The sequence below is a fragment of the Pimephales promelas genome, chromosome 8 (assembly GCF_988280905.1).
Source record: "Pimephales promelas chromosome 8, fPimPro1.hap1.1, whole genome shotgun sequence".
Lineage (NCBI taxonomy): Eukaryota > Metazoa > Chordata > Actinopteri > Cypriniformes > Leuciscidae > Pimephales > Pimephales promelas.
In genome coordinates, this window is record NC_142776.1 from 7995276 (window position 1) to 8283633 (window position 288358).

The following is a 288358-nucleotide window of genomic DNA, read 5'->3' on the forward strand; positions in this document are numbered from 1 at the left end:
GCAAATAGTACCAGCATTAAGTTGCAAAACAGATAAACAGGCACATTTCAATTCTATTCTTTTATCAAATACTTTCAGGCTTGATCTTCTCGCTTGAATATGCTTTCTCCTCTCTGCAGCCTGGTGTTTTTACTGCCGAATCAGAAAGTAGTAAAAGCTGGTCGATACTGTTGTTATCACTGGGTGAGAAACAAACAGATTACTGTCAATCAAAGGCACTGGCCAATAGCCATCACCATAAATCCCTCTGATTCAGTGAACCAACAGAGGTCTTAGCGTAATGAGATTTTCCTTTTGTCTAAAAAGCATAAGAACAGATTAAAATCTCACGGTGCTTCTAGCAATATGGGATATCTCCCCAGGTTTGCTTATAATGGTAAAATAGTCAATTGGAATTTGGAAATAGTTTGCCAGCAAATATTGTTATCTCCACAGGCAATGACCAAAAAAGAAACATTCAGGTGCCTAATACTGTATGTATCTGTTTATGGGAACAGAGACGGACAGACAAGAGTCTCTTGTGTAAGATGACATGAGAATGGCGGCAGCATTAAAATTGAGAAAGAGCTGTCAAGACAATTCTCCCTTCTCATAGTGGAATAGATGTATAGGAAAGGCAAAAGCAGAATTGGTGATTTCAGAAATATGGTTGAAATCAAATTGGACACAAGGTCCATACAGATAACAATCGATATTGGAGTTTGCAGCCAAAAAAGCCCAAATCTGGAGTCAAGACATGGCTCAGGTCTTTCCTTCATTGTATCTAAGGGACATTTTCACATAATGTATTTAATGTTCAACAAGTTAAACCTGCAGATCACTTGGGAAGTTTAATACTGGGGGTTAGTGTTAGTTTGTTCAAGCCCATAAGCAAAAGCAATAATAAATGTGAGACTTGCATTGCTAAACAGCCATGTTTATTATATTTTGATGGAATGGTACGTTTTAGAGAAATAACCGAGTGCACATCTTCAAAACTGATCTCAGATCAATCAATAGCCATTATTGAGCTAGGCGGCCACGAGAATGTTAATGCTGTAGTGTAAGTGCTGGGTGTTGTGTCTGGAGGCATAATAATGGTTCTGCAATAGACAGGGAGGGTGTTTTTTATGATGCTAGAAATCATTTTCATTGATCGCTGGTGAGACTCTAAAAAATCGGACAGTATTTTTATAGGCCTATTTATATATTTTTTATTTAACTTAATTCTTGATATTAAATTGCAGGGGGAAAAACTTAAAGGCGTGATGAACTAAGAAATCAAATTTTCCCTGAGCTTTTGACATCTAAGAGGTCATCATATTATAAGAATATCCTGTAAGTTTCAGAACTGAAAACGGCCTTGTTGGTCCAATAAAAGCTTTTATTGACACCAGGCTCAGCAAACGACTCGTTTTTCAAAGTAGGGAACTATGACGTCAAAGAGGATAAAACACCACCCCCGCAGAAGAAGATCAACGCCAACTTCAACACGGCCGGTTTAGCCCTGCCTACCGATTTGTGCATTACACGCATAGCTAAAGAACATAGATGCCTACCTCGTGATGGATTCCAATGGTTAAACTTTATTTTTAATGATATTCCAGCCGATGAGGGTAAACATTGTTCGTCAGTTCGCTTCATTTCACTGAGGATTGTTTTGTAAACAAGACACAGGTCGAGACTGGATTTGCAGACCGATTAAGATTAAAGAACGGTGGTGTGCCGCCTATAAGGGATCCGACAGGAATGGTGCACACGGACACTGGGTCGAACATGTATGGAGAATGATTCCGGTTGCCATTTTACAACATTGGACGTTTTCAAAACAATTTCCCCCAGTGCACCGACGGGTGAGTCGAAACTCTTTATAATATGCAAAACTGTTATCCCCTCACAGCAGTGGGCGTTTACTTCCAAGTCTTCAGTGCGAGACGCCCATAAAAATGAGCGTTTTTCACCTAGGCTCAAAATAGCCTATTTATTAATTTTGATGTTTTTTGAATGCAAAAACCAAGCGAACATCATAAGTTGACCTCAGACAACAATATAATAAAATTTAAAAAGCCATGACCCCTTTAATATATATTTTTCTACTTTTACTTTCTACACAAAAGTTTGGGTAACTTGCTAAAGGTCTAAAACTGCCCTCAATTTTGGGTTGCATTATAGAATATGTGTGTGATCCGAAACTATAACCGGTCCACAGGAAGAACATCCGTGGGAAAGTGAGAATGTTTATTGTGTTTAGAGAGCTAAAAGAAAGGAATCAAGTTGATAGTCCTCGGATCATCACAAGATTTGAAAGGATTGCAAACAGAAGTGAACGGATTAATTTATGAAGCACTATGAACAACACAGAAGAGAGAGTGTGTGATTCCGGTGTGAATATATATAAACAAACCTGACTTCTAATCTATTTTTTTTTTGGAATGTTAGAATACATTACCTTGCCATTAAAGATGCTGAAGCTTTCTTCAAATGGTTGTAAACCAAAACTAAAAATAAAGACACACACTTCAGCACGGCTTCCCTTACATTCCCATCCCAAATCCAAGATTATCCAATCTTTCAAATTTATTAAAAAAGGAATCTGCCCCCCAGCATACACTATCTTCTTTTATCCCTCAATACAGAAATGAATGCTTGTCTTCTAAATGCATGTGTGCACCTTGATCCTCTACAATCCTTAATATGAAAATGTCTGAAGCATAACAGTAAAGCCCTGTGCCACAAAGCATTTCTCTCCCTCACAAACATGCACACACTGCTCTCCAGACTGAAGCACGGACTACAGGAAATGAATACATGTGTGTATTCAGATACCGCCTCTTCAAGACCTGCATCAGAGAGGAGGGCATCAAACGAGATGGTACTGTATCTATTTTCATGGGTTTTTTTTTTTTTTCAGTTCACTGGTCCATTCACTATAAGAAATTAGAGCTTAATTTTTAATTTCAAGTAACTGTTAAAGGGATACTTCACCTCTGGAAAAGTGTATTTAAAGTGGGTCATTAATGTAGAAGAAATGTTAAATTATTTTTTAATTTGGAGCTTTCTAGACTGAGAAAAGCTAGAAAATGTATTTTTGGCTTGTGAGTGAAAGACAACAACTCCCAGAATGCACTTGCTTCGCTGCCCTAGGAGGCCACGCCTACCGGTAACAGAGCGCAGAGGTTAAACAACAAGTCTAGGCTACTAGTGAGTCTCCGAGATGAGTCTGCCAGAAAATGTGTTTAGAGATCGCCCAGAATGTCCGGGATTCGGCTTTTGCGTTCTACAGTCGCCATTCATTATGTTTACTGTGGCGAGCAGGGCGAGTGAGGGCCGCGGGAGAACGGCGCGAGGCCGGTGGCGTGATTACCGATGAGCGACACCTGTGAGATGGACCGGTCTCGTATCTCTCACAGAGGAGCGGGAATTTTCTTAGCAATGTTAAAACGCACATCAACCAATCACTTGTTTAGCGTTCATGTAAACACTACATTCAAATTCGCCAATCGGAATGAATTCAGTTAGATTAAAACAAAAGGTGTGCATGTAAACAATGAATGGCGATTGCAGAAAGCAAAAGCTGAATCCCGGACATTGAGGGCCGGACATGTCCATTAAAAAAAAGATGGTAACCCCTACTACTCACTTTTCTCCACAGAAGAAGAGCCTGATAGCTTAGCTTCCAAAAAAAGATGGCTGACACTATGTGAGATCCTACCCTCTATGGGCGGGTTGAGAACATGCTGGACAGCCCCTACTACTGACTGTAGTCTTTAGCCTCTGGCCAAAAAATCCTCCTTTGACACAAAATGACGATTTTTTTCCAGACAAAAAATACAAAAATCTCTCGTCTCAGGGGGATATAAGGGTGGAAAGCATGGTAATTCGTAAATGCTACAGGTTTTCTACTAATACAAAGCTTAATGCTAAATCCTGAAGTATCCCTTTAAGACCAGGGGGGTTAATAAAGGCATTCTGAGGTGAAGCGATGCGAAAAAATATCCGCATTTAACATGTTCCAAAGTAAAAGTCCAGCTTCCGGCAAAACGCAGTCCACTTGCGACTAAAGCGCAACTTATGACGTCGGAAGTAGTGTAGTGCATCATGGTGTAGCATCAATTTATCATCAGTGTGTCACATTCCTCGCAAAAGTTGCGCTTAGACTTAAGTCGAATCCGTATGCATTTGGCAGAATGCAAGTTATTTAACTTTATACATTTTTTAAATATATTTTTCTAACACAAATGCATCGCTTCACTTCAGAAGGCCTACCCCAGGAGCCATGTGGAGCACTTTAATGATGGATATGCACTTTTATTGATTTTTTTTTAATGGTTTTATACACCTAGAATGACTTGAGGGTGAGTAAATCATGGGCTAATTTTCATTTTTGGGTGAACTATCCCTTTAATGCTTAGAAAAAATGTTGAGAAACTGTACAATGCTCCTAAAGGGTTTAAAACAGAGGCAGTAGGAAAGAGAATGTGTGTGTATGTAGCTGAATATGGTTCCCAGCAGCAGTTCAATTTAATTAAGGATCCCCAGAGGAATGACTTCATCTCTGGGTAAGAGGGGTCTCCACTTACCCCTGTTTCCCTTCCTTCCTCCTGCCAATCCCAGTATGACAGAATTTCATGTGAATCAGTCCTCAATATCACTAATGCATGCAAAGGTCAGCATGGGAAAGCATGCTGCAAGAAAACCACAATAATAAATCCTGTTTTTCATCTTGTGTTTTAAATGTTGATAACTGGTGCTACAAACACCACTACAGCAACCACTGACTACACTACAGGTGTAATGCAATTGCCATGCCAAAAGTGATTAAAAAAAAAGTGAAAATGGTAACTTGCGCTTGTTGATAAGGTTATCTTCGCATTTAAAGTTGCTGTACACAATGTTAGCCAACATTTTTATTCGTGAGGGCGTGACAACCCTATGGACAAAATCAAGTCCCGCCCAACGTTACCATTTCACTCGGATATGTCACATCCACATCACAAGAAAAGAAAATATAAACTTCAATTTTTTGCCGCCTTTAACAGTTTATCAACTGAAAGAATTTACTTATGTCCAAGTTGTTTTATTATGCACTATATTTAGGTAGAAATTGTATGCATATTTCAAATTATTGTTGTTTATGTTTACTAAAAGTTGAAGACCATATTTCTGACGAAAGCGACAGCTTTTACACATAACCATGGTATTTTTATTTTTATTTTTTTACCTCAAGCAGATGCAAAGGAGCTCCCAGCGATGTATCAGCTCTCTCAGCTCCCTCCAGCGATGAAAAGCTTTAACGTACGCTCGTCTTTTTTTGTTGTTGTTGTTCACGAAGCATTTTTTGGGGCTCTTTGTTTTTCTCTGTCTTCATTTTCGTGCTATAATATTTTACTGTATAAACGGTTGTTGACAGATGAGAAATCGTAAACATTTTCCACCCAGCAAAAACCCCGCTCATCCAAGTTCATCGCGCTTTTTTTTTTTTTTTTTACTTCCGGCTTGTCGGACTGTTCGCTGTGAACGCGCAAAATGATTGACAGGGATAAATATGGATAAATAACCAGCCAGTTCTGTTTAGCTAAAAAAAATAATATTGAAAGTAGGATGCAAGGTGATTAACTGAAAGCATCTTCTGATTTGCTAAACAAACAAACAAAAAACACATTTTACTGTTTACAGATGGGGCTGTTATTTCAGTTATTTTAGTTTTCTGCATATTAGATATCGAATAGCCAACAGTACCTACTCAAAAACATATTCTGCTATATCAGAAGTAATAATTGTGTTTTATTTAATTCTAATTCTAAATTATTTTATTTTATTTAATTATTTAATATTTAATTGCACAGCACTTTGGTACACTCTGTTTTTTAAGGCGAGTTGTTTTACAATCGTACCACTAGCTATTTACATTCTATAATAGCTTTCTTGTGAATATATTAAGATGGGGGGCATTTTATATGTTCTCCTGTCCTTTTGAATACATCATGAATTTCAGGACAGAGAGTGGAAAACATAGGCTACTCAATCCTCTACTATAGTCCTTAATTTCAGCAATGAGCCAATAAAGAAACATTAATTTAATTAATTATTATTATTATATGAGTACGTCTTATATAAATGCATGTATAAGACATGTACAATTAGTGAAATGTTTAGGGATTCTGGATGATATCTGGAGCTTGTTCTGCCTCCACAACGTCCACTGGACCTTGCCCATTGAAGTATTATGTTCCAGTGAATCGCTGAAGACCAGGGATGAGGTCCCCCTTCTCAAAACTGTCACATGTGCTCCCTGTGTGGATCTGGTGGGCACAGGATCTTCCTGTGTGGATCCGGTGGGCACATGTGCTTCCTGTGTGGATATGAATTTTCCTCTTTGTGACCGTAAGGGGGATGCCATTTGTAGCTTTTTCTGCCTCCTCAATCTTCACTGTTCCTTGCCCATTGATGTACCAGAGAAACTTGAGTCCTGAGCTTTCTCCAGTGAATTCTATTATTATTCTAGCGAATCGCTGAGGACCAGGGATGAGGTGAGGTCCTCCTTCTCAAAACTGGCTGGCACCGGTTCTTCCTGTGTGGATCTGGAAGCGAAGGGTGCTCCCTGCATCGTCTTCTGCCTCCACTGTGGTTTAGTCTTCCGTGTTGCATCTGAGAAACCCGAGTGCTGGAAATGAGGCTTTTCAGAAGCGTTACTGAAGACCAGGGATGAGGGACATGATGTTTCTCCTGCCTCCACTGCTTCTCCCCACTGGTCTGACTCTGAGATGGAGTATTTGTGCTTGTAATCCTCAGGTATGGGGTCTGAAACTTCCATTATCGCCCACCACTGTCCCGCAGCAAGGGCCGCAGTGAGCTCATCTGAGTACTGAGCAGATTGCTCTGCAGTCTCAAAAATGGTGGGCATGGTTGACAAACTCATTCTGATGTTGGATATGATGAAATGAACTTGAACTGAACAAGACTGTTTGCAATTTATATGTGAAACACTGTGAAAGAAAGAGAAAGAGAAGAGATGATTTACATACACTACAAGAACCTGAAAGATTGTTGTCTTAAGCACAACGTAAACGTATTTCGTCCACATTCCGCATTTTGTTATCTGAAGTTCAACAGACATCCATGTGTAGGCCAATTTTTGTGTTCACACAAACGGTGCGTGCTCAACAACGCATGTTAAGATAGAAGAATGTTGACACGACTCAGTACTGCTCTTTGACATCTGGTAGAGTATTATCAATTTACCTACTAATGTGCATAACTCAGATGCACATAATGTAAATGTAGGCTATATAGTCATTTTTATTAGGCCGGTGATTGATTAAATAAATCAGCTTAATGCAAATAAGCTTTCAGTACAGGTGCGTCAGTTTGTGTTGATAAGTAGTGGAGACAAAAGATCAGATGAAAAAAAAAAAACATTAGAGCAGGGCGGGAATTTTTTTTTTTATAATAATGGCGCGTCAAAGACAGCCAACAACACAAAACCCTCATCATCAGTGTCGACTGCAGCTCAACCGAACAGTGCCAAAGCACCATACTCTAGCCTACAGGCCTCGACTATACAGGGTTACTCCAGGACAAGTGGATTTTTTGAAGGGACAAGTAAAAGTAAAAGAGAATTTTACTTGCCCGACCGGACAAGTAAGACTGAGTCTGACGGACAAGTAAGACTGAGTCTGACGGTAAAGGTTGCGCTCTGTAAACGCTCGCGCACGCAGCATCTCGAGGAGAAATCTACACACTCGGGCAGCACACACACACACTCAGTAAATGCCTATAAACAAATCTAAATGTGGAGTTTTTCTATTTTTAACAAATGTTAATTATTTTCCTGAATACCTTTACGATTTAAAATGTGAACAGTTCAAATTAAGTCACTTACATTTTAGATGCAATATTGGCTGTTTTTGTTCTGTTACTGCAGCGAAAATTGTTCCAAACAGCAGAACTGGCGCATCTCAGGGACACTCCACTTATTACTGAATGATTCAGCAGTTTTAACGAATCGGTTGAGTCAAAGATTCAATGACCCATTCGTAAACATCTGTCTCATTTTTGAACGAATCAGCCGTTTGAAAGAATTGTTTGAATGGATGAATCAATGACTCACTCAGTAAGATGGTCGCCTGTCGCCACCTACTGGCGAGTTATGTTTGAAAGTAGTATAATTCTTTCCAACATTTCTTAGTTTGTATATATTTTTTTCAATTTCATAACATTATTTTATGCAATTGTAAGTTTTAAGTGTAAATGATTTAATTTGATCAACCCCACCTAGGGTGGCCTAACAGCCCTATAGTGTCTTATTATTCTAAATAATTGAATTTATTAATCAAATTTAGGAATTTAAAATGAAAGATGAAGCATACGCTACATTTAATAAGATTTGGGGAGGAGATTAAAGGTGCAGATGTTACAATATGCCTATTTAAATATCAAAGCTGAATGAACACTGATGAGAATCTTGCTCATTGCATAAGCACATGAAAACAGCAGGGTGTTTAAGTCAATGATTACAATGAAATTCATTACATATGTAAAAGAAAACACACACCATAAGCATACAACGTAACATATCTGCATCAAATAACACCAGATAAAATTAAAACAATGTGGAATTTGCAAGCCACATACACAAAGCTGTGCCTGTTTGTCATGTTCACTGAGAGAATGAATAACTTGGACAAGAAGAATCTGTCGCATTGATCGGCACATGCATTTTTTGGGGTAATCTTAGAATCAGTAATAGTTTACTCAGTGTGCAATGGCTTTAAGTGTCATAGCACTGTCTGCAGGCTTAAATGTGTAGCCTACAGTTAATGTTTAATGTAACAACTAGTCACAAGGTGGAGCCATTGTATAGTACAGGAAATGACTAAAATTTCGGCACTAGAAGGTTAGCATGAGTTGGCCTTTTGAACTGCTTAATAACTTTATCATCTCTGTTGTTTCTTGTTGGAAACAACAGCAGGTCCAAACAATTGGTCCTGTAGTCAAAACATTCAGCAAAATGCTTAATTTGTTGTCCTGTAAAATACAGCTAACTATGAAGAATCACTTTTTACTGTTTAACACTCAGTGTAATTTAAATATGCAGGTACTGAATTATTTCTGTGTTTTTCTTCTGTGTTATTGGGGTGGATGTTGTTTGTTGTATTTTCTAAAAGAACACCCGCCTCCTAATGCCATTGGCTCGTTTACACCGAAAACCTGCTTCTGATTGGACAGCAAATGTGTCACACAGTGGACGCGGCCTCTATACCGTGCGTCAAGAAACGAAACCAAAAATGCTTCAAATTGGGAAACAAAAGACAACTTGGCATTTATAGCAGAGGGCGAATCATAAATCAGCGCTGCTCACATTCGAATGAGGTAAGATTTCATCCTAATAATATTTTTGAATAACGAATCGTCTTTTGTTGCTGCATAGCAGGTAGCATGTGTTTCTCAATGTGACGCGCATCTCATATTTTCCTCAGGCTTCTGTTGACATAATAGCTGGTTGCCTCCTGTCAAGGAAAATAACACATATTGGTTATTAAATAAAGTATTAAAAGTCATTTAAGGATAATATATACGTTAAGCCTTCTAAATGAGACTATGCGACTGTTCTCTGTTTTGTGCCTATGACAAGAATGGACTGAATGTGTTTATGTTTTTGCGCTTTCATCTATAGGAAGAGCAGAATTGGTGCCGTAGATCCTTTTGATTTAATAAATGAAATGGAGGGAGGTACAAGGTAAGAGTTGATCTTATGATAACCCGTGATTATGATAAATATTTTAAATATTTAATATTTAATATTTAAAGTCAGAGACGTTCCTTCAGATAGCATTGTTTGTTTCTGAGAGGTTGGCATATTTGACAAAGTCAAACTAGTCCAGCACTTGTTTTAAAACTGCTCACATAATGGGAACAAAATCCAGTGATTTCATTTTAAACCTAATATCTTTGGGTGAGTGTGTTACTTTATTGGTTTATTATACCATGAAACATATTATGAGTGTGGGCCCACTGCTGTTGTGCAATGATGTTTTTGTGGGCTGGGTAGTTTTTTAATAACAGCTTGTCACGTTTATATATACTTGAATGACCTGAAAAGACAAGCTAGACCACAATTATTCTATCATGTTTTGTGTCATACCCAAGTGGGTTGCTTATAACAAGTATTCTTTTAATCCAGGGGCACTAGAAGGGATAGTGTGTGACAGGAGATTCGGAGTCTGACAGCGGGATGGCCCACTTTGATACAGAGTACCAGCGCCTGGAGGCGTCCTACAGCGACTCCCCTCCCGGAGAAGAGAATCTACTGGTGCATGTTCCAGAGGGATCCAAATGTAAGATCCACATTTTAAATAAAGCAATAGTGCCGCATAGCGTGTCTTTTGTATGACAGAATCATATGCTTTTATTCTTTTGGCAACCTTGCTTTAAACAAGGGGTTTTCAAAATGGTGTCTGTGGATTTCCAGGGAGCCACGATGGCGTGGTAGGGTGGAGTGGAGTGGTCAACTAATAAACTAAATAAATTGTGGGTGGTGATGGCGCAGTGGATAAGACGCATGCCTTTGGTGTGAGAGACCCGGGTTCGAATACACTGTGAGACACCAATGTGTCCCTGAGCAAGACACTTAACCCCTAGTTGCTCCAGAGGCGTGCAAACTCTGAAATATATAGCAATTGCAAGTCGCTTTGTATAAAAGCGTCAGCTTAATGAATAAATGTAAATTGTGATTTAAATAAAAAAAATCTTTTGTTTACAATATATTACATTTGTAATATAACAAATGACAGATGTATAATATAAATTTATAACGCGAGTGCATTATTTTTAAAAATTGTTTTTACTCATTATTTACAACATATTAATCTTCAACATGCATTCATGAGAGCACCACAACGCATTAAACCACTGGTGTCACATGGATTACTTAAATTATGTCTTTACTACCTTTTTGGGGCTTGAAAGTGGTAGTTGCATAGGCTGTCAATGGAGGGACAGAAATCTCTCTAAAAATATCTTCATTTGTGTTCTGAAGATGAATGGAAGTCTTAATGAATAGAAGTCTTAATGAAGTCTCCCTGTGTTTTGTAAATTTGTAAATACATTTGTTTTTTGCAGCTCCGTGGCACCACATTGAAAATCTAGACCTGTTCTTCCAGAGAATATCCTTTGCACACAGAAATGAATTGCTTGTTTATGGGTTAAATAGATTTTCAAATGTTAGATCAAGTAGATTGACCTAAAATTTGTAATTACAGTCAACATGTCTGATATTTTTCTTAACATTTAATAAGTCTATAATCTACACCAGAAGAATGGATTTACTTGTATGCTGCTGGGTGAAATATTTGAGCTTGTGTAAGTATCAATTCATTTATTAAACATGACATTTTTTGTGTTAAGTGATAGGACTGAACATTAATTTACCCTTCTGAATTGTCATGTAATATTTTATTATTCTAGGCAACTGGTGTTTGTGGTGGCATTCACAGTGTTCCTGGCTAACTGTGTGGACTATGACATCCTTTTTGCCAACAAGTTTGTTAATCACACTGATTCCTCAAAGGTTACGCTGCCCGATGCGTTTCTACCAGTGGACGAGTGCAGTGCTCGGTATATTTTATATATTAAATGTCACTGATGTGGCGGTAATGTTATTGCTTCTTGCTAACTGTATCAGTATAATCCATCATAAATCAAACCGTCCTTTGTTAACGTATGTTTTAGGATCCGTGACAGTGTTCCGGTCATATTCATCCTTATCATATCAGGGGTCTTTTGGCTCCACCGTCTCGTCAAGTTCTTCTACAACATCTGTTGCTACTGGGAGATCAGATCGTTTTACATTAATGCCCTAAAAATGTCCACGGTGAGATATCTGCTAACTCACAATAGCACATTTACTTTACTTTATGAGTTCTTGATGCCAGTAAGCCACTTAAATTGCTGATAATTTTTAGAGAAAACGTACCAAAGGAACTGATGAAATTCTATTATTTAAATGTTTAATCAGCCCTCTTCTTTTGGTAGGCGGACCTTCCTTATTTTACCTGGCAGGAGGTGCAGGCAAGGATTGTTGAGATCCAGAAGGAGCACCAGATTTGCATCCACAAAAAAGAACTGACAGAGCTTGACATCTACCATCGCATACTGCGTTTCAAAAACTACATGGTTGCTATGGTCAATAAGTCGCTTCTTCCTGTGCGCTTTCGCTTGCCTCTGCTGGGCGACACCGTTTTTTACACCCGTGGCCTCAAGTATAACTTTGAGTTGATTTTCTTCTGGGGCCCTGGATCCCTTTTTGAAAACGAGTGGAGTTTGAAGTCAGAGTACAAACGTGGAGGGAACCGTTTAGAGCTAGCAGATCGTTTGAGCTCACGGATCTTGTGGATTGGAATCGCCAACCTTCTCTTGTGTCCAGTGATCCTGATTTGGCAGATTCTCTACGCGTTCTTCAGCTACACTGAGGTGATTAAGCGTGAGCCGGGAAGCCTGGGTGCTCGATGTTGGTCTCTGTATGGCCGTTTTTACCTCAGACACTTCAATGAACTAGACCATGAGCTGATGTCACGCCTCAGCAAGGGCTACAAGGCCTCCTCGAAGTACATGAACTGCTTCATGTCACCTTTACTGACGGTGGTGGCCAAGAACGTGGCATTCTTTGCTGGCTCCATACTTGCGGTTTTGATTGCTTTGACTATTTATGATGAAGATGTATTGGCTGTGGAGCACGTGCTCAGCAGTATCACATTACTTGGGGTCGGCATCACAGTCTGCAGGTGCGCAAAGAGAGGAAAACATAGTATTTTACAGCGAAGAGTTTTGTGCTCATTCTTTCCTCCTTTTTCTGCCCCAGGTCATTTATCCCAGACAAGCATATGGTGTTCTGTCCAGAGCAGCTGCTTAAAGTAATCCTGGCACAGATTCACTACATGCCTGATCATTGGCAGGGAAACGCCCACCGCTATGAGACCAGAGACGAGTTCGCACAGCTCTTTCAGTACAAGGCTGTAAGTCATGCAGCAGTTAAAGAAATTCTTCTATTTGTACCCAACACCAGTGTGCTATTATTGTTAAAGGAATAGTTCACCCAAAAATGAAAATTCTGTCATTAATTACTCACCCTCATGTTGTTCCAACCCCGTAAGACCTTCGTTCATCTTCGCAACAGAAATTAAGATATTTTTGATATCTCCTCCATACTAGTCCATAGGCTTCTTGAGGGATTGAAACTTGCCGGCCTCAAAGTTATTAAAGACATCGTTAAAATAGTCCAAGTGACTACAGTGGCTCAATCTTACGTTTATCAAGCGACGAGAATACTTTTTGTACGCAAAAACAAACAAAAATAGCGACTTTATTTCAACTATTTACTTCCTTCTCTATGGGAATCTGACATACAATAACAGAAGCTTACGCCATTACACTAGTAACCAGACTCGAGGTAGAGAGAGAGAAGTAAATGAATAGTTGAAATAAAGTCGTTGTTTTTGTTGTTGTTTTTCGCACAAAAAGTATTCTTATCATTTGATAAACTTAAGATTGAGCCACTGTAGTCACTTGGATTATTTTAACGATGTCTTTAATAACTTTTTGAAGCCAGCAAGTTTCAGCCTATGGACTAGTATGGAGGAGTGATTCAGTTCTCAGATTTCATCAAAAATATCTTAATTCATGTTCCGAAGATGAACGAAGGTCTTACGGGGTTGGAACAACATGAGGGTGAGTAAATACTGACAGAATTTTCATTTTTGGGTGAACTAACCCTTTAATGAAAACCAGATGATAACGTTTTCGTTAACTGAAATAAAAATTGAATTTGGAGAAACATAATTACAGTTTATAACTAAACTAAAATGGTCCAAAAAATTCATTTTTGTTTTTGATACATAACATACTACACATTACAAAATCAAGACATGATTATGGTGGCAATAATGCCATTTAAATAGTGCAAGTGACATTTTGGGAGTTTTGTTTAGTCCCCTTCTGCATGTGATACACAATAATCAAGCAGTTAAATAATTAATCAAATGAAAAAAATAACCTCAGTTAGCACTAACGTTGACAGCCCTAAAATATTCACTTACAGATAAAATGGCTACCGATTTAATTTAACATGGATAAGCTGAAAAACAAGACAGTCATAGAGTTGGAAAAATTAAACTCAAATGGTTCAATTTGAAAGTAAAAGTATTGAAACTGAAATAAAAAAACATGTCTAACGCAAGCATCTGCTCCCCTTCTCCCTGTTTTAAAGTTGCAATGAAACAGAAGTAGTAACAGTTTTCTTTTTTGTACTGTGATTTGAAACGTAAAGAAAATGTTGGGCGGGAATTTGACTTCTATCTATAAGTTGTTGATTGGAATCATACGTACTTGCTGTCAATTGTAAGAAAGCTTTAAGCAGACTAAATCATTGAAGAAGTCAGAGGCTTCTTGCACCAGAAGATTGAGTTTTGACATTTTGATTAAAAATCTAAAAATGAAACGATTCTATTCACAATTCAATCAGTAGCATGCAGTTAGAAAATTGATTTTCATTTGATTGATCTCTTGTTCTTGTAGGTGTTTATTCTTGAGGAGCTTTTGAGTCCTGTCATCACTCCCTTCATTCTCATTTTCTGCTTGCGCCGCAAATCTCTGGAGATCATAGATTTCTTCCGAAACTTTACTGTGGATGTGGTCGGTGTGGGTGATACTTGCTCTTTTGCACAGATGGATGTCCGTCAACATGGTCATCCTGCAGTAAGTGACGCATATATTTCAATTCCACTTTGTTTCATTATTGTACTTTTTTTAGTAGATAGACGTATCATCCTAGTTCTCTCTTTATTGCTGACTCTGATGTTGTTTTCGGTCCACTATAGTGGATGTCTGCTGGGAAAACAGAGGCCTCCATCTATCAGCAGGCAGAAGACGGGAAGACAGAATTGTCACTCATGCACTTCGCGATCACAAATCCACACTGGCAGCCCCCTCGGGAGAGCACACATTTCATCAGCCTTCTGAAAGAGAAGGTGCACCGCGAGGCCGTCGGAGGACAGCAGGGAATCATAGCAGAGAATCCTATCTTTGCCTCATCCCATTCACTACAGTCTGATTCAGAGGTATGACTGGACTGCCAACATCTATCAGATTATTACATTTAATATGATGATTTCTAATTGCAAATATTATCTTTAATTTAAAAATGGACCAATTAGAAAACCCACTTTTAAGTTCAAATATAATATGATTACACAAATAATTGGATAGATTCTTTTTCTAAGGTCTAATTTTGGTTCTGCTTTCATTTCAGCCTCGCAGTCTTATTGCAAATCTCCTCATAGGACCCCCTTCCCTGGCCTCGCTGCATCTGGGTCGAGAGGGCTCCATCAATCCTGTGTCCATTGGAGTGAGTGAAGGAGCCTCCGCCCTCCGATCCCTCTCTCCTGTCAGCGCGAGTCTACACCTCCGAGGCAGCTACCCATCCGCCAGACCGGCACGACAGGACCATCCTGCGGCGACTGGGCGAGCAATGACAGGCTCTGGGTAATCATTCAATAACAGTGTAATATAATCATTCACATACCCTATATAATATACTAATAGTCATGTGTTGTTATAAAATATTATTATTAATAATAATAATTATATACTTTATCAGTTTTAATGATGTTTTTCTAAACTTAAATCTAGTTTTAAATTGATTTTTCTGAACGGCACACTAGACATTTTGTTGTGCGGAATGCGCTTTATGTTCAAAATAAAATTTAGATAAAAACAAAATCACATACTTTTTTAAAATAGCAATTTAGACAAAACATAATGACAACCACATATTTACAACTTCAGAATTGGTGATCTGTATATGCTATTGTTGAAAAGTTTGGGGTCAGTAAGTTAAAAAAAAATACATTCATTATTTTATTCAGCAAGGGCGTTATTAAAAGTAAAAAGTAGCAGTAAATACATGTTTAATGCCACAAAAGATCTACTCTATTTCATTTTATTAAGAATACTCTATTTCAAATAAATGCTGCTCTTTTGAACTTTCTATACATCAAATAATACTGAAAAACAATGCGTCATGGTTTCCATAAAAATATTAAGCTGTTTGTTGACAATAATAAGAATGTTTCTGAGCACCAAATCAGCATTTTATAATGATTCATGAAGGATCACGTAACAATGATGCTGTATTGATGCCTAAAACTCAGCTTTACCGGGAATAAATAACATTTTAAAATATAATAAATTGTAATAATATTTCATAATATAACTGTTTTTTTATTTTTATCAAAAACATATATTTGTTTTACCTTTTCCAAACTTTTGAATGGCAATATATTTATCTGTATAGCTGGAATCATTTTTAAATTGTCTCCGCCTGTGTAAATATTATTTGACTATCATTATATCGTTCATTTGTTCTCCCTCTTAACTCTTGTTTTGTCCTTGTCTAGCACTGACGCTCGAACCATCAGCTCTGGCAGCAGTGCCTGGGAAGGCCAGCTAACCAGTATGATCCTATCAGAATACGCCTCCACCGAGATGAGCATCCATGCTCTCTACATTCATGAAGTAAAGCAACAAAAATCTATTATAGAATTTAGCAGCAGCTTTTTTCCACTATGTACAATCACCATTGTTATCTGCATTTCCTTTACTAATCCATCCAAATCAACCAATAGCGTTTGTGATGTTTTATCTGGTTCTGTTGAAAAATGTCAGTCTGTAAGTCTGCACCTGAAGATTAGTAACTATATCGAATGTGTATGTAGATGCATAAGCAGCAATCGCGAGGTGAGCTGTCTCGACACACCTGGCACAGGCAGGAGAGTGACGAGAGCAGTGAGAGTGTCAATGAAGACATGGAAGCTGCTCGCAACTTTCCCCGTTCCAGCACTTTCCCTAGTGCCACTAGCTCACACCAGCAGGGGGCAGCACATCACAGCGGCAGCCAGCGACGTGTTGACGGAACCTCAGGTAGTAGAAATAACTGTTCGCAGATCACAAGAACGAAAACACGACCCCTCCATATTCTTTACATGAGCGACATTTTATGTCTCCCGCAGATCCTGTTTCTGGAAGCTTTCGAGTCCAGAGGACACCTCGAATGCCTATGGGCGGCTGGTCTGAGGAGAATCAAATAGGCCGACATCACGACCCAGTGCCCGAGGAGGGGGCTGAGGATGATCTACCGCCACACATCCATAAGGTATAACCATAGACTGTAAACCGTACAAAAATGAAGCCAAAATGTCACAGAAATGGTCTGATGACATCTTTTGGAGCCAAAGTATGCGTAGTAGTGATCGGGCGGTTGAGCCATGGTATCAAGGTCTTTTAACATACTCCCGCAGACTTAGTTGCAAGCACACCCCCCTGAACTTTTTAAACAGCTAACAATCGTCAATGCAAAACAAAAAAATCAGTTATGGAAAATTAGTTAAACCTTATCTCTTTACTCCTGAAAGAATTCCACTGGTGATGATGCCCTTTTATAACATCACATAATTAGCTAAAACCAAACTTATTAGAAAAACAAATACTTGAACATACGTCAGTGTGATAAGAACTTTCTAAAATGACTTTTGGGAAAAGAAATTTCAAATGTCATTTGGATTTTTTTTTTTTTGGCTCACGTCCCTTTTTGTTTCATATACTGCAACCAGCCACCAGGGGGCGATCTAAATGTTTTGGCTACCCTTTCAGGACTTTTTTCAAACTGCAGGGTTTCCAGGCCTATGCCATGGTTGATTTTTTTTCCTTCGGGTTTATTTGGTTGAAATATGATCTGGGCTCATTTTGATTGGTCATTGGGCTAGTTTAGTTGCGCAGACCTGGCAACCCTTCTTGTGTGGCGCATTTGGAAGCAGCATTGATCTGTGCTGGATTCCTGATATTTATTTCAGTGTTTTGTTTTTTCTAGGTGACTTAACAGATATCGTCGATGAAGTACACAAGAGAGACTCACACCATCCGTTTTCTTTTGGACACTGATCATCACAAAAGTCATAATTATTCACTCCTGGATAGAACTCGAGATGCCCAGCTTAATCATTATGCCAAATCATTATCAAAATGTCAAATGCATTACAATGGTTTGAGCTTCTTGGTACATCATCAAAATATTAAATGCTTCATACATCTTACATATTGATCCACTTGATAGAAGGTGCAAAACTGATTCTGTAATTTTGTTTTGCCATGATATCGTGAATAGGAAAGTCTATTTGGCCTCCCTATGAGACCACTGAGTAAAACTGTCATGTAGGATTGCACTTTGCATTTCTGTTCTCGTCAAAAAGTACAGGTCGGTGTTGATGCAAGAAATTTGTGCTTAGAATTTCTGAGCTAATTTGAATAGTTTTGATAGGATGAAGAAATATTTATAATATGCAATGTGCCATTATGAACTTTAACGCTTTGCAAAATTAGATTTTATTGTCAATCCCAGATATCTGTGAGGGGGGAAAACCACTGAAGATCATTCAAGCATGGCACTGTAAAAATAACGCATGCTATTTAAGTTGTATTATTTGCACAATATCAAACAAGAATGCACTTTATCATTTTTCAGATCCAAATGATGACACAAAGGCAGTGGGCAAATCAGATTTGTTTTTATAAACATGCAGTTTTAAAGGAAGTTGTATATATCTGTCTATACTAGGATAAGCATTATATATATTCCAGATACCTCAGGACCGGCTTGTTTTTGGCACTGAAGTTGCCCAAAAAGTGCATGGCACTTTTTGGGTGATTGACAGCGGCATCTTCCATCCTCAAACCCATAACTGCTAAAAGGAAGTTGACAAACTTTTGTGTAATTTGTGTGTGCTACTGCAAAGATGTTGGATCTCGTTCATAGACCATCAATGCATCAAATGGCAAAAGTGTACATTTTGTTTCACATCAACTGACACCATTTCTTATATCTCACACTGCTTGCATACATCGTGCTTGCATAGAGATTGTTCAAGGTGCAAATTGTGCATGACCCTTGACCTTAGCCTGTGTGTTTGTAATAATTGGCCTGTGAAATGCTTCTGTGACCTTACCTATCTACCAACTGCAGCTGTGCATTTTCCATTTTCTTTCGTTTTCAGTTTTCTAGGCTGTTGAATATTTACATTTTGTACAGTTTAAAATGCATCAATAAAATGTATTTAATAGTTTGAGTATATTTTAATTTCAGACAATTATTTTTCAAATCAAGTGTCAAAGTGCAAATACTGTGCCAAAAATAAAATCATCGATGTGGATAATAATGCATTTAGGGATGCCATTATGTCATTTTCTGGTCAAAAATGGTTTCATAACGGATTCAAAAAATAAATGGATATGATTTTGAATGCAAACCCAAATTAAATTGTTGAAAGTCAAACGACCACATATCAGTCAACCACATACATTTTTCGTTAGTAAAAACAATGAAAAAATGTACCGCCCGAACAGGGACTTGAACCCTGGACCCTCAGATTAAAAGTCTGATGCTCTACCGACTGAGCTATCCGGGCTACAACGAAAAAAATAACGCCCCCATTTTTCACCAAACCGTTTCTTCATCATCATAAACCTATCAAAAAACAACAAAGAAATAATAGACATACACAATATACATCAACAATACAATATAATCAAACGCTCAACTTGAGTTGAACTACAGCAGCAAGCACGGTGGTAACACTAGCACTTAAAAGAGTGTAGTGTAAAAAAAGAGTTTCCTAATTTTTATCAAAAATAATAACCACAATCTGGTTTGAGATTTTGAAAAGATCTCCAAGTATGTGCCTTAAACTTCGCAATCGATTACATTCGTCTGTATTTAAACTATTCAGAACGTCATTTCAACGCATGCGCGGTGGCATATCCCCGCGCGGTGTTTAGAAACTGGCAAATTTTGTTAAATTAATCTAACACACACACACACGCAGTATTAGAACGTGTATCAATGATCTACTACACACCACTCATTTTTCAGTCGGATCCAGATGGCGTTCATGCACCGCGCCAGATTTACCTCACATTGTGACATAAGTTAAAACATTTTTGGGATCCTCAACCCAGAGCCATGTTCAACCAAATGTCCAAAACCAATCCTATCAAGAAATTTGAACAAAAAACACTAAACTAAACATTTTTTAAATAAATGAACACATGTTGTCAAAGTTGAAATTGTAACTTAATGGTCAGACACTAGCAGGCGTCACTTATTAATATTGACCAAAATCAAGCTCAGATGGAGTAACGAGGATTTTGACCAGCGAATCTCGGACATACTGTAGGCCTTATGGCGGCTCCAATTCTCGTCTCGTCCAATTCTCCTCTTATATTCTATAATAAGCTGCCTGCCTGTCTGTCTATCTATGCCCACCACCACCCCCTTCACTAGGATGGACACTATCTATCTATCTATCTATCTATCTATCTATCTATCTATCTATCTATCTATCTATCTATCTATCTATCTATCTGTTTGTCTGTCTGTCTATCCATCTATCTATCTATGCCTCCCCCTTCACTTGGACTATCAATCTAGTAGAAAGATAGATAGATAGAGTCCTTCCTAGTGAAGGGGTAGATAGATAGATAGATAGATAGATAGATAGATAGATAGATAGATAGGACTCTATCTATCTATCTATCTATCTATCTATCTATCTATCTATCTATCTATCTATCTATCTATCTATCTATCTATCTATCTATCTATGCATTATGCCTATCTTGTTCACTTGGACTATCAATCTATCCTCTTGCTCGTTAACATTAGCCGTTTCCACCGTCAGGCCGAACGGTTCTCATTCCGTGCCGATCTGGGCCAGCTGGAAGGGTTGCGGTTTCCGTGTGTCAGAGTCGCGGCAGATCTTTAGAATGTATACAAACACATCAGTCGTTGCCTTGGTAACGCGACGATTACGTAAATAATGACGCATTATGGAGAATGGTCAGCTATCACTTTTAATTTTATTACTAATTTGTTTGTTTACTTCGCTACAGATACACAGGCAACAGACAAGTGACATTTGAGTAGAGATCGCGGTTATGAAGGAGCGTAACATTTCCCGAACACGCGCTAAGCGCTGCCAATCAACGCACACTGGGCCAGCTGGGCCAATCACAGCACATTTCTTATTTCGGAAGGAGGGGCTTCATCGAAAACGATGCAATCATCCCTATTTTATAGGGAATCATCCCTATTTTAAATTTTATTATTATTATTATTTTAGGTGTATGGCTCAACCAGAATGTGGATAGAGGAGCTGTAATAATTTTGTGAACAATCAGGCATGGAAACTTATTCTAGTACACCTCTAAAACAAAATCAAGATTTCGTAAAAGGCCACAATAGGACCCATTTTGAATAGATGACCTAAAGTGATCTGCTTCCACCTACAGTTTACCTAATAGGATGCACGCAGCCATAGACACCTATCTACCGCTAACGTTACAGTCTTTTGGCATCGACGTTATAGTGTTTTGTTCGTCATTAGAACGGTCGCATCAGAGGCTGCAAGTGCATCGCATTACTCTTTCATCAACTTACAGGTTATAAAGTGTGTAAAGCTATGTTATGTATGTGGGTGCTCAGATTTTTTGCTTCAAAAAATCAGTTTTTCGTTTACCTTTACATTGTAAACAAGCAGAGACGTCCGAACTCCGTGCGGCACAGAAGCAGGGCGGAGTTTTGAGGTTTTGACTGACAGTTTGCGGATCCAATGGAGTTGCAAGGTTTAGTCTCAAACTCTTTTACATACTTTTCATTGGTTAATATTTGCAAAACCCGGCACAGACAGACGTAAAGGTTGACCAATAGTAATGATTTTGACGCAAGGATGCTCGTCCATTTCCGGTTGTGTAGATTAAAGCGGAGGAAAACGGAAAACAGAGAGGCTGCGTCCAAAACCGCATACTTCCCTACTATATAGTATGGAAAAAGCAGTAGGCGAGCGAATAAGTATGTCCAAATCCTTAGTATCCATAAAAGAGTAGGCGAGAATTACCAGAGTGACGTACTAATTATCGCGAGATTAGGGCATACGTATACTTATAGTACGTCCGAATATTCCTACTTTCGTACTATATAGTAGGGGAAAACAGTATTTGAAAGGAGTAGTATGTCCGAAACCTCAGTACTCATAAAAGAGTAGGCGAGAAGTTCCCGGATGATCTCCTGCTTTCGCCCCGATTTTTGAGTGTTCATCCGATTGATACTCTTCTATCCCAGGAGGCCACGGGAGAGCATACGTCATTATCAACATCGGAGATCAGCAGGGGTTTTCAAATGTGAGTAAACACGGTTTCTTGTGTTTAAATCGTATGTGTTAAACTACTATAGAGTAAACGTTTTAACTGTTGAAGGTCTAAAGGACTTAGACAGTATAGTATAGTTGTGATTTTGCTGTAAACACATGTTTTATTAGTTAGTTAAACTGGGGAGCTCCAGTAAGTACGCTACACGTAAGTTTCTAAAATGGATTTACATAACCATATAACGTTACATCTTAAATACGCTTATTTAAAATGTCTATTTACATCTGAAATGAAAATATTGTTTAAGTATTGCAGATGAGCACATCCCAACATGAAAAATACATCTGAGTGATGTAACGTTATGTGTGCTATTAATATGAAGGATAATTCACTGTTGTCAACACTACTTACATTAGACAAATGTACTGTAAATAAGGTAAATAAACAAATCTATAAAGTAACTAAATATGTTATATTTAATTTGTCCCTTATTAGTGTTGATATATTGAGGAACATTTAAGTTGGATTAAAAGTGAGTTAACACATCAACCTCAGCATGTAAATTCAGTGTTGAACTCGTAATGTGAATCTTGTCTGTATGTTACAGGGACAGAAGAACACGCGTGTGTTTATCTGCTGGAGAGAGGCTCATGATGCTGAATGCTGTCATGAAAGGCTCTGAGTGAGTATACTACAGAAATGGATAACAAAATCTATTCAATCTTAAATTGTAGTTTATTTGAATTATTGTACAAATTTCAAGTCGAGAAATTACAACACTTTTCTGATTCTTGATTTCTGTGCATTTGCTGCATAGCTTTTGTGGTGGAGCAGGACCTGCAAGGAAAGATGATGGCAGCATTTGTTTTAGGGATTTTACTCAAATATAAAGTAAGGTTATTTTTAATACATAAATCAAATGACATTGTGTTAAAATTACTGCTTTTGTATAATGTTTGTGCATTTTTGTAGGATCTGAAATGTCTGCAGACTGGTGTGAGCACTGAGGATGAGGAGCCTAGAGCTGCATCCTGGAAGTGGTGCCATGGATGAGACGCTCCATCTGTCCACCTGCCCTTACAAGACCCTCTATCTCTCCACCTGCCCTTATTGCCTCAGATTGTGAAGCGCAGCGCAGCAACAAGCTCCGGGACAAAGGCACAGTCCCCTCTGGTGAATTCATCAGAATAAAGCCGCAGAATGGGAACCGCTGTGTTGAGTCGGCAGTAGGTTATGGTGTTCAGCCCTGTAAATACATGTTTGTAGTTTGAATAAAGCTTTGTTTCATGTGTTGTTGACTTGTATAATGCATTTGTTTATTGTGATGGTTACTTTTATTTGTTCTTTTACTCATTTATTCATTTTTATTATTGTTGTCAGTATATAAAATTGAATTATTTAATGTATCCATTAATTCATCGATTGACTGATAATTGAGATGTTTCACTGCATTTATGAATATAAATTTATTCATGCATAACTGTCATATGACAAAACAAATTACATTTTGCTTGTTATATTAAATTATATTTTTAGTATATAAAAAAGTTATATAATTAAGTATTGGTCAGCATTTAATATTATTATTTTGTTTAAGTTTTGGGGTGGGCTAACAATGCAATTCATTCTGAGGTAATATTAATTTTTAAGGAGTGATACTTACATTTTTCGAGTATAAAATCAACAGTTTTCTCCAAAAGAGATCTTCGAGCAGCTGCCCGTCTCCTTTGTGCAGACATTACAAACGCATAGGAAAACTGTTCTAGGTTGTGCTGTCGAGTCACTGATGTTATGAAGTGTTAGTACACCTGTCACTCATAATTTAAACTTATAAACGTATTACATACAAGATCAAGATACCATAATAGTCATAATGACAAAACAGAAAACATAAAGATCATTGGTTTGTTTACATCATAATACAGGAAAAAGGAACAATAACAAGGCTAAATATCTTTAAATAGTTCTTCATAATACATGAAAAATGTTGTTGTTTTGTTATATGTCTGAGGGATGAAACGAGGTAAATTCATCAAGAAAAGGAGGAAAACTTAAAGGAGAAACGTTTTGGGTATAAAATAAAGAAATTAACAACATATATTCAAGAGGTGACGATTTGGGGGTTTCTTAATAAAAAAAATATCAGCTGTTTCTTCAACAATACCACAACAAAATGAGAAAGTTTCATCAATGTCAAGATATTTATAGATAGAAGAATTAAACGTGTCGCTGTTCATTTCTTTGCGCTTGTGATATGATGATAACACGTCGTAGTAGGTCACATGATAACGTCAACATGGCAGATGTCCGGTTCTCATTCATACTCAACGAGATTTGGCTATAAAGTACCTACTCTTTTAGCGCTCGTTGAGTAAGTACTTATTGAAATTAAGTACCTACTCATTGAGTATGCGGTTTTGGACGCAGCCAGAGTCTTCAAAATTTACTGTCCTCCCATCTTTGAAACAAAACGTACATACGTTCAGATGTAATTTTATATATAGTTATGTTTATTTAATATAATTTTAAAAAGAAGCATAAACACAACAAGGGGTGGTTTTATCTGTTTTTGTGACTAACGTCTCTCTAGTATAACCATGGAGTATAAAATTCAATATAAATTCTGGGTATTGCATTGGACTCTACGATCGGCGGAAGTTATCGAGCATCCTTACATCTTCACCGGAATTACCGCCGAGCCCATTAGAGTAAAATAACAAATTATTTTTCATTGTAATTGGAGAGAATTAGTACAGACACGCGAGACATTTGTGTATTGTGCCAACTTGCATTAATCAGTCCTCCTCATCATTATAACTAAAAAACGAACGCGTAAAACCGGCTTCATTACTTAGTGTAAAAAAAAAAAAATCGCTTCTCATTGGTTTACTCAGTTTTCCTTTCATTATTAACCATTTTATATGCATCATATGCTTGCAAAGTTAAGTGTTTGTTACTAAGAGGTCCAACAGAGGGTTAAAATGTAAAGCATGCATTAAATTTAGTACAATGAAGAATAATGATGTAACTTTAGAAGAGCTACTCCAAGTATTTTAATAGAAATGACACAAATCGCAATTTAGACTAAAATATTTATTGATTTTTATAGAAATACTGTCCATAAAAAAGCTACATAAAACATTTTACAAAAAATGTCCAACCATGTGCATTTAAACCGTGACATCCATTAAAAATCACAAATTCAAGTGCAAAAGTCTTAAATGCTTTCAGTGGACAACATGTAAATAAAAAAATATAAACTGAACATTTACAGACCAATCAAAATTGTTTACAAAAGTGAAAAAACAACTAAATAGCACTGGTTGCAAAAAAAATAACACGTTATTGGTGACATTGTTTTAGCTAAAATGAAAATGTATGACAACAACAAAAAAACATTAGTAATTTAAACAGACTGGCACATGTGATCAGATTTCTTCATTCATCGGTCAGATTTTCTGGCATATGGAATCATTGGTGGTGAACCTGAAAAACATGAATAGAAATGACATCAGCCCTGCATATGCCTAACCCGCCAACCGCAGCACAAGGGAGTATACGTGCAGACGAACAGGCATGCACACCTCCGTGAAACAAGAATATCCAGAACGTGACTGATCACACAAGAGGGTGAATTTGTCTTTTGAACTCCGTTGACTGGGTGACATGGAAATCAGGCCAGACAGTCACTCACCTAAAGGCCGCATGGACCCCGGTGCCAAACAACTCAAATACAGCCAGGTTCTATTTTCTAGAAACCACTTCTGCCGAAAGCTCATGGTATCAGGGAGGCTATGCCTCCTGTCTGCTCTGGGGACTGTAAGATGGTAAGGTCAGAAGTCACAAATGGCCATTATTTCATTAAAGTTTTTGATCCCTTTACCTTCAGTGTTTAAAGGGATTACAGTCAAACAAAAATACTAACCATCTTGTGTAATCAGTTTCAAAAATAAGCTTCAAGTTTGTTTGTACGTCAATTCCACTACAATGTGAATGCAAGACCACAATTCAATAATGAGGGGGTCAGTGCAATATTTTATATCTTCTGAAATATTCCGGTTTCACACAGCCAATAAATACATAATTCAAAATGTATATACTGTTTAACCCTCAAACCGTATTCACTTTATAGCCTGTAATCCTGTAATTGTGGACAAAAATGTGGGAACAGAGGACTCAGGTGTGATCCTAATTTTTAATTATTATAAATATTATATCACTGTCTTCGATAAAGTTTTGTCTATCCATTTATGGTGCTTATTTTTATTTTGGGGGTATTTTTGAATTTATTTACTTCAAAAAGTACCATATTTTCAATGTAAATTAATTACCATGTAGTTTTATTATTATCATTTTTTTTTACTACATTAAAATATCACCCTCCATTCAGTTCTTAGAGCTAAAACCTAAAGATGAAATGACTTTGCTGTCACCTGGTGGCTTATTTTGGCTTATTTTAGAATGGTCTTAGAATTTTTCCCATTCATTTCTATGGGTGCCCATTTTTGACCCAAATACAAGATTAAGGAGTTTTTTTTCACCCACTTAACATTGTAGAATTGAGTCCAAAAACAAGTGTGTGTTCAGGAGGCAAACTTAGGAAAAGTAGCCAAGTCTTGTACCACTCAGATCAAGGGAAGTATTTTTTAAAAATAAATCAAAACTATTTTGGCCACATTTGCCCAGAATACGGAATTAGGGTTAAAAGCTTGCAGCCAGCTTTTGTTTTTTTACAGCATTAAATTTAGGTAAATTTCCACTGGCTTCATCCTACCTGGGTGAGCGGCTCCCAGACGGTGCTGGACAGTCTCCAGATGTTGAATATACTCCGTGAGGGAACGTTCCTGATCTTGGGAAGAGCTGAAGGAGTGTTCAGCTGGTCCTGGCACAGAACTTGTGTACATTCTTGGTGAAAGAGAATAGGAGAGAAGTTAAGTTACTAAATATATTTGCTTATTAGAAAGAAAAACAATCTACAAATTAAACAGACAAGAGTATGTTTTACAAGAAAATTCTGTTTCGTTCAATTCAGTTCAATGTTATGTGCCGTTTCTTTGTAAATATTTGTTCAAATTTACAAGCAATATCTGAGTGAAAATTGTTTACACGATTTTTCTTTCAGTGTTGATCAACACCAGCCTGGATGCCAGCCGAACTTAGCAAAAGTTCGGAAAGTTCGGTCTGGACTTGATCCGTTGTGAAGCAAGTATGCCGAACCAAAGCTGTGTTCGGACCAATCAAATTGTCAGGGCGGACTTTATACGATGATGGACAGATGATCAACAGTATCGTAATCATCCACGTCACCAAAGAGCGCATGGGTTGAATTAGATTACAACAAAGAATGGCTGCCGCTGGAGAATTTAGACGTGTAGATTCAGCCATCGCGTCTGTTATAGAAGATGTAGACAGCGCATTCATTATAAAACAGGAACAGAAAACCGCAATCAAGGCATTTTACGATCCAATTGAATGCAGAGGCATTTTTTCATATTTTTTTTCTGGTTCGGTTGAAACACGCCTCATAAACACAGCCCAATGGAGCAGTATCAGACTTGCATTCGGACTAAAATCTGAATATGACGACATCAGACTAGATCGACACTATTGTGTAGTAAGAAACGTCACCTATTATTCAGCCTGAAGGGTGATTTGATAGGTGGCACAAGAGACGAGACCACACCCCTTTGAGTGAAGAAATGATCACGGCTGGGTGGAGAGTTGAACGCAACTCCAGTCTGCTGCGGCCTCAGCACTTCAGTCCTCAGAGCAGGAACTAAGAGAGAAGGAAAGGCGGTACATGAATGACTAATGATCCAAATCAAGCTTCTTAAATACTCCAGCTGAACAAGTGAGTCATGTTACAGCTGACCTGTGCTTGGTCCTGTTCCATGCCCGTTAACGGTGGCACTGCCTGAGATTTTCTTTGTAGCTCTTTGCCATTTCCTAGTCAGGAACTTCAGTCTAAAAAAAGGTGGTAAGAAAATAAGTAAAATCACCAATTCATAGTTTTCAGTCACGTGACTTGCACAGAGGCAAGAGATCCACAAAATTGCCAATTTTACCAATCTGTTGCAAGCAACAAATATTTAATCACCTCTCAAAACCAAAAGGTTTTGCACATTTGTGATCCATAAACAGCACCTGCATAAGTATTTCAATCACTAAAAACTCCAGAACATTCTAAAACGCTTACAGTCATAGTTCACCCAAGAGCAAAAATATACATTAACTACTCACCCTCATGTTGTTCCAAACTCGTAAGTCTTTCGTTCATCTCTGGAATACAAATTCTAATATTTTTAATGAAATCTGATCGATTTCGGTCCTTACATTGACAGTCTGCACAACTACCCCTTTGATGCTTCACAAAGTTTATTGAAAGATTGTAAAACTAATCCATATGAATTGAGCATTTTGTCTCTTTATGAACTTTTTGAAGCGACAAAGTGTTAGTTGCTTATACTGTCAATGGAGGGGACGAAATCGCTCACATTTCATTAGAAATATCTTCATTTGTGTTTCGAAGATGAACGAAAGCATTCTTCATGGTTTGAATTTGAAACCACATGAGGTAAATGATGATAATGTACATTTTTGGGTGAACCAACCCCTTTAACATGAAAAACAAAACAAGAACATAATAACAGTCTTATTAAAAGATCAAATTGAGTATACACCTTATTGATGATACACGACATACAGATGAGCCCAGAATATGAACAACATGTTAAATGGTTAAAAGGAGAACTCCGGCGCAAAATGAAACTTTGGTCTAATAAAACATTGGTACCTAGTCGACCGTTCTCTGAGATTTGGTTTCATGATAATCGAATGTAAAGAGTTTTATCTCTAAAAACTGTTTATCGTATACGCTAGTAATGGGGGCATTTATCAAGTAAAAAGAAATCGCTAGTTTATACCACTAACAAAGCTCAAAATACCCCCACACTAACACAGTAACATAATGAGGGTCCATGTGCAAAACGAAGCATTGAGAACTTTGTAAGTGTACGGACCATTTAATAAGAAGATACTTTATAGAGTCCACTTCGTGTATACACAGCAGGAGCCATCTTTGGAAAACAGTCTCGACAAATCGAACCACGAACGAGACTGTTTTCTCCTGCCTGTATACACAAAGTGGACTGTCTTTATAAAACATCTTCTTACTAAATGGTCTGTACACTTATGTACATTTATGTCTGTACATTTACATTCTGCGTTTATATTATGGGCTCACCTGCTTGCCTGTATGATGATGCATCATCAATAAGGTGTATACTGAATTTGTTCTTTTAATATCACGGTCGTACAACATAAATACTCAGTAAAAATAACTGGGGGAAAATGGAGGAAAGCCTTGTATTGAAGGAATAAGAAACGGAATAATTTTCCCGAGTCATAATCAAACTTCAAGCACATTTTTAAAGGATTAGTTCACTTTTCAAAAAACTTATGCTGATAATTTACTCACCCCCATGTCATCCAAGATGTCCATATCTTTCTTTCTTCAGTCAAAAAGAAATTAAGTTTTTTGATGAAAACATTCCAGGATTTTTTGGACTTCAGTGGGAACCAGACGGTTCAAGTTCCAAAAGAAACTTTAAGTACAAACTGCAAACTTGTTCAAAGGGCTTTAAACGATTCCAGACGATGAATAAGGGTCTTATCAAGCGAAACGATCGCTCGTTTTATAAATAAATAACAAAGTTTAAGTTTTATAAGCTCAAACGCTCACCTTGCTCTGTTCTGTAACACCGTCTTTAAAAAACGATTTATCGTCTGGAATCGTTTAAAGCCCTTTGAACAAGTTTGCAGTTTGTAATGAAAGTTTCTTTTGGAACTTGAACCGTTTGGTTCCCATTGAAGTCCATTATATGGAGAAAAATCCTGGAACGTTTTCATTAAAAACCTTAATTTCTTTTCGACTAAAGAAAGAAAGACATGGACATTTTGGATGACATGGGGGTGAGTAAATTATCAGCAAAAGTTCTCTGAAAGTGAACTAATCCTTTAACTTTTAAAGTGAAGGGTAGAGAAGTAAGGAAGCTTGGTTCTGTCCATCCATCAGTTGTTGGGATTTTGAAATCTGCAGATGAACATTAACTTGCAGGTTTAAATGGACTAAATCATTGGAGAAGTCCTGCATGTCAGAACTTTTTTTTTTCACCATAAGGTTTTACCATAAGACATGCTGATTATACACTGTTCACATGCATTTAGAAAATATATGGGGTGAATTTTCAATCATTTTCCAAACATCATACTAACCCTGCCAGACACAGTTTTTTTTTTACCTTGAGATAGCGATGACTACTCTGACAGACGTTCTGAAGCGGTTTAGAGGTCTGGAGACCTGCGATTGGCTTAACGTTGGCTGTGCGCCCATACGGGCTATGAGCGCAAGCGTAGCCTGCTCGCACTCTTGAAACCCTCCCAGTAGCAGCAGCAGATAGCGCTTCTGATACACCAGCGACTTCCTGTAACTCTCTGCTCGCAGGTATCTCTCATAGAGCCGCTGTACCTACAGGAACAGGTTCATAAAGCAAGCAGTTCCAACGGTTTAGAATCACATTTATAAAAGAAAAAAAGTCAGCTTTGATTTCACGAATATTTTCAATAATTGACATTTATTTAATTAATGGACTAAGCTTTTTCATTAAAATACACTGGTAAAGTAACGTGTGGGACGTTTTTATTGAAAGTAGAGACAGGTCTACTACTTCATAGGGACAGATAGTACGTTGAAGCGATTTACCTTGTTGTTTGAGAGGTCATTGATAGGTCTGTTCTCATTGCTAGCTGTAAATCTTGACAGTTCAGCTTCTGCTTTTCGCAACGCAGTCTGAAGAGCCGCCTTTTCCTTTTGCCAGGCCAGTTTCTCCGATGACACGCACTGCTTTGTAACAGGAGGAGACTTCACCTGACCGGACACAGAAATGCACACACAACTAAAATCAAAACATTGACATACTAAACATTAACACATACACATTCCCTCAGATATCCAGATATATGACCCCATAGAAATGAACTGCAATTTTCTGCATGCAAACATTTTGCAATTGGTTGCACTGTCTTGCTTGCTGTTCAAAAAGGTCCACCGTTAATAATAAATTAAGATTACCTGCTCCTGGTGCCTGAAGCTTTGCAGGTCTCTCTCCAGACAGGATATGGTGTGTTTGAGGGCGATCTTCTCCTCACTCAGAGCAGCGAGACACTCCGCGAACTCAGAGTTCTCCTTCAGCAAACGCTTCATTAGAGAGGGATTAGATGAGGTAGAGTCCTATGGAACACAGGATCAAATATATTACAAAATCAGACATGTTTTGCTTGCTTACACAAACAACTGTCGCAATAAAGTCCCGTTCATACAAAGACAAGTGTTCAGCAGGAATATGGCGTCAAAATGCAATTTAAATTTTAAACGTATGACTGTTAATGCTTTTGAGCAGACCAAGGGTATTTTAGTAAATGAAAACTGAAACCAAGACAAAAGTAGTTGATCAGAAAACATTTTTGTAGAGGTTTACAGGGAAATGAACCCACCTGTCATGCACGTCTCTATAGTACTGCAAGTTTGACTAAAATAAAACGCGGTGAAAAGATATTGAGGCTCGGCCGTCTTCGAGTCCCAGGTTATTTATATGCAGTTGTTTACGGGTATAAAATAAGCAAAACATGACAGTTACAATCATGATTATGGTTAAGTAAGATAACATCTAATATAACTAAATTATATTTATCTTTTAGTCTAGCACTTTTATATATGAAAGTTTATATTATGAACAGATTTATATTAGCCTATAAATACACATGAATGTATTTACATGTGTATGTCCAGATTCTCTACATCATACTATCATACTCTTTCCATTGTCTGGTACTCAGGGTTTTACTGTAACACGTACAGTCAAGAGAGTGAATTTACACATTCATTGAACCCATCTGATATTTTCCCCCTGCATTGGTTTAAAATGACAAAAATAAATAAATAAATAAAATAAAATAAAATCACATGCGAAATCTGAATTTGTGCCGAACATCTCTGTTGGTTTCGTACTAACACAGTACCACAAATCTATTTTTCCTTATTTTAAAAATGTCATACAACTCATAAATGCCATACCCTTTCATCTGAGTGAAATCCTGTGGGAATCAGTATTTTAGGGTTAGGTTTGGGTTTAAAATACTACAGTACAGGTCTGTCGCACAGGTACTTGATACCCATACCAAATTTAGCAATGAAGAATGTTACCTGAGGGATGTTTGCAAGTGTGTTCTGGGTGAAGGTCAAGCCATTGGAGTGTGTGTCTCTCCGCAGGCGTTCTGATGTGAGCCGTTTCTCTTCCTGCTCCAGGTCAGAAAGCGTTTGCTGCAGCTGCCTCAATCTCTGCTGATCCTTCTGACGCAATAACTCCAACTCCATCTGAGAGAATAAAAAAAAAAAAAAAAAAAAAAAAAAACACTTTTAGAACACTGACTTTGTGATGCTCACATAAAAATCGAAAAATGAATCGAAAATCGTTTACACAATGGATGCACGTTCTCGTCTTTTTTTTTTCTTTTAATCATAACCATGTTGGGCTGCGTGTCTTTCTTAAATGCATCAACTGAGAATGCCTAATGTTGGTTTGATTACTTGTGTTACATGAAAATAAATAATTTGTCTACCTGATGCAGTTTAATTTAATGCGGTTGTCAAAAAGGTCGGGTACGGAATTAAATTAGTGTTTAATTGTCGGATAACGGGTCGGGTGTCCTGCAGGTATAAATGAAAAGAATTAATCACCAGTTTCTCATTGGTGCGTTCCTGCCGCCGTTCCTTTTCCAGCTGCTCCTGTTTCTCCTGTCTCCTCCTCCTCTCCATCTCCTCCTCCCTCTCTTTCACCACTCTCATCTTTTCCTTCATCACATCCAGCTCCACTTGTAAGTGAGCGGCCCTCTCTCGCTCCGCCTCTAGAGTGCGCCCGACCTCCGTCTTCTGAGTCTGCAGGCCCTCCAGAGCAGCACGGAGCCTCCTCACTTCCTCCTGCTCCTTGTGTGCCTTCCGCTCGGCCTCCTCCGCTTGCCTGCGCTTTCCTTCCAGGACCTGCCCTTGCAAACGCTCCAACATGGCTGCCAGGTCTTCTCCCTGACGCCTCTCGTGTTCTAGTTGTGCCCGTAGGTCCTGAATGAACTTTCTGTCGTGGGCACTGGCCGCTTCCTGTCTGCGGGCTTCCTCCTCTAAACGCCGTGCGTGTTCCTGGGCCTGGCGAGAGAGTGAATCCGAGAGCTCCGCCGACCGAGAGCGTTCCTCCTCCAAGCGGGAGAGTGCAAGTTCAGTACGCTCTCGCTCCTGGGCCATCAGGGCCTCACAGCGAGACTGCTCGATCTGGAGCTCAGAGCGCAGGTTACTGCATGTGATGCTCTCCTGGTTCAGAGCGGAGTTAAGCTGCTTGACATGTGACGCTTGCTCGTTCAAAGCCTGGTGCAAAGACTGTTTAAACAAAATGAAAAGAAGAGAAAAAAATAAATAAAACAAAACGCGTTAGGGAAAATTATCAATTTGAACAGCCATTTATACATATTTAACATGGGCGTAGGAGCCGTTATACGTGGGGGGGGGGGGGGGGACATGTCCCCAAGTTTTGTCCCCCCCACTATTTCCCAATATAAGATTTTGTTTTGCATTGCCTGCCCATCTCTGCCAATTTTGGAGTCTCCCAATTAATCCATTCTGCAACTTTTAAATACATAATTCAATTTTTAAAAACGGCCCAAAAAATTTTAATATATATATATATATATATAAATATTTAAAATTAAATAACAAAGACTTGGTTGGTATTTTTCTCAGGAGATGTTAAGCGTTTTACTTCAGACACCGGATTATCAGCAAACTGCCAAGAGAACTGCTAGCTGGCTAACGTTACTCAAAATAAACTAGCAATCTATTCAGTCAGCATATTTGTGTTTGATCTGTGTGAAAAACTTGAAATATAATTGCTAGACCTACTTTTAGCTACCAAGCAACCTTTCCACAAGGGATAGATTTATTATGTTTTTTAGTATTTTATAGTTAATGGAAATCAAATCAACCATTTATTTGAGTTAATCAGTACATGACTGATTAACAGTAATGTAAATGCCCTAATACATGTTGATACTACAACAACAATGCAAAGTATATGTTCTTAACCTTGCAGTTTTTCACATATCATGCAAGACTCAATTTCTCCATTTTTTTGCACAAAACTCTCCAGAAAGTGTCATTTAATGGTTTATTTTTCAAAAAATTTTCCCGGGGGGCATACCCTCGGACCCCCTAGCATTGACTGTCCCCCCCAGGTTCAGAATTGCTCCTACGCCCCTGATATTTAACCATCGCAGTGATACACAATCCAATATAGTAATTTGGATAGTCACTGCATCAAACAATTAAAAATTAAACAAATAATTCTCAATATCACCACATAACTCAAAGTTAAATTAACAACAAATTATATATTCATACATGCACTATACTCTCGTAAGCTATATGCTATATAAAGTCAGTCCTTCCAGAAAAACGCGGAGTTTTTTTGTGATTGTTGCGGGCAAAAATCCTTGATTACGCGGCCCGTTTTCTTTAAAAATGCGATGGAATATGCGGGATATTTATGCAATTTTATGCGATGAAATTGCGGAAACTTCCAAAAATTGCGGGAACTTGCAAAAATTGCGGGAACTTGCAAAAACTGCGGTTTGATGAAAAAGAGAAAAAAAGTGATTCCCCCAACATCCTGTTCTCACTAGGCTACTACCTTAATGTAAAGAGTCATTTCTTATTACTTTCTATGATGTAGCAAGCATACTACATCATAGAAAGTGCTGGGAATATTTAATTTCTCATCTTGTTTTATTTTTATTAAATTTTCATAATCACAGAGTTTGATATCAAGTTCTTGACATTTCTTTTACACATTTTCTGATAAGTATAACATCTGAGAAGTAGCCTAAAACATGAAACAATAATTTGGAAAAAAAAAAAAAGAAAGAAAAAAAGAAAAAAAAAAGATAGAGGGCATCACAGACATATTAAATTCCTTTAGCAGAGATACAGATCTTTTGGGCTTTTCGATTTTTTTTTTACATTTTAAAGACTCAAAATACATTTTAAAGGCTGTTTTGAAATGAGCAAAGTTGGGTTTTGAGTTAGGCTACTCCACTTAGTTTGATGAATATGAAATTTTCCTAATAATAGAAAAAAATCGATAACATACATTTTTCTTATAGGAAAGTCAAAATCATTTGTATGAAGATGACAAATTTAAGACAAGGTTGCAATTCATTTTAAAACCTAGAAATTGAGACATCTCATTACAAAAGATTGAAAAATAGGGACATTCAAACAATAAGTGCACAATAGACTCTCTTTCACAATTACAAAATCAGCAATGTTTTATTTCAGACTGTAACGAGTGTAAATAAGGTGTGGCCCCTTTAAGAGCTGCGCGCTGAACTGTCTGCAGTGTGTGCGCCTCAAACACCCCATGTCGTGTGCGGGTAATTTCTGTTTGATGCTTATTCTTTTGTCTTATTTTGTTTATTAAGTAACGATGTGATGGTAGAACATGTGACAGACAGTTATACGAGTTCGATTTGTGAGATGTCAATCGCCTCCGTGAGTCTTTCTGGCCTCTGCAATAACTTCAGCTGTGAGCTATCCCGTCGCGTAATTGCGTCACTTCATTACGTTCCCATGGAAACCGGAGGAAATGGCTGCTCTTGTATGAAGCAAACGCAACATTTTTCAACTTTCTGCGAAGATATATGTGACTTTTTTTTGCAACGAAAATACGAGGATTATGAAATCATGCAAGCCCCGCATATTTTGCGTGGAAATCGGCATTTTATGCGGCGAAAGTGCGGCTTATTCGAAAAAATGCGGCCCCCGCATAAATATGCGGACTTTGGCTGATTTTGCATTGAATTCAGCGATCGCATAATCGCGTTTTTCTGGAGGGACTGTAAAGTTAGAGCTATATATAATTTACAACAATATAAACAATCAGTCAAGTCAAATATATTTATATAGCGCTTTTCACAATACAGATTTTATCAAAGCTGCTTCACAGCATCAATCAACACAACTTAACTGTGTTTGTTTACTCATGAAAAAAAGACACTCAAGTTTGGTAGAGCTGATCAATGGTATGATGGGTCATTTAATTTGAATATCCCCAACTGAAACCGGCTTTGTGCAACAGGCCACAGATCTAATTGGTTTGGTCAACTCGAAACTTATCCCGTAACCCTGAGTTTGTTGAACAACCATTAGGGTAGAAAAAAGATGCTGCGAGCATGACATCATATCAGAACTGTTGCAGTGCCTGTACAAATTTTGCTTGCACAAGTCTAATTCTGCAGTCACAGACAACAATCAGTTGAGTGATTCAATGGCTCATTCACAACACACAAAACAAAGAGAGCCACAACACTGGAAAATGTACTGAACAAATCAGAGAATGAATCAGATTTTTTTGTTGTTGTTGGTGGTGGTGGTGAACTGATTCACTGAGATTAATCAAAATCCCAACCAAAAGAAGGTTTGTACATCAAAAATGTGCATTACCTCCTGATTTTTGTGGTTTTGCTCAATTGTTTGTTGATTGTTGAGTTTCTGCTGCTGAAGGTCTTCTTGCAGTTCCTGTACTCTGGCCTGCTCTTTCTTCACTGCCTCTAGACAGGCCTGATGCTCAGCCTCATCATGTTCCTGCTTCAGCCTTAAGGTAAACATTTATATATATAAAAAAAGGTTACGTCATACTACTTATTCATTTTCAATGGGGTGCATGCACAAGTTTGCCATACCTGAGCTTGTGAATTTGGCTCTTTAATTCCTCTTGAATGTTGTATGATGACTGAAGCTGAAGTCTGGTCTCCTCTAGCTCCGCCTTCAGCACTGACACAGCCTTTAGCTCTGCCTCTAATTGTCTCTGTTGCTCCAGTCCTTTACTCTTTTCAGCCTCCAGTGTGGAGCACAGATCATTTGACAGTGTCTGTTCCTTTTGCAGCCGCAGTTCAAGTTCTTCAACTAAAACATTGCACAAAGTTAAAATTTGACCGATTTTGTTGTTTTTTTAATATTTGCTGTCAATTGTTTTCCACTTTTTGACCATAGATGACACTGAAATATTTACCATCTCTATGCAGTTGATGTTGCGATTCCATGCCATGTTCTTTTGCAGTGTGAAGCGAATCCTGTAGTTGTCGCAGCTGTTCTTGACTCTGCTGGCTGCTTGCATGTAGGCTGCGCACCTCAGCCAATAGACTGTGACGGTCCGCGTTGAACAGCTGCTCTAAAGATCTCCACTGCTGCTCCTCCTGAAAGAGAAAAGGTTAATGAAAAACAGGAGCACTTGATCGGTCAAGATTAAGATGAGAGAATATGAATGGTGTGGAAACAGCATCACATGCTGGGCTGCTCAGCACCTGCTTCTGAAACAGTTTCTTCAACTCGTCCAGCAAAGGGGTGAGGTCCGTCTGAGTGCTGGATGTCATGAAAGCCTGAAGCTGAGAGTGAAGCCACTCCCGTTCACTGTCAAACACACTGCGGACCGCATGCAACAGCTCGCGCCTCCAGTCCACGTCCCCACTGTCAGTCTTCATTGCGTATACACAAACACAAAAATTAAAATACAAAGGGGACTGTTGACCACACATATGAAGACCAAAACTCTACACCCATGTTACATCTTTACCCCGACAAAGCCTAATCAACATGATCAAAACTTGTTGTACACAATCTTTTAAAAACCTTTTGTCATCTGAGTTTTTTTTTTTTAATATTATATTTTCAAAGTAAAAAAAAAGAAGAAAAAAAAATTGAAAGCAAGGCTGTGAGGGATAGACATGCATCTCTTCGATGGGTTGTATTGTTATTTAATGTGTTTTTGGATTGTTCTGCTCATGTAACACTGGAAAAATATCTTTCCAAGAAATTTCACTTGACAAAACTTTTTTTTTTTAATAATTTTTGAAAATTATAAGTGCCGGTAATCTATGAGTTTATACAGCGGATGCCATTGGAAACACCGTAAGTCTATTCCTCACAGCCTCACTTTCTGTCATGAAGCTGCTCTGAATAAGGTTTATTGGTCATCCTTTAAGCACGCACATGGGTTTTACAAATAATTAACTAAAAACAGTAAATTAAGTATTAAAAAGTATTCTAAAAAGCAACTTGCTAAAGAAACAATCTATAAAGAATAAAGGTTTTTTTTGTATCCGAAAAGTGGAGAAGAGTCTGGTATTTACAGTCTAGTTGAGGCCAAAATATAATTTTAAAAATCCTGTGCATAGCACTTTATCTTTTATATGTTGGCCAAATGTATTCAAGAAGAAAAACTGATCACCTATAGCTACCATAAACTTTATAACCTGTAAAATAACCTGCAAGTTAGCGAAAATGTAGTGCAATGCACTTATTACCTCAGATGTACCCATTCTAATGACATAAGTCATTCGGGAGTCAAAAAACCTTGTAACTCCATTTGATCTTGATTTTTCATTTCACTACATGTGCAAGTGTCTGGCCATACACAAAGCCACAATACCAACTTAGATGACAGTGTTTAGATTCAAGATTCAGTGTTTAGATGACAGTGTTTAGATTTTAGATGACAGTGTCAAGATTCCACTTGACAGCGACAATCTGTAAATTTGTTGTTTTATCATCAACACAATCATATAGCGACCTATATGACCGGACTTAAGCTCAAGTTTCACCTTAAATGCAAGTACTACATTTAATAAATGACAGAGCAATTCATCACATCAAATATTCTACTCTTTAATGTTATATTTCAAAATTACAAATCTTTTTGCATTTTGAATGTGTCTGGTCGAAATGGTAAAATGATATATTGTGTGGTCTGGGACATTGTGAACAACTAGACATATTAGAGTATTAAGGTGTGTGTGTGTGTGTGTTTGTACACAAATATATTTTTGCTTTTTCCTTGACATCTTTGAAAAATACAAACGCAATGGCAATTATCAATTTTTTGTTTTGACATGATATAAAATATTACCCAGAGCACTATATTATATATATATATATATATATATAAACAAACTTCACTTTGTGTGCCTACACCTTGTATACAATGTTACATATAAAGCTTACAGGACAACTGCCTTTTCAGCATGAGAAATATACGATGTGAGCATGTGAACTGGTTGAATTGCGTATGTCTCATGGTCAATGCGTGAGACTTGAGAACCCTGTGTTTCACTTGGACGTGGTACAATACTGTCACTACTTCAGTTTCATTGTGACTTGTGATCTCACCTTGGGTTCCCTGTCAGCCATCCTGCAGAGCAGCTCTCTGAGCGATAGGATGGTCTCCTGTAAGGCCCGTCTCTCCCTCTGCCAGGAGGGGGGCGGAGCAGGCTCAGAATCTGGCCGAGACTGGCCCGATGGGGCAGGGCGATGGGACAAAGACAGGATTCTGCAGCTTTCCTGGTAGACACGTTTCAGCATAGCCTATGCGTGGTACAGACAAATATATAATCAAATCATTTCTTTATGTATGAGTGAGGGTAGCATTGTGAAGACTGTTTACCTGCAACTCAGGTGTGAGGGCCTCATGGCTTTCGTTCATGCTGCCAGCAGCGCTATCTGTGTTTTGAGCAGGTGACATTCCTCTGCAGCGCAGATACTCCACAAAATGAGCATCTAAACGCTCCGTATTCTCCAACTCGAGCTTCAGCATGGCCTCCAATTCTGAGCTCACGTCTACACGCACACAAAAATACACTTCAGATAACTCCAAACACGTGCAGTCTTGTCTTTCACAAACTCATGCATAAACACAACTCACTGCTGCCGTATCCATCGCTGACCCACTCCGGCACAGACTCCGGAGAGGTGGAGCCAAGTGGAGACCGAGATAGCGTTACATCCGAATTGTTCGAGTCAAGAACCTTAAAACATAGCCCCATTATCACACCATTAGGTTGCTAAACAATGTCAAAACTAGCATGTGTTACAACAACTCCAACTATAGACACTTTCCACAAATTCAAGAAAAATCATAGGGAATCACAAAGAGTGAGAATTTTTAGATCTGTGCGATAAACTATATATAAAAGCATATTTTAGATCTGTGCAATAAACTAAATATAAAAGCAAAATGCATGGTTTCACACCCATGAAGTAACAATTTCTTGTAAGAAAACAACATTTAAAATGACAAATGTTATTTTCTGGCATTAGGGCTGGGCTATATAAATCAATATTTTTGATTTATAGAAAGAAAGAAGGTTCATGATGCAGAAACTCAAATGTCTTCACTATAAAACTTAGAGAAATTATAAAATTACAGAACTTAATATTTATTAAAACAATTGAATGTATTAATATTTCATCGATTTTAAAATCTACTGTATACAAGCAATCATTTATTTATGGGTGATGGGATGGATCATATCCCCAGCCTCATCAGACACATTAAAAAAAAAGGTTAAAACATTTTTTAAATCACTTTTTTGTGATGGGCCGAAAAAAAGAATGAATTTTGTTTTACTCTTGAGCCCTGGTACATTTCTTTTGAAAAGTTGAATGCATGCTTACCTTTACTGCATCCAGCGAGTCGAGCACAGAGAGGTGTTCGGACAAAGAAAGCGAGCATGGGGATGCAGAGTGTGTGATGGCTTGGACTTCCTCTGAAGGTGGGATAAACATTTGTCTGCCGTGTGGTCTCTCCTTGTCCTGCTCCATGGGTGAAGCCTTGCTGTGGAGCTCCAGGCTGGCGTTGTGTAGTGCGCTGAGCTCCGAGAGATGAGAAACCTGCAGACGAGAGGGCCGCTCTTCGCTGCAGTCCAACCTTCGCAGAACTTCTGGGGAAGACAGGGAGGCGGAGAGGGACGGGTCACGGGAAAGGCCTTCGAGGAAGCAGTGGACGTGTTTGGGATGGTGGTCCTGCAGGTTGCAGCGCTGTCGGAGCTGCTCTAGCTCCCTCTGCTGATAGGCCAACTCTTCTTCCTGCACAGCCAGATCATCCTGTAGACTCCGCAGCTCTGCCTTCAGGTGCTGGTTATGGACCTCGAGATCAGCTAATGCGCGATCTTTCGTCTGAAGGTGAAACGTCAAATCAGAAAACTTGATTTTTTGCTGCCATGTTGAATGTCCGTGCCATGCTTAATGCTACGCTTCTAACTAAGGTGTCATTTATACCACAAATTACATAAAACTCTTACAATTTAAAAGCAGGCAGCATAATGAAATTACATGGCACTATGGAATACTCAATTCTATCAAAGTATTAGTTTACCCAAAAAAGTCAATACTGTCATTAATTACATCATGTTGTTACAAACCCAAAACACTTCATCTTCAAAACACAAATTAACATGAATGAAATTTGAGATTTGTGTCCCTCTATTGAAAGTCCACTGCACCAAAACTTTGGTGCTTCAAAAAAAAATGCATGAGATTGTAAAAGTAATCCATATGAGCAACCCATCTCTTAGGTTTCATTAAAAATGTAATTAGATGGGTGAAAGTCTTGAAGTCTTTGGAACAGTATGCTGATGAGTAATGACAATTTTCATTTTTGAGTGAACCAACCTTTAATATTAGTATTAATTAGGGCTGTCAAACAATTAATCACATCCAAAATAAAAGTTTGTGTTTACATAATATATGTGGGTGCACTGTATTATATACAGTGTATATATATATATATATATATATATATATATATATATATATATATATATATATATATATATATGTGTGTGTGTATATATATATATATACACACATATATACATACACACATATACATATGCATGTATATTTATGAAAAAAAAATATTTATATTAAATACTTGTATAAAATACTTATTTATATAAAATACTTATATACAATATAAATTATATATAAATCTAAATATACAGAATATATACTTAAAAAATATTTCTTAAATATATGCAACAATGTGTGTGTATTTATATATAAAAAATATATATAAATACAAATTAGCAACAACCTCCTTTTTAAAAGTTTAGTCTCTTGTAAACAAACTATTCCCAACTAGCGAGTGAACATGTAAAATTGGACATTATCTATTTTGATTCTTTCAAGTTAAAACACAGTGCACCCACATATATTATGTAAACACAAACTTTTATTTTAGATGCGATTAATCGCGATTAATCGTTTGACAGCCCTAGTATTAATGTAACTAATATTGTTGAAGTATTTTGTTGCTAGGCTGATTGCTTAATAATGTGGATAAATGATAATATACAAGTAAGATTATAACATTATTTTGAACTAAAAATCAATGTGTAACAATTAAAATGCTAAAAACTAAACCTACTTTGACAGTGATCATGCTATCAGGTTCATGACCAGGCGACTATATTTTCTCTCACTTGGTGAACTATTAGCCAGTGAACTCATTATTTTGCAAATCATGTATGATAATACATTACTTAAAAAACAAGACTTTGGCTAAATTAGAAAATAAATAAATATTTCAACAGATGAACTTGATATCTTAAGATGTGGATCAATTAAGGAAATGAACTACTGCACATACCTGTCCCTCTTCCAGTAGCTTCTCCGCTCTCTCTGTGCTGGTACTAAGACCCTCCTTCACTGCTGTTAGCTCCGCCCTTAAAGCATCATGCTCCGCCCTCAGGTGGCTCAGCTGCTGTTCCCTCTCAAGTAAAGCAGTCTCAGCTTTAGCCAAGGTCTCTTCAGCACATGTCTGCAAACATAAAAACAGTCCTTTACACAACTCACTCAAAATGCATTACATCAGCTGTTTCAAAACTTGCTTTAGCTAAAGCTATGCTATGAAAAATTAGCAACAACCCCATTTTTAAAAGTTTAAATGCGCAGCAAGTCTCTTGTACACAAACTATTCCCAACTAGCTAGTAAACCTGTAAAGTTGGACATTATATATTAGGATTCTTTCAAGTTAAAGCATCCAGGGTTTTGCCTTCTGTTCAATAAACAAACAAACAAACAAACAAACAAACAAAAAGTACTCTTGTACTCACTAGCTAGAAACAGTTATTTGATAAAATACCTCTCCATTGTACTCAGAACCCAGCAAATAGAAATAGAGCGGCTCTCCACCTTACGTTGCGATTAACCAATCTAAAATTTAGATCAAGCTTAAAAATAAACTGTTTAAAAGACTTCAGACAGACTTCCTCTTTGAAATGTTACTTCCTGTGTGAAACTCTCCTCTTGTGTGCCAGAGGGCTGGGCTAAATCAGTTTGTTCTCATTCCTCCCCTTTTTATCCTGCTGTAATTTCAGGCACTACAGTGACCGCACACATAACATTGTTGATCTGCGATTAATTAAAGACTCTGGAAAGCTTAAGGGGATACTCCACTTTTTTGGGGAATAGGCTCATTTTACCACTCCCCCAGTGTTAAACAGTTGGGTTTTACCGTTTTATAATGTATTCAGCTGATTTTTTGATATTTAGAAGATTTTAGAAGATTTCTGGTCTCATTGACTTCCATAGTATTTTTTTTCCCTACTTTGGAAGTCAATGAGACCAAAAACTGTCTGGTTACTGGTATTCTTCTAAATATCAGAAAATCGGCTGAATGGATTTGAAAACGGTAAAACTCAACTGTTTAACTCTGGGCGAGTGGTAAAATGAGCCTATTTCCCAAAAAAGTGGAGTATCCCTTTAAAAACCAAAAGGCAACTTCCCAAATAATTCACTGTTAACATCACAGGACATGGAAAAAGTTTACAGTCCAAGTTCATAACAATTACATTGTGTTTGTATTGCTCAAATTCCACCACAAAGAGAACGAAAAAAATATATATATATATGACACACAAGAGCAAGCATCTCACCAGTACTTCTTTTTGGGCTTCCCCTTGTTTAGCCACAGTCTCCTCCTGTTGCTCATGTAGTTCTTTTATGTAGTTCATCTTTGATGTCATTTCCTGTTTCAAGTGCTCTATTTCCTCTTGGAGATATCCCTCCCGTTTTCTCAGAGCCTCTCTCTCCATGTACAGTTCTCTTTTGCCGGTCTCCAAGGCACTGACATTGGCTCTGCCTACTTGGACGTGCTCCTCAAGCTCTGTGACCGTGGATTGTAAATCGGCCAGCTCATTCTCATACCGCTCCTCTTTGTGCTGCAGCTCTGAGACCTGTTTTTCCAGAAGCTCCTTCTCGACCCGCTGGTTCTTGGCCTCCTCTAGCAGCCTGTCAAGCTCCTGCTGGACCTCATCTTTTCTCTCCTCCACCCTTCTGAACTGGAGCTCAGATTCTCTCATGCTGGACTGATGAGCTCGCACTGCATCTTCCAACTCTTCCACACGGGCCGCCAATCGCTCAGCTTCTGTCCGTTTCTCCTCTAGCAGTACTTTCAGCTCATTTGCCTCCTGTTCCAACAGGACCACCTTTCCCCTTTCCTCTCCAAGACTCCGGCCAAGCGCCTCCACCTGACTTCCATACTGTTCCTCCTGGGAGAGCAACAGCTTCTGAAGAGAATCCTTCTCCCCGGCGGCACGTTCCAGCTCAATCTTTAACTCCTGCAAGCGAGCACGAGACGACTGCAGCGTGTGGCTGCTGAGCTCCTGGCACAGGCTTTCCTCAGATGCCCTCTGCTGGCGGGGATGAGCGGACCAGGGAAAGTCTGATGACTCTGCGCTGTCAGTGCTAGGGTCACTGACCTCATGATGGTTGGGGTCAAGTTGGCTCAACTCCTCTTGAAGCTTGTTAATAACCTCATGGAGCTGCTCGGTCTCCTCTTCCTTTGCCTGCCGTAAACGTTCCTGGTCACAACGGAGACGTTCGACCTGAGAGCGCAGCTCTTCTATCTCAGCTTGCTTTTCCTCTAGTGTCTGAAAATGGTAATGAGGATCAGTTACAAGTCTTCAAACTAAGCAAGACACTAAACCTTAGATCTACTTGCCTTGTGATAACTGTATTTCAAGTCACTTTTGATTATAGAATTAGCTAAAATATCAATTTTTTTCAAGCTTTAGAAGCATGAAATGAGATGTCTGCTTCCTGAATATTAGGTATGGGAATTTAAAGAAATGTTTCAGATCCATCATTATTCTAGTTACATTAACAATTCTGTCTATATTTCTGAAGAAGTTGTGTGTGTGTGTGTGTGTGGGTTGGGATATAAAAAATAAATATGACAAATGTAATAATTTAAAAAAGGTTTGTTTACACAAAGCTTTTCACAGATGTAATTAAAATAAATCTTATATTACTTTTTATATATACACGTTTTATTAACTAATATTAAGAAAGATTAATAAATACTGTAACAATTGCATTGCTCATAGGTTCATGTTAAATTAATGTGAACAAATAAATAATTATATTGTTAACACTTTACAATGTTTTATCTATACTAGGCTTTTAATTACGGTTGCTACATGACTCGACCAAGGATTGTTACTTTTAGAGTCAAGTTATTGGGTCAAACTTATTCAGTAACAGCTCCGAGTGATTTTATGTTTTTGAATCACTATACATTTTACATGAACAAAAATGTCTTTAGTTCTATTTGTTAATTTTTTTTTTATTGGACCGGAGCTAACATTATCCGTTGTATTTTTTTTATTACCTACTGTTATCAAAGATTAAAATTATTGAACTATGGCGTGCTATAGTAGTAGTTGCAATTGTAATGTGTGATGTACTGCATAATTTATACTGCTTCTGTCTATACTATTCATACCCCATCAACTGCTTTTGTTGAAGTAAAATGTACTGAGTTATTGTGAAATAAATAAATACCTTTACCTTTACCTTACTATAAATGTTTGGGCCCATATGTATAAAACTTCTCAGAAATTATCTTAAATATAGTCTTAAACTTTGACTTAAGTGTCAAAAAAGTAAGACTTTTCTAAGAGGAGGAGATGTTTATAAAGCAGCTAAAAGACTGATTCTTAAGCGCTGATTGAAAGCGTGTTCCCCTCCTCTCTGCTGCCATCTTTTTACTCCTAACTAGGTTAGGAGATCTCTCCAGCGCTCTTAAATAATTTAAGAGTTGAAATCAAGTCTTGACACTTATGAACATTTATGAATCACACTTATTCTTATGTTTAGGAATAAGGTTAAAATGATGTCAATCTTAGAATTTTGACACAATTAAGACAAAAATTTTACTTTGAACGGCTTTATGCATACAGCCTCTGATGACTAAAAGTCATGTTTAGTAATCGGACACACTGACACTTGTCATACCTTATTATTGTTGGTCATGTCCAGCTCCTGCTGCAGCTGGAGGATCTGCTGATTTAAGTGGTCGATCTCCATATTCTTCTCCTCCAGAAGGGCAGAAGGTAGCTGAAGGATGGATTCGTCGCTGCCCTCTTCTTGTCGTCTTGTCAGAGTGTCCACAGTCTCCTAAAGGGCAGACACAATGAGGACCCTTTCACATTATCCATAAAACTCCCCAAGCACATTCTCTGAAGGTACTGTGCTATGAATACAATTTATCCAAGGTCGTGAACATACTGGCCACTAGTGTTGTCACGATACTAGAATTTCTAACTTCGATACAATACCTTGAAAAATATCGATATTCGATACCATTTTCGATACCACAGAGAAAAAAAACCGCCACAATATTAAGATGGGTTTTTTTTTTTTATTATTTAAAGCTAAATAGAACAAGTCTAGAACATGACAATGAGGTACATTTTACATGAACAAAAATGTCCCGAGTTCTATTTGTTCATTTTTTTAATTGGACCAGAGCTAACATTATCCGTTGTATTTTTTTATTACCTACTGTTATCAAAGATTAAAATATACTGTAATATAAAAGCACTTAACAGTATCAAATTGGAGGATAGAGTGTCAGTAATGTATAATAATAAGATTAAACATTTAATTTTCAGTTAAAGGCATTTCATTATTGAATTAAGAGATGCCATTGTCTGTTTAGTTTAATTAGTATCTGTGTAATCAAATTGATGATAATCGCTAATGAACGCAAATTGTAGAATTAAATAAAGTTAAATAGGCACAAGCTAATTTACATTTGACCACAGTTACAATATTTACTTGTCTAAGATTCCTCAGTCAGATTATGTTAACTTTACGAAAACGGTGAAAAAACTAGACAACACAGACTCATTTCAACAACAATACTAGGCCATCTTGGTTAATGTTTCAGAAAAGTTCAAATGAAAAGAGTTAGTGTTTCCTTTAGGATTTTAATTAGCAGTGAGGGCAGGTCTGTACAAACAACAAACACCCCTGATGCTGAGCATATATGCTGCTAAATGGTACCTCTGGAACCTGTTACTTAAGTCTGTTTTCATTCTCCAACATGCCTGCTCGCGGTGTGTAGTGCGTGTCCGCACTATTCTCCGAGATGCCTGCTCGCGGTCTGTTTTTAATGCGTGTCCGCGCTATTCTCCGATATGAACTTCACTTTTGCTATTTAACCAGAGCGAATGAGATGAGTGCGTCATGTGTGGTGTTTGTCAACACGCCTTTGGAGAGAAGTGAAACTGAAAGTGACCGCTCGGCTAGTATCGATACTTCGGGAAATTAATATTGGTCTCGTTCAGATATTTCAGTATATATAATTATCGAAATATCGATATTTTTGACAACACTACTGGCCACCATAATATAACTAGCAGACTACAGTCATTATACAACTATACTGAGCCAGAGCCTTACCTGCAGGTGTGTGATGTGAGCATGGAGCTGTTCTTCTGTAGCTCTGCTCTCTCTGTTTTTAAGCTCCAGCTGTAGTGTTAATTGTCCGAGCTCTTCCTCCCTCACTACCACATCCTTCTCAAGCTCACTTATCCGCTCCGACAGCAACTCCACCTAAGAGACAAAATATTTCAATGTAACAAAGAAATACCATAAAGTGGGCAAGAATTTTTTTTTTATCTTAATCTGAGGTTTTGTCTCAAATAGAAACCATACAAATGTTCACAGTTTATTTTTGACAATGCCTGGTAAGCCAGAGTGTAATGTTGCTGCTAAAATCAAATGTGTTCTCATTGGCTGCAATTCTCATTTCCATAGCACTTTACAATACGGGTGCACTAATATGCATTAATTCATGCTTAACTAATGCACAGATAACCATGAGTTAATATAACTCATGAACTAAACCATTAATTAATGATTACTGCATCAGCAACTAATAAAGAGTCTAAATGATTAACAGATTGAATTAATAGCAAATCATGTATTACTTAATGTGTCATTGTGTATCAATTCCTTAATAACATATTTTATTAACTAATAGTGTAAATTAATGTGTTAATTACCACAATTAGTCAAAGCTATGCACTTCAACTTCTAGTTGTCTGCTTTAATTAATCATTAGCTAATGATTTGTAAAGTCATCATTACGTTATGACTTTACTTGTTGGGGCACATCATTATTAACTGGTCAATTAGTAATTGTAGTAATTTGCACATGAATTTGCATTAACAATGAAGTAATTAATCATGTATTAATGCATATTAGTGTACCCGTTATATTATCTGGATGTTGAAATACAAAGCTTTGGCTCATTCTGGTAATTAACATATTAATTGACACCATTAGTTAAAAAAATAGTTATTATAGAATCAATCCACAATTACATATTTAATTAATAACAATTCATGTATGAACTAATACATTAACCTTACATACTCTTAATTAGTTCCTAATGTGGTGATCATTAATGAATAGCTTAGATAATCATTAGTTACACATTAATTCAGTATTATCTGTGCAGTAGTTAAGCATGAATTAATGCTTATTAGTGCACCTGTACTGTAAAGTGTTACCAAAACATGTTGCACCTACAGCTGTTAGACCATGGTGTTGCATCATGTACTTTAAAATAAACTCCAAAGGCCCCAATATAATTCAAGTTAAATAATGAACAGTATAATACCAGAATATCTGTAAAAATAGCTATACGCCTTACTCACGGCAGCGCCATCTTTGATTTTTAATGAGAATGAAAGCGAGGCTGTGAGGGATAGTCATGCATCTCTTCAATGGGCTGTACTGTTATTTAATGTGTTTTCGGATTGTTCTGCTCATGAAACACTGAAAAAATATCTTTCCAAGAAATTTCAGTTGACAAAAAACTCCCGAGAATGTAAACTGTGGAAAATTGTAAGTTATCTAGCAGCTTTATTCAGCTTTTTACAGCGGATGCCATTGGAAACACGGTAAGTCTATCCCTCACAGCCTCATTTTCATACCTGTCATGGCGCTGCTCTGAATAAGGTGTATAATAAATATGGAAGTCGCTGCAATCGATGTGGCTCTTTTTTCAGATCATAAACTGACTCTTAATAAAAAACAACGCTGTTGTTTTATCTTACATTCAGGAAACGGAATTGTGTGATACTTCGAGTAGGGAATTAAACCAAATCATTCAGATGACAGACTTGGCTCAGGCACTTCAGAACGGTCAAACCAACAATAGAGAAGCTGTGCAAAACATCCACTGTTGAGCTAAAGTCCCATGTGTTTGTTGTGCATCAAGAGTGTGTTTCCATCATAGTTTATGTGCATGTCTTATCGGATAAATTATTTAGAATTACTGGCATATTGGTGATTCCATCCAGCATTTTATGTTTAATGGTGCATAAAATAGATAGCTTTAAAGAAATATATAAATAAATATGGCTTGACTAGAGTGCCGAATTGCAGAGCTTGTGCAAACATATCCATCATCAAATGCTTTCTTAAATGGATACTCCACTTTTTTTGGAAATAGCACTCATTTTACAACTCCCTTAAGTTAAACAGTTGAGTTTTACCGTTTTCGAATCCATATTATTCTAAATATCAGAAAATCGGCTGAATACATTAGAAAACGGTAAAACTCAACTGTTTAACTATGGGGGAGTTGTAAAATGAGCCTATTTCCAAAAAAAGTGGCGTATCCCTTTAAATGTCGTTCTCTCACCACTGTAATTTTTGTTGTGTGCTTATTTTTTTGTAATTGAGAGTAAAGTGCATTGCGCATATTTCCATATTCATCTAATCGCCACTCTCAGCAGTGTTGGGATGTCTGCTAGCAGTATACCACCACTGCAAAGGCATTTCAAACTTTTTACCCATAAGCAAAGACTGAAAATGAACCAAGTATTTTGTTCAGAGAACGAACCTAAAGACCTCTATATTAAAGCAAATGCAAACTTGGATAATGTTACTCTGATTAATCATGACCGTCCACAAATCTCTTTCAATCTGCTTAATCCTGTGCTGATATACACGCACCTGTTGTTCTTTGGTCTGCAGATCCTGTTGTGTAGCTTCCAGCTGTTCCAAGAGGTTAGGGTCAGGGGTCATATCAGGGAAGCGGTGTCTGGTTTCATCGAGTTTGGACTGTAGGGCAGAGATCTGGAGCTTATTAGCATACTGCTGCTGCTGCAAAGCTTCTTTATCCTGAAAGAAAGAGCACACAGATCAGAATGGGTTAGAACTACAGATATTGGTGCAAAATGGAAAATTAATTGAATTAATTAACTGAAGCAGTGACTAGACAACCTAATTCGGGGCTTAAATGTGAGGCAGGGGGGGGTTCTATAAAATCAGAATACATGCAAGACACATCTGAACTTGTACGTGTAGTTTTGTGCACCTGTGTGAGCTCCTGAAGGTTCTTGCGTGCTTTCTGAAGTTCTTGCTCCAGCTGTGTGACAGTTCGGCTGGCCTCCGCACAGCTCAGTAACGCCTGCTCCAACTCACGGATACGAGTTGTCAATTTCTCAATCTCTTCATTACGCTCTTCCACATCAAGCTGGCACTGCTCTTTTGCTGACAACAGTATACTATAGTCTTCCATCTTATCCTTGATCAGAGCCTGAAGGTTTTCCACCTGTACAAATTACACGAATAGAGAATATGGACCCAAATAGAGCGTGTGTGAATATTTTAATACAAATCAGGGCTGAAGACTTACATTTGAGAGAAGGATCACCGTTGTTAAATTTACCATTGTTCTTCTATATTATCTATAGTATACTGACCGACAGCGTCAGTGGTTATAAAAGGAGCACATATTACTTTGTGTAATTCAGTTGCAATCAAAGATTAAAATAATAAAAAAGAAAATTGATTTCTTGACACGGATTATTTTATAATGATGATTTCATAATGTCTAAATGTAAATTCAAAAGCAAACTAGGGAGTGTAAATGGCGAATAAGCCAACAAGTGCTCTTCTGCAGCCATCTACTGGTTAAAGTGGTAATTTAATGTCTTTATTTAATTTTTGGGCTACGTAGTGAATGATGGCACCAATGTGACCTCTATCAAAATGTATTCACAGCGACAGGGAAAAAAAGGTCATTGTGAGGGAATATAAGTGAATAAAACAACAGTTTTTCCAAGGATGGAGACTTTTAAAGAGGCTGCAAGACAATCATTCAAAGGAACAGATAAAGACAAGCCAAGATGGACGGTAAAGTCAAAGTCAATCTCTTTTATCAGCTACTAGATTAGTAAGCAAAGACATTTGAGAGGAAAGAGGATAAGAATGTGTTTGAGTTTCAATGGGTGGATGAAAGTGGAAAAAAACAATAACATGAGTTAAAGATGCCACTGATGTACTGCAAATCTGCTGAAAAAAGGTTTGACAAGCAAGACAACGTAACGCAAAATAGCTATCACATGCTCTACTACTTTAAACGCTGCATAAGCCATGCATATCTGCTACAATGCCAGCACATTAATGACTACAGCTGGATAACATACCTGAAGAACCAAGTCCTCAATCTACATCATTCAGTTAGGGAGAAAAAAAAAAGCATCTATATGAAAATTCAAATCATTCAGAGGTCAGTATCAGAAAGGCTATAGTTTCTGTCACAGAGTATGTGAGCAATGTGGTACAGAAGGGTTTTGCCCGTGAAGCATTTTGTGATGTTCTTTCTTGCTTCAAGATCAGAAAGTAATCGCACCATCAAGATAGATATAAGCCTTTTAATAGTCAAAAATGCCACTGCCAGAAAGAATTCAGTGTATTTTACTGTTAGACAATTTTTTTTATAATGCATCCTTGAATAAATGTTTAAAAAATAATAATAATAATAATTATATATATATATATATATATATATATATATATATATATATATATATATACACACACACACACACACACTATATTATTATTATTATATTTAACAAATAATAATAATAATAATAAGATAATAATAACAATAAAAATAATAATAAGATAATAATATATATATATATATATATATATATATATATATATATATTATATATACATATATATAATAAATAGTATATTATTATTATTATTATTATATAAATATATATAATAAATACTATATATATATATTATAAATACTTTAACAGTTTAAAAAAAATGTAAATAAAATGCTTTCTATTCAAAGAAGCCTGAAAAAGCATCACTTTCAATTTCCACAAAAATTGAGCAGGACAACCTTCGAAAAGAAAGATTACTTGAGCATCAAATTAGCGTATTAGCATAATTTCTGAAGGATCGTGTGACACAGCAAAGCTGAATTTTCAGCATCATTACTCTAGTCTTCAATCACATCACAGGAATAAACTACAGTAAGATATAATAAAACAAAAAAAAATTGCTCGCATACTCGTCACAGATTATTCACAAACAAACAGTGTCAGGCTGTTCAGACAAGGACACATCTAAGGTTTAGACATTGCCCCTTACCCTTTGACCCTTGCTGGTCCCTCCTGCGTGTCCTTTAGATGGCTGTCTCAGCTGAGCTTCCAGGTTCTTGATTTCCTGCTGAAATTCATCCCTCTCATGCTCCCGTTCCACTGCTTGTTCCTGTACAAGCATAGTCATTTTTTTGCTTACGCCAAGTCTGACATGACTGAATAAAGTATAAAATATTCACATTTTTCTCTCAGCACCAGACAAGGTGCAAGTAGTTTTGGTGCAAAGCACTTACATCTATGAACTGGCGGTTATGTTTGAGCTGTTTCTCCAGAGCATCAATGTGTTGCTGCAGGTCTTCAGTCTGCAGGCGGTGCTGTTCCTCCAGCTGATGTCCACGGCTCTCCTGCTCCTCCAGGGCCTGTTCCAGCATCTGAAGACGGGACGCCAGCCCACCGCAGTCCTTCTCCGCCTGCCGCTGTACCTCCACACACTCCTGCCCCAGACGCTCAGCCTCCGCCAGCAGAGCTGCACAGAGCCCAGGAGGACCAATGAATAAAACGTGCCACAACAGATCTCATCAACAAAACACTCACTCAAACTGCAAATGCAAATTAAGATGCAAACATGCACAGGAGCTCCGGATCATTTGTGCATTCTCAATGCACAAATAAAAGCACAGCAAAACTGGATCGAGAAGAAATTGGCAAAGAAAGACTCAAGAAAAATTAAAAAGTACTTGAACCTTCAAAACCAAAGGTTTAGAACAAGTTAGACTGCAAAAAAAGATCACAGGATAAGCAAGAGCATTAATAAACCACAAATTAAAAATAAATAAACTGCAAACTTCATCTGAAATGGATGCATTTAGTGTCCAAAAATGTAGTTATTCGTTTCTCAACTCAAACATTTACGTAAGCCACCGATTATCATCACAAACCTGTGTCTTCCTCTGCGTCGAGGAAGCCTACAGAGCAGAAAGAATTTGTAGGATGAAACTAAACCCTTCCATCATAAGCACACAACCTTAAAATTTCACTGTGTGCAAAGTAACACGCATATTTAACAGGCCATGACCCAAACGATAAAACAAATGTTACATAACTGCACGTTATGCAATTCAATCTGGGTATTAAACTAAAGCACGCCATCTAAAACGAAATCACACCCCTTCCGCTCTCACCCTTTTCCGTGTCTCCGAGGCTGGCGGTCAGGGCTTCTCTCTGACGCAGGAGGAGGGCATGATTTTCGTTGAGCTGCTGCAGTTGGATGCGTGTGCTCTCCAGCTCCTCTGCCAGACGCTGCTCCTGCGTCTCCTTCTGCTGAAGCGCCTCCTCCAAAATGGCTTTCTCAGCTATGTAGCCTTCCATCAAACCTAGAGCCACACATGTAAATGCACACAAGAAAGCAAACAAGTTGTGAAAGTGAATGGCAGTGAAGTAGGGATACACAAATATTAAACATTCTAAAACATAAAAATGAAAGTCCTGACCTTCAGCCTTGTGCAGCTCCAATTGTAGTTGGCTCTTCAGACTGGCCTCGTGATCCAGCTGCTCCAATAGTTGAGAGTTTTGAAACAGCAAAGACGCTCCGGCCTCGCCTCCGTCTCTGAATTGCTCATTCAGTACGGCCTGCAGACCACACATCTGCTCCAACTACAGCAGAAAAAGACAAAGAGAGAGAAAATACAGACATAAATGGGAATATGGGTTAAACTGTTCCTAAAAAGAACTTCCATCACATTATCATATTGAATTGTGGTCTGAATCACAAATACTACTGTTTGCTAGAGGCCAGTTTTTGGGTTTTTTTCAAGGATTGATTATAGTTTTTATTCAGCAAGGAAGCATTACATTCATCATAAGTGATAGCAGGGTTGTTACTGTATAAAACTATTAAAAACATTTGTAGTAAATAACTAAACTATGTTTAGGCACTAAAATGACTGCAAATAAATAAAAACTAAAACAAAAATAAATTAAACCTAAATAGAGCTATTAATGTTTTTTTTTTTAAAGAATTACTAAAAAATTTTATTAAATCTGAAAATTACAAGTAAAAACTAAAATAATACTGTGATAGTGAAAACATTTATGTTACAATAGTTTCTATCTCAAATAGATACTATTGTTTTGTTTTTTTGCTGGGGGGATGATTTTTGAGTCCACAAAAACATTAAGCAGAACAACATTATAATAAGAGATGTTATGGATGTTCAAAACAAGAAAAAAAAGACTTTTGAACGGCAGCGTACTCAAGTGTGAAAAGTACATAATAAGCTGGAAATAAGTTTATTTAAATTAAGAGCATGAGGAAATGATGCCACAAAACTGAAGACAACCCATTTTGTCCACATACATGTGCATAAAATACTAGCATTGCACTTCCACATGCTTGTTGTGTCCACCAATATTGGTTACTCTGTCTACACAATGAACAGTATGCAAATTCAGCAAAAGTCAGAAGTGGGTAGGACAGGGATGTGTCTCTAAGCACGGCACCTGCTGTGAGGACTCGGAAAGCAGCTCCAGTAGTTTATCTACAGCGGTGCGCAGACGTGTACAGGATCCCAGCATGAGTTCCTCTCCTTCAGCGTCCATCTCCCCCTCCGGCCCAGAGAACACACTCTCACACAGCCTCTGAGACAACTCCAACCCCTCGTCCACAGCTGAAGACCACATACTACAATTAGCTTCCCCCTCAGTGCCAATCACCTCTCCTGAAAAAAACAGAATAAATTCATTGTTAAAATCTGTTAGTCAACAACAAATATTAAAAGATAATGGAACATTGAGATTATTAGCCAAAGGTTTTTCTCCCAAATATTTTTAATTACGATTGTGCAAAATAAATGCTAATTTTAGAATCTGTGTGTAAGCATGTGATTGTCTCATTTGTCAAGTAATATTTATACATTTTATACTGGTATGTATGAAAACTTGTTTCCGCCACTGAATAAAATAAATAATAATTGTGACTCACAATTGCGAGATTAGAAGTCAGAATTTGTGAGAAATAGTCGCAATTGTGGGATATAAAGTCACAATTCTGAGAAATAAAGTCGTAATTGTGAGAAAAAAAGACTGACTTTATAACACATAATTGCGAGTTTATAGCTCAAAATTCTGACATCTTTTCTCAGAATTGTGAGATATAAACTCGCAATTGCGAGTTATCAGGCCAATTCTGAGGGGGAAAAAATACTAACTTTCTAAATATCTCACAATTCTGACTTTACACACTATTTCGACTTTATATCATGCATTTCTGAGTTTATAACACGCAATTGCGAATTTATATCTCGCAATTCTGACTTTAGAACATGCAATTGCAACTTTATATCAATTCTGACTTTATATCTCGCAACTCTGAATTTAACACGCAATTGTGACTTTATATCACGTAATTCTGACTTTATATCTCGCAATTCTGAGAAATAGTCAGAATTGTGAGAAAAACAATTTTACAACTTTTTTTATTTTTCATACTGCGTCAGAAACAAGCTTGCATTGGTATTTTTATATTTTTATACATTTATTTTAGCCAATTTTAATGTGTTTGAACAGATAAAACCCAACCAAAGACAGAGTGATAAATCAATTAAAAATGTATGTGTTTGCGTATCTAATCATATCTAAACTTCTGACAATGATGAGAAAACACTTCCAGTGAGTAAATCCAGTGATCAAATGCCCATTTTCAGTGATGGGCACATGACTAGTGGCTGGTCTGTGTGCGCAATTCCACAAACCTAATAGGTTTGAATATCATTTTAATAGTCATTAATCAATACAGATTTTTCATCCAGGAAACTCACTCACAGAAACATACCCGTTTCATGTGAATCACGGCTACTCCTAGCGGTCATTGAGCTGGGTGTTTTGTCTCCAGACTGACCACCTGATACACAAGCTCCTAGTTTGCGGCTTATGTGCTCATCCGTTGCCATAGTGATCCGAAGCATCTCTATTAGCGTCCGCTGTAGTTTGTCACGTGCTGTTTGCAGGTCTTGTCTGATAGGAACAAAAATAAATGTTTAAAAGTACAGCTAAAAACATGAAAACAAGGTTGTTTATAAAACAGTATGCAAACTGTCAGTTAAAGCTTCCCCAAAATCCCTCTTTCTGCATCTCTGTGGGTCAGCTGACCTGTCCTGTGTGGCCGTGTTGAGGTCTGCTCTGAGCATGGCCAGTAGATTGTCTCCTTCCTGGTTTTCCCGGTCTCTGCGTTGCAGGAGAGTCTCCAGCGTGTCCATCTCTGCCCGCTTGCCCTCTAGCTCCACCTGCAGCCCGCTCACCTCCGATCGCAGCTGAGAAAGAGGCAAGAGAGACACCACAGACAGGAAAACAGTCATCACCTAGGCAGTAAAGTGTTTGCCTGAGAGGTGTCAACGCAACTAACAAATGATGAAGAGGTTAATGTCAAGAAGCATCAAAAAATAAGCTTGCTGCCGAAGTAGAAAACGCCTGTCTGCGGATGCTCCCGTAGTTCTGCCGAATGTATTCTTCAGGCTCAAACAGGACAAGCTGTACAAAGCCAAAAAGACAGGAAAACAGCCACAAAAGCAGACGAGAATGTAGCATGCAAATAAGGCTCCTGTAAAAATGTGGCGTACTTCACCAGACAAAAGGCATGCAAATATGTAACCATAACAACAGAAAAAACAACCACCACCAGCTCTACCAAAGCTTACCTAGGCCCTTTGTTACCATTTCCACCCACCAGTTCTTATGTAAAGATTAATATTATGTAACAGCATCCGAAACACCTGCTTAAAAAAGCAACTCAACTGATGAATATAAAGCCTAGATTCTGTAAAACCTCTCTTTGCAGGGATTGGCAATAAGTAGGGTATTTTATTATTTTTTTTTTTTGATACCGGTACCAAATCGATACTTTTAAAACAGTACGAGTGCCTGAACGGATACTCAAAACAATTGTGAATGTCTTTAAAGATTCAAACTTAATATTATAATTTTAGGGTACATATATAAATATAAGTAGTCTAAACACAAAACAACAAGTTTACATAAATTCACAATAAAACTTAAGCCACCTAACCCAAATACAGTAAAGTAACACTAAATAACATTACAGTACTAATAACAGCAAAGTCTATTCTTGGTATGTTACAAACCAGCTTAAACATCAGCAATTCTCAAATTTTTTGCCTTCTCTGGCCAAATACCACACCACTCCTGACTTATTGCATGTCCTGCACAAGGTGAGCATTATTTTAGAATATAACATATAATATGAGATATAATATGGGTATTGACACAAATTTCACAATTCGACTCGATTTCGATTCCCAATCGATTCGATTCAATATTGGTTATTTTGGATATCAGGAACAATATATGGCACATTTTCTCAAGGAAAACAAATCTCTTGACTAATGCTGTAAACTATGGGAGTCAGTTGAAGCTATACAATAGAGTGCCGAAGTTACGACGTCACTCTGTTGGCCAAACGCGGAAGGGAGCACTAACGGGTCCCTCGCTCTAAAGCCTATGGGATTTTTGAATGGGTTTTTGCTAAATCGCCTGAAATAAGGTCTGTGGTGAACAAAGCCTCTAAATATTTTCACGTTTTGATCTATGACATAGAACACACAGTTATAACCTGCTTGTGGTTTTTTAAACTTTATTGTGTCTGCTTGAGTTTTTTAAAATCTTTATATAGGCTTCAAAACGTATAAATTTTGGATTAACTTGGAAAGATTATCTTGATAGACAAAACGTGTAAGGGTCACAACTCTTTGTTAAACACAGATCTTATTTTTTGTGATTTTCCAAAAGTCTATGGGGAAAATGCATTGCTTTTCGACCGAGGGAACCCATGCGCCGCTAGCTTCCGAGTTGTCCTACAAAGTGACGTCATCACTTCGGAAGGTAAAAAATTAACTGATTTGTATACGAACACTTAAATTACACATTTTTTATAATAATAAAGTTATATGAAATATAAACATTCCAATGGTGGCGGTCATAAAAACTCAGATTTATTCAAACATGCATTAAATATTGAAGAACGTTAAAAAGTATAATGAATATGTAATATTGTGTGTATATTTAGCAAAACGCTCCCCTCTCATTTTTAAGAGTTAATTTTTCTAGCGAAGAGAGTTTATGGTCACTGGATATGTTTTTTTTTAATCTGAGGTAAATGTGAAAAAGATGAAAATAATGTGAGTGTTAAATTCAACTCAAAATATCTGATATACTCTGACTGGATGGACTCGGGTCTAGATTGTAAACCAGTATAAAAATCTGTGCAAAATTTGTGTAGTGTATAAAAAAATAATAATAAATTGTGCAGCCTTTATATTCAAATTAAAGGAACGTTGGAAAACTTGTAATTTATTTCTTTGTTCAATGTTTGAATTATTTAATAATGATTTCAAATGACCACTGCTTCAAAGTTAAGTAAAGATTAATGACTGCTCATTTGCTGTAGTGACGAGTTGACTGTGTTGTACCTGTGACACTACAGTGTCCAGCTGCTGTAGTTGTGCAGTAAGTTGGCTCATCTTGTCACTGTAGGTGAGTTCAGTTTGCTCATGTTGCTGTCTTAAAGCCCTTTCCAGCTCCTCAAGAGCAACAGCCTTTTCCTGGTCACTCTCCTCCTGAAACACACATACACGTCATGTCAACAATGCAGAAACAGGCAGGAACAACAAGGAATCACATTTCACTCTCAGTCTCACACTCTCCCCTCAAACAAACAAAAGGCAAATTATCTGAATGCATTGGATCAAAATTTACCCAGTGATGTATATAAAAAATAAAAATAAAATGATCAAACACAAAAAAGCCCCACACAAACCTCACATCCTCATTCAGCCAGCCATCACTCACGTGTCCCTACACTTCCTCCCATCTGTAGGATTAATGCTGTCAGAGGACCTCTCTAATGCTCTAAAGGGAAAGAGGCCAACTGACAAACCAACCAGTGTAAAATGTCAGAAAGTCCCCATGCAGAGAAAGATTTGAGGAAGAGAACAGCTCTACAAGGTCAAATGCAAAAGTCTGACAGCGTCCGATCCAGAGAAAAGGTTTACTGTGAATGATGGAAGCTATAATGTAGAGTACACGGTGGGGATTAGTATTAATTTGAGCTTAGAGTGGAACCGTCCCCCAACTCCAGATGTTAACTCCCTCCCCCAATAAGCTCAGCTATTGTTTAACAGTGTTTGGGAGAGTAGCAAATACATGTTTTCATGCTGAACAATACAGTCACAGTAATAATGACAACAAGAACAATTGATAAAAATACACACACATGCATGTATATATTTAAGAAATATTTGCATGTATATAAAGTATATACATGCAAATATTTCTTAAATATATACAAGCATGTGTGTGTATTTATATATACAAAATAATTATACACACCACACACACATATATTATGTAAACACAAACTTTTATTTTGGATGCGATTAATCGTTGCCCATCCCTATATGACTACTGTAAAACTAACACCTTCTCATCTCACCTTTAACTGTGCAGTTCTCTGCTGCAGCTGCTCCTCAGACTTGCATTTGAGGAGTTCTGCCTCTTCCAGGAAGTGGAGGCGTTGCCTTGACGCTTCTTCCTCTAATTCCCTACGCAGAGTCTCCAACTCCCTGGCTGACACAACCCTTAACTCCTGAGCAACAAATAGGACGAGAGGAGAGTTAAGGTAAGAAGATCTTATCTTCTTACAGTTCAAAACAAGACCCAACCATGCTAAAGGCTGAACACATCTAAACGAAATGACATACTCTCGTCTTCCCGAACACACTCACCTGTAGCTGTTGCTGATGTTGAGTGGTCAGCTCCTCCAGTTGATGCTGATGTTGAGTGGCCAGCTCATCCATTTGTTGCTCATGTTGCTTTTTCTCTGCAGTGGCAATGTCAGTGATCTCCAGAAGGGCGGCGCTATGCTGCTTCTCTAAAGCAACTACTTGCTGCTGAAGGGCTTCCAGAGAAGATAGATGCTCATCATCCAGAGCTGCCCTCTGAGAGGAGACCGCTTCAGACAACTCCGCCTGCATAAGCAAGTTAACACACTTGATGTTGCTCCTGCAAAATATACAAGGCAAATTAACTAAACCATTGAAAATGCTCACCTGATGGGCTTGATGCAATTCTCTTGCCATGGCACTGAATTTATCCATATGGACGTTAGCAAGCTCCCTCCTGAGGTCCTCTCTGATGGTTTGCTCTTCCTTTCTCACCCTCTCAATCTCTCGAGTATAGTGTTCTTGAAGGTCACGCAGTTCTCTATCCTTCTCATCCCGTACTGCCTGAATTTCATTCAAGTATGTGCTCTCCAGTGTATCCATGTTTGCCATCAGCCTCTCCTCAAGCTCCTCCCTCTCCTGTTTGTGTCGTGCCTGAAGCTCCGCCTCTTGAGCTTCAAGCTGTGCCAGGTTGGTCTCCTGAAGGACGGCTTCTAATTTGTCGAGCTCCGCCTTGTGTTTATTCGTAAGTTCATTCTCCAAGGTCTCTAAGGCTGTCTTGTGATTGGTCATCAGGGACTCCAGTTCCTCCTGGTGGTGCATTTTGAGATCCTGACACTTCTTTTCAAGATCTTGTAATTGTGCAGCCTGCTGGTCCAGGAGTGATTTCTGGGCCTGCAGCTCCATGGCATGCTGTTCTCTCTGTTGACCCAGGGCAGCATCTCTTTGAAGGGTCAACTTCTCTTCCAGTTGTTTCTGCTCTTCTTGATGCCTACATGTATGACATACAGATGATATTGATGATCACATTTACTACATCTTTTATAATAATAAAAAAAAATTAATTTTGTTACTTTTATTGCAAAAGAAAAAGTTAAATAAGTTTAGTCAGAGTTACTTAGAGTAACCAGTAACATATTAGAGTTACGAATAACCAAACAAGTTTAAATTACAATACTACAAATAAAAATTTACTTATTCTTAATTATTTAAGAATAAGTAAATTTGGTTTACTTCCAAGTCTTCAATGTGAGACGCCCATAAAAAAACGAGCGTTTTTGAGCTAGGCTCAAAACTAGGGTAGAAAATAGCCTATTACTTATTCATTTTGATGTTTTAAAACGCAAAAACAAAGCGAATGTCATAAGTTGACCTCAGACAACAATATAATAAAATTTAAAAAGCCAGTTCATGACCCCTTTAAAACTGTATGCTGTTTCAATGCAATGCAGTTTCTGACCTGCAGATGGCCTCTTGCAGCTTGCTCTCCATCTGATCTTGAAGTAGAGCGTTCAGCTCCTTCACCTCTGCTGCCATCGTACTCCTCGCAGTGCACATCTCTCGGTCATACTGAGCCTGAAGTTTCTGCTTCAACGCCACCACCTGAGGGCTCTCTTCACACTCCAGACTCTTCTGCAGTTCTTGAAGGCTCTGCCTTTCCACATCCAGGAGCTTTTGGACCTCCAGAAGCCTCTGCTCAAACTCCTCTTTCTCTTCCAGGGCAGATCGCTGAAGCTGCTCTCTCTGGGAAGCCAAGCGCTCCTCAGCCTGCAATTGGAGTTGCTCCCTCAGTTGGGCCAGCTCTTCAGTCAACTCCTCACTCGCACGATTCCTCTCTGCCTTCTGTGCCTCCTCAAGGCGCACCCTCAAATCTTCGGCATCTTTCTGATGCTTTAAACGGAAGAGAACACAGGGCTCAAAGAGCCATATTCATAAAGACACCATTGATTACAGCATTATAGTATTGCTAAAGGGTCTATAATAATCAGCATCTGTCTACAGCATGACCACTATTTCTACGCCTTATGACAGTGCTTGGTTCCAGCCTATGGCTACAATCTTTGTCTCAAGTATGAAGGCCTGGTCTTATGCGCACTCTTACCGTCTCCATCTGTCTGAGCTGCTCACGGTGTTGCTCCACCACTTTCTCCAGTTCTCCTGAGTGCATTAGGGAGAGCTGAGATAGCTGGGCTTCCAGCTTGGTCACCTCGGCCTGGTGCTGCAGAGTCCTCTCCTTCACCTCAGCTTCCACCTGCCTTGCTACATCTTGTGCTGACTGTAACCGCAACTTGTTTATTTCTTATGAGAGAGAGAAAAAAATGTCTCTAGTGATTTTTTTTTTTACTTTTTAAAGTCTCTAGTGATCACAATCAAAAATACAGTGAAAAAAAGTAATATTGTGAAATAGTACAAATTTAAAATAATAATTGTCTCCTTTATTATACAAAATGTTAATTATTCCTGTGATGTCAAAGCTGAATTTTCAGCATCATTAGCATTGTTGTGCGCCTTAATATTTCTGTGGAAGTTACAATAGTTGTTACAATTTATTCTTTGATAAATAAAATGAAAACAAAGCTGTTTTTTTTACTTTCTATTTATTTTAAATAGAAATCTTTGTAACATTATAAATGTCTTTACTGTCACTTTTGATCCTTGCATAAAATAAATAAACAAAATAATTGTGTATACATTTTTTTAAAGAAATTAACGCTTTTTTAGCGAGGATATATATTTTAGCATATATATTTGTACTGACCCCAATCTTTTCAACACTAGTGTATTTTCTGAAGAAACCGTGAATGGTGTTTCCATGTAAAACTTGCTTCCACAATGCTATGGTGTTTTCTTAAGTGTGCAAGTGCGGTTGCTGAGGTGTTCTGAGTGGTTGCCAGGGAGTCCTTCCAAAAGGACAAACACTTTGGAACACACTGAACAAAGCTTCACCTTTGATATGGTTGTCTGAGAGTTTGGCACGGAGCTGCTCTAGTTCATGGGCGTGTTTTGTGTTGAGCTGATCGATGTCTTTGTAGTATCGATCAGTGAGCTCAGTGCGAGCCTGGAGCAGATCTTCTTTATAAACCAGAGTCATTCTGGACTGCAGTTGATCCAATTCCTGCTGGTGTCTCTCCTCTAACTGCATCCGAAGGGAGTCCAGCTCCTCCTGTAAAAAAAACACAGATAAGTACACCAAGAACAGGGACTTGTGCTAAATCATTCTATTACTAATAAAGTGGTCAATGGTAGCGAGTTAAAATGGAGCTAGTTTCTGAATTTTGACGAAAGATTAGAAAGAGAATTTTTCTTAAAAATGATGTGAACATGCACAAGACAAACAAAGTTAATCAAGGTTAAATTTGAAGAAGTTTATAATCACTAAAACTCAAAACCAACTTCAACACACCTTGTGTTTCTCCAGTTGTCTTGTGATCTCCGCCATAGCTTCACTCCTGTCATCTTCACTCTTGCCTTCTGAGAGAAAACTGCAAAACACAATATATTTTCAGCAAGTGTCATGTCCTTTCATGTAGTTTCATTATTTTGTATGGAAAATGTTGTTGTGAGTGTATGCGAGTATACGCATGATTTGTTTTCTTGTTCTGCAAGAATTAGTGCATCAAATGTGGCATTATTTCAAACTATATTATATTCAAATTATAGATGTTTTAATTAAATTCACTCATTCTCTACATTAAAGCCTAAATTCAATCTGTTCATCTTCATCATATAAAGGGACAGTCTCTTAAAAAAAATTGACTAAACCACTCATTTCATATAGAACTAGTTTTAAGATATCGTTAAGAAGCCTCAAAGTGAGAGTTATTTGTGTGGAGTAATTAAATAAAAATTTTCATTTTTGGGTGAACTAACCCTTTAAATGGCATTTTTCCACCTTTTTTCCCCCTCTAGTGAAACGGCATGTTGGGCCAAAACAAAGACCCAACTATGGGCTGTATGTCCTAGTTTGGGCACCCCTGGTAATGAATCCCTGGTATTGTATCATTCCCCAATTGTATATTGCTTAGCATATTTACACTTGACACAAACAAAGATCTCAGGTGACCAAACCAGGTGTATCAGGAGTAAATGATGCCTATAGTTTCCAACTGTACAAGCTTAAAGGTGCAGTATGTAAGAAAGACAACTAGTGGTCGAAATAGGTACTGCAGCCCAATTCAAAAAAAAAAATCGGAGATCGCCGTTTCTCCCACCACCTGCTCCTCAGACTCGACACGGCTCACGCAGGTTGTCAAGTTAACACACACAACAGGAACGAGCGCAACGGACAATGAAAATTGGCAGCGTGCAGTATCACAGACCAAAACAATTACAAAAATTCCAGCCTGGAAACGCACATTTCAAAGTAAAATAACTGGCTGTAGAAATGTTTTTCAAAGAAACGAGTATAAGAACTTAGCATGTTTCCTAAATATCAGCAAACACATGGTATTTTATGCTTTAGTAGAGTGAAAGTTACATACAGCACCTTTAAGCCAAGATTTCAAATTACAGAAAATGTAGAAATTCTAGAAAACCTTGCATCTCCAGTCTGGAGTACAGAGTCCTCCAGAGCTCCCTCTATGAGGCGCAGCTGCAGGAGTGCAATTTCTTCCCGATGACTCTCTTCTGTGACCCGAAGTCTCTGCTCGAAATATGTGCGGAGGTTTTCCAGCTCTGCCTCATTCAGTTCTTTGATTTCCTGCCGCTGCTGAGCGAATTCTTGTTTCAGCCGCTCAATGTCATCAACCCGCGATGAGCGTGCTAACAGCTGCTCTTTCAGCTCTACAGAGACAAAATAACAATTCCTTGTATTTCACGCAAGCACTGAATAGTACTAACTTGGCTGAAAACACAAACATCAGTTCAGAATAAAATAAAACTGTTCTATTATAATTAATAAATGAGTAAAACAACACAGCAGCCAAAGACTATAGAGATATTCAAAAGAGGGAAATAGCCCAGCCTGCCTCCGAGCTCCTGTCTGTTGGTTCTCATGGACTCCAGCTGGGACCAGAGGTTTGAGATCTCCTGTTCTGAACTGGCCTTCAGTTCCTCCCTTTCTGACTGCAGACGGTCAACCTTTCACAAACATGTTTGCTTCAGTAAAAAACAAAAAGAAAACTTTTGCATTGCAATTATGTTGAAACAAATTCAAGATTTGTATGGTACCTCTTGCGTCAGCTCTTTTTCTCTCTGTTCCAAGGCTCGGGCATGTTCCTGTTTCTCCTGCAGTGCTGCCTTGTGACATGCAATCAACTCCTCAACTGCACCTGCAAGAGAAAGAATAGGAACTTAGGGCATTCTCAGACCTTCAGAAAGTTAGCTTTGATCCGAAACAGGGACGCGAATTGTTAGTTGCATTTTCTTATTGGTTCGGTTCACTTCACAAGGAAACATTTCAAAGCATGCCATCTTCTCATTAGTCAGAGTTCACATTTATTTTCTGTGGTTCTGCTCAATCCATCTTGATAGATGACACTGTGGCTGTAGCTGTCATTATACATATAAATATACACATAAATACAAATATACATACAAATACACACACATAAATATATATACAGTATATACACATACATAGTATGTATGTATGATATACAGTGTGTGTGTGTATATATACGCAAATACATACACGTATAGATAACACGCACACAAAAATGTATACAAGCCTTCATTCCCATTCTACCTAATGAAATTGCATCTGAAATTGCATCTGGTTCTGAAATGAATGCTCCAAGTGAGCATTGTGTGAGGTGTTAAAATACTGTGTGAAAAAATATGTTAAACTGGGGAAGTAAACACATCACTGCCAATTAGGGCTGGGCGATATGGCCAAAAAATCATATCTCGATATTTTTTGGTCAAATGGCGATATACGATATATATCTCGGTACTTTCTAAGTTTTCTATTTAGATAAAGAAAATCTTTATATTTAAAAAAAATATATATATATATATATATATATATATATATATATATATATATATAGTATATATATTCACATTCGGCCCAATGATATCCTACAAACAATGTTGATATTGAAGGATATGGAAACAAATATAATATAGGCTATGCAATATATTATGTGCAAAAAGCTTTTGTTTTTATATTGACTAGAAGCTAAACTAAAAATGAAAATAAAAACAAACAAAAGCACAAACTAATTATATTAGCCTGCATTTGATTACCCCATTATAATCACTTTCACTTTCATTAAAAATATATACTTGTAGGTTTAAAATTCCACATATGGCACATTTATTTTCTCCAACAACAAATATTTTAGCAATATGTTTATTTTAGTCAGAATTATTGCGTACTACGTAGTACTATTCACGCGCATGCGCGCGCCGGCGCTCGTTCAAGGAAGCATGAATTTTAGCGGAGATTCACTTGCAGAAGCTCGTCCTCTTCTGACATGGACATATTTGTTGTGAAATGGACATATTTGCTTTACTTTCTAACATTTACAGATGGAGAATATGTGAAATGTAAGTTGAGCACTGAGGAAAGCACCACTCAAACGCATTAAACAGCGCAAGTATATCTGTCAGTCAGCAACAGTGTCTGTCAGAGCATTTGACAGGGCGGCAAGCTGCCTTAAACTTGTTAACTATATCAAAGTGATTTTGACGCAATTAATATAAGCTTGTGTCATGTTTAGGACAAATTGTACTACGTAGCCTATTCTTTCACTGCAGCAGCTCACACTGCAACCTCCGCTATTTTTCAGATGTGCTCATATCAAACTACTGTATCGATATAAACGGTATTGCCTCATTCCATATCGTTTCAAAAAATATAACGATACATCGTACATATTCGATATATCGCCCAGCCCTACTGCCAATGTGGCTTAATTTATACAGAGGTTTAAACGACACTCACGTGCAGCAGCATCTCTGTCAGTCAAGGCCTGGTTGAGCTCTTTCTCCAGATTCTTGATGTCTTGATCTTTGGACTGCTGCCGTTCTTCAAGCCTACACTGTGTCTCAGAAAGAGCTGCTTCAGCCTCAGAGAGGGCCTTCTGGGTCTCACTCAGTTTATGATGGGCATCATTTAATCGACTCTGAAGTTCAGTTTTGACTTCTTCAGCCTCCGATAACAACTTGGCTTTTAGATCCTGCAGAAAAAATGAAAAATGCACTAAATATGCCTGTTTCACACTTAATTCTTGGCAAGCAACAATATTTCAGTGGGACAAGATATCAGACTATTAAAAGAGAAAAATTTCACCTCCAGTTTACAGCCCTGCAACTGTTCCACAGAGCTTTTCTCTTCCAAAACTCTCCTCTCCCACTCCTGATTCAGAGTATCTATACAGTAATGAACAAATACAATCACAGACAGATACATCACAGTACTAGAGTAACCCTAAAAAGAATAAGCTTTGAATGAAACTACAGGGCAAACCCTCACCAATCTCTTGTTGGTACAGTCCCTGGTTTCGTTGCTCCTGCTCACGGCTCTGCTCCCGAATTCTTTCCAGCTCAAACTGTTGGCGCGTCTGAAGCATGGCGCTCTCCTGAGCCCATTTCTCTCGTAACATGGTCTGCAGCTCGCTGAGGGCCACCTCCTTATCTTTCTGCATGTTGGTTTGAGAAAGCTCCAACTGGGCTGTGTGCAAGTTGGTCAGGCTGAGACGCAAGGCTTCAAGCTCCAGGTTGTGCTTGCTCTGTTTACAGAAAGTAAAACCAACCAACATTTTAGTGGATGAGTGGAATTGAGGGAATGAGTGTTTAGAATAACACACTGTTGTACTGCTATTAAAAATTCAGTACAAATAGGCTGTTGAATTCCTGTGCTCATGCTGCTGAAGAGCTGTAAGCAACTGGCCAAGAAAAAGGCATTTACAGCTTTTTTTACGCGTTTACATGCAAAACTAATTTAAGTAGCAGCATACTGAATTCCATTCCATATGCCATTAAAAAATACACACCATTGTTCAAAAGATTGGGGTGGGTAAGATTTTAAGCTTTTTTGAAAAAAACACTTTTTTACAATAAAAAAACCCCACAGTAAAACAGTGAAATACTTTAAATAACTTAATTTTAAAATTGAATTTATTCCTCAAAGTAGAATTTTCAGCAGCCATAACACTTCAGCCATAACACAAGTCTTCAGAGTCACATGATCCTACAGAAATCATTCTAATATGCTGATTTGATACTCAAGAAACCTTTCTTATTAACAGACAGTTCTGCTTAATATTTTTGTGAAAACCATCATTAAAAGTATCTTTACCATGACTTTATCTCTCTTACTGGCCCCAAGCTTTTGAACAAATTGCAGGTCTTAAATGTCAGGCCTTAAAATCCAAAACATCCCACCAAAATTTTAAATCAAACGAGATGAAAAACAAAAAGGTACTTGTGTTTGGAGTAGCTCAGCCTGGTGTGCAGTCTCCAGCCCTTCTTGAAGATCCCTGACAAGCTCATCTTTAATTCTGGCAATTTCCTCACTCTGTTGGGCTGCCAGCTGCGTCAACTCCCTCTCATGCTCCCGTTCATAGACCTAGTACAGCAGAGTTGACAAAATGCTTCAAATGACAGGTCTTGTATGAATGGGTGATGTACAAATGGCTAGAATAAATAGGTAAATAGTAAATGGTTTAACCTGTTTGATCAAGCTGGTCTGTCTTTTCTGCTCATCTTCCAGATGAGCACTTTGCTCAGAAAGTTCCCGCTCAAATCGAACGTTCAAGTATTTAACCTGGAGGTAGGGATAGGTAAGAGATCAATGGTTATGGATGTACAGCATTTCATGGAATTGCAGGGGAAAGAAAGGAAAGACAAGAAAACAGCCATGGCAACGGCGTTCGAATGCATGAATGGCAGTTGGCTCTCTGCCCTTATAAGCTCCAAACGGCAAACCCTCTGAATCTTTCTTCTTTAGACCGTTGGCTTCACACCATCTGAACAAGCCCTTTTTTACGGTTAGGGGGCGTGACCAAAAAGGTTTGAGTGTGCAATTTTCTTGTCTCTTAATGACAAGTGCTTTTTTACTTTTTTTATTTGAATGGACATTCTCCCCTAGTGACTGTCAAAACCTTCACTCACCTCTTTCTGGTGTTTCTCTTCCAGGATTTTCTGCTCCTTCTCATGTTGTTTCTGTCTTTCCTCTAGATTCTGTTTGACTGAGATTAGTTCTTTCATTAAGGCACTCTCCTTTTCCATGTATTCCTCTTCTGCCTTCTCTTGTGCTTCCCTTACTTCCTTGAGCTCTGCATCCTTTGATTCAAGTTGGTGCTAAAGATAAAGGTACAAGTTACTTTAGGATCACATTAATGTCAAATAAATAATATATTCCTGGTTTTCCACATTCTGAAAAGACAGCACACAAACGCATAGATTTGTTCTTCTCAACCGTCAACCAGCAACAAATATTGTAGTTTACACATTAGACATATGGCATATAAAATAGTGATTAAGACTCGAACCTCAAAGTTCTTCAATTCTGATTCTAGAACCTTCTCCATGCTTTTTGACTGGTCCTCAAAAACTTTGAGACGTCTTTCCAGGGTAGCTTTCTCCTCTTCCATGTTGGTGAGGTTCTCTTTAAGGCACACTAGTTTAGACTCAAGGTCTGTCTTCTCTTCCTCCAAGTCCTGCAACCTTCCAGCTTTCTCCTCTACTTCAGCTTTGAGCTGCTGAATCTCTCCATCGGCTTGATCCAGCTGTAACGTCCTTTGACCAAGCAGCACTGAAGTAGCTTGGTGTTTTTCCCTTTGTTGCTCCAGCTGAAGTTGAAATTCATCTCTCTGAGCTTGCAAAGAGGAAAACTCACTACTTACAGAGTCACCAGCTGCTTTCTGGTCATGGACATCCTTTGCAATCTGCTCCTGAAGTTTGAGCTGTAGCACCAATTGGGCCTTTTCTTCCATTAGTTCCTTTAGCAACTCCTCTGTAGACAAAGGGATTGAGGTCTTATTAGAATCAGTGTTGTGTGGCATGATCCTTTCGTCGCCTTGAACCTGCAGGTCACTCAGTATGTTTTTGAGGTTGTCTTCATTTATTTTCTGGCTGATAACTTCCTCGTACTGAATTCTTTTCTCACGTTCCATCTCCAGCTCCCACTTCGCTTCCTCAAGCTCCTCCGAAGCTTTGCTCCAACGCTCCCGTGCCTCCTCAACCTCTTCCGCAGAGCGCTGAACCTCTTCTTGAAGAACCTCGAGCTGCCGTTCCCGATCCTCTAACTGCTCTGAAAGGTCTTGGCACTGCTGGATCAGAAGCTGTTTAGCTAAGTCCAGAGTGCCTACACTCTCATCCTGCTCTTCAATGGCTGAGGTTTGCCACTGGGCATCATTGAAGGACATTTCATCAGGTTGGTGTGCATCAATGGCAGAAACTATAGGCAGTCCTGGCTCTGACTTATCAACATCAGATGGGACATTAGGGTAATCTGAAGCTTGAAATATGACCTCACTGTCAAGCTCAAACCTGGACGTCTCAGAGTTCTCAATCATGCTACGTTCCTCTAGACTCCCTTCAAGTAATGAACTTTCTTGAGGCCCTTCAGAAGCCAAGTATCGCTCCATCAAAACATCCTGGAAACCCCCTGTAGAGACATCAAAACTATAGCTGCCTCGCACAGCACACTCAATGACCGTCTCCTCAATGTAGTGCTCTTTGGATACTATGTTCCAGGGTACATCTGCACTATTGTCTTTGGAAACGTTTTGATGAGAATCAGACTGTTGACTTTGGGCCTGGTTCAGAAGCTCCTTGATGCGATGGATCTCGTCAGAGTGCTCCTCCTGCAGGCGCCTAAGAGTTGCCTCGTGAGTTTCGGTAAGCTGGGCTACATTCAACTTCCTTTCCTCCTCCAGAGTCTGAAGCCTGAGATCATAATTTGAAATGTCAGCTTCATATTTGGAACGCATATGGTGCCATGTCTCCTCCTCTTCGTGAAGACGATTTTGAAGCTCCTTGACCAGGTTATCTAATCTGGCCATTTCTTGGTTCAACTCATCTTTCTCTGCTTTATATTGCTGGGCTTCCTGGGCTTGTGTTTCTACAATCGCTGCCAGGTGAGCTTCCATCTGGGTCTTCTCATCTTCCAGACTCTGTACCCTCTTCTGAAAAGCTTCTATTTGTTCTTGAGCTCGCTGGCTGTTCTTACGCTCTTCCTCTAGCTCAGCTCTAAGGCTTTGTGTTAAAGCTTCAGAGTTTGAGTCCGGACTGATCTGAAGGCTCACATTGGATATATCTAAACCAAAGTGTTGGTCAAGCTTTAGATCTGATTGATCAGCACTTCTCTGGTTAAAGGCATGCTGAAGCTGAGAGAGGGATTTTTCCATGACACACAATTTCTGTTGCAGGTCTGTGATCTCAACTTCTTTTTGGGCCAAGAGGCACTGTTGTTCCTTAGTCACCTTTAAAACAAATGATTGAGTTACTAATACAAATGCATATTTTGCTTCATTGACAAATTTAACTGTTAAAAAGATACAAGTGGCCAGACCTGTTGTGACACCTCCAACTGTTCATGCAGCTGATTCGGAGCAGGCTGGGTCGGATCAACACACCCATGACTTTTGATACGTAGATATTCTTTAGCCTGAAAAGAGTATTACATTTAAAGGGATACTCCACTTTTTTTGGAAATAGGCTAATTTAACCACTCCCCCAGAGTTAAACATATGATTTCACCATTTTCAAATCCATTCAGCCGATTTTCTGATATTTACAAGAATATCAGTAACCAGAAAGTTTCTGGTCTCATTGACTTCAAAACAATTATACTATGGAAGTCAATGAGACCAGAAACTGTCTAGTTACTGACATTTTTCTAAATATAAAAAACCCCGGCTGAAACGGCTTCGAAAACAGTAAAACCCAAATATTTAACTCTGGGGGAGTGGTAAAATAAGCCTATTTCCAAAAAAAGTGGAGTATCCCTTTAATTTGTTTAGACTCCTTTACTATTGCGTTTTATTGTGAAGAACAAAAATAAAATTATTTGTTTTACCCCAAACGTACACATTTTAGGTGTACAAATCTGGCAAGATCACTTATAAAGCAGTCAAAAAATGTATTGGGTGTATTAGAATAATCAATGCAGGAGTGAGATAAACTAGTGGTTGTTTTTTTGTATGCATAACGTTTACCTGCTGTAGTTGCTGTTGTAGAGCCTGAATCTGACCCGAGAGTTCCTGTGCCTCCAATTGCACCTGGTCTCTGCTTTGTAGCGCCCCCTGCAGGTTCTTACTAAGCTGTGATATGATCTCATTCCGTTTCTCTACTGCAGCCTGTAATTGCTTTGTGAAGAAATAAATTTCAAAAAGGCAAGGCAAGTTTATTTATATAGCACATTTCATACACAAGGGTAATTCAAAATGCTTTATACACAAGGAACAGTATTTTTTAAGTTTCAGTAAAAAGTTCCAAAACAATATTTCTATATTGGACTCCACCAAACATAAACAATCATTTTACCGAATAAGCACCAACACTTTTTGGTCTCAGGAAGAGCAAGTAAAAATGTGATTGGAGCAAATAATCCTTAAATCCATGAATGCAATAAACACTCCTAATGCAAATACGTTTAACCTCATCCATGAAATCTAATTGGTTCTTTATTTCCCTCTACAGTATCAGAAATGCAAGCAAACCAAATATGGTAAACACTACGCTCCAGAAAGCAGTAGTCTGCCTCGGGTTTCAAAATTTATTCATAACCATGACCATGAATTAATCCAGTCAAACGGGCAGATGTAACCCAGATTGAAGAGAATCTTTCTAATTTCAATTTCAGGATAATGGCTGTGCACCACACTGACATCTTTCTTCAGATTTCGAGTGAGGTATTCAACACAACAATATCTAAGAAAAGAGTGTTAACTATAGTCCTCACACAGTTGGGATTAGCTTGAAACATTTTTTAAATTTAAAATGGAGTGCATGTATTACAAAAAATGAAAAAGGTGATTAACCTTTTTGTTTATTAGTTACTTGTCTTTTTTGTAAATTTAGCTTAAAGTTTCATATAAAAGCATTATTTTGCTGTGTGAAAGCTACTGCAACAAAATTACCCAAATTATCACAAACATCTAAACAGAAGTTGACCGTGGTATCGAAAATGTGATCAAATATCTATTTAGTATCGTTTCGAATTTAGAAATTCCAGTATGGTGACAAGTTACAACACTACCACACGTGCATAAAGGCACTGTAAAACATAACTCCAAATGTATAGGACTGCCTTGTGTGCTCTATAATGGTTTACCTTCAGTTGTTCTTTGCTACTATGTGCAACTATAATCATTTCTGCAAGTTCGCCCTCTGCCTGATCGGGCGGCTCTGACTCTGCCAGAGACCCAGATGAGGAGCTCTGTTCCTGGGCATTGGTTTCATCGGCCTCTCTCCTGCACTGATGGACATCTGGAACACTGCCTTCTGTGCCTTCAGGTCTGAGTGACGCCTAAATGTTTAGACAAACATGCATATTTTCCACAGTTTGTGTTACCATGACTACATTCCCCCCCAGCCATTTTATGCTAACTGACCTACTTTTTGACAGATGGGGAGGGAGAACAATTATACACTATTCATTATATTCTATAGACTTGAAAACAGACAGTGAAAGGCTTGACATTAATATTGTGTATGTAAGCAGATATATATACACAAAGATTTACTTTTACCAACATTTTATTTTGAGAAGGAATCTTAAAAACATAATAAAGTTGCTTATTTCTGACATTCAGATACTCTATTAAAATTTTTATATCTGGAATTCTGGAAAATAATTTTTTTTATCTGGAATTATCGTTTATCTGGAACTTGATAATGGTAAATGCATTACTGTGACTGATGTGTTGATGCATCTGTCTGGCGTCACAAAGTCGCAAACGTTTTTTTATTGCTATTTTGCTATATTTAATAATTTGTCAGTTGTAACAAAGAAACAGGACACATTTTGTCAATGTAAGAAACACTTAAACTAAGAGCAAACCTCTGAGTATTCCTTGCTGATCTCTCCATGAAAATCATCTGTCTGTGGCTCCTCTAGGTGGCGCTCTTGTGTGGAAACCGCATTCGCCTGGCCCTTCCTCTTCGGCGTCTTTTTCTGCGCGCTCGAACTGTCGCTTTTCGCCCGGCGCCGTCTAAAGTGAGCAAGCTGCGCCAGAGGTTGAGGGACAGGTAGAGGGAAACGTACATCAGGATGAGATAGCAAGAACATAGAAGCAGCATTTTGCTGGGCTTGAAATATGAGCCATGTCAAAGGTCAAATGGAGGCGTCGCCTGCATGACTGATGTCTCATAATTCGACCAAAATTCGGCAAGAAAACCAGGTTTAAAAAAATAAATACAAAATCCAAATATATGATATTTCTTGAAGCAGAAAAAAATGATGGGTTCTTCATCTTCTAAAAAGAATCATTCTCTTCCTTTTTTGGAGAATCGCTGATCCTCAAGCATGGAAGTGTGGTGATGCCTGAAATACGCACAATTCTCCAAGAGACATTGCTCACAGCTGACCTTAAGAAGCTTATTCCAGATTAAAGCAAGCTGACATGAGCCCTGCTGGACCAAATATTACAATGGTGCATCTATGAACAAACACCAGCACAACCCCTAAGGCTTTTAAATTAGTCACATGACAGCAATCCATCAACCAAAAAAACCAAAAACACCTTATGATTCCTGGCCAAATCTGCAACTATATGAACTATAGAGCACCAAGTGAAGAGATGTTCTCTGCAGAACCCACTGAGAACCAAATGAAAAAGGAAAAGAAAGAGGAGGAGCGAATGCACACAAACACTTCACATAAATGCACATACCATCACCCAACTTGGACCTAGTACCCTCTGGACTAAACCTCTAACCAAGATCTGAGTAAGAATACACCTAAAAAAAAAAATTAAAAAATCCAACGAGCCTTGGTATTATTCTGCTTTCATAAACATGTAGGAAATCCATTTTGTCTTTCGCCCACTGAATGTCAAATCACATAAGATGTTGATCTGAAGCCTAGGGGACGACAAGCCATAAACAGTTTCTGGAACAGCGGCTTAAATGCAATATTCAGGCCACTCTCTGTAACATCCACCAAAATGGTGTGCACGTCTGACATAAATAAATGTATATAAAAATTAAATCTACAGTCCATTTTTTGATTAAATATTATCAGGGGGTGGAGTTTGGCTCTGGTCCCCAATAAGAAAATGTATATTTTAAAGTTAAATGGTATCAATTTGGTGCACTTTAAGTTAAAATTTCTCCAGTTAACAAATTGAACAAATTGTCTTTTTGTTGAACAGCCACCTCTGATAACAGATCAGACTAAATTGTGCGTAGACCTGCATTTTCTGTAAAGCTGCTGTGAAATGATATGTGAAAAGCACTATACAAATAAATGTGAATAGATTCGAATTGAGTTAGACCATGTCATTTACAATGTCTCAACCTACATTACATTCATACAAGAGCTGCATGATTCTGAATAAATTGAGAATCACTGTTTTGTTTGTTTCAAACAGAGAACATGATTCTATGGAAGCTTGTTTCGGTCACAGAATAAAAAAATATAAAAGGTAATTGCGAATTTATCTCACAAATCTGGGGGGTTTGTTTGACGTTTTTTCTTAGAAAGATATAAACTCCCAATTCTGAGAATAAAAGTAATTTTACAGTAAGAATTCAGTCATTTTTTTCCCCTCAGAAGTCAGAATTGAACTTTATAACTGGCAATTAAAAACAATCAAACAAATCTCTTGAATAATTCAATAACAACAAAAATTTGAAAGCGCCTTGTTACATTCAAAAAGGTGATTCACTCGATCACTCTTGCCCGCTTCTGTAGACATCAGTGTTTACTGTATATCCAAACTAGAAACTAATATGAATATTTGTAACAGAAATAATGACACTGTGTTAAAGACTGTTGACTTTTTTGAAGCGGTTTCATACCTATACATGACAACTGCTCTCTCTGGGCAGTGCCAACAACAATCTGAATGTTCTGCTGCTATTTTGTCAAAGGTTTAATAGACAAAGGCGAAGGCGAATTGTCATTAAGAATGAGATCACGTTGGTGTTCGAATAAAGACCGTGATCCTTTAACAATTAATTGTGCAGCTCTAATTGACTGGTGTTGTAGGGCGCTATACATTTAAAATAATAATAATTATTATTATCATCATCATAATAATGCTAATAATAATATCATGTATAGTCTAATAAATAATTTATTTCATTTTCAATTATAATGTAATATACATGAAATATTAATTCTCATCTCTACACTACAGAGAAATCCCAATACTTTTGTCCTAATTTGTTCGATTGCAAGTAGGGACGCTCATAACCAATGTTTGTTTTAACAAAAGCCATGGCGACCAGCAAGCCACTCTGCAACAGGTTAATCTTTGAGCTAAATGAATCTACAAGCACGTGTCTAGACACATTCCATAACTGATAAATACTTGAACATTCATGCCTTTCATGTGGCTAAAGTTAGAAATTAAATTCAATGCTTAAAGGGAAAGTTCACCCAAAAAAAAAAAAACATTTTCCCTTCACATACTATACCTCGAGTTGTTCCAATCTGTATGAGTTTCCTCCTCTTGAGCACTAAATACTATATTTTCAAGAACGTTGGTAACCAACCAGACAGTTAACAGCAACTATTGACTTCCATAGAACTTTTTTCCTACTATGGAAGTTAATGTGCGTCATCATCATCTCTCTGGTTGGTTAACAATTCCATTATTCCAACATTCTTTAAAATATTTTCTTTCGTATTCAACAGAAGAATGAAACTCATACAGGTTTGATGGAACAACACGAGGGCGAGTCGCTGACAAAAATGTTCAATTTTGGGTGAACTATCCCTTTAACAGTATGGATCTGGAAGTTGGAATGAATTCAATACAGTACTGACAAATCAGAAGGGAAACATTTTAATAATAAACTTTTAATGAAAAATACAAGCTCTTTTGCGACCAAAAATATTGCCACAAATAATGCTATTTGTTTGTCTTCATTACTCAACATCATAGTACAAAACCAGTAATGAATTTCTTTCATTGAACACAAGCTACTTTTTCTCTATACAATTTAATTAAATTTTGTATGTTCCACATAAAAATAAAAACAACATAGGGGTGAGCAAATTATGACTATTTCAATTTTTGAGGGTCCAGAAACGCATACTTGCAGTGTTGATATTTTAATCGTGTGGTGCCTCCTACAGGACTCTTTACAAATAACAAGTTGAATTCTTCTGTGAAATGAATAGTGTCATTCAACATCTAGTGATTCAGTCAATGTCGTGTTGTTCACATCATTTGAAGCGTTTGACCTTTAAAAGCAAATTAAAATATCGGTCACTTCATCTCGGTTTTCCTCTCAATGCGGATAAAGCGCAGGTCCATTTAAAGATCTCGAGCTAAATATATAGCTTACTGTAGATAAGTTACCTGTGAGCCACACAGATCCTGCCTAGAGATAGAGCTGTATCAGTTTTCGCCACATATTCAACAGCAAGTAGAAGCCTATAACTGTTGTGCAAACATACCACTCCAAAGCAAAATTCGCATACAAAACTTGGTATTCAGATATTACTGTAATATTCAGCACAATGGATCGTGAGACAGATAGGAAATGATGTGCTGACAAACAGATTAGGGCTGATTAACGTTAGTTCCAACATTTTTTATAAGACATTGTGCAGCAAGAGTAATATGAGTGACTGTGCTCTTTGGCTGGCCGAAATAAAAGTGGATCTCAAATTAAAGGGAAAAAAATGTATTAAATGTAATACCAGATGTAACTACAGACATAAACAAAATATCAAACAGTAACGTTAACGTTATTCAAATTCAAAACAAGCCAAGGCTGTGTAAAGTTACTGCTAATGTTAGCGCGTACCTTTGCTCGTCCGGCCTCTAATTTTCTCTGCCTTTCATCCTGATCCATCTCCTGGATCGAGGAGTTTCATGGGAATGAAGGAAACACTCAAGTGGCGGCAAGCAGACAAAAAAAATTTCTGTAAAACTCTCCTAGCACATTTTACGCAATGTTTTGTGAGTTGAGAGTGATTTTCCTAAGGAGTAACTGTCAGTGTAATTTTCAACATGGCCGCGAATGTGTTTATGCCCGCCCTTATCGGATTGACAGTGTGCGAAAACCAATTAGAATAAAGGACGTTAACTTGGCAGCCAATGACATTTCTTGTTGCAGAAATTCACCTCACACTTTTTAAAACGCCCTCCTTTAAACGCATTGGGCCCATAGACTGTAAAAAAAAGTTTGGGCGCGAATGGCCAATTAAATAGCGTTTGCAAGCATGACCCCTTGATTGACAACTTCTACAGCCTATCGCAGAGCCTGATAGAGAGAAACGACATCCCCGTAGGTTGTGCATTTGTTGTGGTACTCTCGTTTCCGACAGTAGTAGTGGTTGTGATTGACAAATGAGAGCCGCGGGTAAAAGCCCGGGTAAATAAGATCAACCAGTAGGTAACAGGCTGAATTCGGACACGACATAACAATTTTTTTTCTTCACCTAATATAATCTCAATAATATAAGGCCTAGTCTCATAAATTATAAATGATATACCAATTAAATACCCTTTTGATAATATAATATTATAAATAAAGGTGTAAAAATGTGAATCCCAAAAACATTTAATTATTAATATGTATTATCGTTATTAATTATGACATATTTATAATGTTGTATTTAAGACTATAAAGAAAACATATTTTAAATGTATTACTTAATTTAAATTTGTAAATGCCCAAAGCATAAAAGCAAAAACAAAGGAGCCAAACTCTGCCTAATAAATGTGCCACATCTGCCCTAAAGTTATATTTTGAAAGGTGTGAATCTTATGTAAAAAAAAAAAAAAGAAAGAAAGAAAAAAGATCATGTTCACATGGTCTGTGAAAAATGTGGGGAGGGTTCAGACCTATGGTTCAGACTAGATTAGAATATAGCCTACTTTACAGTTATGTATAAATTAGTTTGTTTAGAAAAAAGTACAACTGCATTTTAAAAAGAATCAATTTCATATATATATATATATATATATATATATATATATATATATATATATATATATATATATGGAAAGTGGACAAATAAACAAGTTTGATATATTAAAACATTTTGTATCATCAATTATTAATTTATTATTAATGAATTATTTTTATTATTAATTTATTAATAGGAGACATTTTCTATTATTAATTTCAAAATTGGTTATTTTGACCCCTTTTATGCATTTATGTAGGGTTTGTTATGCATTCTAGGGTTAAGTGCACATTGAAATAGTTTGTTTACAATTGTAATATTTACTTATTTATTTATTTATTTATTTAATTTAGAGCGGTCTAAGATTGGTCCCATAGCGTAAACAAGAGCCTCGGTCTGTAACTTAGCAACGTGAAGGTTGGCAAAGAGCAGAAATGTTTTTGACAACGGATATCTTTCTACAGCAAGCATGAACAATAACTAAATAAACTTAGAATAAAGGTGTTTTTAAAATGGCAGATTTGGTTGACCAAATGACAAGGTTGAGATTGAAAATGCTGGAAAAGGTAAGTTGGTTTGATGTGATAAATTATACATACTGATATGTGTTTCTGTCTTTATTGTTGACAACCTTCTATCACGAGGCTAAATCTAAATCTCTTGTCTAAATCTCTTGTCTATGAAGAAACTATGCTTCATTATTATATAATCTGTTTGTTTAGAGACTGGAGAATGAGAGAAATGACAACATTGAACGAGAGGGTTCAGCCCTTTCCTCAAGTAAGTTAAGTTACACAGATAAGAGTGCATTTCTCTCTCTCTCTCTCTCTCTCTCTCTCTCTCTCTCTCTCTCTCTCTGTGTGTGTGTGTGTGTGTGTGTGTGTGTGTGTGTGTGTGTGTGTGTGTGTGTGTTTTACTGGATTATTATTATTATTTAATAATTTGGGTAATATAATTCATAATATATTTTGTCTAACTTACTAACTGACCTGGGGGAAAAGTTGCCAGTTAGGCTGGGCGATATCGATAACGGTGACAAGCTCAGGAAATTTCTACTTGATATGGATTAATCTAACAGCGTGTCACACAACAGAAACACACGCGCCAACAATCAGTCAGGGATTTCTGCGTGTCACTGTGTGAACGGCGGGGTCTGATACACAAACTCACAAACACAGCTCACGGTATTTTCAACGTCTGCCGTCTCAATATGAGGACATAATAAACATATGAACTTCATCTCCTAGGCAGCTTTGAGAGTCACTTCGCAAGCTTTTTCCCGCAACATTTGAGAAAACAACCGACAAACACACACTGAAAACTAAAACTGAGGTGATAGCAGAGAATGACTAATTGAAGAGAATAGGCACTGGCTGGTTACTTCCGGGTTCTGGACTGGCTGCAGTAACGCGTCTCTGTCCATGCGGGGGCGCTCGCGGTCGAGTGCAGAATGAATGGGAGTCAATGGGGTTTCACCCTAAAAATTCCACGTTTCTCAGGATGTAATTTTTTGTCAAGTAATTTGAAAGTTGCATTCAAAAGGGAGGGCTAAGAAAATACACTCAGCTGAAAATTGCATTTTTAAGTTCTCTTATCTGTTCTAAAAAATCCGTTCAAAAATGTGATGACGTCACACAATAGCAGAATGCTAGCGTGTTCCGGGCAACAACAGCCTAACCTGTAAGAAATCAAAAGGACATAAGTACTCGTTCATTCGACTTTTGGCCTATAACCTATATTGAACTTGCGGAATCAACAATAAAATCTATTTTGATTTTACGACAAGCAGGTGAAAGAGACACATTTGGCCGTTTAGCCCCATAGACTCCCATTTATTCTGCGCTCGCCCGCGATCACCTCCAGTGGAATTCTAATGGAACTGCAACCAAGATAATACACAACGGGGCTAATAGGAAGTGCCAAGGCTCTCCGTTAGACGGGCTCTGGTGATAGTAATGAAATATCTTCACGACAAACCGTCAAAATAAAAGTTCTGTTTAACTTAAAACAATTATGATAGACATATATCACTACTGTATACAAACAAATGTACTTCTCAAAGTTATAACATTATTATTTCTAAGGAATATCATACACTCAAGATATTTTTCATCTCTATAATGTTAATCCCCTTAAATGTATAGGCCTACTGTTCTGTTGTGCAGCATCTTATTTCACACAAATAATATGTAATGTTTTGTTAATAATTAATAGTAATATTTTCATTTCATTAAATGTTCAAAGCTTTATTTTAGCTATATCAGTTTGTATTGAATCCCACAGAATCCCCCCTAAAATGTAACAGAAAATACAGAATTCAATTTAGGGAAAGATCAAATTAATTTAATGATTCCCAAAATTAAAAGGTTGCTACTGTGAGTTTAATTGTGAACAAGATTACTTGTTTACCTTCATTTTCAAGGTCTAACAAATATGTGGAAAGCATTCCCCATTAATGGTGATAAATATAGATAGCCTATCATGTGATATGGACAAAAAAAAATCATAACATCGCCCAGCCCTATGCTAGACAGAATGCCTATTTTGTAGTAAGTATATTAGTTGTTTATTCTAAGCCTAAATACAATCAATGAATAAAAACAAAAGCAGATGAGAATGTTGAAAATACAGAATACAACATATATGACTAATTTCTTGTTTTTTGATGCCGCAGGAAGTTATGATGGTCAGGCAGACGCATTACACAGCGCTCTGAGGCGGAAGAGAAACCTCCTACAGAGGCTGAGGGTATAGTGTTTCACAGAAATGATACTAAAATGATTATTCTTCACACCATAAGAAGAGTTTCTGTTAAACTTATCAAGATGATGAAAACAAAGACAATCTTGAAGTAATGTGGACCTAATGGGTGGAGCTTAACCTAATTCAGATTTAGGGATATAGGGTATGCTTAGAGAAGGGTGTGGCTGGACCTTCAAGGTCCACCCATTGTGTCCACACATTGTTGGCTCTGCAGTAAGCAGCCTCTCATCTTGAACAAAGTGTCATGTAAATAGAAACTTTGAATCACTTGCATTTGGTTATGTTATTTGTATGTAACAGGAACAGCATATGATGGAGGATCTGGGAAGGCCACACACATGGGGTGGATCTCATAGGCAATATCATTATGAACCTCTTCTTGGGCCGCTCCAGCCTGTGCCCCCCATCCATGTCCACCAAACTGCACCACCTGCTCCCCTCCCTCCTCTAGTCCCTCAGCCCCCTCGAATCATTCAACACACTGTATGTTTTCTTATCCTCCAGCTGTTATATTCACCTAATACTGGCCCGATCCTGCACAGCATATCTATATTCCAGTTCAAACAAATACCTTTCTAAAAGATGCAAACTATTTGTGTATATGTCTATATAACAATGATATATTGCTGGCCCTCCTCTAACAACTTATATTTCTCCTTCCACAAGGTTCCTCAACAGCCAGCAACCATTATCCAGCAGATACCACAGCAACAGCCTCTCATAGCACAAATCCCTCCACCGCAAACCTTTCCTTATAGATCAGGAAGTATTAAAGAAGGTATATACAGATAGATACATCAAATACAGAAAAAAACAACAGTATACTAAACCTTGTAGTATTGTATACTATAACAACAGTTATTGTATACTTATTTGTAATTCACTTTGGGTAAAAGCATCTGCTAAATTAATGTAAATGTACTAAGCCAAAAAGGTAATAAGTAGCCTAATAATAAGTAAAGTAAGTAATAGTGACATGACATTTAAACCTGGTTACAGGTACTTCCCAACCAAAAGCAACTTATAAGAGAGAAAATATATTGTGCTTCAGATTATTCTTTAACAGATACAACATTTGGGGGTCAGAATAATAATAAAAAAAATGTTTGTAGTTTTATTTAGCAGGGACACATTAAATTGGCCAAATGTGATAGTAAAGACAATTTATAATGTTTCAAAAGATTTCTATTTCAAATAAATGCTTTTCTTCAGACTTTTTGTTCATCAAAGAACCCTAAAGAGAGCTCGTCCATACTTTCAATACATCATTAGGCAGCACTTTCTAATACTAAAATTTTCTAAAATTAATAATAAGAAATGTTTCTTGCACAAAAACAACATAGGAATGATTTCATGGGACTGAAAACTGAAATTTACTGAAAACTGCAATTTCAGCTGAAAATGTGTTTGCCATTATAAAAAAAGAAAAAAAAAACAATATATTGAAAGACAGTTATTTGAAATTGTAATTATATTTCACAAAATTGCTGCTTTTGACTTGTGATCAAATAAATTCAGTTTTGTTCAACAGAAAAGCATACATTTTTTTTACTATACCCAAACTTTTGAACAGTATGTTTCAAGTTGCATGCCTGAAACATCAATATAGTCTGTATAAGAACTAAAGAAATAAATGGAGTCTAAACAACAGTTCAAGATTTAAGCTAGGCCAAGAGTTCTTCACTTCATTATTCTCATGACAACAGATATGGTGGAGTTGATGCTCATGCAGAATGCTCAGATGCACCAGATCATCATGCACAATATGATGCTGAAGGCTCTTCCACCATCGGCCGTGTCCCCAGGAGGAAACACACATCACACAGCCTCACTTTCATGGCAGGTAACCAGGGAATGTTGTGTTCAATATACATAAAGTTGATATGTGTTCATTTCACAATGAAGTATTAAGTTAAAATGCTAATGATGTTGTTCAGGAACTTCATTCACCAGTGAGAGGAGGGGGTGCTGTCCATCATCATCATCACTACGGCTCCCAGGGACCACCTCTCCCTCCAATTGGCTACTCTGTTTGGCCCTCTATGATGACAGCAGGACAAGGCGGGACTTATCAGCCAACAATGCAGCATGTGATTGGTCCTGTAACTCTGCCTCCTTTAAACACTTAAGAATCAACAATGTAACAATATTAATAAATAATAATAAAATAATTTTACAATTTAACAATGGATCAGAAGTTATTTGGGGACAGTTGTTTGTCATTTACAAAACCTGGTGTTGTATATTTCATACATGTCTTGCTGTGAGATGTTTCACATAGGCCTACTGAGTGTACAATACAAATGTTTTGGCCAGAAACATAAAAATCACTAGCCTGGATGCCAGCCCGAACCTCACCCACAACATTTTTTGGTCAGGAAGTTCAAATAGAATATGAGTATGACGAAGTTAGGCTAAAAATCACCACATAATTTTAAAATAAGCCACATCGTTAGTTATGGGTGTTTTGTGGTACTTTTGGTTTAAAATATTCACTTGTCACTTATAGGCCTAATACAGCTATTCATGTTAACTTGTTTTGCCTTGAAAAATGGGAATTGATGCAGTGAATTCCAGGACTCCACTTGGTCTCTGAGGGAAACATAAAGTAATGCCCCTTTCTCTTTATTTATATTATTATATTATAATCCATACAACACACTTTTAAAAAGTACAGTTCCTGTCTTTGCAGTTTAGTCATACTAGAGTTACTTCTCATACAGGCAGTACAGTGTGCTTGCGCAACACAAAGATTAACCCCATAAATCCGGCTTACTGAGGGTGTCATGCCATGTCAAGTAATGATGCTGTTTAAAATACTACACCGCCTTCTATGCAGTGTAAAAGGCTATGGTAATAGGGTTAACAGAGATAGAACATTCCACAGGTAAAAGGTAAAAGCGCATCCACTCGATATTTTTCTTCCGCTTTGAGACACGTGATGCTCAGTATCGCATCTGATTGGTTACAATCTTTTTTTTCCCTTTTTTTATTGGCTACATTCCTTGTCCCGCCGAATGTTTAGCAAAACAGCTAATCGCTTATCAGTACTTTAATCAAACATTAACGGAATATATGGATAAAAAATAGTAATTATATTGTGTGCCGGTTTTAATAAAACATCGTTTCGTTTGTGATGGAACGTCAATATCAGTGGATAGTGGGAGGGCCCCGCAGTTGACAAATCGGTGACGCAGTTAAGCGTAACTACTACGGAAGGCTATTGAAACACGAGTGGGTCCGTTTCTTGGTTCCAAAATCTTTAGTATAGAGACCTGGCACTAACAAACGAAACTGAGTCTTATTCATCGTGGTGGTTTGTGATGTATGAATGGATAGTTGACGGATTATCGTCGCTGTTCGTGCCCTTTTCTGGTGAGAAATCCGCAGCTTGGCCTAGTGAGCACGGTAACGGTATAGCGCGAGCCGCGGGCACAGACAGCCAGCGGCAGGAGAACAGCAGGCCCGCCAAACGCAACTATCAAAGGTGTAGTATTAGTCTTTTGTAGTCCTCATTTCTGAATGAACCAAATTTGTTTTGTTTTCTATTTTTGTTAACACGCGGTTTGCTTGCTTTGTTTTGGCCTTTGTTAGTTTGTGTCTTGTTCATTTACATGAACAATAGGCAGTGTAGTATTAGCGTGTGTCTTAAGGGCAGGAATCAGTCCAATGTAAACAAATCATCAATAGACAATCTATTCACAGCAAACAACTTAATTTATGGACTGTTTTTGTCCGTAATTGGTCTTATTACAGGTTTGGTTGTCATTAAATTAACCGTGTAGATAATTTTTATGTTTGTCTTTATGTTAGTCTTTATTTTGGTGATCTATATGAATAAAAGTGCATGTTCTTTTCCAAGGCCAAGGGATATTGTATGTTTGCTGGTTCTGAGGCTTAGTGATTTTTATTTTAAGTGCTCAATATTATTTTAAAGGTTTTTCTTCTTAATCCGTCTGATGAACTGACTTGAAGTGTTCTTCTGGGTTTCAGTGTCTACTCTGCTGATGGTGTGGCAGAATATCCAGAGGTCAAAAGAGCAAGACATGGTAAATATTTAGACCATGTAAACAACAGTGCATAATGCAACTTCACTGAACACTTCGGACTTAGCTACTATCAAGATTTTTTCCCACCAAATATATCATTGTCTCTTTCAACAGATGTGATCATTAGGGTTGTCAAGAAGACTTTTGCAGGGATTGCTGGTCTGTTCCGTTCGAGACAACGCAGGAAAGACGAACATGAAAAGCAGAAAGGCTTTACCCAGGTATGGTTGTATAATCACCACAAAGCACTTGCAAAAAACACACATTGTTTGTGCAAGCCTTTGTTTTATGAATTCTGCACATTGTCTTGTTTCTTGTGCTTGTTGGTGGCTCAGGTTGGCAGGGTTGCCTATATGGGTATTGATGACATATACAGCAACAGCCTGAGTTCGTGGATTGAGATTGACGGAATGGGTGAGTGTGACCTACCAGCACGTCTCTGTGATCTGTGAAATGTTCTATACATAGAAGCATCCATCAAATTAATTAATAAAGTCATACTGTCCCCAAACATTTAAACGGTAGCACATAAAGCGTATTTCACACTTGAGTTGCGTACAATCTGTCAGTTTTGTAATGATTTTAATCTCTATTTAGATAAACAGATTGAAATGGGACTTAAAAATAAAGAAAGGACAGCAACCAATGTCCACCACAATGTCCAGGCTTTACGTAAACCTGAGTAAGTATCATTTAGTCAATTTTTGAAGTAGTTTAAAGTCTTCTCAAATTTTGTTTTAATTATTATCTTTCCTGACGAAATGAATATCCAGTTGAAGGGGAGATTGACAACTATTCTATGTGGCTCTTTTTATATGAATAGAAGTTTTTCTTTTCTAAATATCTCTCATCCTATGATGTTCAGATTATGGGTTATTATTATTATGGGTAATAATTCAACCAAACAATAAACACTCAGCTCTCATGAATAAACACGCATTATGGAAACAATAAGAAGCATTCATGAAAGATGAACCTTACCCACTATATGCTAACAGAAGTATCAAAACAAAGCTTGAGATACATACTCACAACATAACTGTAAACCATATTTTGTAAGGTTGACGATACTAAAATGATTTGCCCTTTATATGTTCTATAACAGTCTGTATTTATCTTCTTGAGCAGTGGAGCAATGCTGTACAAGGGAAGCCAGGACCGAGGCAGGGAGATGCGCAGATCCCTGAAGCTAGTGCCGTCTTGCACCACCCACGGGCTGAGCACAAGACCGCCTGAGATGGAGCACCCGAGCCGCACGCACAAACCTTGCCTGACCGTGGAGGAGGTAGGAAAACTCAATCCTGATGTACTGGGATGCATCGATGTCATTGATTTCCTGAGCATTTCTATTTCGAGTAGGCGTTGAGAGAGAGTGATCGAGAGCATTACAGGAAGCTAGTAGAGATGGCTTCGGAGAAATACTCAAAGAGCAAACCATTACCATTTGGACGGATGAAGCCTCCAATGTAAGTCCTTAGAACACTTTTGAAATCATTGTAGCTTTGCTGGAGAAAATTAACTTCATGTTTTTTCAAAATCTTTTAGCTCAAATTTCCCTCTTGATGGACACAAGGCTAATGGACACACATCCTTCAGTTGCACTACTGATGTGAGCAGACCTGCTCCAGTAAGAGGTGAGCTTAATTAAGAGCTAATATACACCCAGCAAGAGTGAGCCCCATCCCAAATGAATATTATACCATAATAAACTGCTTTTCTTCTGTGCTGTTTTCCTATAACTCTATGAAACGGTTTTAACCTTTTATTGAAGGGATTCTATTGTATTTTTTTTTACAAACAAATCATATTTTCTGTTTGCCTTCAGCCCTCCCTAACATGTCTGTGTGGCGGGAGCCAGTATCACTGATGCAGACTAAAGACAGGTAATATTTTAACCTGTTGCATAAATATTATTGATTAATAAATGCATGTCTACATTTATTGATTCAAATTTCTTTAATTCTTAAATCTGCTATAGAACAGTAGATTTTAATCGAACCACACCAGGAAGTGATGTAAAGCAACGAGCTTTGGATAATCAAACTGCAAGAAAATTCGTAAGTAAATCCGTGTTATCTTATGTTATTTTTTAATATTGAAAGGAATAAAAGGCGCCTTTTTTTGTTTAAGAGTAGAAAATGAATAAACAGGTCGAATGTTCAATCTCTGCATGTGGACAGGAAGGAAATGCCCCTTTATGCTGATTGGTCAACCATGCAGTCATCAGTCCCACACAACAGAAAAATAGTTGTTGATGTTGTTGTTATTTTCTCAATTTTTCTGCTTTCAATATATCAAAAAAGGAATGATTGGAAGATACATGATTTCAGTGTCTTACTCGTGTCATGCAAGTGTTGCGGTCTACAAATGAAATGTTGGAGATTTGTGATTTTTGAAAACAGTTGTGTAGCTGTAATTTGATCATTTCAGAAGCAATATGGTATTTAATGTCGTTGTGTAGTCCATCTTTTAAGTGTAGTTTTGTTTTCCTCACCCTCTCTCTAGCCTGTAGACGTGGATCTGTCAGCTGAGGTTGAAGCCAGGTTGAATCTTAAGGAGAAAGACACTGCTGCAGGACCCTTGCTACCATCTAGATCTGAACTGATTACAGATTCAGTAAGGCGCAGTGAGGAGGAGTTTCCCAGAATGACCAAGGTTAGTATCTTAAAAAAATCCTGCACTTGTTATACCTCTGTCTGATTGTTTATTTATTTTTAACAGTGTTCAAGAAATATTGTGAACGTGTAAAAATATTTCTGTTAAAAATATTTTGTGTTAAAAAAAATGTAAAATATACATTGTAACAGAATAATTATTTATTAATCTGTATGTACAAGCAAAATCAATATTTGGTGCTATTTATATATATATATATATATATATATATAAAGCAAGCCTTTAAAAGAAAGTAGCATTCATCTGTTATTTACATATGAGTGAATGTAGCAGTGTCATGATGACTTTTACTTCAATTGCAATTAAAGGGTTAGTACCAAAAAGGACATTTTAATTATTTCATTAATTATATTAATTACTCATTAATTACTCACCCTCATGTCGTTCCAAACCCATAAGACCTTTGTTCATCTTCAGAACAAAAAATATATTTTTGATGAAATTTGAGAGCTTTCTGACCCCTGAAGCATTATTATTACAACTTTCAAGGGCCAGAAAGGTAGTAAAAACATTGTTAAATTAGTCCATGGGACTATAGTGGTATGGTGGAAGCAACGAGAATACTTTTTGTGCGCAAAAAAACAAAAAAAAACAATTTCTTCTCTTCCCTGTCAGTCTGTGATGCTGTTCACATTATAAAAACTGCTTGTCAGAAAACTGACTCGGTATTGGCCGGTTCCTGCGTCAGCTTCACACGCATTTATCGTGATGCTCACGTGAACAGCATCAGAGAATGCCATGGATAAGAAGAAATTTTTGAATGGTTCTTGTTTTTGTTTTGTTTGTTTTTTGCCTAAAAAACATATTCTCGTTGCCTCAATTAATGATAGAAATTAAAATTTTGGGTGAACTAACCCTTGAATTAAATTAAAATTTCTGGTCTCATTTCATTAATGCGTGATAAATTGCTGGTAATAAATTACAAAAGCTAACATCTCTAAAAAGAGGATTGTAGGGGAAAGAAAAAGCATGACTTCTTTGCTTGGGTAGCCATGTAAACGGGGATATTCCAGGGATATGTTTTCTGGAAAAAAGGCCTTATAGAAAATAAACAATCTTAAAAAAATAGACAATCATAACTGAACAATGATCATGTGCATGTACGTTCTCAGTTTTGTTTCACTGTCACATTGGTTCCTTTCCTTCTTATTTGAGTCTCATTTTTGTCTGTGAATCATGTAACAGGAGATGCAGCAGGAAGTGAGTGCTGCTCTTGCTCAAAGTGATCCAAACCTGGTTCTGTGCAGCGCTTTCAAACTGCGTATCACACAGAGGGATCTGGCAACCCTGCAAGAAGGCAGCTGGCTCAACGATGAGGTAGTGTCGTTTCAAAAGACTTTTATTAGGAATGCACCACATTTTGGTAACATGTCGTTTATTAGCTGATAATGGATATTTGGTCCTGCGTTCTCATTTTTCCCTCTCTATTTTTTACAATACTTTTGCCATCATCTAATTTTCTAATGTTAACAATAGTAAATTGATTAAACTACTCTGTTTAAACTAATTTGTTAAATGTCATCTTTTAATCCTATAATCTGTCAGTGTTTTATTTTTCATTTAGGCAAAATAGTATAGAGTTTATTCAGCCACTTATCAGTTATTGGCCATAACATGAAAATAATTGTTGTGTTTGTCTGTCATGTTCATAAATCAAAATAAATCAGACCTGACCTCTAATATAACAAATAATGATACACATAATCTGAATGTTCTTATGAAACATTACCTTTGATTAAACATGTAACCCTGGTGTTCTCAGGTGATCAACTTCTACATGAATCTCGTGATGTCCCGCGGTGAGCAGGAAGTAGGAAGCAGGAAGGTCTACTCTTTCAGTACTTTCCTCTTTCCCAAGTTGCATGGCGGTGGACATGCTTCAGTACGGCGCTGGACTAAGGCTGTAGACCTCTTCCTATATGACATCATTCTGGTCCCTCTTCACCTGGGTGTTCACTGGTCCCTTGCTGTGAGTAATTAACCATAATTATCAAACACTAGAAACCCTTATATTAACAGTAGCAGTGTGTAGCGGCACAACTGTTTGGTGCCTGATGAATAGTTTTACAGGGCTGTTAATTAGAATATTTTATTAGCTTTCATATAATTTGTGTGTAATGTTTTCTCCTTTTTCCACGGTAGGTTGTTGACTTGAAAACAAAATCTGTACTATCTTACGACTCCATGGGTCAACGTCATGATGACATCTGCAACATGATTCTGTAAGTGATAATGTTGTGGAGCATTATACTTCACTGTTTATTTTTTAAGACAAGCTAAAATGAGAAATTTTGTGCTGATGAGGTTAAATTGTATCCATGTTAAAGTTTGTTGCTCATAGTTTGTTTTTCACAGGCGACTGTACACTTTTATATTAACCTAATGACTGCATCTGTCTATTAGGCTTTATCTGAAAGAAGAGTTCAAGGTGAAAAAGGGAAAAGATTTGGACTTGTCAAAGTGGACCTTGAGCAGTTTACGACCTTCTGTAAGCAGTTGTATTATTACATTAATTTCATTACATCCTATAAGAATTGTAAGGGTGTGTTCACACTTGGCAAGTTTGGTTTGATTAAAATGAACTGGTGCAAACGATCTGTTAGCGCAGTTCCTTTGAAAAAGAGTGGACACTGCTGTTAAAAACCTGGTAGACTTAGGGTGCTTTCACACCTGCCTCATTTAGTTTGGTTGAATCGCACTAGAGTTCGTTTTCCCCCTTGGTGCGGTTCGTTTGGGCAGGTGTGAAGGCAGCAATCGCACTCAGATGCGGACCAAACAAGCGTACCGAGACCTCCTCGAAGAGGTGGCCTCGGTACGGTACGCTTTCAAACGAACTCTGGAACGGTTCGTTTGTGGTGAGAACGTGATCCGACCTCGAACAGAACCAACTGCCAAAGAACTGCGCATTTTTGGACTAAACCAGCTGCCGTAGTAAAACAAAATGATTATTTATATAGCCAATAGCGCTCCCTTTAAGCCATGACTGACTTACCGCGTTCTGCACTCTCACTAAAACTCTCATCGTAAACACTAAAGTGGTCCACACTGCACAGTGAATCTATTATTTATATCGCGTCTATACTTTGTTGTTTATTAGGGGATTTGCGAAAGGATAAAGCTCGTGCTGATCCTGAACATACATTGTAAATGAATTCTCCGCATGTCAGCCGGATTTTGCTCGTTCTGTTGGAATTTTCACGCACGTTAATTCTGAACAATCGAAGTGCAGTTATGGCAATATGTTCAAGACGCATCTGGCCAATGAGTAATGTGGATGTTGTCACGTGACTATATTTTGGTTCGTTTCATCAACTGATTCGGACCAGAACAATCAGTGTGGTGTGAAAACAAACCAAAACCCCTGAAAAATGCTACAAAATATCATTTTTCACCCATTTTTCACACAGATGTGAAAGCACCCCTGAAAAGATGAGTCTCAGTCCGAACCAAGAGAAACAAACTACAAGTTTGCACACACCCTAAGACTGTTAGCATGACTGAGAAAATGTATTTAACATTTTTACTTAAAATTACCAAAATTCAAAATAAATTTAATATTATTTCAGGGTAAAAGTAACGAGACCCCAGTGATCATATTTTTGAATCAATGTTGTTGTCACATCATTCCACAAGAGGGTGCAACAAATAAATGTAAACAAAACAGCACTGAGTTATTCTTAGCAGACAACAAGTCTGCATTCGGTTTAATGTGTTTGCCAAGCACTGTTTTTGCACTCAAATGCAACCCATATTCAAAGTTCTAATTATTGTTTGTAGGAGATCCCTCAGCAGAAGAATGGTAGTGATTGTGGTGTGTTCATATGCAAATATGCTGACTATATCTCCAGAGGACGCAGCCTCACATTCAGACAGGTACTGCTTATTTACACACCCACAATTACTCGCATATACATATGTATAATTATTGCAGAATTAGATTTACTATTTATTCTTTCTCTCTCTCTCTCTAGAATCATATGCCATATTTCAGGAAAGTTATGATCTGGGAGATCCTCAACCAAAAGCTGCTGCAGTAGGAGTGTTGGGAATGTCGTACTGACTGAATCAGATTGACCAAAGCACAGGACCATTATATGTCTGTCCCCTCCTGCTCTTTTCTAGAGACGTTTGGCTTTATATTGGCCTGTTGCAAAATTCCACCCATTTCTTCTAACAGACAGTGGATTACTGGTTCTCGGACAGTTCTGTTTGCACAAATAACCAACCCCTGCTGTATTAATCCAAACACTAGAAGCTCAAAAATATGGTTCAAGGAGCAGAACACTGGACTGGGGTGTGAATAGATTTGAGCAGGTGGAAGCCTCATTAGCAGTTGTTTTTGTGAGGCTGGAATCGTTTCATTCCAAGAATGTAGTCTTATCGCCCCCTACTGGTTATACTGTGAGCCGTTCCCAGCTCACAGAAGTAGCTGTTCATGTTCCCATGTTGGGGGGGTTAAAACAAAATGAACTTTCTCAGTAAGTTTTCAAGGTTTCTTAGCATGAGGATGTTTTAGCATTAACATATCTCTTCTTACTTTATATTTGGATTAATAAGGAATAATAGATATATTTATTTAGTTTGAATGATCTTCAGTTATGTCAGCTTAGTTATGTCAAGACTAAAAAGCAACAATCGTACCCATTAGTCTCAGAGCATCTTACTAGCAAGGTTTAATGTGCATGACGATGATGGTACTTGCACTGAAAGCAACAGTATTCAGTGGATCTGTTTTGTTTCTTTTGTGTCTCTCTACACAGTCCTGGCCTCCAAGTGCCTTGATCCGGGTGCATCTCATATTTGAAAGCCGTAAATGTTGAATATTTTGGCTTCACACCTCTTGCTGGAGCATCTGACATGCTTGTTTTTTTAGTGTGTGAGGGGGGAACAGAGCTTAACACTAGTTCAAAAAAAAAAAACAGAGCTAGATGATGGGGAGGGGGAAATGCATTGGCCTCATTTTTCTGATTCTAAATGCTATATTTATTAATCCCAATGGCTGTATTAGACATTCTTATTGAACTGGAGCATTGAAGTTGTGCCAAACTGACATTTCTGTGGTATATTTCTGCAATATTCCTCTCTCATCCAGTAATACAGGATCAAAAAGTGCTTTAATTCTGACTTGAAGTGTAAAAGAAGAAAAAAGGTCTATATTTATTTGTCCGTATGTGGCTCTTCTGATTTAGTTTAAGTTTGAGTGCAAATCCTGAAGTGGAATTGTTTGTGAGAGTGGAGAGTTTTTCGATTGGCAGTGGGTGAGTTCTGATGCAAGCTTTAATATAGAAAATGAAAAGGCCCTACTGCATATGAACTGTTTTTGTCATTAATGCAGAGTGTTGGTACTTATTTTTGTAAGTAATAAAGAAGTGAAAAAGAAACCTGTCGTGTCGTCTGTCTTAGTCAGCAAGAAAGGTCAAATTCCTGTCGCAAGAAGTCAATACAACAGCAACTCAGAAGATCTTCTCATAGTTGCTACTGTTTTATGTTTAATTGGTAAGCAAAACACCATATACAGTGAAAGAACTGTATTAATGTTTTGATTTGCAATTTAGTTGCATATGTTGAGCTAATACGGGTCATTTTTGTTCACTCTTGTTCCGCATGGATAAAAAAATTACTTATACTTTGTTATTAAAAGATTTCTATAGCAAGTAAATGCTGCTCTTTTATCCAGTTTCCACAAAATTAGTAAGCAACTGCTTTCAACATTAATAAGAAATGTTTCTTGAGCCAGATCAGTCAATTAGAATGATTTCGGAAGGATCATGTGACTGGAGTATTGATGCTGAAAATTCAGAAATCACCAGAATACATTACATTTTAAAATATATATGAATAGAAAATCGATATTTTAATTTGTAATAAAGTTTGACAATATTATGTTTTTCCTTACATTTTTTTTATCAAATAAATGAATCCTTAGTGAGCAGAAGAGACTTCTAAAAACATTTTAAAAATCATACCAACCCCAAACTTTTTAACTATATTTAGTAGTGTTAATTTGAATTTTTATTATTGTAAACAAACATGGACAGGCAGCATGAGTTTGTGGAGGCAGTCTTTTAATATGTGCTTTTGACATTCTGTGTTATACAATCAACAGTTTACATTTTTTTTTCCATCCATGACACTATTCTAACCAGTAGGGCCACCAGTTGTCAAATAAGCACACAAATGTAACCTTGCACTATCCTTGCCCTCACTTCACACACTCTCTGGAAACAGTTCGATGGTGTAATGTTCTGTTCACGGGAGACAACTGTCAGTGATGTACTTCCTGCTCTGCCATCACGTGATCTACAGGCTAATTTATTGATAGGCCTGAATTATTTAGACGGTCCAGTGTGTTCAAAAACACAGCAGATGGTCTTCACGTGATGAAACTAATATCTCTGCCCTAGCTTTTTGCCCTTGCGTATCTCTTATCTTGCCCATTTGTATCTGGATGGGTAAGAAGCGCCATTCCAAAACTGATATAAATGAACGTAACTGACAATATGTAAACAATACAGTACATAAATATTTAGCACCAGGTTTTGTGTCTAAGATCAGTCTCTTTCCATTTGTATTTTTAATATACTGTATTATGTGTTTTTTCTGTTTTACAATTATGAAACTAGTTATTGGTCCTACTTTATCTGGGGAGGTAATTATTATTTAACAACTAAGATGCAACGGGTATAATAACATCTCAATCAAACAAGGAAAAAATATATAAACGATAAAACTAATCGCTTAATAAATAATCAGATTGAGGTCAAACTCTTTTGAATTTGTTGGTTTACAATCATTTGTTTGGTTACAAATCATTGGTTTACAATGTCAGTGCCACTAACACTGAGCAAAGATCATTATTGTGTTTTTTTCTGAAATAAAAGATGATGGTTTTACATCTTGTGGTCATATTGCACAAGGTCTGCTTGAAAATCAGCCTGGGAGTTCCTCCAAGCCATTTCTCACCTCAAGGTTTTGTGCCAGAGGTCAAAACATGGTACAGCGTGGAGGCGGACGTATTTTTGTCCCCCTGAAGAGCATTCCAGGCAGCCATAGACAGTCTCGCGCTTCTGATGCCCCATGCCACACAGGGCGCACGGTCCTTTAGGTATGTTATGGTTGAGCAGATTTACACGGATGTGCTTCTCATCCCGCAGGTAGGCCGTGGACAGGTCAGTCATGCTGGCAGCCTTCTCGTAGTAGTCCGTCACAACATCGTCCATGTACATATCAGAGTGAGTGAGCTCTTCAAATGTCCTGTCATCTACAGCAAGCATAAACCAAGAGTCATATTTGGAACATTTCTTCAAGATTTTTTTAGTATTACAGACACATTTGACAACAGAAATGATATCACCTGCTCTGAAAGGATTTCCATAGATGATTCCAGACAGGAATCTCCTGAGTCTTCCAAAGGAAAAGCGGCCAATGAATCCCCCGAGCTGGTCACGTATCTGTTCCCTCTCAAACCCTCCCATTGACTCTGGTGCTACACATATGTCTGACCAAAGTTTCATTAAAGGCCATTAGTTAAATAAAAAAAAACAGATGGAGACTCCACTTGAATCTGAAAATCAACTCATTTCTGAAAATGTTTAAATCTAAAAAACATCTATGGTTCATATACATTATTACTCCATAGATATACACCCAAAAGTTTGGTGTTGATAAGATTTTTGAATGTTTTTGAAAGTCTCACCAAGGCTGCATTCATTTGATCAAACATACAATGTAATATTAATACTGTGAAATATTATTAATAACTGGTTTCTTTTGTAATATATTTTGAAATGTAATTTATTCCTGTGATGGCAAAGCTGAGTTACTCCAGTTTTTAGTTTTTCCTTCAGAAATCAGTGCTCGATTACATTATCAGTGTTGAAAACAGTTGTGCTGTTCTTTTTGTGAAAACTGTGATACATTTTTTTTTTCAGGATTCTTCGATGAATGGGAAGTTCAAAAGAATAGCATGTATTTGAAATATAAATATTTTGTAAAATTATGTAGTGAAGTAAAAAATATGAGATAGGAAAAATTACACGTTCTCTCACAAATATTTTGAACTTTGCATTCGTTCGCAAAAGGTTTGCGTTCCCTCATGTAATTTTGAGTTTGAGGCTTTGCACAAGACTTTTGTACGGAGCCCCTAAAGGGACATATGAAGCAAAAAAAAATATGAAATGGAGGAAATATGATTTGTTAATGCTTTTGTGTTCCCTCGCAAAAACGTTTGTGCGCCGCCAAGAAAAGAGCTCGACGGTCGACAAGCAAACACAAAAGTTTTTCGTGGGAACGCAAAACGTTTTGCTAGCGAACACAAAGTGTCTGCTCTGGGAAATGCAAAACATTAGTGAGAGAACGCAAAAACATTGACTTATTATTTGTCCTCCAATCTTAAATTTTGTCCGTAAAAAAAAATACTACAAAATATTAAAAAAAATATTTTCAAGATTTGTTATCACATTTTTCTTTTGTCAAATCAACTTAAATATTTTTTTAGTTGAGATAACTTATTATTTTGAGTTTCTCCTTGTATTAACTCACTTTTTCCAGTTCAATCAACTTAAAATTTTAAGGCAACCTGGTTACTTACTTTTTTAAGTTAAACCAACAATATTTTTTTACAGTGTATGTCCCTTTAGGGGCTTTCGTAGTTTTGTGAGCTAATGCAAAGTTTCTTGGGGGAACGCAACATTTTTGCGAAACGACGAAAATATAACGAAACAAAATATATTTTTACCTCCCATCCCATTGGCTATTTCCACCCCCATGTCCTTTTAGGGGTTTCTTATAAATGTCTTTAGTGTAATTTTTGATCAATTTAATGAATCCTCACTGAAAGAAATCTTACTGACCCCAAACTTATGTATGGTATAGTGTAAATAGAATGATAGATTCAGTATTTGATTACATTGCAGTCATTTAATGCTTACCAAGACGTCCATCAAGACGCACATAAAGCTCGAGCACACTGAATGCTATGGTCGTGTGGGCCGGAATAACAATGGCTTTATCTCGCCCTTTAGGATTTCGTCCGTCATCTATCTGGAACTGTGTGGGATAATAGAAAGCATCAGAGAACAGCAGATTTCAAAGCCACATATATAGTTCGGCCTGGGGGTACAATTGCATTTCTTTACCCTCATGGTCGTCCCACGCATTCCAGCGTGGACGGTGAGGGAACACTGTCGTGTGGTGCGAATGCTCTCCATGACAATGCACAAGACAGTGCGTCCATTCTCTTTGGACTGACGGATCAAGCAGTGATCAAGGTCAACTTTCCTGATACAATAGGGGAACAGACAGAAAGAATTTTGAGAAAAAGAATGTAGAATGTATTGATTCATTTTATCTAAGTACATGAGCAAGAGTGCTACTGTATTACATATTACTGACACCACTGAAATAACTTATACATCAGTAACTTAAATTTGAGACCCAATTATGACTGTTATTTTGTCAATATTTATGAAGCCACTTAGGGATATGATGATGGAAATAATATGATATGGAGGAAAAGCTATATTTCAATGCTTTTATGAGTGAAGGGCAAAGTTTCTCAGGGGAATTCAATAGGTTTGTGAGAAGGTAAATTTCTCAGAGGAACACAATCGTTTTGCTAAAGAATGAAAGTTTTGTTACCAAATGTATTTTTTTTTGGAGGAATTCAAAAGTTTTGCAAGCAAACAAAATATTTTTGTGTGAGCAAATGCAAAGTTTCTAGGGGAATGCAATAATTTTGCGAGAGAATGCAAAAGTTTTGTGAAAAAATGAAAAATTTTAGGAGGAATGCAAAAGTTTTGCTAATTTTTCCTCCCATTTAATATTTTTTTTCCCATCACCATGTCCCACTTGGGGCTCCGTAATGTTTGCTATACCAATAAAGTTTATAATGGAGTCAAAGCAAAATCAACCTTTGCACATTATATTTGTATTTTGTTCCTGAATTAATGTAATGAAGTGAATGATTCTGACTCACTCATAATAGTTATTTGTCACACATACTGTACTTCCTTAACAATATAACCTGCTAAAACCTGCTAAGTCTAACTGTATAAAAATATATACATGTGTCCTTTACCTTGCATTGAGCTCCCTCAGTAATGTAGGAACCTCCACCTCATGTTTGGTGACAATTCCAAATGAGGCCTTTACCGCCACAGAGTCTGAACCACTCACGTTTACTCCCACCTCGTGGATCAGATGGTTGCCCAAACGCCCATTTAGGGAAACATCAGACTTGTCTTCATAGTTCAGGAGCTGATATGAGGAGACCCCTGTCAAACAGAGAGAAATACACTCCCTTGATATCACTTACAGTATGCACTTAAAGGGAAAGTTCACCAAAAAAAAAAAGGAAAATTATGTTATTATACTCACCGCCACCATCAAGTTGTTCCAAACCTGTATGAATTTCTTTCTTCTGCTGAACACAAGAAGATATTTTAAATTATGTCAATAACCAAACAGTTTATGGGCCCCATTGATTTCCATAGTATTTTTTTTTTCCATACTATGGAAGTCAATCAACTGTTTGGTTACCCATTTAATAAAATATATATCTTCTTTTGTGTTCAGAAGAAAAAAAAATCATAGGTTTAGAACAACTTGAGGTAAATGATGACAGAATTTTCATTTTGGGTGCACTATCCCTTTAATGCAAAAGAATACCTTAATTTATAACGCATAAAATGCGAAACAATTTCAATATACAGTATATAATAACAGTTTATGCATTTTGTAAGTACAAATTACACAAATAAGCACACAAAATTCTTTATGACAGCTTAATTGAAGACATGCGATAACCAACTGTTTGTAGGTCATCAAGCTATTTCCAAATGATAAAATATTTCTTCCTCACCTGCTGTGATCTCTTTCTCTCCCACAAGTATGTCTTTCAGGGAGAAGGGGGTTGTGGCATATTTGGTCTTCTTCCAGAAATGTCGTCTCCTCTTCCTCGTCACCAAGCTGAGGGGTTGATATCGGTCCGCTTCACTTAGACTAGGCACAGGGACCAGCCGTCCAGTGTTGCCCACCTGCTTCACAAAGTTCTTCGTTGCTGCCGCAAACATGACTGTAGTTCACCTCAACTTGAGCATTTCCTTTCTTTGTATGTTCATTATTGGTCTGAATTTGACTTGGTACTGGCTGTGGAAACATCGCTAAATGAGATTGAAGAGGTGCTGCTTGGGTTTGACCAACCAGATCGTAAATAATAAAGGAGTGTAAGCTGATCAGGATGTTCTTTGCCATATGTGTAGTGTCTTATCAGGGTCAAATAAATAGACCTGACACCATCACATCTGTTAAGTACTCCTTCCAGAGACAGAGTTTATGAGTAGGCTAGGATATAATATAACCTTATAATGCTTGAAGTTGTTCATTAGGCTATTGCTTCACTTAATTTGCAAACAGAATATAATTATCGTAAATATTCTGTAATTAGCTAGTTTACATTACTTGTAATTTGAACATATAAACTTAACTTGAGGTTTAAGTTTAAACATTAGACCACACTGCATATCCGATTACCTTCTTTAGTCCTTTAGCATAATAAGTTCAAACTAGTTTTCACAAAGAATATTTGTGGTTATTTATGAACACTTTATTTTGCTGGCAACACTTTTCAATACATTTCTATTTGTTAACATTATGAACTTAGAAAGTAGCCTATTTAGTCATTTTAGTTTGTTTATTTCAACATTTCTAATACGTTGGCTAATTAAAATCAAAAGTTGATAACCTGATCGTATAAATTTAATGACAGTTCTAGGCCTATTTTTATTAATTAATATTAACAAAGATTACTAAATACCATAGCAGTTATATTTTGTTGTTAATTAATGTATTAGCTAATGTTAAGAAATGGGACCTTATTGTAAAGTGTTATCATTTGTTTTGTTTTGTTTCAGTTATTTCTTGTTACATAGGCCTACTGCCAGCTTCAGTGAGAGCAGTAATAAAATAGAACAGAAACAACATGTAAGAGATAAATCATAATTTTATGTTTTACCAGAATATAGCAACTTCTGCTTTGAGTTTAACTTATGTTTTGGTAAATGTACAATCTGTGACGATGTGTAATGTCCATTTTTAGGACAAGTTAAATGTTTGCAGTGATTTACAGATGCTGAAATAAACTGTGGTCAAAGACAACTAAAAGTTGTTTCTCACCTTGTGACTGAACCAATCCCTTTTCCTACACTAACAAAACATGTGGATACTTTCTACCGTGAAAGGGAATTGAACTTGTGACTCTGCATAAAGCAATTTGTTAAATTATGTCTATACTGCAGTGTCCAAGGCTCATTTGGCTAGAATGTATTTACGGAACGACTCACTCACTCATGACCTCATGTGGCTCCTCTTTATGTCCACCGATGGCTGGAGAGAATGAGGTCCGTTACTGTTGAAGGCACACTGGTAAAACATTAATGGGAAAAAAGAGCTTTTGTAAAGAGTTGTTTATAGAACACAGTCTCTTCATGTGTACAGTAATACTTTGTGAAGCCAGCCAACAACATCCTGAGGTCACCCTGTTCCTCAGGCAATTATGACGATAAGGTGGGAGAATGTTTGCAATGGGAATAAACTTTTTCATTTAGAATTGTACAAACAACTGTAGGTCATGAATTGGAGGGAAACAGTCTAACAACCTATATTTGTCTCAAAGTTAATTGCCTTCTCAGATGTAGAAAGATTTGTGCAATTAGGCAGGCCGGGTATGAATGACCAATACTGTACTGGTTTCAAAATGAAACCCCACCCACCAAAGTTTCTTTAGAGGTAACATTCTGTTAAAGAGATAATTTACCCCCAAATTTAAATTGTGTCATGTCGTTTCAAGCCCGTTCATGTCTTTGGAACACAAAAGAAGATATTTTGAAAACTGAAAAGTGCTTTTTGTCCATGCAGTTAAATTCAATGGGCTTTAAGATTGATAAACGTTATATACTTAGCCTTTTTGAAAGAAGTCTCTTCTGGCTGCATTAATCAAACATACATTAAAAACAGTGTAATATCACTACAATTTAAAACATTACTATATATATACTGTATTACTATTTTTAATACATTTTAAAATGCAATTTATTCAAGTGATGGCAAAGCTGAATTTTCAGCATCATCACTCCAGTCTTCAGTGTTACATGATCCTTCAGAAATCATCATTATATGCTGATTATATGCTTAAATATTGTTATTATTATCAATATTGAAAACAGCTGTGCTGCTTAAGATGTTTGTAGAAACCTTGAACCCTGAAAGCCTTTTTGGGATTCTTTGATGAATAGAAATTTCAACAACAAAAAAAAAAATTAACAGAATAATTGTCTTTAATTTCATGTAACTTTGCTGAATTACAGTATTAATACGTTTTTTTAAAGCCCAAACTCTCTGATCCCCAAACTTTTGAACGTTTTACATTTTTATAAAGCAAAAACAAAAATCTTATTTCACATTTGGGCTATACAATATTTAAATTAGATTTACATATCACATACATATTACATTCATCTCAGCTCCTTGCGTTACAAGGCGAACGACTGATAGGAATATCTCATGTTAATGAGTTGTTTTAACTCATGAATATTAATGACAGTGTTGACTAATTCATGTTTACGCTTAGCAAATGATCATCTTTAATACTTTATGCATTCAGGTGCAACATATAGGTGTTACACATTAATGCCACTATACAGAAAATTTTTTTTGTGTTTCATAACTTTTTAAATGATTGCTGTTTCTTCAGTGAAAAGCACTTCATTTTACAGTTCTGTTCTGCATATACATATTTATAGCAATTACAATAACTGGGTTATAACAAGGTACTAACCCTGAACCTACCCTATATAACCTTATCACATATAGTTAACTTATATTACCAGTACTATCTTGGGTAAGTACACTGTAACATACTGTCAAACAAAGTGTGAACGTAAAGTTTTTTAAATACAAAAGTTTGTCAAGATCTACAGTGTCTATGAAAAAGTAGGTTAGCCATGTAGAATTTACACACCAAATGATCTAAGAAATGAAGTAAACCCCTGCACATGTCCTATAATTAAATCTATTGGTGTCTGCTGAGTGATGCTTGTGAGCTTTGTAGTGTTATGGCAGTGATACATGATGCATTCTGCTTCATGTTCTTCACAAGTGTGCATGATCTTAAAGAAAACTGGAGGCTCGAGTTATTTTTGCTCCAGCTAGATGAGAGGCTGGAGAACCACAGGGCGGGGGTGCACAGGCTGCCTGGATTTGTCATACAGGGAAAGTCTGCGCAGAGGTTGGCAGCTGCGCTCTCTCGGGTACAGTGGGCATCTTGTGGAGCGCATGTTGAAGCTGTGATTTCTTAACAGTCTACCTCCTGTGGCAGGCACAGGCAAGGCTTGTGCCCCCCTGTCGTGAAAATGACCGCAATTCATCACCTCAGGATACCTGTATGGCTGGGGTTCTGTTTGGCCCAGGTGTTATTGATTACGTGCCAGGATGTTAAGACGGGTGAGTAACATGCCTCACATTTTAACCTGACCGAACAGGTGAAGATACTCTGTATATCAGTGTAAATCTGTGGACAGTGTAAGATTGCATGTTTAAAAACTGCAAAAGTCTGAACAGTTTAATAGCTTAGCAAATGATCATGTTTAATACTTTATGCAGCACATATGAGTGTCACACATTAAAGGAGTAGTTCACTTTTAAAAAACTTTTCCTGATAATTTACTCACCCCCATGTCATCCAAGATGTCCATGTCTTTCTTTCTTCAGTCGAAAAGAAATTTTCGACTGAAGAAAAGGGATTTTCTCCATATAATGGACTTCAATGGGAACCAAACGGTTCAAGGTCCAAATGAGAGTTTCATTGCAGCTTCAAAGGGCTTTAAACGACACCAGACGATGAATAAGGGTTTTATCTAGCGAAACAATCGGTCATTTAAAAAATAAATAAAAAAGTTTAAGTTTTATAAGCACAATTGCTCGCCTTGCTCTGTATTGTGATGAGCGTTTGTGACTCTCCTGTTCAAACTTGTTCATCAAAATGAACAAATCTTTTTTCGAGTCATGACTCGAAGGGTCCTATAAGACCCTTATTCATCGTCTGGTGTCGTTTAAAGCTGCACTGAAACTCTCATTTGGACCTTGAACCGTTTGGTTCCCAATGAAGTCCATATGGAGAAAATCCTGGTATGTTTTCATCAAAAACCTTAATTTCTTTTCGACTGAAGAAAGAAAGACGTGGACATCTTGGATGACATGGGGTGAGTAAATTATAAGCAAAGGTTTTTTTTTTTTAAAGTGAACTACTCCTTTAATGCCACTACAGAACTGTGTGTTTCATAACTGTTTAAATGATTACTGTTTCTATTTTACCCTATATTTAAAAATGCAAAATGAACAGTTTTTCTTAAGGTGCTTCATTTGCTATAGATTAAATGTGAACTGGATTTCTTCCACTGTTTGTTAAATATAGTTAAACCACATTTTGTATTATTGCAGTAAAATTATGTTATTTGTTAGCATGAAAGCACTATGCAATTTAAGAGCAAGTAAGATCCAATTGGCTATTAATGTCATACCATATAGTTTAGAAAGAATTTATTTAGAGTGACTAATTCCCTATTCAATTTCATTATGGAAAAAGAAGGCATGATGTCTATCATTGTGCCTAACAACTCTTTAAGTGTTCCATGGAAGTAAATGATGACAGAATTTTTGGCAAACTATTCCTAATTCGTCCTATTAAATCTAATCAATAATAATGGATGTGGGAAACACACCACAAAGAAATGTTGTTTTATGAACAGCAATAAAAAAACGAGGTGATGAAATAGGCCTATTGCTGAAGAAAGTTAACGCCATATGAAGAAAGCATTCCCCACTTTTTTGTGCTAATGTTTGTATTAAGTAATGAAATTATTATTTCTGGCTGGTTATTTGAATGTTGAGGAAATATTTGATCAATCTTTCAACATTTTGGGAACCTTTTTTTTAATGTTCTCTGAAAATACTTAAACAAGCAGTAAATGTAAAAAACTTCAGATGAATGTCCAATTAAACCATTTCAGAAAACAACCTTCAATGAATGATAACAATGTTTGTGCCAAAGACCAGATAATAACGAACATTCTATTCATGTTACGGAAGGAATGTTGTTCATAACGTGTGAGCGAACTTTGCCAGAACATTCCCTGTTATCTGCACAGCTGATTTTTATCTCAACAGCATCATTTCTTGTTAATTAGCAAAATTTTGATTTCTTTTGAATTGTCCTGATATTCTGCTTTGTCAGCTCTATCGGAGCTGGAGACATAATTTCATGGCCTTGCGTGTAATGATGTGAGGTTTTTCTGGACCAAAGCAAGCCACCAATTGTGGTCAAAGTCCTTTCCAAAAGAGATGCTAGACACACCCAATCATGTGGCGAATGCGTTTGCCTAAAATCCAACTATGATATTTTCACATTCATTTAGGTTAGTCATATTTGGTTAAAATTGATCAGTATTGTTGGGTCAAGAATCGAGTCTAAAATTATATTACATTTTGCAGGGTAAATTCATGCAGTCAGACTCCAATCCTAGTTTGATGTACATCACATCGATCTAGTCTAACAATAGCCTATAAAACAACGAGTGTGACCCTCCCAGGGAAATTATCCATTATTGCGACACATAATGTTATATGAGCTGGGAGGATATTATGTCAGTCACAGCAGGGTCTGCAATACAGAAATATTGCTTGCACAAAAAAAAAAGAAGACAAATACAATGTTCATTCTATACATGAGTATACAGTAAAGACATTCCAAAGAGGATATTGTTGTTAAAAACTTCAGACAGAGGGCGTGCCTTTTCTTTTGACAAAAATAAAAGTTGCCCACAGGCTAACCTTAAGCAGAACCTATAATAGAGGCTGCTGTGGTTTCCCTAAAATAACCTATGCGCTTTTCCACTAAATTGGTACTTGCTGTCTTTTCAGAATCATGCTTTTAAAAAGCCAGTTTCATAGCAGCAGGTGTCTTTCTGGTAGTAGTTTTACTGAACTAATGCCATTTACAAGGCTAAAAATAATATACATTTGCTATTAAGGCCTTCAGCACATTTACATGGTCACAGACAGGTCCTAAAATGACCCCCACCTAATGCAAGAACAATTTGCGCATTACAATCCTTTCAAAACTCTAAAAGCCTAACACAATACAAAACTGAATAAGACAGCAATTTCTACAAAATACCATATCGAACTATATTTTGAATCGAAAAAATTAAATACTATCAAGTATAGATGTAGCCGAAAATAAAGGTGTAAGTCTTACAGTTGCATTACCATCTATACTGTACAAAAGGGGACTTAGAACAAAATGTGTACTGTAATGTTAATAGCCCATATATAAAATATGCAGCAGTGAATTCTAAACATTAAAGACGTTTAAAGAAAATGTACAAAAGAAAACATACTGTAATTCGACCTGTTGTTGGTATTTTTAGGTCATTGTTTTATGATTGACAAAGTGTGTCTCTTGGGTGAAACATTTGCTAGTGTTATGGAAAAATGGCTTGATTTGAGACATGTATGAAGTGTTTTGGTTGTCTTACTGCTGTGTCAAGCTGAAAGTTTATGAGAACTGAATGAAGAGTTTGGGGCCCAGCAAATGTAAAATACAAAACCTGTAATAGCCTACTTTCACATAATTGTGGAGGAATCCATAATAAATGCCCTATCAGCAGTCAGAGTATTGACCACAGAACACACCCGAGTAGAAGATGCCAAATTAATTTTCCTTTATGTCTCTTTTAAACCCTCTCATGTTGTCTGTGTTGTGTTGAGCGACAGCTCCAGGCTGAGTAACTCTTCTTGATTAGATGCTGTAGCAAGACAGAAACGGTAGACAGAGTAAACGCCGGTTCTGAAGTCTGACGGCTGGCTTCTGGCGTGGTTTCCACTGCTGTAATCAAGCAATAACGTGGATGACTATCTCAAAGCCTTTAATACAGTGCGTCTAGTGCAGTGCAGACAGCTTTATGGAAGGGAAGAATTATTTTAGGAGACCTTTGTTGCCCCTACTTTCATCAAAGGTGTTTGTGACAGTTGTAATTGTTTCAGTAAAGACCCAAATTATGTCAAAGACATTCCAAGGAATTAAGAAGACTAAGTGAAATTTCTCTGCACTTTACTTTTCAAAATAATAGACTTTGTGAGAGAAATAACGGAAGGGAGCTCATAAATATTTGAAAATTACAAATTCTTAGCAACAGCTAAAAGTCTCCATCTTAAATATCGGTGACCAATGGCCAGTGACTTTTTTTGGTGGTCAGAGATTTTTTTTTTTTTTTTACCAGCCATGAAACAGATTAATCCTTATTAATGTTACAAACGTAGTTCAGTCATTGCAATGAACGATTGTTCTTTAACTTTTTGTCTTTGATTTACATTAAAAACACAGACAGCAGGAGGAATATTAGGCTGCTGTCACTTTAAGGGCTACTGCACAGATCCAGTACTGTTAAACATGTGTCGACTGTTTACATTCAGATAACTGACTATGTAATGTTTGGAAGCATACTTGCCAAGACGGGCATTTTTGCATGAATTTGTTTGAATGTCTGTTCAAGCACAAGAAAACTTAAAGGAGTAGTTCACTTTTAAATTTTTTTTTTTTGCTGATAATTACTCACCCCCATATCATCCAAGATGTCCATGTCTTTCTTTCTTCAGTTTAAAAGAAATTAAGGTTTTTGATGAAAACATTCCAGCATTTTTCTCCAAATAATGCACTTTACTGGGCACCAAACGGTTCAAAGGACAGTTTTAGAAGCAAACTGCAAACTGTTGTAAGGGCTTTAAACGATTTCAGACGATGAATAAGGTTCTTATCAAGCGAAACAGTTGGCCATTTAAAAAAAAAAAAAGTTTAAGTTTTATAAGCTCAAATGCTTGCCTTGCTTTGTTCTGTGTGACTCTCCTGTTCGAACTTGTTCATCAAAATGAACAAATCTTTTTCCGAGTCAATTCGTTCATTTCGTTTCGTTGAATGAACCAAATGACTCGAAAAAAGATTTGTTCATTTTGAGTTCGAACAGGAGAGTCATGAGGAGCATTTGAGCTTATAAACTTTGTTATTATTTTTTTAAATGGCCTATCGTTTCGCTTGATAAGACAGTTATTCATCGTCTGGAATCGTCTAAAGCCCTTTCAACAGTTTGCAGTTTGCACTGAAACTGTCTTTTGGACCTTGAACCATTTATAAGTGCATTATATGGAGAAAAATCCTGGAATGTTTTCATCAAAAACCTTAATTTCTTTTCAACTGAAGAAAGAAAGACATGGATATCTTGGATGACATGGGGTTGAGTAAATAATCAGCAAAAGTTTTTTTTTTTTTTTTTTTAAAGTGAACTACTCCTTTAACAGGGAGCTCAATTGAGTATTTGAGTGCTGTCTGAGACATGGATTTCTGGGCATCTGATGTTTGCACATAGAACACTTCTCACAATTTGAGTTCACTTTCTTGTCCTCTTGAGCTTGAATATTTAAATTGGCAAGGCTTAAACTTTCGTGATGATGCAGTACTGGCCTGTCAACTGTCTAGAGCACCATTTACGTTTGCCCTTAATGTTCTCAAATATGTTCCTGGCCAATTGGCGATTGACACCATTTCATTTACTCGCCAACATTCTGTGGTTGTATTGTGAAAACAGATTTTTTGTCATGTGAAGAGTTTTGTAAAAGTGACAAGTATTAAGAAACTGGTCCAAGTAATTGTTTAAAAAATAATTGTTTTGATTATATATTATTTTTAAGATTTGTATTTAGGTATGTCAACATGGTATTACTGAAATGTAACAAACTGCTGTCTTATTCAGTTTTGTATTATGTTTTGAACCACAGTTTAAAAGTTTTCAAGCTGAACAGCACAAATTGTAGGAAAGGTGTACTGTAGACCAGTCCCACAATTTGACTTTGAAAAAAAGATTCAAGATGTGGTTTTTCTTGATGGAGCATCCTCAAAAGTCTGAGAGGAAAATGGCTGAAGGTCTCAGCTGCAGACCTCAATTACAGGGTGTGGCATTGATCACCAGCTAAATGAGGGCAAGCACAACTGGATGAATGGTGACATTGCTAGTTCTTGTCTGAGTCTAAACCGTTGTTGGCTACTTTATACTTTAACTTATAATTATAGCATGTCCTTGTTAAGGACACATTATCTAGACCAATGGGACCAGTGCTTTATCATGAGGCTCCCTCTGAGCATGCAATGTCCAGACACTTGTTGTAACCTTATATGTTGATATAGACAGACACACAGCATGAGTGTGCCTGCTCTGGCTCTGACAACAATGTGAAATAAATGAAGAAATCAAAAATGTTATTCACTGGTACCTCCTCATCAGCACTAAGAATTGCAATGTACTATATGCATGGTGTGGCCAATCAATCTGACCGCGGTCCACGTGAGTAGACAATACTCACAAGAGTTTGGGCTATCTGATAATAGTGCAGATAGTCCTTCAAACAATGTAGGCTAAGAAACATTCAGAGTATTTGTGATTTCTTTTTTATTTATTATATTTTTTCCCTTGCCGAGAGTAATGTTAGTGATACCATGTGACGACTGTTATTAATTGTACAAACAAACAAACAACAACAACAACAACAACAACAACAACAACAACAACAACAACAACAACAACAACAACAACAACAACAACAACAACAACAAAGATCGTTTGTAGCACTAGTAGCTGTGGTGGGTATATGTGGTTAGCACGCTAAGTTTTTGACTGTTAGCTTCCAGTATACCACGAAGACATGTTGGGAAATCTTTGCTTGTACCACAATATTAGCAGTAATCATAAACAAAGTGGAATTTTAGGATGGAAATATCAAAATGAGAAGTAACTAATTTAATGCGAACAAAATGATTCTGAACGCTTTGACGCCATCTGCTGGCGGAGTGAAATTCTGGAGAAAAGAGCAATTCTCAGCAATATCTCACATAAACCAATATCACCACAAACAATAAGTAAGTAAATAAATTAGGCTATAATTTGGAAGCTACAATTTTGGAAGCTAAGAGTAAAATATTACCAATTTAAATAAATAGCTACATTGCGCTTTTATTATTTTTTATGTTATAATGTGATTTAATATGGTATTGTAATATTTGTGTAAGATAGACTAAAAATGACTAGAAATAAAATCCTTATCCTTATGTCTGTTTTTATTTTCGTCTTTGAACAGAGGACACGAAAAATTGTAAAGACGGTGATCAGAATTATTCCGAAAATGAGATCTGGAAGCCAGAGCCGTGCAGACTTTGTGTCTGTGACAAAGGCCAGGTGATCTGTGAGGAGATCCGCTGTGAGGAGCTGAAAGGATGCGAACAGTTCACCATCCCAGATGGAGAGTGTTGTCCTGTGTGTCAAACCTTCGCCAGTGCGCATGGAAGGATCGGTGAGTCTGACGTGAAACGGCCGCTAGAGGGCAGACGTCAATTACACTCGGAAAGAAAAATGCATTTAGATGAGGAGGGAGGGAGATAGTTTATTTATCATTTATTAAGCTAGATTTATTATAATTTACTATTTGAATTAATTTTATTTTATTTTGTGTTTCGTTTGCAGAAACAATTGCGTTTAAGGTACGTGATTTTTTTTAACTTCAGGCATGTAGATTAACATTTGTTAGGTCTGTCTGTAATATGTTTCCCCCCCCCCCCCCATCACAAATTAATATATGTATAAAGTTGATTAGGCCTGCGTGTTTTGTTTTTTTTCAGGGCGAAAAAGGTGAACCTGGTGACATTCCTTATGTGAGTCCATATATAAGAGTAGCTTCTGTCCATCATATGTCCATGCAATATTTTACGCCAGATGTCAATAATATGACAGAAATAATATGTTAAAATTGTTATACAGTTTTACTATTTTTAATTCATGTTGTTTTTTTAGATTGTGGGAGTACCTGGGCGTCCTGGACCAATGGTGAAAAAAATAATTATACACACACACATCTCTTACCTTTTACTCCCCAAATCCTTATTCGTTGTAATGCCAATCAAAGTGATGTCCATTGTCTTGTGTGTCACACCAAACAGGGTCCCCCAGGAGCAGACGGCCGAGCAGGATATCCAGGAAGCAAAGGAAGACGAGTATGTGACATTTACCAATACCCATATAGCCATTTGTATTCTTTTATGTTGGTATTTCACCTTAGAAGCATCAAATTATGCACAAAAAGTGACTTTCTCTCTTATTTCATGGAATTGCTAGTCAAAATTACTTTGAATGTAAACATATTGTAATGTAATAAATGACAGCTAAACTGTTAAAATAGTGACATGCAATGTGTTTTTGTGAAGGGTGTCTCAGGTCCACCTGGTTTTGATGGAGAGCCAGGTGTCCCTGGCATGCCAGGTGAGCCTGGTCCTGTGGGCAATTCACTGCCTGGGGTGAGTTGGTAATATTATCTGTCCTGGTTTTGTTTTCCTTTATTTCTTAAATCCTTTATCAGTGATTAGAATGAAAAAATTGGTTACTTTGATCTTAATATGTAATGCACATTATTACTAATTGAAGATAAAATGTGGTAAAAAAAAGTTTTAAAAAGTATAAGAAGAAGATTATTTTTTTATAATGTATAGTTATAATAATGTAAGTTATTATAGTTATTATAATGTAAGGCTTTTTTAGGTAAACCATAATGCCTAATTTCTTTCACAGTTTACTAGTGATTTTAATAACCATTTTAGCGACAATACAAAACACAAGCAAACCCACCAAATCCGAACTTGATCCTGTTGTTTTTCAAAAACTATCAAAATGTGTTATTTTCATACACCATTATAACATTTATTGAAAGTGGCAAGAACTTTCCTGTTCTTTATCTTTCCTATTGTGACGTATGTCTGAGTGAAACAGCTTCTCTAATGAGAAAAATGGTAGGGTGGGTCATGTTTTTTTCCATCAGGAATTGATTGGATCGTTAGATGGTTGTGGTTTGCTATTGGTTGATTTCATATGAATGACCAGTTATCCCACCGTCATGTCATCAGGTCAAGTTTGATTAAAGATCAACAAGGGCACATGCATTTTTGAAAAATAATGAGGTGCACAGATAAATAGTGCAATATTCCTTTAAAAAATGAAGAATAGTCCATTTTGATTTCATGGTGACTTAAATCTGCTGATCTGTAAATCTATGGTGACATTTATGTTTTACAGAGTCACTTTGCTTCTCAAATGGCCTCTGGATTCCAGGATGGAAAGCATGGAATGGCGGGGATGGTCTCCGGAGCACCGGTTAGGATCTTTCCACTTTCAATAAGGACTTTTTTAAAATAGATATTTATCTGGATTGCCATATAGAACCACTAAACTGAGATATAACATCTTTGTTGAGATCAGGGTGAATCAGGATCAAGAGGTCAGCCAGGTCCACCTGGTCCACCAGTAGGTTCTCAAGCTTGGTGCTACAATTCATGTATTGAATGACAATGTGGTTTTTTTTTAAATATATTTCCCTCTGTGTCACTCAGGGGCCAACAGGAGCACAAGGTGCGCCAGGAGATGCGGGTGATCCTGGGCCCATGGTAAGACTAATGCCTTTACGCCATGATAAATATTCTGACAATTACTGGTAAATTAATACAATGTGGCTGTAGGTTTATAATATTCATCCATGCCATACAGGTCAAGAAAAACAATTGTGTCACTTACTGTGCAATAAAGATTTTTTTTCTCTGTAGGGCTCTTTTGGTCCAAGGGGACCAGATGGTCCTCCAGGAAAAGCTGGTCCAGATGTGAGTAGACCAACAATTCACCCAGTGATTTTGTTATTTAAACATCATAGACAAGCAGTTTATTCAATATGTTGTCCAATCTTTAAAAAACTATAGTATAGAGTTTCCCTGTGCCTATGATAACACAGTTTTGTTCCTCTCTGTAACAGGGGGAGCCTGGACCCCCTGGAAATACAGGAGAAAAAGGATTCCCTGGCTCTCAGGTAAGACAATGCTGTATTTGATATTATATTGGACATATTATAGACATGGCTGCTGAAATGTTCCTTATGGTGTAGGATTAATGGGCTAGGACACATCATCTGGACACATCACCAAATCTGCCCTAGACAGACATCTTAGACCACTGTGATGCTTCTCACTGTTTTTTTTTTTCAGCGATTCAGGTTCAAAGAAGTACAGCTTTTAAAAATGCATGTAACAGACGCATCTAGTTGTTTGTGAATGCACAAATACAATACAACCTTTTTGAGTTTCTTCTTAGATGCACATGTTTAGATCCACTCCAGGCTTCTAAGCATTATTGGTGGGGTTACAATCAATATTGTTCTTCTACATTTGAATTGCAGAGAAGGCTTTTAGCCCTCAGCCTCAACCAGGATGGGCTACCCAGCTAACAAACGTTTTGCTAGTGTTCCATTTGGTTGAGGAAAACATTATTTGTGAATGTACAATTTTTAAATGTTTTTTTTCTTGGTTATTCAAATGTAAGGAGACATTCCAGTTTTATCGTTCTTCAACATTATGGGAAAGCTACTTTAAATGTACGTAATCTGAGTAGTTACATTTAAAAAACATTAGACGAATGTTCAACTAAAACATTAAGGGAAACTTTTCATGAATGATGAATAAATGATATTTTTGTGCTAACATTATTAAAGACCCAGATAACTTTTAAACAGTCTGTTAACATTACTGGAAGAACTTTAGTTCATAACTTTGAGAAAATGTTAGCCTGGGTAATTGGACCATGTTAAGCAGCCAAACCCTGATTTTAAAGGGATAGTTCACCCAAAAATGAAAATTCTGTCAGTATTTACTCTCCCTCATGTTGTTCCAACCCCGTAAGGCCTTCGTTCATCTTCGGAACACAAATTAAGATATTTTTGATGAAATCTGAGAGCTGGATTACCCCTCCATACTAGTCCATAGGCTTCTTCAGGGATTGAAACTTGCCAGCCCCGAAAGGTTATTAAAGACATCGTTAAAATAGTCCAAGTGACTACAGTGGCTCAATCTTAAGTTTATCAAGCGACGAGAATACTTTTTGTGTGCCAAAACAAACAAAAATAACGACTTTATTTCAACTATTCATTTCCTTCTCTTTGGGCCTCTAGTCAGTTAACGTAGTGTGATAGCGTAGAGCTACGTCACAAGTAGGCTCACTATTGGCCGACGCTGGTCATGTGTGTGATGCGTGTGACGTACAACAACAGAACCGTACGCTATTATACTAGTGAACTGACTCGAGGCCCACAGAGAAGAAAATAGGAATAGTTGAAATAAAGATTGAGCCACTGTAGTCACTTGGACTATTTTAATAGTCCTATCTCTTTAAATAACTTTTCGGGGCTGGCAAGTTTCAATCCTTCAAGAAGCCTATGGGCTAGTATGGAGGAGTGATCCAGCTCTCAGATTTAATCAATAATATCTTAATTCGTGTTCCGAAGATGAACGAAGGTCTTACAGGGTTGGAACAACATGAGGGTGAGTAAATACTGACAGAATTTTCATTTTTGGGTGTACTATACCTTTAAGATTTAAACAATGTAACATTTGACAATCGTTTTTTTCCCACAATCTTCTGGTGATTTTTACAAGTCGACGTAAAATTCCACACATGTCGGGGATAGCTATTGAGTGAAAACACCTGGACTAAATTTCTAAAACATGCTCTTTCTGATTATGAGTTCCAGATGACCACAATGTCTAACAGACTCTATATAAATCAAAGGCTTTAATGACAGTGCAACTGATAATAATTACAAGATGACTCAAGCAGTACACAAGGAAGAACAAATGAATCAAAGAGTGGAATTTAAATAGTGTGGCAGACAATTACAAATTAAACACAGATGTAAACAATGACTAATTGATTCATGGGAGATGCTATTGTGCCAACTAGTGGCTGACAGACGGAATCACTTTGCTGTGCTTTATACAAATCAAAACATTTCCATAAATACTGCATATTAAATGCTTAGTCACGGTGTCTCCTTACCAGTGATGATTTGTTTCATAGGGCCCCAGAGGATTTCCTGGGTTACCAGGTCAATCAGGAATAAAAGGTCCAAAGGTGGGTTAGATTGGAACTTCATTTCCAATAGACTGATCACTGTTTACTCTTTGCACTAATCTTGAATTACTTTTTAATATTTATTAGTATTTAATACTATAAAATGTACAAACCAAATACATAAGTTCATGTAATGTTTTAACTGTTTTTTAGGAAAATTTCACAAACAGTGTGAAACCAATTAATCTCATTCCCATTTTAGGGTCATCCAGGTCTGCAGGGTGCGAAAGGAGAAGCAGGTGCTGTGGGGTCAAAGGTCAGAGGTCACTTTTTTTTTTTGAGCCAATAAATTCATGTGAACATTTTCTTGAACCTGTGTCCCTGTAGTTTGACTGTATTAGTAAATGCCATTTTCTTTTCATTGTAAAAGGGAGAATCTGGGTCTCCTGGCACCATGGGACTTATGGGTCCACCGGTATGAAGCAGTTCTGATTGTGATGTTTCATTTAAACTGCACTTTATTGGATTTTTCTAAACTGCACTTTTATGGTCTAATATTGTTCTTCACAGGGTCAGATTGGTATGACCGGTGAGAGAGGACGCATCGGTCCAGGAGGTCCTGTGGTAAGTGAACCATTAAAGGGATAGTGCACCCAAAAATTCTGCCATCATTTACTCACCCTCAAGTTGTTTCAAATCTGTATGAATTTCTTTCTTCTGCTGAACATAAAAGAAGATATTTGATGAATATGGGTAACCAAACAGCTTATGGGCCCCATTGACGTCCATAGTATGGAGAAAAAAAAAACTATGTCAATGTTTTAGTTACCAAAATTCTTAATATCTTTTTTTGTGTTCAGGAGAAGGAAATTCATACAGGATTTTCATGTTTTATAAATTTGGACTTGGAGGAGAGAGTTTAATACAATAGTTTGCTTTAATTTGCTTTTCATATTTTTCTGTTTGTAGGGAAAACGTGGTCTTTCTGGACATGTGGGGAAACCAGGTCCATTGGTATGTGCAAGTGTTTTTTTTTCTTTTTGTATTATTTAAATACTATTATAGTATTTATCAATAATTAATTTTTTATTTTTTTATTTTATTGTCACATTAACTTTAACATTAATTTTAGGATTTGTGTTACGATTTTGCCATTTAAAAATATATATATTTAATATTTTGTAATCTTAGTAGCCTACTTTTTATTTATTTAAAAAAAACACCTTTTTTTAGGTTTACGTTTTCATTTATATATAACAACAACTCTGATATGTGCATGACAGTCCCTCTTCTATTAGTTCACATGTGTCTACCCAATCAACATTCCTTCAAGACATGCCTTTACTGTATCTTCAAAGATGTGGAGTATGTTCTATTAAAGACTGATGTGTTATCTAACCTGACACTAATTTAATTTACAGGGCCCTATGGGAATTACTGGAACCCCAGGATTCCCTGGTGGTCCAGGCATGAAGGTGCGTCTGACTGATGGTTATAGTTAGAACTGTTGATCTGCTGCACCTTAAAAATTTACATTATCATAGTTTTTATTTATAAACCATTGTTTATGGCAGGTATAGAAAAATGTTAAATATTAAAAATTGTACAGGGTCAGCCAGGAGCCACAGGCCCACGCGGTACCAGTGGACCTCAAGGCCAAAGGGGAGAACCAGGCCTGCAGGGCTCAGCAGGACCACAGGGCAACCAGGTGCAGTCTTACACATCCTACGTTCTACTTTCTAATAATTTGTGTATTCAATTATTTCCATAATGTTGATGTCATTTCTAGGGACCACCAGGAACAGATGGTACTCCTGGACCTAGAGGACAAGCAGTAAGCTCCATAAACACTCATAAAAAATACTACAATTTGAGCTTATTATAATGCAGAATAATCATGCTTTACCATTTGTGCTACAGACAGTATTGCAATAATCATCTGTTCATCATAGGGGATCCCAGGTGTGCAGGGCCCCGTTGGACTGATTGGACAGCCTGGTCCACCTGGACCTCAAGGATCAACTGGACTTTCAGGAGCCAAGGGCCAGCTGGTAATGACACAATGCAAATTGCAATATTATATCCACCATAGTGGGAATCACTTTTCTCCTGTGTTTATATTTAAGCTGAATACGTTGATTATTCATATTGTGCACATTTATATATTTCATGTACCTCATAGGGGGATTTAGGTTCACCTGGGTTTAAAGGAGAACCTGGAACTAAAGGGGAGCCTGTAAGTATTGACAATACTTACAGTATTATGGCTCATAATTGTTTGAAATAATGTCGTCAGAACATACATCCAATGATATATATGGTATATCTTTTGTTGTAGGGCCCACTTGGAGTTCAAGGAGAAAGGGGACCGATGGGAGAAGAAGGAAAACGAGGTCCAAGAGGAGACTCAGGGGCCCTTGGACCCCCAGGTTCTCCTGGAGAAAGGGTTAGTGCCATTACATTATTGTGAACAACCAACATGCAAGCCTTCATATTCATAGTGATTATTGCAGTGACTGCTTTACATCTTTTTTCTTTACAATAATATTTAATGTTTTATTTTTTTCAAGGGAGCTCCAGGTAACCGTGGCTTTCCAGGAGCTGATGGTTTGCCTGGTCAAAAGGTTAGAAATATGCTAAATGGATCTCAGCCAATAAGATTTCAAAGACTGCTAACAATGCTAACATCATCACCACTCATTTGTTTTCTCAATTTAATACAATTCTGTACTAAACTATGTACTCTTTCTAATCCCCCCAGGGTGCACAGGGTGAACGTGGTGTCCCAGGCTCATCAGGGCCTAAGGGTGCAACTGGAGACCCTGGCCGACTTGGGGAAACAGGAATTCCGGGAGCAAGGGTTGGTAAAATAGATATGACCTGTATTGGCATACTGTAATATACTCATTTTATAACATTATGTATCACACCCTGTATGCTATGCAATTATAAACTCTTAATTTGCTAAAAAAGGATCTCTGATGGTATTGCGTCCACCTCATGTAAGGTGTTCACATATTTGATGTCATGTCTCTTTAGGGTTTAACAGGCGTTTTGGGAATGCAAGGTGCAGAGGGGAAGATAGGGCCACAGGTAATATATGCACTTTTTACCTAAAATAATCTTAAATAATCTTAACAAAACCTACAAACTTTCAGGTCGATTTTTAAACTCTGACATTAAAGGTTTTCAAAATTACATATGTAAATAATTACTCATAAATCTGGAATTAGCCTTCTGGATTAGCCTATTATTATGGCTGAAAAGATCTAAACAACTCTGTATTCAAAATAACACTTCTGTGAGGTCTGAAGAGTGGTGTCATTTTTCCTTAGGGAGGACCAGGAGATGATGGGAATCCAGGTTCGGCCGGGTCTACGGGAACAAGAGGTGCAGCAGGACCCATGGGTCTACCTGGACCTAAAGGCTTCAGTGTAATTCTCTAATATATATTTATTTATAGAAGCCATAAGATTAAATTCTTAATTTTACTGACATGTGTCATTTTGTCTATAAAATGTATCTCATAACACCTGTGAGCAAAAAGTACATAAGGGTGATTTTTCTAGGGGGAATTTTCTGTCCCCCAGATTTACTAATTTTTAATATTTAGAACAACAATATAAAAAAAAACAAAAAAACCCCCAAAAAACATCACTCTAAATTCAAATGATAGATTATAACAGTTTACAAAGTGTTAAAATGTTACATTTTCAGATTGTCTCTCCTATCTTGACATTCTAACATAGAAGTGTTAAACTCATATTTGCTAAGAAATTAGATTTGTAATTAATTTGGTATTTATGTGTACAGTTAGCTCTTCTTCTCTAAGTCCAAGCTTTCAGCTTTTTTTTTTCAGCTTTCAAAAAAAAAAAAAAAAAGTAATTTCCATCACATACATTTACTGTCCATTTGAAGGATGACGAAGGCTATTGATCAGATCTCCAGGATGTAATAAATGTTTTAATATAGATTAAGCATTATTTGAAGACTTTTCAGTACACAAACATGCCTCTAATGGACAAATTACCCATTAATATTGTAGTAAACATGTTAAAAATGTTTACTAAAAAAAGAATAGAGAGTCGATGATACTGATTTTTTTTGTTATAAATATTCATGTGATGATTTCCCCTTTCCTTCTGGTTTTTCTGAATATTCAGGGTGATCCAGGGAAAGCAGGAGAGACAGGATCACCAGGAGGTGCAGGACAAAGAGTGAGTCCTAGCTTACAATTATAGTGGAACATAGCTTAAAACATGCTGTAACATTTCAAAAAAAGCTATTAGAAAAGACTTCTAGTGTAAAGACCGTCAGTGCTGGTATTGTATAGCATAGTGATTTAAGAGTCAAGTGAACCATTATGATTTGATATGATGGCTATGATTCCTGCAGGGACCTAATGGAAAAGATGGAGAAGAAGGTCCAGCGGGAACTCCAGGACCTCCCGTGAGTCTTCATTAGTAATTTATGTCACATTTATGTCTATTAAAATTTTTGTGTATTTTGATTGGTCGACGGCTATTTCAGGTATCTCAAGTAATATGTCTGTTGTAGTAAAATATTAAGAAGTGGAGCTCATAGCATATAGCTGAGTATATTTGATTTATTTTCAGGGAGTAGCAGGGAAGAGAGGTGAACAGGGACCTCCTGGACTAACTGGCTTTCAAGTATGTTCCTTTTTCTTTGGTTATCCATTCAGTCAGAGATTACTTTGAATGTTCAATGTTCAATTGCTGTTAAATGGGTCATATCATAAGAAATTGTCCTTGATCTTTTCAAGCTGCAAATCCCAAGTTTTAAAACTCAAAACTGCCTCCCTAGTCCAAAAAGACAATCTATCAAAATCAAGCAAAACCAGTGATTTCCGAATCCTAGGATTTCTGCCCACATTAACAATGGCATTTATTCACTTGGTGCTCAGAAATTTTGCCTGGGCAGTTAAGTTCATTCAAGGATATAGAACATAAAAATGTTGCTAAAATGTGGGGTACTGTAATCTGTCAAACTTTGTGCTGTGTGTACCACATAAATCATTTGGGTATAAACTTGACTAACAATATACATGGACCTCGAAGACAAAAATAAAATAAGATAAAAACGTACACTGACCTAAAGGATTATGCAATTATCTAATCAACCAATCACATTGCAGTTGCTTCAATGCATTTAGGGGTGTGGTCCTGGTCAAGACAATCTTCTGAACTCCAAACTGAATGTCAGAATGGGAATTTTGAGCGTGGCATGGGGCCGGTCTGAGTATTTCCCAATCTGCTCAGTTACTGGGATTTTCACGCACAAACATTTCTAGTGTTTACAAAGAATGGTGTGAAAAGGGAAAAAACATCCAGTATGCGGCAGTCCTGTGGGCGAAAATGCCTTGTTGATGCTAGAGGTCAGAGGAAAATGGGCCGACTGATTCAAGCTGATAGAAAGAGCAACTTTGACTGAAATAACCACTCGTTACAACCGAGGTATGCAGCAAAGCATTTGTGAAGCCACAACACGCACAACCTTGAGCCGGGTACCACTTATCTCCACTACAAATTGGAAAAAGAGGCTACAATTTGCAGGAGCTCACCAAAATTGGACAGAATTGGGAAAATCAGTCTCGAATTCTGTTGAGACATTCAGATGGAAGAGTCCGAATTTGGCGTAAACAGAATGAGATCCATCATGCCTTGTTACCACTGTGCATGTTTTTCTCTGTTAGAGTTAAATCTATTGTCTAATATAAATCTAAATGTCTAGGGTTTGCCTGGACCCCCAGGCCCACCAGGAGAGTCGGGAAAACCAGGCGATGAGGTAGGTTGATAATTTCTGTGTGCTCTTTACTTGATTATTATATTCCAGTCTTTACTTTTTGTCATTTCTGCTGGACAGGTAGAACACAAACAGATTGAGAATGGGAATTATTAAAGAACTCTATGGCTTTGATTTTTTCCCCCCTCAGGGTATCCACGGAGAGGCTGGTGGTGCAGGGCAGACTGGTCCAAGGGTGAGCCTGTTGCACTTGCGCTAGCATTTATCAGTGCACATAAGAAATATCCCAGTATTTGTATCTGTCATTTTTGTAGGGTGAACGTGGAACCCCTGGAGAGAGAGGCGATCCAGGGCCTAATGGGTTACCAGGAACCAAAGGAAGCCTAGGAACCCCTGGGCCTGATGGTCCCAAGGTTAGAGACAGATTTTTACTCACTAATAATTTCAAAGAATGCTGCATGGTGCAATGCATCCATTTAGTTTCTAAAAGATGATAGATTTCAACATTATCAATATGACAATAATAATGGCTGTGCAGGGTAAACCAGGTCCAACTGGAACTGTTGGAGAACCAGGATCACCAGGCTTACAGGGCATGCCAGGAGAAAGAGGGATAACTGGACCAGCTGGGCCTAAAGGAGAAAGTGTGAGTGTGGAATCAGAGGATTTTGCACATGTTAAACATGTGCACATGCATAACAAATACAGTATTTTTTAGTTTCATGCTTTGCAGTCAGTGGAACAATATTGCATTATGTGGGTCAGGCTCTGTTTGGAATGACGGCTGACAAATAGATGACTCTCTAATATCCTTTGGCAGGAAATTAATATTCTCTGATATTATCTGTGAAACATTATCTGTGTGGCGATGTGAAGTAGTGAAGAAAATCACATCTGTAACACATCAATACTGAGTTTTCTCTATTTTTCTTATTGATTTACCTAAAACCTTGTGTTTTAATACTCTTTATCTGTTTTCTCAGGGCGCAGTGGGTAACCGAGGGGCTGAAGGGGCGGCTGGCAATGATGGGGCTCGGGTGAGTGATCTGTAATACAGGATGAACTGAACCTACCAGTCAATAACTCTGAATTAAAAATATCCAGATTTCACATTTCTGGCCCATTTCTTACCACAACAGGGGTTAAAAAGTCTTTTATGTTTGTAGGGATTACCCGGACTTGTTGGACCTACTGGACCAGCCGGTCCATCTGGGGAGAAGGTTTGATTACAAAATTACAAAAATAAATTAATTAATTCATTAAAGGGATTTCACCTAAAATTCTGTCTTATTTACTCACCCTCAAGTTATTCCAGATCTGTAAGAATTTCAATATCTTATTTTGTGTTCAGTAGGAGAAAGAAATTCATATGGATTTGGAATAACTTGAGGGTTAGTAAACAAATGACAGAATTTTCATTTTTGGGTGAACTTTTCTTTTAAACTAAAAGTGGTGAATTGATCCTGTCTGCACTACCTCGTAGTGTTTTTCTCTGCAATGCTGAAACTTTGAAGTTCTTCTGTCCTTTAGAAGTACTGATTAAAAAGTACATTTTACATATGTTGCTACTTAGATGTACTCAGAACTTATTGTTCAATTACAGGGAGAACAGGGCCCAAGAGGCCCTTCTGGATCTCCAGGCGCCAGAGCAATGGCTGTGAGTAGAGCAGTTTACCAAGAGAAAAACAATGTTTGCTGACGTTATTTACTCATGTGATTCACAATTCCACTGATGTATTGTGTTTCAGGGCTCACCTGGAGAACCAGGTCCTACTGGACCTGTTGGGTTTGCTGGGCCTCCCGTAAGTCAGTCCATCCATCCATCCATCCATATAATGATATAATATGCCATAACATCCATCATAAAACATCCATCCATCCATCCTAAAATATAATGATATAATATGCCATAACATCCATCATAAAACATCCATCCATCCATCCATCCATTCACATAATGATATAATATGCCATAACATCCATCATAAAACATCCATCCATCCATCCATCCTAAACATAATGATATAATATGCCATAACATCCATCATGAAACGTCCATCCATCCACATACTGATATAATATGCCATAACATCCATCATAAAACATCCATCTATCCATCCTAAAACATAATGATATAATATGCCATAACATCCATCATAAAACATCCATCCATCCTAAAACATAATGATATAATATGCCATAACATCCATCATAAAACATCCATCCATCCATTTTAAAACATAATGATATAATATGCCATAACATCCAGCATAAAACATAATGATATAATATGCCATAAGCTGTAAACATATGTTTTTGTGCTAGGGTCCTGATGGTCAGCCTGGAGTTAAAGGTGAAACTGGAGAGGAAGGTGCAAAAGGAGAAGCAGGGTCTCCAGGGCCTCGGGGAATGGCAGGAAAACCTGGACCACAGGTGAGCAATATATATATGCATATGTGTATGGATTGAGAGACTAAAAAACATGTATAAATATAGTACTTCTTTTAGGGAGTGACTGGAATTACAGGCCTTAAAGGTGGAAGAGGTACTCAAGGAGCAGCTGTAAGTTACAAAAATCATGCTCATTGAATCAAAATCATTGTTTATCAACTTAGAAATACCCAGAAATGCTCTTATTATTTGCTGAATCCTTTTGCTGCTTTTCTTTATCTCTTTTGTGGAATCCTCTTTGGCTTCCTCCTTTTGCTAAAAGGGTCCCAGTGGTTTCCCAGGATCTCCAGGAGGTGTCGGCCCAGCAGGCTCTGCTGTGAGTTACAATCCCTAATACGGATTTAACCAAGAAAGCAGTGCTTAAAATCTTGTCCTTCAAATAATATTTGCAATGTGTTTGATTCTTTTTAACCAATATATTAAGACACTTGGTGTCCCATGTCACATATGGACTGATATATTTTTATATTATACTGATATATTCCTCAGGGTGCAGTTGGCGAGCCTGGTCCTATCGGAGCCCCCGGTAAAGAGGGCCCACCTGGGCTTGTGGGAGAACCTGGAGGTACTGGTCTCCAGGGTGAGCGTGGAAACCCTGGACCTGCTGGTAACCCTGGAGACAAAGGGGAACCAGGAGAGGACGGACTGCCAGTATGTGATTCCTTTTCACTATATAAAACTGAAAAATAAACCCTATAAGCCCTATAGCTTTTCACACTGCGCTTAAAGGTTCTATATGTAACTTTTTTTAATAAAATGAATCCTTTTTTTATTGCCTGTGTTTGAAGGGGTTGTAATCACACATTGCAATGATCCACTTTTCGGGTTTTGCTATTACCTCTGAAGGCCAATATTCATATTTATAAGTGAGGTCTCCAGGTCGGATTTCCTGCGAAATCCATCAGATGTGACGTGCATGCGCGCTCCCGAGCCTCTCTATCCAGTCAACCATGTCTCTATCCAGTCTCTATACAATCAACCATGCGACCAACGACACTTCAGCTGACGACATGGAGTCTGATAACAGCCCAAAACGTCCCAAAAGTTAATACTGTGTATTCCACACAACTCAAATTCTTTTTTAACTTTCTTAGGGCCCAGATGGGCCAGCAGGACCTGCCGGAACTCCAGGACAGAGGGGACTTGTGGGTCTTCCTGGAATGAGAGGAGAGCGTGGTATGGCTGGCCTTCCTGGACCTGGGGTGAGTCATCACTTCTATCCTCTTGTCATGCAATTGAATATATAAAAACGTGTCTTTTTAGAAGTACATTTCCCAGTTTTTTTTTTTTTTGGGATTTTTCACCCCATCTACTATCTGTTTGGTTTTTTCAAGGGTACACCAGGAAAAGCTGGGACCCCAGGTTCCCAAGGAACCAAAGGTGGTGCTGGACCTGTTGGTTTGCCAGGAGCACCCGGACCCAGAGGAGATGCTGGTTCAGAGGTATGAGATGAAGAAACACAGTGGAGACGGTTGGTTACATGTCTACAAAGAATTCTTAATGACTTCCTTCTTAAATTAGGGTTTGGCTGGAGCTGATGGAATTCAAGGAGCTGATGGCATCATTGGAGCCAGAGTAGGAACCCATTCATCATTTGACATAAAAAAAAAATTATAATCAAATATGTCCAAATTCATATGATGTGTTAATTTGCTTTTAGGGTGAAAGGGGAGACCCAGGCCCAGAGGGTCTTGCAGGTGGCCAGGGAACCCCAGGACCTTCAGGACCGGTCGGAACTCCTGGAGGTCCAGGACAGAGAGGAGATCAGGTTTGTTTCCTGTATCCATTGCTGATACTTCACAGTAGATTTAATGCATTTATTGGTCCCACTTTATACTAGGTTTCTTAAACTACTATGTACTAAAATTTAAATTAAACATTAGATGCAATGCACTTATACATGCGTTTTTAAGATTAGATTCGATTAGATTCGATCAATCTTGAACCTAACCATACCACTAAACCTGTCCATAACCTTACCCGTATCCCACTGCAATAGCAGCAAATGTGTTTTTCAACACAACATGAACACAATAAGTACCTCGTACTTATTTTTTACATAGTTGCCAAAGATAAAAGTGTGTCCCATGTATATTCATTAAAAGCATGTAGACCGACATTATTTTATAGGGATACTCCACACAAAAATGAAAATTATGTGATAATTTTCTCACCCTCAAGTTGTTGCAAACCTGTATGAGTTTCTTTCTTCTGCAGAACACAAAGGAAGATATTTTGAAGAACGACTGGAACCAAACAGTTGTTTGGCACCATTGACTTCCATAATAGAACAAAAAATTACTATGGAAGTCAATGGTGCCAGAGGTTCAATCGTTCTTCAAAATATCTTCCTATATTTTCATTTTTGGGTGGAGTATCCCTTTAAAAAAATAATCTTTGCATAATGTAATACAATGAAGAAATGTCTTTAATCTTGTAGCCTTTTTTATAGATATGTTTTTTCTTTTGTTGATTTTGCTGACAGGGTGCAAGAGGCCCACCTGGTCCTGATGGTCAGGCCGGAATCAGAGGGAAAAAAGTAGGTCTGCCTTTTCACATATTGGTACACAACTTCAGTAGTAGCGCAAATCTATCTATATATACTGTATATATATATATATATATATATTAAGGGAAAAGAATAAATATGATTTTTTTATTTTAATTCAATGTATAAATAATATTATTAACATATTCAAATGTTATTATTTAGAATTAATAATAACATATTAATTTGTCAAAAGTCATGCTTTGGCCCTCTTGTGAATTCCAGCCCTCTGGTTGTAGAAATACCTTTGCAATACTCAATTCTGATTAGTCTATTTGTGGCCAATTATTTATTTATATTAATTTAATACTATATTTTTCTCCCATTTTCCTGTGCAAGCCATTTTCTACATAGATGCATCATGCCTTTTAATGAGATTTCATGTCTTTTATGTCACTCCACAGTCTCTTTCTTCACATGTATTCAAATAATTTAAACCTCAGTCAACATATTATTTTTAATTAATTTTTTTAAAATAAGTTATTGCCAAACATACGTGACCCTTCTGCATTGGGGTCCTGTTTTTTAGTTGTTGTTTTTTTGTCCTGTGAATATTGATAATAAACAGCTAACTATACATTATCCTTTTCATATATTAAATACAATTTAATAATAGCAAAATAGACATGAACACTTCAGACAGTAAAAAAAGGAGAACCTCTGGCTGCATTCACGTCATGTTGTAATTACCGTAGTTTCGAGATGACAACATGTGATGTTGTTATATGTGAACAACCCACAGCAAAAATATCTTCTAATCAACATTAGGGACCACAAGGACCGATGGGAGACACGGGTGACAAAGGAGAAGCGGGTGAGAGAGGTCAGAAGGGCCATCGTGGCTTCACTGGACTCCATGGGCTACCTGGAACATCAGTACGTATAATTGACAATATGTCACCTGTCACACAATACAATATCCATGCCTTAATATTTATCTGTCAATCATTTCCTTTCAGGGTGCTCCAGGGGATGATGGTGCTGTAGGAATCATTGGACCAAGTGGGCAAAGAGTGAGAAACAGATTGAAATGTCACTCAAGATTGATTTCACAAAGCACCAGCAATACATGTCCCTGTTGAAGATAATTTAATTTTAAATGTGTCAATGTTAGGGAAACCCTGGCCCTGTCGGACCACCAGGAAAAGAAGGAGATGTCGGTCAACCTGGAGCACTGGGGGCTCCTGGATCTCGAGGTGACCCAGGAGAATTTGGACCAGAGGTGAGGCATGATATCATGTGTATATCATGTGGATGTTTGTTAGATGAGATCTTCCTGTTGATACAAAAACAACTTAAACCAGCCTAAGGAACTTAGCTGGATTAGAGAGCTTTGGGCATTTTTCACATGGGAAAAATCCAATCTCTGTCTATAATTTATACAAAGCCTTTTTTTCTTGTCTCTTTTGGCAAATGTTCCATCTTTAATGACTCATAATCAGATACATTGTACTTTGTGATTCATAATCATGATCAGATGTGGTTAGATGTTTAAACACTAATGTTCAGCATAAACAGCATTCACCCATCTGTCTGTAGGGACCCCCCGGAGAACCCGGCCCACCTGGACCCCCAGGTTCTCCTGGCCCTCCGACAGCTGCCGTAGATGACCTTTTTGGTACAAACTTTGACATTGATGTCGAAGCTGAGCAGGAGGAACCCCCACCTTCACTGCCAGAGTTCAATGAGGACGAAGCAAGACCCAATAACGGATCTGATGCAGTTCGGGGCAACAGTGAGGTTCACTTGTCTCTTAAGAGTCTGGGAAGTCAGTTGGACAGCATGCGCAGTCCTGATGGCACTCGCCAATATCCTGCCCGCACGTGCCAGGACCTGAAACAGTGCTATCCTCTGAAGAAGAGCGGTGAGTGTGATGAATACACACATTTTACAATTACAGTTCAGAATGCTTTCGTTGTACTGACCCTGATCAGCTACAGTATGAAACAGTCCTGGTTTGCAATTTATGATACATCTACAGTCACCAAAAATTAAGTATTTACTCATGCTGTTCCAAATCCAAATTACATGTGTGTGTGTGTGTGTGTGTGTGTTTTTTTTCTTTGTCTCATTTGGCAGTAATATTATTCAAACATCCAAAATCCCTCTCCCCTGGGGAGTCCCTCTCCCCATTCATTTGCATTTTAAGAAAAAGAGCTACCTGGACAAAAATAAATTCAAAATAATTCATTTTCGTGTTACACAGAAGAAAAGTAGACCAAATGGGTTTAGAATCACACAAAAAAACTGATTTAGTTATTATTTCGTGCTGTTTAAAACTAGGGTTGACAATAGAATAAAAGAATTATGATTACTCTCATTATTTATAATAATATGAACATTTCAGTGTTAAATGAGTTGTTCAGTTGTATAAACCATATTTAATTAATATCTTAAATTAACATTTTAGTTGTGACTTTCCTACAAAATTCATTTTGTACAGTCTTTTTTACATATTCTGCAACTGTTCTGAGGATCCAAAAAAAAAACCTGTTTAAACCTTTATGGCTTTTCATATTTTTTTTACAATATCATGGAAAAAACATACATGCTTCAGGCCTTCAACCACAGATAGTCTGGGGAAAAGGATTATGGGTTATAACATCTTTTATATAATTGACTAAAGTACGCAACACCAGCAGGCATTGAGTGAGAAAATAATCTTCTGCCTATTCAGTGAATGAATAATTTGATTCATTGAATTAAACACAGCGTTCTTTATCAGAAATCTACAGGAATTGCCTTAAATGAAGTGAAAGAATTAGGAAACCACAGCCACTAACCAATATATAAGGGTTATGTAATATTTAACAGGATATATATACAGTATTCCCGACCTTTCAGGAGAATTCATACAGACAAGTCAAAGCAAGATTCAATTATGTCAGGAATAAAACAAACACAGCTGCCCACAGTAAGAATGGTTGTACCATATCAGAAAACAGATGTGCAGTCATCTCTCAAAGAGCTGAATCGTGATCCAGATGGCTTGGATTAGCCCAGACCTCAAACCACATAAATGCTATGTGCAAGTAGTTTGATCGAAGAATAAAAACCTACTTACGGATTTTTTTACAATTTCCTACCAACACAATTGAAAATAAAAAATGAAAATTTCACGATGATTTACTCACCCCAAGGCCATCCAAGATGTATATGACTTTCTTTCCTCAGACAAAGAGAAATTAAGGTTTTGGAGGAAAACATTCCAGGATTTTTCTCCATCTAATGCAAGTGAGGGGTGCCCAACGTAGACTATTTTTGATGGTTCGAAATTCATATCAGGTTCAAATGGGTCCACACAACCCCAGCTGATGAATCTAGTGAATCAGTCATTTTCAGAAAAAGATAAAAGAAATGCTTTTCAGCTACAAATGCTTGCCTTGGTCCACCTCTGCAAAGCTCATTCACATTACAGTTGAGTTCACGACCTCTTGCGTGACGTACACTCACCTAAAGGATTATTAGGAACACCTGTTCAATTTCTCATTATCTAATCAACCAATCACATGGCAGTTGCTTCAATGCATTTAGGGGTGTGGTCCTGGTCAAGACAATCTTCTGAACTCCAAACTGAATGTCAGAATGGGAATTTTGAGCGTGGCATGGGGCCGGTCTGAGTATTTCACAATCTGCTCAGTTACTGGGATTTTCTCGCACAACCATTTCTAGGGTTTACAAAGAATGGTGTGAAAAGGGAAAAATATCCAGTATGTGGCAGTCCTGTGGGACCACTCATTACAACCGAGGTATGCAGCAAAGCATTTGTGAAGCCACAACATGGACAACCTTGAGGTGGATGAGCTACTACAGCAGAAGACCTCACTGGGCACCACTCATCTCCACTACAAATAGGAAAAAGAGGCTACAATTTGCAAGAGCTCTCCAAAATTGGACAGTTGAAGACTGAAAAAATGAGTCTCGATTTCTGTTGAGACGATGGTAGAGTCAGAATTTGGCGTAAACAGAATGAGAACAATGATCCATCATGCCTTGTTTCCACTGTGCAGGCTGCTGGTGGTGGTGTAATGGTGTAAGGGATGTTGTCTTGGCACACTTTAGGCCCCTTAGTGCCAATTGGGCATCGTTTGAATGCCACGGCCTACCTGAGCATTGTTTCTGACCATATCCATCCCCTTTATCCCATTTCCATCCTCTGATGGCTACTTCCAGCAGGATAATGCACCATGTCACAAAGCTTAAATCTTTTCAAATTGGTTTCTTGAACATGACGATGAGTTCACTGTACTAAAATGGCCTGCAAATCAACAGATCTCAACCCAATAGAGCATCTTTGGGATGTGGTGGAACGGAAGCTTGGATGTGCATCCCACAAATCTCCATCAACTGCAAGATGCTATCCTATAAATATGGGCCAACATTTCTAAAGAATGCTTTCAGCACCTTGTTGAATCAATGCCACGTAGATTTAAGGCAGTTCTGAAGGCGAAAGGGGGTCAAACACAGTATTAGTATGGTGTTCCTAATAATCCTTTAGGTGAGTGCATACATGATGGGATGGTCACGTGACATAGGCCACACAAGAGTCATTATAATCCAGTGATATACTGTATATCCAATAATCAATGATATATGTGAGGATCTCACTGTTTTAAAAGTACATCTCTCTTTCTCAATGTATCCCAGGTGAGTATTGGATAGACCCGAATGAGGGCAACCCTAGAGACGCCATCCAAGTGCACTGTAACATGGAAATGGGGGAGACCTGTATACCTGCCAACCCTGCCAGTATCCCACGCAAGAACTGGTGGACATCACGCTCCAGCTTACCAAAACCAGTCTGGTTTGGAGCAACCATAAACCGGGGAACTAAGGTTAATGTGATTACAATGGTGACCATCAAAAATATTTGCCCTGTACATGTCACTTAACTGTATATGTCCTACTCCTCTTCAGTTCACCTATGGAAACAAAGAGGCATCCGCTAACATGGTATCAGTCCAGTTAAGGTTTCTCCGGCTTCTGTCAAAAGAAGCAGCACAGAACTTCACCTACCACTGCAAAAACAGTGTGGCCTATAAAGATGAGAAGAACAGCAATCTGAAGAAGGCTTTAGTCCTAAAAGCTTCTGATGGACAGGACATCAAGGCATATAGCAGCAACCGTCTGAAGTACACCGTCATCTCCGACGGATGCTCCGTATGTTTCGATTCTTTTAAGACTTCTTTTAAAAGCATAAAAAAATATTCTTCTAAATTTTTGACTGGTAGTGTACATTTAGACTAATAAATACCTTCAATACTGAGACAGTGATGCTAAAAAATGTATATTTGCTATATAAGTTCACTCTGATGATTGTACTTGTGTTGTTTGGTGGAAGTAGGTGTTCTTACATGGCCCTCTATCAGAATCCAGAGTTTTGGGAAGATTGGAGAAAATTAATTTTTCACCCAAAAAAAAAAAACGTAAGGGGTACCACTGTCGTTTTTTTTTTCGGGCCGAATTTTTGAGTTTCGATATCTCAGCTCTGGAAGGGGCTAGAGCCTCCATTTTTGCACTCAGGTGTAAGTCTCATGGCCCTCTATCAGAATCCAGAGTTTTGGGAAGATTGGAGAAACTTAATTTTTCGCCCAAAAAAAAAAAACGTAAGGGGTACCACTGTCGTTTTTTTTTCGGGCCGAATTTTTGAGTTTCGATATCTCAGCTCTGGAAGGGGCTAGAGCCTCCATTTTTGCACTCAGGTCTAAGTCTCATGGCCCTCTATCAGAATCCAGATTTTTGGGAAGATTGGAGAAACTTAATTTTTCGCCCAAAAAAAAAAAACGTAAGGGGTACCACTGTCGTTTTTTTTTCGGGCCGAATTTTTGAGTTTCGATATCTCAGCTCTGGAAGGGGCTAGAGCCTCCATTTTTGCACTCAGGTCTAAGTCTCATGGCCCTCTATCAGAATCCAGATTTTTGGGAAGATTGGAGAAACTTAATTTTTCGCCCCAAAAAAAAAAACGTAAGGGGTACCACTGTCGTTTTTTTTTTTGGGCCGAATTTTTGAGTTTCGATATCTCAGCTCTGGAAGGGGCTAGAGCCTCCATTTTTGCACTCAGGTCTAAGTCTCATGGCCCTCTATCAGAATCCAGAGTTTTGGGAAGATTGGAGAAACTTAATTTTTCGCCCCCCAAAAAAAAAACGTAAGGGGTACCACTGTCGTTTTTTTTTCGGGCCGAATTTTTGAGTTTCGATATCTCAGCTCTGGAAGGGGCTAGAGCCTCCATTTTTGCACTCAGGTCTAAGTCTCATGGCCCTCTATCAGAATCCAGAGTTTTGGGAAAATTGGAGAAACTTAATTTTTCGCCAAAAAAAAACAAAAAACGTAAGGGGTACCACTGTCGTTTTTTTTTTCGGGCCGAATTTTTGAGTTTCGATATCTCAGCTCTGGAAGGGGCTAGAGTAGAGCCTCCATTTTTGCACTCAGGTCTAAGTCTCATGGCCCTCTATCAGAATCCAGAGTTTTGGGTAGATTGGAGAAACTTAATTTTTCACCCAAAAAAAAAAACGTAAGGGGTACCACTGTCGTTTTTTTTTCGGGCCGAATTTTTGAGTTTCGATATCTCAGCTCTGGAAGGGGCTAGAGCCTCCATTTTTGCACTCAGGTCTAAGTCTCATGGCCCTCTATCAGAATCCAGAGTTTTGGGAAGATTGGAGAAACTTAATTTTTTGCCCAAAAAAAAAAAAACGTAAGGGGTACCACTGTCGTTTTTTTTTTCAGGCCGAATTTTTGAGTTTCGATATCTCAGCTCTGGAAGGGGCTAGAGCCTCCATTTTGCACTCAGGTCTAAGTCTCATGGCCCTCTATCAGAATCCAGAGTTTTGGGAAGATTGGAGAAACTTAATTTTTCGCCCCCAAAAAAAAAACCGTAAGGGGTACCACTGTCGTTTTTTTTTTCGGGCCGAATTTTTGAGTTTCGATATCTCAGCTCTGGAAGGGGCTAGAGCCTCCATTTTTGCACTCAGGTCTAAGTCTCATGGCCCTCTATCAGAATCCAGAGTTTTGGGAAAATTGGAGAAACTTAATTTTTCGCCAAAAAAAAAAAAAACGTAAGGGGTACCACTGTCGTTTTTTTTTTTCGGGCCGAATTTTTGAGTTTTGATATCTCAGCTCTGGAAGGGGCTAGAGCCTCCATTTTTGCACTCAGGTCTAAGTCTCATGGCCCTCTATCAGAATCCAGAGTTTTGGGAAGATTGGAGAAACTTAATTTTTCGCCCAAAAAAAAAAAACATAAGGGGTACCACTGTCGTTTTTTTTTTCGGGCCGAATTTTTGAGTTTCGATATCTCATCTCTGGAAGGGGCTAGAGCCTCCATTTTTGCACTCAGGTCTAAGTCTCATGGCCCTCTATCAGAATCCAGAGTTTTGGGAAAATTGGAGGAACTTAATTTTTCGCCAAAAAAAAAAAACGTAAGGGGTACCACTGTCGTTTTTTTTTTTTCGGGCCGAATTTTTGAGTTTCGATATCTCAGCTCTGGAAGGGGCTAGAGCCTCCATTTTTGCACTCAGGTCTAAGTCTCATGGCCCTCTATCAGAATCCAGAGTTTTGGGAAGATTGGAGAAACTTAATTTTTCGCCCAAAAAAAAAAAACATAAGGGGTACCACTGTCGTTTTTTTTTTCGGGCCGAATTTTTGAGTTTCGATATCTCATCTCTGGAAGGGGCTAGAGCCTCCATTTTTGCACTCAGGTCTAAGTCTCATGGCCCTCTATCAAAATCCAGAGTTTTGGGAAGATTGGAGAAACTTAATTTTTCGCCCCAAAAAAAAACGTAAGGGGTACCACTGTCGTTTTTTTTTCGGGCCGAATTTTTGAGTTTCGATATCTCAGCTCTGGAAGGGGCTAGAGCCTCCATTTTTGCACTCAGGTCTAAGTCTCATGGCCCTCTATCAGAATCCAGAGTTTTGGGAAAATTGGAGAAACTTAATTTTTCGCCAAAAAAACAAAAACTTAAGGGGTACCACTGTCGTTTTTTTTTTCGGGCCGAATTTTTGAGTTTCGATATCTCAGCTCTGGAAGGGGCTAGAGCCTCCATTTTTGCACTCAGGTCTAAGTCTCATGGCCCTCTATCAGAATCCAGAGTTTTGGGAAAATTGGAGAAACTTAATTTTTCGCCAAAAAAAAAAAAACGTAAGGGGTACCACTGTCGTTTTTTTTTTCGGGCCGAATTTTTGAGTTTCGATATCTCAGCTCTGGAAGGGGCTAGAGCCTCCATTTTTGCACTCAGGTCTAAGTCTCATGGCCCTCTATCAGAATCCAGAGTTTTGGGAAGATTGGAGAAACTTAATTTTTCGCCCCAAAAAAAAAACGTAAGGGGTACCACTGTCGTTTTTTTTTCGGGCCGAATTTTTGAGTTTCGATATCTCAGCTCTGGAAGGGGCTAGAGCCTCCATTTTTGCACTCAGGTCTAAGTCTCATGGCCCTCTATCAGAATCCAGAGTTTTGGGAAGATTGGAGAAACTTAATTTTTCGCCCAAAAAAAAAAACATAAGGGGTACCACTGTCGTTTTTTTTTTCGGGCCGAATTTTTGAGTTTCGATATCTCAGCTCTGGAAGGGGCTAGAGCCTCCATTTTTGCACTCAGGTCTAAGTCTCATGGCCCTCTATCAGAATCCAGAGTTTTGGGAAGATTGGAGAAACTTAATTTTTCGCCCCAAAAAAAAAAACGTAAGGGGTACCACTGTCGTTTTTTTTTCGGGCCGAATTTTTGAGTTTCGATATCTCAGCTCTGGAAGGGGCTAGAGCCTCCATTTTTGCACTCAGGTCTAAGTCTCATGGCCCTCTATCAGAATCCAGAGTTTTGGGAAAATTGGAGAAACTTAATTTTTCGTCAAAAAAAAAAAAACGTAAGGGGTACCACTGTCGTTTTTTTTTTTCGGGCCGAATTTTTGAGTTTCGATATCTCAGCTCTGGAAGGGGCTAGAGCCTCCATTTTTGCACTCAGGTCTAAGTCTCATGGCCCTCTATCAGAATCCAGAGTTTTGGGAAGATTGGAGAAACTTAATTTTTCGCCCAACAAAAAAAAACGTAAGGGGTACCACTGTCGTTTTTTTTTTCAGGCCGAATTTTTGAGTTTCGATATCTCAGCTCTGGAAGGGGCTAGAGCCTCCATTTTACACTCAGGTCTAAGTCTCATGGCCCTCTATCAGAATCCAGATTTTTGGGAATTTTGGAGAAACTTAATTTTTCGCCCCAAAAAAAAAACGTAAGGGGTACCACTGTCGTTTTTTTTTTTCGGGCCGAATTTTTGAGTTTCGATATCTCATCTCTGGAAGGGGCTAGAGCCTCCATTTTTGCACTCAGGTCTAAGTCTCATGGCCCTCTATCAGAATCCAGAGTTTTGGGAAAATTGGAGAAACTTAATTTTTCGCCAAAAAAAAAAAACGTAAGGGGTACCACTGTCGTTTTTTTTTTCGGGCCGAATTTTTGAGTTTCGATATCTCATCTCTGGAAGGGGCTAGAGCCTCCATTTTTGCACTCAGGTCTAAGTCTCATGGCCCTCTATCAGAATCCAGAGTTTTGGGAAGATTGGAGAAACTTAATTTTTCGCCCCAAAAAAAAAACGTAAGGGGTACCACTGTCGTTTTTTTTTCGGGCCGAATTTTTGAGTTTCGATATCTCAGCTCTGGAAGGGGCTAGAGCCTCCATTTTTGCACTCAGGTCTAAGTCTCATGGCCCTCTATCAGAATCCAGAGTTTTGGGAAAATTGGAGAAACTTAATTTTTCGTCAAAAAAAACAAAAAACGTAAGGGGTACCACTGTCGTTTTTTTTTTTCGGGCCGAATTTTTGAGTTTCGATATCTCAGCTCTGGAAGGGGCTAGAGCCTCCATTTTTGCACTCAGGTCTAAGTCTCATGGCCCTCTATCAGAATCCAGAGTTTTGGGAAGATTGGAGAAACTTAATTTTTCGCCCAACAAAAAAAAACGTAAGGGGTACCACTGTCGTTTTTTTTTTCAGGCCGAATTTTTGAGTTTCGATATCTCAGCTCTGGAAGGGGCTAGAGCCTCCATTTTACACTCAGGTCTAAGTCTCATGGCCCTCTATCAGAATCCAGATTTTTGGGAAGATTGGAGAAACTTAATTTTTCGCCCCAAAAAAAAAATGTAAGGGGTACCACTGTCGTTTTTTTTTTCGGGCCGAATTTTTGAGTTTCGATATCTCAGCTCTGGAAGGGGCTAGAGCCTCCATTTTTGCACTCAGGCCTAAGTCTCATGGCCCTCTATCAGAATCCAGAGTTTTGGGAAGATTGGAGAAACTTAATTTTTCGCCCAAAAAAAAAACATAAGGGGTACCACTGTCGTTTTTTTTTTTCGGGCCGAATTTTTGAGTTTCGATATCTCATCTCTGGAAGGGGCTAGAGCCTCCATTTTTGCACTCAGGTCTAAGTCTCATGGCCCTCTATCAGAATCCAGAGTTTTGGGAAGATTGGAGAAACTTAATTTTTCGCCCCCCAAAAAAAACGTAAGGGCTACCACTGTCGTTTTTTTTTTCGGGCCGAATTTTTGAGTTTCGATATCTCAGCTCTGGAAGGGGCTAGAGCCTCCATTTTTGCACTCAGGTCTAAGTCTCATGGCCCTCTATCAGAATCCAGAGTTTTGGGAAGATTGGAGAAACTTAATTTTTCGCCCCCCCAAAAAAAAACGTAAGGGGTACCACTGTCGTTTTTTTTTCGGGCCGAATTTTTGAGTTTCGATATCTCAGCTCTGGAAGGGGCTAGAGCCTTCATTTTTGCACTCAGGTCTAAGTCTCATGGCCCTCTATCAGAATCCAGAGTTTTGGGAAAATTGGAGAAACTTAATTTTTCGCCAAAAAAAAACAAAAACGTAAGGGGTACCACTGTCATTTTTTTTTTCGGGCCGAATTTTTGAGTTTCGATGTCTCAGCTCTGGAAGGGGCTAGAGCCTCCATTTTTGCACTCAGGTCTAAGTCTCATGGCCCTCTATCAGAATCCAGAGTTTTGGGAAGATTGGAGAAACTTAATTTTTCGCCCCCCCAAAAAAACGTAAGGGCTACCACTGTCGTTTTTTTTTCGGGCCGAATTTTTGAGTTTCGATATCTCAGCTCTGGAAGGGGCTAGAGCCTCCATTTTTGCACTCAGGTCTAAGTCTCATGGCCCTCTATCAGAATCCAGAGTTTTGGGAAGATTGGAGAAACTTAATTTTTCGCCCCCCAAAAAAAACGTAAGGGGTACCACTGTCGTTTTTTTTTTCGGACCGAATTTTTTAGTTTCGATATCTCAGCCCTGGAAGGGGCTAGAGCCTCCATTTTTGCACTCAGGTCTAAGTCTCATGGTCCTCTATCAGAATCCAGAGTTTTGGGAAAATTGGAGAAACTTAATTTTTCGCCAAAAAAAAACAAAACGTAAGGGGTACCACTGTCGTTTTTTTTTTCAGGCCGAATTTTTGAGTTTCGATATCTCAGCTCTGGAAGGGGCTAGAGCCTCCATTTTGCACTCAGGTCTAAGTCTCATGGCCCTCTATCAGAATCCAGATTTTTGGGAAGATTGGAGAAACTTAATTTTTCGCCCCAAAAAAAAAAAACGTAAGGGGTACCACTGTCGTTTTTTTTTCGGGCCGAATTTTTGAGTTTCGATATCTCAGCTCTGGAAGGGGCTAGAGCCTCCATTTTTGCACTCAGGTCTAAGTCTCATGGCCCTCTATCAGAATCCAGAGTTTTTGGGAAAATTGGAGAAACTTAATTTTTCGCCAAAAAAAAAAAAAAACGTAAGGGGTACCACTGTCGTTTTTTTTTCGGGCCGAATTTTTGAGTTTCGATATCTCAGCTCTGGAAGGGGCTAGAGCCTCCATTTTTGCACTCAGGTCTAAGTCTCATGGCCCTCTATCAGAATCCAGAGTTTTGGGAAGATTGGAGAAACTTAATTTTTCGCCCAAAAAAAAAAACATAAGGGGTACCACTGTCCTTTTTTTTTTCGGGCCGAATTTTTGAGTTTCGATATCTCAGCTCTGGAAGGGGCTAGAGCCTCCATTTTCGCACTCAGGTCTAAGTCTCATGGCCCTCTATCAGAATCCAGAGTTTTGGGAAGATTGGAGAAACTTAATTTTTCGCCCAAAAAAAAAAAACGTAAGGGGTACCACTGTCGTTTTTTTTTTCGGGCCGAATTTTTGAGTTTCGATATCTCATCTCTGGAAGGGGCTAGAGCCTCCATTTTTGCACTCAGGTCTAAATCTCATGGCCCTCTATCAGAATCCAGAGTTTTGGGAAGATTGGAGAAACGTAATTTTTCGCCCCCCAAAAAAAACGTAAGGGGTACCACTGTCGTTTTTTTTTCGGGCCGAATTTTTGAGTTTCGATATCTCAGCTCTGGAAGGGGCTAGAGCCTCCATTTTTGCACTCAGGTCTAAGTCTCATGGCCCTCTATCAGAATCCAGAGTTTTGGGAAGATTGGAGAAACTTAATTTTTCGCCCCCCAAAAAAAACGTAAGGGGTACCACTGTCGTTTTTTTTTTTCGGGCCGAATTTTTGAGTTTCGATATCTCAGCCCTGGAAGGGGCTAGAGCCTCCATTTTTGCACTCAGGTCTAAGTCTCATGGCCCTCTATCAGAATCCAGAGTTTTGGGAAAATTGGAGAAACTTAATTTTTCGCCAAAAAAAAAAAACCCGTAAGGGGTACCACTGTCGTTTTTTTTTCGGGCCGAATTTTTGAGTTTCGATATCTCAGCCCTGGAAGGGGCTAGAGCCTCCATTTTTGCACTCAGGTCTAAGTTTCATGGCCCTCTATCAGAATCCAGAGTTTTGGGAAGATTGGAGAAACTTAATTTTTCGCCCAAAAAAAAAAACAAAACGTAAGGGGTACCACTGTCGTTTTTTTTTTTGGGCCGAATTTTTGAGTTTCGATATCTCAGCTCTGGAAGGGGCTAGAGCCTCCATTTTTGCACTCAGGTCTAAGTCTCATGGGATGACTTGAGTATCCAAATGTATCACACAGTGGATCAGTATACATTCTCATTGGTAGTTTCCACATCACATATTATTCTGTTTTGCATACAATCATCACTTTGTTAAACTTTGTTGCATCGCTGTTTCTGGAAATCATCTCACTGAATGACTTGCGGTCATTTCGCTGCTGCAAATTGCTGCAAATCAGTGTGAATGGTCCTTAAGTTAGTTAGTCCCCAATGCTGATGACAATGTCAAGATTAGCATTCAGTCGGTGTTTATGCAAAAATGCTACCAATGGAAAACCTCACAATTCTCCCTCTTTGTTCCTCTCTCCAGAAACCCAACGGTGAATGGGGCAGGACTGTCTTTGAGTACCGCACACAAACTCTTTCACGGCTCCCGATTGTGGACTTGGCTCCGGTGGATGTAGGTGGCCAAGATCAGGAGTTTGGCATTGATATCGGCCATGTGTGCTTCTCATGAAGTCAAGGATAAAAGCATCATCATTTGGACTGGAGTTCTCAGCCAATACAGTATTTATTGTCAAATGCCGTCTGTAAGGGCCTTGAGGGATTTCTGACCTTTATTTCATGATTATTCATGATGATTTCCACTAGCCTGTGGTGTATGAGTGCATGAGAGACTAAATGGACATTTTAATTTATACTTTATACGCCATGTGTTATTAAAGTATGTGAAAACATTGATTTGAAATGAATTCAAAAAGTCACGTTTTACAAATTTGACGGCCTTGAGTGTCTAACATGTTTGATGTTATGTTGATGTTGTTCACCCTTAAATTGCAGTCATTTCTATGGGATTTTGAAGGTTTGTTTGTGTAGTATTAAACCTACTTTTATTCAGGGTCATTCAATTCCCCGACAGTTCTCTTCCCAATCCCAGTTGACCATACGAGAGAGAAACTGTTGGACGGATGATATCCTTAATTATTAATGAAAACTCTCACAGAAGCCAATGTTGGTCTCATTAAAAGACTCATTAGTCTACGATACACGACACAAAGAAACTCTTTATCCATCTTTTTGTACTCTTAAGAGGGGAGATGGGGCAGCAATTGTTTGTAATGAATTTCAGATTAAATATTTGAAACCCTTTTCAAGTTTTATCATGAATAAACGTTCGTAGAGAAATTGTTAGCTGCTGTTGAAAAAAAAGAGCACAAAGCTAATATGGTGTGCTATCAGTTTTCATTTATTCACCATTAAAGAGCAAGTGATATGCAATCAAATATTAAAACAGCCATCAATGAAAGAGAACCGGATTGGAACATCTGGAAATATAAATGGAGAACCTTAACAATGATTGAACATATGAGAGACCCACCAGTTTTTGATAAATCTATAACCCTGATGATGTTTAGTTTAATAGTTTAGATATTATAATATAACCTTGCACCATTACAACATGAGCAACCTCCTCAGCAACAACTGCAACCACAAATATATTATAATTAATGAATCTTTGTATTTCAAAACGCCATCTAAATTTGGTCCAAACTCTAGAAAAATTCAAGAAAGAGCTATAGCACATTTGGTGTCCATCTCTCTTTTAACAATTCCTGTTTCAAGATTAAGAAGTTAAAATACACAAATCATCAATCTTAAATGTTGATTTTATTATATAAAAATAGAAATGACCTCTACGGACCTTTTTGAGGCTCCTTCTACATTACTCTCGAACTCAATTCAAAATACAAATATTAAATATGTGATTTTTTGGGGGGTTTTGTGGTCAAGAATCACAGCGCGTATAAAAACGTATTTCCAAAATCAGCATCGGCTGTCCACCTGATCCTGGGAAAACACCGTCCCCTCTAAAGTCAGTCCCATTTGGAACCCCTCCTGCCAAAACAACAAATGTGAAATATGAACTAAATTGTGAGCTCAATAAAAACATGTAACAAGGTCAATGAAGAAGATAAATTCAAGCTTAGATAAGACCGTGTGATAACTTTCATTATTAACATTATAACAAACAAAACATCATCACATTGTTTAATGCTAACAGACCAGTTTATGAACATTCAAAATTGTTATCTTTAAAATTTGAACCCCAACAGTGAAACCGGCTTCACATGAAGTGTTGATTCTTTATTTTGTTTCCACTCTACAGCCTAAGAAAGCCGTTCTTCTGCATCTATGGTTGTGAAATGTTGACTTTCATGAATACAGCCAATAGGAATGAGTCTATATCAGTGCATGTTTTCGATACATTTCTTCATATTACACATTGAAAAAAATAAGCTTAGGGCTGAAACTACATCCAGCTTCCATGGTACTGCTTATGTGTGTGTAAACAAAAATTTCATTTAGTCTGAAAAAACAACGAGATGCCATGCATACAATAACCAGCACCACAAAGAATCCGCAACTGCAGAACTAAATGCCTGTCATTGACAAAGTTCACCCCAGCCCTTTGTCTTGGATTAATAAGTCTATACAACTTTCAGCTCAATTTTAATATATTTGACCATAAATCCAGTTCTGCACAATTTATGTAAACTAACCTATTAAATTGTTAGTTTACCCGAAAATGAAAATTCTGTCATTAATTACTAATCGTTCGCACAAATTAAGATATTTTTGATGAAATCTGAGAGCTTTCTGTCCCTCCGAGGTCTACCACTTTGATGTTTCGAAAAGTTCATTAAAGAGATTAAAACTAATCCATAGTCAAATTTTCTGAAGAGACACAATCGTTTTTATATGATGAACAGATTGATTTTAGGCTTTTATTGACATATAAACATTAAGTGAATCTGCTATACACTCGAGATGTGTGAGCTGATGAATGTTTATATGTAAATAAAAGCCTAAATTCAATCTGTTCAAAGTGATCGTGTCGCTTCAGAAAATTTGGACTAAAACGCACAATTCATGTGGATTTGTTTTATGATCACTTTAAAAACATTTTGAAAAGTGCTAGTTGCGTAGCTGTCAATGGAGGGACAGAAAGCCCTTAGATCTTCATTTGTTTGACAAGTTTGACATGAGGGTGAGTAATTAATGACAGAATATTTATTTTTGAGTAAACTATCCCGTTGAAGGTATACTTCACTGTTTTTTCATGTTAAACTACGTATGTGATTCCCTTAACTAAGACGAGTTCATACAGTACATACCTCTGTCGTCTCAGTGCATGCACTCAATCGCTGTGGTATTCTGCCATATAATATAGTTATCCACTTTACACGCTTAGAAAAGCGCAATGTTTTACTTTGTATCACCGTCCTAGTATAGGTCGAGTTCCACTACTCGTGTAACTGTATTTAAATAGGGAAAACGTGGAGGTGTTTGGTCGCTTGTCTGCTTGGCCCGTATTGAATGAACTGGGCTAGTTAAGTGCGATCAAAGTGTCTCGTGTGCCAGAGCGATTGAGCGCACGGACTGAGACGACAGAGGTATGCATCAACTCGTCATTGTTAAAGGAATAACAGTATCCCTTCGAAGGGATAGTTCACTTTGAAATTAATTTTCGATATGTTTTAGCTTACCTCAAGGGCATCCAAGATGTAGGTGTCTTTGTTTCCACAGCATTTTCAATTTTGACATTTTTTGGTCAAACCGGTGTATGTCAGTCATATAATGCAGGTCTGGGGGTCCACGTCGAAGAGTATGCACAGAAAAGTCAAAATTAAACACGAATGACTGGCAAATGTAAGTACGCATTGATGGCCTAAGACACAAAACGAGAAAACGAGAAAACGAACAGTATTTATATCGTTTTTACCTCATGTTAACAGCCATATCCAACTGATCTGAATCAGATGTCCAACTTAACCGTGTCCAAAGTTCCGCAGGAAGTGATCGCTTACGCGTGTACGTCAGTGATGCGCGGGTTGATCTGAAATGAGCGGGTGCCTGCGGTCACCCGCAGTTACGGGTCATCCAAAAATGTTTTTAATGATATTCGGGTCGCGGTCGGTCGGGTCGTTTGAAAAAAGATGCCAATTAAACATTTGTATTAGTACTAGACACAATTTTTGATGAAATATACAGCCCTACACATTATTGGCTGAATAACTGGCACGAAGATAACACACAAGCTCAGTCTAAACAGTTCTCGGTTCTATACTGGTGATTCGAGAACTGCTGTCCCTGTGCATTCGGTAGTACGCAGTATCTATGCGCAGTATCAGCTGCTCGTGCTCATCACTTCTCTCAACAGTCTCGGTTCAGTGAACTGTTGGAGTTACTGGAGTAAAATATAATTCAGGATATTGATTTATTTCGATTCGGAGGCGACTGTCAGGCATGTCTGAAAGTAAGTAACTAACTTGTGGATCAGCACTGACGCAAGACGCGAACTGTTTCGAACGATTCAGTTCGATTTAGTGTACTGGTTCGACCGGTTCACTAAAAAGAGCCGGTTCAAAAGAACGATTCGCTCACGATCATTACAGTCTGCAGAGATGGAGGCGGCAAGAGAAAAGGTGAAGACTGGGGAGTGGAAGCTCCGCAAATACACAAATAGAAAGAGTAAAAGTGTGGGTGACATTTGCTGAAATAATGAAATATGATGACCAAAGTGCTGGCTTTGCCTTTGTTATGTGTAGGCCAGGCCTACGTCTTCTTGCGATGCTGTGTTGTTGCACATCTATGGCCCAATAACGCTCCGATGAGCATTTACTACTTTTAAAAAATGCGGTCAGGAAGCGGGTCGGGTACAATATTTTTTTACTTTTTTTTGCGGTCCGAGTTGCGGGCGGGTAGTTGAAAACGTCGGTCGGTTGCGGTTCGTTTATACATTGACCCGCGCATCACTGGTGTACGTCACTTAGTGTTTACACAGAGATTTCGGAAGTTTTACCTTTCACTGTGAAGATCTAAACATATTTAGATATATGGGAAATCGCAATGGCAGACGATTTTGATAAATCTAAATATGTTTAGTGAAAGTTTTTATTACAACTTCCGAAATCACTGTGTAAACACTGAGTGATGTACACGCGTAAGCGATCACTTCCGGCGGAACGCTCTGACATGGTTCAGTTCGGTTCAGATAGACATCTGATTCAGATCAGTTGGACATAGCTGTGGTTACACGAGGTAAAAACGATATTAATTCTGTTCATTTTCTCACACAAACCGCTCGTTTCGTGTCTTAGGCCATCAATGTGTGGACCCCCATACCTGCATTATATGACTGACAGACAACAACGGTTTGACCGAAAAATGTCAAAATTGAAAATACTGTGGAAACAAAGACACCTACATCTTGGATGCCCTTGAGGTAAGCTAAAACATATAAAAAATGTATTTCAAAGTCAACTATCCCTTTAAGACCATAACACCATTTAAACACAGCAAAACACCATACATAGATACAGCAAAAGTCATGCTTGTAAATCTTGTAAAAGCATATCAAAATACTTGATATACCGTGAGGTGAATCACAAATGAAAGTGTACAAACCATCTCTGCCGCTGAGAGGTTGCGGGTGGCATTAAGGGTGAAAAGAGAGATGAAGATAATTGAATTATTCAGGATTACAGGATTTACAGACACAGGAGTGCAAATGATAGGGTCTAATAATCTCATAACAGGTGGGATGTCCTCAGAAATGGAAACTTCCATAATCCTCTGGATTATTGGAATGGGAATTAAAAACAGTCTATAGTGGGGTGAATGTTGCCAAATACTCCTCGTATGCTTTGGTCTTTTAATAAAGTCTGACAATCATGTTAGCTGCTTCTACTGCTTTTGTCTGTGACACTTTCCCATATCAAGAATTCTGTCATAATCCTATTCAAACCATATCAACAACATGTTCAAAATGATTCACACCTATTTTATAGCATTTCAATTTGGAGATATTGCACATTACGTCAGAGACCAAATTAAAACCTTATGATACATAAACAAGTAGAGCTGTTGTAGAGTTATAGAGAATATAAAGATTGTGCTTTAATTCTACAATATTTAGTAGATGATACTATAAAAATAAAATAGATTTTACAGAATAATATCATGCATAATTTATTGGTACCATATTGATTATCCACCAATATATATTTTTAACATGAACATAATCATATTGATCAGAATTTTAATATGGTTGAATATGTAAATGAACGATTAAAAACTAAATAAATGTGCTTACCTGCATCTCATCTAGTTTGGACTGGATGTCTGGAGTGAAGACAGTAGGTCCACAAATAAACGGATCAAATGGTTCTGCTCCAAACAGGTCTATATCTACAGCACAACCAGACAAAAAGTAGTAAATATTTTGTCTTTAGCAGAAGGGTGCAATCGTTCATGAACCACCCCTTGCAAAGTCTGAATCATAAATTTATATTTATAAATATAATAATATATTATATATAATTAACTCATCACTAAACACATTTGTCAGTGCCTTGGAACTGAAAGTGAAATTCACAACCATTTACTAACAAATGTCTTCATATAACATCTATACACACTGGCTCCATTTGTTTTCAACTCAAATGGACCATTTTATGGAGAAGCATAACATTAGCAAATATGGATTTTGCCTTCAGGTTTTTGAAAATGTAACACATTCATCTAAGTGAGACGGCACAAATAAGGAGCCCCCCACCTCTGTCTTTTGGAAGCAGGTACGGAGATGAGATGCCGTTACAATTCAACCGTCTCGATATTGGAGACTCAGGGGTGAATGGAACCATATCAAATATGTCAGTGGAGGGCGCTCTAGCTTGTATGCTTCCAGCCTAATAACATTGACAACAAAAATATCATTATAAAGGCCTCAGAACCAGCCCAAATGTAAGATATGACTTCATTTGTGTGATAAGCATTTAACTGTAAATCCTGTGTATAGATTTTATTACTATGTGTTCCTTATTTAGGTATTTAGTTCTTATTTATGTGCAAGAAAAAAGAAAGCAGTGGTTCTCAAAAGGTGGGGAGACTTCCCTATTTTTAAAATCTTTCAGCATTCAAATGTACCACATTAATGGCAGACGTGACAACAAATGAGGTTTCTTCTATGTATAGCATTCACTGAGTAGTAAACAAATTCATCCTTCACCCAGGAGTTTGATTACGTTGAACGTCACAACACTGAATCCACCATTTTGTACGACAACCAAATCAGGAGAGTTAGAAGATTAACGTCGGTGGACTTTAACTTGAAAAATGGTCTATATTGACGTCTTTCTGCGATTGAAACAACATACCTTCTGATGTTCATTCATTTTGCGCTATAGCTACTAGGAATTGAGATGATTGGTTCACGTACCGCTTGAACCGAGGCACTACAGACAGCACCAAAATGGTATTTATTGTTCGAATTTCTTAAAGCAGAGACTTTGGGCCCTATCATACACCCGGCACAATGCAGTGCGACGAAAGTTGTTATTTTAAGGGCACATTACTTATATGTGTCTACAGAGCGTCTACAGACACTCTGCTTTTTACACACACCACAAACATGAAAAATATTAAAAATGAAAGGTTTACAATGTAAACGATTATTATTGTGTACATAAAGATATGGTGGAAATTGGCTTGTCCCATAGATGGTCTGCTTGTGAGCTTTAACCTTGCGAATGAGCAGATCCGTTTCCTCTCTGGAGATGCGTGCTGTCTCTTGCAAATTCCGCCATGTAAATAGCAATCCGCCATGATACAAGCGCAACTGGCTTTTAAAGGGAATAGGACATGAGACTTTGATTGGTTTATTGCACGTAAGCCCAAAACACACCCATTATTCATTAAGAGAATAGGGTTAAACCGTTTTAGACCATGCACCGGGTAGGTCGACCATTTTTCCCGTCGTTAAACTAGCAAAAGTGGATTCGAATATGCCCTAAGTGCACTTGCGCCGTTCACAAAACCATTCAACAAAACTACTAATTCTTCTTATTATTTAACATTTGATAATGAGGGGGATGGTGTAAGGTTTTTATTTTAAAAGTGTCACCCCTCCAAAATTGAGAACCACTACTGCATTAAAGAAATAGTTCATCCATTGCTATATTGCATTGTATGGAAAAGAGTATAGTCTGGACATTCTGAAATCAAAGAAAAAAGCCATTCAGGTTTGGAACCACGTGAGAGTAAATGATAGATTTTTCATTTTTGGATGGACTATTCCTTTATGAATTAAAGATTCAAATTAAAAAAGAGTAAGATTGTATACTGACTAAGTGAATCGCATGCAAAGTGAACTGTGTTATTTTTGTGTATGAGACATTTACACGAGGTCGTGGCACGATGTAACCACTTGAGGACTGTAATTGGGTGGGCTTAGCAGGAGGAGGGGTGAGCAAGCTTGCTGATTGGCTGGAATCGGGTGAGCTGACAGGCGTTAGAGTGACAGAGGAGATCTCTAGGCTGGACAGTGATGTGACATCACCACACCAGGACAAGGCAGACGGCCTCTGCAAAATGTACGGCTCATTAGAGACATTAACATGCAGGTGCTGAAAAAGGGCACTGGGGGTTGAGGGGGAGAGAGAGAGAGAGAGCAAAAGATAGATTGGAATAACGAAAAGGGGGAAACATGTGGTGTAGGTAGATAGGAGAGAAAAACAAACATTTTAATGAACTAAAAGAGAGCTGAATCATTGAGATTGGAGCAGCATCCAACTGGAATGATAAGCAAGACTCATTTCCTACTGAACGTACTTGTGAGCAGCGAGGATCCATCAGCTGATCCTCCAGCTCTTTCAGCTTCTTCTTCAGTTTTGAGTTCTCCATCTCCAAATCCTGAATCTTCAATTAACATAAGCACATATTGAATAAAAAGATTCACATTTTTATTTGTCAATCACATGCAAACATTTTACATAAGTCTTTGGCATTTGGGACAACCCACAGCCTGTTAACAGGATTATTCTGGTTAGATTAGTCTATCTTTAGTCGTATTTACACTTCAAAGAAAGCTGGATGTAAGCAGCATACAGTATATTATGAAAAGGAGCATTTTTACAGATATTGTAATGCAGCATACTGGAATATAAATCAGGGAAGCAGTCAGCAGACAGAAAAGACCGTTGTTGAACAAACATGTTTCATTTAAGTTTATCAACTTTGTCTTCGATATTTATCCTAAAAAAGAAACAATTGTTGACATGTGCCTGTTGCACATGTGAGCTCTGCTTTTTATATTTCAGCAGCACCTATATTAACAGGTTACAGTATCCAAAATTGACGCATAAGCCATGAGGATTCACAGATTGAAATTGGCAAAGTTTGTAGAATGAAACTTTTTAAAGGAAGCCTGTTTATTGACAACAACTCAAATATCAGACCCACCCCCCTTCCCAAACCCTTGTGTGCACCAGTCTACAAAAAGTTCTCCCCATATCTCCCCAACTACGATCACATCCACATTTTTTCCCCCAAATCAGTGCAAAACAACCGCAAGCCTTCCTCTATGTTGCAGTTTGTTGACATGTTCCTATAAGAATCAACTCTCAAATCGGTGGGTGTTTCTTTTTACTGCGAGCCCTTTTATGTCTCAGGGGTTAACTTTTAATTCAAAGACAACATGAACAAAATCTTGGAAACTTTTTATCATGCTTTCATCATTTACTTTTGCCACTTTTCAGAACTAAGCTTTTTTTCTTTGAATGTGTGAGACTTCTGATGCTGCGTTCACGTGCTATGGAAAGTAGGATATTTTCCACTTGTGAACTGGTATTTACCAGTGTGTTGCGTTCAAGTGCTTTTGTTGTCGTAATGTGGTAAAAACATGGAGATCCAGACCTGTTATTTAGCTAAAACTATTTTAGATTGCTTAAGTCATCTGCAACAGCAAGAAAATGATTTATCAAAACTCAAAAGGTAAATAATATGCCATATATTTTCTAGATCATGAATAATATAAATTTTTACCATTCACGACTCTTGCGTTGCTCTCCGCCATTTTTAAAAGTTTAAAGGTTATCTCATCTCGGCAACTCGTCCATCAAAATATTCTACGAGTTGCCCAGTGGAAAATACCCACATGAGGGGGTGTTCATGTGCATTTTCCACGTCGGCTTTTAATATTTACCATAATTACCATAGCACATGAACACAGCATGATTCCTCAGCTGCTATAGGTAAATAACTACAACAATAACAATGTGCAGTAAATGGCAAAACTATTCACGCTACAAACCAGTGTTCATAATTATGACATTAAAATATTAAGGTAAGAAATACCAGTTTAGAATATGAAGCATGCAGTATAACAAGCACAAAATAACTGAAAGAGGATTAGCTAGACACATTCAATTTACAAATTCAATTGACAAATGGCTGCACATGCACATGCATCCATCAAATAATATTCTATTGGTTTACCCTTGTCTTAGACCCACACTTAATCTTAAACTTTAAAATCTGTAATAAAAAATGAATAATTACAAATCCCCCTGTGGTAAAAATCAAGTTTATAATGTTTATATGTGATGTTTTCAATATGCTTTAAGACAAACCATGTGCAAATTCATAAGTCAACACCATTGCTGAGTATTTTCTCTTTAAATTGCAGTGAAAAAAAGATATCACAAACTACCTTGTAACCAATCACGTCAACATGTGATCATCAACAATTGGATCTTTGAGCAGTATGAGTGAGTGGAGGTGGGGCTAATTTGCATATTCATAAAACGCTGTGTATTAAATGAGGAAAGGGTGTAGTTACATTCAAGCGATTAAAAGGTATCGATAATTTGTTTTCAAGGAAAAAATGTTTAAATATGTCATTTTTGTGATCAAAGATAAGTTTTAAGGGATATAATTATTTTCAGGTGGACTTTAAGCTGATTTGACGAATTTCTGAAGAAAACGAACAAAATCAAGATAAACATCAAGCATACTTCTATTGTTTCCTTTCTGGTCAGACCGTAATTTAATTATGCAAAAAAGTTGTTTTTTTCTGTATTTAGGATACACATGATCTAGCAATAACAGTAACCTCAGCAAGACAAAAGAGCCATTTTATTTAAAAAAATCTTAAAAATGTCATTTTCACCACCATAATTTCCATCACAGAAAATTAACACAATATAAAATCGAAATGTTGGGAATTTGTATTGCATTAAGAAATAAATGACAAAATTCTTTTACAAAATAAATTAGTGAAAGGTATGTTTAGTATGGCCAGAAGTACCCAAGAATCATCCTGCTATGAGCGTGTTCGTGTGAGAATGAAGAATTCTGGGCACATATCTGCATCTCGAACGTGTGTGTGTGTGTGTGTGTGTGTGCAGTAATCCATGAACATAATCTTACTCGTTTCTGAAGGTTTCCAATCTGTTTCCTCGTCTCTACATCTTTTCCACCAGACTCTAGGAACTTTTTGTAGGCGAGATCAAAGGCTTGTCCGATAGCAAGAGTGATCTCCTCCGCCTGGGTAAGATTTGCACACGTTGCAATCAATAAACAAACCATATTTCTACTGTATGTAACATTTGTTAGGTATCACAAGCTTATTTACTTACACATTTTTCACTGTCAAACACGTAACACAGGTGTTTCTTCGTCTCGGGTTCTGTACAGATAAAGGTGAAGATTCTTTTATCTGTTTTGTCATCTGCACAGAAGGACATTCTGTGAAGTTGGCAGTTATGCTGCATCTCCTGGAACAAGAAGGACAGTTGAACTGAGATGAAAGGTTCACTGGAATGACTGACCTATTTTGAAGCAAAAAGCAACAAATCGAAAACTTTTTTTTGTTGCTCAGGGGTTTAAATTTTTAAGGCTCTTTCAACAATGTTGATTTTTTTTTTTCAGTTGTTTCTCCCAAAATTAACCAACGAGAGAACAAATTTATACATTTTTAACATTAGCATATTTCACATGCATGAGAAGCACTTATTATTTACACTCACCTAAAGGATTATTAGGAACACCATACTAATACTGTGTTTGACCCCCTTTCGCCTTCAGAACTGCCTTAATTCTACATGGCATTGATTCAACAAGGTGCTGAAAGCATTCTTTAGAAATGTTGGCCTATATTGAGATGCACATCTAGGGCACGAAGCTCCCGTTCCCCCACATCCCAAAGATGCTCTATTGGGTTGAGATCTGGTGACTGTGGGAGCCATTTTTGTACAGTGAACTCGTTGTCATGTTCAAGAAACCAATTTGAAATGATTCGATCTTTGTGACATGGTGCATTATCCTGCTGGAAGTGGCCATCAGAGGATGGGTGGTGGCCATAAAGGGATAGATATGGTCAGAAACAATGCTCAGGTAGGCCGTGGCATTTAAACGATGCCCAATTGGCACTAAGGGGCCTAAAGTGTGCCAAGAAAACATCCCTTACACCATTACACCACCACCACCAGCCTGCACAGTGGTAACAAGGCATGATGGATCATTGTTCTCATTCTGTTTACGCCAAATTCTGACTCTACCATCTGAATGTTTCAACAGAAATTAAGACTCGTCAGACCAGGCAATATTTTCCAGTCTTCAACTGTCTTACAAATTATAGCCTCTTTTTCCTATTTGTAATGGAGATGAGTGGGGTCTTCTGCTGTTGTAGCCCATCCACCTCAAGGTTGTACGTGTTATGGCTTTGTTGTGTTACTCTTCTATCAGCTTGAATCAGAATTTTTATTAACTCATTACATAGAGACATAGTTCTCGCTGAACCATTCATTTAATCTGCCCTTATATAACATATTGTAAGCAAAATTGCAGATGCTTCTCGGTGTATAAACGCATGGGACACTGGACACTGCGATTTCACTGGAATGAAAAGTGATAAACTAGAGGATTTTTCTGTGCTCAAGAACATTATGTTTTTGCTTTCAGCCACTGATAACAGCCTCAACCAGCTCTCAAAGCATTCAAAATAACATTTTCCAGCATGAACAAAATGAAAACTCAGCTCAGACTGCTCAACAACTAGAGATGCTTCCTTGAAATAGATACATTCCTGCCTAGAGCTGTTTCAAAAACTGATGAGGATATGTCATACCCCTCAGCACCATCAAACAGACAATATGACTATTAACTGATTACAGTATTGACACTGTAAACCCGAATAAGTTGTCCAATGTTTTTTGAGGCAATTTGAATTTCTTAACTTAAAAATTTTGAAGTAAGCAGAACTGTCAGATTTGTATTTTGTATATGCGCAATTGAATTACTCTTGGCTTAAATTATTTGGGCAAGCTAACTTATTAATTTCACTTAAAATTATCATGTAAAAACTTAAATATTTTTAGTAGTGGAAACTTCAGAAATTCTGTAAATTCTAACTTGCTAATTAGAAACACTATGCTTTGGGGTGCATTAGTATACCATAGCAATTGCTGAATGAGTGTGGCAATATAGAAAATGTAACATACAGTATTTCTATTCTCAAACTAAGATCATGCTCTATGATGAAAAAAACCCAAAAAACCCAACAATAAATCTTCCACAACATTAATCTTGCACAAAAAAACATTATAACGCTTAATTTCAGCAATTCCACCCCTTCGATTGTCATGGCAAAGCATGCATGGAAATAGAAATCCCTGCCCAGTTCCAGTTAAACTTGAGTTTGTCTAGAAAAGACTCAAAAAACAACGAAACAATTCAGATTACTTAAAATGTGTCAGTTTTGTGAACTCAAAAGAAAAAGAAAGTTCTATATACTCATAAAAGTTAATTCGACTGAACTAACTTGTTTAATTTAAATCGATCTTACTAAAACCAATTACTGATTTGGAGCTTTAAGGTTTACATAATATATGTTAATTTTCACTTAAATATAAGTGTGATCTCCTTCCTGTAAATTAGATTTCATGAGGATCAATTTTGTGATGAAGGCTATCTTGATCAAGATTGTGCATATTTCCCGAAAACCATTTTACAGTTTAATTGGCAAAGAAATACTTTATTTTATCTGCAACAATCACATCAATTTCGGTATAGTGTCCCAAAATCAACATCCAATGACAGACACTTTGACATGGACAAAAGCGGTGTGCGTGTGAAAGGGCAAAGTTTAATTGTAAATGAGGTAAATGAACTGTAAATGTAAATGACGATTGATAGATATGTGGTTTCACAGCTGATGTGACTCATACATCCTCTCTGTATGTTCTTTCTCATCCAGACTGACAAGCACTGAAGCATAACGAACTCACTAAAGTCTATAAGGGATATTGCAATCAAATTTCAAGCGAAATTGCAAATTCACGTAGCATTAAGTCTTCCCCCATTGAGAATTTAAAGCCCTGAAGCGATTCCGATGCCCAGAAGCGATCGCCCTTGGTTATTGCTGTGTTTTCCCGTGGTTGCGCAGATGCTGCAAATATCTAGCAAAATATCTCACATTACAAACAGAAACTATTTCTCATGTGAGAAGATTCTGCTTCCAACAACCTGACACCTTCTCTTTAGAAATGGAAAATAGGCATTTTTGGTCTTTAATTTGTATTCTTAACAAGTTACAAATATAACAGGGATAATTCTGTTGATTTTCCACAATGTTTAAAAAAATTGTTGTTTTAATTGTTTGAGCCTAGATGTCCATGTAGTAATGTCATTTGAAAGACCATGTAATCACTAAAATAATATCTAAAATATAATATAAATTTGTATATAATTCATAATACTTTTCAGAATGTATTGTTTTTCTATTCTAAAAAATGACTAAAATGGGAGAAAAATCTATTGATGATTGTTCTAAAAAACTGTTCACAAACATTGGCTCTCTTTTCAGATCCTGACAGAGCTATTAAAGCTATTTTGTTTGAACAAACACATCTTATTGCATTTATCAAGTGCTAATTGGTCAGAATTAGTTACATTCATTAAATATTGGAATGAGATAATTCATCAGTTGTGCTAACTGAACTTAATTGGCATGACATTAAACAGTAAATGTTTGAAAGATAAGATAGCACATTTCATTTTCAGTTAAATTGCACTCCATTGTTCTTTCAGAGCAGATGTGAGAATAATAGTGGGGTAGTTTATGGAGCTGAATAAATTGCTCTGATTGTTCGGGTCTAAATTAGGGTTGCCATGCATGAAATTACATCAAGCACTTCCTGAGACTGAACACAGACAATTTTATATTTGAAAAAACCTACCTTAGTTTTAGGGTCCAATATCTTCACACCATAAATAGAGATCTGAAGCTCCACTTTAGGAGTTTTCTGCCCCTCTGACTTCTTGATGTGTCTTTGAAACTGAGGAAGCAAAAGTGATTCAGCTCATGCAGCGGAAGTACATAGGCTACTATCAAGACAAAAGCAGACTGAGCCGGAGGTGTTCATCCTTTTTAAATGCTGCAGGAGAGCAGTAGTGCTCAAACGCGTCTCTAGAGCAATACACAGTCAAGTCCAAAACTGGACATAAATATTGCTCAGGAAAAGGACATCATTACCACCCATTATAGCAATAACGTCTGGGCCGAGTCTGGTTTACATTAGGCACTTCTGGCTTAAAGTTGCCTTGTTTGCATTGTATTGTAGTTCATCAGCTGAAGGAACCCACCAACAACAAGTCTTTAAGATATTCTTGTCCATAAATATATGGCTCAACTAAAAAACTGCGTTTCGGGGGCCTGAAAACGTAGGCTTTGAAAACTGGTTTCAAAGTGCATGGTTTTTGAAAATGATAACAACTCCATGTACACAACAAAAACATACATTTGAAGAGTTCAGATGCAAAAGCCTCTAAATGCCATTTGAAATTTTCTTCTTTAATGATGATTTTTATCAAACTTGTAAATTTAAGTTCAGTAATTTCACTTAAATAACAATTAATAGGTAATTATCATTGCCATTTAAGTGAAATCACTGAACTGAAATATACAAGCTTGATAAAAATGATTATTCTAGAAGAAAATTTCAAATGGCACTTAAAGGCTTTTGCATCTGAACTCTTCATTTGTAAAAACTATGATATCATGAGCGTGTACATTACGTGTTCAGACTATAGATGCAGAGTTTTCTTTACAAAGGGACATCGCCAACTACTGGCCTGGCAGCAGAATACAATGTTTTTAGCCATTTTCGCAGGTCCATGTGAACAGGAATCATTTTGACAACATTGTCGTCTGTATGTGAAAAAAACGTAGTCATGTAAACATTCCCTAATGTAAATTCATGGGATTACCAATTTCATCATTCATCAGGCAAAAATCATAAGCAGAAAATCATAATAATAGCACACCAACTCTAAACAATTAAGTTTAATTTAGGACATTAATGTGCAGCATCACCTCTTTTCTCACATAGTCTGAAACTTTTTTATTTCAAGGATCAAGGATCCGGTCATTCTAAACCTGTGGTTCTCTACTTTTTCTGTGGGCGTGTGATCCACATTTTCCCATGGATATTAACAACGCATTCTCATCCCAAGGCGTCATCTAACTGACACTTTTGACCATGCTATCCTAGGGCGTCATCTAACTGACGCTTTTCCTTAGCGTCAGTTAGATGACGCGGGTCCACTACTGACGCTAAAGGGTGCCCTAAAGCGTCGGATGTTGACGCATGGTCAAAAACGTCAGTTAAATGACGCCTTGGGATGAGAACGGGCTGTTATTAAGCCACAACCCAAATATTTAGGAATTTGAACTAAGCAAATTTATTTCTTAAAAATGGTGACACGCCCAAAAAAAATGGGCACACACACACAATATAAATTGTATGAATATCACTGATGAAAATACAGGTAAGGCTATAGCCTACAGTTCAGAGTCTGTTATTTCTTTTAGGAGACAATAACTCCATTTGTCGTGCTCTTTGATTTTTGAAACTTTGCAGACCTTTTACATTTACAACCATATATATAGTAGCTTTTGCCTTGTCTTAACTGGAACTCACATAACATTAAAATGAGGCTTGAGTCTGTTATATGAACTTTGGAAGTAAATTTACCCTTTTAGAATCTCTGTATATTTACATTTAACTATTATAGCCGTTTCTGTCTCATAAACAGGCATGAAGAAGAACTGTGAGCACATTTTATGGCCTATTAAGTTTACAGAATGGTGGAGTGCTGTGGACACACTATACCTTCAGCTTCCTGACAGCCACACGGACCATGTCTGTCCCTTTGGGCTGCTCCACATCTGTGATTCCCAAGAACTACATAAAACACACAGTAGACACAATGTCAAAAGACTTAAGTAATATATTAACGCTATATTTTGTTTGTAATGGTGACTGGGTTGATAAGCATAGAGTTTGAGTGTGTAGCATTCCATATTTGATGAAAACTATGATGAAGGTCACAGTCACAGAAGGGGGGTTCAGTGAGCTGTAATAACAGTCTATTCATGCATGCACGTACATGGTGTACACAGTGTGCATTTGCAGCATAGGGCCTGTTCCCACCCCCTTTTGTGTAGTACATACAGAAGAAGCAGAGAGAACCACAGGGACAAATAAGAAATATGTCTCAAACTGTACCTTTGCATTATACACAACATGACTTCTCACCAAGGCTTCAGGTGTGTGCATACTTGGTTTATCTGGATGTAAAAAGAGAATAAAGATGAAGAATTTAGGTGTAATGGCAGATGACTATTTCCAGTAAGTCAGTCTATATATACAGTACAGTATATCGTACCTCCAGGTTCTGTCCTGAACTTTTTAATGCACCACAGGCACAGAAAAAATGTACAGTAGTTAAACAGGAATTGCAATCACTGGATTATTGATTCTCCTGCACAGCTGACACTGCATATTTACCTCAGAGACCCCTTAAAACACTTAACATCGATAAGGGTCTCCTGTCTTTCAGCTCCCTATTTCAGTGCTTTAAACATGAAACAATCAACAAACCAAAGTCTAAAACACAAAGAAAGCCTTTTCAAAAGCGTTTTTGTTTCCGAGAATCTTTGAGAAAGGTGTGTAATGTGAGGATAATAACACTGTGATGCAGTACTTGAGATCAAAGCAATGCACAGGATGAATAAATTAAACTGATTATTCTTGCTTTTCTTTATACTGCTGCTGTTGCATTTGTTGTCAGTTTCAATTAATTTCATGTGGTGATTACTCAGACCTCATCTTTTAATTAAATGTCTTGTAGGCGTGTTGAATGTTGAGGTCCATGCGTATCTCGTTTAATTAGAGCAGGGGGTTTAATACTGTCCAGGGATCCCCAGTCGGCTGCAAGGGGGAACTACAGGGGTCGGGAGAAAAGGATAGAAAAAAATGCTGTCAACAACAGAACAGGGCTTATTGTCACAGTGTCTGGTTGTGTTTGCCTGGGTTGTCAATAGAGGTCCTCGTTCTCATGGTGTCTTTCACATTTTGACTTCATTTCCCAGCATTCTGTCGGTCACTCATCAGTTCATCAGTTCACTCAGCTGTTTCCCACCACATTGTTAGATCTGTGTGTATATATTCCCTGTCTGTGTCAGTGTTCTTTACAGAGTCCTTGTAATTGTCGCCACTTCTGAGGTCTGTGATCCTAGTTCCTGTTTTTGTTCTTATGATTTGATTGATGATTTTGGATTTTTGAACCCTGCCTGGATGACTATGATTTTGGATTGCCCTTATTATTAAATATACAGCAACTGGATTTTCTGTTTTCCGTGTGTGGTTCCGTGACACTTATATGGTCATGCGACCATAGGTTCTAGTAAGAACTCCAGCTGCTGCATTTTGGACCAGCTGGAGTTTGTTTATTAAGTGTTTATAAACATTGATTCCATGTGACAATATAATATCCAAGTTTGATTACGACAATGAGTGGGTACCGACGTGTTGTCTAACTCCAATAGGAAAAAATGAAAAATGAAGCCAAAACGTTTTCAATCGGCCCCCTGTTGGCAGGCTGCAATATAGGTCATCAAATACATCGACTTAATTTGAATTTTCATGGTGTGTAACAACTTATGGAAACTAGATTGAGCCAGAAAGTGAAAAAATGTGAGTTTAATGATAGTTTTGTCATCTTTCGCTGTTCCATGTCCTCGTGTTGGAAGGTATAGGCCGCTTATTCATTATGGACCTCCTTGAGGGGGTCCCCCTGGAATTCCAGGGAATGTCTATATTACTTATAAGGCAGAAAGGCATTTTTTTTTTTCTAGAGGGATGACTGACATATTGTGCTTTATTTTGTATTGCCCTTGTATGTGTTGATGAAGAGCGGCCCCTCATTGTTCTTTCTTTTCTCCCTTGAGCTGGAAGTTAAATTGTGGGTTGATGAATTGGCTCTATGGGCAGTGCACGCTGCCGTGATCTAGACCTGACTCAGCAGGACACGGCTTTAGAAAAATGAAGACAAAAAGAAAAAACTGTGGGTGAGAAAGAGAGAGAGACAGAATAAAAGATTAAGGGACGCTAAAGGAGACCAAGAGAGACAGCGAGTAAGAGAGATGGCCCTTAGAGTATAAGAACTGCGATGCCAACAAAAAAACAATAATATAATGAAGCTGACAAGCCGTCTAATCCTGTGCCAAAGAGGAGGCAGCTCTCTCACTGTTTATTTGACACCTTTATAACTCGGGCTCTTCAGCATTCACCGCCACACAGGTACAAACACGCACACACACAGACACACACACTAATCAGCTGAACTCTCTTACTGCACACCAATTAATGCTCGACAGAGAGAGGACGAATGCTCAGGCATTCCCTGCTGCAGTAATGTCAAAGCTTGTAGCTTTGGGTGGCACAAATGTCTTTACCAATGAAACTTGATTTTAACAGTTTCTGAAGAAAATGTCTGTGCTTGTCTGTGCAAAACTTACTAGCACAATGAAAGAGTTGTACTGACAGTTTTCCCATTATCAGGGTTGGGAACCATAAGGAATTAAACAATTTCAGTTCTGATTTCAATTGTACTTTCCATTAACAATTTTGGTAGTAATATTATATATGTGATTTTTTTTTTTTTTTAATTTCATATTTATACTTACTGCTCTCAGCAGGTTACTGCCAAATTAAGAGATCATTTCAGATATACCAATTTAGAAATGATGTAATGTATACAAAAATGAGGTAGCCTAAATACAATCAAATTATTGTCCCTAATTATATATATTAAAGCTGCAGTCCATAGTTTTTCCTCTTTGTCGCCATCTCTGTTCGAAATCTGCAATTGCAGTTATTCGCGGAATTATCAACTTTATGTGGGTTGTGAATCGGCATGGCCAGTGGTGTAGTGGAGGGTATACGCAGGTATACGGCGTATACCCACTTCCTTTTCAGTCGGCATTGCGTATACCCACTTCTAAATCCCCTCTGGTGCGCATCATTTAGTTGCGACTCCAATTTCGTGAATAAAAAAACACCCAGTTAGAGTCGTACCCGTAATATTAACTCTAATTTGTTGCTGCAATGATTCTCTCATCGCGACGATAACTGATCTGATCTCATCTGCTTCAGTACTCAAAACACCTTCTCGTCAATGTCAAAATGTTCGTGAGACCAATCAAAGAATGCAGTATTTTTGTTCATAGAAGCGCGAGCCGAGCGCGAATCCCAACGCGACGCTTCACTTCAGTTAATGATCATACAGTATTTAAGATGCAAGTAGGCAGCTCAAATTTAGCCTACGGCTGATTTTCAATAGACGTTTTAAATGACCGACAGAAATAATCAGTTTGATTAAAGACAATGGAAATTATAAGCTCAATTTAACAACACCCTATTAAATATATTGCCATTATTATTGTATAAATATATTTGTATAACGTTTTTTCGAATGTGTTTGACATTTCACTGTTTGTAGGCTATAACTCCGCTTGTCTGCGTTTGCGCCAATTGCATTATTAAGCCAGAGGGTGGCGACAAGTGACTGTATTTTTGAGAGAGCAATTGAACCATTAATTAAATTAACAGATTAGTCCAAAAAACATTGATTAATTTAGGAAAGAAAAGTCGCTGAAATTGGAACTGATTCTCATGTTTAAGAACCTGATCAAATAGGCTAGCCTACTTCATGCTTTTAAAGCTAACTGTTGTCCATTTTTTTGGGCATCAAAACACCTTAAAATGCTCATTTCGAGATCAGGAAAATCAAAATTTTCTCGGGGGGGGGGGGGCATGCCCCCGAACCCCCCTAACAATATCATTTATGGGACCTGGCACCTGGGTATTTAGAAAACTATATGTGCGGCCCTGATATGCAAGAATACTAGCCTATTGATTCTATGTGTTCTATTGTATTCATTATACTTTATTCTATAGTCTTGCATATTGAATACTAATGCAAGACTACATGTAGTAGTCTTATGTCACTGTTTATAACACAGAGCGTTCATCCTTTGCTGGGACGCTTAAAAAAATATTGAGGGCATAAATTAAGAGTATACCCACTTCTCCAGGCACCACTACATCACTGGGCATGGCACAGCGTGGATTAATCCAATGTTTTGAGGAGAATGTGCTAGAGAATGAGGAGAGAATGTGCAGCGTGGATTAATCCAATGTTTTGAGGAGAATATCCACACCTCGCCGGTGTGGATATTTGGAAGTATGACCAACATAAGAATTTTCACCAGAAAATGTCATCTGAACAAGTAACCTCCACTTTTGTTCTGACCAACTAAGGGGGAAAAAAAGCATTGCAAATTATACTTTGTTCTTAAATTGTTAATGTTAACAACATCAGCATTGCGGGACTTAATGCCCTTATGATATTTATCCTTGTTTTTGCATGTTGCAGTCTCATTTTTTTTTCTGCAGCCACTTTGAAATCCAAAGTCTCCAACATCCTCACACGCAACAAAGCCTAATAGCACCTTCTTTATGTGTACAGATGTGACATAATGACGCAAAGCCATGCTCGAATTTATATTTATAATATCACAGGAGCGAAAGAGTGTTATTTTCCTGAATATCAGTACAAATGTAGACAGAGATTTGAAATCCTGCCTCCTTGGCCGTGACAGGGCAGACAGAAAGTCCACCGGGCTCGGTGTGCCAGCCGCTCACACTGACCTCAGTTGAGGATCCATCAAACTAGAGGTCAGTCTGCTTCATCTTTATGTTCATTATTTTCATGGTGACTTTAACTTGATGTTTTTTTTCTTCAATCATCTGATTATTAGATCACCAACCAACTTCACCACATTTTGAGTCAAGAAAAACCCGGGACACCACAACCTTTTATGGCAAAACATAGCAACATAATTATTCACAGAAATCAGAGTACAGAGTCTCTACTTAGAAAGTTGCTGAGTCATGCGACCTCCAAAATTCATAACATTGATCTACTAGGTCATTTCAATATTTTAAATATTAAAGCAAGTATAAATGAAACCACACTGGTCCAATTAACAGGTTCATGTAGTTCATTGGTCTTCCATGGTCAAAATAATAAACTTGGTGCAAAGGAGACATGCAGGTCCATTTTTAGCTTTACCCTTTGCTTTTCCCTGTACCTCACTGAGTTATGAAAAGGTTACTGCACCGCAGGATATCTCTGTCCAGAGCTTAGGTCTAAAGGTCATTTTGTAATGCTCCCACCGATTAACTGTCAGTTTAAACACAAATAATCATAAAGGGTAAGCATTCAAAACAACTGGCGAAAAGCAAGAGCATGGATGAGTTCACTTAATCACATTAATTTAGATATTAAAATATAAGTTATTCCCAAAGTTAATATCATGCCAGGCTTATTTATCTTGTGAACATGATTTCAGTTTCAACCTTTTGCAAAAGAATAGCGAAACTTCACCTAAATAAAGGTCATCCCTTGTGGCAAAAAGTCTAGGTTACGACTGTAACCTCTGTTCCCTGAGAACAGGGAACGAGACACTGCATCGATGACACTATTGGGGAACGCCCTCCATGTGAACCTGTCTAAAAAACTATCCAATCACAGCAATCGAACGTCACTACTAGTGCGAATCAGACAAAATAGTCCCTGAAGACGAAAAGAGGATGATATGCGCCCCTTTTATACTTCCGCACAAGTAGTGACATCACAGGCTGTCGCCGGTCACATTTGATTGCCGTGATTGGATCGTTTTTTAGACACCGGTTTACACCGTGGGCTTTCCCCAATAACGTCAGCGATGCAGTGCGAGTTCCTTTTCGAAAAGGGAAACACTGTGTTCCACCAAGGTAGTTTCCACTGGTCATCCTAATTTTGATAGTTTTAGAGGGGTTTTGGGATATCTAAACCAACTAAAAGCAGTTAACCAACGAAGAGCAGATAACCTCATTCTTGTTTTTAATTTGTTACAAAATGTATAAAAATAACTTGCAGAATATTTTTAATATTTAAAGCAAGTATTTTTTTCATTTGTAAAGTAACGCCTTAAAAATCAGCACACCTTTACCACAATTCTACATATCCATAACACTATAAGCACTGATTTCCTGATTCAATTCTCATTCGTGAACTCCTGATTTAGTTACAATTTTATTTAAGTACCTGATTTGAATACTTCAGTTAGAATGTCACAAATGTTTCAATAATTACATAATCACCTAATAATGCACTGTGGCACATTCCAGGTTTATTATTCATTGGATTTTAGAATTGCAAATTTACATTTCGGTGAGAAATAATAAGGTCTGTGATTAATATTAAAGAGACTTTAACGTTTTATTCTACAATATGAGTTTCAACTGAGCTGCAGGGAGAAAAAAGTATGTAAACATGGATAAATTCTTTAACAGTTTAAGAATTTTTATGTACTGCTGAGGCATGAATCATTCAAACTCATATTCTATGCATTTATGCCTAAAAAAATATTCCTTTTGAACCGTTTGTCATTAATAGGGCAAATGGTGCAGAACATTTTACAAACAGCAAACTGTTCCTCGGTGACTGTAAAGGTCAATGAATGTGAAGTCTCACGTAATATCTAGTTCATTGAGCAGCATTATCACCTTCTGAGAAAGAGAGTCGTGAGTGAGAGTGCCTGTTTGGATTTAACGATAATTTCAGTGAAGGAGCAAATCCCAAAAGAGAGCTATGAAATATTCAAAGCAACCTACTACTGCAGTGTCTGTGGCTGGAGATAAACTCGCCAAACATGGGCTGTGACCATGCCAAGAAGTCCAGAGGCTCTTCTGTCACTGCCATTAATAAAACATTAGCCTAGAAGGCACACATTCTGTTGGAAGTAGGCAAACCTGTCACCTATGAATCCAGGTCTGAAAAGGATGCTCAAATTTTCCAAGTGTGAGTGTGTTGAGGAGTTTTGGAATTGAAAACAAAGAACAGAGATGAGTGCCAGAAATGAAGCCTTGGAAACTTGAAGTGAGGGGGAGAAACTTGATTTTAGTAAGTTTTAAATCTGTTTGGGCCTGTAAGAAAATATGGTAACACTTTACAATAAGGTTCATTAGTTAACAATAGTTAATGTATTAACTAACATGAACTAACCATGAGCAATACATTTGTAACAGTATTTGTTAATCTTCGTTGATGTTAGTTAATAAAAATAAAGCTGTTCATTGTTTGTTCATGTTAGTTCACAGCACATTAACTAATGTTAACAAGATTTTAATAAAGTATTAGTAAATATTTAAATTAACGTTTACAAAGATTAATAAATGCTGTATAAGCGCTGTTCATCATTAGTTCATGCTAACTAATGTAGTTAACTAATGTTAACTAATGAACCTTATTGTAAAGTGTTTCCGAAAATATGTAAGGAACTGCATCCCTTATGGTGCATCTAACAAACGCAATTAGAAATCAAATACAAAACATTTATCCAAACTGTTCTTCAATGACTTTGCTGTCAGGGAAATTTAATGTAACAGTGAATTCTGTCTCTCAAAACAAGTTACATAAACAGTCTGTAGTTCAACCACCCTCATAAATGCACATTCATCTTCATCAGTCAGTCAGGCTTGTTGGCATATTGGCAGCTGACATAGCAGGAGTTAAATCTATTCTATTTTCATACCCTTTCTCCTGTTAAAAGCCCTGTTCATTCTGCAGAGTTTGAGAAGTGCCTGTGTGGTGAGGACGGACTCCACTGAGAAACCACCTGCAGAAAAAGCACAGAGGAACAGAATGATTATGAAAAAGCGGTGTTATTCTCAATGAAATGATCCCTGTCGAAGGGTTTTTGATTCCGTCAATAACAGAGGCAAAACAATAATATATATATATATATATATATAGGTACTGTACAAAAGTCTCAGGCACGTTAGTATTTTCACCACTCAAAAAATGATTTTGCTTTTGCTGTAGTGTGTCAGTAAGAAATGTCAATTTACATTTACAAACATTAATTTTGCCATTCATTGTAATAATCCAGTGAGATTTTTGTATGCACAAGGAGTCTGACAACAGCCGGTATGCTCAGCACAAAGATGATAGATCTCACATAATCAAGTCAGACTAAATCTAGAAGAACTGTGTCAACGTCTACAAGAAGCTTGAGTGAAACCTACCTGCAAATCTACAGTACTGTGAAAAGTTTTAGGCACTTGTGTAAAAATGCTATAAAGTGAGGATTTTATTAATCAATAAACTGGCATAAACTAAATACAATCAATATTTGGTGTGACTACCTTTAAAACAGTTTTGGTCCTAGGTGCACTTGAACATATTTTTTAAGGTAGTTTTTCAGGTTTAAATGGCTAAAGGAATGTTTGGAAATAGAAACAGATATTTCCAACTCACATATACAGCAAAATATATAAATAACTGGCCTAAACAAATTGTTTTTGGTGTGAAAATCTCAACGTGTCTAAGACTTTTGCACAGTACGGTTTACATTTACATATATATAAAAATAATAAAATTAAAATCATGGTCACTAGATTTTGGATTTGAATTTCATTGGACACTGCAACAAACCTGAATGTCATGTCATGCTGCTTTTTAGAATAAATAAAGACCAATACACACTGAACCAACAGAGGGTGACCAACATGGACAATACAACGTGATCTCATGAGAATATGTATGTATTTGTACATAAAGTGTAGTTCTATTATACGTGCATTTAATTACTGGACAACCAACAGATTATAGTACACCACTTCTCAGATATTCCACAACCACACAAATGAGCGCGGTTTTTGGCAATTGACATTTTTTGGTCCACCTCAAAGAGCATGCACAGAGCAGTCAAAATTAAACATGATTTAATGACTCGTGAATGCAAGTACACACTGATAGCCTAAGACACGAAACGAGCGGTTTGTGAAAGTTTTACCTTTCACTAAACATATTTAGATATATGAGAAATCGCAATGGAAGATGATTTCGATATATCAAAATATGTTTAGTGAAAGGTAAAACTTCCGAAATCTTAGTGTAAACAATGCGTGACGTAGACGTGCGAGAGATCATTTCCAGCGTAACGTTGGAAACGGTTCAGTTCATTTCAGTTGGACATCTGATTCAGATCAGTTCAACATAGCTGTTAACAAGAGGTAAAAACTATATAAATACTGTTCGTTTTCTCACACAAACCGCTCATTTCGTGTCTTAGGCCATCAATGTGTACTTACTGTATATTCACGAGTCATTAAATCATGTGTAATTTTGACTTCTCTGTGCATGCTCTTTGAGGTGGACCCCCTAAATTTCCATTATATGACTGACAGACAACAACAGTTTGACCGAAAAATGTCAAAATTGAAAATACTGTTGAAACAAAGACTCCTACATCTTGGATGCCCTTGAGGTAAGCTAAAACATATCAAAAATTTATTTCAAAGTGAACTATCCCTTTAATATGTCACATAAAAAAAATTTAATAAATAATAATAACTTAGAAATATACCATCAAGAATCAGTTTGTGTTCTTGAATTCAGCCAAGAGGTCTGTAATGTTTACTGTAAATCCACTATTGGTCGTCATTTAAATTCACAAGTCAAAGTTCACCAAACGTGAACTTTTCATAAAACTTTCAACACTTATCTGCAAGCTTATAGTTTATGTTTACACTATGGAAAGTCGCCAAGTACAAACAGTCCAAAACCACCAAACAATTAACAATTTAAAAGTTAAAAAGTGGAAAACTTAGGGGCCTTTTACACTCCACCATTTTCAAATGAAAAATTTGTATGCTTTTTGGCCGTTCATTTATATGACAACAGCGTTTTAGGGGCCTAAAACGGGTTTTAAAGTACAAGGTTTTTTTGAACAAAATTATACCGTTATTGTCTTAGTTTAAACTACAAAAATGCGAATTTGTGAAAACAGCGACGTCGTGCAGAAGCGTATTACGTGCATATTACAGTCTATAGGTGCTTAATGTTTCTTTACAAACTGACATCGCCAACTACTGGTCTGGCACGGATAATACAGCATTTTTAATAGTTTTCACAGATCCGTGTGAAGGGGGATCATTTTGACAATGTTGTCGTCTGTACGCGAAAGCGCAAAGGAAAAACGTTGCTGTCGTGTTAACGTTCCCTTAGTGCCCATCAGTGACCATGGTAGAAATACGCCATGAGGAGGTTGTGGATTCACTGAGAGGTAGGGTGATCCAGCAGGTACCGAGTTGCTTAGATAACAAACATGCAATTACCATTGCACCCCTGAGCAAGACACTTAACCCCAGTGAAAGTCTGCTGCAACTACTCTCTTGCCAATTAGAGTGGTAAATGTCACTTGTACTTTGAGTGTTGAATGACAATCCTGTGCAAAGTGACTAAAAATATTTTACATCTGTTTAAATGTATCCTGGCATAGTTAGCTCAAACCGGATATCTGTGGTTCAGTATAGCCACCCTTAGTCATAGGTGGTATTAATTCCTACTTTTGCTGTGAAGTGTTTGGTTGATGTTGAGTTGATGAGTGAGATGACATAGAAAAACACAAGATCAAAGCCTCAAAGAAACGTTGGAGGCTGAGGATGTCAAAAAAGCTGAACCAAACACACTCAATATCAAAAAGTAAATTCCTAAGGGCCGATCCTTTTGCAATAGAACAAACACACCTTAGAGACACCACGCAATTGACGTACTGCAAACACAGTGTAAAATCTCACCTTGTTGTCATACAATACACATTGTCTTATTCTTTTAAGCCTGTAAAACCTGCCATATGAAATAACAGTCAGATTTTTTTTTAAATTGTTATATTTTAGTATCACATTTGACTGGCTCATATAGTGTAATATAGACCTTATTCAGAGCAGCGCCATGACAGGTATGAAAGTGAGGCTGTGAGGGATAGACTTACGGTGTTTCCAATGGCATCCGCTGTAAAAAGCGGAATAAAGCTCCTAGATTACTTACAATTTTCCACAGCTTACATTGTCAGGAGTTTTTTGTCAACTGACATTTCTTTGAAAGATATTTTTCCAGTGTTTCATGAGCAGAACAATCCGAAAACACAGTAAATAACAGTACAGCCCATTGAAGAGATGCAAGTCTATCCCTCACAGCCTCGCTTTCATTCTCATTAAAAATCAAAGATGGCGCTGCCGTGAATAAGGCGTATAGAAGCAAAATTGTGCAAATTGGTGCAGTTGCTACTATTTATATCACCAAAAAGTAAGATCAATAGATATTTTTATAACTTTATATCTATCTTTATAACTGTTGTACAGGCGTAGATCTACAATTACAGTAGAGAGATGGATCAATTCAAACAGGTGTGTTTATTAGTGAAGCTGCAGGAACACAGTCAGCTAAAGATGATCAATAGAAAGATAAATGAGAGTTTGAGCTTGTTGAGCTTGTCTAACAGGTCTGCAGAGCACACACACACATAGGATCAGAAGAGGAGACGTGGGATGACTATAGATAAAGACTGGATCGAGGTAACAACGTTGGTAGAGTCTCACAGGAAATTCTAGCAGTTAGGTAGCGAGGCAAGTGAGTCTGTAGAATCAGACAAGGCCAGACACTGAGTGTGTGTGTGTTTGCTATTTATGGTGATGGTGATAAGGGCAGATGAGTGTCAGGTGTGCATGGTCAATACTCCACTTAAGGTTATGTTTACACAACACTGTTTTCACCTGAAAACTTTTTATGCTTTTTGGCCGTTCATTTACACAAGACGTCTTTTTTGGGGCCTGAAAAATGCAAGCTTTTGGAAAAGAGATTTCAAAGTGCAAGGTTTTGAAAAGATGTTTGGTAACACTTTACAATACGGGTGCACTAATATGCATTAATTCATGCTTAACTAATGCACGGATAATATTGAGTTAATGTATAACACATGAAGAACTAAACCATTAATTAATGATTATTGCAGCAGCAAACAATAAAGAGTCAATATGATTAATAGATTAAGAAATACATGGATTGCTATTAATTCAATGTGTTATTGTGTATTAATTACTTAATAACATATTTTATTAAATAATAGTGTAAATGAATGTGTTAGTTAGCACAATTAGTCAAAGCTATGCACTTCAATTTCCAGTTGTCTGCTTTAATTAATCATTAGCTAATGATTTGCAAAGGTATCATTATGCTATGACTTTACTTGTTGGGGCACATCATTTTTAACTAGTCATTTAGTAATTGTAGTAATTTGCACATGAATTAGCATTAACAATGAAGTAATTAATCATGTATTAATGCATATGTACCTGTCATATTATCTGGAAGTTGAAATACAAGGCTTTGGCTCATTCTGGTAATTAACATATTAATTAACACTATTAGTTAAAAAAATGAGTTATTATGGAAGTAATCCAAAATTACATATTTAATCAATAACAATTCATGTATGAACTAATACATTAACCTTACAGACTCCTAATTAGTTCCTATTGTGGTAATCATTAATTAATAGCTTAGATAAGCATTAGTTACACATTAATTCAGTATTATCTGTGCATTAGTTAAGCATGAATTAATGCTTATTAGTGCACCCGTATTGTAAAGTATTACCAGATGTTTTTGCTGTCTCTTTGTAAACTACAAAAAACATGAATTTTTGAAAACAGTGATGCCATGGGCATGTGTTTTACATGTTCACGCATGCGTATTACGTGTTCGCATGGTTTTTCTTGACAAAGTGACATCGCCAACTACTGGCATGGCATGCATAATACAGCCTTTTTAGTGTTCGCAGATCAGTGTAAATGGGACCGTTTTGATAATGTAAAAATACCCTAAAAATGAGGGAGAGCCTGGCGTGATCGTGCCATTAACAGTATTGCAAACTATGCATATAAATATCAGTTGTTACTCTACATATCCCCATAATATATCTTAGTTTTATGATTAAAGCGCTGTAGTTTTTATTGTGGGGGCAAAAGATATAATGTTTCATAACAACCTATGTGTCTCCGGAATCAGTCAGCACAAAGGACGTCTATATTCTCATTGGTTGCTTGCGTTTTGCCGCTGCTTGGTGCTGAATAGTGTCATAGCTCATTTCCATAAAGTTGATCGACCACAGCTTGAATCAGAAAGTTAAAAGTAGCTCAAAACGCCCAAAATGCCACGCTGATGGATTTGACACTCGCAGCTGAGAGAGCCAGCTTCCATTGAAAATGAATGATAAGTTGATATGATATGATATGAATGATGACTTCCGATAACTTTGGAAGCTCAAGTAACACAACATGAAAAGCTATCTTTGTGGGCAAACTTGTCGCCCTCGCCTTGCAGTGGTTTGAAATCCCAAGGGGAATCAGATACAGATGTAGGTCAGATGTACAGATATTAGATATGTGTCTAATTTAAAAACACATTTGGCTCAGAAATGATATGAAAGTGTGGATTTTTGTGTTTTCTCATGTGCAACAAATTCCGATCTGTGTCATTTTTTTTGTGCCAGTATAAACGCAGCCAATGACAGGAGCAGGAGTCAAGTGGCTTCAATGAAGCCCTGAACAACAGTGAAACACATATCTGTCTTTTATCTGAGTCAAAGCTTTGCTCTTTGTGAACTGCAGCGCAAAAGACCCTTAGCTCGAAATACTTCATATTGTGCTAGCACTTCAGTTGTCAATCAAGAATCGTCCTCTGAGAAGAAAATGGAAGAATAAGAAAATATCGGAAATAGAATGTGCAGAAGACAGAACACAAATTTGACAGCCTGAGTTCAGAAAAGTTGCTAAGCCTGAGTATTCCTGCTTGAAGAGCTGCTTAAGCTTTCAGTTCTGACAATTTTCCATTCAGGGTGAATGTGGAAAAAAACCCCAACAACGTATGAACTTAGAAAAAAAAAGAGAGGGAAAAGCAACGTTAAAAATATGCATGAAATGATACATTAAAAGTGCCACTCGTGCATTTAAGGAAGGATTAGTTTAATGAGACACAAGGATTTATTACTCTTGACTGAGCATGACAGCCTATGTCTTAAAATGGCACATATAATCTCAAAACATTGACACGAGGAAGAGAGGATGTGATGCACGGTGACCTTTCCAAGTTCAGAAGTTTAAAGAAGTTGTAAAATGGAGAAACTCCAATAATAGTTGCTGAGCTTTTCACATGGTCCTAATTATTTAGTTACTTCATGTCTATGGTAAAAAGCCTCAGAACTAATTTTATATTTTACATACATTTAATATGTAAAATATTTACATTTTATATACATTTCATAGGACTATGCCCTATTTAAACACACCTGATAAAGGTAATAAAGGTCTTCAGGCAGAGCCTTAATAGATGTCATGTCAGTGGAGGAAAGGCTTCAGTTCCCTTCAGTACTACTGTAAGACACACTTCACAGCTTGTGCACACAACATAGAAAATTAATGTACTGTAATTAGTAATGTCACATTAATAATATGCCTGTTCTTTTCTTCAAATTGAAGAATCTGGTGTTTCTGTACAAATTCTAGTAAAAATGTGTTTGATCCCAATGATCCTTACTTACCATTATATATTGTTCAGCCCATTCACCACAGTATTTTTAGCAGGTGTGACAGGCTAACAAAGGAGGTATTTAAAATAATTAACTTAAGCACATTAGCATTCTTGACAAGACCTTCCACAATTCAAGTCCATTAAAGTGTATTTTTGCTTCTGACGTTATACGAGTGTCTCAGCCAACTGTTGCACTATAGCTTTTTGACAAATTTGAAACGTGTTGTCAGTGAAGGATAAGGTTTGAAGTTGATTTTATATATTTAAATACATGCAGAAATCTGACAAATGTAAAATAATGGGTTCAATTACTGTATATTCCCTTAATGCAAAGACAGCTCAGTGGCCTGAAACTGAAAAACACTCTTGACAAAGGCATTTAAAGTTGAGGCGTGAAATGCTATAGAGATGGGAAGCAGGGAGCATAGGAAGCAATTTCATTCCAATCATATTCCATTTCAGGATACACATCAAATCACATTTAGCGGCAGATTATAAATTGGTCTGGAAATAAGTATAGTGATTCCCAAGGACCTAAGTGAAATGGTTTGCACACAGACACACACATGCCAATAACTGTGACAGGAATCAGATTTTGACCGGGAAAGCCTGATGTCCTGAATCTTCATGAAGTTTTAATGGGGTGCACTTGTTCAATCTCTTCACACATTATATGCTCATTTTTTTGTAATCTCTGCAGGGATAGTATGCTAAGGTCTAAACCAGCACTATAGGAACTACCAGTGGCCGAACGCACGCGAAACACCAGCACCCGACATTTATAAAAAAGCTGTGTAAACACAGATTATATATTTACTCCAGAAACTAACACTACGAACATGGAAAACAGTGATAGATGGGCCTCTTGAACTTTACACTAAGGAGACAATCCAACTCAACTTCGAGGGAACCAAGCAAAGCATGATTATGTATTTCTGCTCAGCTAGCAGCACTGGACATCAACAAGACACCATAAGCTAAAAACTTTTCATATACTGTCTACTTTCTATGTATAAAAGTTCTATCTAACATTGCATTAGACAGGACAGTTAGACAGACCGTAAACTAATGAACACGGAGAATGCGAGCACTCTGTGCTTCGGCTCTGGCTGGCGTTCTTAGCACTGTCAGAAAAAGGTTCGCCATGCCGTCAAAATAAGTCACAATAACAAGCATGACTTATGTCACTTCAAAGTTCTTACTGGCGTTGCAAATGCAAGCAGGAAAAAGGCAATAGTTCTCGGGGAACCACCTCGGTGGCAAGGTTACTAAGTTCCAAGAACTACTCTGTACCCTTACAGACATCAGAAATCTCCCGGAAGTTCTGGGAGTCTCCCGCATATTGATAGTGTCTCCCTGATGCCTGTAAATTAGTTAAAATTTCCTGGAATCTAGAGCGAGATAGAACATACTGCACGCATAACATTCATATTGCGCGGCGCGTGCATGGCAGAGAGGGAGAGACCTTGCGAGTGTATGTTATGTGCCTCGCGAAATCTAGTCAAACACCCCCCCGTCAACAATCCAGTCTCCGAGAGAGCGAGAGATCTTGCGAAAGTGCCACCCCAAACCCCCCCTGGTCAACAATCCAGTCACCGAGATGTACCTCCCGGAAATGAATTCTTGCAGGTTGGGATGTCTGCCCTTATGTCTGATCAATAAAAGAACAGGTCTATCTTAGGCTATGTTTACACGGAAACGATTCTGAAGAGAAAACGCAAAAGTGGCGTTGCGTCATCACTTTTTTATATTCTGCGTTTAGACGAGCGTTTGGTGTGGGAAATTCACGTGCAAATGGTGACGCAAAAGTCTGTGAAATTCAATGTAGTATGCACTCCAGGCGGCTAGGAGTGCATACTACAACAACACCAAGCCAACGCGCCTGCGTACAACTTTCACCGTCAAGCAGACTTTTTCGTTTTTACCCTTTACATGGGAACGCGACGGTGGAGCGTTTTTAAGATTTCCACTCTGGAGGGTGGTTTCACTTTTTTGCGTTTTTAAGTCTCAAAATCGCCGTCGCCGTGTAAACGAAAGGCACATCCGATAAAATATTTTTAAGTTTTCACCCGCGAGCGTTCTTGTGTAAACAGGGCCTTAAAGGTAAGCTTTGGTTTAGTTTTGCTGGATCTTCTTTGTCCCAGTGATATATGAACATTTCCCAACTCATATACATTCTGTTTAACTGATGGATTGTACACATGCTGATCACTCTGACTTGGGTTCCATTGATATGCTGAGTCTTTAGCACAGAGGTTCTTAACTCTGGCCCTCGAAGTCCACTTTCCTGCAGAGTTTTGCTCCCAACCTAATTAAACACACTTGAACAAGCTAATCAAGGTCTTCGGGATTTTAGGATTACTAGAAAGTTACAGGTAGTTGAGTTTGATCAAGGTTGGAGCTAAATGTTGCAGGAAAGTGGACCTCGAGGGCCAAAGTTGAGAACCCAAAGTTTTGTTTAGATGTCCCTGAAAGTTCTATATAAAGTGAATGTATCATCGTATTACAGCTTTATATAGCCGCAGCCTGTACATATGACATCTACTCTGACTCTGTCCATAGGCTACTTTCAGGAGTACAGTCAAAGTCAAAGATAAATTATTTTGACAAGAAAATGACCAGATATGAGTATATGAATAACCTTCAAAAACAGTATCATTTATCACTGCCGGTTTCTGCTTTAAGACAGAGGACAAGCCATTTCTTCTGCATTGCCTCAAGAAAACATGACCTGCAGCTCTATTAAGCAAAAAATGACATTGCTATCAATCAGTAACGCACTTATTCTTACAGTGACAGATACACTGTAGGCTTCTAGAGAACCTGTACTAAAATAAGACAAGTATGGGGTTATCCAGAGTACCTAGATGAAGGTCAGGTCATCACTCAAGAAATTTTTTCACACACCAAATAGACGTGCAAAAATCTATGCAGGCTCTCACATCCCTTTTAAATCCATATTTTGGAGTCTGCCCCAGGCTTTTTTTAAAGGCCCACCAAAGTGCCTTGAAACGCACAACATTATTTAATGTGGTGACGAACATTTCTACTGAAACAGCAAGACAGGGGAGGACATATCGAACAGCTCCTCACCCTTTCTAAAATATCAAACAGGAAAAAATTTTCGCCCGTGATCTAAACAAAGCTGCTGTTCTGTGCTGAAGCATTCTGTGCAGAAATGGGTCCGATAGGTTTTGTGGTCTGCGCCGACTCTCGCATACGATCCGCTGTGTGCTGTCGTCTCTCTGGAGTGGAGCAGACTGTGTATGTGCTGCGACTGTTCATGTGAAATTAACACACTCCATTCACCCCAATGACTTCATTCAACCCAATGGAATGCATATTTACACTGTCTGAATCATTCCCCATCTCCTATATACGTAGAGTACTCAAGTGCCATTCACTATGTAGAAAATAGTAAATGTGTGAACAAGTGACCGAATACAGCTTGGTGGTGCACATAGGTGGTGGGACGCTTCAGATTCTAGAGAGCATTTGATTGGACAGAAAATCTGTTGAGAAGCGAACAAATTTGGTCACTTGTTCACAAGTGCAGACTCGAGTGATGTCATCAAAATCGCAGATCCATACTGACAGAAGTGAGAGACTGTAAGTTTTGAATGCTTATATCTTCTAAATGCGAATTTTGTCTTTGTTTTGGAGCACACTAGAAACATCATACTAAAAGCTTTTTAACTTCAATTTTGATTTCATAGGAACTTTAGGTAGCTTAATTAAAGGGGTCATATAATGGTAAATGCACTTTTTCAAGTTGATAGTACTAAAATGTGTGTTGGCAGTGCCTGTTCACAACCATAATGATAAAAATCAATCCAGTGTTTTTTATTTTATTTTTAGATATATCTCCTTATATGTTTTTCCCTGTCTCAAATCGAGCCGTTCGATCTTGTGACGTCACTAGTTCAGACGCCCCTCCGACGACTGTTGATTGACAGCAGCGTTTGTCCCATAGATTATCTGCTTGCGCACTTTTACCTCGCGCACAAGCAATTCCGTTTGCGCTCTGGAGAAGTGTTTCGATCTTTCCACTTTCAAATTCCGTCATGTAAATAGCGAATCCGCCATGACGTGAGCATAACCGGCATTTAAAGGGAATGGGAGATGATACTGATTAGTTTAATGCACGTAAATCCCAAAACACACCCATTACTCATTAAGAGAACAGGGACAACCCTTTTAGACCATGCGCCTGGCACGCCGATCATTTTTCCTGTCATTAAACTAGCAAAAGTGGATTCGGATAAGTAAATTTGCGCCCTGCTTTAGACCATGCGCTTAGATAAAATATTAGTTAAAATAGGGCCCGTGGACAACAAAAGGGATGTGGTGCTCCGTGAAGCATATAATCTCATTATAAGGACGGTTGAGAAAGCCAGTTAGGGTGTTAATCAGTAAATGGGATAATTCAGCATTGGATATGCAGCATGATGTCTTTGCTGTATTGGCATAAATACAGAAAATGGCCTAAATCAGTACAGACAAAGACTATTCAGGATGCAATCTGTCCTTTTAGATGTTGTTTGAGTTGCACTTCCATTAATTTTTTTTGGAAATTTGTCTTTTGGACTTGGCATGCAGAATATCAAGGCTTTGTGTTATATGAAGCAGAGCACATTGTTAATGATTGGTGGAGAGATGTACTTAGCTAACGTGGCTCATATTGACATTTTACTGTAGTCCTAGTGTATCGTTTAGTGGCACAGTGGATCAACAGTGTATCAATGAGCTATACTGGCACATTTCTAAGGTCCAAGTGTATAATCAAACACACACCAAGAGGCGCGCCTGAGGTCTCATGGGCATTGCCTACACTTGACAAGACAAAGCACCCTTGAATAATGAAGTAGGTTCATAAATCTTAGCAGGTGACTTGGAGAATGCGTTAAATCCGTTTTTATAATTTTCCTCTAATCGTCATGGCTGTTTCTGCATGATAAGGACTTTCCCTGGTGAAATGCTGCAACTTCTCCAGTCACTTAAAATATGCCCATATTTTACTGTCAGGCATTGATTTCTGAGGGGCCGTTTGCTCTCCTCTATGAGGAGCAGTAAAGCAGCTCAAGGACAGATTAAAGCAATTTCATTCATTTGGCTTGTTTTTTTTTGTCAAATAAATTTGAATGAGCAAAAGGCAGCAGGAGAGGGCAAAAGCAAACTCAACGAATCTGATGTATAGGTTGTCCTGTCAAATTTGACAGCCAAAGGAATAACTGCTGGGTTTTATTTAGCAAAGGAACAGCAAATATTGAGACTCATTGACGTTCTCTAATAAGAGAAACAAACATTTATTGCAAGTAGACAAGGGGGTGTATCAGACTTCACATTGCCCTATAACTATTGTAGACATTATTTGTATTACATGCATCCAACATTGTATTTTGTAAAGCACTATACAATTGTTATTTAAAATGACTAAACACTTATAAGTGTTTTACGCAATGGTTGAGTTAACAAAGCGCACAATGTAGGAGATTTATGCTCAGTTTACATGAAGGGAAGACGCAGACATGGGTTTGGCCTCTCATTTACACGAAAACTCCTTTTTAATCACAGAAAACGATTTTCTACCTAAATAGAATCTCTAAATTCACGTGGCCTTAAAGGAGCTAAACGCAAGTATCTGAGTTTTTGCAGAACTACGCCCCCTCTGGCGACAAGTGAAACTGCGTGCGCGCTCACACACACATACACGTACTTATTGTACGTTTGCACGCGCTGTTCATAACCAAAGGAGCATCAGCCGGCACACATATTTTGTTACAGTCATAATGAGGTAATACAGTTATAAATCTGCAGGTCATTTAAAATATATGAAAGGAAAGGCATTCGAGTACACACTTATGTGTGTGTGAGGGGAAAACAGGGGTAGTAGAAAACAGGTTTCCATCTATCTCTATATTGAACTGTTTTAATTGCTTACTGTATCCTATAATTATGGAAACACGTTCATGAACAATATAAGTTATTACTTTGTATAGGACCCGTTTGAGCCCTAGAGCAGACCGGAGATCTCTCAGTTTGTTGAAAGCCTTCCCGATGTTGACTCTCGTCTTATTCCGACGCCTGGCACTGGACAGACAGACAGAAGTTGTATTTTCTTTGTCTCACGTGGAGTTTGCATTGGGGTTTGGAATGAACTACAAGCCGATCTCTTTAGGGCTGTTTACACCTGGCCACAAAATGCGTTTTCTCAGATCGGATAGCTATCTGATTTATCAAAACGATTCCATTACACCTGGTCACATAAACGTATATAATGCAAAACGGATATAATCTGATCTTCAATTCCCGCGCTATATAGGCTACAGAATTCATGAAGTGCACGTCACCGAAAGCAACAGATGTGAGCTGCATTTTATTAATCATCGGCTAATTTCAAAATCAGCAAAGACAGCAATAAGAGAGAGCGGCAACAGCCCTGGTTGCCTGGTAAGATCATTTCATTTCTTTCATTTTAATGAAGATGGCGATTGTTTAAGCATGTATAGGTTAGAAAACGGCTATTTTTAACATGAAATGTTGCGCAATGCACCTTTAACTGGAGTAATATTTCATAGTAAACTTGGAATAAAAAAACCAAACACTATCACAAAAGAGGACGAACTTTGCAAGATGTAAACAACACTGGTCCAGAAACACTTCCTGTTCCAGTTTGTAACTGTTTTCTATATTTCACATGTGAAGAAAACATCTTAAAGATGTTTGTTTAACTTTTTGATTCAGTTTGATATTTTCTGTTGGTTGTATTTTATCCCAGCTTTTATGTAGTGTTAAAAAACTGAAACAGGAAGTGCTTCTGGACCAGTGTTGTTTACGTCTTGCAAAATGGTCTCAAAACACATGTGACAAACAAAGGGAACTAATGGACAACAGGTGAATAAAATTACTAATTAAATAGACTGGGGAAAACTAGGTCAAAGGGCAGAGCTAACATGCTGTTATATATATGTTATACATATATATATATATATATATATATATATATATATATATATATATGAAGAGTTCAGATGCAAAAGCCTCTAAATGCCATTTGAAATTTTCTTCTTTAATGATGATTTTTATCAAACTTGTATATTTAAGTTCAGTAATTTCACTTAAATAACAATTAATAGGTAATTATCATTGCCATTTAAGTGAAATCACTGAACTTAAATATACAAGCTTGATAAAAATGTTCATTCTAGAAGAAAATTTCAAATGGCACTTAGAGGCTTTTGCATCTGAACTCTTCATATATATATATAAATATATATATATATATATATATATATATATATATATATATATATATATATATATATATATATATATGTAACAACAAGAATATTTAGTTTATAATGGAGGCATGCAAATATTTTTTAGATTTAACCTGAGAAACACTTACATTCTAAAAGCATGAGCTTATAGAGCATTTCCAAGCTGCTTTCAACAGCAGTCTTATGAAAATCCATTTACATGCACATGTAAGCTCATTTTCAGCATTGTTTATATTCTGAACCAACCTTCATTTCTCTCACCACAAGATACAGTTTTTTTAAATAAAAATCAACTAGATTTCGAGGTGCATGGCTATATGATTTTTTTTTTCTAAAATAAAATAAAAACATGCACAGACCACAGAGCTGCATTAAAGCACAACACTAAACAGAGCATATAATCCCTTAAGATACATTGTCCTCAATGAGTGTGCGCTAAGGCTAGGTGATATGACTAAAGATATAAGATTTAAGGAGTTCAGCCAAAAATAAAAATTCTGTCATCATTTATCCACTCATGTACCCTTGTTGTTCTAAACCTCGTTGACTTAATTTTTTTCTGTGAAACAAAAAGATGTTTTGAAGAATGACCGTAATACAGGTTTTTTTTTTTTTTTTTTGTATGGAAAAAGAAAGACATTTCTCAAAATATCTTATTTTATGTTCCACAAAAGATAAAAAGTCTTGCAAATTTAAAACGACATGATGGTGAGTGCATAATGATAGAATTTTCATTTTTGGGCACGTTATCCCTTTAATGCGAAATAATGACTGGATGTAAGAGCTTCCCAGGTTGAATCGATGCATAAAACTGACAGTTTAAACTGATTCACAGAAATTAATGAAATTCTAACATCTTTTTTTGCTGCTGATGCTTTTAAAAAAGACACTTAATGCTCTCATACTCGCATGTATATACTCGCATCGATTTTATGAAAATTAATGGCCAAGTTAAAAAAGCATTAACATGATTGTTATACAAAAAATTGCTTAATTTTTATCAGCGAAAAAAATATAGTGAATATACTGTATCACAAATATCCATTTAATCCTGCTATGCCCTTAACTAAGTATGTACTTCTCATTATGTAACAAGGCACAGAGAGTGGGTTTTTCGTTGGTTTGTATTTTTAGTCAGTTGCATGCACCATTTGATGAGTTGAAAGGCAGAAACAGGGAAACAAACTCATTGTAATGAGCATGTTTGTTCCACCCAAGAACTGTTAAAACATGCCATAGAATGTGGCACAGGACAAGAAACAAACAAAAACAGCAATAAATGTCTCTGTGCATGCTGCCATCCCCTTGGCAACAATACCATCATTACGTCAAAAGAGCAAATGGCAACAATTTATAATTTAGCATCATAAATAATGAAAGGCTCCTAAAATAATATCAGCCAGCAGATAAAATGTGGTCTGGAACAAAGGCCATGTAAATACCCTGCACATCATCTCATTTATGTAAATAACCAACACAGGGTAATGTACAGTACATGCCTGTGTTCAGCTTTTATTTTTGTGTTGATAATGAGCCAACAATCTTAACCTATAAGCTTAAATTCAGAAATTGTGGCTCATTTCTAGTCATGTAAACTGTCAAGAATAGTAATTGCAATGTTAGTTTAAAAACTCAATCTACTCTTTTGTGTTTTATAAGAAAAACCACTAATGATGTGTGTCTGAGTTTGAAGCCATTTTGTTTTTGAATGAGAAACTTTTTTTTCCCCAGTTGAGGATTGTGAAAGTTGCTCACAAATTATTTTTGGCAAAAAGTGAGAATTTAGCCACATATTTGTGCAGATAAGCAGTACTTTCAAAGATACTTGTCATTCTTATACTGACTGACTATAATAACACGAGAGAGCAAGGTGCAGCCTGCAAATAACATAACATACAGTTTTAAAAATGCGAATCAAAGAAAAGTAACATTCGTAACAATTGACAAATATATAAATAAGGATTAATTATCCTCTCATCTATTTGCCACTGTTCCCAAAGTTGAAGAGAATAAGTGCTGTCATTCAAATCTAATGAAAACAGATCAACATAAATTGGTCTTATATCATATTGATCTTACATTCACATGTGCTTCATTAATCTTAAATTCTTACATTCACATGTGCCCTGCCCACTGAAACCTTTTAATAGGCAAAAAATAATTAAACTGTTCAATAACTTTTGAATATGCAAGACAAAAAGAAATAAAATAAAAAAGAAATACAAATAAATAGCGCTATATAAAAGACACAAAATGAACTACAAAATTATTTATATAGTTTTGGTAGCTTGAAAAACCTGATATACTGTCATAGTCAACCAAATTTTATTTTTCAATATTGTACAGCACAATCCCATTTACTACACTCTAAAAAATGCTGGGTTGTTTTAACCCAACTTTGGGTCAAATATGGACTAACCCAGCCGTTGGGTTAAATTTTTACATAACATTTTTAACCCAACATTTCGGGTTTGTCCATATTTGACCCAAAATTGGGTTAAAACAACCCAGCATTTTTTAGAGTGTATATCAACAAAAAGACAAAATTATTTTCCAATCCATTTTGTCCAATGAATTCATTTAAATGAATCAACTGAATGAAGCGAATTACTAAAATGATTTTTCAGTGCTTCATATGTACAGTATAAGAAAGTGTACCTCACATTTAGGCAAGTGTGTTTGATTACATGCGAGTATACAACATGCAGCCATTTTATTGGTTTAAAATGAGCAGTGCCAACTACTGTTGTCATTTTCTAGAGGAGTTGGGGTTTGTGGTGGTAGTTGGGGGGGGGGGGGGGGGGGGTGGAAACTAATAGGTTTAAAATTATATCCATCCATCTTAGTTTGTGCACCTATTTATGTCAACCCAACAACCAAGTGGATGCCATTTCATAAATGATCTTAATGCATCATGTAGCTTTTTAATCATGTTTTCATGAACAATGCTGGTTTAATTTTGCACTTAATGAGGGTTTGGTTACTGTATAATTAATATAATTCAGAGAGGACATCATTACTTAATAGTCTGCGAGATATTCTGTCGAAATAATGCACTTTTGTCCACATAAATGGCACATCTAAAGAACAAAGGCAGGCTGTGAAGTCAGTGTATTTGCTAGCCACATAAAGGGCTGCCTAATGCGCACACACACACACACACACACAAAAACAATTGTGGCATAGATAGAGCAGGGGAGAGGACATTATGGCAATGAACCAGGCAAGCTCAAGCGCTTCACAGCTCACATCAAAAGCAACAGCTTTTATTTTCATATGCACTGCAATAAAGCCTCTGCTTTATACAGAAAGCAAGGGCACGTATTTGTTTGTGGGCTAAGTATGTCACCAGTAAATTAGAATGTCGTCCAAAATCCAAACCAGATCCTCTCTGGCTCCAATTCAGAGAAGACCCAGAGGGAAGACAAGAAAGCTGTGCAATGAACAAAAACCAAATACAACAACCCAGGCTTCTGTGTGATAATACCCAACAAACGGAGGACACGTAGACTTTAGATTATCAATATGGACAATAAACTACAGACCATGATTAAACTAACTGTGAGCCTTGATAGGCAATGGTGAATGCAGCAGGAAGACAGAGGGTGGTGATATATTTATGACCCTTTCTCTCTATTGCAGGTCTGGTACAGGGAAGATAAGACCCTTCTCCCAAGGTAGTACAAAACACCTGTAAAGTCACCCTGTGGGCTGTTCGATGGATTGGGGTTGAATATAAACTGAGGGTTACAATATTTCGAAGTCATTTTTTCCAAAAGACACCAAAGGGAGGAAGCTCTGGATCCACTGCTGTTTCAATTTATATCTAATGAGTGATTACAATCAATAATCAATATTTTTCCTTCTAAATATCAAATGAGTTGAATGACTTCTCAAGGCTTATGATATTTTACTTTGTTAAAGACGTTGCCAGTGTGATTATCGAAAATGTTCTTTAAACGTCTGTATGAAATATCTGAGAGGTGACTGAAGGGTCTGGTCTAGGGGTGCACGATATTGACAAAAATGTGATATTGCGATATTGATAATGAATATTGCGATATCGATATTAATTCCGATATTTTTAAACGGATGTAAAACTACAAAAGTTATTGGAAAACGCATCAAAAAGATTAATAAATAAAACAAGTTTTCTTACAACATAACATTTATTTCAATTGACAGTCATATTGAACTGGTAATAAATAGGCCTAAATAATATGTCTACAGAACAGGACATGTTAGTTGTGTGTACACTACAGTGTAAAAGATAATAAATAAATTGCAAGTCTACAGAACACACTATGCAACATAAACGCTACTATATGCGTTTTCTTTGACCGGATAGCTATGTTGTTGTTAGAGTATAAATAATATCTTTAAAATTATAAAGCTCAAAGTTCAAAGCAAGATATTTTATTTAACAGAAGTAGTCTACGGTCTACGGCTCTTACAGTGATTTTCTGAAGTAAAACTGACGCTTCATCTTTTGTGGGATGTACAATAAACTTTATTAAACTCATCAGTATATGTTTGATCATCATTCGGACCTGGTCCAAAACAGCAGACTTGTAGGCTGTTAATAAATAATGGGTACAATAAGCAGATGACAAATACGTTATAATAACCGTACTTAAACTACTAAACCTGTCCCATCTCTATACAGCACTCTGACTCTGTAGGCATTTCGTTTAATTTTAACTATACCGTTAACAGCATTGAGGAAGAGGAGAAATAATTTCTGCTAAATGAATAAATGTTACCATGCTAAGGAATGAGGGGGCATGCATGGCACACATTTTCCTCCTGTGTGATATCTGTCCTTTTATAATGGTCTTTGAACATGGAAAATACTTGTTTGCCTTCAAATATTCTAATAAATAAAAAAAATCCAGACAAAATAATGTAAAAAAGACATTTTGTAATACATTTCACCTGACATCTAAAGGTAACCATTAAACTTTCATTATAGTCTATAGTATGATGGATGCACTGCACAGCTGGCTCTTTATCTCCACATTATTCCCATAATATCACATTGACTGTGCACTCTTTTGCTTTTCCATTTCACATTTACTCTTCCCCTCACAGTATTCTGGCTCTCTCTACTTCTTTCTCTCAAAGCATAATAAAATAATGCACCCTCTCAGTCTGAATATTGATTAATCATAACATGGAAACACAAACCACTCCAGAGAAATATTATTGGAACACAGGAAAATTCCAAAAGCACAGCAACTTCCAGTACCGATTCAGAATTTACATCTCAATCTCATACACTGACAAAGTCCTGCAGTTAAAAATTTATGAAAAAAATGCAATACATTTCATGACAAATCCTAAACAATGCATTATTAATCGTTTCAATACAGAAGTTGAACACACTGCACCTCATAACTCAACACCTTGAACTTGAACAGATTGTCAACAGTCAAAACATAGCGCTCGGTTCACCTGGAATAAACCCTGGCTTGTACATCACTGGACTGTGCCTGCATGCAAACAAGACTTTTATCAGTGAGAAGAGAAAAAGGTCTGAGTTAACTTTAAGGGACCTTTGCGACAGCCCAGAGTCCATTACCTGACTTGATAAATATTACACACGCACACACTCACACACACGGTCTGATCTGGGTCTGGGTCTAAAAGGTCTAAGGGCGTTTTCACACCTGAAAGTCCGCACCAAGGTCCGAACCAAAGTTCACGTTTTGATACATTTTATACTTTCAGAAAGTTTTGGTTTGGTTTCACACTGCAATAAAGAAATTTACACAACATACTTGCATCCTGTCGTCATCATCTATGTGGGCTGCATCTTGAGATTGATTGGTTTTGTAAATGGACGTGCGTCTGACGTTAACGTTTTGTCAATTCGGCGGGTAACTTTGGCAACATGAACGAACAGACGCATATCTTTGCAACTATATTGTTATTTTTATGGCATAATGCACCAACTATACACAAGGCTAGTTCAAATTCGCCAATTAAACGTCCTCATCGTAGGAACACTTTATCGTCGCCAGCAGGAAAGGAGGAGAAGACTGCAAGTTGACCTCTTATTATGTCATCAGACCATACTTCAAACAAAAACCTCATCTCCTCATCTCCCCATGTGCAACCACGGCTCATTTTTCCTGCCACCTTCTGTTTTTTTCGGCTATGTGAAAACCACCAGAACTACCTGTAAAAAGTCTGAACCATGCATACATGCTTTCACAATAGAAACGAACCAAACATTTTTTCAGTTTGATCCGGACCGAGACTACCTCTTTTCGTCGGACCAAATTTCATCTGTTTGGTCCGGACTGTGGTCCGGTGAAGGTTTCACACCTACAATTTTGATTCGGACCAAACTAAAAAAGTCAGAAAGTCCGGATCAAACAAGGTAGGTGTGAAAGGGCCCTAAGTTAACCTTACTGACAGCCCACAGTCCTTTAACTGACTTTATTGATACATAGATGCACAAGTACACACACACACACACACACACACGGCCTGATGTGTTTAAATGGATAGTTCATAAAAAAAATTTCATTAATTTGCTCACCTTCATTTTGTTCCAAACCTGTCTTTCTTTCTTTCTTTCTTTCTTTCTTTCTTTTGTAGAACACAAAAGAAGATATTTTGAAGAATTTTGGTAACCAACCAGGTTTGATGATCACTGACTTTCTTTGTATTGACAAAGAAATACCACATTTCTCAAAAAAATTATTTTATGTTCCACAAAAAAAAAGAAAGTAATTTGGGGTGAGTAAATGACAACAGAATTTTCAATTTTAGGTGAACGGTTTACAAGAGACAATTCTGTTATGATAAGTGCTGTGGAGGAACAACTAGGGTCAATGATGTATAAGACTATGGAGAGTAAAGAAATGCAGAGTATGCTGAGTAAAAGAAATGTAATTTCTGTAGCTGTTCCTGGACCGGTATTGGCATTATTTGAGGTTTTTTTTTTTCCATGCCAGTCTATCTGAGAAACAGAGGAACTTTAATACACAAGGTAACAAATTTATTAACAACCAGTTGTGCTCATTCAAGAAATATCCAAGACAACTGATAGTGGTGGGAAACTAGAACAAAGGGAAAAGGTCACTAAAGAGAAACAAACTGAGCGTACGTTTACACGCCAACAACGATATGCTTAAAATGGATAAGTTTTTCCTTTGAGTTTTCCGCGCACAGACGACACCATTGTCAAAACGATCCCAATTCACACAGATCCACGACTAAAAACACTGTATTCCGCTGCCAGTCCATTTGATGGCAATTAAACACTTACATGCCATCATCGTCTTCAGAGTTTCATGTTTTTGTTGTTTACACAGAGAGTATTTTCAAAAACTTGCATTTTAAAAGCCACTTTCAAAAGTTTGCCTTTCAGGCAGCCAAAACACCGTCGTGTAAATAAACGGCCAAAACGCATAAAAAGTTTTACGTTTTCAGTCGAAAATGGTGTTGTGTAAACAGTCGATAAAAGCCTATGAAAATGAAATGAATCCTAACTAAATGTGACAATCATTAATTTCAGCTGTGCCAGCCCTTCATTTCAAATGTACCAGCCACTAAAATAACTCTTTTTGCTTTACATGCAATTCAGATGGGCTCTTCCTACCTTGATGGATGATTCTTGGCCAGAATAAGCATTTAAGGTTTATACAGGGTTGGTTCATAAATCCTTCATTTCAAGGTCAATTTGGCCAAACGCTTAAAAAGCATTGTTGAAAACAGAGAGGGCCAAGCAATTTTAGTCAATCAGCTGTCAATCATATGTCACTCCTCACCACAAGCAATAACCTTGATATGACCAATTCTTTTTGTTGTATGTAATAATTCTTCGATAATTTATTATTTGTGCTGTCCTGGTGGCATAAAGCAGATTAAGCTAAGTGGTTGGCATAGTTTCCTTTATAGAACAAATATAATAAGTTCAAGTGTTAAATGAGAGCAGCCGCACAGCACTTCCTCAACATAAAGCATTTGGAATTGAACCAAACAAGCAAACACGAATAATACGCTGCTGAAGTCAAAAGAGAAATTGACCCAGTAAAGACATGTGACAGTTCCCTCAACAACAGTAATGCAAAATATCAGTCACGAGAGCACAATACTCTGAGGGATTATAGTTTTGCTAATCTCAGCCTCATTCCACTTCTCTATCCCCAGAGTTATGCTTCCTGTTTTCTCCTAGAGAGGAAACATGCATTCTAAAGGAGGCAATGGGCGTCTCCAGGAGAAAAAATAGACTTTCCGGGCAAAGTCTACAATGTTATTTGGACTGCACCCAGAGAGACACTCCCAGGAAGTCTCAGGGTGGACACCTTATTCACCTTCCCTGAATCTCTTCCTGAGTACATTCTTAAGCGAAAATACCATATGCCTTTCATCGCGCACAGCTTGTGTTCCTATAAGCACCTCTGATTTTTTGAAACTCATGCTTGTCAGACTGGATCTTTTAAAACATTTCTTTCTTCACTGTCCTGGATTTAGTTTGACACTAAATTCTCATACTTCTGCCTTTACGGAGGGTCATTTTAGTGTGACTATTTTTAGGCTTTGCTCTGACAATACATTTTTTTTAATATAATTTGATGCAAATCCATTTAGTTTTTGATAATACAAAAATAAAACATTAATAAACAACAACAACAACAACAAAAATGCAAAGTGTGCAATATAGTCCATTCGCTCTCTCTCTTTCCTCATTTATCGAACAATGTTCACTATCTAGTGAGTAGCAAATGAGTGAATGAGTTAGCAGTTTTAAAGTACACATGAATGTGTAAAACACAACCACTTATGTTCTTTCAAGTGTCTCTTGAGTCAACATGACATCATGACTTTTGCGTAAACATACACGCCACTTTTGAGTCAAGTGGAGTGTTATCTCTACGCATTTCGAGCTATCCGCGTGTATGTCTACGCCATTAACGTCCGAGTGATTACCATGTCTGTACATGCCGCCAAATGTCCGCGCGAAAACGAAGCAAAATGTAGATCTACATCTGGGGAGCGATCTTTTTTTTTCCTAGGATGGTAAGGGAACAGTCATAAATGCCATTAACCCCAGTGACGGTTAGGTTTAGGGACGGGGTTGAGGTAAGTCAAATATTTATATATACAGTAATAACGTTAAGTCAACGGCGTTCATAAACACGCTGATAAAGGATTGTGCGTCTTGATAGCACGCCAAAAATGGAAATATGAATTGGCGTGTCATACACACGCTACTTCATGAGATCAGTCTGCTTGAGTTCAGCAATGCAGTGAGATGTCATGATAGACAAGGTCATGGAAAAACTCCCAGTCTTCCTTCCTCTTTTTCTACACTGACAGCTCTGAGAAAATCTCCTACTGTCCTTACTAGCACCCGATGTACATACACCAAATATTGCCTGAACAAACAGATCAGATTTCACTTGAAAAATAAATTATGTATAGTGAACTAGCTTCATAATAATACTTTTGTTTCTATTTTCCCTCATTTTTCTGGAGGCTTATCTACTATCTGTCTACAAACCCTTAACCATTACTATTTTAGTCCCAAGGCCTATAGCTGCTATTGATATCTTCTTCTTCTTAAAGGGGTGGTTTACTGCTTTTTTAATTTGCATGATTGTGTTTATGGGGTGCAGTATAACATGTATTCGTGTTTTTTTACATTTATTGTAAGCCGCTTTCTCCTCTGTCATTTGAACGACCGGTTTACATCCTGATTATATGAAACCACTCCCTCAGAAACAGGCAGTGGGCTCAGATTGGTTAGCAGTGGTGGAGGAAGTACTGAATCTTAGTACTTAAGTAAAAGTACAAATAACCAGATACATATTTACTTTAGTAAAAGTAGAAGTAACACAATGACAACCATACTTAAGTAAAAAGTAAAAAGTACCTGATTTTAAATGTACTATAAGTATTAAAAGTAAAAGTACTTGCATAACAATTTATTCTCTTAATGTCTATTTTTTTTCTAATGATTAATAAAACATTTAATTCTACATCGTTCCACCTAATACTCCTATAATGATGTTCAATTATTATGGAAAAAAAAAATGTTGTCACCATTTCTGAAACAAGCTTGCAATTAGGCAATATAGGCCTACACATCATGCTTATCCTTACTATATATTAATAACTATGTTTGGCAGTAAACGCGATTAATTTATGGTGTAATTCTGAACCTCTTGGCTTGCCATAATCCTAACCAATATTACACACGGTGCATTTCCTATGCTCGTGAAAAATAATTTTCGCATATAAATTGCACGATAAACACACTGCGTGCGCATTTACGCATTTAGTGTGACTGGGTTGATATATCTATGGCATCCAAACGTCACTGTGAGACAACGTGCAACGAACGGATGGTCAGATTACGTTTTGGCAGGGAAAAACTGATCTGAAAATGTAATGAAAAAGTAACAGAAGTTTTAGAAATGTAGTGGAGTAGAAAGTATAATAATTGCTGCAAAATGTAACGAAGTAAAAGTAAAAAGTGTGCACTATTTATTCTACTTAAGTAAAGTAAAGATACGTGAAAAATTTACTTAAGTAAAGTAAAAAAGTATTTGTACTTCGTTACATTCCACCACTGTTGGTTAGTTTGGGCCGGTGTGTTGTGATTGGCTAAACTGTAGTACACGTTGTCCGGATACTTCACGCCTAGGGATGGGTACCGAAACCCGGTATTAAACGGGCCCCGGTACTGAATTTTGAAAGACCGCTGTATCGATAAGCTCGGACGTTACCGGTTCTGCTGTCGGTACTGGAGAAATTAAGTAAATACACGCAAGTTGGGCTACTATTTATTATTCCTATAAAGACGTTATCTTGAACATGTTTATATCGCCAGCCATTTCTATATATAAACTATATTTTAATTAAACCATTTGTCTGTGATGCAAATTTGCAATTCGCAGTTCAGAAGAGAGAGAGCGATCTCTCACGCAAATAAGCCACAGCACACGCAACACGACAGCCCTTGCTTAATGAGTGACAATGAGGACAGAACTAAACATTCAACGTGGTTACACTTTAGATCTGGGGTATTATTCTAATATATTTTGTATTTCGGCTTCCAAAGATTATAAAAAGAAGATATTTGAGATAAAACCGTTAAAAAACGAAACGATCTGTCCAGCTCAACTTCCTTTACTTCACAGCACTGCGGAGCGCTGTCAGTTCTTCCTAAAACCCAAACGTACCGTCAGAATCAGCACGATCAGCGATCGTTGCAAAATGCTGTCTTCTACTGTTGCAAGATGAAGAAAATGGCTATTAAAAACACAAAAGCCTGCGCAAGAGACGCTGTTCACAAGGCGGTGCACGCTCCGAAACGGACTCCAACGAGACAAGAAAAGTAACCTATACTTGGGCTTTGTGCGTCCTTAACTATCAAATATACATAAAAATGTCAAAATGACCAGCTCTGAGATTCACTTAAACACAGTTTATTCACTTAAACACAATTATGTCTTAAATGGACGTAAATAATAGGGAGAAAATGATGGTGCTTCAGTTACCGATTAGATTTGCTCTCGGTCTTAAAGGGGCAGCAGTCTTAATAGTCTAAACCTGCTGACGATTCAGCCATTAATGCAAATCAAACAACAAAAGGCAGAGCAAATCTCTCACAGCTTTTGAATGAGTAACTTTAGATTTGATAAGCATTATTCTATCTATGATAAACTACAGTGCTATTTTATATTTGATTAGGTTTCTTTTCAGACAGAAACAATTACCTGACAAGATATGTTTGTAGACCTCCCTGAAATTAAAACACTTTGTATATAATTTGTATCTTTTATTAATTGTATTCTTGTGTTTGTACTTGTTTTTTTTCTTATGTGTCCTTTTTGTATAAACAAAAAAAGCCTGCACATTGCTGCATAACAAAAAGATATTTTTCTTCGTTTTGCTTTTTCTATTTTACATTTCAAAATATAAAGTTTAATTATGTTCTTAATTCTTAAAATAAATAAATAAATAAATAATAAAAAAAACAAAAAGAACCGATAAGAATACCATTAAAGTACCGGATCGATAAGCGGTATCGGTAAGAGTAGTAATACCGATAAAACCTTAACGATACCCATCCCTATTCACGCCCATTACCTTTACGGGCGAAAGTTGCATATATGTTCCTGTCAAATGTATAATGGTGTCGATACTTCGGTATCAGTTTGAGCCAGAATCAGACCCAGAAAGACGTGAAGAGAGTCAAGCAGAACCTCCCGAAACACAGCTTTTACAAAACGCTTCTGAATGGTAATTTGCCTACATTTTGTTTTACACAATAACATCGAACTAACTGGCTACTATATACACAAACAGCGTTGGCATTGGTTTACGTTCTTGATCAAATCGAAAAATATAAAGTATATGTACTGTATACATGAAAAATACATTTACAAAATTAGTACATATACAAATTCAGGTCCAAAATGTTTGTATGCGTTTGTCATAGACACAAAATAGTGTAACTAAGTGGCTATAAAGCCAGCGCTGGCATTTGATAAAATTAAAACATTACGTCTGAAATTATACATGCAAATATATTTAAAATGATTTAGCCTACTTACAGGTTGTGGCCCAACAACTGCTGCCTCTGGTTTTAAAGTCGGAACTGCTTCATGTTTTAGTAACAGTTTCTTGTTGAATCCGGCATTGAATTCGTGGAGATTCTGGAAGCTGTCTTCCGTAAAAATGCGCAGCACAGAGAGCTAAATTACGGTTTTAATTTTCAGAAACATAATCAAACATAAATTGTATCCATTGTTAAAGAAGTATAACGTCCGTGGGAAGCCTGAACACAGAAGACCTGACAGCTGGGTAAACACAACACACTCGATGAGCCGCAGATATATGGCCATGCCCTTTTTTGCATTTTCCGGAGGGAGGGTTGATGCAAATGTGTGGGTTAGTGACGTATAAAACCTGTTGGAGTCCCATTTGAGTCATTTTTGTAGGCATTAAACTTCCTGATTTTTAAAAGACGATATCTCTGCTGTCACTGAACTTTCAGCGCTGCTACTTTGCAGATAATGTTCATGCACCAACACCAACATTACACACTATTTAAAATTAAAAAAGTGAAATCGCAATAAACCACCCCTTCAATCTATCTTAATGGTATAGAAATGGAAAAACAAAGCTTCAAAGGAGGAGAGAAATTTCTGCCAGTTTACTGAGGGGAAATGAGTTCATTAGCCTTCAAGATCAGGATGAAGAAACATTCTCAAAGTGAAATGTAAATAGCTGTGTAATATGTCATGCTTATTTAGGTAACATTTATCCATCAAAAGGCTAATACAACAATTTCACGAGGGTTCAGTGAGTGTCAAAATGCTTAATTATAGCACTGAGGAGAAAGCACTATATAAATCATTTTTATTTTGTTGTGACCATGAGCACCAGGCTTTAATAACTTCCTTTCACGTAGACTATGACAGAATTATGCTGCAGTAATGACAAAACTGGGGGCATTTCTGGACAACAACCATGATCAAAATAACAGTAAATTCCCGGGAGGTCATATCACGTCCTCCTGACCAATAAATGCATGAAATAATTCAACTCACACCAGCTGTTCACTCCAGTTGATCAGTTATGAGATCAGTCACAGAAAACTAAAAACAGAAAAAGTCTGATGCAGATCCTTGAGACCACTTGAGAGACACAATAGGACTTAATGAAATCTGTCCCTTTTTTATAATTCAGATGTGTGAATCACATCCAAATGACTTTTCATACAAGTAATTAAACAGATCCCCACAGCATCTAAACGATCATCTAAGGCAATTAATCAGCATGTAAAAACCACATTAGTGGTTTTCCCAAATAATTTCCTAAATAACTCAATACAATTAATCATACCATGGTCTGTCTAAATACTGATTGGCTGAAAAGTGTGTGTTAAAACTGTAACGCAGTCCAGTCAGTTGATTCACCATTCAACATTAATGCTTTGTCTTCACTTGCACAAAGAGATCGATTGCTATGTGCACACACAAAAACATTAAGGAGCAAAGAATCCTTTTGCCATCACTATACAGTAATGATGAAGGGCATAATATTATTATCATCATGCATGATTTACATTATCTTTATCAGACACCTTGGGTCTGAGAAAACTTTTGTGAATTTATATCATGTCCGCTAAGCTTAAATGTGTATTAAACACTCATTTAGGAGTTTTTGGCTTTATTTGCAAAGAATTTTGCAACCAGGATTCAGTTTGTGGGACTACTCTTTCATTTTGTATGGTATCATAACGGGGGGGAAAAGCATAATATTGGCAGATAAATTTAGTAGAGAAATTGGCTTGAGTGAAAAAGTTCATTTCAAACCCTGAATTTAATCTCCCCCTCTTCTGTAGCGCAAATTTATCTTTCACATTTACATTTACATCTATTCATTTATCCAAAGAGACTTACAATTGCTATATATGTCAGAGGTCGTACGCCTCTGGAGCAACTAGGGGTTAAGTTTCTTGCTCAGGGACACATTGGTGTCTCACAGTCTCTCACACCAAAGGCATGTGTCTTATCCACTGCACCATCACCACCCCTCTATGTATTCAAAGTTGCCACATAGTGGTCAGACATGTTACATGCAATCGATCCTCAGACAAAGCTATGGCTTAAGAAGGCTTGGAATGTGTGGACTGTACATTCAAGTTCGTAGTGCTTTTTGTCATTTGAGCTTGACAGTTCTCCATTCAAAGACAATTAGAAGAGTAAGTGGTGCATTCTCCAATACATCTCCGTTCACAAATTCACACTTACATAGAAGATATAGTACACTATATGCATATTTTCCCCTTGAATAATCAAGAGAGATGATTTGGGTTAGGGAGGCTCTGACTCTTCTCGTAATAATTGGATAGATTATCTGAATGTGCTCCTCCCGAACTTTATTAATAAAACAACATTTAGTCTGAGAAGAAAGATAGTCATATGAATTTGGAAAAAGGAAGTGAAGATGCTCTCTGCCGAGTACACATATTTTAGTGTAATTTCAAAAAGGTTAAGGATGACTTGAAGTCATGAAGTCAAAACAGGAATAATTTGAGAAAGATCTCTTAAATGTGTATTTTTTTCCTTGTTGTAAAATGTTTCGTTTTGTCCAATCCCAGCTTAACTAAGCAAGGCATTCGTAGGTCGATTTCACTGAAAAGTGACCGAGGCACTGCTTGTTTCAGAATGCTGATGCCCGGTGCACACTGTGCGATTTTGGTCACGATTTGGCTGTCTGAGACAAATTTTGCAAATCTTAAAAGATTCCTCTGATCCTAGGCTAAAATCGGAAGTCTTTGATCATTAGTTTGACATGTTCACCGACAGCCGTTCAATGACCATTGCAATAAAAATGTGCCTCTGACAAGTCCTGCAGTGTGACTTCTCCAACGATGACCATGAATTTGTCAAGACTGGCCGTGACAAATGAAAGTTAAAGATTTCTCCGTAGTCATCATTTCAATCCCGTGTGTAATGCAGCTCACATCACCGAACGTGTCATTGATTGATGATGTAAAACTCAGGACGACTCTTCTTGTGTGCGTCTGTTTTTAACGCGTCTCAACATTACAGTCCCCTGACGTGATGGTCATGTTCGTACAGTTTGACTGCCAACAAACGTAAAGAACGACAATACATCGCAAAGTGTGCACCCGGATTAACATAGCAACATTGTCTCACATCAGCCAATAGTGTGAGTTTAGGGAGGGACTATATGTTTGGCTGGACAATGACAGATAGGGAAGTGTTCTGGAATTATTTCTGCAGTTCAATTTGGATATTTTAATAACACTTTACAATAAGGTTTTAGCCTATATGTTAAAGGAGTAGTTCACTTTTGAAAAAAACTTTTGCTGATAATTTACACACCCCCATGTCATCCAAGATGTCCATGTATTTCTTTCTTCACTCGAAAAGAAATTAAGGTTTTTGATGAAAACATTCCAGCATTTTTCTCCATATAATGGACTTCAGTGGGAACCAAACGGTTCAAGGTCCAAAAGACAGTTTGAGTGCAAACTGCAAACTGTTCAAAGGGCTTTAAACGATTCCAGACTATGAATAAGGGTCTTATCAAGCGAAACGATCGCTCATTTAAAAATAAATAACAAAGTTTAAGTTTTATAAACTCAAATGTTCGCCTTGCTCTGTACTGCGATGCACGTTTGTGACTCCCCTGTTCGAACTCATTCATCAAAATGAACGAATCTTTTCAAAAATTTGTTCATTTTGATGAACGAGTTCGAACAGGAGAGTCACAAACGTGCATCACAGAACAGAGCAAGGCATTTGAGCTTATAAAACTTAAACTTTGTTATTTATTTTTAAATTAGCGATCGTTTCGCTTGATAAGACCCTTATTCATCGTCTGGAATCGTTTAAAGCCCTTTGAACAGTTTGCAGTTTGTACTGAAAGTGTCTTTTGGACCTTGTTGGTTCCCACTGAAGTGAATTATGAAAAATCCCGTAATGTTTTCATCAAAAACCTTAATTTCTTTTCAACTGAAGAAAGAAAGACGTGAGTAAATTATCAGCAAAAGTTTTTTCAAAAGTGAACTACTCCTTTAACATTACAGTAGTTAACATGAACTAAGAATCAACAATCCTTCTACAGCATCTACTAATGCATGAGTAGGTCTACAAGGTAGAACATGAACATTTTATTAACAAACGTCAACAAAAAGACCTTATTGTAATGTGTTACAGCGTTTTTTCTAGGTCACTTGCCTGCCACCCCCACCTCACACGTATATAATTATACAGCATATTGCCATAATCACACACATCTGTAAAAGCACATGCTTATTATGGCTGTGTTATAAGTCACACATACCCAGATGCATCAATACCAACATTACTAATAACAAAATGACATTAAGCAGGCAAATAAAAATGAAGAATTGGCCATAACTTGTTTACTCATTTATTTTTAAATCGATAGAGCACCACTGTGCTGGACAGGTTTGTAAAGAATCATTGGATTTGTGAGCTACAGTAAATAAGTAACGGGCTTGTTCCTCATACAAAAGCTTTACGCTTGTTGCTTTACTTAAAATCCACATTTTCATTTAAAACAGAATTATATTGGTTTCTACGCTTGAGTGGAATCAAATGGACAACTCATTAGGCTCATGCAGCACCTGCTCCAGTCAATTACAATTTAAAGCTCAAAAAAGTCCAATCTAATTTGGAAGAGACAGCACGTAGACATGAAGTCCGATGCTGATTCTCTGACAGGAAATGAAGCATCAGATGCCGTTGAGTGATTATCTCTGCCTGGATGTTTTGAATGGAAGTGCTATGAACCCGCTCAGCATTCAGTCTTTGTGTTGCACATGTTCTTTTCTATTTTGCTGTTTGTGAATGCACAAGTGATGTTGACAATTACAGCTAAGGGACAGAGTAACTAATCAATGTCTGGAAAACAACAGCAGAGCTCAAAATGCGTATGGTAATTTCTATGTTTCTGAAGATCAAAATGCCAGAAACATCTGTTAAGGATGAATTTGTGTCATCTTTTGAAATATTTTCATATGTATTTGCATGCAAGTTGCAAAACATGTGGTGATAAAAGCTATACTTTCAATGAGGAAATAACTCAACTTTTGCTAAATTAGTATTCCATGAATGTTTCCATTGAGGAACTAAGGACACGTTGCTAATTTGCTCATGCTCAGGGTAAAACTTGCTGGCAAACACAATAAATACTTCCCTGTGCACTAAGGAAAAACAAACCTAATCTAGGGTAAATCCAGAGGCTCAGATCTCGCTAGACAAAACTCATTTGACATTCAAATTATTTCAATATATTACGTCTCATTTGAGGTGTAATTTATCATGAGTGTGTGAGCCTGCAGGGTTAAAACATATGTCTGTGTGAGAATGTAACATTTATGATAATATTTATATATTTCTGTACATTTAATATTTATTATTCATTTTTTTATTCATTTATTTATTATTCAAATGTGCATCTGAATTCAGATTCTGAAAGTTTTGTTTATAGGTTTATATGTTAGGTTTTGTTTATTTGTTCTCTGTTCAGTTCAGTTCATTTAGTGAATGGTTTATCAAACTGATTCATACAGATAGCTTTTGTGAGGCGGATTCATTAAAAGAACTATAGCTCTTAAGAGTCATTCATGAATTTGTGAAGAGAACAATGAAAAATCATGTTGTCTTGCCATTGTTTTTCTCACATTCAATTTACACTTATCCATTCAATCAGACACGCTTTTTTACTGAGGTGAAGAAATGGATTCAAAAAGGTACAGCGAACACATACAGTATGTTTAGATAGCACCACAGTGTTTTAAAGGGAAATAGACATAAATATTGTTAGAATTGTTTAAACATGGAATGTTGTGAAAAATCGAAAAGAGTATACACTTCATATTTAAAATCGAAATCTTACTCAAATTCTTCCTGAACCTGAACACTAAAATCATTCTCACACTTTGAAGGGTTGAAGAAGCTCTTCATTATACAAGAACATGTTCCCTAAAAAGTGTGTGTTTTGCTTCTTTCAGCCTGTAACAGCAGGAAGTAATCAGTGGCCAGTATTCATCAGTTCTTCTAAGACACGGTAATTACCATGGGACAACATTCGATGAAGGCCATCAGACCAAATCATAACCATTCTTGAGTCCAAATCCAATGCCAAAACCCAATAAAGAACAGAACCAAACATCGGCATTGGACACAAACCACTTAAGTACAGGATCAAAATCTTCAAAACAAGCAAAGCATTATAGCAAACCATTATTGACAGCAATGATTATGATTAGATTACATGTCCTGGTTGACATGGCTCCAAAGAAGGATTTTACATGTGCTTATATGAGAAATACCTAGTGAGGATCATAACATTACAGCATACATTTTTGTATACTTTATGGAATCAGACATTGAAGCATGTGACGCTGACAGGGCTCATGCTTTCTCCTAAAATTCAATTGAAATTTCCAAGAAATACAAGACATTGGTGTCGTGTAAGGGTATTTACATACAGTTTGCATGAAAGACAACTTCAATCATTTATGTGATTTGTTAAATTTTAATATCTATTTTAATGGGATGACACCTGCAGATCAGTGTTAATTAAAAAAAAAAAAACCTCGTCCTGATAATCATTCCAAATGAATTTAAAATGCATTCAAAGCCTTATGTAAATGTCTTGCCTATGCAAATGACACATGGCTCTTTAAGAATATGGTACAAATATATGCATCCTCATGAAAGGCCTTTGAAAATGAAAGGAATAGTTCACCAGAACATAATATTTCTGCTGTAATTTACTGAGCGTTGTGCCATTTAAAACCCAAAAAAACAAGATAGTAAATACAAATGATGCACCACTGTCACCAGTGACTTGAATCTCCGAAAAGTACCATACAAGTAGTTGTAATACTTCCATTTATAGATTTGTGTGGGGGGAAAGGCAGAAATGGATTGTTATTCACTGAAAATCTTCCCTGGCATTGCACCAGCCCAATATGATTTATCATATCTAGCATGTAAATACCCAGAATGTTACCCAGATGTGAAATAAGTTCAAATAATCTATAATCCATGATATAAAATAAACATATCGTGTGCTTGAAATGGCCGCTTGAGTTCCTTGTGGCAGCATGTCTCTCTGGATCTATGTGAAAGCTGTCATGCATCACAAATGTTTGACACTATTCTGCTGGGGACAGTTATTAAGCATCACAAATGTCAATCATGTTAATGTCAAATGGCATTTATTGTATCTTGACTAACTGAGTGATAGATTTCTGGATTTTCCCATCTGTTCTACAAGTTACGGTATGGGTCCAGAAGACTTGCACAAAGCTAAATGGACAATTTTATTGTGTTTTATGGTGTAGAGCTACACATGATAGGTGTATAGCTCTATATACCAGTTGCTTTTGTTGTGTGGATAGGAGCAGCTTGCCTTGGGCTGGTTTGTAAATTACAGAATTTTTATTTCATGTGAACTGTTCATTTCACGTCAGTACAGCTGGTTTAATTGTGCAATTTCATTTTTAATTAAATCATGTGGAGCATAAAGGTGCACTTATTTATCACGTTCACATTTGACTGAAATTCTCAGAAGCAAATGGATTTACAATCTGTGAAAAGAGTCTGGCAGCCACAGTTATTAAAGCAAAACAACATTAGCTTGCCTGAGAATGTCAGAATGCCACGCTGTTCTCTCGTTTTCCTCTGTCAAGGGCAGCAAACGCGGGATACAGTGTCAGCAATATCATTATGAACATTATTTTGTCTGTGTCACTGCTGGGGACGGTGGCTGAGCTCTGGGTCAATAGATTTGGCTCATGCACAGCAGAAAAGTGCAGCAAACCTCGGAACACTTAAGCCCGGTGAATTGAACAACAGTCGCCTATTAACTTTACAACACGGCGATCATGCACGCGCATGCACGAGTTTCACCTATACACCTGCCATTCTGAACATGTTTTACAACAAACATATTAGAAAATGAGTGTTTTCTTTTGATTGTTATCTATTCTATAGCACTAGTGAAATATAGCATGACTATTATAGAATAAATGTGACGCGTAAAACATCTTTGTAAACAGCACGCAACAGATCTCAAGCGAACTACTTATGCTTCTGCTATCTTTAAAACATTCATATTATAAAAGTCATTCACCATATTCGCCGCAACAATAATCCATTTAAAGAATGAGAAATGAACTTACAAGGAAGGTTGATTTTGTAGTTATTCCCCGCAAACCTGAACCCGTCCAGTCGCATCTGCAGCATATAGCGCGCGCGTGTGCCTTCCCCTCAGCGCGCGCTCGAGCCGCTTAAAAAGTTTAATGACGTCAACCGGGCATTTAAAACGCCGCTTTTTTTAACAGGAATGTACGAAGTTCTGTCTTAATTAAAGGGACCGCACACCTTTAAGACCCATCACTGAAATAGTGTACAATCAACTGTTGAGTTTACTCAAAAAATGACAATTTTGTCATCGTTTGCTCACCTTGTGTAGTTTCTTTCTTCTGTAGAGACACAAAAGGAGACCTCAGGGGCTGTTCAATCAAACTGGGCTTTCTGTTGTGTCTTAGAACTTAGAAACAGTGCTGGGGAAAAGTTACTTTTGAAAGTAATGCATTACAATATTGTTTTACTCCCTAAAATGTAACCAGATGCATTACTTAGTTGGCTAGATACTCTAAAAATGTAATGTTTTGTGTTACTTTTGCATTTTCACCTGGGTTGCTTGCTTTTTTGATTGACACTATCATTGGGTAGTGTGTAATAATTCCAGTAATGATTGTCACTGTGCTGCGTGAAGTGGATCACGTGTAAGCGGAATGGGGATTGACCAATTTCTGGTGTGAATTTCTACTTACTTATGTTGTGTGCATTGGATTTTAACATTTACAGGGTTTATCACTTGCCTTGCCCGTGTGTACTTCGTTATGCCTTTTAATATGTCCTATTTGTAGTAAAAGTATTAGTATTATACCGGTGTATTGATGTGCAACATGGATAAATAAACTGCTACAGATTGATTTTTTTTTTTTTTTTTTTACACCAGTGTCCATTTGTTCTTTAATTAGGATATAGTGTAATTCTTGTACTGGCCTCTAGCGCATAAATATTATTTTAGTTGTTTGATATTGATAGCCCAACTGTATACCTGTAAATAGTTAGAAGTGTTTAGAAGGTGCTAAGAAGGCCACACTTGTATATAGTGTCCAAAGCTGTAATGTTGCACAATTTAGCTGCAGATGTAGTTTAATAAAGATACTAACCAATATTTCAACAAAAAAAGGATTAAATGAGGAAAAAAATATATTAAAAAGTATTAAAAGTTTTAGTTCAACAACGACAGACATGCAAAATATGTTGGTAGGTTTTAAAACAACCATATATGAACTGACATTTAAAGGGATAGTTCACTTTGAAATGAATGTTTGGTATGTTTCAGCTTACATCAAGGGCATCCAAGATGTCCAACCAAGGGCATCCAAGAAGGCACTAAATACACAGAGATGATGAAATGAATTTGAACATGTGTGATGAATAGATGATAGATGAGTGTGTGCAGGTGTGAGCAGGCACGTGCAGAGGGGGGGGGGGGCGTTGGGTGCTCGAGCACCTGCCCTTTTGCCCCTTGGTGCCCAAAGTGCCCTTTTGTCAAGACAAAATTTCCTCTCCTTTTTTTGTATTTAAAGGCACTTTTGTGGATGCCTGCCCCATCTAACTAGTAGTAAAATGAATGAATAATAATTTAGCCGTAAATAAAATGACCCACATGATGACCTTTCACCTGATTCCTCACGCTGCACGCGCATTTTATAATTTCGCGCGGCTACGCGCAATCGCGCATTCCCAGAGGATATCTTCAACTCTTGCGGCTGCTGGTAAGTGGTGTTTTATTCTCAGCGAAGTGATTTTGATGTTTGTTTACTTATTATTATTATTTTACTAGAACGACGTGAAGAGAGCATGCAGAGAGATGTTGTTTGTATTGCTGTGTGTAGGCTGTAGAAGTAACGTTAGCTTGCTGTTTGAGGGAGAAAAGTTTCACGGGCGTGGAGGGGTGTTATTTGACTAAAAACTATTATTTTTTACTTTAAACTATTATTATTATTACAGTATTTATTAAAAAAAAATATTTTCACATAAAAATGATTATCACAACTCTGGTAAGTTATCACATAGTCTTACCAGTTAGTATCTTATGTTTTGTGTGCAGAAGCCTCTGTGAACATCTGCCCTAGTAACATTACTATTATATACTATTATTGTATTATATACTTTAGCAGCCTGGGTAGAATCTGTAGCTTTAGCAGGTCAGTGAACTAGTGAGCCAGTTCCAAACACTGTCAGCAATCTTTACATCTTGACATGGTCACATAAAAATGGTTTATTCAGCTAATACCCTATATTTCTGTTTATTTTAATGTCTACAGTCTCAGATCAACTCCAGCAGTATCAGCAGCAGCAGTAACAACATCAACAGCAAAGGCAGCAAACTCACTTAAGGACTTAAGTAAGAATTTACCAGAACAGGCATCACGTTAATGTTAAAAATTTTTTAAAAAAAAGTATTAATTGCTGTTTCTGTTTGCTTTGTTTTTTTATTTTCATTGTATAAAATGTAACTCTTGTATTTTTGTAAATCAGTTTTTGCCATGAAAATAGCCACAGATGCTGATATGCCATTCAATAAAACTATACTGTACTGCACGAAACATGGGCCACGTTGATTTTGTCCTATACAGTTCACTATAACAGCTGTTCTTTATTATTCTGTATAACAGAGAAGAAAAAGCCATCAGGTTGGAACAACTTAAGATGCTTCAGTTTCTAATCCCAGAGTTATATATAGAGCACATCAATTATTTTCTTTAATTTTAAACTTTAAATTTGTCTTTTCTGTTCTGGTTCTTTTTCAAAACTGCATCAATGCATTTGCTGCTGTATCGATGCAGAATCATCTGTATTGATATATTACTGTATTGATATTTTGAGCACAGCCCTATAAAGCCTTGTTTCCATGTGCCCCATTTTATACTTTGAGCACCTGCCCCTCCAGAGGTCTCTGCACGGCCCTGGGTGTGAGCCTGGAGGGATTATGGGAAATGTAGTGTGAAGTGACCAGTCAGGTGACTGAGGATTGTAACAATGAGAAATGTAGACAGTAATTTATACTGTTGGCCTCCAAAAAGGAATTACTATAAAAATATCATAAAAATTGTGCAAATTATTTGTGTATTCTACATTAAGTAAGTCACCATCAAGAGCAGCTTCGATGTCCCGATATGGCGCTGACATCTTGGGACTTGAGTCTGCGCACTTTGCGTTTTCGGGACCAGACATGCACAGTCGTGAGCAGGAAGTAAAGCCGCGAAATCAAGGCCGCGCCCTCATTCTCACTGAATCTTTTGCAAGCACACGCCCCGCACATTTCTTAAGTGGCCTTTGTCTCCAATGATGTCCGCTGATTGCAGTACCTCGTTAAAATAAGGTAAATACAACTATTAACCACATAGTCAACATTATGAAAAAAAGTCAGCTGGTGCTTCAGCAGTGACTATTTCTCACAGACAATCTGTCAATCACAGCTGTCAATCATGATGTCACAGCACTGTGTTTAAAGCATCAAATAACTAACTTAATACAAACATTTGAAATTACATCAGCGTGATATAAACTACAGTAAATGACAGAAACTATCTTTGGAAAAAGGATATGTGAAGTGTATTTTAATTGTTTAGTTGGTCTCACGTCCCGTTGAATAACATGGGGAGGCGGGGGTTATGACCTATACTAGGACCGGTCAGAGGGGGGCGATCGAGACGTTTTGGCTTCACTTTTGTGGGCTTGTGCGGCACGCTTGTTCAAAACTTGTCCACTGATGTCACATGACTACTTTGATGATGTCTTTATTTCCTTTCTGGACAAAGACAGTTTACCATATATACATATTCAATGGAAGGACAGAAAACGCGGACTAAATCTAAAATATCATAAACTGTGTTCCGAAGATGAACGGAGGTCTTACAGGCTTGGAACGACATGAGGGTGAGTCATTAATGACAATTTTCATTTTTGGGTGAACTAACCCTTTAAACTAAGTGACAATAATAAAAACGTCAGGAGACTGTACAATTTTTTGTTTGTTTTTGTTTGTTGGAGGACTAATTTGCATGTACTGTCACAGAAATTACATATGGCACCCATTATCGTTTATATAAAATGCGCTGTGATGGGTATGTTTAGGTGTGGGGTAGGGTAGGGTAGTCTCATATTACGCTAAAGGATTTATGACGACTTGGGTTCGCGTGTTATATTAACGATAAAGGGTACCATGTGCGTAGTATAGCGCCGTTTTCTCATATAGCGTTCTATGTGATGCTAAAGGATGAGAACGGGCTGGTTTATTAGAAGGACTGTCACTTACTAGAGTGCATCTACCTTTGTTCAGATTTTGAAACAGTTCATCTGGTGCAATAGCAGTAACACTTACTGGCTTGTGCAACTGCTAATCAGAAAGTGTGAAAGCAATCAGTGCATGATCTCCCTTGACCTGCATCTATGTGATGTCTTGGTCTGTCTGCACATCTGTGCCTCTTAATTTGTAGGATAAACAATCTCTGCCTCTTCTTGTGTGTCTAATCAATAATGTGTGCCATTCAGGCAGAATGTTCCAAAACCTGGTTTCCATTTGTCATTTGTCAACCACAACATATTTGCAATCAATTTAACTTTCCGCTCCGAGAGGAAAACATATGTTTACCAACGCACTGCACACTCAAATGTTCAATGGGTTATATACCGAAATATGTGCGTTTCTGATTTTTTCTTAATACTGCATATGTTAAGCAAATATTTGTTATATAAATAGACAGTTAGAGGCACAATTTAAGGAATGAAATCCCATGGGACTAAGCTATTTATGTATAGCAAATGTGCATTTTTGTTGATTTGTCCATTCTGATTCACTCATCCATGTACAACTTTAAATCTACCCAGCTGAAATGGTGTAATTCTAAATGCATATGTTATGTAATGTATAATATCTGAAGCCGTGGAAATGAAATGTGTGTTTTCAACAGCCCTCACAGCTGTGATTTTCTTTTTTCTTCTATTAGCTTCCTGGTCTATTTTCATTATTAGCACACAGCAGGTATTGACTTTGTGTTTGTATTTTTTTCAACAGCCCTTAATGAAACACAATAACTAATCTACTCCCGGTCAGGGAAATCATTATTCATTCATTATTTTAAAGCATTGAAGTGCGGTTAGTCTCAAAATCTTTCTAAAAATGATCCTAAGCTCACCATGCAATGAGACATTTAAATACAGACACTTTTAATTGGCTTAAAGGGATACTCCACCCCAGGAAAGATGAATGTATATTTAAAATGGGTCATTTATGTAGAAGAAATGTGAAATTATTATAAATTTGAATTTGGAGCTTTCTAGACTGAGAATAGCCAGAAAATGTATTTTTGGCTTATGTGGATGAAAGACAACAACTCCCAGAATGCACTCGCTGCCCTAGGAGGCCACGCCGACCAGTAACCGCGCAGTAGGTAAACAACAGTGAAGGCTACTAGTGAGTCTCCGTGATGAGTGAGTCTGCCCAAAAATGTGTTTCGAGGTCGCCCACGTAACGTAAACATACACTGTAAAAAAAAAAATACAGTGTAAAATTATTTTTTTAAAGTACCATCAACTTAGACGATTAAGTCACTTCAACTTAATAATAAACTAAATTGTGAAAAAAGCAATGTAAAACCATACCTTATTGATCATATAATTGTAATCATTTATTGCTTTAAATTAAGTCTGATAGGTTGGAGAAAACAATCCCATTCAAATGAATTAACTATTTTACCTGTTATTAAATCATTAAATCTGAAAAATAAGGTCTGCTGCAGTCATGCAGACGTTTTTCTGCAGATTTAATTTATTTTTATGTTTTTATATAAAAACATATTGTATATCAAATATATAATTTACGTAACAATATCAATCTATGTTTTTATTGGAATTAAGTAACAGTGCTTCTTTCCCCCCTGCCTTAAACCATGGCCCCAAACATATTGTCAAGCAAGTGCATCAATTATTTGTGTCAAATTAAGTAACAATGAAGAGAAGGCAGAAGTGGTAACTTCCATAGCATCCGATGTGTATTATATCAGATGCTTGGATTAAGAATTAAGCATTTTTTTCCCCAGGATTCACTGTTTTGATTTCATGCATGCCCAAGTACCTATGAATATACAGTATGTGTACATCTAAAACACACTGTGTGATTATAATCACATCCTCCTGTCTGTAATGAACTCACATCACATCTAAAAAGAGAACTAAATCAAGCATCACTCATGCATATGAGGACACTTGCGAATAAATTCACATGAGCAGACACGACACAGATGTAAATAATCAGCCATGCATGGGAGGGTTGGTGTTAGCCGATGGCCAGACAGCAGTAAATCAGACAGAATGTCTTATAATGAGTCTCTCTCCTATCTGATCCCGCTAAAGATCCCCCTAGAGCAACCTCATTTAACAGCTTCTCGTCATTTGCATCAGACACCTCATAAACAAGAAGTCCATTAAAACACTCCGCTAATAGGATTCTGTCTCATTCTTCTTTCTCAAGCCTCAGCTTGTCATTTAAAAGCACATCAGACTGATAATCATTACAGAGACAACAGATCTCGTTACGAATACTGACTCATAATGACATTTTATTCATTTATTGCTCCTGATGTGAGACAGCTTTATACATATATTTTCTTCAGTCACATTACAGGTTGTGCTATTTTGCTTGTGTATATTTTAGTAGTATGATAATCTTATTACTTTTATAGATTATGTTTATAGGGTTTACCGATAAAGGTCATGATTTGATGGTGGATCTCTAAAGAATAGCACCAACAATGCCATTACATCATTCAACAGGACACATTGTTTAACATGTAAAACTTGCTTATTTTGCTATAACACACTTTTGCATACATTACCCTTTTATTCATTTTCAGAGTCAAACTACACTGTAAAAAATATTTTCAAGATTTGTTATCACAACATATTTTCTTTTGTCAAATCAACTTTATAATAATTTATTTAGTTGAGATAACTTATTATTTTGAGTTGCTGATGGTTAAATAATCTACTTCATTGTATTAACTCACTTTTTCCAGTTCAATCAACTTAAAATTTTAAGGCAACTCAGGTTACTTACTTTTTTTAAGTGACACCAACTATATTTTTTTAGAGTGTAGTAATCAACATTTTTTCTTTTGTCAAATCAACTTAAATAATTTATTTAGTTCAGATAACATACAATTTTGAGTTTCTGATGGTTAAATGAATCTCCTTCATTGAATTAACTCACTTTTTCCAGTTCAATGAACTTAAAATTTTAAGGCAACCAGGTTACTTACTTTTTTAAGTTAAACCATCAATATTTTTTTTTACAGTGTAAGTAAGACAAAAATACAAATAAATTTACAATTTGCATTGCCAAACTTAAACATAAATGCCATAATTGCAACTTCTACTGCTATTAATATCAATAATGAATTTAATTATTTTTCATGCATATTTTTGTTATTATTGCAATTTATGGGATAACAAAAAATAAATAGGTTCTGCATATCTGTTTTCGACAGATAATCAGTATTGTATAAATCAAACTAAATAACTAGTTGGTGTATCAATTAATTAATCAAATTAAGGAAATTAATCGCATATTAGTAATATAGTAATTTACAATATTATTGTAGCAGAGAAAAGCAATGACAAAGCAAAAAGTGGCATTCGAAGTCAATTATCACTGAATATGTTGGAAAAATGACTAGAGTAAATTGAATCATTTAAATTGAAATATACATTGTGAGCTAACACTTCTACAGTTCATCATGTTATTTTTAAAACAGTACTTCAAACTCTTTTGCAAAGTTGTAGTTATGATACATCTGCGGCAGGGCAGCTGCATGATAACGCATCTGAACAACTGACTTTATCATCGCTGCTTGGTTGAATTCAGTCAGCACACATTACACCTCGACTCCAATCTATTTCTAGAGTTGTTGTGGCTCTAACTCTCAGCTCAGAACAAAAAGCATCAGTCTGTCAGGTTAAAATCGATTTGTTCTTCACAGAGGAGTTGGACAGCAGGGTGTCAGAGAGTTTCATCACATTGCATTGCTAATGATGCCATTTAAACTCTGTGGAAGATCATTAGCTTCAGTCCTCGCTCATCTTCCTGTTTCCTCCATGTATCTGTCTCTAGCAGTGGGAATGGAGCATCAGGGAAATTATATGAGACAGGGGGTGATAAAACACCAAAGCCTCTGGTCTTTATACAGGGCCACACAGGAAGGCAGATCACAATCACGTCTTTCGTCAGATAGCGGTTAGTGCAATCAGAGCTGCAGTATTAGTGGAACTTAGAGATAGAAGAAAATATTTTTTACCCTAAGCCTTTTCATCATAGTCTTCTATAAATAACTGAGCAAAACCTATTCTCGGCGGGGTTACCCTTTCAGAAGAAAGAATGAAACATGAAAAATAGGAAGATAAACTCACGGCACTGGCTCTTTTGCATATGAATTAGTTTGTATTTGGGGTTTGATCCGTTGACGTATGTGTGTGTTTGTGTGTATACACATATGCCTATTTATTCAATTATCATAAAGCGTTAGGAAGTGTCATCCCTTGGCGTCCTAGTGGAATAGCAACTTTCTCAAGTACTTAGATTAATACCTCCTTCAAACATTGGCATTTAATTTCCACTTATCTTAATGTATGCTTAGAAGTGAAAAACGTATAAATAATTGGACCTACGATTCTCTCCTGCTCCAATAGAGCATTTCATTATAATTAGCCAGTACTGTTCAATTTAGAAGAGTTTTGACCTAACTCATTATAAATGTCTGATAATGCTGCTGAGTGAATCAAATGGATTATAGATCAGTTTTAAGAATTTAATCTCTTCCTAGAGCCTATATAGTACTGGCAACCAGGAGTGATTTTTGTTGTTTATCTGAAATTTGTAAAATTCACCTGCTCTACCAACCTGGTCTCATCCCAAGACGTCATATAACTGACGTTTTGGGACGTCTTTTGACCATACGTCAATATCCGCCTTTTTAGGGCCCCCTTAAACGTCGGTAGATGAGGTTATGGGATCCTAACTCTACCCCATACCTAAACCTAACCCGTCACCTAACTGACGTTAAAGGTAAAGCGTCAGTTGTATGACGGCCCGGGATCGCCATCTACCGACGTTTAAGGGGGCCCTAAAAAGGCGGATATTGACGTATGGTCAAAATACGTCCCAAAACGTCAGTTATATGACTTTTTGGGATGAGACTGTGTTAGCTCTACCAACACCTTTTTGGTGTTTGCCACACTCCTATCACAATATGCAATTATGGAAGCTGAGGTATGGTTTAATCTGCACTGTTTTGATTTATTGGGACAGTATCAAGTGTACTCCACTTGGCATTGGTTTTACTGTACTAAATTATTGTTACCATGAGTGAGTATGTGTGGCTGCATGTGTGAATATGTGGAAATGTGTGTGTTATCAGAAAAGTTTCCACTAAGCACTATAGGAGTCAGATTAAAATATTTTAAATATTTTTATCAAATTAACAAAACATATTTTAATTAATTGTATATCAAATTTAGGCTACATTGTCTACTGTGTGAAATGTCTTTTTTCTCTTGTCATTCCTCCCATCACTCACACACACACACACACACACACACGCTTCTTTAGTCAAGTGAACATTTATTAATAAATCCAAACTAATTAAACATGCAGCAGTAACTACTGTATTTTACAATGTTGGATGTTTTTACTTGTATCTTGTTCTGTTTATATCAGGACCTTTATTTTGAAGTTTAACTGTATTGTTTTTGTCATATTAATGTTTACGTTTCCTCCCTGATTGTTATCCCCAGGTTCCTTGTTTAGTCATTTCGTTTTATAAAAATACACCTCATGTGTCTCTTGTCAAGTATTCAATGTAATTTGTGGGTTTTCCTCAGCTCAGCTCAAGTCAGAGTTCTTGGTTGAATTGTCATTTATTTTATGACTTTTGCCTGTTGTATTCTAATAATGCTACATTTTGGTTCTTCAAGTCACACCTTGTGAGCTCCAGTCATTACAAATTGCAGGCAATGAGACGCAGTTTCTGCAGGCTCCAGAGAATAAAGAAAATAGAGAAGAAAATAGCAAAGTATAGTTAATAGGGATGGTTGTAACACTTTTGCGCTATTTATCTTGAACTTTGGTATAATTTTTTAAAACCTTTTTATATCATTTTGATGTAATTTTTCTAAATGTATCTGCTGCAAATAATCTGCAACTTATCACTGAACTGTGTAAATGAATGTCAATGATACGGTAACTCCTGCAGGTAGATGCTACGCAACCTTTGGTATGATGAAATAAAATATTTTGTAAGTAACATACGTCACAAATACTTTATTATAGTAGGCTAGATATTTTGCCAGCGGGCTTTTAAAAGCTTTAATTAATGCTTTTATTTCTTTTTCCACACTTCAGTCTCAGCTCAGGATTGTCGGTATAAGCTAGGCTTGGGGGTTTCATTAGCCAATCAATGTTGCTAAGATGTTGTTTTCCTGCTCCAGACTAATCAATTGCTTGGCATTAACAATACAGGTGATTGAGCCTGGGTTCCCATAAACAAAGATGACACGATTCAAATTGAGCCATCTGAGTGGCACTGAGATGGAAGGTATGGCTTTCAACAGATGGCTTTCTTCAGGTTCCATAAAAATATTATTCTTGATAAACAGGAAAAATAGGTCATATGTAACATAATATGTCCACTAGAGTAGTTCAATAAAATGTAATGGTTTTAATGGCTATTGGAGTAGTTGCGAAAGGTTACGTGCAGATAGAAACTGTTCTGATGTCTGTTCTGATGATCATGGTCTGAGAGACGCTAGGAGAACGATAGCTTACTTTTTATCTTTGTAAATGTCTTGTAAGCTTTAATGCACTTTTGCAAAACAGTCATAATCGAACTCTAAAACTTTTGAAAGAAAATAAATGACACTCAGACACACTTAGCAATTATTATGGCAGAAAGAGTTATAATGGCTGTCTTGCAGTGAATCGTTTCAACCAGGCCATTCAGTTTCTATCTCTTCTAGTGCCACATTCCAGAAATGTCTGTTTTGCCATCTTCATACCCTGTGGTGATAACAGATGGATATCAGTGAAGCAGAAAGCTGAGTGATGTGAATTTATCCACTTGCCCTATTCCTCTCTCAGACCCACGAGTGAAAAATAAACCATATGATTGCATTGCAGTGTCGCAGCCACCAGCCATTCGACAAAACCAAAAAACGACATCATTCAACATCCAGATCGAACAGCAGGAGGGATGAGTCACTGGTTCTATTCCAATTGTTTGAAGTGGGATTGATTTCTTATAGTTGCAAGAATAGCCTACTTAGGAAAACCTCAAAACATGCTTCAAAATGATAACTCACCACGCTTAAAATGCGCATAAAACGTCGCTTTGGTGAGTAAAAAAAAAAGGGTTACTCGCCTAACTAAAAGTAGTTGTAACATATGTGGATTAAGGGAATGGACGCCCCTACTTAAAGACCAAACAGTATTTGAGGAGCGGAAGCAAACTAAATAGGGGGAATATAATGCCCTACCATATTAGTTCACTTTGCATTAACTGCAAAGAGGGTACCAGACTAACTGTCCATTATATCTAGAGCTTTATTTAGCACTAGACCATCGTGAGTGACAGATAACAAGGAGGGACGCCCCACAAGCAAACTTCCTCTAAGTATCATCAATGTCAAAACTAGGGCTATCCTAAAGGAATGTTATCCCTATTTTAAGACCCAATCATAGTTGGCGAGAGAAGTAAATGAAGCAGAGGGAATTATACTGCCCACCTAGTTGGTTAACCTAGCATTATCCCTTGGGGAGATGTCCCTTGTCATTACTCAGGGAGGCAAACCACAGATTGCCAAAAACACTTGTCAATATAGCTATGCCCTACTTAAAAACCCCAGTACACAGAGGACGAGTACACCCGACTTGAGCCCGACAGGTACTGTTAAAGTTTAAGAACGCACCCGAACCTAACCCTGACTTAAATAAAGGCACTTCTCCTGGATCTGTTGTAGTTTGCGCTTTAACATGGGTCAACTAGCGAGGCCTATAACACACCCATCCAAAGGGAAGCATATATCCCTTATTCACCAACAGTGACTGGGGAGGGAGGTTGATGAAGTAGGGGAATGTAATTACCACACATTATCCATTCAACCAGCATCAACTCTACGGGGGTACCTCCCAAGCAACCATCAGCAGTTGTGTGTTGAGTGTACAATTTTACTGCAAGTGAAGTCCCACCCACTGATCTGTAATAGGCCTGTAGGGTGAGTGGATCCCACACCCTTAAATAAAGAGCTAATTGTAGTCTCTCAGTTTTTAATAAAATGTGACTTCCTGCTTAATATGACGCAAAATGACGATTTTTACGTCATAATAAGCAGGAAGTAAAACACATAAATCCTTATTTATCTCAGGGGAAAATAAGGGAACAAACCATGACTATTCAAAAATATGACTGGGTTTCTAAAGATACAAAGCTTAATGCAAATGGGTGAAGTGTCCCTTTAAAGAGGTTTTAAGTGGTGGGGCTGCACTGTAAGGTAGTGCTGTATATTAGTACCCTAAAATATTTAAACACGCCGAAAATTAAAGTTGTCACGGTTTGGGTTTTGTGTCTTGTTCCTTGTTCTTGTCTGTCATGTGATTCCCTGTATTCCATGTGCCTTGTCAATTGTTCCCAGGTGTTTCTTATTAGCCACGCCCCCTTTGTTATCTTGTTTGCCTGTGTATTTAAGCCCTGTGTCTAGTTCAGTCCTTGTGAGTTCTTGATGTTGTAATGTGTGCTGTTGCTTGTAGCAGTTTCTTGTCATTTTGTCCTGAGGTCCTTGTTCTGTCATTTCCCTTGGATTACCAGTTTGTATAATTAAAATAGTGCTTGTTATTGGATTGTCTCTCCACTTCTTCAGCGGTCTGCACTGTAATGCCGAGTTCAGACTGCACGATTTTAGCTCGCCGACAGGTTTTGAGAAATCGCAGACAAATGCCCGAAATCACAGCAAAATCGGTGCTTGTTCACGCAAGTGACAATCACGCAGTGTGAATGAGCAAAGACGTGATATGCACATGACACGTAGACGAGAAACGTAGACGAGTCGCCGACGCCCGTGAGATATTTGCCATGCTAAATATCTGGACCTGTCTGCTATTCAAAATCCTACACCGATCCAGAAAACTACATCGGTGATAACCACTTTGAAAAAACTAACGTTCAATTGTAAGACATTCAGCATTTCCAAAATCATACAGTGATCAGGCTACTAATCTTACTTCTCACCTCTTCCAACAAGTTTTGAAAAATTAAGCGTAATCTTGCTAGTGCGTATCATGCACAAAGCCAGGGAGAATTAGAGAAATTTCATCAAACTTTGAAGTCTCTCCTTCGTGCTTATTGTATACAGTTTCTGCAAAGAGACTGGGAGGAGGGTTTGCCCTGGTACTGTTCAGATTGTCTGTTGGTTGGAAAACCTGATGGGTCAGTAAGGTTTTATACAGATTTTGGAAAAGTTAATAGTTTGACAAAATCGTATTGTTTTCTGCTCCGACGGGTGGAAGACTGTATTGACCAGGTAGGTTCAGCCAAGTTTGTGACAAAACTTGACTTGCTAAGAAGCAGCTGTGAAGTCCTATTCTGTGGCTTAATTGTCTTGATTGTTTATTGGCAGGGATTCTTGACAGACCCCTGTTTAAGGGGAGGAGTGTGACAACCCGTGTCTTTAGTGGGGTTTTCCCCAGTGCTGACTGGATTACTCCACCCTCCCAAATGATTACATCGTCGATACCTCTTGCTTACTTCCCTATTGGCCTATAAATAAAGCAAGACGGAAGGCAAACGTGGGAGGCCAACTTGATTTGTTTACCTTTGTTATCTGTTTGGTTGAGTTACTTTTTGCACACATCCCAATGCCACAACATTACATTCCTGTGCATTCATTTACAGGGGTTGGACATCTGGTTTTACAACACAATAATTTGTTAGTATGGTGAGGGCTTCATTTTGCATCCAAATACAGCATGATAAGCCAAATTACGATTAACCGTGCAGCCCTACTTTCTCGTGTGTCTCAATTTTGTTGCGTCCCTTTTGAGCCATGGGGCGTAACAGTGCGTTATTAGGCAAGGCTTGGAAAACTTTCAATATCACTTTCATCTCAATATCACTTTCCTTTCCTATATTATGCTTCAGTTTTGAAATACATTAAATTAACAAAAAATAACATTATGAATCTTTCCTGAGATCAGTTAAAACCATTAGAAACTCGTTCATATAGGTTCACCAGATAAATGCCATCTAGTGGTGACCTGTTTCAAAAACAATGTTCAAAACATTTGCAAAGGTTTCATTAAGCGATATTTTGAAACAAAAAAATATTTTGGGCCCTGTTTCTTAATGTTTTTATAGGCAATGCAGAAACAAGATTGAGTAAAAAATTATGTGGACATTTTCTCTATCTCTAATATGACTGAAAGATAAATGAGCGGTGAAATGTCTCTTTTGCACTTATTGCACACTTTTGCTGAAATTAATGTTGCAATATCCTGCTGTCAGCTTACACGTGCTACTGTGGTGGCCGTCCATGCATTAGTGTACTAAACTGGTCTCTGAGGGATCCTCCAGACAGATTTACTGATGATCCCGCTATAATTTCTCCCATGCTGTGTCCAGGAGCCTTAAAGTACGTAACTCAACATGTGGCAGGTCATTGCTTAGCAATAAGACCTCAATGCAGACAGCATGATGTGACCATGACAGGGTAAGATTGCTTCTGAGCATGCAGGTGGGTGCATTTCTTTGATTGTGGTGTTTGTAGACGAAGCAGGCACAGTTGGCTTTAAAGTCTTCTTTCTAGCATATGCTTGATAAGTCCTACTTGGTTTCCACAAAATGTGCCTCTGATTTTGGCCACGATGTGATGTCTCAGTGAGTAATAGATTTCTGCCTATTGCTATTTATATTTCTGGTTCATAGTCCTGACACGACAGCAAGCCCTCTTAATTTAAAAAATGTGCTTCTGAAGTGCTTCTGCATCCACTTCACCAATAACCTTTTCATCCTCAAAGAAAAATGATCACGCAGTTGCCCTATACTGGTTACAGAAAGGTAAAATGTGCATTTTCTGTGACACAAATTATTTTCATAGAGGTTTCCAGAAGACTAGCAGTCTGTCATTGGTTGGTTAAACAAACCCGTCCGAAACTCACACCATTGTTTGAGCTGTTCACACTTTTATGAGAAATCAAGCGACAAATGGCTTAATTGGGTCAATCAAACAATGTGCCCATGATAAAGTACTGTAAAGTAGTTTTGTTAAATATAATTAAAACACATGTGCAATGTTCTTATACATGTACTCATTGTAAACATGTTGGTTTTATATATTTCTTTGAATATTTTTTAAACTACGAAAAATGTAGAATTAATCAAGAATGTTCATCGTAGAAGATGTGTTGTCAAGTCTTTGTATGTATGAATTGCAATTAAATTGAATTTATTTTTGAATATATTAATAGCTCCAGACAAACAAACAAAAATGTGTAATGTTACTGACGCTGCATTTTTTGATCAATTTTAGTTTGGGGTAAAACACGACAAAGTGGTTCCAAGAGTAAAGAATTGATTGCTATTAACCAAACTCCCTATAATCAACTGAGAGCTCCAGCTCTGAATAACCTATTGTCTAGCAACAAGTTCTCTATTGTCAGCAGCCACAAGTATAATTGGTAGACCTGCAAGACTTTGTAAAAGGCAATAATGGAAGTCTGAGTGAACCATCAAAGTCTCTTTGTTTGAAGAAGTTCACATCAGCTCGGTTAAAGCTTGGTTTGGTAACCTTTTGACATTCATTATCTTATCTTTGAAACTACAAGTATACATTCTGAATAGCTTAATTGCAGCCTTTACAATGCTGTGCTGCCATCACTGTGACAAAAAAAAAAAGAATGAAAAAAGACGGGATGCTAAGTAGCTGTGGCGAGCAGGATGAGGCCGTGAGAGAGCAGCTTGAGGCCGGTGGTGTGATTGATAATGAGTGACACCTGCACGACGCACCGGTCTTGTTTCTTTCACGGAGGAGCAGAAGCATATAGGAGGACCGACAACAGTGAAGATCGAGAGAGGAGAGGTTGAATGAATGTTCACCGGTTCCCGCCTCCTTCTTCCTACAACATCTAACCTTGCCATTGCTAAACTTTATTATGTCAGTTCATCAAGATTCCTCTTGAGCTGTGAATGCAGAGAATCAGGCAGAGAGTCTTTGCACGTGGACTTGCCCTCAAACTGCTAGAGGAATGAATGACCTTTAGGTCATTTGCAGTGAATATGGCATTGGTTTTCAGACTGGCAACCAGCTCAAGCCAGCCCCGGACATAACCCAAACATCCAGAACCAAAATATTCGGTCAAAAAAAAAAAAACACACAAAAAAACCCCACTCTACTTTGAGGAATATTCAGTATTAAGGAAAGAAGGATAGACTCAAACTCGTATTCCCAATTGGCCTATACATAATTTGCAGAATACATAAAATGAAAACATGTACAAAAGTGTACATTTATGTATCAAAGCACTGCAGGAATATCACAGAAAGTGAGTACCTGAGGATGTGTTTCTTACATTGATTTTTATCTCCTTGAAGGAAATCAATAACAGGCTAGTATGTGTCATTAAAGGATTCTGGGAAAACTCTTGACCCTTGAGTCTTTAGACCATGGTTCTCATGTCCACCCCAGGAATTGACCTAGAGTCAGTCAAAGAACTCTGCAGTCACAGATTTGGTTGTCTGTGCCACTAAGCTGAATGCCTGCTCCATCAGCCATTCGATGGCTACTTTCTGTGGCTTCATTATGTCTGGCATATGGGAAAAAGAAATGACCTTTTTGCTGGATGTACCAGTTTCGCTGTCTGGCCTATTGTCTGTTCAAGCAATTCCTCCATACAGTAGGCCTGGCTCTATAAGCCAGACCCGGCCAGGCCCTAGCTCTTTCTGGGGGAGTAGGGAAGAGCAACGGGTCAGTGTCCATGAAAAGGAAACTCGTCAGGACATGTTCCCCAAGCCAGAACACTGCCACACACAGCCGTCCAAGCGACCTGGCTTGAGAACGGACATTTCAGCCCAAAAATAAACAGCCCTGATGGTTGTGGCCGCGGGGCATCATGGGCTTACATCCTCTGGTGTAACGGGGTCCGGTGAACCCCGCAGGATTTCCACCCAATCCCCACTCAATATGAATATCATTGGAGAATGGCACATGCTTTTTCCTTGGGGGTTGGCCTGCCGGCATGCTGTTTCAAGCAATTAACCCCTCATTTATCAGGTCAAAGTCGAGAAATGACTTCCCCTATCCTAACACAGTCTCATTCCAAAAAGTCATATAACTGACGTCTTGGGACGTCTTTTGACCATACGTCAATATCCGCCTTTTTAGGGCCCCCTTAAACATCGGTAGATGGCGATCCCGGGCCGTCATACAACTGACGCTTTACCTTTAACGTCAGTTAGGTGACGGGTTAGGTTTAGGTCTGGGGTAGAGTTAGGATCCCATAACCTCATCTACCGACGTTTAAGGGGGCCCTAAAAAGGCGAATATTGACGTATGGTCAAAAGACGTCCCAAAACGTCAGTTATATGACGTCTTGGGATGAGACCGGGTTGCCTATCCCAGTTTTTGGCAGCATGGAGGCTTCTGACAAATGTCTCTCAATGGGTTCTTCAAACAATTGAGGAGTGATGCAGAATTAATTCAACTTTCAAAATTCAAATGCACGTCTCAAATTTAATCCGAGAATTGGTTTGTCATGATAGATCTAAAGGATGAATTTTTCCACATAGAAATCTTGCAGAAACAGAGAAAATTCCTCAGGTTGCTTTTGGGGGCTTACCAACATCAGGTTCTGCCCTCTGGCCTAGCACTGTAACCCCAAATGTTTTACGATGTGCATGGATGTGGCCCTGGCTCCTCTGTAACTCCAGGGCATTTGTGTGCAAAATGAAAATTCTGTCATAATTTTCTTAATCTAATGTTGTTTCAAATCCGTCTGCATAAATTATTTTCAATAATGTTGGGGTGCAAATAACATTGACTGAAAAAAAACTAAACAAAAAACTCAAAACAGAGATTATCCACTGCAGGATTTGGTGGACATGGTCTTATTCCCAATCATCCATGGCTACCAGGCACCAAGAATCTAATTCTAGATACAGTTTTAGCCCTACAATTGAATTGCCATTACAGACTAGCTATAATCAAACCAGACATCAGACATCCTTGGTTTCAGAGCACAGCAATTAAATATTTAGATTTCCAATGTGCATATTTTCAAGGTAGACCCTCCGGTACGACTACAATTTCAATTTTCAGTACAATTTCAAAATGACACGATCCCATTTCTCCTGATTCAACATAAAACCCTAGTGGAGCTCTGTGAACTAAATTTGGTGGTCCAAATCCATATAGAATTTGTGCAGCGATGTCCTAATTTTCTTTTGTCATGTCATGTTTATTCTCTTTTTGTATTTCTATCTGATGGATCTTAGTTTCAAAAACGGATCTTCAAACACATAAAGAAAAAACAGAATTTCAGTTCTTTAACTAAATGAGAGTGCAGGGTTTGGAAGCCTTCCCTTTTGACTATGTAGCAAAGGCCTATTTTTTTTTTTGTCTGTATGTTTGTCTGTTAAACATCTTTATATGGCACATGCATTCAGATGCCCAAATCCCACTCTTCCTCATTAACTCAAAAATATGACAATTCAGAGCTTTATTAATATAGTCAATGGTTGAGGTCAGTGCTATAGAACAATGCAACTGCTGGCAACAGTTGAATTTGAAGCATCATTTTAGCCGCCTTGATGTTTATTCTGTTCATTGCTGACGACATAAAGCAAACAAATAAAACTAACAAACATGGGCAGTCAGTTAATTGTGCGAAGTGATTATCTTAATTGCTAAATCCTTTCCACTAATGCTCATTACACACCAGCATGATTTTAAAGCATGTTACTGATGCACCCTGATAACAGATGCTGTTTAGACAAATATGATAGAGAACTCGGTAATTAAATATGAGACATGACTATGAATAATTCATTGTGGTAATAAAGCAGACATGAGGAGTGCAACAGACCAACAACCAGTCACCTGATTATGGATGCCCTGTGTTTTCTAATTATAATACTCAACAGAGCTCTATGCGGAGAGTGCTTAACTTGTTGCTGTGTGGATTGTAATGACCTAGGAAGTGGCCATCTTCCAGGAGCATGATATGAGAGAGCACTTTACTGCTTTCCATTATTCATGGAACCAGGAGAAGTGAATCAAAATACCCAGCATCCTCGGACTTCTGACAGTTTATAATCTCTGGAGGTTTTATTATGATGGTCCCTCGTGGCTCCTGTTGCTGTGATTTTCAATGCAGAGACGTTTCCAACAGACATCAGCACCTGACATGAAGCTAAGTCAGGGCTTTCAAAGGCAAATGAGATACTACATTTTTTGAGGCAAACCTTCTTCCTGAACTTTTGGGCTTTTTATGCTGGTTAGTGCTGATAGAAATGTATAGCAAAGCAATGCTGTTCAGATTTTCTCAGCTTTTTCTCATAATATACATCACCTCTGAAGCATCGTACATCACCTCACCTCTGTCTCTCTAAGGCATCCTTTTCGAGAGCCTACTCTGCTCTGATTGGTCAGAGATCCTAGTCTGTTGTGATTGGTCTACCGTTTACAGCTTATGACAAAAATTAAATGTCCATTACCATATCTGAATTTCAGCTCTGGACGGTTCCTTGGTGCTTATACACAGTTATACAAACAGTAACGATGATGTCGGTTTTACTGTATCAATTCGAGCCCAAGTCTGAAAATAAAACATTGGAAGAAATTGCTGATCAACACCCAAACCACCGTCGCAAGAACGACTTGAGCAAGACATTTCTGGTATGTTAAGCCAATAAAGACCAAAGGTGCGGATTTGTTCCAGATCTGGGCCACATCTAAATGTGGATTCCATGCGTACCAGATGTGGGCCGGATCTGGGCGATACTATGTTGCTCTCTGGGTTAGAATGCGCAATAATAAATTGCTATTTGAAGCTTATTTAAACATGGACATCAACCCGATCACTTTATTTAGTGTTCACACACTACATTTGGATTCATCAATCGGAATTAATTCTGACTGAAACAAAAGCTGTCCATGTAAACGTAGGCACGAGCCCGTTCTCATCCCAAAGCGCCATTAACGTGAAATGAGACGCAGATATATTTAGGCAGAAGGTGCCCCCTAGTGGTCTAACCCTTAGCCTACACCATACCTAAACTTAACCATAACCGAAGCGTCTCATTAGACGTTAAAGGGTGCCATGTGCGTTGGATATTTACACTTTTGCAAAAGCGTTGTATATGGCGCTTTGGGATGAGAATGCGTTGTAGGCACAGATACATTAAGTTAACCACTCTTTTAATAATTCATTTAGAATGGAACAAGTGAGTGAGTTATAGAATCATTCAATTAACAGTTTAATTACAAAACAAACAGTTTTATTCAAGAAGGTAGGAGTCTGAACAATTGATTTTGTTTGGAACTGTACTGAGCACAAATAGAGTAAAGAGCCCGACAGACAGACTCGACAGACTGTAACTGTCACGATAACTACTATAAAAACTATAAAAAGTTTCAATAATCGTTCTTAATCGATGAGAATAGAGAAGTCCACACCACACACTCTTAGAAAAAGGGTCCATTGGGGTTCTATATATGAAGAATAGGGTTCTTTACACAACTCCAAAGAACCTTTTATGCTAAAAAAATGTTCTATAATGACCTTTTGGCACAAAGGTTCTTTATAGGCTATTATTCATTCATATAGTACATTGTTCTGCAACATTTTGTAGTTGTAATTAAATTATTGTTTATTAACCTGTTGTAGTAACTTAATATCACCATTTTAATCACTCAAATGGCACTCTTCATGTGATATTGATTAACTACATAAAATGATATAAATATATACATTTTCTAACCCCCACATCTTGAATTTTGTGATCATTCACATGCATTCATAAATACATTTTAAGGTCTTGATGTTTGTCATTAATACGAAATATTTAATCCGCAAAGGACCAAACAAATGATAATGAATGAACCCAAAAGGTTCCATATAGAACATTTTTCCTGGTTTCAAAGAATTCTTATTATTGAACCCTTAAAAAGAGTTTTGTATAGAACCTTTTAAGGTTCTACAGTAAATAGACACTTTTCTTTTAAGAGTGCAGCGTCTTTTTAGCTGATGAACAATAAGATTGAATATTTAAAGCGGCAAATGACATTTTTTTTGAAAGACATTTCATTAGCTTGACAATCAGTATGTTAAGAAACAGCAATAAATTGAAGGCACTGTACTTCTATCCCTCAGAGCCTTGTGTTCATTCCTGTCAAAAATTGAATATGGCACTACCCTGACTAAGGTACTATATTCCATTAGTGTGGATACTCGCTCTTGGTGTGAACCAAGCTTTACCTTCTTAATTATTGACCTGTAATATAAATATCACTTCCAATTTGAGCTGGTATGAATATTAGCACGGCCCTGCTTGTGTGAAATTGCTTAACTGTCTATGAGCAGCTGTAATTTTATTCAAATTCTCAAGACGCCATTCCTATAGGAAACATGTTGTGCTTGTGAATCACGTATCATTCCGTGCGTGATGAAATCTATGGCACATTTAATAAATCAGTTCTCTGTAATATAGGCCTCTCCTATGCTTCTATCCATTTAAATCATCCAAATCAAAGCTCTTTCTCGTCACATTCTGGAAGTCATTAAAATGAGTCTTTGCTGTTTGATATATACAATGTGGATTCTATGTTTGGGGAGGCTTGACATGCTTTATTGATTCCGTTGGTGAGAGACTAACAACAGCTGCTGTGTGTCTCGCGGTTAGGACAGCAATGGAGAATCAACAAGCGACGGGGACAATGGCATATGGTGAGAGGTGGCCTATGTTACTTCAGGCGCAAACATGGACGCAGTTGCACAACACAATACAATAACACACACACAAGGCCTAAGGAAGCAACAGATCCGTTCTTGAATCAAACAGTTCCTTATGTTGACACAATTCATACTTCTCATTTTATTGTTTATTATCTACTGTAACATAAAATTAAAAGATTTTGTGAGTAGTTTGTTATTCTAATTTGTGTTATTACTTTTACATTTTTGCTAGGCTATATATTGGTGTGTCGGTAAGGAGATTTTACTACACTCTTAAAAATAAAGGTTCTTCTATGGCATCGCTGCAAAAAATCCCTTTTGGAACCCTTATGTTTTAAGAGTGTATTTATTATTCAAAATGTGATCTGCATGGCCTTGATAAAGCAAGGTCATGTGCTTTTTTATTGACTGTAAAGAGGATAGACTTGGAGTAAAAAATGTAATTATAGTTTATTTAGGTTATTTTAGCAAAATGCATTGATTTTCAAAGAGTGATGAAACACTCTTCTGATTGACCATGGGAATAAGCATGCTACAAGGAAACTTGGGTTGTGTACCTATTTTTATTGTCATTTCTTAGTGGAATAGAAATATTTTGAGACATGTTTCTTGCCTGTGATTCTGTTCCATCCTGTTCTGACACAGGAAAGAGTTTTGTCTCTTTTAAAGAAAGATGATTCACTGCATGATTGACACCGCTAGCTTGAGTATCACTCCCTCAACACAAATATGGAAACAAAAGCCTAAAATAAAAATCAATAGAAAGGATCTATTTCTCCTTCCTCTTTAGGTGTTTTTTGGGCTCAGGTTTAATTTTGAAACTCAAATTATAGATCATTTTCTTTTTCCCCAGAGTGCTATAAATGATTTCTCATTAAGGCTTCAAAGAGTCACATGTGCTACTTGTTAAAATCCAATTCAAGTTGTTCCAATTTCTTTAATGTTTCACATTCTTTTCGAAGAGTAGGTTTTCAAATAGACCTGGTACAAAAGCCTTTCGAAACAAAAGCTTGAAGTGGATTGACCTGAAAAGTGTTAATATGAGACTACAAATTAGAGGCATGGATACTAGAATAGAGAGGCAAAAAGCATATCGCATTAAAATGAGTCTCTCAGTAATTCAGACATTAAAGGGGTGGTTTAATGCCCTTTTCACAAGATGTAAAATGTGTCTTTGATGTCCCCAGAGTGTGTATGTGAAGGTTTAGCTCAAAATACTCCACAGATATTTTTACATAGCATGTTAAAGTTGTCGCTTTTTTAGGGTGAGCAAAAACTCACCGTTCCCTTTCAAGGGAACTTCGAGCTGCGTCAAACGCTGTGGGAACGCCCCTGCGATATGCATCATGAAGCATGTATGGAATCCGCCCATTGGAGAGATGGAATGTCATAGGCGGGTGACGTCATCGACCAGTAAACTATAAAGCAGTCGTTCCCAAAGTGGGTGCCGCGGCACCCTGGGTTGCCGTGACAACTGGCTAGGTGTGCCGCAGAATCTCAGCATTATTTTCCATTGTAAACAGCCTAAAATAACTATCGTACCATAGGCTATACCGTAATAACCTCTTACAGTATATTTTAAAATAACATCAAAACACCAACATATGCATGTCCAAACGAAAATGAATAAGCTAAAAAAAAAATCCTATTAGGCCTATTTCATACATTTAAAGTTGAAATGTTTATTTACCGCTAATTGGACTGTTGCAGAACAGGACAAATGGATACATTTATAGGTTTAAACAAAAGAAAAGCAGAAATGTCACAGCCCAGAAGACCGACGCTCTTTTTTATAAAAATTAAAATAATGACAGTCTCTCTTTACTTCACTTAAACATAGTTTAACATAAATACCCGTTTTTCTAAAACATAAAACAAAAGACATTTCTTGACCTGACTCACGATCACATCAGTATATGAATGAACGAATCTTTTTCCGAGTCAATTCATTCATTTCGTTCGTTGAATGTTTATTTTGATAAACGAGTTCGAACAGGAGAGTCACAAACGCGCAACACAGAAAAGAGGGAGGAGTCCGCTGCTACCAGGAGTTCTGGAGAAGGTCCGCCGGACAGGGTCAGCCTACTACTAGTAGCCCCGTTCTGGGGTGCGTTTCCCTTACAATTACGTAGTTTGCTGATTCACTACCATAGTACGATGCATCGTTGTAAAAATCAACTAGTTAGTCACGACTGTTTCCCGAAACCCACTGTCACAAAGTATCATTCAACCACGTTGGTTTCGCACGTGGTGGAGTAATAATAATTTTAATGAAACTGTTTGAGATCCAATTAACGCTAGATTTATTTTATATAAATTACAGACATGTCATCTGAGGAATATTTCTAATTGTTCACAGTTGTTTTGCTTTATTACCAGACTCAATATTTGGCTCGTTCCTACATAGTAGAGAACGTTCGCACATGCGCACTCTTCAAACACATTACTTCCAATCTTTTGACAAACTAAAAGACGTAAATTCCATCATCGACACCGGTTGTACTGAATTTCAGCTTGCTTATTTTGCTCAAGATAAGGATTTATTATCTCCAAATGTCATGCAATATAGAAACGATGCCTCTAACCATAGGTCGAGAGCTGTCGTTCAAACCACACAACTTTGCGATGCTGTTTGCGAGTGTTCGTTGAATGCAAAATTTAGGCTGAATTGGACATAATTTTGATGATCCATAAACAACAGAAGTGTGATATATCTTCCTAACACATGGAGCAAACATCGGGTCAAATATTGCATTAGGCTGCTGAATATGAAAAAATGTACAGCCAGATGTTGTTATCTACCCAAAATGTAACCACATATTAGGGATTCAGGGGACTAAATATAATAATTTAGGAATCGGCATACAAATCACTCGAGCACTAATCTGAATATTGGAGTGAGATATGGTGGTTGCATCTGGCTAATTTAGCTTGTGTCTACCAAATGACATTAATCTGTACCAAAATTCCCTTCATCAACAACAAGCATGTTTTCCTTGCTTTTAAAAGCTGATGAATCTATTTATTTTGTTATCCTAAACATACATGCTTACACGCGTAGTTATATGGTAAATGGTCTGAAGTAACTACAGAATGTACTTTAGAGTGCAAGATGATGTGTGCATGTGTTTGCTAGGGTGCCTTTGTTTGATTATGTTGTTTCTGCATGAATGGATATGATGATTTTGTTTATCATGTAGCGTGTCTAATTAAAGATCAGCCGAGTCAGACTGCAACATGTGGAACACTTGTTATCCTCTCTGTCAGAGCAGCACACTTTATTCATCCTCATATTTGGTACAAGGCGGAGGATATAGTGAGCGAGAGGGGCTAGTTGTTAAACTTTTTACCCCAGTGAATATAACTCAGAATACGTTTTTAAAAGTCAGTTTCTGTATTGACACAAACCTTAAGTCTTGGCTACAAAAATCTACGGAAAATGTCCATTATTATTGGCCAGAAGAAAATATTTAATGAAAACACATTGACCTTTTTGGGACAAAATACACTTGAGGAGGTTGTCACACTATTATGCTAAGCTATCACAATGAAACTTGCCATTGAAAAGTCTATTATAGACTTTTATTGAATTTTAGGTAACTTTACAATAAGTTCCCCTCGGTCCCCTGGGGCCGGTTTGTGGAAGCCAAAAAATGCTTCCCAACTGGTCCAGATGGCCCCAAACTATACCATCAGACTCGGCCATCGATTCTTTTTTGCTCTGCTTCCGCCCAAGCTCAGTGATAACCTAGGTGTCAAGCAAGATGCTCCTAAAAGTTAGTGACTTTCCTCACACTAGGGTATTGAGCAAATATGCTCCTAAAATTAGGGACTTTAGTCAAACCTAAGTGTTGAGCAGTGCTTCTGTCTTGTGTGCGCATAATGCAGTCTTCTGGCAAAGGACGCGATGCAGCCGCTCCCCCCCCCAGCGGATATGAAGGCCGGCTTCTGTAACCCTGTACTTCATTGTACCCTAGAAAGGCGGGTTACAACCATTTTGGTCCTGTGTTAATTGAGACGGGCATTTTTCGAAAGCCTCAATTCGTTCAATTTGTTACACAGAGATGCATTTCCAAATGCTCCGTCCTTAAGATTGGTCTGCAGCATTCGACCTGAGAGACGTACTTCAGATCTCTAATCAGTACAAAGTCCTACCCTTCAAGTGCTCATAGCCAGTTGGGTCCTCAGGTCAACTGGGAAAAAGTAAACTCGTCCACGGGCTGAGGATCTCTTTTCAAGTTTGGAGATGGATTCGGTCCACCACATCTCTGAAAAAGAGTGTGTGGATGGTTAATGCTGTATTGAAGTGAGAAAGGGTCCCACTGAAACTCTTCAGAGGCTCCTCGTGCATATGGTAGATGCAGCTGCTCGGCTTCCTCCACATGAAGACCGCATCAGCACTGACTTCACGGCCGAGTGCCAAGATGGCTGTAGCAGAGTGGCACACTCCATGCGAAAGCACCCTGGCCTGCCGCCAAACCCTCAGTTCGTTACAGACCTTTTGTTTCTACGAGCCAACAGTCCCTAGAACGACTGTCCATCAACACCGGCTGAGGGGCCACATACAAAGGGTGTGCAGTAATGGGGCTTTGGGCGGCCCTCCGACTGCATTGGCATCCATTGCCTCGAGTTGCTTGCAACATTGCGACCGTTGTGCTATGCTTCCCTCGCGTGTCACAACTCGCCCGCCACCTCCTCCTCGGAGTCAAAAGCTTCTGAGGTCGCTTTGTTACACTTTTCACTTCTGGAATCGAGCCGCTCACGAGCCTCATGACAGCCTATGGCCAAGGGAGAGAGGAATCTCTGTCCCCAGGCGGTCCAGCTATTTGGGACCACTTCGGAGCTGCACAGTTACATCTGTTGCCTCTCCAGACTTGTCCCTCCAGAGGGGAGCAAGGAAACTGAATCCGCCTTGCTCTTTAACCTTATCTCTGGTGCTACTGCACTGCAGAGACCTTCCTTGAGCCCTGCAGGCAGTGATTGCTCCAGTAGAGTTCCCCTTATTAGCCAAACCCTGTCGAGTTCCTCCATACCCTTCAGCAACAGACGTGGCGGTACGTCCAAACAAAGCCAGGCCTATCACTCGTATGGACTGGTGGAACCTGTGTGCTAAATGCGACTATAAACCATGAAGATATTATAAACATTGACTTTTGTGAAGCTGCTTTGTAACACTTCGTATTGGATGGGAAGACATTTTTTACAGTTAAATATGATAAAACTGAAATAATCAGAAATAATCAAATGATTAGGCCCATAAGCTCTTACTTCTGGGATTGCTAATCAGCTTGGTCCCTTCTCTTTTAATATGCACTACTTTGTTAAAACCCTTGGTGTAATTTTTGATCCCACATTGTCATTTGATAAGCAGATCAGTGCTGTGGTGAAAAGTAGTTTCTTCCAGTTAAGATCAATTGCGAGAATCAAGAGGATGCTTTCTAAGAATGACTTGGAAACTGTAATTTATGCTTTTATCATATCAAGGTTAGATTACTGTAATTCACTTTATCTGGGTTTGCCTAAATCATTTTTGGAACGTCTGAAATTGGTGCAAAATGCAGCAGCCAGATATTTGACTGGCACTAGAAAACATGCACATATTACTCCTGTACTTGCCTCCCTACACTGGCTACCGGTCAAGTTCCGTGTTGATTTTAAAATATTGCTTTTTGTTTGTAAAGCTCTACATGGATGTGCTCCCCGGTATATTTGTAATATCCTTACTCCACATACTACCTCTAGATCTCTTCGGTCATCAAATCCATTTCTCCTCTCAGTCCCTCGTTCACATCTTAAAACTAAATGTGACTAGGCATTTTCTGTGGCTGCTCCAAGGCTCTGGAATAGTCGCCCCTTTCACATAAGATCTTCCCCTTCTATTCTATGTTTAAATCCTCTTTGAAGACATTTTTTATTCTTTGTTTTAATTCTGTTTAAGGGTGTATAATTTTTAATACACAATATAATTTGTCCAATTGTTTTTTCAGATGTTTTAAGTATGTTCTTTATTTGTTGTAAAACACTGGTTTCAATGTTGTTTTAAACGGGCTTTATAAATTAATAAACTAGACTAAACTAAACTGTGAAAATTGTGAATTGTGAAAAGTGCTACACAAATCAATTTGATTAGACCTTTATGAGACATACTCTCATTCAGTATTCACAATTTCGTTCTTTCTAAACACTAATTTTAGAATGTTTTAAAGGCATTTTCCATTTACATAAAAAAGGGGGAAGTAAACATGCATTTGTGCAACCATGTTTATGGAGCCTTAGCCTTTATGGCTGACTGTTTAGCTCCCTCTAGTGATTCGTTTTCATTTTTATGTAAACCATTTGTAACGTTTTTTAAAACATTTGTAACTATGCTAAAAATTCACAAATAAATAAATAAATACCAAAAATGTGGATTTAATATTTAAATTCTGAAATATTATCCATTCACCTTCTTTGGAAAATGGCAGTCCAATATAACTCCATACTCCATACTATAACGTACAAACAGCTGCTTCACACACAAAATTATGAAGAAATGGCTTACTCATTGCAGATTGACATATTGGAACACAGCCGTGCCAGCAGAAGGTTGATTTGCATATCCTGTCCTATTGGGAAAACAAAGCCAGTATGGGTGTGCCCATCTGTCACTCAAGATGATTGACATTATCTTAATAAGCATTTTATGATGCACGAATTGAATAATCTTACATCTCCCCAGAGAACAATTGGAAAGATCAAGGGTAGACGCTCAACTGCTTCTCCAAGAGTGAACCAACCAACCTAAAATAAACAGTATATTAAGAAATACTACCTTCCATTTTATTTGCAAGCTAGTTATCTTTTTTCCATCCACCAAAGACACAAAAGCCTGGTTTCTCAGTAATTCAAGGTTTCTCATTTTGTGTGACAATTACTTCAATGGGGAACATACCTATTCATGTTAAAGGAAAGAACAAAATTAAAAGTGTGTATAGCCACACCTATTTCCAACCCAGGATTTAATACTTTATGAATATTTCATTGTAATAAATTAGAAGTACTTTACATTTTCCATATTTGTCATTTCCACAGTTTCCACAAATGAATTATAATCCCTCAATGTTCTAAAAGCCCTCATTAAAACGCTGACATTCATTTTCTCATCAAGACAGACATAAAGGGCAGATCACAGCAGGGCCAGCAAATGAGCAAAAGTAGTACAAGGACAATGAAGGCCTGGATCAGTGACATCACAGACTTACAAGTGGATCCGATTAAAAGCGAGACAACTTAGTTATTGAGGTCATTTTTCTATAGATGTCACTATTTAATTTCATGTTTTATTTTATGTATCTACCTAATCACCAACATAGTCATTCCCTATTCCTAATAAAGCAATCCTGCATTTGGACCAAGCCTGGAAATCACATCACTGAAGAGGTGATGATACACAGGGCAACTTTTTGAGCAATGTTGCAGGGCAATTTTGCAAGCGATTGTTGCTTGGGCACTTTCCCATTGAAAAAATTGGATAATCTGGATAATTTAGATTGGTCGTTTGGCCCTGTGTCCCGTTGACGGCAACATTGCCCAAAAAGATGTGCTGTGTAGCCTATCATCACCTTAAGGGTGCTACGGAAATTGAGTATTTTTGTCTCGCCCATTGCTATATATTTATTATCACTATCAATTATCATAATTTCGAGGGAGAATCCCGCATTTATATGCGGATGGGCCAATGTATTAAAGCTTGTAGGCCTTGTGGCTTCTGGTCAAGCATGAAAACCAAAAGTTTTATTCAAATTCTGAATATATTATAGGGCCTATAAATATATCACCTAGAAAGCAAACAAAGAGCACTTGATTTAAAATCACTAAAAAGCAGTCACACTCAATTCAACACAATTTCACAAAGTTCCGATTCCAATTTCACATAGCTAATGTCTACACATTGTAGTGAAATGTTTGCGAGCCTGCAGAACTTTTTTACAGAACAGTGTTTTAAAGCGATGAGTTGATTCTAACTTAAAAACCATTGCGTTAAGAAATCAAAATACATGTTAGTGGTGGTTGACTACATTATCAACGCTGCAAAGTGAGGCAATTCCACACTATTTTCAAGTCCATTCAGGCCTGAGCCTCATCATCACTGTCAGCAGCACTACACACCCCATTAGTCTTTGTCTAACCTCGTATGATGCTAGACTCACTTATAGGCTACCTTGCTAACTGCTAGAAGTTGCAGAGATACACCAGCCTTACCTCGATCCAACCAGTCACCATCCATCCTCGTCTTCTCATCTTAGCTTGTGCCTTGTAGGCCACGTGAGGGACACCTGCAGACAGTATACGATTCTTTACATTTATAACAAGTTAAATTGCATCAGTTATGGTCTATAATTTCTCGGGAAAATATTGGTCTTGTCAGCAGAACAATCCGTAAACTACATTGTTCAACTAGTAGCCCTGTGTCTACGCTAGCACTATATATCTCGCAGCCTGCCTCGCAGCAAGTCGGTGCTGCTTTGAATAAGGCTAGACAAATATTCGTTTGTTTGTTTGTTTGTTTGTTTGTTTTACACACATTTATGATCATTCTTTTGGGTATCAGTGCTCATGCGCAAAACACCAGGAGGCGCTATTATAGTAGGCTAGTTTATTTCCACAAATCGCATGCTTTAGCTCAATGCATTCAAATGCTACAAACATTAGCACAGGTGCTCCAGTATTGTTAATTTTAGCCTGTAGCCTGTTTTCTTTGATATTATAGATTATGTGATAAAAGATTCTGTGTATAAGCTTGGACTTTAGCCAATTTCACGATATTGCATTCTTACTTATCGTATTCATTCAATCATTTATATAATTTTATTTTTATTAAGACTTCTTTTATAGAGTTTTTTTTTTGTGTGTGTGAGTGTGTGTGAATATATTTGATATTTTCAGCGGGCTCACTCTGATCTCCATCCCATTGTATCCGCGAAGCCGGCGACGCGACAAAACTAGAACGCTCCCACTCGTTTGCAGAGTGAAACGGGACGCTCCGATGAGCTGATGTCACAGGAAACCCCTTACACACACTCCTTTGCTGCTTCAGGGGCCTCACTCATCATCGAGAACATCTCCCACTACACACTGCCACAGCGGACAACGGAGGACCGATCAAACAAGGTAACAGCGAGAATTTATTCATTTATTAATTAACACATGTCAACTTGTAAATTTCGGCTACTCTAACGACGCTTATTCTCTGTTCATGTTTACTAAATAAACTCAATGCGCACTTGCGCAAACTTTACTAGATCCTGATGTGCCATTGCTCAGAACTGAAATTTTATTTATATACTTATTTAAATTAATTATTTTAACTAGCCTAATTAAACTCGGGTTCTTGCTGTTAGCGTTATGAATCACTCTAATTTACATAATTTTTTATTTTTCCTGTTATTGAGTAAACTTTAAAGCTTGAAATGTTCAGGTAAAGCCTACCAGCTTTTTATTTTTTAGACGAAATTACCTTTTTATAGTCAAGACTGACAGTTTGGTAAATTATCTTAATTTCAGTGCATTCATTAGGCTAGTGTTCAGAGTGATTATTGACGATAACATTTAAACATTATACAACATTAAAACTGCCATTTTCAAAGTACTAGTTGGCCTATAGTGGCAGACTGATTTATTGGTTAAGCTGTCAAAATAATCAATAGCCTATTTAGCCATTTTAAGGTTATCATCAGCAGTGAGACAATTAACTGGCGACAGCTTTGTCCCTGTGTGTGTTTATCTAAATTGGGCAATTATTTGCTGCTATTAAACTATAATTGTCCGAATTACAGTCCTGGTGACCCCCTAAATGCCACCATAAATAAAAAAAAATAAAACCCTATTAGCTGGCCACTAATTAACTTTGATGTCTTTTAATTGAAAATTGAAAGCTGTGTTCTTCTGAATAATGAATATCTGGAACACTTAATTAAATCATAAATAAATATTGTGAACACAAGTTTTAAAGAACACCACTTTTGAGTAAAATCATAGTGTATTAACATATTTCATTGGACTTGTGTTGGGTTTTGACCATTCATATTATTTTGACTTATATTAAGATTTGATATGTGTTACATAAAAATGTTTACAGCTTACATTTTAAGGATTTTATTGTTTGTTATTATTATGTTAACGTGGAATGCGCAAATTAGTTTTATGGAAAAGCTTTTAAAAAAGGCTTGAGATTCCAGCTAAGTTGAAATTTCTTTAGAAATAACTGAATGACTTTAGTCAAATTATAACTATTTAATTTTAGCCAAAGTTAATATGCACGTACTGTAATCTCTGCTTAATTCCACTTTGTGCTGTGTCACTTTAAGATAAATCCAATCCATATAAGTGAAGAGTGGAAAAATTGTGTGTTAGATATTCATGGGTGTATCCTTAAAGGACATGAGTTAAATGAATTGTCATTGTGCTTCCTGATTGAAGGTCTGGAGGGTGGCTTTTTGTGAAGAGGCCCAGTAGAGAGAAAGTGAGGGAGGGAATCGAGGGTTTGGGTATGAGAGAGAGGGGTCTCTGGGAATCACACATCTATAAACCACTCCTTTAGCTTTACAGGAAGGTCAAAAAGTTATCATGTTTCAGCCCTCTGTTTTTTCACCAAGTTTTGGGGTCATCCAATCATCCAAAATGTCTAGGAAAACACTTCATTTTCACATTCCTAATGGAATGACGCATGATTTATGCCTATACTGCCAACACCTGAATGGTTCAAGATTTATAGCTGTTTTTCCTCTCTTAAAGTTTCATTAAGTAGTTTTATGGTCTGTTTTTGTATTTCTTTCATCATGTCACTGTATTTTTAATGTAGATGAACAGCGGTTTATTGTGAAAGAAAACGTCTAAGAGAATGTTCAGCCGATTAAGAAATGTTATTTATGAAGGCGCACTTAATAGATGCTGCTACTATTTCATAGTTCCAAAGACAGTCATCAGCCTTTTACATATGTTCATCTTGAGTTAACGAAGAAACCTCACTATAACTTCTACATTTCCTTCTGAGCTTTGCTTCTCAAAGTTTTCTGTGTAGAAAGACAGTCTTTTAATATGTGCAGCTGGCAAACAATATGTATATCAAGATTGTAGGTACAAAAAAACTGTCATGTCACATGTGAAATGACAAATTAATTTTGCGCAGTACACTCTAAAAAAAAAAGTTCCAAAAGTGTTTTTTTCACAGCAATGCCATTGAAGAACCATTTCAGGTCCCCCAAAGAACCTTTAAAGAACCATGTTTTTCTAGTATAAAGAACATTTTAATAATCTAAAGAATCCTTTTCCTCTACAAAGGACCATTTTGTACAATGGAAAGGTTCCATGGATGTTAAAGGTTCTTTAAGGAACCATTTATGTCAGTGTACAAATATGTAGTGCTCAATAAATGCCTGCCTGTTTATCTGGAATGAAGGACTGAGAGTGGATCTGTCAACGCTGTTGACCCAAAAACACTTAAATTCTAAATTCTTTAAATGTTAAATTGTTTAGACAAATATTTTCTGCACAAAGAACTGGCTGAACTAGAAACAATTGGACACACACTTAAGAATAGTGACCATGATGTTATGATTACAAATGACGCAACTGACTACTGTTTTCAAACAGGTTTCCCGAACACTAGGTGACTAGAGAAAGGTCCGGCCCCAAACTCATGCCATTGTTTGTGCCGACATTATGTTGAGCTGGCATGCAATGTTGAAAGTAGCACAATGTTTACTAGAGCTGTCAAACGATTAATCACGATTAATCACATCCAAAATAAAAGTTTGTGTTTACATAATATATGCAGGTGCATTGTGTATAATTATTTTATATATATAAATACACACACATGCTTGTATATATTTAAGAAATATTTTCATGTATATACTGTAGATAGGTTTATATATAATTATATTGTATATAAATAATATTTTTTTCTTAAATATACATGGATCTGTGTATATATATATATATACAGTATATATATATATATATATACAGTATATATATATATATATATATATATATATATATATACAAAATAATGATGTAAACACAAACTTTTATTTTGGATGCGATTAATCGTTTGACAGCCCTAATGTTTACACTCTTCAGTATCTGAGAGACATTCATTAGCTTGGAACTACAACAGTCTTGACTTGTGCGGTTTTCTGAATGAAGTAATCTACAGACTCCGATTTACTGATTCAGACGGAAAGTCTTAGTGATATTGATGTGAGTAATTTGTCATTACTCTCATTCTGGACAGAAAACAAGGCAAACAGTGTCCCACCAAAAATTTGGTGACTTCAGCCACAGTTAAAAATGTATGACAGGCAGTCACTACATTTAGATTGGATTACATCTAACCAAGTACATTTTAAACAAAACAAAAAGATGTTTGCTTTAAATGAAAAAAACAATATGTGGTTCAATTTTTTTATAGTGTATAACATTTGTATAGGTTGCCAAATTAATAGAACTTGTTCACAGTTCATGTGGTAACACTGCTTAGACACCTGTGTCAAATTGAGTTGGTTAAAAAGTGAACTTAGATCTGAGATCTTAGTGTAATTTGTTTGCAAGTGCCACTTGCTTTGATTTTTGTTTTTATTGCAGTGTATAATTCATGTATAATTCAAGTGTGGTTCAACTTTCTCCCTATTAAGAACTTATTTTCTCTTAATTATGTTGCATCATCTGATCGGCCATGTCAGGAACAAAAAACATATTAATTTAATTAGTGAAATGAAAATGAAAACAATATGATTTATTTATTAGTCAGTCCATAACAGAACATAAATCTAATGTGCGTCATAAACAGCAGAGGAATTCTTCCTCAATCAATGCAGTTTCTTGTAATTAAAACAGATAAAGCAACATGGACTCTATATGAATTCATATATTGGTATCCTTACAGTAGTGTGACAAAAAAAGTCAAGTTTTGCATCAAGAAATATTTTCTATCCAAATGGAAGTTATAAAAAAAAAAACACACGTACACGTTAATTCACTTTGTCTGGACTTCTGGGAAGCATATTCATTTTCAAGACTAAAGACAAATCCAAATGGATAATTCTCTACATATGAGTCTAGTCATGTGGTTTCGGGTCCTCATCCAAGCAGGAAATGTTTGGAGGCCGAACAAAAGAATCACATGACGTTTCAGCCTCTTGGCCATGGCCATACCGACAGGTATTAATTTAAAAAGGAAATAACAGCAGAATCAAGGCAGATGTTAAAGATGTTTTGGAATGCTGTGATAGTTCCACATGGAACACCATAAAAAGAATAAACCGGGGTTGTGTATAATCAGACTGTAGTCCAGGATGTCATCAAATATTAGCATGTAAAAATAGTAAATTCTGTTTGCCAGCAACTTTATTGTGGCTATAACAGATCTTCCTAAGCTTTGAAGCTGATTTATGATGTTATTTGTATCGTGCAAGCCAAAACAGCCATGGTGAACCGTGTAATGTATCTTTAATGATGCCGCCTTGCCTTTTGTGGTGATTATTGGCCTCCTGATGGACTGAACTTTCATGTAAAGCAGACTTTGATTTCGCCCCCCTTCTCCAACTTACAACAGTGCCATTACTGCACTCCTGGGAGCGGAAAGCTCCACAGTTCACCTCGCTTTAATGGCTTGTTTTCATGGAAAGGAGAATTTACTTGATGAAAATAACAAACAGAAATTCTTTTTGGAAATCTCTAATTCTATGTTATTTTGGCTCACCTTCTATACTCTTTGTTTGGTTAAGAAATAACCTAAATCCATCACTCTATTCTTTAGATGTTTAATGATCTCTGTTTGCTTTCAGCTGAAGCATTCAGATCATTTGGATACACAAAAGCCAAACAGTGAAACCATGTTTGGATGCTGGATTACCTCATTTCTCTTACTGTTGGCAACCTCTGAGGTATGTTTGTCATAAACATTATGTACAGGTTTATATCATTGTATAAGGGAACCCTCAAGTTGTTCTAAACTTGTATTAATTTACACAAAATGAGATATTTTGAAGAATATTGGTAGCCAAGCAGTTTCTAGTCCCCATTGGCTTCTATAGTATTTTATTTATTTTTTATTTTTTTTAATAAATATACTATGGATGTCCCTGGGGACCAGCAACGATTTGGCTCCCAACATTCTTCAAATTTTCTTTAATTATGTTCAAAAGAAGAAAGAACTTGAGGGTGAAGTAAATGATGACAACTTTTCATTATAATCCCTTTAAGTATAACAAAACAAAGGTATTCGAATCAGGAATATGCTAGAATTAAGGTTTATGTATCTGCCATTCTCTATTGTTTATTAGCTGTTGTCATTGTTGATCTCTTTTCTTTGTATTTTTTAACAGTTTTTCGTGGTGGTCCTCTCAGAGAACAACACTGGAGGTATGGCACAGAAGAGTCCCCATGATTTAGACTTCGCTCGCCACAATATTTTGACCGCCCAGTTTGAATGTTTTCAGAAGATTATGAAAGACACGAATCACAACAGAACAGGTGAGAAGTTCTTATTTTACAAAGATTCTTGACTATGCGCAATGGTTATAAACTATGCTCAGACATATCGTTTGCTGGATCTAGAACAATCTTTCAGTTAAGCCAATTTAACCTATTAAACAAGATGTTTGAAAGCGTTCATGCAGGTTTGGACCACCTAACAGTTTGGTTTTTATAATGATTTTTTTATCAAGAAGACTTTTGCCATTTTGTGTTCCAATTCCAGTGAAAAAGGGAGGTTTATTTTCTGCTCTGGGTCAATCTCTGACTTGGATGCTCGGAAGAACATATTAGGGGACCGAAACCGCATGATGTTTTGTCACATCATCCTGAAAATTACGGGAAAGCTCTTATGTCAAAGGATGATTGAATGGAAACGTTCTGTGGTTCATTGCGGTGTATGAGACACAAGTTACAGCTGAAGGATGACAGATTAAGCTTTACACAAGGGGAGGAGGATGTTCCATGACAGCTGGTTAAAGCTTTTTGGCAAGGACCCTGAAAACTGACGATATTTTTGGAATGGAAAGACCTTCCTAAAATATAATGGCACATACAGATTTTGGGTGTAAAAAAGGCACCTTGTCATTTTAGTCATTTTAGATAACACTTTATTTTACAGTGATTGTTACATGTTACACGTACTTACCATAGTAATAACAGTAAGTTATGGATAATTACATTATGATTATGATACAATTAATTATGCAACCAAGCCCTAATCCTACTCTAACCCTATAGTAAGTACATGTAGTTTATTAATATTTCTCAGTACTTAAATATATAATTATACTGTAACAATGACACCTTAAAATGTAGTGTAACCTCATTTTATCATCATTGTACTAAGCCAAAACAAATTATTAACCAATTATCTGTAAAATAGTTTTACTTTGTCATAAGTTTACAGTGTATCTTTTCTCTACACATTTTTTAACCTAATTTTAATACTTTTTTATAGTGCTTTTAGCTTAGTTTCACGTGAAAATGCAGATATGTGTAGATACTATAGACTATAGTATAGAATAGGACATGCCTATGTTAAATGACCATAGAGGCAGGCAGATTTTTATTTTTAAAGGCCAGTTATTTCATGGATCCAGGAAACTATATGCATCCTGATAAAGTTCCCTTGGGGTACTTTCCATAAGTTCATCTCTCAATGCAAATCAAACCAGCTAATAGGCCAACTGAAATAAAACCATGCCATTCTCTAGGTGTGGCTATTTTAATTCCAAAGGCCAAGGGAACTTTATCAGGATGAATAGTATGCTGAATCCATGAAATAACTGGCCTTTAAAAAAAAAATGTGCCTGTCAATATGGGAATTTAACATAGGGGTGTCCACCTGTATTTTAAGGAAAAACATTAATTTATTTACGCTACATTATTCATTCACAAAGAAAATTGGTGTCCTTAAAGGTTGGTTTTTTCCTCATATTTTTAATTAAGGCATTAAGATCCATTTCCAAAAGATGATTTTTTAATTCCTCTTTTTAGTCAACTTTAGCATGGGTTTATTAACTTAAGCTGAGCACTGTATATCCGAATGAATCAGCTTCTCAAACAATGTAGGGCGGGACTTGATTTTGTCCACTTGAAAATTATTGGATGGTTGTTGTTTGCTATAGCTGTGATGTCATGTGAGTTACCGGTTTTTCTGCTTTCACACCAGTAAACATATTATCAGAGAAGATGCAAGAATATCGCTGCAAGAGGGAGGGGAAGCTATTTTGATTAAAATATGATTATTCAATTTTGAATTCATGGTGACTTTGAGAGGTCTTAACCAATTCCACATGATTTATATTCCAACTATGAATTTATTAATAATGTAAATCACTCTATTGCAGATGGTTCAATGTGTAAACGGACTTGGGATGGGTGGATGTGCTGGGAGGATTTGGACGCAGGAGTCACTTCAGCCCAGCACTGTCCAGGCTACTATACTGACTTTGACGCCTCAGGTAAGACTTTTATTTTGCCATTGAGTTAAGTTTACTTATTATATATAAACCTTTTATTCAAAGCCTGACTAACTGATTAACAAATTGTTCTTTAACAGAAATGGCGACGAAGATATGTACTGATTCAGGCCATTGGTTCATTCACCCAGAGAGTAACAGAACATGGACAAATTACACAGACTGTATGCACAAGTCTAATGATCACAAAAGGGTGAGCTCTAATTTAGCTTTACACCGTGTCCTTGTCCATTCTGTCTTTATAATTCACACACTTCTGCTTTATATACACTGCCGGTCAAAAGTTTGGAATAATTCCATCTCTTATCCTCACCAAGGCTATGTAACAGTAAAAAAAGCAATATTGTGAATTATTATTATTAAAATATTTATATTTTCATATATTTTAGAAATGTAAATGATTGTGTTTGCAGGGAAAAGTCTGCTCTACCTGTTGATTATAATTTTGTTCTTTCTTTTATTTGTAACGCTTAAAAAGAGTCACTCCCTCATGTATGAGATGAGTGTGTTGCCTGTGTATCTGTCATTAAAAGTGTAGAATACACAGACTTGTCATTATGGGCTATATGCACGCATAAGTTCCGCATTTGACGCAAGGATGCTCGTCCATTTCCGGTTGTGGAGATTTAAGCGGAGGAGAACCTTTGAAACGAAACGTACATACGTTTAGATGTAATTTTATATATAGTTATGTTTATTTAATATAATTTTAAAAAGAAGCATAAACACAACGAGGGGTGTCTGTTTTATCTGTTTTTGTGACTAATGTTTCTTTATTATAACCATGGAGTATAAAATTCAATATAAATTCTCTGTATTGCATTGGACTCTACGATCGGCGGAAGTTATCGAGCATCCTTAATCCTTCACCGGAAATACCGCCGTGCATAGAGCCCATTATTCAACCTTTCGTATTCCATGGATATCCGTGTGAAGTGTTACAAGTCTTCAGACTTTTTGTGTGTTTTTCTATTTAGTCTATTTATTTATTTATTTAGCAAAACTGTCATATTTAAAAATTTATTCCTGTGATGTCAAAGCTGAATTTCCAGCTGCAATTACTCCAATCCTCAGTGTCACATGTCCCTTTTAGAAATCATTCTAATATGCTGATTTGCAGGGTTTTGTTTTTTTACTTTTTATTGCTGCTCAATTATTAATAATGGTTATTATTATCAAGTTTTTGCTGGTTAATATTTTTGTATAAACGCGTATGATGTTATCTGGAATAAAAATACATTTTAGGATAAGAATAAAAAGAAATGTTTCAACAAATCAGCATATGAGAATGATTTCTGAAGGATTGTGGAGTGATGATGCTGAAAGTTCACAGGAATAAATTACATTGCAAAATATAATAGAAAAGGAAGGAAATATGTTTGATCAAATAAATGCAGCCTTGGTGAGCTTAAAGGAGTAGTTCACTTTTAAAACAACTTTTGCTGATAATTTACTCGCCCCCATGTCATCCAAGATATCCATGTCATTCTTTCTTCAGTCGAAAAGAAATGAAGGTTTTTGATGAAAACATTCCAGCATTTTTCTCCATATAATGCACTTTACTGGTAACCAAACGGTTCAAGGTCCAAAAGACAGTTTCAGTGCAAACTGCAAACTGTTCAAAGGGCTTTAAACGATTCCAGATGATGAATAAGGGTCTTGTCAATCGAAACGATCGCTCATTTAAAAAAAAAAGATTACGTTTTATAAACTCAAATGGTCGCCTTGCTCTGTTCTGTGATGCGCGTTCGTGACTCTCCTGTTCGAACTCGTTTATCAAAATGAACAAATCTTTTTTCGTTTCATTTGGTTCATTCAACGAACGAAATGAATAAATTGAAAATTTGTTGATTTTGGATGAACGAGTTCGAACAGGAGAGTCACGAACACATCACAGAACAGAGCAAGGTGACCATTTGAGCTTATAAAACTTAAACTTTGTTGTTGTTGTTTTTTAATGAGCGATCGTTTCACTTGATAAGACCCTTATTCATTGTCTGGAATCGTTTAAAGCCCTTTGAACAGTTTGCAGTTTGTACTGAAACTGTCTTTTGGACCTTGAACTGTTTGGTTACCAGTAAAGTGCATTATATGGAGAAACATCCTGGAATGTTTTCATCAAAAACCTTAATATCTGGTTTGACTGGTAGTGTAATTGTTTTTTCTCTTACTCATGTTGAATGGTCAGTTTTTTATATATGACGTTTCTTTTTCTTTTTCTTTTTTTAGACAACATTTAATCTCTACTATTTGGCTTTGATCGGTCATGGATTGTCGCTGATATCTTTGTTTACTTCCCTGGGGATATTTTTCTATTTTAAGTAAGTCACATGGAAAAAGTCCTATTGCCGTATCATGAAAACATACCTTTCTTTTCACACAGTCTAATATAGTTCGCTGTTTTTTTTCCCACTCAGGAGCTTAAGTTGCCAAAGGATAACTCTACACAAGAACCTTTTCTTCTCCTTTGTGCTGAACTCGGTTATAACCATCATCTTTTTCACTTGTGTTGTAAACAACCAAGAATTAACCCAAGCCAATCCAGTAAGTGTACAAATAGAATAGTGGGCTTTCATGTCATGCACAATATGACCAGGAAGATCATTTTGTGTTTTAAAACATGCGTTTTCTCCCAGGTAAGCTGTAAAGTGTCTGTGTTTATCCATCATTATCTACTGGGCTGTAACTACTTCTGGATGTTGTGTGAAGGGATCTACTTGCACACCCTCATTGTGGTGGCAGTGTTTGCTGAGAAACAGCAACTCATGTGGTATTACCTTCTAGGATGGGGTATGTTTCTTTAGTCATCTTACCAAAATGCACCAAAATTAACTGGATTTCTGTTTGATGATTAACCTTATTAATAATTGTATTCCAGGCTTCCCGTTAATACCTGCACTTATACATGCAGTATCCCGAAGTTATTACTACAATGACAGGTGAGTTAAATCCAAAAGACATGACAAGAAATGTAATTCTGATCTTGCTTAATGATTCTGGTTACATAGTGATTCCATTAAAGGGCTAGTTCACCCAAAAATGAACATTAACATTTCTTTTGACGAAGCATCCCTCCTCCTTTATTAAGTGGTTGTAGTTATATACTGAGAAACAGTACTTTTTTGTATTACCATAATTTTTGAACTATATAGAATGTATATGTTATTTAAAGTAACTTAAATAGTATAAGTATGTCTATATATATATATATATATGAAGAGTTCAGATGCAAAAGCCTCTAAATGCCATTTGAAATTTTCTTCTTGAATGATGATTTTTATCAAGCTTGTATATTTAAGTTCAGTGATTTCACTTAAATGGCAATGATGATTACCTATTAATTGTTATTTAAGTGAAATTACTGAACTTAAATATACAAGTTTGATAAAAATCATCATTAAAGAAGAAAATTTAAAATGGCATTTAGAGGCTTTTGCATCTGAACTCTTCATATATATATATATATATATATATATATATATTAGAGCTGTCAGTTTAACGCGTTATTAACGGCGTTAAAGGGATAGTTCACTTTGAAATTAATTTTTGATGTGTTTTAGCTTACCTCAAGGGCATCCAAGATGTAGGAGTCTTTGTTTCCACAGTATTTTCAATTTTTATATTTTTAGGTCAAACCGTTCTTGTCTGTCAGTCATATAATGGAGGTCTATGGGGTCCACCTCAAAGAGCATGCAGAGATGTCCAGATTAAACATGATTTAATGACTCATAAATGTAAGTACACATTGATGGCCTACAACACGAAACGAGCAGTTTGTGTGAGAAAACGAACAGTATTTATATAGTTTTTACCTCTTGTAATCACAGTCACGTTCAAGTACTCTGAGGGCGCGGGCGCTATTGTCTGTCCTCGTTGCATTGATACACGTTGCATTGATATACATTGATAACCACTCGTTTTGTGTCTTAGGCCATCAATGTGTACTTACATTTACGAGTCATTAAATCATGTTTAATTTGGACTTCTCTGTGCATGCTCTTTGAGGTGGACCCCATAAACCTCCATTATATGACTGACAGACAAGAACGGTTTGACCTAAAAATATCAAAATTGAAAAAACTGTGGAAAAAAAGACACCAACATCTTGGATGCCCTTGAGGTAAGCTAAAACATATCAAAAAATAATTTCAAAGTGAACTATCCATTTAACGCAAACCCATTTTTTTTATCCCACGATTAATTATCACCTAGCAAACTTTGTAGTTTTTTTTTCACATGCTTTTGCAACAGGACCAATTCATTTCAATGGCTTGCGCCACACAAGGACGTTTTGTTGCTTCGCCGACTAAAGCGCAAGCGTATCTAGCTAGACCGGAAAACAAAACAACAGGCACTCTGCTGCACACACTTGATTGGGTTTGCGAGCTGACCAAATAGTAGGTTAATGTTACGTTTTGAGTGGATGACGAGTGCGAGATGCCGAAATGGATGCCAATACGATTCTGAATGGAAAGTTTACTTTTAAAAAGTTGCCAAATGGTTCTATTGATAAGACCAAAGTGATCTGTGAACACTGTGCTAACGTTGTTTTCAATGAAAAAATATTTGCACAAAACAAGCTAATCCACTTTTCCATGTTGATAAGAGCATTAAAATGAGGGAAAAAAATTATGGGACAAAAAGAAATCAAAAGACATTTAGAATAGATAAAATGTGCGATTAATCGTGCGTTAACTATGACATTAATGCGATTAATTGCGATTATATATTTTAATCATTTGACAGCACTAATATTTTTATAAAATCGTTAGTTCCAATCCTTGATTCTGATTGGTCAATATCTGTGCTTTATTCATGATAAAACACGGCTATGACCGCTTCACCCAACGGTTCTTTTTATCACTGTGCAACACTGCAGTTCCTAGTTGTTTTTATTTGAGCTTTCATGCATATTACACATTGGAACGTTGTTGCTGTTCATGGTCAGGGACTATTTTTTCTAGCGGAAGGAAGGCTTTTAGTGATTTTACTTCATGAAAATTGTACTAATACATATTTTTTTACTTTAATGTTTTTATTGTGCGGTAACGGTTTTATAAAATCAATAAGGTACTCGAGGCAAGTGCTGTATCGTGAATAAGTAAAGGCTGAAGGGGTTACTCTGCTTCACGTCCTGCCTAACAATGCCCTTCAGCCACTACTTACTCACAATACAGCACAGCCTCTCGTACCTTATTGCTTACATATACTAACGCTCAAAAGTTTGGAATAATTTCGATTTTTTTGGGTGTTTTTGAAATAAGTCTCTTGTGTTTACCAATGCTACTTTAATTTGATTAAAAAATAGTAATGTTGTGAAATAATATTACAATATAAAATAACTGTCATATTTAAAAATGTAATTTATTGCTGTCATAAAGCTGAATTTTCTAGACTTAAAAATAATATAAAATATAAAATAATATTACAATAATAAAATTCTAATATTATTGAAATAATATGAAATAATATTTAATAATAATATTACAATAATATTATTTTTGTAATATAATAATGAAATAATATTACAATATAAAATAATTGTCATATTTAAAAATGTAATTTATTCCTGTCATAAAGCTGAATTTTCTAGACTTCCCATCTTCTGTCAGGAATACGCTGACCAGGCAGAGGCTCTGTAGAACATCTTGTGAAATCATAGCAATGATGTCACTGAACATTTAATGAATTATTCATGCTTTCATTGGTTCTGCTTTCTGAACTTTTCTCACACTTTTGTCCCCAGCTGTTGGATAAGCTCGAACACTTATCTGCTCTACATTATTCATGGGCCCATCTGCGCAGCCCTGTTGGTAAGTCTGATTTCGTTTTATTCTCGCGTTCTTAATCTATTTTGTTTTCTCACACTTTATCTCTCTTGTTTATCTTCTACTCACCCTTTGGCAATGTGTGTGTATCTGCATGATCTTGTTTCAAAAAATCAACTTAAGCTCTGGCATTCAACCATTTTTAATCAAAGTGCCGTTTTCTCTTTTTGTTGTTTGTGTTGGGCTCAAATGTGATATACTATTATGCAGCTCATAAAAAGCTTGGACTGACTTCCGCAATTCTGGAACTGCCAGTTTTAAGCTGATTTTGTGTCATTATAAACCGTTATTGCTGTTTACAGGGCCATTTAGGCATTCAGAATGGTGCTTGATGGTGAATATAGACTGGGTCAATTACCTATTTTCTAACTATTTGGTCCACTACCAATCTTAAATACATATGGTTGGTAATTGACCTTTTATAAAACGTTTAGTTCCAATGCTTGATTCTGATTGGTCAATATCTGTGCTTTATTCATGATAAAACACGGCTATGACCGCTTCACCCAACGGTTCTATTTATCACTGCGCAACACTGCGGTTCCTATGTTGTTTATTTGCGCTTTCATGCATATTACGCATTGGAACGTTGTTGCTGTTCACGGTCAGGGACTATTTATTTTCTAGCGGAAGGAAGGCTTTTAGTGATTTTACTTCATGAAAGTTGTACTAATACATATTTTTTTTTACTTTAAAGGTCCCGTTCTTTGTGATCCCATGTTTCAAACTTTAGTTAGTGTGTAATGCTGTTAGAGTATAAATAATATCTGTAAAATTATAATACTCAAAGTTCAATGCCAAGCGGGATATTTTATTTAACAGAAGTAGCCTACATCGAATGGCCCATTTGGACTACATCCTTCTACTTCCTTCTTTAATGACGTCAGTAGGACAGTTTTTTGACTAACGTCCGCCCTCAACTTCTGATATCATCATCATTCCTTGAGATGAAATTGTCCTGAGAGACAAGCTCCGCCCCCTGTGCCAGCAGCAGCTAAAACAGCGCGTTTTTCTGAGCCCCAAAAAATGACAATTTAAACATGCTGTAAAAAATGATCTGTTTGGTATTTTGAGCTGAAACTTCACCTACACATTCTGGGGACATCAGAGACTTATCTTACATCTTGTGAAAAGGGGCGTAATATGGGAACTTTAATGTTTTTATTGTGCGGTAACCGGTTTATAAAAGCAATAAGGTACTCGAGGCAAGTGCTGTATAACGGCTGAAAGGGTTACTCCACTTACTCCAGCCGTTCCTTATTCACGATACAGCACCGCCTCTCATGCCTTATTGCTTACATAAACCGCTCGTTTTTAAATCTTCCGGGTCTACTTGACAATTATTATGACATCCGCTTCAAACATCACACCGCTCATGATAACTTGCGTACAATAAGTAAATCCACTTCACCAGCTAAATACTCTTCAACAGCAGTGCTATAGAAATATACAGAGCTACCACCATAAGTTCAAACACAACATTCTAAAGATGAATGCGCCTGTTTCTCTGGCACATAAGTCTTTATATCTTTTGGTCTTTATATGACAATTTACAGGTACTATGACAGACTATAAAATAATCCAAACTTTAGAATTCTGCTTTGAATCCATGTTAGAATGTTCAGTGTGGCCAAAATACTTTTTTTATTTTTTTAAACCTGGAAATTAATGAAAGTTTCGCATTTTGAAAAATATAAAATAGAGAAAACATGTAACGTACATTTAAGAAGAAATACCTTTATGCCTTTTAATGCTCTTTTCTCTACTTGTTGTCCTTAGGTTAACCTCTTCTTCCTTTTAAACATTGTGAGAGTGTTGATCACAAAGCTGAAGGTGACCCACCAGGCTGAATCCAGTCTGTACATGAGGGCCGTCAGGGCCACTTTAATTCTTGTACCTCTGCTGGGCATTCAGTATTTACTCCTGCCCTACAAACCCAACGGACGGCTCGCCTCCGAGATATTTCTGCACACAATGACCATACTTATGCATTACCAGGTAGGTGTTGTCGACAACAGGCAAGGGATCAAATATCAATTAATTCATTCAAAAATAAAAAATGTACATAAATTAATACATTCTCAAATTATTTTATTATATTAAAAATATACATTTAAAACTGTTTATTTAATTATTTTTTTGAATGTAGTTAAATGGTATAGAAAAATTACCAATCATTTTTTAAACTGACAAATAAATAGATATTTAAAACTTTGTTTAAATTGTTAGTTACATGTAACACATTATGGTTACACTTTAAGGTGCCCTTGTTACATTGTAATCATACAAAATAGGTTCTGAATGTGAATAAAGAAATGCAGATTTATAATTTATACATTTTAATGTATGAAAAGCTATTTAAATGTTACATATAAAATGATTTAACAGTTTATAACGTATTGGTGCCTTTAACTATGTTTTTATACATTAATTAATTTATCTAAATGCATTTGTTTCTATGTAAAAAGTGATACCTTTATCTTTTTATTTATTAATTAATATATGAATAATTATTCTGTTCATTTTATATTTAAGTGGAACACATACACATTGGTTTACACTAGAAATAATCTGTAATTTAGGATTATAAAATATTTCTTTTTTTCCCCCCACAGGGCCTTTTGGTTGCCACTATATTTTGTTTTTTCAACAGCGAGGTAAGCCGTTTTTTTACCCACCTACAATTTCAATGCAATGTTTCCTCAAAACATAAAGATATTTGGCATTATACTTAATATATTCCCTTTCTTTTGTTTGTTTAGGTGCAAGGTGTTTTGCGAAGGCACTGGAACCAGTACCGCATCCAGTTTGGCAGCACATTTGCGAACACAGACGCCCTGCGTTCCGCGTCCTACACGGCCTCCTCCATGACAGAAGTCCATAGATGTTACAGCATCGACAGCCACATGGAGACTCTAAATGGCAAGAGTTTTCACAATCTGGAGACCACCATTCTCCGATCAGACAACCTGTACATGTGAGAAACTCTTTGACTTCTGGGAGAACAGCCTCGTGGAGAGCACACCTTACTGAGATGTGTGCCTACTGGACAAATATCTGGACACTTTGGACTGTAGACCCCAAGGAGACTTTCCTTTTCCCCTACAGGCTTCGTTGATCTCCAGTTTGTGGATGGGAACTGGAGAAAATACTGTATTTTATTTGGAATATTAAAGTCACGTGAACATTTTCCGTGGTGATCCAGTGAAACACTATGGAGAACCTCACACACGGACAGTCTTTCTGATTTCTTTGATTGAAATGGAGGTGAAGTTGGATATTCTATGGGTGAAACCATGACCTGAAGAACATACCTTAATGAAGCTTTATTCTGTATGGCACTGTGTTGATTCATTGGATGATAGTTGTCACATACGTATATGGATCTATGGATTATTCTGGCTCAAAGAACCACTAGTAAAAGAACGGAATAAACAATGGAAGACACAAAATCACATGATGTGATTCCAGAAGACACTGATGACCTCGTCCTGCTCTTTTTGTTCATCCTGAACTTTGTTATCAGTTATGAGATTAATTTTATGGGAATTTTTAACCCACATACAGGGCAATATTGACAATATATTCTATATATGCAAAATGTTTTGTTGTCTCTTAGGAGTACTGAGTTTGAATATGTATATATATATAATATTTGATTAAAGAAACCAAAATGAAATAGAGTTACTGTCATTGTAAACATACAATTCCCTGCTAAAAGACCAGCGGATCTCTCGGATAGATTTGGATAATCCAGTCTGGACTAGCATGTCAATTCCTGCTGGCCTGACACGTCCTTTCAGCAGGGTTATCTTATTCACTTTTGATTCATCTAAACATCTTTCTTAATTTATCTGTAGTTCATATGAATCTTGGTGTAGGTGAGTCTTGTTTTTCAAGGCCAGGTTACATTAGCACATGTGGGTTTACAGTTTTTGGAGATCTACAAACGGATGAGGTCTCTTTGTGTCTCTATGTCTGGAACATACAGATGCGTTTGGCGCTTTTTCAACTGTTGTTTCTTAAAATATGTTATGTGCACTTGCTGGATAAATAAACATTCCTATTTTGATGTGTAAATGCATTTCTACATCTGTGTCTTATGCATGTTTGGTTGTACTTTGTGTATAGAAATATTGGAAAACATTACAATAAGGTCCCATTCATTAACATTAGCTATTGCATTAGTTAACATCAACTAAGAATGAGCAAAATATTTTTTCATCATTTATACAATTCATTGTTCATGTAAGTTCACAGTGCATAACTATTGTTAACCAATAAATTGTAATAAATGTCGAAATTAACATTAACTAAGATTAACAAATGCTTTAGACCAGCTTAACGCTATCAGAACTTTAGATAACGTTCTGGCAAAGTTGTCTCAAAGTTATGAACAAATGTTCCTCCAGTAAATGTTAATAGAATGCTTGTACAAAGTTATCTGGTCTTTAATAATGTTCTCAAAATGTTAGCAAAAAACATTACATTAGTCATGGAGCATTTTCCCCCCTGATGTTTTAGTTGCACTGTAAAAAAAATATTTTCATGGTTTGTAATCACAACATTTTTTCTTTTGTCATATCAACTTAATATAATTTAGAATTTACTTAAGATAATTTAGTAATTTCATTATTTTGAGTTTCTAGTGATTTAATTAATATCCTTCATTGTAGTTCAGATAACATGATATTTAGAGTTTCTGGTGATTAAATTAATCTCCTTCATTGTATTAACTCATTTTTTCCATTTCAATGAACTTAAAATTTTAAGGCAACCACTTATTTTTTTAAAGTTAAACCAACATTTTTTTACAGTGAGGACTTTTGTCTAACGTTTCAGATTGTCTTAATTGTTTTAGAATGTTCAGAGAAAATTCTAAAGTAACATTCCCATAATGTTTGACGAATGTTTTCTTAACGTTCGCATAACCCAGGAAAAAAAGTCGTACCACTTTTTTTTAAAACTGTGATCAGAGAACATTCAGAAATAGGTTTTTCATAACTTAATGGGAACATCATTTTGTTAGCTTATAAAAAATAAATCTTATTTGTAACGTGTTGCCAAAATATTTAAAGCTTCAGTAGGGCTTTACTTTCTTTTCAGACATTTAAAAAAGGTTCAGTTCAAGACTGTTTGTTTGAATCTGATTTTACAGTGGAACTGTCAAAAAACAGATGATATGATATTATTGATTAGTCATAATGACACCTGAAACATTTCAGATAAATCTAAATCTTTGATCACTGCTTTTAAAATAATATTGAAAACATTGTGTCACTGTTACGGTGTACTCTGATGAAAGTATTGTTCACTTTGAAATTAATTTTTGATATGTTTTAGCTTACCTCAAGGGCATCCAAGATGTAGGTGTCTTTTTTTCCACAGCATTTTCAATTTTGACATTTTTTGGTCAAACTGTTGTTGTCTGTCAGTCATATGGTCCCTCGGTTCACTTCAAAGAGCATGCACAGAGAAGTCAAAATTAAACATGATTTAATGACTCGTGAATGTACACATGGATGGCCTAAGACACGAAACAAGTGGTTTGTGTGAGAAAACTAACAGTATTTATATATTTTTTTTACCTCTTTGTTAACTGCCGTCGAACTGATCTGAATCAGATGTCCAACTGAACCGAACTGAACTGAACCGTCTCCAGACGTTACGCCGGAAGTGATCTTTCGCGCGTCTATGTCACGCATTGTTTACACAGAGATTTCGGAAATTTACCTTTCACTAAACATATTTAGATATGCGAGAAATTGCAATGGAAGACAATTTCGATATATTTCAATACTGACAGACAGCAACGGTTTGACCGAAAAATGTCAAAATTGAACATGCTGTGGAAACAAAGACACCTACTCTTGGATGCCCTTGAGGTAAGCTAAAACATATCAAAAATTAATTTCAAAGTGAACTATGTTCAGGTTTTAAACATCTTGGAATGATTTAGGCAATGATTTAAGATGTTTCAGGTATCCTGCTGAGCTGAATAGACCAGCTTTCGTCCACTGGTTGCTGTACTCAGTTACTACTGAATAGATTTCATGTCAGTCAGTCAGCTCTGTTCCTGTTTATTCTCCAACTTCCTATATAAAAAAGCATATTCATTTACATAAGAGTATTATGAAAAGCTGCTTTTTAATCGAAATGAACACATATGCCTCTACAAATGTGACAGATATTATTGAAGTAAATCTTTTATATTATAACAGTTTGTGCATTTCCCACTGGAATACTGTTTTTAAATGTGTTCTGTTAAAGGCAGCAGATTACTAAAGATACTGTTGGAGGTCACTCCACAAAGGGATATGTGACTGCTGCAACAGGATGTGTAACTTCCTCCCTAATACACACATACAAGCATGCACACACACTGTGGAAAAAAAGTTGCTGAAGTAAACAGTGTGCAGCTGACATGTGTCTGTGCCTCGGGGAACAGCACAGGAAGGAACCTCGGGTTTGGTGCTGCCACACACTATCGGGTCTCTATTCTCACTCACTTTCTCTCTAAATGTGTGTGTTATTCTGTAAAATCTGCAGTCATCAAAGTTTGTTTGCATTGGTTCCATATGCGGTGTAGGGGATAAGGGGCCCTCCCTTGTCATCAACTCTACTCTCCGCAGAGGAATTGCACGCATAACGACCCGAAGAAGCAAGTGCAGGCAATGGTGGGCCTCAAACCATTTGCAACCCAAGATAATAGTTAAAAATATGTTTTCAGTTGTTATCATCTTCAAAATTACAATGAAAACCCTGCTTAATATTGTGGAGCACCTTTACGCAAATGACCCAAGCAGACAAATAATTTATCCTTCTGTCTAAAAGAAGCAGTAGATTCTACGTAGAACTTTAAAGCATGTACAGAGCTGAAAGATTAACTCTCCCATCGATATTTGAGTGGGAAGAGGGTAGTTGAAAGGCAGCCAGATTAATAGACTCACAAATTGTGGTAAAAAGAGCTTGGGAAGAAAGGTTGCATTAGGTCAAAGAACGACACCTGACTGCTCCGGTAACCAGCGGCAGCGCAAGCATGAAGGTCATGCTAAAGGCTTTTTGGTCACTAAAGGCCAATTTATACTTCTGCATCGAGGGTACGCCGTACGGCATTGGATACGCACGTAGGCGACGCCGTTGTGAGCATTTATACTTCTGCGGAAAAACAGTTAATTTTTGTGAAATTACTAAAACTGAAAGGCAGAAATGAGAGAAGACGTCGGAGGAGATGGTACGTGTGGAAATGCATGAGAAGGTACGTGCGGAAATGCGTAGGAGCAAATGCGACCAAGCCGACCAATCACCGATCTTGCGGTCCGCGTCGTCGCGACGTGTACTTACATTTTTGAAGAGGTGCGCGTCAGGCTACGGCGAAGGGTATGTGAGCATTTATACTTCTGCGTTCAGGTCTTGGTTGCTCTGCAGTACTGCTCCGAAACGCTAGTTGGCGGCAGAGGGTTTTAATGTTCCACTGTGTTTAGATTCCTCGGTTACTACAAGCAATATGAGCAATAGCGACTGAAAGAGAGCTGATCAGGTTGGAGTTGGAACTTATTGAGGTGGAAAAACAAGGTGGATGGACAAGTCTTCTGTTGTTGGCATTTTATTAACGTGTGAATAAAAATGTTCTTTGAAGGTATCGTATATAATCGTATATCTCTAATCAAACTACAATAATGGCCGAACGTGGGGAGTTGAACTGACCGTGAACTCATCGACCTGGAGAGCGGGCGGGGTGTGACGCATCTCCTTTTTATTTAAAGGGGCCGCTTTGAAACGGGTCGCTCAAATACGCACATCAGAAAAGGGGCTTGTGGAGCTATAATAATGAGGAATTCAGACCCAAGCATTGCAGTTATGTTTTACATAGAGCACAACGGTATGATTTATATGTAAAAATGAATGATTTAAAAGCATGATATGTACCCTGTAATGGTAAAAAAAAAATGGTAATACTTTGCCATACTTTTTCATTGCTCATCATAATTTATGATAAAAAAAAACCCTTTTCTAGTCTTGACAAAACAGTTTGTCAGAAAGGACTGAGTTTTCCGTAGAACTGAGGTTTGGACAGACATTTATTAATTTGTTACAGCAGTAATGCATACAATTAAATTCAATGGAATTTATGTCATTTTTGGTATTAAACAAAATCTCACGGGAACTTCAATTTTTGTGACATCAACTTCAAATTTGGAACACAACTTGGTTAGATGTATGGCTTTGATTTTATAGTAAAAATATTTTGTAAAATATTCATTTTATAGGGCATTTCAGAATGTTTGTAAACAAGAGGCACCGTGATACTTCCGGGTGGCAGAACGCGAGCGGCTTCTATTGACTAACTGAAGAGATCCAGCCGGCAACTGAACAGTTACATATTTAAAATCATTGTTGGTGATCAAAGTTGAAACGATGGCGAAAACATGTTGTGTTTGGGGTTGCGCCACCAGATATACAGCAAAAGGTGTAGGTTTTTTATCGATTTCCTTCAGAAAAAAATTTAATCTATCCAGCGGAACCTGTGGGTGAGGACCACTTAACTGTCACCGTCCCACAGGTGGGACGTTTGCCACTATATTTTTAAAACAATAATATCTTAGTACATACCTTAAATAATATTGACAAACTATATATCATTTGAAAGCTTACAATCTCTAGTTTCCATATTTGGTGACTGATTTTCAAAATATATTACAGAGGAGCCATAATTTATCAATATAAAACAAGAATATTTTCATACTCATAAGGCATGTTCAGACCTTTATTTTAAAATAGCAGTAAACATGAAAAATCATGAAAAAATGGTAGACACCTCAGTTTGTTTTCATGCCAAAAGTTCAAAAGATAGAATCCATTCAATTATTTTGAAAAAAAAAAGGTCTGAAAAGTTTAAAATATCAAGAAAAAAATAATAAATTCACCATTTGTGACGTGGCAGCTAGCTATGACTTACATGCGTGTTCTTTGTATGTGTTTCTTAGAGGTTCAATTCATATCAAAATCTGCCAAACTTCCCATGCTACTCCTGAATAGGATCTCTACTTCAGAAATTGTATGAAAATTGTGAAAATAATGGTTCATATCACTCAAAACAGGAATGGAAATGCAGGCGCCCTTATATGGGCAGTAATGGAGTCTGATTGTGCCCTAGTGAAAAAGTTTGGTACTGCGCTCAAACAAAATCTTACTGAAAGCTCATTTTTTGAGATATCAACCTAAAATTTGAAACACAACTTGTTCAGATTTTTGGCTTTGATCTTTCTGACATTTTAGAGTAGCCCAGGTTTTGAAAATATATATTTTATGTAAAATATGAATAATTAATATTTTTACATTGTACATTTCCATAAACTCAAACTTCTATAACTTTTTTTCTGTTTCACTTTCTTAATTTATTTCACTTCTACAAAAATCTGCCAAATGTCTTCTTTAAAACAAGACCAATCATATGTCTATATTCCAAAGCATTCTTGAATTACAACCATTTAAGTTCGAAATGTACATTTTCATGTATATTCAAAAAAGGGGGGGTGACAGTTAACAGGTTAAAGCAAGTGGACGTCGTCAAAAGTCATTTTTAATACGTGGGTCATTATATAACTGACGTTCTCAACTAACTTAGTTAATTTCTATTTTCTATGTTAGGCTACTTTCTTTTGAGCGGTGAGGAGTAAATGCTTCTTCATCGTAAATGCTTCTGATTGGCCATTGCGTTCAATAAATCAACACATATGTCTGTGATTGGCTACATCGCTCATCGCTGCAGTCATGTTATAAAAAGAAACTCTGCCATGTAAATCATTTCTATTTTGTTTAAGTTGTTCTTTTTGCTTTTCTGCAACAGATGAATACAAATGTATTAGTTTTTATTTTATATTTCTCAGCAACGAGGGTGTAACATCGCTTGTTTTGAAGTAGCCTATAAATTCACAGATCCTTTTTTTAATAGAGAACAGACAGGTAATTCACACCAGCATCTCTCAGCTGCCTTTCTTGATAATTAATTAACAGCTTTAAGTTCGTCAAGGCTGACAAAAGACCATGGTATAAGCAGTTTATGTAATTTTTTATTCATGTCGGGCGGTTCTTTGCCTCCACATCGATTCTTTTTCAACTCGAATTCGCTGTGTTGACCAACAGAAACCTGTTTCGCTTGAAAGTGACGTCTATGTGACCACAATCTAACATCTAGAGCAGCTTTTGTTTCAAACATGTTTTAGATGATTAAAAATGTTTCCTTTAATAGTTAGTTAGCTCTATATAGTGTGAATTATAGTGTAAAAATCCAAATAAAAGAATTAGCTGCTTGTAATCCATTCACTATCAGGACCGAGAAGCTATTCTTTTCCATTCTTTAATCAACTCTTTTGGCAGAGGAGTGCATCACTTCCCTTTTCTATAATTGTTTCTGCTTGAACTTCTGCACACATCATTCACAGACGTCTCTGACTCTTCGAGAACACTCTTGTTTCACTGGGCCAACAGTCATAGACATTTAACCCCAAATGAAGACAAATAATTTTGATAATCTAAAAGAATTTAGGAATTGGTTGTAAGAATTAATAAAAGTGTAGAGAGGTAAAATAGCAGTGAACAGCACGTTATCAAGTTTGTTTAGTGGCTAAAATATTTGTTGTGTTTATCACGCGTTTAGTTATGCTGGTGATGTCATATGTTTATTGAGAGCTTGTTAAAATGATTTATTGCTTTATTGCAATGTTCTCATTGTGAAAACCACAAATCCTTCAACATTGTCATAACAACCCAGCACAGTCCGTCAGTACGTTACCTAATTCCATGAAATTTTTGGGTGGATGGTTTGTTTTTATTTTTTGTATTTTTAGTTTTAGTTTCACTGTAATTTTTAAATTACTCTTTAATTTTTTATGACCAATACTTTGCTGGTCTGTGTAACAGGATCATACTGCTTCAGCTCTAAATTCATAAAAACCATGAATTTAATTAATGAATTAAACATAAAAACCATTTGTGTTCATACTACTCACTGTTTATGGATTATTGAGTAATTGTAAGGATGAAGGTGATATCTAAAGCTCATCAAAATAAATTATGACATGTAAGTTATGCCAATAAAGTTGGATAAGCGATCTTCCTCTGATTGTGTGTGCTTACTGGCAGTCTGCTCTGTTTTCAAAGAACACTGATTACTAAGCACCAACTTCATTGTTCAGTTAAGAGGATTTAAAATTGTTCAAGTTTCCTGCTACATTCTCAGTATTAATTAATTAATGTATGTTCCATGCACTAAAGCACTGAGCATTTCCCATGAGCCTTGAACATGACTCACTCAATGATTTCGTCTTTTAACCTTGCTGATGTAAAGTAACACATTTTGTTAAAAAAATGACAAATTGATGCCTGAAAAATGATATTACATTCAATAACCCAACATGGGGCGGCAGTGGCTCAGTGGTTCATGTCTACAAACCAAGAAGTTTGGTGGTTCAATCCCTGGTTCCACCTGACCAAGTGTCGAGGTGTCCATGAGCAAGACACCTAACCCCAGCTGCTCCCGGTGAGCTGGTTGGGTGTGTGAAAGAGTGTGTGAATGGGTGAATGTGAGGCAGAATGAAAAGCGCTTTGGTGGCCATTGGGTCTGTGAAAGTGCTATATAAATGCAGTCCATTTACCATAAAGTCATACATAGGAGTGTTGTAGGTTGAAAAGTTCACAAATGACATTTTCATTGCCAGAGTACATTAAATATCTAATTACTTTAACTCTATAACATATTGGAGACCAGGGAAATTTGTTGGGCTTTATCTCAATAAGTAAAAAGTCCAACAACACAAGTGAATGTATAGTTGAAAACCATCTTAAATTTGGACAAACTGTAACGTGTTTTTCAGAGTTTTAATTTTATAAAATTTATTTATTAAATGTATTTTTTTTTTGGCCAATACAATTGTGTATACAAATGATGAAAGGATATATATATATAAAGTCTTCACATCCCTGTTAAAACAGTTGGTTTTGTGATATAAGAAATGTAACAAATATGAATCAGGAATTTTGCACCTTTAATCTAAAAATTACAACCAATGCAATGCCACTGAAAATGTCTAGGTTACATATGGTAAACCTCGTTCCCTGAAGGAGGGAACGTAGATGCCATGTTGAGACCGACGAATAAGAATCTTTCTTGAGAGGCCAATCTACTTCGAGTGAAACTAAACGAGCCAATGCACATTGGCAAGCAATCATTTGCATCCCCTGTTCAGTCACGCAGTGCGTATATAATGAGCAGTAGGTGCGATTGCACTTCAGTTTTTTGCTGAGGAGCTGAGCCGATAAGCTGGCTGCCCAAGCAGCAGATGTGGCGACGAGATGTGGAATGAGATAGTCGTGCATTCTTTATTTTGTATTCCCCTGATCTGATGGGCATTTGAAAACACAGTGTGAGTGCTTGGTGACACTGAACAACAGTTTCCTGGTGTTTCTGAACTTGAGAAAACTTACATTGAGAGCCCTTACCGAACTTGGAACCCCTCCTTCTCTTTGCAGGTTAAGGGAGAAATGCAGGGTAACAGCCACGTCTCATGTCACACATGTGGGGCGGATGGTTTCTAGCCACCATAGCCACAAATGAATGCTTCCTCCATGTTTCGGACCATCCAACCTTGGATGTTGCCTGCTGAGAGCAGGTCTCATATTCTTAGTGTGTCTAGCTTTCGCTCCGTCTCCTCCAAAATCTCTACCTGGTATGCTGACAGTAAAGTCACTGCGTCACCCATGTCTAAGTCGAGGTGGTCGGAGTTAGCATCGCCGTCTGCATCTTCGTCACCAGGTCCTTAATCCTCCTGTGCGAGACGGCCTATCCGGGCAGAGGAGGCACATTCAGGGATTCGGCTTCCAATGTGTCCGCTCAGCTCGTAGTAGCTTGCATATCATGGTCATTAGAAATAGATTCTGTGGCAGCCTCAGACAGACACGGATCTTGTTGGTTAGCCACCACCACTCTCAGCCTTCTCTCCAAAATTTCCACCAGCACTGACGCACAGTGAACACATGTTTAACGTCCGCGAGATACGTTTGAGCGTATTTCCGGCCCATACACACTACGCACATTTGGTGAGGATCCCTGCCCAAGATGGTTGCTTAACATGACGATGGACATGGGCGAGATGCAATCTCCCTGCTCGTCAACTCATTCCCTTTGGCGGGGGTAATGACCATCGACACAATGGCTGATGAGTGAAAGAGTAATACGAAGACTCGTCACAACACATTAGTCTGGTTCACGTAGGCCCTTCTAATGGTCCCCTTAACGTGTGAACCCTGCATCAACTGTGTGATGTTGTCATGTCAATATGTTTCCATGCACCTTGTTGAAGCTCTGTCATGTATAAATATATAGAGAGAGATAGTCTTTATATATCTATATATCATTATATTTTAAATGTTTCCTTTTTATGGGCATTAATGGGGAATCTATTTATTTAATTATAAAATAATTTGGCCAAATATGAATTAAAAAAATAATCTTGCCCTGAGAAATACTGGACATAGGTGTTATGTAAAAAAAATCATTAAGCGAACATAATGAAAAGCAATCAAAACAACGTAATGTGATGCCACAGGACTGTACCAACCAACAACACATCTGGAAAACCCAGTGCAGGAAAGGAATAGGATTCCAACACTAGAGAACAATGGACCAAATTCCATGACCAGGGACAGGCCACATCTGGCTCAAGGATGAGGACAGCTCAAAGACCCCTGCTGGACTGGTCAGTTCCTGGTGGACATTTCTAATTTCTCCCTTTCCAGGAATACATCAGGAGAATCCCTAAACAGATTCTACAGTTGGCTTCACATGCTGCCTGCAAAAATATTCTTTGGAACAGACAATTGTCTTACACAATGCCCAATTTAATGTTAAAAACCACGAAAAGTGATTACTAAACTAAGTAATGGACTAAATAAAAATCATTTTTGAGAAAAAAAAAATATTTTATCAACAAATTACTTTTAATTTTAGTGCTTTTAAAACCAAAAGGCACTGTATACATTTTCCGCAGTTCAGCAGCACAGGAAATGGAATCTTCGGAGCAGGAAGTCCCCATCCCAGTGAGCGAACAAGCCAGTTTAAGCACATGCTGTCAGAGGCCCATGATGCACCTCCCTTCAGCACTGATGAGAATGTCTTTTTCCTCTCTTTTAGAGATCATTTTTTCTCCACTCACCCCTTTTTCTGTACTGGTCTCTCTCTCTTTGCTCTTCGTCCCTACAGGTACGCCTGTAGTGTCTTCTAAAGAGAGCACGTTTTCATCATTTGCAGTTTCCTGCGATTGTTCTCTACTGGGCCAGCAGAGCCCCACCAGGGCCGTGGCATTATCTGGGAAAAAGGTGGAATGTTAAATCACAGCCTTTCCTGTCTGTCAGCGGGAACCCCAGCCAAACACCACAGCCATAGACAGGGCCGCCCATGAACTCTGACCTTCATAATGAAGCCCAGGGGAAGAGGCTTGTGCGTTTGTATCCCAGAACGCAATAATCCGCAGCTCTTGACAATTCTTCAACTAGGACAGAAGACGGAGAAAAGAGCCAACTGAATCATTGACAGATACGCAATGCACCGCGCATCCTTTTTCGGTCAGGATGGTCGTGTTCTTATCACTTGCTGCAATCACAATGGTCATAAATAAAATTAATTGTGTCTTTTTTTTCAAATCGGACATACAAACACCATCTGGTGAGAGAGAGATTCTCTAGCGTTGTGTGCGGGCAGTTTACAAACAGCTGCTAAGATGGAAACGGCTGTAACACATTTACGTCTATGATTCTCTCTCCTTTCACACACACACACATTTATGGTTGGTTAATATCAAAGCTTTAATAATCGAAGCTTTACTCACTGTCTGAGAATTTCCCATACTGCCTATGTAGGAGAGTAACATGCACAAACATCCTCCCATAACAGTTTTTTTCCTTTTTTTCGTACAAGTATGTTTCATCGGCCGTCTGCTCTTTGTCTTTAGCGTCGTTGTTCTTTCAAGACATTGGGTGGTAAAAAGTCTCTAAATTATGTAAGATTCGACAACCCTGACACATTATTTGTTTTTATCGTTTAAGTAAAGACAGATGTTTAGAACTGGCTTGTGTTCAGAACTCTTACAACACAACATGTTTAATGTTTTGAGCTCCGCAGCACAGCTCAGAAAAGGCAGTGTCATAACACACAGTGCTAGGTGAACTCCTTGAAAGGGTGGGAAAAAACCTTCCCAGAGTCCTTCAGGTCATTTAGAGCCAGGAAGGATAAGGAGGGTAGCTGGGAAAGGTTGAGAAGCTACAGACACACACACTTCAATGCATACACATGCACACTGGGGCATGATGAAGGAGCCTCCTGCCAGCGTGTTGCCGTCACTGTGGGCGAGGCCCGAGGAAGGTCATGGGCCTGCTGGGGTTGCTCAGCCCGCGGTGGACGCGCTGTAAAGTCTGCCCTGGGAATCGGGCGGAGATTGAACAGATTTAGCCCCAGCTATATTCACTTCCCCGGGAAACCAGAAACATTTACCTCCCTGTAGGGCAGTTGGGGGATGGGGTGGAGAGTGGGTGGGGTTTTACTGGAGACAGACTCACTGACCCAGAACCTTGCGTGTCTGCTGAAGTCGTCGCTACCTCAAGTTCGTCATCCTCCCAGATCCTTCAGGAATAATCATCTCCATCTCTCACCATGCTTACCATGTGTTGCTTCATGCTACGCTTTTATGGCATCCCAGCAGCCATTGTTATTCGCAGCACATTTCAACGGACTACTTTGATTTATTTAACGAGAAACACCGGTTGAGCTGTATTGGACAAAAAAGTGGAAAGTTCAGACTCCCACATCACTGGGATCTTTCATTCCTGCACTTCACAATGATCACAATACACTTGATCATTGGTTTTCCACTACACAGCCGCAACTCGGCTCGTCTTTGTTTGGTTTTCCACTGTGTAAAAGTTGTACCTGTACCTGCTTTCGGGTACTTTTTTATTTCTATCACCTCCGGCGAGGTTCTGAGCGAGCTGAGGCGATACTAAAATGTGACGTGAAATCAATGCCGACTGCTGATTGGTCAGAGAGAATTGTCACCATTCACTGCGTCATCATTGCATGCACCAGATGCAATATCCAGAATAATCCCGCCATTTTTAAATAGTTTGGCCAGAGATAGTTACTAAACTTACAACTATTATTATGGCAACTCGGAAGAATACGCAGAGGAGGTGCAGACTTACATTTGTTTGGTTGCCGAAGAGAGGATCCAGCGAGAGCTTGATGGGGCAACGAGGAACGAAAGGCGTCGCTATGACAACTGGGTACTATTTGTGACTGTCTGCAATGGAAAACGGTGCGAAAAGCGAGCCGAGCCGAGTCGAGGCGAGTTGAGTCGAGCTGGAATTGGAAATGGAAAAGTGCCATGAGTGACTCGCACCATTAGTCTTTTAGCATGGACTATAATCCAAAGCGATGTACAGGGCAGAAGAGGACGCACCCATAACCAACCCAAAACCAATTTCTTTTTAATTGGGGCATCATATCTACCCACTGTTTTTTCTGAAATCATTCTCTTCCTCTTTAGAGTCACACTTAATAATTAAAGGGTTATTTAAATAAAAAATTAAATCCTGTCATCATTTACTGATCCTCCTGTCATTCCAAACCCATAAGACTTTTGTTCATCTTAATTGCAACCCAAGATTTTAATGAAACATGAGAGATTTCTGACCCTTAATTAAGTCAATTCCCCCAAAACAAAACTCAAATCGCAAAATTTGTATGGATAAGTCTTTATGATCTTTTTGAAGCATCAACTTGAATGAAAGAAATATTCCAGGTTTCATTTGTATTTTCTGGATGTCTAATTGGTTTGGAAGGACACGAGGGTGAGTAACTGATGACATAATTTTGGGTGAACTATCCCTTTAAGAATGGAAGAAAGAATGAACTACTGCCACTTACATCAATCTCCAATCTTGCCACATATTGAAATGCTGGATAAATGAAAGTGAAGCTTGCTGAAATTAGAAAAAGGAACACCGTATGAATATAAGCAGTGCAATAGACTGCATTTAGAGAATATGTAATGGAGTGAATAGACAATTGAACTGATGATGCATTTTATTCAGTAAATTTATTCCATGAATGTCTGTGATGTGTATTTGTCTCTTCAGGGAAATTACTACAACAAACTCCAGTGGTTTAGCTGTGGCAATGTTCCAAACTTATGTACACAATAAGTGCATTGTATCAAACTATTACTTTTTAATGTTAATACATAGTAGTTAAAAACACATAATATAAAGTGGGTCTGAAATATATATATATATATATATATATATGAAGAGTTCAGATGCAAAAGCCCCTAAATGCCATTTGAAATTTTCTTATTTAATGATGATTTTTATCAAACTTGTATATTTAAGTTCAGTAATTTCACTTAAATAATAATTAATAGGTAATTATCATTGCCATTTAAGTGAAATCACTGAACTTAAATATTACAAGCTTGATAAAAATTATCATTCTAGAAGAAAATTTCAAATGGCACTTAGAGGCTTTTGAATCTGAACTCTTCATATATATATATATATATATATATATATATATATATATATTCTTTTTACAAAATATATGTTTTGTTTTTATTCATAAATTAATTGAATATATTGACTATATTGTCACTTACCGTTCTTTAGAAAGCTACATGAAACTTTTCATGTTAAACTAATTTTAATGAACATTTTGTCAAAATTGTGTCAGACCTAAAAATAAGCTTTCTACAGACTCGCAAGCACTCTCTTGCGGCCCCATCCTCAGTCTGAAACACCTGCTTTAGGCTACATCACTTCAGCGTCATGTGACTGAAGCCACATGCAGTGAGCGCGTCAGGCTGAAGGCTGGCTCACGAGCCGTCTGTGTCACTGGGTGGTTGAGTGGGCGAGCGGCTGCTGGGTTTACGTGACCTGAGCCTCGCCTGTGCTCTGCTCCGGGATCTGAGAGGATGGAAGGCGGCCAGATGACTAGTCTCTGAGCCAGATGTCCAGATGTTCCCGCTTGTCTCTGGTCCTCCTCTCTCACCTCTTCAGATAAGAACACCCATCTGAAGTCAAGGCTTTTGTAAGAACGTTTGCTCTGTAAATGGAGATTTGAATGAAATCATAGGATTACCCTTACAAAAAATAACTATAAGTTCATTTTATTAAGTATACTTAAGTAAAGTTCCACTATTTAAGTATACTTTATTTAGTAAGTAAACTAATTTCAATATTTCTCAGGCCACCTGGCCACCTTTTAGCATATACAAGTTTACTTAAGGGTACTTTAAGTGTAACAGTGGTCAACTTTGAGTAGACAAACTACATTTTCGTTTCTGCAACTATACTAAGTAAACTTATTCTAATAAATGAGTTAAATAGGCCTACTTGTAGCACATTTTTTAATTTATAAAAGTAGCTTTGAAGTATATTCACAGTCAACTAGTTTAGTAGTTTTATACTGCACTCTAAAAAATAAAAAGATTTGTACTCAAATAATTTTTTGTTGACAACTAACTGGATAGAGGATCTGTAGTTCCCAGCATGCTTTGTATGCGACTCCATTAGGAGAGTACATTTTGAAGTTAACTGTTATTTTATTTGCTATGTTGGCGAGTTAGAATAGTTTCTGTTATGTTTTTGAGTTTTGTGGTTATAAATGGTTCTATTTAGAACCAGAAATGGTTCCATCCCCTGCTTCATATGGAACTCCAAAATGGTTCTATAGAACAATTTTATTTGGTAAAAGGTTTATTGGCCAAGTATGGAACCCCAAGGTTCTATATAGAACCCAGAGGAACCCTTTTTTTAAGAGTGTATAGAACCTTTTAGGGGTTCCAAATACATAGCGCTGATAGAACGTTTTAAGGTTCTATATAGAACCTTTTCTTCTAAGAGCATTATGCAGAAGAGGGGTGCTTGCAGGTTGTGAGCGAAAACTGTGCTTAATGCCAGTTCTGACAATAAAATCTTCGGATTTACAATAAGGTTCATTAGTTAACTACATTAGTTAACATTAACTAAGAATGAAAAAATGTGTTAATCTTTGTTAATGTTAATTTCAACATTTACTAAAACTTTATTAAAATCTGGTTAACATTAGTTAATGCACTGTGAACATGAACAAACAATGAACAGCTGGATTTGTATTATTAACAAAAACAGTAACAAATGCATTGTTAGTTAATACAATTTTAATAAATGAACCTTATTGTAAAGTGTTACCAAAACTTCTTGCTTTCTGATCCTAAGTTAAATATAATAATAAGCAAAATTGTCTTTATTAGCATGGCACAGGAACTTACATTTATTAAGTTGGTTCAACAAAACATTATTTGTTTAAATTAACTTGTTTTATTTATATTGTACCGACCTATAACATTAAACAAATAATTTTTCTTTAAGTGAACTCATCATACTTATAATTTACTATATTTTTGTCCTTTAATTATATACTGCTATGAAAAAAGAATAGGCCAATTATACTTTTAAATTTTAGGCTACACTTTATTTTATAGTAAATGTACTTACAGTGTTACCTAAGAAAATACTGGTAATGTAAGGTAAGGTTAGGGTTTAGGGGTAGGTTCAGGGTTAGTACCTAGTTATAACCCAGTTATTGCAATTGCTAATAAAATGTACATGGGAAACTGGACTGTAAAATAAAGTTCTATTAACTTTTCTGTCTGTTTAGTCAAGTAAACTTACAGTAGGTGTAATTTAAGCATGTTTCTAAGTACAAACAATGTAGACTGAAAGTAAACTTTCTATTTTTTGTTTAAAATAAATATACTGATAGCACTTGAATAAACTTCTTTTTTTAAGGTATAGTTGTCAAGTCATTTTTCTTTTTAAAGAAGGACACAAAAATATGGTTTGTGAAGCATAAACTGGAAGTCCGTGCTTGCTGAAATGTTGTGTTCAGGAAACATTAGCAGCAGAAAATTAGAGAGTAAAAAGATGAGCTGATAATCCACTTGCAGGCCTGTTCAAGGTTCAAGACGAGTTCAACAGTGTGAGTGGTGGAAATTCCCACCATGATTTATTCTGAATGGATACATTTCTGTCAAACCTTCAAGTGTAGCAGGTATATTGATGCAGCTGTTCTCTGTGATTCTATGGGCATGTCTACTGTAGATCTTTGCTTCATTTCAAAGAGGCCAAAGAAAACCAAAACAGGCTATGCAAACTCTGAGCGGCGCTGTAGGGCCGAGCTGCTTCCTTTGATTCAATGATACTATCCTCTTGTGTTTGCTCTGGGCAAAATGGCACCTTGCAGCGGGCGTTTGTTCAAAAGGTTGTTCACACACTCCCCGGCTCTTGAGGGAGCACTCAGGAAGTAAGCATTCCAGATGGAAACTCACGACTCACGAGCACTTGACGATCCATCAACGTGCGTCAAACATTAACACGAGCAGCCATTTCTTTAGATCCCAGATAAAAGTCTTGTGCCTTTGGGATTTTGCCCATTTCTTTGTTGCCATGAACCTGCAAGGAAACATGCACAATAAAAGAGTCTTTTCATAATCACTTTTTCTCTTTTAAGAAAAGTTATTTTATAAAAAAAATACATAAATATTTTTTATAATAAATTATTATCAAAATGTTTTAACTTCTAGTTATATTGTCATTGTACGGTACTACAACCAAAATAAACTATTAAAATAATTTCTCAAAAATATTTTAAATCATTCTAATTTATTTATTTAGTGCTTAATAATTAGTGCTTTTTTTTCTCTGAAATTTTCATGGACTACTATAGTACCTCTTTCTGGACCCCTGGGGGTCTCAGGAGCCGTTTGAAACCCCGTGTAATATGTCATCAATATGAAAAAACGGTAACACTTTACTTGAAGGGGTTTGCATAAGACTGACATGACACCTTCATAACTATGACATGACATATGTCTTGAATATGAAGTAGGGTTTATGCATGTTTATGACAACTATCATTAAGTGTCTTTCGCTCAATAATGACATTTTGAATGCAAATATGACATTGTTTGAGATGTGTTTCTTATGACATCTTGACATAAACCAATACATCATAACCTGTCAGTGTCTTTGTCATGACAACTTGACATAAAATTAAGTTAAACTTTGACATTGGCTGTCATGAGTCCATTATAACTTTTTTAAAAAATGAATTTGTCATTAAAATGTTATAATGGTTTCATGACAGCCAATGTCAAAACCAACCACCTGACAGTTTAATGTAATGTTAACCAATAAAGCTAGGTGGTTTCCTAAGTTTGATAATTAATCTGCAGCTGCTATGTCATTTTTATGACAGGTTGTGTTGTCTTGGTAATGTCAAGTTGTCATGACAAAGACACTGACAGGTTATGATGTATTGGTTTATGTCAAGATGTCATAACAAAGACATCTCAAACAATGTCATATTTGCATTAAAAATGTCATAACTGAGCGAATGACACTTAAAGACAGCTGTCACAAGCATGCATAAAACGTCCTTCATATTCATAACATATGTCATATCATCATTATGATGGGGTCATGTCAGTCTTATGCACACCCCTTCAAGTAAAGTGTTACCGAAAAGACAAAAACATCCTTAACAACAAAACCAAGCTCAGCAATGTTGTTTAGAATCATAATGTACAATTATTGGAGAGGTTTCAAGCATATATATATATATATATATATATAGTGTAAATGCCACATTCGACCACTCCAGACACGTTTTATTTGTATTAACTCAATATTACAGTTTTTCATTTTCAACCTTTGAATTTTGTGTTATTTGACGCGTTCATCTTGTTGTATTGTGTTAGTAAAATCAATCTGCTGAAGTCTATTGCAGATATATAGATTTTCAGCAATGCATTTAACTACGGTTGTTGCACAGACAACTTGCTCTCGAGGGATCAGGGACCAGCTTTGGCCATTCCAATATACGGAAGCGGCGGCTTACGTATAGCGGTCCATAGAAACAGCTACTAACGAGACATATATGAAGAGTTCAGATGCAAAAGCCTCTAAGTGCCATTTGAAATTTTCTTCTAGAATGATCATTTTTATCAAGCTTGTATATTTAAGTTCAGTGATTTCACTTAAATGGCAATGATAATTACCTATTAATTGTTATTTAAGTGTAATTACTGAACTTAAATATACAAGTTTGATAAAAATCATCATTAAAGAAGAACATTTCAAATGGCATTTAGAGGCTTTTGCATCTGAACTCTTCATATATATATATATATATATATATATATATATATATATATATATATATATATATATATATATATGGTTCCAATGACTGCTGCAATGATCTGTTCTCTTTTCTCTTAATGAGTGCACTGCCTCTCTTTGCACTTTTGCCAACATTTTAAATAGACCAGGATTCTAAAAATGTGTGTGTATGTGTGTGTGTGTGTGTGTGTGTGTGTGTGTGTGTGTGTGTGTGTGTGGGTTGCGAAAGAACAGGAGAAAGCAAGCAGAAACTGACGTTTTTGTTGGTGCTGAGTGGGGTGGTGACCCTGCAACATGTGCTGAATGAACCCTTACCCCTTTCTCTTCCTGTGCTGGTCCTTCCTCTAAAAAAATAGAGATCACACCATATAAGAAACGCAAGGTGAGGAGAAGAAAAATAAATAAACATAAAGCCCTCGAAAGGTCACTCCTCTGGGTGTAACCCAGCGAGTCCAAACGGCGCTGTTTTATAGGACGAGTTGTATCCCCTTTTGTGGTTTTGCCAGACTGAATTTATATGACAATATTCCATCAAATAGAGAAGGATTTATTTGTGACAGTTACTGGCAGTTGGGAGCTTCTATCTCTGTCACACATATTTTCCATTGCAATCTCTATTTTAAACACTTCTGTATAAAAATCGCTGCTCAGTGTGTGTGTGTGTATTGGGAGGGGGTGAAATGGCTGTGTTGGGAGGAAAGCTCCATTATGATCCGCATGATTTAGAGGCATTGATTTAGTGTTCACTTACAGCATGGCTGACACAAACAGGAATCAGGGGTCACAGCTCTCTTCCTGACCCTCCTCCCTTAACTCTTTCAGTACTTTCTCTCACTCTCTCTCTTGCTCTGCCACTCTTTTTTTTTACCCTTCCACCATTTTAGTAGTGTTGTAATCTACAAATATAAAAATCCATCATCAGAATATTAGTTCTATTATGTTTAAATATATATATATAATATGAATTATTTAATTATTATATTATATTATTGTTATTATACCATAAGTGAAATAATGGAACCATTTCAATATTTATTGCACACAAATTATATCTATTTTTTTAAATAAAGTGCCATTCCGTTGTCATCATTTCTATCATAACCAAGAGTTGCCTCTAATGAAGTTATGTCAAAATTAGTGTACTTTTTTAAAAGTGTGAAGCTCATACTTCAAATGAAAGTGATGTGATGTAACTGTAACTTTGTTTAATTATGCTGATTTTGTTTTTTACTTATTTGTGTGCATTTAGGATACTTAAAATCCTAGTTTTAAAATAGCCTTAAAGGGATAGTTCACTTTGAAATTAATTTTTGATATGTTTTAGCTTACCGTTTCCACAGTAGGCTATTTTCAATTTTGATATTTTTAGGTCAAACCGTTCTTGTCTGACAGTCATATAATGGAGGTATATGGGGTCCACCTCAAAGAGCATGCACAGAAAAGTTTAAATTAAACATGATTTAATGATTTAATGTCCGAAGAGCCCATGCCTTCAGATCACTTGGACCTGACTGTGATTACAAGAGGTAAAAACGATATAAATACTGTTCGTTTTCTAACACAAACTGCTTGTTTCTTGTCTTAGGCCATCAATTTGTACTTACATTTACGAGTCATTAAATCATGTTTAATCTGGACTTCTCTGTGCATGCTCTTTGAAGTGGACCCATGGGTGGACCCCATAAAACTCCACTATGTGACTGACAGATAAAAACGGCTTGACCTAAAACTATCTAAATTGTAAATACTGTGGAAACAAAGACACCTACATCTTGGATGCCCTTGAGGTAAGCTAAAACATATCGAAATTTAATTTCAAAGTGAACTATCCCTTTAAGTGGGGTAATTCCACTTTCCACCACAGAATGCTATTAAACACAATACATAGTGTGAGATGTTGTGAAAATGAGTGACACTGGGAACGTGTCTTTCAGAAAAGAACTTCTTATCCACTGTTCCATAAGATCCAAACCACACAACATTACATGTGCCATGTGCCCTGAGGTTCAGTCTGCTTATGGTGAGAGTGATGACTTCCACATTTTTAAAGAAAGCACTATCACCTTCTATACAGTGCTTTAAAAATGTGGAAGGCACCTCTCTCATTATGAGCATACCAAACCTCAGTGCACATGTGTGTTATGGATCTCAGAGTACGTTTTCACGGCAAAATGATGTAGGCTACTAAAAAACTAAAAAGGTTTTCCTTGAGTTTTTTTTTTTTTTTTTTTTTTACAAATGACAATGTTCTCAAAATGATTCCCATTCCCACTGATCCAAGAGAACAACTAAAAACGCTGTATTCTGCTGCCAGACCAGAAGATTACTCCGTAAAGAAAAACTACGTGCCTATAGCATGAAAAACTTGCTTTGAAACTCGTTGTCAAAATTTTGTTTTTGTTTTTTTAGGCCCTCAAAATGCAGTTGCCGTGTAAATGAACAGCCAAAATGCATAAAATTCAGTTTGTAGTCGAAAATGTTGTTGTGTGAACGCACCCTTAGAGGGCAGTTAGATGACAGTAGATCCCAAGGCGTCATATACGACGACGCTTTTGCCAAAGTGTAAACATCCAACGCACATTGCACCCTTTAGCGTCAAATGAGACGCAGATATACGTATATGGGGCAGAAGGCGCCTCCTAGTGGTCTAACCCTACCCTACCACAACCAAAGCGTCTCATTTGATGCTAAAGGGTGCCATGTGCATTGGATGTTTACGCTTTTGCAAAAGTGTCGTGTATGACGCCTTGGGATGAGAATCCGTTGAGATATGAGTATGATTTTAACCCTATAAAGCCTATTAATTTCAATGCAATTTCTAAGTTCAAAACTTTGCTGAAAAACCTGTTGCCTTACTGCATGCTTTCTATTGTCTGATTGATAGTGTATACTTTTTTGGCAAGTAACAGGCCTTTTATTATAATTCTTAAAGATGTCCACCTCCAGGTTGTTATACATTTGTCATTTTGAAGAATGTCTGTTGGAGGACCATCACAATAAAGAGTTAGCAGATATGAAGCAGACAGTCTACAACATTTAATTTTGTCTTTTTGCAAACATTATGGGAACGTTATTCTTGAAATATTTAAAATACATCAGACGACCATCCAACTAAAAGGTTTCAGAAAAAAAGTTCCATGAACGATGATGAATAATGTTTTTGTGCTAACATTTAAAGAACATTATTAAAGTCCAGATAACTGACCAAAAGTACTGAGAGATTGTTTGCTCATAACATTGAGGCAGAGACAAAGTTCTGAGAACATTCCCTGTTGGGCTGGTCATACATTGTTGAAGATTATTAGTAGACAAATCTAGTGCAATTCTGAAAAGTATAGGAGAGTTTATTTTCTAAAACTCATCAGGGTCCAAAGCGTCCATAGTTTCAATGTTGGGTTAACTTTAATACCCACTTTTTATTCTGGGTTAGCAACACCAATCAAGGCGGTCATTTTTGTCACACTATGGTCTGCAAGTAGGTCCAGAAAGCTTTCAGATATATTCCATTTCAACATATTTCAAATTTACCAAGTGTGTCAGCAAAGTAGATTCCAGCCAATATTTAAACAAGTCATCCAATCACAAAGTGTCAATGAGCTTGTGGAAACCAATGTTGGGAAAGTTTATTGAAATCATCCCATGTCTGCCTCCTCAGAGGGAATAGTGTGATGTCAGCACTTTTAATGAAGGTAAGCTACATCAGAGGTGATGAAAAGACTGTACTACAGTTTGGGAACAGGCAACAGACTCACGGTTTAGCTTGCTAGCATGGCCAGACTGCTGACACGCAGGCATTCAATTGTAGGTTTTTCATTATATTAGCAGATGTTTTGCAAGTGATAGACTAGATTGGAGGCGAAAATTACCCGTCTCCCCATTTCTACCGCTCTTCATGTCAAAGCTAAAGGTAGGGTTTAGGACTCTGAGCATTCTTGAAGTGCCATCAGACATTCAGCATTGTTATGATGTCAGAGTATTGTATTTATAGTTTTCGGTTGAACAACTGTGTCCAAAATGTTCATGTTTATGAGCAAAGATGGCAGATTTCAAATTGCGTTTTCAATGTGGATGTGAGATATCTGTGAATGTTTATATACTGTAATAAGATTGATTGACATGACCAACCCATTTGAGCTGGACTTTGCAGTGCAGAAAGACCAAAGCAGATCTATTAGCACGTGCCAAAACACACTGTCCTGTCGCCATTGGGTATTTCAACACAAATAACAATTGTTGGCGTCTTTGGTTCCTGTCACACACACAAGCTTCCCACGTCACATTTCATTTACTATAATAATTCCCACGTCATTTAAATGCAAACAGATGAAATCATTGGACAGATAAAAGGACAAAAGGGTACATTGATTGAAATGGATGGGAATCTCACGGGCAATAAAAACAGGCGTTGTCACACTGAAATGCCTGAAGTGATATGTGAATTATGAAGCATGCTTGGGTCAACAGATGTTTTGATGATGTAATCCATTACAAACTACATCACGTAGGGGTGGAATCAGCAGAGTGATCGGACAGCGGTTTGTCATTCTCCAACACAATGATGCATCAGCGCTGCGTTTGATTTGCAGGATTTATTTAATGATTGTATACAGACAATGCAAAATATATCAGCTTGTGTATAGTTTGAGTCCATTTTTGTTTTGATTTTGATGTGTGTTTTTGGATCACTGTCATGTTGGAAGATCCAAACATGGTCCATTATAAGACTTCTTGTCAGGTTTTGATTTTTTTTATTTGTTGGTATTTGATCAAATCCATGCCATGTATCTGAACCAAGACCTCTGGCAGAAAAGATGGCCCACAGCATTAAATATAAAGGAGAGTGTTTCATTTTACACATGGGGTACTTTTTTGCACACGCAAAAGCGCACATGACAGACTGAATGTTCTGCACACAAACCATGACCTCCCACTGCAAGAGTCTAATACAAACCAGTAGTGATGTAGGGTGGGCCAAAAAAGCAATAGAGCTTCAAAAATGTGGAAGGCATCACTCTAACTAGCAAGCCGAACCCCAAGGCACATGTTGTGTGTTATGAATCTCAGAGGGTTGTTAGCTGACAGTATATGAGAGAGGTTTTAAAGACCATGAGCTTCATGTTCAGTCACGTTTTGATGGTTATATGTGTAGAATTGAAACTGTAATAATCTGTTTTCCGATTAAGAAGGGAGTTAACTGTGTGATACAAATGATAGCAGTCATGTATTGAGGCCAGTTCCCACAGATCAAACCTGGAACAAAATACAGAGAGCGATAATTACCATTATTAAGTCAAGTCAAGTCACCTTTATTTTTTATACAATACAGAAGCTTTACAGTGAACATGGAAAATTATGCATTTCTTCTATTGTTCAACAGAAGTCAATTCAGTTCCGTTGTAAAGATCATCAATTTTTAAATTAGTTTAATCTATTAGTTTAATCATTTAATCTATAAAGAAGTTCCACAAATAAATTGTCATCGTCCAGCTCAGTTCAGTTCTCATTCAGCAGCGTCAGTACAGTCAGATAAATAACTTGATTCTGACTGGTCAATCACAGCAGTCAATTAGTTATTATCTCAAAATAATCCCCAGCTTCTTACCAAATGTCTCAATAGTGGCTTTTTTACAGCAGCACATTTCCTACAATCAATTTGTTTGATTGAAACTTTCCTGAAGTCTTTATCTGAGTTCTTCTGTGCTCTAAATCACTCACAAATCTTTTGATAATTCAATAATCTCTATTCAGTTAACTAAATGAAATGCCTTTTGCAAGACACTACATTATCTTCGGAAAGACAACTATTAGCGCTGTATTATTCACATGCGCATTAATTCACTACAGTGTACTCGAGCCGAACGCACATGGCTATAGAGTAGACAGGTGTGCACATAACTTTTTGATATTTCTTAAGGGAGCACTTGGAGATGCTCTTGGTCACACTTTGCGCAGCACACTTATCCTTCAAGCTGTCATCATCACTTTCCTCCTGACTGCTCTCTTCGCTGTCTTCTTATCTCTCGAACATGGTAGATGACGATTTTTTTTTTATTTACATTAATGAGACAGACAACAGCAGGAATATTAGGCTGCTGTCACTTTAAGACCAAACGCACGGACCGAATATACTGATATGTATTTTGCTTCCAGGCCACTAGTGAACATGACGAAGATTAGGTGGCAGGCAGAGCTTGACTGCGACAGGGTTAATGATCTTGACTATGCGGAATGGTCTGATAAAACGGGGTGCCAGTTTACGAGACTCGGACTGGAGAGGTAAATTGGAAGTGGAAAGCCACACTTTCTGACCAGTAATATAGCGAGGGCTCTTGATTCAAGACCTGTTGGCAGCGATGCTCATGTGTCTTCTAGAATGACAAAGCGCAAATCTTACCCTATTCCAAGTTCACTTGCAACGAATGATGAAAGCTTGAATGGATGGACAGTTAGAATTAGTTTCTTTTTATAGGAATAAAGGGGGTTGATAACCGAGACAACAATGAAAGGGTGAGAGACCCGTGGCAGAAGATGTAAGAGAGTTTTGAGCATATTCTGCTCAGAGGAGCTGATTTGCCCAGGACGCAGGATTACAATAGGCTAGACTGCGAAGAATGCGGGCGACAATCTGATTGGCCCCTTCGGCCTGAACATTAGTCTGGGGGTGAAAACCCGAGGAAAGGCTGGCGGTAGCTCTAATGAGGCGACAGAACTCTTTCCAAAACAGCGAGGCAAATTGAGCAGGCGACTGATGAACTGGGCCAATGAAGATGCACCGGTAGTGGTGTGCAAGAGCTTGAAGGGGTAACCTTGGTGATGGCGCTTGCCAGTAACCCTCCGCCTGACGAGAGCTGGCGTTTACCGGGCACGAAGAGACGAAATGATTGGCAGCAGCGCAATACATAGAGAGGCGATTAGAAATCCTACTTTCACACTTCTTAGAAGAGATCCGAAGTCCTTCAAGCTGCATTGGCTCGGGATCCGTGCTTGCGGTTGATGAAACGAAACCGACAGGGGGTGTGGAAAAGAGAGTGATCTCCATGCGGTGAGCTCTGCGTCGTAGATCGAACCGTTTCTCGATCCGAATAGCCAGGTCGATGAGATTGTCGAGTCAAGTGGGAATCTCCCGGACAAGGATCTCGTCCTTTAACTCAGGATTGAGGCCTATAAAACGAGCGACCAAGGCAGGTTGATTCCAGCCGCATGTGGTAGCGAGGGTCCGGAATTCACCATGCACTCCTTCACCGCGACAGACACGAAACGCGAGAAGCCCTACTGTCTCCCTGCCAGTGAACCTTTGGATGTACGATTCCACATAGTGGCAACCTCCTCGATTGACTCCTGGCAGCTAGAGGCCTACGATATCAACCAATGTGCTCTATTTATCCTGACTGAGGAAAGTGGGCATTCTTACTACTTACGAATGAGTGGCCACTGACGTGTATCTGTTTAGAGTTGATTTTACTTCCCCTTTCTCGCAGCTCGGATCAGTGGTTCCGGTTCCCCCGCTGGCCATTTGGAATGTACTGGAAATTGTCCAAAACCATGAATTGTGTGTGCAACTGCAGACTACTGCTTTCTCGCCGTTGGCATCTTCCTTGGGCACAAGCACGGGGTGAGCTGGGTCGTGAGTGAGGGACCTTTGACACTCTGCTAAATGCATATAACAATTATTTTGTTTGTTTGCATTTCCCTTGGCTTGGTGGGATAGTTATTGTGGCTGCTCGCCTATGTGCTATTGTCAACTGTTCCTGTAGTTTGAAGGCTACCATTGATGAAACTAGTTGTAGAATTGCATCTGTTGTGGGATTCGTTTTCCAGTGCTTACACTTTTACGTTATTATCATATCTGATATTTGCTTTTGCTGTGTAAATCTCATGTGTGACTGTGTGCTGTGCTAGATATGCCTTCATTAGGGAAATTAGTGTTGTCTCTCACAGTTTATTCGCGGCCCAGCCAGGGGGCGCCAGATTGTAACATTCCACCTAACCATTGAACTGGAGCAGTAACTTATTGTGTGTTTCTGATTTCTTGGTCATACATAGTTAAATAAATGTTGCACTTTTATATTTCTGTAAGATATCTATCTATCTATACTATATATCTACAATATATATCTTATATATATATATATATATATATATATATATATATATCTCTTCTGAGACTTCTACAGGGGACATGTATAACTTATATGTGTGTGTGTGTATATATATATATATATATATATATATATATATATATATATATATATAACCACTTCTAATTTTGCTTCTGTTGTTTACTGATGTCACACACAAATGAGAAAAACTCACAAATGAGAAATTGATTAATTTGTTAAGATATTTGAATGAAAGAAAAAAAAAGCAGCTTAAATATTTGTCCCAGGCCGTGTATGGATTTCATTTTCATTTATATATATAAATGTCAGAGGGAATAGCCTAAATGTCTGTGTCACACTTTAACACATTCTGTTGACTATTAGTAATGTTGCACCAACATCATAACGCTCAGTTAGACCATCATCACAATAAAGAGTTTAGAGTCTCTAATGAGAGTTAGTTGATAGTTGCAAAGTTACTTATAGTCAACAGAATGTTCAAACAGTTAAAGTGTCAACAGTGTAACATGTTTTTCTTCGTTTTGCAAGATAAATTAGTACGAAGGCTGAGTGTAAAGGAAAAGACCAGCCTTTTAACAATAAGCATTACAATAAGCTCACACTGTGTGCTTTTAACAGTGTATCTGCCAACTAATGATGATTATCATTAAATAGCATATTATTCTTACAAGAGTAACAGATTTTTTTTTCTTTTTTTTTTTTTTTTCTAACCCTTACAAGAGTAACAGATATGACAGAGAATAGTAGGTTAAGCGCCATTGGAGTTGACCAGAGTGACCACAGGGACTTGTATCGCCATCAAGCGGTGAAATGTGGCAGCTACTCAGCGTAGCTTGTTGCTATAGAAACATAAGATACAACTAGCAATACCGGATTCAAGATCGCGCAACGCTACTAATATAAAAGTTTCAAAGTGCCAGCCAACGTTTTGTATGATACGTCTAGAGTCTTAATCATTCGTGGGAAAAGTTAGCTAATAATATAATCGCATTTTTGAACGAAATTTGGTTAAATTATGTTCCGGAAAACAGTGTGGAGGAGAGAAGTGAGTGATGCGGTCATCTCACACCAACATCGAGCACTGAATACCACCATTTTCATCCTCAAAGAGTTTGGACCGATTGGATTTCTACTGAAAGAGGAGGGGGATAGCAAAAATTATAAAGTAAGTTTAACCTGATTTTTGTTTGTTGAATTTTTTGTATATTTTGTGCAATTTAATAATGTTATATTTCATGTCTAAGGTGTGCTTGGGAGATCCACACACGTGTACCTGCCCTACCTTCCAGAAAGAGAGGGATCTTTGCACACACATCTGCTGGTAAATAATTGCTTGGGGTTGAAAAGTAAACATTTCCACTACAGTGACACAACTGAAATGATGGTTTGCATTGAGCTAGAAATTACATTTTAAACAACTTCGTTTGGGTAAAGCGAACAGTTAAGGACACACAATTACTAATATTTTCACACGTTATGCATATTTGACAGCTTGATTAGAAAAATATTCTGGACACAAAAAAAAGTAAAAATATGACACAATTACAAATATTCAGACGTGTCTGTCATATTTCATCACACATCACATGTCTCATATTTTATATCCATCATGTCGACTCCTTGGTAACTAAGTTTTGTTAAAACTTTAAAATAATATGACTAAATCTGTACATGAAATGCGTTTAAAAAGTAGCAGAAATCAATGGGCTCTATGCACGGCGGTATTTCCGGTGAAGCATTAGGGATGCTCGATAACTTCCGCCGATCGTAGAGTCCAATGCAATACCGAGAATTTATATTGAATTTTATACTCCATGGTTATACTAAAGAAACGTTAGTCACAAAAACAGATAAAACAGACACCCCTCGTTGTGTTTATGCTTCTTTTTAAAAGTATATTAAATAAATATTACTATATATAAAATTACATCTAAACGTATGTACGTTTCATTTCAAAGACTGGAGGACAGTAAATTTTGAAGACTCTGCCATAATCCCGTTTTCCTCGGTTTTCCTCCGCTTTAATCTCCACAACCGGAAATGGACGAGCATCCTTGCGTCAAATGCGGAATTTATGCGTGCATATAGCCTGTGACCTTCATATGAAATGAAATTAGTTTTAATAAAAGTCAAACCCTTAGACGGAATGTGGTCATTTTTGAAGAAACACATACACTGCATGTTGAGACATAATCTTACCTTACATCAACATTTTATTTTAGGATTTTACTGCGTAAATTCCGACTACCAGAAGATCACGAATGTAAGTATACCATTTTTTCCCCCAAAGTGTTTTCACTCAATGCAACCCTTTCCAGTAAGATCCTCCAAACAGTTGTACATAACATTGTACATCACTTGTTCTGTTTCAGACTGTTTTCAGTACGGTCTTGCGGAGAGACACATTCTAGAGTTGTTGCAAGGGCTTCATGTGACCAAATCTACATCCCCTAATGAAAGGGAGAACTCAGCAGGCCTTTCATGTCCTGAGCCTAGTGAGGAAGATGGAGGAATCAGACAGAAAGATGTAGAGGAAGATGATATATGTCCAATCTGTCAAGAAGAACTTTTGCTGAAAAAATTGCCTGTGACCTATTGCAAGTAAGAGGTTTTTATTTAATCTAGAAATCAAGATTATTCAGGAAATGAAGTGGTCTGAATTTCATGGTAAATACTGTATTAACTATGAAGTGAATATGTTTTATTGGTGAAGTTTTTGAAATCAATGAATTTTTTAACATTTTTTTTTAATAAATATTGTATTGTGTCCATCTTTAAAGCCAAATGCATCACATTTTTCCATGTAAACCACAAAAGCCATTAGTGAGCCTTACTGACTGAAGGTTGTAATTACTGTTTGGGTTGTTATTATACGTCATTGTAAAGGTTCAGCTGTGGAAACAACATCCACATTTCCTGTATGAAGGTATGGGCTGATCACCAATCAAAGAGAGACCCATGTGCCCTGCTTAAGTGTCCACTCTGTAGAGAAGACTTCGGCACTTTTAAGCAGCTAATCGAACAGGTACATCATTACAAGACCCAGTCACTTCGATAATTCATTACTATCTATTGTTTAAGCTTAAATCATCTTGGGTTTAACTATTATTTTTGACAGGTGAAAAATGCAGGTGAACTGTTAACCTACTATGAGAGGGACTGTCTGGACAAACATCTGGGTGTTATGTGCAACATTTGCAGGGCCTGTCCAATCATCGGCAAATGTTTCAAGTAGGCAACCATTACATAGCAATGACAAATCAGTGCAGACATACAATACTATTCAGAAGTCTGAGGTTGGTAGGAATGGAATGATCAAAAATATAATAAAAACTGTATTGATGTTAAATATTATTACCATTTAAATTGACTGTGCAAAATTTAATTAATTTCTGCGATGGCAAATCTGAATTTTTATCAGCCATTACTCCAGTCTTCAGTGTCACATGATCCTTCAGAAATCATTGTACGTTGCTCAAGTAACATTGTAATTTTATATTATTATTATGTTATTTATTTATTTACTTGTGTTATATGATTACTGTGATGCCGGTACCATGGTGTGGCAGAAACACGGGAAGGCGGCTGGATCCAAACGCAGTTTACAGGCTTTATTTAGACAAACTACATACGTAGACAAAGACTCAGATACATGACTCAAAAGCACGAGCGATTAACGCCGACAACACACGTACAACAACTCACAAACTAAGGCAGAAACACAGGGCTTAAATAATCAGACAAGCAAACTTAACAAGGTAACAAGGGGGCGTGGAACATAGGAAACACCTGGAAAACTCAATAGACAGGGAACCACTAATAACACAAAGACAAAAATACAAAACCACATCATGACAATTATATTCTTGGGTTACTCTTTATTTTAAGGTGATATAGTTACATTGTACTTAGTCAAATAAGTACTGAGTAATATTATTTAACTACATGCAGTTACTATAGTTACTTTAGTCTAGGGTTTGGTTTTGGATTAGTTACCTGTAATTATGAATAATTTACTGTTATTATAATAGCAAGTATAATAGTAACGTGTAACTACGTCAGGATTTTTGCAGGATAATTTGATAAATAGAAAGTTCTTCAAAAGAACAGATTTCAGCTTCAATGTGAAAGTCGTTACTCTCACTTTTGATCCATTTAATGCATCCCTGGTGAATAAAAGTGTTAGTATTTATCATGTTACTTTTCTATGTATTTATTTTTTTTTTTACTTTTTAAAAACATCAGCGTCTTACGTCTGTTGTTCGTTCACAGGTGCACAGAGTGCAGTTATTTCCACCTCTGTGAGGATTGCTTTAAGGAAAGAGACCATCCTCCAAAACATAACTTCATAGTTCGAATGGTGAGTTTTATTTACAAGGTTTGTGTTTCACATGACAATGCCATCCAAAACTGGAGAAAGTAGTTATTTGTAGCATCAATTAGAACATAGACAGGTGTGTCTCAATCAGCACTCTAACTCCCTAGGTCGTGAATCAGTATATCGCAAAATAGTAATCCATTTTTCATTGTAATTGTGCAGAAAAGATGTCAGCCATGGCAGACAGCAGGACCTCATGACTCTGAAGAAACACAGAAAATTGAAAACCATTTAATGGGTAGTAGGTTCGTCTGCCCATTTCTATTTTATATATATATATATATATATATATATGAATTTATCCAAACACATTATTCTATTTTACTTTACAGCTCCAGCAGCATTTCTGGTGTGACATGTGATATAGTCCCGAACTATGTAATAAAAAGTTTGCCGACGATAAGGGTTCGGAAAGAGTCCAGATTTCTGTATCCAGGAGCTCAATGTAGAATCTGCCTCTCGAGATTTCAACTGGGTCAGCATGTCAGAACCCTTCCCTGCAAACACAAGGTAACACATTTTCAAGTTCAGCTCATTTATGGTGTGTTGAATGCTGATAAAGCTGGCCATTAGGAATGCGTTTTAATGTCTTTGATTTTTTTTCTACAAAATTACTTTCCAAACTTGCATGACTTTCTTATAAATAAGACAAACTATTAGCTAAATCATTTTACATAGTGCAAGAGAATTATTATCTAATTAGAATTATTAATCTAATTTTCTCTCTTTCCTGAACCTAAACCAGTTCCATGCTGACTGTATTGATCCAGTGATCCGAAAGTCTAACTGCTGCCCACTGGACTGGCATGTCATCTACAACCCCCTAACGTGGAATCCTCGAAGTAGCAGAACAGAAAGATCTCTGGCTCCATCTAGTGATGTTCATAGCAGGCGTACCGATGAACAGCTCTCGGAGTTCTTTCTACCAGGTATTGGCTTGCAGGTAAAGAAACGTAGTGCTCCACCTCTGTTGAGAACGGTGACATCTGAACCATCTATGTGCAGTCCTTCCTCAGTGAATTCACTCACTCAGGGCTTTCGGGGCCTCTGCATCAATAGTTCCCACATAGAACCATATAGAACGCCCACCGTGAAACACAATCATACAAAAGAAAAGAGTTCTCATCATAGGAGCTTATCAGGAACCATAGCTGCACCGGCTGAGAGGAGAGCATCCTTTCCAAATAGTCCCTCAAATGTCAGTCTAACTTTGAATGTCCAGTCGGTATTGCCCAGAACACAGAATGACCAGCAAAGACTCATTGTGGGCATTAATGGGGCATTTATCATGACACCAGCTTACGGCAGGATCAGACCACTGAGGAAAGATCCCTTAAGACAAAGACCTAGGCCACACAGGCTGGATGTAAAGGATCTTCATCTTTAGATGACAAATAGTCATGTCAAAGCTATACTTATGAGAAAATATGAGTAAAGTGAATTGGTATGCAATTAAAAAATAATGGTAGCATGTTGCTCCATGGGTGTTAGGAATAGCTCTACTGGGTAGTTCACATGTGTAAAATTAAAAAGCTTTTATTAAACTATGGCTAAAAACGGAGAAGAATTCAGAGGGAGCCTCAGATGTCTGCTTTTAGTATGGGCTTTCTATTATAGTCCACATGAGTGCCTTAAACTTCATGTTTAATAAAAACAAGAATGTTCTGATTAAGTATGTTTTTGATTTCTTGTTTAGTTGTACAGTCACTGAATTAAATTAAATCCTCGACCTCTGCCGAAAACATTTTACATGCAACTTGAAAAATTAGCCATTTTTACAGTTGTATAGGAGACAATCATTTTATTATTGCCTCATATTTATTATTTAAATGTTACTTTATATTGTTAAAAAAAAGCTATTATTCTTATCAGTTCTTGATACATAAAACTCATGAATATTTTTGGTGAAGTACCTTTATTAAATGTGCACAAAAAATGCAGATTACAAGTTGTACTGAAAAGCATCCAGAAATGGCTCTTAAGCCATTTAAACCAGTGTGTTGAGAAATTGTTAAAACATATCACAATTATTGAAATAATAATTGCTACAATACAACATAAATTACTTTAAAAACATTCAGCTGACACAATGCAATTTTCTCTCCTCGGTCATTCTTCAATATCCCTTCTCGGTTCAAATTTGCTGCCTGACAACAAACTAGTGTCTTATTGTAACTGTTGATGAGAATCAAACAGTTACAATTGTCTAAAATAATAAAGCTACAAAAGCTCCAACACATTCAATACATGAGTTGATAATCATGTTGTCAATTTGTGAAGAAATATTTCATACATAAAACACATTAGCACAAGAAACATCTTAATATGCTAGGTTCATGACCTGCTTCGGCATAGGACTTGGTAAGGTAAGCCATAACCCGAGACATATATTCGATGTTTTTGGGTACTACATTCTTACACATTAAAACATTGAATGGTAAAAGCATCACAATGGACAGCATGCAAATGTGACTAGCAAGAATACAATAAATAAGTACAGCGCGTCAAAACGGCAAATTACCTTAAAGGCCTGTCGCTCCCTCAAAAAAAGCTCTTAGCAACACACTGGTGCACGTTCTGAATTGTAGAATATATAGTGCTTAGTTTAATAGCTTATGATAATAACAGTGCTCAGTTTTTCCACATTTTATTTCAGAATTGTTTATGACACTGTGTGGCAGTTCCTTGCATTACATTGAACTGAATCGAAGAACAAAAATGTATTCCAAGCAAGCCAAACTGATTTCATTTAATTCAGTTTTGCAGACTCACTATAAGAGCATTGTGGGTACAAGCATTTAAACATTAATGTTTAAAAATACTTATATAGAGATATATATATACATACTTTTACAGTGTACTTTTGAAGGTAAACAAATATGTTCTTTCAAAGAAGTTAGTAAAAACATTGTAGTGTGGTTGCGAAATTGTGTACAAATGAACTGCTGGATACAGCATAGCCACAGGAATCGACTTTGAGCTACGGCAGGTAAGACAGGCGTTTTTTTTGTTTTTGTTCATTCTTCCTGATGTTTATATTATAAGGCAGTTTGATCAAAACCATTTTCAGACACCAAAAAGCTACATCTACACACAGGTTATTCAGTTAGTGTTTCGTGTGCGGTCTCTCCTCCCTCACATGTCGAGATGTCTTCTTGTCAGGCTTCTTGTCTCGAACCTTCCGCAGTCTCCGTGGTGGAGGGGTAGATTTGGACTCACTGGAAGTGTCCCCCGCATCCCTGTCCTCTGGGATGTTGGGAATGGCTGCACTACTGCCTTCCAAGGTGTTCCTCAGGGATGTGTCCTCAGGACTCCCAATTTCACTGCTGCTCAAGTCCTGCTCTTGATTTCTACTTATTTTAGCCAAGCTAGCGCTTGAGGGTTCCTCGCTTTTCCGCAGAGGCTGCTGCAGCAGCTCGTTCATGTCCACTCCAGAGTCCAAGCTTGTGTCATTGCTGCTACCCGGTCGATGTCTTCCCTGAAGCTCGATCACAGAGTGACGAACCTGGGCTGCTGGTTTACCATCAAGAGACACAAACCAAGCCCGGGGCGGGTGAATGGACGGCTTTCCCTTGGTGAGCTCAAGCAAGGTTTGCTCTGATATACCCTGAAGTTCCCCCCGAAAAGGCCCCATTCTAGCCGCTTCGTTCAAAGTTCCTGGGACAGATACGGATTCCAGGAGATGACTGTAGCGGCCCCATAGCCCGGGGTTAGCGGCGGCGCCCTGAACTCCTTCCAGAGCCTGCTGCTCGTCGCCGTCTTGCTGGGGAACTTTAGGCAACGTCTGAGTGAAACTGTCTTTTAAGTTCCGCTCTGTCTGACCTCCATGTTCCATACCGTTCCGCGGGAAAGTGGCAGATCTGCTTCCAGAAGGGTCAGCTTGGCCCTGGGAATTAAACAGCTCTGGGGCCTGTACAATAGCCAGAGGCTGGTTGTAGATGTGGAACAGCTTGTCTTTGAAAACTAAATTCTCTGCACCACCCTGGCGCGAGCCATTCTGTTCCAATTTTTCCCGAAGCTTAGCCACTTCATCACTATTAATGTAGAGATTAGACATTGGGGCTCTGAGGCTGTCTAATCCCACAGCTCCAATGTTTTCATACAGATTGCCTACCGGCCTTCCAACGTTTTCTACATAAATGTTGTAGTTGGCTTGGTGTCGTGGAGAGTCTGATGCATCGTGGCCGATGCCTCTTGCAGCCAGTGAATAAGACCGGTCCCCATTATGAAAGAAAATTTCTTGAACCTCGTCAGAGCTAGTGGAAGTGGTCTGGTCTTTTTTCAGTACGGTGAGCCTGGTGGAATTCCATCGCTTTCTTCCGACCTCATGGTTTAAATCTCTGTAAAATGAGATACATATTTTGATAGTTGCCCTTTAATAATAATGAGTTGTAAAATGCCTTAATTTCACTGAAATTAACAGGTTAAGATGAAGTAAGTCCTTGCATGACTCTATAAACTCTTACCTGCAGTGAAATACAATCACAGATAAAAATCCGATGACTATCAAAAGAGTTCCTCCCAAGATACCCAAAAGAAGGTATGTGTGGTAGGAAATGAAATCCATTGAGCTTGCAAGCCCCATAAAACCTAGATTTACACAACATAATCTGTTTAGAGGGCAGAATATTAACAGAAGTCCGGAAGATTTTGGTTTTAGTGTTATCAACAATATGGGCTGATGAGTGAGATTTTATTATATTTTGACTGATACCTGATGATGGTGGTGGTGCAGCAATCCAGTTACCAAGTTGAGGTGCTACATAAGTCCAGACTAGGCCGTTTTTCTCCATCTGAACAGTGCCTATACCTTTATTTACCCAGGTACCTGTGATAACACATGCCATTTAGTGCTTTTGGCCACAATCCTCTCCTCCAACCCTTGTGACCATTACAGGACAATAGTCCCCACTTAAAGAAAACAATTATGTAAGATCTGAAACCTCTTTTAAATTAGCACAATTGAAGTTTTTTAATCACCTATTGTCATGTCAAAGGTCCACGCAGGAAGTGAGTCGGAGGGTCGTAGGTGGGTGTGGTAGGGAAGTGGTACTGTTAGCCGAATGGGTCCTTTGACATCAACCTCCTTTCCATTAGACACTAACTGGGCACTGATCATAGCCAAGGGGCTTAACTTGACATTCCTATAACCTGTAATTGGTAATACAAAGATAACTGATTAATCTTAGAATCTGCAGAAAATAAATTGGAAAATTGGAAAAAGGGTGTGTGGTCTACTCTAGAGCAATGTTTCTCAACTCCATTCCTCAAGTCCAAGGGTTTTCAATGTTTTTCCCAAAGCTTTGCCACTTCATAGACATTCTAATCTCATTGATCCAATGTTCTTGTACAGATTGTACATCAGCCATCCAGTAGTTAGCTTGAGAGTCTGATGCATCATGGCCGCATGCCTCTTGCAGCCAGTGAATAAGACCGGTCCCCATTATGAAAGAAAAGTTACTGAGCTTTATCAGAGCCCTCACACCTACCAGAATGATGTAGATGTCTCACTACTTAAAAGGTAGGGTAGAATTTGAGCGGCTAGCAATAGTAAGCTAGCTTTGAAAGCATGAGATCCCACCCTCCCTTCAGAGCACTCTCCAAATCCTCCTCCAAAACACTTGAATGTGTACAGCCACAGCAGATTCAGCAAAGCGTTATAAGAGACGGCGTTAAATTACCCCATGTCTCAAAGCACATTAAATGACCATAACAATGAATGTAAACAACAGCTCTTACTTGTACCACCTGACTTTCGCCATTGATAGTGTTGACACAGAAACGCAAAAATCGTGAGGACGTGAACGTCACAGGTTGCCATCTCTAAATGATTATTATAACATGGCGTGAACGCAGCATAAGCTTGTTGTTTTGGTTCAGGAGGAACTGTAAAAAATGCTTGGTGAATGATTGTGCTGAATACGGAATGTGCTGATGATGTGTTGATGTCATCACGTCCGGAATGGAAATACATACACTGACAGACAGGTAGGATGTCATTTCAGCGCATTCGGACTGAATGCAATAATTGGTGGTTCCTGAGACTTCCACAGAAGATATATGTACATTTTTTTTTTATATAGACCACTGATTTTATCGAGGGTATGCGCGTGACATCACCGTCGGCCGGAGTGCCTGCAGTTACTTACAGTGAGTGGCAAAAAAGACTGAGCGGCTGTATTTGTTTTCAGCGTGAAAGCCGCGAAAAACAAACACAACGCATATAAAGTGGGAAAGAGCGTTTCGATTGACTGTACAACTAGATTTGACAAAAAATCGGAGGTATATTTTTACAGACTGCTATAGAAAGAGGAGCAAATGGATCGCTGCAATTCACAGAAACAACTGGACTCCAGTCAGCGAAAGGTGGATGTGCAGTTATCATTTTGTGTCAATATGCTGAATACACATATATTTTGTATTGTTGTATATACTATTAACAACTCATCAATTACATATTTATCATTGCATATTCTGCATTATTGGATGTTTTTTAATAATCACTGACCAAAAAATTATAAAGTTTTAGGGCTGGACGATATGATGATATACATATAGGCTATGTATAACACTGATATAAGTGATCGCCCGGATTTAGACCTACCTATATTGTATTTATATACTGAAGCGTTCACAGGCAAATTTGCTTAATGTTTAGGTCTATATTGCTTTTATTTCCCCAGTGTCGAAATCAGGCAAACATAAATGTCAGTCAACACGATTCCTGGCTGCATGTCAATATCCTTGGATCACTGGATCTTCAGTAAGTTGTAAGGAACACTATATTGAGTCCAACATTTAGTTTAAATTGATAAAATTGTTTGTTTTAGTCACATTTTCGCAGCAGATCTTCAGATCTCAGTCAGGCTGAGGGGGGTTGTTCTGGCGGGAAAGTGACGTCAATGCATTCCCTCTATATCACGATGTGAAGAGATCTTCAACCAGAATGACAAAAAGTGTTTATGAAAGAAATTGCCTACCCTACCTTTAAAACACCTGATTCAACTCACCAGCTTTTTAAGAGTTGAATAATTAGGGAGACATCTAAAAACATTCTGGTAGTTACGTCCTGAGGACTGGAATTGAGAAACACTGGACTACTAGAAGATCAATAATATGTGTTGTGTAAAATGTGCCATCATATTTGATTTGGGAAACCAAGCGGCCTGATATTGCCTAATCAATAACATTAACTAATCAATGCAGTATTGAGTCGAAACAATAATGGCGCTTGTAGAATTCATTGACTAAAACTGCCCTACAATATACTCCACTCAATTAATGGATCCTTAACATCTCAATGAAACGTACAGGGTCAGCATTCACTCAAGAGATGTGACAAGCAACGGGTTAAATTATTATGCCAGATGCAATAGGTATTGTATCCTTTTTTTCAAAGTTCATCTTACCTCCTTTGCCGTTGATGTTTAGAGTAAAGAAATTCGAGTCTTTTTCTGTATGCAGGGCTGGAGCTGTCAGATAGGCTGACAACATGGAGATGGTAGTGTTCTCAGACAGTTTAAGGAGACTTTTGGGAAACTGGACACTCGGTTGAAATGACAGATCTGCAAAACATCAAGATATAAATAATATGGAGTGGAAAGTGGAAATTTAGTGTGTGTCAGTATCACTGCAGTGCATTGATAATAGTTGGTCTATGCAGTATATATATGGAGGTACTAAATTCAATTATGGATTATACAATTTTTTACAGGTCTCAATTTCAAATCAGTTAGGATCAAATAATAGAATAAGAAATGATTTAACTGACATACCAGATGTTTTTCGAGTTATCAACACAGTATCCTCAAAGAGCCAGATGTTCCCTTGTGTTTGAGGGCGAAGTGACATCGTAATAACAGAAAAAACTAGGGAAAAAACAAAAAAACTAACACTCAGACATTTAAATGATATTAGCTGAATTTCACCATATGTTTGAATGTCATTTCTTTAGGATGTTATACAACAAGCCAGGGTTAGGTCACATTAATGCTTTCTGCTTTCTTGCTGTCTGAGGTATTCATTGAGCATATCTCGCAAAAATATTCATGGATTAAGATGAATTTTATATAATTCTAACATGTTTCACTTAATTAATATTGTATAAAAAAATAAGATAAATCTGATTACATCAAATCATTCAAATACACAAATTAATTTAGTAAATAACACTGCATCTTAGAGGCTATCAACTTACTGGGCATCTTGGTGGTTTTCCAAGGCAGCTGGGTGAGCACATAACCCTCCATGCTGGCCACCAGAGTGAGGGTCAGGCCAAGGCTGTATGGGACAGTGACCGTGACCTCTCCATTCTCCAAAGTCTGGCTGGAATGAATCTGGGATCCATTCAAGAACACAGCCACCACAGCTCCTTTCAGGAACCTCTGGCTAGATGCATCTTTAACCCAAATCTTCAGTGTCAAGAGCGACTCTAGAGACAGAGATAAGGTCAGGTTCAATGGGAAACTGGGAATGAATAAAAAATGTATAATGTATCGCTTAAATGGTAAATTTAGAGTCAGTCCCCTGTAATATGAGTCAAAGATGACATATATTTATTTCAAAATTAAACACATTTAAAGAAGTTTAAGGTAACCATACAGGTCAATATTCATAAGTTCATTCGGGTAACTGCTCAACGCATTAAAAACCAGTTCATCCAAAAATGGTTGGTTGGTTGGTTGGTTGGTGACAGTAAAATCTGGTGAAATAGTAATGACCACTGGACCCACGGCTCAGTCAGAGTGACTTAAAAATAGATCAAAGTGCCAAATGTCGGATGAGCACATCAAAAGCTGAGACTTTAAAACCTTGAAGAACCTCTTGAAATGTCTCTATACTGAAAAAAAGAGTGAACGCTCTCTTTTAGATGCACAAAAATACTAAAATATGACCAGGATGAAATAATGGTAGAACCAGACTGTTCAACCCATACCAACTATAACAGCTGGTATACAAATGCTAGTCAAATATGCCAATGTAGCATCAATAATGTGTTTAATAACACAAAATTTAATAGGAAAAAGCCTTTGGACCACACAAGTCTTATCTTCGGTCCCTGATATTTAATAATGATAAATACATTTTTGATTTATGGATTTTACACTGTTACAAATCAGCATAAACTACTATTCGATGCTGATATGATGGTCGATATATCGCGCATCCCTAAATTATTTCGTATTAATAATAATATTTTTCATAATCTATTTTGGCTTTAGTACATCAACAATTTATATCACATAGCCTACTATTTTTCTAAAATGAACTTTAAAATAAATAGCTGACTTTATAGGGTCCTTCACAACTTGAGGGTCTTGCCATTAAAAAAGTTTGAAAACCCCTGACAGTAAACACCTAATGTATTTAATTATATGCCTACTATGTCAAACAGAAAGGTTTTGGGGGAGTCTGGCACTGAAATAATCTCGCCTTAAATCTTAAACCCAACAGTATATTCAAGATAAGCAGTGCAATGTAGCTCAACCATATTAGTTATTCAGCTCTTAAAAGTGTGGACATGGTTGTCTATATGTAAAAAAAAAGCCTGAAATAGGTGGTTTTAGTGGCCTTGTAGAAGAGGCTTACAAATACTATTAAATGTTAGGCCAATGTTACGAGACACGGAGCACATCGGTAAACAGCGCACCCATGTCCTTTGTTGTGATGTACCCCATCATGACAACATCCCTATTCTTAGCAAGCACGCCGCATGCGGATCTGATGGCGCAGCTGATGCTGTGGATGATGCTGAAGATGAAACCAGCTGATGCCGTGACCGTTACCTGATGGCGGCACCGTCGTCGCGTTGCCCTGTCCCTCGAGCGGGGACGTGTGTGTGTCGGTGGCATTGTCCTGCTCCGACAGTGAGGCGAGGCCATGGGAGAGCACTCCACCCTCCGCTCTCCTCACGTACCCATCCTCGCAGAAAATCAGCAGCGCGGCGAGGAGCAGACACCCCGAAAGATCTGACATGGCGTCTCAGACATAACTGCACTCAATGACACGGAGAAGGAGAATGTTGTTGTTTTTCTGTCCTCGGGTGGATACGTATGTCACGGTCACATCATGCTTATCGGGTGGACCGATGAATATCCGAGGGTGCGCTAGTCGAGGGTGAGGTGCGCGCGTTGCGTCATAGCTCACAAGATGCCATCTGCTGGCTCAGTGTTTTTTTTTTTTTTTTGGTCTTTGTTAAAGCTTACGCAATGTATTTTTGTTTTCATCCGTAGGTAAACGTGTTTCAAATATATTTTAATTGATTTGTATAACGTAATGAAAAATATATGTTAACTTATATTGTACAATATGTGTCAGTTATGTATAAATATTTATGATATGCTATTTGTTTATAATGTATAATGTACACTATATTTGTGTATGTTTGTATTTATACTACTTTCCACGTTTTTCAACAACCTTAAAATTCATCAAAACTATAAAACACTACAAATCAAAGTTAATTATTTAGTTAATTATTTCTATAGCAGTTAAAGGGATAGTTGACTTTGAAATTGATTTTTGATATTTTTTAGCTTACCTCAAGGGCATCCAAGATGTAGGTGCCTTTGTTTCCACAGCATTTTCAATTGACATTTTTTTGGTCAAACCGTTGTTGTTGTCTGTCAATCATAGAATGGAAGTCTATAGGGATCTCCTAAAAGAGCATGCACAGAGAAGTCCAAATTAAACATGATTTAATGACTCGTGAATGCAAGTACACACTGATGGCCTAAGACACGAAACGAGCAGTTTGTGTGAGAAAACGTCTTGTTAACAGCCGTCGAACTGATCTGCTTTAGAAGTCCAACTGAACCGACTCCAACGTTGCGCCGGAAGTGATCTCTCGCCTATGTCACGCAATGTTTACACGGCGATTTCGGGAG

The 288358-nt window shown here is 37.4% G+C and overlaps 10 protein-coding genes, 1 long non-coding RNA gene and 1 other non-coding gene across 19 annotated transcripts; 7 read left to right on the top strand and 5 right to left on the bottom strand.

Annotated features, from left to right (window-relative positions):
• The first annotated feature begins 9197 nt into the window (after positions 1 to 9197).
• Positions 9198 to 19156, top strand: atg9a (ATG9 autophagy related 9 homolog A (S. cerevisiae)). The gene is made up of 16 exons (XM_089133840.1): positions 9198 to 9351; positions 9656 to 9718; positions 10163 to 10316; positions 11101 to 11143; positions 11275 to 11340; positions 11446 to 11595; positions 11710 to 11851; positions 12013 to 12761; positions 12839 to 12992; positions 14551 to 14730; positions 14853 to 15092; positions 15284 to 15516; positions 16431 to 16548; positions 16749 to 16953; positions 17043 to 17185; positions 17900 to 19156. The coding sequence occupies exons 3-16, from the start codon at positions 10214 to 10216 to the stop codon at positions 17906 to 17908; spliced, it is 2535 nt and encodes an 844-aa protein (XP_088989966.1). The 5' UTR covers positions 9198 to 9351; positions 9656 to 9718; positions 10163 to 10213; the 3' UTR covers positions 17909 to 19156.
• A 261-nt stretch (positions 19157 to 19417) lies between these two features.
• Positions 19418 to 19490, bottom strand: trnak-uuu (transfer RNA lysine (anticodon UUU)). Its single transcript has one exon. It is a non-coding gene; the product is annotated as a tRNA-Lys (tRNA).
• A 2393-nt stretch (positions 19491 to 21883) lies between these two features.
• On the top strand, positions 21884 to 23520 carry LOC120464868 (uncharacterized). The gene is made up of 4 exons (XR_016169452.1): positions 21884 to 22260; positions 22835 to 22909; positions 23045 to 23118; positions 23200 to 23520. It is a non-coding gene; the product is annotated as an uncharacterized LOC120464868 (long non-coding RNA).
• Positions 23521 to 25305: 1785 nt separating this feature from the next.
• Positions 25306 to 78704, bottom strand: pcnt (pericentrin). 5 transcript variants are annotated; one of them, XM_039689463.2, is made up of 55 exons: positions 78488 to 78704; positions 74565 to 74729; positions 73836 to 74030; positions 72718 to 72867; positions 72072 to 72167; positions 70048 to 71982; positions 69668 to 69856; positions 69225 to 69320; positions 68979 to 69122; positions 68028 to 68283; positions 67845 to 67924; positions 67497 to 67731; positions 65777 to 65877; positions 65575 to 65686; positions 65143 to 65389; positions 64011 to 64089; positions 63554 to 63770; positions 62709 to 62905; positions 62067 to 62497; positions 60995 to 61598; positions 60671 to 60913; positions 60379 to 60531; positions 59357 to 59503; positions 57024 to 57184; positions 56707 to 56888; positions 55377 to 55594; positions 54368 to 54530; positions 54059 to 54250; positions 53816 to 53842; positions 53171 to 53403; positions 52927 to 53046; positions 51957 to 51977; positions 50843 to 51079; positions 50479 to 50646; positions 47910 to 48062; positions 46458 to 46619; positions 44096 to 45091; positions 42807 to 42977; positions 40832 to 41332; positions 40080 to 40182; positions 39822 to 39994; positions 39548 to 39742; positions 37687 to 37857; positions 37395 to 37578; positions 37066 to 37288; positions 36827 to 36977; positions 33023 to 33709; positions 32489 to 32659; positions 31358 to 31516; positions 30989 to 31153; positions 30528 to 30754; positions 28100 to 28191; positions 27856 to 28003; positions 27002 to 27132; positions 25306 to 25713 (listed from the first exon to the last, which is right to left on the bottom strand). In XM_039689463.2, exons 1-55 carry the CDS (start codon positions 78533 to 78535, stop codon positions 25670 to 25672), a joined length of 12849 nt encoding a protein of 4282 aa, XP_039545397.2. In that variant the 5' UTR covers positions 78536 to 78704; the 3' UTR covers positions 25306 to 25669. The 5 variants fall into 5 exon arrangements, with proteins under 5 accessions (XP_039545397.2, XP_088989970.1, XP_088989967.1 ...); XM_089133841.1 differs by lacking the exon at positions 25306 to 25713 and adding an exon at positions 25740 to 26044; XM_089133843.1 differs by lacking the exons at positions 25306 to 25713; positions 53816 to 53842 and adding an exon at positions 25740 to 26044.
• A 1275-nt stretch (positions 78705 to 79979) lies between these two features.
• c8h21orf58 (chromosome 8 C21orf58 homolog) lies at positions 79980 to 84540 on the top strand. The gene is made up of 7 exons (XM_039689075.2): positions 79980 to 80161; positions 80318 to 80375; positions 82270 to 82343; positions 82659 to 82841; positions 83025 to 83136; positions 84065 to 84201; positions 84296 to 84540. The coding sequence occupies exons 1-7, from the start codon at positions 80108 to 80110 to the stop codon at positions 84485 to 84487; spliced, it is 810 nt and encodes a 269-aa protein (XP_039545009.2). The 5' UTR covers positions 79980 to 80107; the 3' UTR covers positions 84488 to 84540.
• An 826-nt stretch (positions 84541 to 85366) lies between these two features.
• Positions 85367 to 93312, top strand: senp2 (SUMO specific peptidase 2). Of its 2 annotated transcripts, none has more exons than XM_039689429.2 (17): positions 85367 to 85845; positions 86352 to 86407; positions 86522 to 86628; positions 86743 to 86821; positions 87005 to 87089; positions 87536 to 87692; positions 87767 to 87873; positions 87953 to 88041; positions 88233 to 88290; positions 88386 to 88464; positions 88913 to 89062; positions 90269 to 90400; positions 90846 to 91052; positions 91226 to 91305; positions 91487 to 91571; positions 92861 to 92956; positions 93055 to 93312. In XM_039689429.2, exons 1-17 carry the CDS (start codon positions 85682 to 85684, stop codon positions 93118 to 93120), a joined length of 1797 nt encoding a protein of 598 aa, XP_039545363.2. In that variant the 5' UTR covers positions 85367 to 85681; the 3' UTR covers positions 93121 to 93312. The 2 variants fall into 2 exon arrangements, with proteins under 2 accessions (XP_039545363.2, XP_039545362.2); XM_039689428.2 differs by having other exon boundaries at positions 85378 to 85845; positions 87533 to 87692.
• Positions 93313 to 95212: 1900 nt separating this feature from the next.
• Positions 95213 to 100181, bottom strand: pjvk (pejvakin). The gene is given in 7 exon segments (XM_039689526.2): positions 95213 to 96105; positions 96108 to 96344; positions 96438 to 96581; positions 98014 to 98131; positions 98221 to 98362; positions 99162 to 99357; positions 99945 to 100181. Coding segments are annotated over 7 exon segments (1086 nt in total). The 5' UTR covers positions 100156 to 100181; the 3' UTR covers positions 95213 to 96067.
• A 3182-nt stretch (positions 100182 to 103363) lies between these two features.
• Positions 103364 to 139895, top strand: col5a2b (collagen, type V, alpha 2b). Its single transcript, XM_039689441.2, has 54 exons — positions 103364 to 103582; positions 110321 to 110533; positions 110704 to 110720; positions 110859 to 110891; positions 111031 to 111063; positions 111177 to 111230; positions 111441 to 111530; positions 112303 to 112380; positions 112486 to 112530; positions 112617 to 112670; positions 112827 to 112880; positions 113030 to 113083; positions 115123 to 115176; positions 115379 to 115432; positions 115547 to 115591; positions 115687 to 115740; positions 116086 to 116130; positions 116538 to 116591; positions 116726 to 116824; positions 116906 to 116950; positions 117069 to 117167; positions 117299 to 117352; positions 117455 to 117562; positions 117687 to 117740; positions 117878 to 117976; positions 118156 to 118209; positions 118452 to 118550; positions 119280 to 119333; positions 119512 to 119565; positions 119733 to 119786; positions 120868 to 120921; positions 121070 to 121114; positions 121194 to 121292; positions 121418 to 121525; positions 121863 to 121916; positions 122046 to 122099; positions 122483 to 122536; positions 122628 to 122681; positions 123205 to 123312; positions 123388 to 123441; positions 123593 to 123646; positions 123820 to 123981; positions 124425 to 124532; positions 124665 to 124772; positions 124852 to 124905; positions 124991 to 125098; positions 125816 to 125869; positions 126647 to 126754; positions 126838 to 126891; positions 126993 to 127100; positions 127418 to 127742; positions 130526 to 130713; positions 130796 to 131038; positions 139117 to 139895. Exons 1-54 carry the CDS (start codon positions 103492 to 103494, stop codon positions 139261 to 139263), a joined length of 4500 nt encoding a protein of 1499 aa, XP_039545375.2. The 5' UTR covers positions 103364 to 103491; the 3' UTR covers positions 139264 to 139895.
• Positions 139896 to 139971: 76 nt separating this feature from the next.
• Positions 139972 to 198518, bottom strand: gulp1b (GULP PTB domain containing engulfment adaptor 1b). Of its 3 annotated transcripts, XM_039689437.2 has the most exons (13): positions 198420 to 198518; positions 163576 to 163659; positions 156158 to 156219; positions 155762 to 155833; positions 153827 to 153925; positions 150227 to 150364; positions 150018 to 150134; positions 147420 to 147506; positions 146990 to 147172; positions 145366 to 145498; positions 144904 to 144998; positions 144216 to 144226; positions 139972 to 140642 (listed from the first exon to the last, which is right to left on the bottom strand). In XM_039689437.2, the coding sequence occupies exons 1-13, from the start codon at positions 198481 to 198483 to the stop codon at positions 140621 to 140623; spliced, it is 1167 nt and encodes a 388-aa protein (XP_039545371.2). In that variant the 5' UTR covers positions 198484 to 198518; the 3' UTR covers positions 139972 to 140620. The 3 variants fall into 3 exon arrangements, with proteins under 3 accessions (XP_039545371.2, XP_039545370.2, XP_039545373.2); XM_039689436.2 differs by lacking the exon at positions 144216 to 144226; XM_039689439.2 differs by lacking the exons at positions 144216 to 144226; positions 146990 to 147172.
• A 30540-nt stretch (positions 198519 to 229058) lies between these two features.
• Positions 229059 to 245835, top strand: calcrlb (calcitonin receptor like receptor b). The gene is made up of 13 exons (XM_039689496.2): positions 229059 to 229522; positions 234202 to 234300; positions 234742 to 234889; positions 236743 to 236856; positions 236955 to 237067; positions 239104 to 239195; positions 239292 to 239418; positions 239511 to 239664; positions 239753 to 239813; positions 242621 to 242687; positions 244482 to 244700; positions 245318 to 245359; positions 245465 to 245835. Exons 1-13 carry the CDS (start codon positions 229406 to 229408, stop codon positions 245681 to 245683), a joined length of 1572 nt encoding a protein of 523 aa, XP_039545430.1. The 5' UTR covers positions 229059 to 229405; the 3' UTR covers positions 245684 to 245835.
• A 28122-nt stretch (positions 245836 to 273957) lies between these two features.
• Positions 273958 to 279131, top strand: zswim2 (zinc finger, SWIM-type containing 2). The gene is made up of 10 exons (XM_039689536.2): positions 273958 to 274259; positions 274339 to 274415; positions 275317 to 275357; positions 275467 to 275695; positions 275981 to 276119; positions 276213 to 276325; positions 277367 to 277454; positions 277635 to 277717; positions 277805 to 277982; positions 278218 to 279131. Exons 1-10 carry the CDS (start codon positions 274110 to 274112, stop codon positions 278857 to 278859), a joined length of 1740 nt encoding a protein of 579 aa, XP_039545470.2. The 5' UTR covers positions 273958 to 274109; the 3' UTR covers positions 278860 to 279131.
• Positions 279132 to 279370: 239 nt separating this feature from the next.
• On the bottom strand, positions 279371 to 287626 carry fam171b (family with sequence similarity 171 member B). The gene is made up of 8 exons (XM_039689535.2): positions 287258 to 287626; positions 285670 to 285903; positions 285248 to 285340; positions 284882 to 285037; positions 282453 to 282623; positions 282187 to 282300; positions 281939 to 282062; positions 279371 to 281812 (listed from the first exon to the last, which is right to left on the bottom strand). The coding sequence occupies exons 1-8, from the start codon at positions 287445 to 287447 to the stop codon at positions 280579 to 280581; spliced, it is 2316 nt and encodes a 771-aa protein (XP_039545469.2). The 5' UTR covers positions 287448 to 287626; the 3' UTR covers positions 279371 to 280578.
• Between the last annotated feature and the right edge of the window lie 732 nt (positions 287627 to 288358).

Excerpts from the sequence above, each read along its gene's own strand:
- atg9a (XM_089133840.1), top strand. The coding sequence starts at position 10,214 with ATGGCCCACTTTGATACAGAGTACCAGCGCCTGGAGGCGTCCTACAGC. Across the intron at positions 11,144-11,274 it reads CTAGACCTGTTCTTCCAGAG|AGTCTATAATCTACACCAGA; the intron begins AATATCCTTTGC and ends TAACATTTAATA. Across the intron at positions 14,731-14,852 it reads GTCAACATGGTCATCCTGCA|TGGATGTCTGCTGGGAAAAC; the intron begins GTAAGTGACGCA and ends GGTCCACTATAG.
- pcnt (XM_089133841.1), bottom strand. The coding sequence starts at position 78,535 with ATGGATCAGGATGAAAGGCAGAGAAAATTAGAGGCCGGACGAGCAAAG. Across the intron at positions 59,504-60,378 it reads AGAGAACTGCACAGTTAAAG|GAGGAGAGTGACCAGGAAAA; the intron begins GTGAGATGAGAA and ends TGTGTGTTTCAG. Across the intron at positions 55,595-56,706 it reads CCGTGATTCACATGAAACGG|GAGAGGTGATTGGCACTGAG; the intron begins GTATGTTTCTGT and ends TGTTTTTTTCAG.
- c8h21orf58 (XM_039689075.2), top strand. The coding sequence starts at position 80,108 with ATGGCAGATTTGGTTGACCAAATGACAAGGTTGAGATTGAAAATGCTG. Across the intron at positions 82,344-82,658 it reads ACCTCCTACAGAGGCTGAGG|GAACAGCATATGATGGAGGA; the intron begins GTATAGTGTTTC and ends TGTATGTAACAG. Across the intron at positions 83,137-84,064 it reads ATCAGGAAGTATTAAAGAAG|ATATGGTGGAGTTGATGCTC; the intron begins GTATATACAGAT and ends TCATGACAACAG.
- senp2 (XM_039689428.2), top strand. The coding sequence starts at position 85,682 with ATGTATGAATGGATAGTTGACGGATTATCGTCGCTGTTCGTGCCCTTT. Across the intron at positions 87,874-87,952 it reads GGACGGATGAAGCCTCCAAT|CTCAAATTTCCCTCTTGATG; the intron begins GTAAGTCCTTAG and ends AAAATCTTTTAG. Across the intron at positions 90,401-90,845 it reads GCAGCTGGCTCAACGATGAG|GTGATCAACTTCTACATGAA; the intron begins GTAGTGTCGTTT and ends TGGTGTTCTCAG.
- col5a2b (XM_039689441.2), top strand. The coding sequence starts at position 103,492 with ATGACCGCAATTCATCACCTCAGGATACCTGTATGGCTGGGGTTCTGT. Across the intron at positions 111,231-111,440 it reads CAGGAAGCAAAGGAAGACGA|GGTGTCTCAGGTCCACCTGG; the intron begins GTATGTGACATT and ends GTTTTTGTGAAG. Across the intron at positions 115,741-116,085 it reads TCGGTCCAGGAGGTCCTGTG|GGAAAACGTGGTCTTTCTGG; the intron begins GTAAGTGAACCA and ends TTCTGTTTGTAG.
- gulp1b (XM_039689436.2), bottom strand. The coding sequence starts at position 198,483 with ATGCTGCAGATGCGACTGGACGGGTTCAGGTTTGCGGGGAATAACTAC. Across the intron at positions 153,926-155,761 it reads TGGCTGTCAGGAAGCTGAAG|TTTCAAAGACACATCAAGAA; the intron begins GTATAGTGTGTC and ends TTGCTTCCTCAG. Across the intron at positions 150,135-150,226 it reads TGTTTGACAGTGAAAAATGT|GCGGAGGAGATCACTCTTGC; the intron begins GTAAGTAAATAA and ends AATCTTACCCAG.
- calcrlb (XM_039689496.2), top strand. The coding sequence starts at position 229,406 with ATGTCACAGGAAACCCCTTACACACACTCCTTTGCTGCTTCAGGGGCC. Across the intron at positions 234,890-236,742 it reads CACGAATCACAACAGAACAG|ATGGTTCAATGTGTAAACGG; the intron begins GTGAGAAGTTCT and ends ACTCTATTGCAG. Across the intron at positions 239,419-239,510 it reads AATTAACCCAAGCCAATCCA|GTAAGCTGTAAAGTGTCTGT; the intron begins GTAAGTGTACAA and ends GTTTTCTCCCAG.
- zswim2 (XM_039689536.2), top strand. The coding sequence starts at position 274,110 with ATGTTCCGGAAAACAGTGTGGAGGAGAGAAGTGAGTGATGCGGTCATC. Across the intron at positions 275,358-275,466 it reads ACTACCAGAAGATCACGAAT|ACTGTTTTCAGTACGGTCTT; the intron begins GTAAGTATACCA and ends GTTCTGTTTCAG. Across the intron at positions 275,696-275,980 it reads TTGCCTGTGACCTATTGCAA|GTTCAGCTGTGGAAACAACA; the intron begins GTAAGAGGTTTT and ends GTCATTGTAAAG.
- fam171b (XM_039689535.2), bottom strand. The coding sequence starts at position 287,447 with ATGTCAGATCTTTCGGGGTGTCTGCTCCTCGCCGCGCTGCTGATTTTC. Across the intron at positions 282,624-284,881 it reads AAACATCAACGGCAAAGGAG|GTTATAGGAATGTCAAGTTA; the intron begins GTAAGATGAACT and ends TACCAATTACAG. Across the intron at positions 281,813-281,938 it reads GTGATTGTATTTCACTGCAG|AGATTTAAACCATGAGGTCG; the intron begins GTAAGAGTTTAT and ends CTCATTTTACAG.